Below are 288,358 nucleotides of genomic sequence, written 5' to 3' on the forward strand. Positions count from 1 at the left end.
TGGAACCGAAACTTCAACTGGTCGCTACAAAAAAGACTGCAAATGATTACCTGTCGCGCTCTGAAGTAAATGAGGTTTCGTGCCGTGATTACTGGGTCATTAACTACTTATTAAAGCAGAAAAAACCACGTGGATTTTTTTTTGTGTCAGTACTCCTTTAAACACCCTAGAACAGACAGTGTACATATCTGCATGTGTTATGTAGTCGCAAACCATTACAATATATATGTCACACATTTTTGCATTTCATATTGCAAAATTGTACTTTTTCAATTTCTGATTCAGTCAAAATTTCTGTTTCAGACATGCAGTAATGAGGACGGCACCAGTGTAGAGCAACACACTCCACGCACTAAACAGAAGCTGCTGCCTGCTACAACAAGGCCATTATGTGGACATTGGCTGCTACTACAAGGTAAACAACACGTGGTTCAGAAATAAATATGCCTGATATATGCTGTATTGGCTTGCTAGTCTTGAGATACATGTCATTTGTTTGCAGCAGAAATGAATGTTTGTTCATGTTGATGGTTCAAACATAAAAGAAAACACATGAGTTTGGCTAATCTGTGCTCTATCTCATGTGTCACCGTTCTGCTTCAACAGAGTCCATGCCAAGCATATCTTGGTCATCACAGGAGCTCCTATCCACACCAACAGAAAGGGGCTGGAGCTGAATTTGCAAGGCTTTTATACCACGAACAAAGAAGCGCATGTGGAAGAATTCGCATGAGATATCAGGTCTGCAGAGCACTGTGTCAAGACTGAAAAGAGCTTCAGCCACCATTCCACCAGCACGGACAAATTAGCTGAGTCATCCAGGTAACTCAAAAAGGACTCTAGAAATTCTTCGTCTTCAGATGCACCTGCAACTTCTGATCAAGCACGGACAACGCTGGCCAAAAGAGTTCCATCAGTTTGCCCTTAATCAGCTTCCTGGCCATGTCAATTCCATTTGTGCCAAGTGTAATTTTTATTCTATAAATGCAAGCTTTTTCGTTGCCCATTCTCGTTAGAGATCATTCATCCTCATCCAAACATAAAGGTCAACCGATTCTTCGCTGATACTTAATGGCAGTCACTGTCTAGTAGCATAACATATATGTAGCAGTACCTTTTAGTGTATGTTGTCATGTACAATTCCTCTCCTGAAATAGGTGATGCAACATTGACATGTGTCTTGCATTAACCTACGTACCATTTGCTATGCACCATTTTACTTTTCTTTGTGTTTTTGGCCTTCAATGCTTGCAGAGCAGAGTGGCTTCTCTCTTGAATGCAAGCTTTCTCATTTTCCGTATTCCTAGTCTCGTTGATGATTGCTCTTCTTCCTCGATAGCCTGGGTCTTTGCGCAAGCTACACTAATGATTGATTGCAGAATCTGCTTTTGCTGCCCCACTTGGTTGTCATCGCCGTGTTACATTTCTCGGATGTGGGGGCCTGGTCAGTTGCATTGGTAAGCAGTCTCTCGAGGTAAGCATTTGCTCCTGCAGTCCGCACAGCGACATAGACTGCCAGTATACACGCACCGTAACTGGTGCTCCCGTTCATTCTTTCCTGCTACAGCCATGGGCAAATTGTACTTGTGGTCTACCTCGGCCATGATTTGCTCAGAACGGAGACCAACTAGCATATGTGCTTACATGGTTCGAAGTGTATGAAGTTGATAGCCGTATGGGTGGAAAGGCCCGAAAATGGCTGCCGAAGGTGATGTCCATGAAAGCGACTTGTCCATATTGAGACAAAGTGGGACACCAAATGTGAGCCACACATTAGCGGCCCTCGACAGAAAAGAAACGTGCAGGTTGGAAAACCTGAGTTAACACTAAAATGCTGGATAGTCCATTTCGCTGTGTTGGTTGCGGCAGCAGATGCCTGCGTCACCTGATTGCTTCGCAATGGAAGTTGCTCATCTTCAACGGCAACTGTCGGTTCAAACAGGTGCGACGCTCTGTCCAATCTGTTTGTACTGCTGGTTGTGGCTCGTTACCAGACCACCACATGCGACGAAGGCAAGCATTATGCCTCTAAGTAGGTGGCTGAATGTATCCTAAGGGCTCATTCACACCGGCGACTTGAGGAGGTCGCACGCCCAAAGTCGACTGATGTTCACACCGGCAAGCCCGGCTGAGCGCGACCCGCAAGTCGCAATCCCGGAGATTATCGTTTTCAGCGAGAACTCTCAGAATCTACGCAGTTCGCGCGCACGTCGCTCGTCTGCTGCTAACAGCCATGGATCTCGATTCTAGCGAAGAGGAAGACGTCGTCAGTGTGCTGATGTGCTCTGCCGTAGTGTCAGTCCTGGCAGCGCGGAAGCCTCCGAAAAAAAAGCGACGCTGGTGGATGCGCCCGTGCCTCCGTTCGCGAGAAGTGGCCGGCCACGCAAGCCGCCTCCTGCCCGAACTCTGCGCGCATGACGAGGACGAGAGTAAGTTGTAAAGTTCGCGGTGTCTGGGAATCGGGGCATAACTTGTGTGCTTTCTTTTGCTGCTGTTTAGCTTCCTGCGAATGCCACCCAGCACATTCGACACGCTGCTGGAGTTGCTGGAATTGCTGCGCCCCGGCATTACAAAGGAAGACACCAACTACAGGACTGCAGTCTCGGCTCATGATCGCCTAGCCATGACCGTCGGGTAAAATGCATGTCATCTCAAGCATAGTATAAATCACGTGTGCGTATGCTTCGCATGTAAAGAAGCCACAACACGAGTCATGAACATTGATGTGATGTGATGTCAAAGCAAGTCTGACGCTTTTTTTTATATGTTATAATACCGAGACCGATCAAGTTGTCCAGCGCTGTTTATTCCAGAAAAGGCAACGCTCCCAGCTTAGGCGCGAAGAAGTAGAACAGGGAGGATGATGATGGCTATGTACAAATGAAAACGGCCAAGTACGTTAATAGTGCTTACACTAACTTCCCCCCGTCATGGAAGCGGCCAGCCTGGCCGCAGATTAGAGATTACCTAAACGGGGAGTGAAGGGCTTCATCCGCGAGACGTGAACAATTTCGGCATTCCGGCGGCACCGGTCAGCGACGGAGTGTACTGGGCGGACGAGATAGTTCACTGCAGATGTTTGCTGCACAACGGTGTATGGGCCAATGTAGCGTGGAAGGAACTTCTCACAGAGGCCTGGGGTGCGGAGTGGAGTCCAAAGCAGGACTTGGTCGCCAGGGTGAAAACGTAGGTCACGGCGTTTGTTGTCGCAGTAACGCTTGCGCTCAGCTTGGGTAGCTTCTGTGCTTTGCCGGGCGATTTGATGGCAATGTGCAACTCGGGCAGCAAAATCTTCTGGAAGCGACGCGTTAGGCAAAGAAGGTGCGAAAAAGAGTTCTCTGTCGACTATGGTGGAAGGAGATCGTCCATACACAAGGAAGAAAGGGCTGTAGCCGGTAGTCCGTTGAATAGCAGTGCGAATGTCACAAAAGGAAGAATTTTATCCCAGTCAGTGTGGTCAGGACGGATGTACATGGAAATCATGTCAGACAGCGTACGGTGGAAGCGCTCAGTAAGGCCATTGGTTTGCGGATGATAAGTAGACTTGTGGACAGTGTTAGTGGCCCGAAGAACTTCCTCGAGAACTTGTGAAGTGAACGCCTTGCCACGGTCACTGAGAAGAACGCGAGGAGCCCCGTGGCGCAAGACGATGGCGCGCAAGAAAAAGTCGGCGACCTCAGAAGCGGTGCCGGATCGCAGAGGGGCAGTCTCAGCATATCTTGTTAAATGGTCGACCGAAGTGACAATCCAACGGTGACCGGAGGGTGTCAACGGCAAGAGACCATATAAATCAATGCCAACAAATTCAAAAGGTGCGTCCGGGCAAGGGAGAGGTTGTAGTAAACCGGCAGGAGGGAATGTCGAGCGTTTGCGGTGCTGACATGACGCACAAGAGGCAATGTATTTGGCCACCGTTGTGGATAGGCCAGGCCAGAAGCAGCGGGTCTTTATGCGGTCGTAAGTCTTGTGGAAGCATAAGTGGCCAGCCGATACGTCATCGTGAAGTGCCTCTAATACCCGCAAGCGAAGGCAGCGAGGTAGAACTGGGACCCACCGGTGACCTGTTGGGTGGTAAACGTAGCGGTGTAGCACGCCACCTTGAAGGCGGAATTGTCGAAATTGGCGTCACAAGCGGCTGTTGGGTGGTTCGGCGAACCCACTAAGGCGATCCATGAGAGCTCGACAGTAGGAGTCGGCCCGCTGAAGCGAGACGAAATCAGAGCGGGATGAAAGCGTAACTTGGTCCAGGGGCGTTATCGAGAGTTGGTGTGAGGTTGGCGTAGCATCGGAACGAGGTGGTGGGGAAGACGACGGCGCGTTACCGGGAGAGAGTGAGAGTGGGCAGTGAGACAATGCGTCTGCATCATGATGACTTTTTCCAGACTTGTACGTTATAGTAGTCATATTCCTGCAAGCGGAGTATCCAGCGTCCTAAGCATCCTGACATGTTTTTCATTGATGACAGCCAACACAGAGCATGATGGTCGGTGACGATGGTGAAGTGGCGGCCGTAAAGGTATGGGCGAAATTTCTGAATCGACCAAACGATAGCCAGGCACTCTTGCTCTGTAATGGTGTAGTTCCGCTCAGCTGGAGAAAGTGTTCGGCTGGCATATGCTATGACTTGCTCTTTAGATGCTGTATTACGTTGCAGAAGTACTGCGCCAATACCTTGTGCGCTTGCGTCAGTATGGAGTATGGTGGGGGCTCGATTATCGAAGTGGCGAAGCACTGGTCTGGAAGTAAGATGCCGCTTAAGAGCTTGAAAAGCCGACTCACAGTCGCTAGTCCACGTGAAAGAGGTACCGGTAACCAGTAGCTTGTGTAGAGGAGCTGCTATTGCTGCGAAGTTGCGTATAAATCTACGAAAATATGACGCCAAGCCGAGGAAACTACTAGATCTTTCTGTTGCTGGGGGCGAGGAAACTGGAGAACGGCACTAATCTTTTCGAGGTCAGGCTGAATGCCATCTTTTTAGACGACGTGACCCAATACTTTTATCGTCTTGCTTGCAAATTTGCATTTTTTTGTGTTGATCTAGAGACCAGCATTCGCAAGGCACTTGAGAACTTCGTCTAATCGATGAAGATGTTGGCTGAAGTCAGACGAAAAGATGACAATATCGTCCAGATAACAGAGGCATGTCTTCCATTTTAGACCACGAAGTACGTTGTCTATCATGCACTCAAATGTGGCAGGAGCATTACAGAGGCCAAAAGGCATCACGTTAAATTCATAAAGGCCATCCGGTGTAGCGAATGCGGTCTTTTCTTTGTCAGTCTCGTTCATCAGAATTTGCCAATATCCTGATCGAAGATCAAGGCTGGAGAAATACTCCGCGCCTTGTAGTGTGTCCCAAGCGTCGTCAATTCGAGGTATTGGATAAACGTCCTTGCGTGTGATCTTATTGAGCGCTCGATAATCCACGCAAAAGCGAACGAAGCCATCTTTTTTCTTTACCAGGACCACGGGAGAAGCCCATGGGCTAGATGAAGGTCGTATTATCTTCCGCGCAAGCATGTCAGCAACCTGTTGTTCAATGACCTTTCGTTCAGACGGCGATACACGATAGGGGCGTTGTCGTATTATAGCGGGACCATCGGTTTCGATGCGGTGTGTAGCCACAGGAGTCTGGCTCAACACAGAGGAACAGCTACCAAAACAGAAACCGATTTAAGTACACTTTATATGTTGGATTTCTTTTTTTGTTAGGCTGGGGGAGATAATTATGGCACTCAAGGTTGTTGCTTGCATGACGGAGCATGCATTGATTTCATGAGTAATAGCAAAGTTCTGTATTGAGGTACATAATTAATAACCTCTGAATAGCCCCTTGCACAGTTGCATTTGGGCTGTAATGTGCTATTATGTTTAATAAACATTACGTTGCACCACTTTGAATATATGTCTCAACAAATAGTGCTAGAAAATACATTCACAGTGCAGTTATTCGAAGTTCCCAAAAGCTTTCATAGAATTAGGGCGGAAAAGAAGGTGACTGTATATTCCTCTGTCTTAATAAAAAAGTGTATTTCATCGGCTTGACAGGTTCTTGGCCACAGGAGAGACGCAGCGGGACATGTCGTTCAACTTCCTGGTGGCCAGATCAACTACATGCGGCATCGTGTCAGCAGTGTCCGACGCCCTGTGGTCTGTGTTGAAGTCACTGTATCTTCAGCATCCGCAAGGAGCTGATGAATGGCTCAAGGTACGCAATACTTATTGCACTAGGTGTTTCACAAGAATGATTTGTAACATATTGCTTGTTCGTACTACTTGTTTGGCGCATTTATAAAAGCAATATTAACAACATCAAACATTATTTGCCTTTTATGAAACGGCCATGGAATGGCTCTTATGCTGCAGGTATCCGCAGAGTTTGAGGAGCGGTGGAATATGCCACACTGCGTCGGGGCCATTTCATTTCATTTCATTTTATTACCTTAAAGACCCACGAGGGGTATTACATAAGGGGTGGGTACATATATTTTAGTGAGCAAGTGTTAACACAACGAAACATGACTGGTAACATTACAGGCAAAGTTGGATGAGCACGTGATGGCTGCGATGTCGTTGGGTAGGTCGTCCCAGTCTGCTGCAATACGGGAAAAAAATGATGCGGCAAAGGTGGTAGTTCGGGCACGAGGTCGGAAAACTTGAAGCAGAGGATGAGTGCGATGAGATATGCGGGCTGGAGGGACGATGTAGGGTGCGCGGCCTAGTGAAATATGGAAAAATTTATGGAACAAGCAAAGGCTGGCAATGCAGCGACGAAGTGATAAGGGCAATAAGTCAGATTCAGCTTTCAAAGCTGACACACTGATGTCGTAAGAATATGATGAATGGATGAATCTGGCTGCTCTGTTTTGGACTGATTCGAGTGCATTTATAAGGTAAGCTTGGTGCAGGTTCCAAATGGGTAAGGCATGACGGGGAGCACGTAAACATTGAGTGCCCCGCAAATTCTGGAACCCTTGACCAAAACTACAAGGGTTCATTCAGCAAATCGCTCCTTGCTGTCTGCGATGCACAATACAGGTGAGACTGGGTCCTTGCATCCCAATCTTTACTCAACGTTAGTGGAAGTGGCATTTCAAGACGGTAAACATCCAGCTCCTTAAATTGTAATGACAGGTTTGCATGTTTATAAAGTATCACGTAGCAGTAAAAAATATCCATCACAGATGGTGATCTGCAGAAATACATGTGCATGAGCACACACTGAATGTGTTGTGCACGTTGCACATTTTTAGTGGCTAATGACCTCTGCATGTCACTTTCTATTTCATACTTATCACGTGTAACAGTTTTTTGCCATCGCGCCGTTTCTGTGCAGGTTCCTGTACGTGGAAATTGGCCACAGCGGCAGTGAGAGTGACCATGGCATTTTTCCGTGGTCCACTCTACAGAAAGAGATCGCCAGAGGGACATTGGGGCTGCCACCGCCAAGACCTGTTGGGAGTGAGGGGCTTCTCCCATACTTCCTTGTTGGCGATGAGGCCTTCCTGCTCAAGAAATACATGATGCGGCCATACCCACGACGGAGTAGGTGCACAGCATATTACTGAATATATGTTTCTGTCTGTTATGCTATTAGCTGTTTGACAAAGAAACTTATCTGTGTGATAGGCTATGGAGGTGAAGCTAAATTGTGCGAAAAAGCTGTGAAATCCACCACACTTACATTCTCTAATTTCAGATCTTGTTCAAAGAGAAAAAAACAAAGCAACATTATGAGAGGTTACATATGTTATTTTTGGTGTTACTAGGGCTCATTTGTGCACAGAAGAAGGTTTCCAAAAAGAGAGAGAAGCGCATTAGTGACAGGCTTAGCGTCGCAAAAGAGAGGCGCTGCTGTGCAATGTACTCTGAATATTTTGCGTTACATGTCGTTTTCGCCATAGGGTATGCCATACTGCATTGCAGCAGTTTTACTGCGTTATAGTGATGAATTTTTATTGAAACACTAATTGTGTATTTTTCCTCACTTCATTCATAAATGCTTTTTTTTTCAGCACTGCATGAAGACTCACGCGAGACGCCGAAGCGGCGAGTTTTCAACTACCGCTTGAGCAGGGCCCGGCGAGTCATCGAAAACGCCTTTGGAATCCTGGCACAACAGTGGAGAATTCCTCCCCTCCTCTTCCTCCCCTGGCAGCTGGAGGAAGGAGGAACAGCCGGTGGTGCCCTCTTGCCATCAAAGTCTACTGGGTGTCACGCTGCTCGGTGCGAAGGTTACTTGTATTTCAAAATATGTTTGCTGTTAGAAATTTGAAAGGTAAGCAAATTAAAGCTGGCATATTATGTTTATAGGCATGCGAAAGAAGTTCGGGACAAGCTGTCACACCACTTCATCACAGCCGGCCAAGTTCCCTGGCAAGATAAAGTGGTCACCAGTACTTGAACTGCACAAGGTGTGTTGTCAAATAAGTTTATTCAGAACAAACACTTGCATTATACTGACACGTGTTCTTATATTTAACGGGCAACCACGTTTCGCCGCCTAACAAATGTTATCGCACAGCGCGGGACGCGTCTGCATGTATCCGAAGTTTCTGGAAAGTTATCGATGCTTCTGTCCGCTGTCTGTTGTCGCCGAACCTTGTATTATCTGATTTCATCGCGTGACTCGAATGTTGTAGAACTTGGTGGAAGGCATGCGGGTCCCAACGATTAGTCTGGAACATTCGACGACTGTTGTATAAAAGCCGACGCGCTTGACCCGCTGATCAGATTTCCGACGATCGCCGACTGTGTTCGCCGCTTTCGTTGTGCTATAAGTGTAGCCTGTTTTGTGGGCACAAGTTCGCCCAATAAAAGTTAGTTTTCTCGTTCACAGTATTGCTACTGTGTTCTTCTACGTCACCACCACGTGACATCTCGTGGAGGTGCTTTGCGTTCATGTACCGGACGCCCCCACAAAGCCGTGACCCAAGCCCTCACTCGGAAGACACCAACGTCGCCAAGAACCAGCGAGGTAGTCGCAGGCTGCAAGGACTGCCCCCGGAGCACGGACTTTTGCCTGAGACGACTAGGAAGATGGCCACCACGTCAACCCCAATGGCAGCCCCAGCGTCACCCGTCGTGCTGCAGCAGCCCAGGGAGCCTCCGACGTTCCGCGGTTCAACTCTCGAGGACCCGGAAAGCTGGCTCGAGACGTACGAGAGAGTCGCTACCTTTAACAACTGGAACAGCGACGACAAACTGCGATATGTCTACTTCGCCTTAGAAGACGCCGCCAGAACTTGGTTTGAGAACAGGGAGTCGACCTTGACAACGTGGGACCTGTTCCGTAGCGGCTTCCTGCGCACCTTTACAAGTGTCGTGCGCAAGGAAAGGGCCGAAGCTATGCTGGACGCCCGAGTGCAGCTACCAAATGAGAACGTTGCCATCTTTACGGAAGAAATGAGCCGTCTGTTCCGCCACGCCGACCCGGATATGGCCGAGGAAAAGAAAGTACGCCTACTCATGCGTGGTGTGAAGGAAGAACTTTTCGGCGCAATGGTACGAAGCCCACCGACGACCGTAGCAGAGTTCCTTCGCGAGGCCACCGGCATTGAGAAGACACTCGAAATGCGGAACCGGCAATTCAACCGCCGCACAAGCTCTACCCACTACGCAGGAATTCAATCACTGGCCACGGACGATCTGCGCGAGACCATCAGGGCCATTGTGCGCGAAGAACTGCGCAAGGTCTTGCCTTCGTCGCAGCCTCAAGTGGCCTCTATCGCCGACATCGTGAAGGAAGAGGTGCACCGATCCCTTGGAGTTCCTGAGGTGCAACCAGAACCACCGCAGCCGGAAGCAATGACCTACGCCGCCGCCGTCGCCCGCCGTCAAGGCCCCCCTGCGCGACCGCGCCAAGGTCCTGCAACACAGCAATTCCGTCGTCCACCGCCGCCGCCGCCAGCGCGTCCACCCGTCGCCCAGCGCACCTATGCGAGGAAGACGGACATTTGGCGAGCCCCCGACCACCGCCCGCTCTGCTATCACTGCGGAGAAGCCGGCCATGTGTACCGCCGATGCCCATACCGCGACATGGGACTGAGAGGGTTCGCCGTCAACGCGCCGCGTCCACAGCTTGGGGAGCGCCCACGTGACATTGCCGATTACCTAGCCGCCACTCAGTGGAACTCTCGACGACCGTCCCATTCGCCGTCACCAGGCCGCTACCTGTCGCCGCAGCGCCGACCATACACCGGCCCAGCCCGGGGCCGCTCTGCGAGCCCATATCCGGAAAACTAAAAGCAGCAACCGATGGAGGTGCGGTTGCTGTTCGTCGAACTGACGAAGATCCTCCGCCGCTGACGAAGACGACGAAGAAACCATCTCGACGACCTAATGACGACACGCCGCCGTCCCGAAGAAGTCGGGAAGCCAAGACTACACCGACGAAAGACGACTTGACGACGCGACGTTCCAGCTTCAGATCAACACGACGCAGCCGTGATCCGACGCCAAGACCCAACTGCAACGCCAGACAAAGAACCACCGACCTCGACGTGCTTCTCGACGGCCAAGCAGTCACTGCCTTAGTCGACACAGGGGCCGATTACTCCGTAATGAGTGGACACATCGCCGTCCAGTTGAAGAAGGTTAAGACTGCATGGGAAGGCCCTCAAATTCGAACCGCTGGAGGACACCTGATTACGCCGACAGGAATGTGCACGGCAAGAATTACCATTCACGACCGGACTTACCCTGTCACCTTCGTTATCCTCCAACAGTGTTCACGAGACGTCATTCTCGGCATGGACTTCCTCAACCAACACGGCGCAGTCATCGACCTGAAGTCGAAGTCAATAACGCTGTCGGAAGATCATGCAATACCGCCGGAGAGCCCTCGTAGTCACCACGCCTTGAGTGTGCTTGAAGATCAAGTGAGCATCCCGCCTCGCTCCAGCATTGTTATTTTGGTCGGCACCGAAACACCCGCTGACGTAGAAGGCGTCATCGAAGGCGACCAACGTCTACTGCTCGACCGTGAAATTTGCGTCGCAAGAGGGATCGCTCGACTGCACGGAGGAAACACGAAAGTGTTGCTGACAAACTTCAGCAAGGAGTTGAAGCACATCAACAAGGGCACGACGATCGCATGCATCGAGGAAATTGTGGAAACCAGCGATGCCTTTGTCCTCTCGGATTCTATCGCATCTACCCCGACAACCATAGTTCCCGAGCCAGACTTCGACATAAGTCCAAGTCTCCCCGTGATTAAGCAGCAACAGCTCAGAAGTCTGCTTCGACGATACAAAGGCTGCTTTTCGACGTCATCGAGGATTCGACAAACACCAGTCGCAAAGCATCGCATAATAACCGAAGAATGCGCTCGACCACTACGCCAGAGCCCTTACCGAGTTTCGACGCGGGAACGTGAAGCTATAAGAGAACAAGTCGACGAAATGCTGCGCGACGACATCATCCAGCCGTCGAAAAGCCCGTGGGCATCCCCTGTTGTCCTGGTAAAGAAAAAGGACGGAACCCTACGTTTCTGTGTCGATTATCGTCGACTGAACAAGATCACGAAGAAGGATGTATACCCCCTCCCACGGATAGACGACGCATTAGATCGGCTCTGCAACGCTAAATACTTCTCGTCGATGGACCTCAAGTCTGGCTATTGGCAAATTGAAGTCGACGAAAGAGATCGCGAAAAGACCGCCTTCATCACCCCAGACGGCCTCTACGAGTTCAAGGTTATGCCATTTGGACTGTGCTCGGCGCCTGCAACGTTCCAGCGCGTGATGGACACGGTTTTAGCAGGATTGAAGTGGCAGACCTGTCTCGTTTACTTGGATGACGTCGTTGTCTTCGCCGAAAATTTCGACGAACACCTTAGGCGGCTCGCAACAGTACTCGAGGCCATCAAGTCATCAGGGCTCACTCTGAAGCCAGAAAAGTGCCGCTTCGCCTACGATGAGCTTCTGTTCCTAGGCCACGTCATCAGCAAGTCTGGAGTTCGCCCCGACCCGCAGAAGACAGCTGCCATCGCAAAGTTCCCGCAGCCCACCGACAAAAAGACAGTGCGTAGATTTCTTGGCATGTGTGCCTACTACAGGCGATTTGTCAAGGACTTTTCACGCATCGCTGAGCCGCTGACACAGCTAACTAAATGTGACATCGAGTTCAAGTGGGAAACGCCGCAGGCCGACGCATTTGAAGAACTCAAACGACGCATGCAGTCGCCGCCCGTACTTGCGCACTTCGACGAGCTCGCCGATACCGAAATCCACACTGACGCCAGTAGCCTAGGCCTCGGTGCCGTCCTAGTCCAGAGAAAAGATGGACATGAACACGTGATAGCTTACGCTAGCCGGTCGTTGTCAATAGCGGAAGGCAATTATTCCACAACGGAAAAGGAATGCCTAGCCATCGTTTGGGCTACAGCGAAATTTCGCCCCTACCTATATGGCAGGCCATTCAGAGTGGTCAGCGACCATCACGCGTTGTGTTGGCTAGCTAACTTAAAGGACCCTTCAGGACGGCTGGCACGGTGGAGCCTCAGACTACAAGAATACGACATCACTGTAACATACAAGTCCGGTCGAAAACACTCAGATGCCGATTGCCTATCACGCGCCCCCATTGACCCGCCGCCGCAAGATAACCAGGACGACGACGCCTTCCTTGGAATAATAAGCGCGGAAGACTTCGCTGATCAACAACGAGGGGACCCGGAGCTAAAAGCCCTTGTTGAGTATTTGGAAGGGCACACCGACGTTGTCCCTAGGGCATTTAGGCGTGGATTATCTTCGTTCACGCTTCAAAACAACCTACTCGTGAAGAAAAACTTTTCACCAGTCCGCGCCAACTACCTTCTTGTTGTTCCGTCGGCGCTGCGTCCAGAAGTACTGCACGCCTTACACGACGATCCCACTGCTGGGCACCTCGGATTCTCCCGGACGCTGTCGAGGATACATGAAAGGTATTACTGGCCGCGTCTTACCGCCGACGTCGCCCGTTACGTCAAGACATGCCGAGACTGTCAACGACGCAAGACACCACCGACAAGGCCAGCAGGGTTACTACAGCCGATTGAACCTCCTCGTCGACCATTCGAGCAGATTGGGATGGATTTGTTGGGGCCGTTTCCGACGTCAACATCCGGGAATAACTGGATCGTCGTGGCGACGGACTATCTCACCCGATTCGCTGAAACAAAAGCTCTACCGAAAGGCAGCGCAGCCGAGGTGGCGAAATTTTTCGTCGAGAACATCCTGCTGCGACATGGCGCCCCAGAAGTCCTCATCACCGACAGAGGAACAGCTTTTACAGCAGAGCTCACCCAAGCCATTCTGCAATATAGCCAGACAAGCCACAGGAGGACAACTGCCTACCATCCGCAAACTAATGGTCTCACGGAGCGCCTGAATAAGACCCTCGCCGACATGCTAGCGATGTACGTCGACGTTGAGCACAAGACGTGGGACGCGGTCCTGCCGTATGTAACCTTCGCTTACAACACGGCGGTGCAAGAAACAACACAGATCACGCCGTTTAAGCTGGTTTACGGCAGGAACCCGACGACCACGCTCGACGCCATGCTGCCCCACGTCATTGACGAAGAGAATGTTGACGTCGCTAGCTATCTCCAGCGCGCCGAAGAAGCCCGACAGCTCGCCCGCCTCCGGATCAAGAGCCAGCAGAGGACCGACAGCCGACGCTACAACCTCCGACGACGCTTTATCGAGTACCAGCCCGGTGACCGTGTTTGGGTTTGGACCCCTATACGCCGACGAGGACTGAGCGAGAAGCTCTTGCGTCGCTATTTCGGACCGTACAAGATCATCCGACGTATTGGCGCCCTGGACTATGAGGTCGTGCCAGACGGCATTTCGCTGTCACAGCGGCGCCGCTCACGACCTGAAACTGTCCACGTTGTGCGACTCAAGCCGTACCACCAGCGTTGACGAACTTTGGGACTTCGCGTAACTGACCTTTGGACTTGATTTCTTTTCGTTGTTTTGTTACTTATGTTTAATAAGTGTCCTTTTGTGTTTCGTTCCCTTATATTTGTAGCATCGGGACGATGCTTTATTTAAGAGGGGGGTATTGACACGTGTTCTTATATTTAACGGGCAACCACGTTTCGCCGCCTAACAAATGTTATCGCACAGCGCGGGACGCGTCTGCATGTATCCGAAGTTTCTGGAAAGTTATCGATGCTTCTGTCCGCTGTCTGTTGTCGCCGAACCTTGTATCTGATTTCATCGCGTGACTCGAATGTTGTAGAACTTGGTGGAAGGCATGCGGGTCCCAACGATTAGTCTGGAACATTCGACGACTGTTGTATAAAAGCCGACGCGCTTGACCCGCTGATCAGATTTCCGACGATCGCCGACTGTGTTCGCCGCTTTCGTTGTGCTATAAGTGTAGCCTGTTTTGTGGGCACAAGTTCGCCCAATAAAAGTTAGTTTTCTCGTTCACAGTATTGCTACTGTGTTCTTCTACGTCACCACCACGTGACAATACATAGGAATTTCTTGTACAAGAAATATCACAAATGCACAGGGAAAGAAGCAACGGGAGTGTCATACGAAGTTAATCTTTGAAATTAAAATATCACATATGTCTTACCTGTACACGTAAAAGTATTGCATTTTATCTATGTTTGACAAAGGCACACGTGCAGAAATATCACAATGACACCTCGAATACAAGGCAATAATTGGTAAAAAAAGTTGCAACAGTTGCAGTAGCAGCTTAAGATATTCCTTAATATTTCAGGCTGTATGGTGATAATATAACTACAAAGCTCACCACAGATCTCTAAAAAAGGTTACCGTAAGGCACTGTTTCAAAAAAAAGTTTTCACAATACTAAAGAAAGGTATGAGGGAAATGCAAAAAAATAACCTAAGGATACCCTGACGATGATTACGACTAGAATATGTAACAGCACCCGAGTTAAATGTTCCTTTCAATTGCTGGTGTTCCTGTTTTCCACTTCTGCCTGATATATCATGGACTCCATCAGGTGCATCAGGTCTTGCGCTACATGAAGTGGCAGTGCTCGCAGGTGCGCATCAGTTCTCTCAGCGCAAAATACGCAATGTTGTCCCTTTTGTTTGCGGTTTTGTGCTCCCTTAGTTGCGCGAAATGCTCCATACAGGCTTGCGCGACAGCCTTGTAGCTTGCGCTCTCACCTGCATGGCTATAGAAGTATGTCATCTTGAATGCATCAGTACTCATGCTCCAGGTACATGCTATTTCTTGCACTTGGTGGCATGCGTAGCTTTGTTGCCTAAATGGTAACTTAAGTTTTTGTAGATTTATGTTCAGTAAACATTACACGTCTCTCACCTCGAACCTTCAGTTTGTTTGCGATTCTTCCATGTCCTCGGGTTGCAGGCAGTAAAACGTAGTGTGTTAGGTTGTACAAAAAAAAACAGCATTCTTGCAACCACTTCAAAGGGTTTCTTATTGGTAGAAAATTGAAAACATTGCTCACATACCGTTTTGCTGGTGGCACCTCTACTGTTTCCACAGGTGTTTGTTCTGTGGCATCTCTGCAAAATCAACCACTATTACAGCACAGCAGGCAGTGAAGTATAGCATGTTATATGTTGTACAAGAAGAATGATGTCGTGTAAGAATTATTAAGCGTTGCTGATTGCTGGAACTTTATAATCTTTGCTCACATTAGCACTGATGGTATCTGCGCTGGCTCCTCTCCTATGTCTTCGCTGTAATCTCTGCAAAAGAAACCACTATTACAGCACAGCTGATTCAACATCATTGCATCATTAAGCATAACCTCTGAAAAACCAGGTGCATTTCTCAGTACTTCTGCGAATTCAGACAGCTAGTAAACATGGAAATTACATTTCGTGAAGTAATCCACACAAACATGATTGTGTTAACAGTACGTTAAATTTAAAGTTTTCTTTACGCAGAACTGCAGGTCTCCATGTCTGCTTCCATGGCGTCCGAGGAAACCTCTGGTTGGCTGCCATCTGTTACTTCTGCTTGGCTGCAATGACAGCGGAAAAGCATCTTTTTACATATGACATTGCTACATGCAGATGCCATTACCAGTGGTCAGCTGCCTGCCATTCATGCCTACTCACCTCACATTATGCACATGCTGTAGTATAATAAGCGATGTGTATTTCTGTTCACCACTTAAGTAAGAAAACAACATTCTCAATGTTCTCTCAGTTGCTCTAAATGGTGTTTTATTTTTACTACTTTTTGACTTGTACTTGGTTATAATTCCTTGCCATTTTTGCATTTGTTTCGTTTCTCAATCTTCATATTATTATTTTCATGCCCTTTTTCAGTCAACATTATATTCCTTTTATGTATTTGCCTTGTACTGCGTCTATTGCACCGGTGCTCTGATTTATTATTTCTGTACTGTATCTATATTGATATGTCCCTTTCGCCCATGCTTTTCGAGGCCTGTGAGGTATCATAAAGAAAAACATAGCATGAGATGTACCAGCATACAAGTTATGTTTTGAAATGTTGTGCATTAGCACTTTTTGCCCTGATATGCACAATTTTGTAAGGTTTTCAAGGTTCCACTTACGGTTAGGTTTACGTTACGGTCACCCATTGCATGGCAGAAACTACATTGTTTACGCCTATCTTAAATGTAGGCTGCAATTTATATGTTACCTTAATTGAGTGTCCTTCATGCTGCGCAGTACCCTGAAAGAAGTTCACCGTCGCAAACCTGATTATTGTGGATACTTTGTTTGGTTCAAAACGACAGACACAAGAAAGACGACAGGTCAAGGTGCTACTCTCAATTGACATCATTTTATTGCGTCACTCCTTTATAGACCGCTCAAACCAGAGGAACATGCGCAGTGAGCACCATGCGGTGGAGCCACCAACATCCGACCTCAAGAGCGCACTCATGCGACAGAATCCAAAAAACCAAATTCAGCACTGTACAAGGTTAAGGAAGGCACACTAATGCACTGTGACCCCAATGACTGAATGAAAAATGCTTCCGATAACTCTCGGGCGGTGGTGTCACAGCTCTTCTTCAAAATAGTGGTATCACGAAACATGGGTTTGCACTTGCATGTTTTACAATGCTGAGCCAAATAGGAACCTGTGCCTGTTGGTATGGATCGCTCATGTTCTCTAAGGCGCTCGTTAACACAGCGGCCTGACTGCCCTACATAGACTTTGCCACATGACAAGGGAATCTTATAAACCACACCGACGCTGCAATCTGCAAACTTAACGTGGTTCTTTTCACAAACAGGTTTTTTACTTGTTTTAGAAATACGGCTGCACAACATTGACAGTTTCTGAGGAGCGGCAAACACTACCGGAATTTGGTATCTAGTGGCGACATTCTTTAGATTGTGAGCCACTCTGTGGCAATACGGCACAACTTCAGGCCTCTTCTTTTGTGTGATGCAGTTACTCTTGTGCCGCTTCCCTTTCAGTTTTTGAAGCAATGCCTCCGAGACTGATGTCACCACCACTTGGGTAACCAGCAGCCTGCAGCCTATTTAACTGTGCAATGAAACTCATGTTCGCAGAGAGATGACAAGATTTCGTTAAGGAAGATTCTTTCTTGGGTCTGTCGTTTTGCGCCAAACAAAGTATCCATGGATTCGCACCAACTAGCCCGCCAGCGCATTGTGCTGATTATTGTGGCATGATCCGGCTTGTTAAATTTATAGGTCTTGCACATATTAATGCCATGACATGCAGGTGTTCAAGGGCTACCGTATTTTTTGGACAATAAAAAGTTTCTTTTTGCAAGGTTTTGTCCAAGTGTGTTGCACAATGACGAGACTTATATAGCATAAAACCATGCACGATAACGAAACCAATATAGGCGGGTTTCTATCCTGAGCACTCTAAGCCGCAGCAGTAGTGCCTGGTAACATAGACGACGGTGACTCAGCAATGCTGCCGGCTGAAGTAGCTCTGACTACTATAGCTGCGACAGAGAAAGATGCCTTCGATGGCTTCAACAGAAGTCGAATAAGCGTTCGTTTTGCACACTGTGAGGAGTGTTGGCTGAACTTTCTTTGCTGCTACATTAGCAGCTCCTAAAAATTTTTACAGAAATTTAGTGAACTTAAGTATGGCATTTTGAGATCAGCGTACAAGCGTGCATACCTAATCATGTTTCATCATGCCGACCAAATTAAAATAGTCTCACTCCAGCATGACTTGTAGATTAATTTTTCCTTTGAAAATTGCTAAGAGTTCAACTTCAGACTATACAGAGGTGCAACCTATAGTAATGATTATATGGAAATAATGCTTTGTTTGCGATAACTAAGTTAATTTGAGGCTACAGAAATTTTTTTTATTGTCCATTGCCTGCCAACGCAAATAGCATTTGAATGTATGCTGAGCATGCATGTCTCCTGTGAAACTTTCCTTTGCCTGTGTGTTTGCAGGCATGAAAATAAACTGTTTCTTTGCAACAACAAAATAAACTTACGCCACAGGTTCTGATGCCACCTCCGTTAATTCCAGCATGGCCTCGAAGTGGGGCCATTTGATGGTGGGGACATCAACCGCTCCTGCACCACTACACTGCTTATCGCGCACCTCCTGTTGCTTCCTCTTGAATATGCCTCTCAAGTTTTTAAATTTTTTCTCTGGAGGGGTTCCTGCAAAATAAATAAGCAATTATACGTTGACAGCAACATGAGATCACACGAAATAAAGTATGCTATAAAGAAGCCTCTTCTCTCCTTTTCTTCGTAGTGTGTTAGCCGCAATATTTATCTTTTTCACAACGCTTACGTAAATCACAAAAAACGTTCAAATGTGTCTAGCTGTGCAGATTCGCAAATCTTTATAACAGCGTGCGAAACGCCAGTGCAAAACCGCACGCTGCCACATTGTTTCCTTCACTCATGAACACACCCGCGAGGCTCCATCGTTCAAGCTCGGATATAAGCATAAAGCTTGCAGGAAGGGCGTGCATACCCAAAATAAACGGGAAGCAATCATACAGTCAAGCATTGAGCCGCGATATTGTAGCGTTGCTTTTCCCGATTAATAAGACTCTGCACCCGGGGAACAACGTCGATCTGACCACACACTGACATTTCATAAGCGGGAATACATTAGCACTGAAAAATGCACCGCAACGCGCCTCTTCCATACTTCACATATAGTTACAAATCCGAAACCACATTGCACTTTCGCTTGAGGTACTGACGAGAGATGCCGAACATGTTTCCGATCTCGGTCCATGCGACATCCTTCTTATAGTCTTTGAATGATGGCTGCAGCTTGTACAGGTACGGGTACTGTTTAACGGCTTCTATAAGCAACTCCGGCGAATACGCAGCAGCTTCCATGGTGGCTTGGACTTTGTATTTGCCGCGACGCGGGAGGAAGCCGGATGTAGACACATGAAAGATCACTTCCGGTGCGCCGCTGATTGGTTTATCAGTTTTGCGACCACGGTCGTGCGACTGAAAAATCGCGCGGAGTGCGACTCGCCCAAAATGGTCGCCTTTCGAGAAAAGCGACCATTTGCGACCACCGTCAGTTGCCGGTGTGAATAAGCCCTAAGAGACCCGTGTATGTGAATGCTCACTGTTGCCATATGGTTCGTAGCCAATGTATAATATATTCTCTGAACCTCATGCATTGATTGATTGCTGTTTATTTTCGCTGTTACCTAACTTGGTTACGGTCGCCGTGTTATGTTTTTAAAATATGGCGGCCAGGTCAGTTGCATTGGGAAGCAGTCTCTCGAAGTAAGCATTTGCTCCTCCAGTCCACACAGCGACAGTGGCTCTCATTTACACACACCATGATTCATGCTCCCCATTCAGACTTTCCTGCTGGAGCCATGGACAGATTGTGCCTGTGGCCTTTCCCGGCTGCGATTAAGCACGAACGGAGACCAGCACACGTGCTTACATGGTCCGACGTGTATGAAGTTGGGTGGAAAGGCCCGCAAAAGTGGCTGATGAAGGTGATGCCCGCGAAAGCGACTTGCCCATATTGAGACAATGTGGGACACCAAGTGCGAGCCACACATTAGCGGCCCCCGAAAGAAAAGAAATGTGCAGGTTGGAAAGGAGTCAACGATGAAATGCCGGGTAGTCCATGTCGCTGTGTAGGCTGCGGCAGCAGATGCCTGCATCACCCGATTGCTTTGCAATGCAAGTTGCTCATCGGCGACTGTCGCTGCAAACAGGTGGGACACACTGTCCAATCTGTTTCTGCTGCTGGTTTTCGCTCGTTACTAGACCGCCATGTGCAACGACGACGGTGAGCCGTTTACAAGCTCGCGTCAAAGGTTCCAGCGTATCTAGACATACAAATTTTATTTATGCTATTGCACGAGAATGTACACTGCTTGTCTTCTGCCAATAAAGTTGTACATTCTGTTCACTCACTTGTGGCTTGTTTGTATGGGCGTCAGTAGAGGCTCTTTGGTCTCCTGGCAATTAGAACGCACCGGCTATGCGGCAGCCGAGGCATCGAGGCATGCTGCATAGCCGGCGGGGCGGGTACGGCGCGTACGAGCGGATGCAAGGGTATACGACCGGCGAAAAGCGGCCATATTGGATAATGCTCTAAAAAAAAATTCGCATTTCCGCTTCCTGTTTTAGCACCGCCATCTGGCATCCACCTAGGTAAGTTCCATGCGCTGCCGCTGCTTATTTTCGAACCACTGCGGAAGGTACAGTTTCCCTTCTCTAAATTTATTTCTTTATTTTATGAGACGGTAGTGGCTCCTTGCGTAGGAAGCTATGGCGGTGCAAGTGCCCGTGGTGCGCATTAGCCCTTCGAGCTAGCTTTAAAGATATTGTAGTGGAATCGATATTCCGCGATGCCACTACGAAGAAAGGCAAGAAATTGCATCAACGCGGGCATGTTTTTGACGTGCACGAACGGTCTGCTACGGCGACGTCGGTCTTGAAGGCCAAATGCGTGCGTCAGGCGTGCGTCTCGCAAGAAGCTTACTCCATAACGATCGAGGTAAGTTATCATTCTTTCATGCTTAGTATGTGTTTGGTGCATACCCACTACCTGTGTACGTGCAAAATATTGAGACTATTTAGAATTACCTGTGGCTTAGATGAAATCACGGCCACTGGCTAGGCAGCGTTCCTTTGTTGCGATGGCGGCTTCGAGTCACGACTATTCACAGCCATGTCACCGCATCTTGCGCAGTGTTTCGCTTAAATTTCTCGCTCGGTGTAACAACCCATTTTTTTGTTTATGTTGTATTCGAGAAAAAGAAAAAAGTTTCGTAAAGCGCAAAAAAGGGACACAGCACATAAGGAAGGTCAAACACAGGACAGGTACTACTTTCAACTGTTTATTCCACAATTTCATCGTGAAATATATACGAGAAATGCATATGCGCAGAAGCGTGCATGTTTATGCACTTCTGTCATCACAACGTCTGCACAGCTTACTTATGCGGGCCGGGAAGCCGCACTTTATTTTTCCTGCAGACTGTAGTTTTGGTAGCCTAGCTACTCTTCGTCCTAGCTTGATTCTACAGAGTAGTAGCGGTGCCGTGCCGCTACGTATGTTTACGTTAATATGATAGGCAACTCAGTTCACTGCTTCATGTTCCTAACAAATAAATAAATCGTGCACAACTCTAGCTGACCTCGCATTGCATGGCAAAAGGATAGACAGTTGGGCGAGTTGGTACGGTAACATGATCTTGGCTTGTAGCGCGAAGTGAACACGGACACAGAAAGGAGCAGACAGGACGAGCGCTAACTCAACTAAATTTTTAATAAAACGAAGGACATATATATAGGTGATTACAAAAACCACGCCATAAGAACATGACCAGGCAAAAAAAAACATCAGTTAAACATATCAGGAGGTATGGAACTCAAAGAAGGAAAAAAAAAACATTACTTCAGATTAGTACATGTGTTCACTTCGCGCTACAAGCCAAGATCATGTTCTCGCATTGCAGTCCCAAATTTTGTGACAGGTAGATGGTGAGCTAATAAGGTTTATTAAATTGTTTCCTCAATTTTGTGCAGTATTAAAACGCCTTGCATACGTTTCTTTCCTCATCAGCTGGATGCCAGCAGGAACATCACACAAGCTCACTGCACCTGTATAGGTGGTGCCTCAGGGCAGTGCAAGCATTCAGCAGCAGTGATTACATATGTCAATCAAGAGGACACCTCAACGAAGATGTCCATAGCAAATGTGTGGAAATGGCCATCGACGAAGCAGCTTGGGATGTATAAGAAGGGAGTATTGTTTTCGGAAATGTACCCACCTAAGCGTCCAGACGACATGCTGGTGAAGCAACCTGTGCACAGAGCCATCATCAACTCAAACTGCCCCTTGGGCATAACGTTCCTCTAAGAGGAGCAAGTAAAGGAAATTCTAGCAAGCTTGGATAGACTGCTTGGCGCCTGGGTCGGCCCAACGAAATATTCGGAGCAGAGGGCACTCCAATTGAAGAAGTAAGAAGTGAGTGACGACTTCCTTGAACGCAACAACATGAACGCAACAACATTGCAAGACAAACGATTCTACAGAGTGGATGTCCACAGTGGCATTGTGAGAGGGCACTGAGAATTTCAGCGAGTTCCAAGGTTCACAGGATAAAGACACGTCAAGCAAACTTTGAAAGCTTGGGAAAACAACTAGCAACGCCACACTCCTATAAAAGCGCTGCATGTGCATCATCATCATCATCAGCCTAGTTACGCCCACTGCAGGGCAAAGGCCTCTCCCATACTTCTCCAACTACCCCGGTCATGTACTAATTGTGGCCATGTTGTCCCTGCAAACGTCTTAATGTCATCCGCCCACCTAACTTTCTGCCGCCCCCTGCTACGCTTCCCTTCCCTTGGAATCCAGTCCGTAACTCTTAGTGACCATCGGTTATCTTCCCTCTTCATTACATGTCCGGCCCATGCCCATTTCTTTTTCTTGATTTCAACTAAGATGTCGTTTACCCGCGTTTGTTGCCTCACCCAATCTGCTCTTTTCTTATCCCTTAACGTTACACCCATCATTCTTCTTTCCATAGCTCGTTGCGTCGTCCTCAATTTCAGCAGAACCCTTTTCGTAAGCCTCCAGGTTTCTGCCCCATATGTGAGTACTGGTAACACACAGCTGTTGTACACTTTCCTTTTGAGGGATAGTGGCAACCTGCTGTTCATGATTTGAGAATGCCTGCCAAACGCACCCCAACCCATTCTTATTCTTCTGGTTTTTCCAGTCTCATGATCCGGATCCGTGGTCACTACCTGCCCTAAGTAGATGTATTCCCTTACCACTTCCAGTGCTTCGCTACCTATCGTAAACTGCTGTTCTCTTCCGAGACTATTAAACAATACTTTAGTTTTCTGCAGATTAATTTTCAGACCCACCCTTCTGCTTTGCCTCTCCAGGTCAGTGAGCATGCATTGCAATTGGTCTCCTGAGTTACTAAGCAAGGCAATATCATCAGCGAATCGCAAGTTGTTAAGGTATTGTCCATCAACTTTTATCCCCAATTCTTCCCACTCCAGGCCTCTGAATACCTCCTGTAAACATGCTGTGAATAGCATTGGAGATATCGTATCTCCCTGTCTGACGCCTTTCTTTATAGGGATCTTGTTGCTTTCTTTGTGGAGGACTACGGTGGCTGTGGAGCCGCTATAGATATCTTCCAGTATTTTTACATATGGCTCATCTACACCCTGATTCCGTAATGCCTCCATGACTGCTGAGGTTTCGACTGAATCAAACGCTTTCTCGTAATGAATGAAAGCTATATATAAGGGTTGGTTATATTCTGCACATTTCTCCATCACTTGATTGATAGTGTGAATATGGTCTATTGTTGAGTAGCCTTTACGGAATCCTGCCTGGTCCTTTGGTTGACAGAAGTCTAAGGTGTTCCTGATTCTATTTGTGATTACCTTAGTAAATACTTTGTAGGCAACGGACAGTAAGCTGATCGGTCTATAATTTTTCAAGTCTTTGGCGTCCCCTTTCTTATGGATTAGGATTATTTTAGCGTTCTTCCAAGATTCCGGTACGCTCGAGGTTATGAGGCATTGCGTATACAGGGTGGCCAGTTTCTCTAGAACAATCTGACCACCATCCTTCAACAAATCTGCTGTTACCTGATCCTCCCCAGCTGCCTTCCCCCTTTGCATAGCTCCTAAGGCTTTCTTTACTTCTTCTGGCGTTACCTGTGGGATTTCGAATTCCTCTAGGCTATTCTCTCTTCCACTATCGTCGTGGGTGCCACTGGTACTGTATAAATCTCTATAGAACTCCTCAGCCACTTGAACTATCTCATCCATATTAGTAACGATATTGCCGGCTTTGTCTCTTAACGCACACATCCGAGTCTTGCCTATTCCTAGTTTCTTCTTCACTGTTTTTAGGCTTCCTCCGTTCCTGAGAGCCTGTTCAATTCTATCCATATTATAGTTCCTGATTTCCGCTGTCTTACGCTTGTTGATTAACTTAGAAAGTTCTGCCAGTTCTATTCTAGCTGTAGGATTAGAGGCTTTCATACATTGGCGTTTCTTGATCAGATCTTTCGTCTCCTGCGATAGCTTACTGGTTTCCTGTCTAACGGCGTTACCACCGACTTCTATTGCGCACTCCTTAATGATGCCCATGAGATTGTCGTTCATTGCTTCAACACTAAGGTCCTCTTCCTGAGTTAAAGCCGAATACCTGTTCTGTAGTTTGATCCGGAATTCCTCTAGTTTCCCTCTTACCGCTAACTCATTCATTGGCTTCTTGTGTACCAGTTTCTTTCGTTCCCTCCTCAAGTCTAGGCTAATTCGAGTTCTTACCATCCTGTGGTCACTGCAGCGTACCTTGCCGAGCACGTCTACATCTTGAATGATGCCAGAGTTCGCGCAAAGTATGAAGTCGATTTCATTTCTAGTCTCACCATTCGGGCTCCTCCACGTCCACTTTCGACTAACCCGCTTGCGGAAAAAGGTATTCATTGTCCGCATATTATTCTGTTCTGCAAACTCTACTAATAATTCTCCTCTGCTATTCCTAGAGCCTATGCCATATTCCCCCACTGACTTGTCTCCAGCCTGCTTCTTGCCTACCCTGGCATTGAAGTCGCCCATCAGTATAGTGTATTTTGTTTTGACTTTACCCATCGCCGATTCTACGTCTTCATAAAAGCTTTCGACTTCCTGGTCATCATGACTAGATGTAGGGGCGTAGAGCTGTACAACCTTCATTTTGTACCTCTTATTAAGTTTCACAACAAGACATGCCACCCTCTCGTTAATGCTATAGAATTCCTGTATGTTACCAGCTATTTCCTTATTAATCAGGAATCCGACTCCTAGTTCTCGTCTCTCCGCTAAGCCCCGGTAACACAGTACATGCCCGCTTTTTAGCACTGTATATGCTTCTTTTGTCCTCCTAACCTCACTGAGCCCTATTATATCCCATTTACTACCCTCTAATTCCTCCAATAACACTGCTAGACTCGCCTCACTAGATAGCGTTCTAACTTTAAACGTTGCCAGGTTCAGATTCCAATGGCGGCCTGTCCGGAGCCAGGTATTCTTAGCACCCTCTGCAGCGTCACAGATCTGACCGCCGCCGTAGTCAGTTGCTTCGCGGCTGCTGGGGACTGAGGGCCGGGGTTCGATTGTTGTATTCATATAGGAGGTTGTGGCCAAGTACTGCACCAGGGTGGCCAATCCTGCTCTGGTGAGAGAGTGCGTTACCGGTTCTGGTCACCGGGATCAGGCCGCACTCCAGGCCTGTTTGTGCAATTTTCTCAACACACGGTTTTTTTTTTTGTATTTTCCGGTGGAGAATAGCGCGGCACCGGGATTTGAATCACGGTCCCCTTGCACTGGAGACGGATACTCTACCGTCCCCGTAGGAGTTAAATTAAATATTAATTTATGGGGTTTTACGTGACAAAACCACTTTCTGATTATGCACGCCGTAGTGGAGGACTCCGAAAATTTCGACCACCTGGGGTTCTTTGACGTGCACCTAATTCTAAGTACACGGGTGTTTTCGCATTTCGCCCCCATCGAAATGCGGCCGCCGTGGTCGGGGTCCGGTCCCGCGACCTCGTGCTCAGCAGTCTAACACCATAACCACTGAGCAACCACGGCGGGTCCCGCAGGAGTTGTACGCCTCATTTAACCTACAGTGGTGCCCTATTTGATCAGTCAAGGTGGACCAATCTGAGCTCGGTTATACCGCATGGATGGCACTCGGCTAGAGAACCTGGTATTTATGACCTGCACATGTGAGGCCATACATATTTGAAGATATATATCTTTCTTTTTTTTTTTAGGAGGGTTCCCGTACAGTGATAAAATAAAGGAAAAGACATTAAAAGAAAGAAAAAAAGGAAAGAAAAAGGGGCGAAAAAAAAAAGGAACATAGTAGGTGATTTGAACTCGTGACCCTTCGATGTTGCCCGGAAAGATAGCTCAGTCGGTTGGTTCGTCAGGCCCCAGGCTACTTTCAAGCGCCACAGCTCCTGCTCCGAGCCTCACACTTACGTGGAAAAAAACTCATGTTGTCCGCGATAGTCGGTTTTGCTGATTCCGAGTGGTTGGAAGGCATACTTTCTTGGAAAAATGGCTGCCCGAGGAGAAGAGCTAACTTGAGCGGCTTTAGAGACAAGGAAAACTGCCTTAAAATATTTAGACTTGAGGGAAAGCTTCGTAAACAAACTATAACACGGCAATCAGCACTTGAATACGACGAGAGAAATTACTGAGACGTGGAAAATTCCCTTGAAAGAAATCTGGTTTGCGAGACAAATGCTTGTATGTATTTAACCTCTTAAAAGATGAGGGGGGAAATATGCGCTCACCGAGAGGGCATCGTCAGCACGAGACCACCACAAGGCACCTTACAGAGATGTGGAGAGCTTCGCGGCCGGAACGAAGCCTCCCCTCTCCGCCGGCCAAGAGGGGAAGACGCGCTTTCCGATCGCTCAAGGTTGCGCGGACAAAGCATAACTCTAGCGTCTAGGAAAAGCTTAACCAGGTGCGATGGCGGCACGCATAGCGTGGGAAGCTAGCCGCCAGAATAACTATACCAAGGACTGCTGCTGACGAGGGCGAAATACCTTCGTGTAACTATAATAACCCTAATAGGACTACTTTCGAAAGAAAAAAAAAAAGGAAACGGCCCAGAGGGCTATACTACGAGAGCTATGACTGATAGTTTTCTATATATATATATATATATATATATATATATATATATATATATATATATATATATATATATATATATATATATATATATATATATATATATTCATCTCATCTATGGGATCGCATGCGCGCGCTGTTGCTTTGTCTCTGCGTGTAGTATAGTTGAGAGAGCCAGTTTAAGGGCGGAGAAGAAGAAAGGAAAGAAAAGCAAAAACTGCAGCGCCATGGTTTTAAAGCGCACCCGTGGTAGAGAAACGGAATGCGATATAAGCGTGCGTAGCCATGATACGCACACGACAAACTGCCTTAAAATATTTAGACTTGAGGGAAAGCTTCGGTAACAAACGATAGCACAGCAATCAGCACTCGAATATAATTATAACCCTAATACTAATTGTAAATATTCATCTCATCTATGGGATCTAATGCGCGCGCTGTTGCTTTGTTCTGTGTGTAGTAGTTAAGAGAGCCAGTTTAAGGGCGGAGAAGAAGGAAGGGAAGGAAAGTCTCTGAAGCAAAATTACAGCGCCGTGGTTTTAAAGCGCATCCCGTGGTAGAGAAACGGAAGGCGATATAAGCGTGCGTGGCCATGATACGCACACGACAAACTGCCTTAAAATATTTAGACTTGAGGGAAAGCTTCGTTAGCAAACGATAGCACGGCAATCAGCACTCGAATATAATTATAACCCTAAGAATAATTGTAAATATTCATCTCATCTATGGGATCTAATGCGCGCGCTGTTGCTTTGTCTCTGCGTGTAGTAGTTGAGAGAGCCAGTTTAAGGGCGGAGAAGTGGAAAGGAAAGGAAAGTCTCTGAAGCAAACTTGCAGCGCCGTGGTTTTAAAGCGCAACCGTGGTAGAGAAACGGAAGGCGATATAAGCGTGCGTGGCCATGATACGCACACGACAAACTGCCTTAAATGTGCATACGGTGTGGCAAAAGAGCCAGACGCACGGCACGAGTACATATCCAAAGAGGGGCACATGGTGATTCAAGTGAGACTTGTCATCAGCTTTGCGCAGCCATGGTTGTGTTGTAGCCCGGATGGTTTGGTGGACGAAAAGCAAGGAATCCGCTTGCTGGAGATCAAGGCCCCTTCCAGATGCAAAACACAGCCTGTTGTTAACGAGAACATAAATGTGGACAACAGGCACGTACCCAGGATTTTTTTTCGGGGGGGGGGGGGGGGCCAACCCAAGGTAACTTTTCTATGCAAATGGGGGGGGGGCTGTACCTTTACTAGTACAAATGTGAATAACGCCCACCATTCGCCACAAAAACGTGTAAACCCACAAAAGAGAAATAAAATAAGGTGTATCTGACAGGTATACACCTGTGCGATACACCTCTCCTTTCCTTGGCAAACAAAGAACCACGTCAAATGGACTCGCGCTGGAAAGAAGCGTGGGCAGAACACTGCCAAGAACAAGTAAAGAAGCGAAAGTGTAAAATTAAGATTACTTTAGTAGAATAGAACTTAAAAAAGCAGGAGTTGGCAAGAAAGGCGCATGGACCGCGCTGATTTGTATTACTCTGCCAGCCAATCACAGAAGCAAACAAAATAGTCGTCATGCAGCCTTTTCAAAATGGCGTCACACTTGATGCCTCCGGAGCCTCTGCTGTTCTTGAAGAGTCTTTTCATCGGTGGAAGCAATGAGGTGTGCAACAAACATGGATTGAGCATGGAGTCTGAGCATGCAGTATGGAGTCTGAGCATATGACTCTTAAAAGTCTGCGGTGCAGTTCATTTCACTGCTGAACCCATTTTATTCATGAAATTTCGCTGCCAACTGAAATGAAACTTCACAACAAATAGTTGTAGCGAAGCAAGCATGTTATTTCAGTTCAAAAAAGAATTAGGCATTCGCCATTCCACTATAATAGGCGAAGGGAAAAGTATAAAATTACGCGCTAATAATTTTATTTTTGTAGTTACCACCTTATTTGGGTAACAGAAAATGTTTGAAGTGCGAATTATTTGCAACCTCGCAGAGGAACAGTGGCTGGTGGTTATGAAGGCGTGGGCGGGGCTTCATTGCAGACTTAAGTTGTATCCGACTATATAGTAGCACTTTTTTTAATTAGCTCTGAAAGAATTATACCGAAATATACGTTTGCGCAACAATCACAGTTCTTTTGGGTCTCTCGTTTACTGCTCTACAAGTGCCACAACCGACTCGTATTGTTATTTGGGAAGTTACGTAATGATGTGTGGCCGCCAGTTGCGTACAACCACGTATGGAGCAAGAAGCTGCGATTCTACACCTACTGCGCCCACCACAGGAAGTTAGAAAAAAACCTACATAAGCACAGCAGAGAAGTGGCTACATTAGGTGGCTCGAACAATAACTGTAGAAGCGTCATTCAGAACACCCGGAATTGTCCTCCACTTACGGCGGCATTCTCTCTACTTCCTTCTTAAATAAAAAGATATTGATCTATAAATATTGTTGCAGGAAGAAAGCAGGCCCACGAGTATAAAATAATGTATATTTACAACAGAGGTATATGACGTTCAGGCAACTGCCAGACTTCGTCTTCCTCTAGTCTAATTCAACTTCGTCCTTCTCTTCACTGTAACATCACCCTCCCGGCGGAGTAGCTCCGTCCCGGTGCAAGTTATAGAGCCTCACTTAATGGGGGGACATAGGGCTTGAGCCTGACGACGTGAACAACATCGCTAGTGACGTTGGGAGGCTCTGAAGGCTGACCGACTGGGGCGATCTCGTACGTCACGTCGGACAGTTGGCGTAAGATCTGGTACAGACCAGAATAACGGGAAAGTAGTTTTTCCGACAAGCCGACGCGACGTGAAGGTGTCCAGAGAGGGACAAGGGAACCAGGTGAAAAATGGGTGTCTCGGTGCCGAAGGTCGTAGCGTCGCTTTTGAGTAGCTTGCGAGACTGTGAGGCGATGACGAGCGACTTCTCGGGCCTGGGCGGCTAAGTCAATAGCATCGCGAGCGTAACCAGTGCTGGGTGATTGTACTGCGGAAGGTAGCAACGTGTCAAAGGGCAAGGTGGGGTCGCAGCCATACAACAGGAAAAACAGTGAAAATCCGGCAGTGTCATGACGGGACGAGTTGTATGCGAAAATGATGTACGGTAAAGCGGCGTCCCAGTCACGGTGATCATCGGAAACGTACATGGCCAGCATTTCAGTTAGCGTGCGGTTGAGTCGCTCGGTGAGGCCGTTCGTTTGAGGGTGGTACGCGGTAGCAATCCGGTGGTCTGTAGAACAAAAGCAGAGAAGATCATCGACGACCTTCGATAGAAAGTAGCGGCCGCGATCCGTAAGCAACTGGCGAGGGGCGCCGTGGTGCAGGATGACGTCGTATAGTAAGAAGTCAGCGACATCTGTAGCGCAGCTGGTTGGTTGCGCTCGTGCGATGGCATATCTCGTGGCATAATCTGTTGCTACAGCAATCCATTTGTTTCCTTTGATTGATTGATGATTGATGTTTAATGGCGCAAGGGCATCTAAGGCCAAAGAGCGCCAGTACATGTGTTATGGTTTAGTAAAATTGTGAGATTAGGACTATGATTTAAAATAAAGGCTGTATAGAGGCCTACACGTAAGATCTTTAGATACTAGTGGATGAATTCTAAAATAATTACTAAGATAAATATATGGCTTTAAAAACAAATGCTACAGGCACACATGTTAATTTATTCTGGATTGTCCAAGTCCCTTGGTGTACAATTCTTGCTTACGCAAGAAGCGCAAGAGCTCAGACATACTTTTGTGCATCAGACTGTGCCTCACCTGTGAGGCGCAATCTGAAGGTTAGGATGGTATGAGATGATGTTGAGAAAGTTAACTTGCGCAAGATAATTAAGCACTCTTTTATAATTAAAAAGTGCATCCTCTGATAAGAACATCGAGGGATGGGGTGGTATATGGTGTGAGTAGAGTTCTCTAAAATGAGTCAATCGGTGTCGGTGAAGTTCGGGACATTGAATGAGGACATGTAGGACGGTTAGGTTCTCACCGCAGCGTGTGCACGTCGGTGGGTCAGTTGCTGTCAAGAGGTATTTGTGCGTGCCATAAGTGTGTCCTATTCTGAGGCGTGCCAGGGTGACTTCGGTGTGTCTATTAAGCTTCAGTGGAAAGGATTTGGTTAACTGCGGTTTGAGCAGGTGCAGCTTATTTTGAACTTCCTTGTCCCATTCAGTTTGCCAATGATTACGGAGCGCCTTTCGTACCACAGGTTTCATATCCACACCAGGTACCCAACTTACATCAATTGTACCCCGATGAGCCGCTTCTCCAGCATTTTTGTCCGCCATTTCATTGCCTGCGATCCCTGAGTGGCCTGGCACCCAGCATACAACAAGAGCAAGGTTTTGTTTATGCGCTACATGAATCTGTTTAAGGAGCTGGTTAATTACAGGGTTTCGGCTTGCTTTGCCACAGGACAGGGCTGTGACAACGCTTAAGGAATCTGTGTATATTATAGACTTTTCTATCTTGTGCTGAACTATATACTCAATAGTGATCAGGATACCATACGCTTCCGCTGTAAAGATGCTGCTGTGTTTATGTAAGGTTTTAGAGTTGGAGAAGTTTGGGCCATGGGCTGCACATGATACCGAATTTGCAGACTTTGAAGCATCAGTGAAAAGTGCAATGGATCTGTACTTGTCTTCAACAGCCATGAAATGTTGCTGGATGAGGGCACTTGGACAACTCTTTTTCTTAAGCTCTCTAAAGGACAAGTCACAAGTGACAGGACATTGCTCCCAAGGTGGAATGGGTTCAGCATTGTCGCTTTCCTGTAGATCTGTGAAAACTACTCCGAGTTTTTCCGCAATAGATTTTACTGCCAGCGAAAACGGCGGGGTGTGTGAAGGCCTGTTTAGGTACAACTGATTTGTGGACTGATCACTTATGAGTGCTTTGCATGGATGTTGTTTTAGTGACATGATTCTTATTGCATAGGTGACTCCCAGATATGTACGTTGATAATCCAGCGGCCACTGATCCGATTCTGCATACAGACTTTGGACGGGGCTCGTCCGAAAGGCACCAAGCGCTAGACGGATACCCAAGTGATATACAGGATCGAGTAGCTTAAGCGTTGTCTTTGAGGCCGATTGGTAAACAATACATCCATAATCTATGCGTGACAACACAAGGCTTTTAAAAAGAGATAGGAGACAGTGCCTATCTGTTCCCCACGACTGATGAGATAAAATCTTTAAAAGGTTCATGGTTTTAAGACATTTCAGCTTCAACTGTTTTATGTGCTGCATGAAGGTTAGCTTGGTATCGAAGATTACACCCAGAAATTTTTGTTCTTTTCTTATAACGAGGCTTCTCCCATGCATCGTAATGCAGGGGTCCGGACATACCCCTCTTCGTCTAGAAAACAGCACACAGGAAGTCTTTTCGGCACTGAATCTAAACCCGTTTTCGTCTGCCCATTTCGTCAGCCGATTAACAGTCAACTGTATCTGGCGTTCACATATTGATAAGTTGCAAGATTTAAAGCTGATTTGGATATCGTCCACATAGACAGAATAAGACACCGTGGGTGGTATAACAGAGCGGAGAGAGTTCATTTTGATTATAAAAAGTGTGCAACTTAGCACACCTCCCTGTGGAACACCGTTTTCTTGAATAAAAGTGCGCGATAATACATTGCCAATTCTTACGCGGAACTTCCTTTGAGATAAGTAATCTTGCAAAATGTTCAGCATACTACCACAAATTCCATGGGACGACAGGTCTTGCAGAATACCATATCGCCAGGCAGTATCATATGCCTTTTCAAGATCAAAGAATACAGATAGACAGTATTGGCTGTGTACAAATGCGTCACGTATATATGACTCAAGCAGAACAAGATTATCGGTTGTCGACCTCGCTCTTCGGAAGCCAGATTGGTGAGGGTCAAATATACCGTTATATTCGAAAAAGAACACAAGGCGACGGTTAATAATTTTTTCAAATACCTTAAGTAGACAGCTGGTCAGTGCAATTGGTCTATAGCTATTAACTAAGGAAGGGTCTTTGCCGTGTTTGAGTATTGGTAGGACTATTGCTTCTTTCCAAGATGAAGGTATATGACCAGTTGCAAAAATCTTATTGTAAAGACCTAAGATGCAGTTTAGGGTCTCATAAGGCAGGTTCTTGATTCTTTCATATGTTATTGTGTCAGAACCTGGAGCCGAGCTACCACAAGAGCCTAGGGCAAGCTTGAGTTCATGGAACGTTAATGGTCTATTGTACCCTTCTGATGACTTTTTTGGATGTAGAGGAATATTTTCAGCTATTCTTTTATGCTTTAAGAAAATTTCGGAATAATTTTCGGAACTTGATACTCTCTCAAAGTGCTCGCCAAGAGTGTTTGCTTGGTCATCTATTGACTCACCAGAGCCATTGACGAGAGGAAAAGGATTTGGACGTTGTCCTTTTAGTTTACGTACCCTGTTATATACCTTGCTAACATCCGTGTATGAGTTTATGGAGGATACGTAGCGTGTCCAGCTTTCTCTTTTCGATACTCGGCGAATACGGCGGCCATTTGCCTTGCACCGCTTAAATTCTATTAGATTTTCTGTGGTTGGGTAGCGTGAAAATCTACTCCATGCTTTGTTCTGGCGTTTCTTTGCAGTTTCGCAGTCTTTGTTCCACCACGGCTTTGGATTGATCTTATATGTACAGGACTGAGGGATGCAGTTTTCAGCAGAACAGAGAATATGTTCAGTGATGTAGCTGGCCAGTTCCTCTACACCTAGGTGGTCCACATCTTCCAGGCACAGTTTGCATATGTTTCTGAATTTCGACCAGTCTGCACTTTGAAATTTCCACTTTTTGGGGTACGCTGGTCCATCGTGCCACTTTGTTGTTTCTAGGAGTGTAGGGAAATGATCGCTCCCGTATGGATTACTGATAACTCTCCATTCCAGGTATGGAAGAAGTGACGCTGACCCTATTGCTAAATCTATGCATGAATATGTGTTGTGTGTGGAACTGTAAAAGGTTGGATCTGCCTTGTTAAATATACAGGCTCCAGAAGAAAGAAGGAAGTTTTCTATTGCCCGTCCTCTCGCATCACATCTTGAGTCACCCCAGAACGTGCTGTGAGCATTGAAGTCTCCGATTACTACATAGGGTTCGGGAAGTTGGTCAATCAGTTTTTCAAATTCTGTTGTGTCAAACCGTTCATTAGGCGATATATATATGGAGCAAATCGTTATAAGATGATTGAACAATATAGCCCGAACAGCCACTGCTTCAAGTGAACTCTGGAGTGATACAAGCTGGCATGCTACTGATTTTTGGACTATGATTGCCACACCACCTGAAGAAGAATTACCATTATTTCTATCTTTACGGAAAACTGTGTACTGTTTTAAGAAGTTCTGGTGTGTAGAGTTTAAATGTGTTTCTTGAACACAGAACAGTCGCGGCTGATATTCCGCAAGTAGATCTTTGATATCATCTAGATTGCGAAATAGGCCCCTGGCATTCCACTGAATTATTTGTGTAGCCATATTGAGGAAGGTTTTTGTTGTCTGTGTTCAAGAGAAAATGTTAAAGATAGGTAATATGTATACAAGGACGGTAACCGTTTAGGTTACCGGTCCCTTCCTTTGAGGAGTTATAGGTATTTTATCTCTTCTAGCGCGCTCTTGAGAGCGCTGATCTTTCGGCGTCGATGACGCCGGTGATTTCTGATCGACCTCCATAGCCTTCTCGGAGGCGCTGGAGGATCGTGAACTGGGCGCTGAAACTCGCGTCCCAGGCCGTGGAGTTCGGATTAGTTTTGGGACCTGCGGGACCGGAGTCGGCAGCTCCACCTTCGATGTTGATGGAGCAGCACTTGCTGCAGCCACCAGGGGGGCAGGCGGAGTGATTACCGGGCCACTGTCAGTGACCGCGGTAGACTCCCGAGGGATTTGTGACGCTGCCCCCCGTCGCGCCACCTCGGAAAAGCTTGTGTGATCTAAGTACGAAAGACGTTTCCTTGCTTCGTGAAATGTAATATTTTCTTTGACCTTTAGTGCAATGATTTCTTTTTCTTTCTTCCATTTAGGGCATGTCCTGGAGTAGGCTGGATGGCTTCCTTCACAGTTCACACAATGTGGAGATGAGTCGCAAGTATCTGATTGATGTTCATTTGAGCTGCATTTCGCGCAAGTTTGCCTTCCTCGGCATGTCTGGGATCCATGTCCATACCTCTGGCACTTAAAGCACCGTCGAGGATTTGGGATGTACAGCCTAACACGTACTTTGATATAGCCTGCATCCAATGTACTAGGCAGTAGACTGGTACCAAAGGTTAATACTATGTGCTTTGTTGGAAGTTGTTCATTGTTCCTGCGGATTAGAATTCTTTCTACTTTGATCACATTTTGGTCCTGGAAACCTTCAAGCAGCTCTTCGTTACTAAGGTCTAAGAAGTCGTCTTCAGAGATTACTCCACGGCTGGTGTTCATGGTTCGATGTGCCGACACAGTGACTGCTACATCGCCAATGCATTTCAAGTCATTAATTTTATCGTGTTGTGTTTTATCCTTCAATTCAAGGAGCAGGTCTCCATTCGACATCTTTGTAGCTTTGTAGCCAGATCCTATAGTGTTTGCGAGGCATTTCGCCACCAAGAAGGGGGAGAATTTACGCACGCTCTTGTTGCCTTCACTGTGGATTACTTGGTACTTAGGGAAGTGTTCTTGATTGTTCTTCAAAAAGAATTGAAACGTTGCATCGGTGCGCCCTCTTTTTAGAGGGCGATCAAGGGAAAGTGGTTTGCTAGAAGCCATATAGAAGTCGAGTTCGGCAGCAGCGCCAACCGCCCACCACCGAGCCCAACATGGGGACGGAGCAAGTCTTACGAGTAAGACAAGCCCTCGCCAGTTGTACGGTGCTACTATAACCCAATCTGGAGTACCCAAGGTTGGCCACCCACACAAGGTTAACCCTCGCTGCCAGGAAAAATTGGAAGTAAAGAGAAGCGAGGAGAAGACAGGAAAGATGGAAAGTGAGAGAAAGACGAAGGTTGGAGGGAGAGAGAGACAGGAAAAGGCAACTACCGATTTCCCCCGGGTGGGTCAGTCCGGGGGTGCCGTCTACGTGAAGCAGAGGCCAAAGAGGTGTGTTGCCTCCGCCGGGGGGCCTTAAAGGTCCGAACACCCGGCATCGGCTCAACCTCCAGGATCCCCCTTTCCCCGGACACGGCTAAGCCGCGCACGGCTACACGCGGGAGGGTCCAACCCTCGTGTGCTGGGGTACGTGGTGGCGCAACACACCAAACGCCTGCTTACGCAGACGCCCCTGCGGGGTTGTTTCCTTTGATGGAAATTGGAAAGGGGCCCAGGAGGTCTAGGCCCACATAGAAGAAGGGCTCTGTAGGGATATCAATTGGTTGCAGCAAACCAGCGGGAGGCATAGCAGGCATCTTCCGGCGCTGACACAGGTCGCAAGAAGCGACATAACGGCGCACAGAGCGATAAATGCCGGGCCAGAAGAAGCGGCGCCGCAGGCGGTCGTATGTACGAGTGATGCCCAGGTGTCCAGCAGTAGAAGCATCGTGAAATTGCTGGAGCACGGCAAGTCGAAGGTGCTTGGGAACGACTAGGAGGAGCTCCGGGCCATCAGGGCAAACGCTACGACGGTATAAAGTTCCATCGCGCAAGGTGAACATCCGGAGGGACGGGTCGTTGTGCGAGGAGCTTAGGTGTTCCATATGTGCTCGAAGAACAGGATCTTTGCGCTGCTCGTCGCCAATATGGAGCAAGCCGGAGAGGGATAGAACACTGATGTCCGAGTCTGCATCGGTATCGTCCGGTTGATCCACGGGATTGCGAGACAGGCAGTCAGCGTCTTATGCAGGCGCCCTGACTTATACATAATAGAAAATGTATATTCTTGTAGACGCAATGCCCAATGTGCAAGTCGTCCAGTTGGGTCCTTCAAAGAGGAGAGCCAGCAGAGGGCGTGATGATCGGTTACGACGCAGAAGCTCCGACCGAAAAGGTACGGCCGAAATTTCGCAATTGCCCATATGAGCGCGAGACATTCTCTCTCAGTAATGGAGTAATTTCGCTCGGCCGTGGAAAGAAGGCGGCTAGCGTAAGCGATGACACGGTCTTGGCCCTGTTGACGCTGAGCGAGGACAGCACCGATGCCATCACCACTCGCGTCACTTCGTACTTCAGTGGGCACAGAAGGGTCAAAGTGTGACAGAATTGGTGAAGTTGTAAGCCGCTCAATCAGGGTAGAGAAGGCTTTCTCCTGCAGTGGTCCCCAAGAGAAAGAGACGTCTTTCTTAAGAAGGTCAGTGAGAGAGTGAGCGATGGGCAAAATTTTTCACAAATCGCCGGAAATAAGAGCATAAGCCCAGAAAACTACGGACATCGTTTGTTGAACAAGGTACAGGAAAATTTCGCACGGCGTGAACTTTCTGTGGATCAGGTTGGATTGCGGCGGCGTTTACGAGATGGCCGAGCATGTTAATTTCAAGGCGACCGAAATGGCACTTGAAGGAGTTTAGCTGAAGGCCAGCCCTGCGAAACACGGAGAGTGTGGTTGTGAGGCGCTGCAGGTGGCTCTCAAAGTTCGGCGAAAACACAATCACATCGTCGAGGTAACAGAGGCATGTGGACCACTTCAAGCCGCGCAAGAGAGAGTCCATCATTCGCTCGAATGTAGCTGGCGCGTTGCATAAACCAAAGGGCATGATTTTAAATTGGTACAGACCGTCCGGTGTGACGAAGGCGGTTTTCTCGCGCTGCATCTCATCGACGCTAATCTGCCAATAGCCGGAGCGGAGGTCAATTGATGAAAAGTATTGGGATCCGTGAAGGCAGTCAAGAGCATCATCAATGCGCGGCAGGGGATAAACATCCTTCTTTGTTATCCTGTTGAGGTGACGGTAGTCAACGCAGAAGCGCCACGACTTGTGTTTTTTCTTTACTAAGACAACCGGTGATGTCCACGGGCTACTGGAAGGTTCAATGATGTCCTTGTCCATCATCTTGTCTACTTCTTTCTGTATGATGGCCCTTTCTGTTGCGGAGACACGATATGGCCGCCTATGAATTGGGCTGGCGTCACCGGGGTTGATGCGATGCGTGACAACAGATGTCTGGCCAAGTGGACGGTCGTCCAGGTCAAAGATGCCCCGAAAAGATGACAGGAGGTGACGAAGAGATGTTGTTTGCTCGGAAGAAAGGTCTGGGGCGATCATCTTAGAAACATCGTCCGCAGGCGTCGAGTACTGAGGAGTAGGTGACGAAGGTCCGTTGGTACTGACGAAGGATTCAGAGGTATAAGAAGAAATCTCAAGTTCTTCCAAAGGAGTGATATGCGCTATGGCGATACCGTGTGGCAGCACATGCGACGAAAATCCAAAATTGAGGATGGGCACGCGAGTGCAGTTTTCGCGGATCCGGATTAATGTGCTCGGCAGGGCAATATTGCGCGAAAAAACCACGTCAGTAAGCGGCGACACGACGTACTCGCCTTCAGGTACAGGAGGACAGGGCGTCAGGAGGACATTTGTAGCCGCTTGTGGAGACAGCCTTGCAAACTCAGCAGAACATAAGCGGTGTGAAGCACAAGTTGCGTCGGCAGGAAGCGGCAGATCCAACTGTACAACACCTGCGGAACAGTCAATTTGGGCAGAGTGTTTCGAAAGGAAGTCGAGGCCAAGAATTAGGTCGTGCGGACAGTGTTCAAGGATGAGAAATAGAACAACGGTATAATGGTCCCCAATGGTCACACGTGCTGTGCACATTCCAAGGACAGGTGAAGTACTCCCATCGGCGACTCGCACAGTGCCCGGTACGGTGGGTGTCAGAACCTTTCTGAGCCTTCGGCGGAGAGCAGCGCTCACAAGTGAAAGCTGCGCTCCTGTATCAACCAGAGATCTAACAGGAACGCCATCAACTTCAATGTCCAGTAGGTTTCCAATTGTAGGCAGGGTCAACAGAGGATTTGTGGGCCGGGTCGGAGTTGCAGCTTCACCTCCGGGAGCTGCACCGCCTAGTTTCCCGAAGCGAAGCGACCGATTGCAGAAGGGGACGAAGAGCGGTGAACGAGAGGCGAACGGGACCTACGACCTTGCGGAGACGGGGAGCGGCTGGATCTTGGTGGAGCACTGTCGGCGTTGATGTTCCTAGTCGGCGTATAGGGCGAGAAAGTACGATTGTCTGGTACTTGGCGGTAGTGACTCGGAGACGACCATCGAGGAGGCGACGACCAGTGGTTGCGGCAATGACGGGCGATGTGTCCAATACCGGAGCAATTAAAACAGATGGAGTTAAGTTTTTGTGTTCTTTTCTCCTTGAAGTCGACCAAAGTCTCTTCAAGGTGATTATCGGCGTTGATGAAGCAGGAGGCAGGTTGGAGGTAACAAAACTTGAAGATATATTGCAACGGAAATATTTACACAGTGAAATACAGAGTTAGCAAAAGAACACTGATACAAAACTCACAAGTACACAGCGCCTTACTCTTCTACTTTTTCTTAAGTTAGAGCCTAGGACAACTGTCACTACGTACGATCAACCGAGTCTCACTGTTCTACCACTAAGTGGTTACGGCCCACACTAGCGTTGCATCGTACGGAGTCTTACTGTTCTATCAGGTTTAGTGATTACAGCCTAGACTGAAGAACAAGCACCTCGTCTCGATTGTTATAGTAGGAAGAGACAAAGAAAAGGGGCGGTAGGGTCGTGAGCCCATCCCACGGAAGCAGTTGCCAATGAGAGTTGACAGTTTCTTAAGCCACAACCCAAAGGGATGGGCTTACTCTCAAAAGTAAATGTATTGGAAAACAACCCTGTTTTCCCTCTTCCCACAACTTCGTTTCCCTCTCTTATTTCCACGTGGTCAGTGACGGCCTCGGCAAACACGCCAGGCACGCACGATTTATTGCGGCCATCTCGCACCTCAGCGGCGTTTCTAGCCAGCAGGGGGCTCGGGCGCTGGTGTCCCAACACCGCGTACCACAGTCCCCCTCAAGGTCTTTCTTTGTAGAAAAATAATGACCGCTGGCGGCATCCGGACTCGGTGTTCTTGAACGAAGTTCTCCGAACGCGGCCTCCGCATGCGCACCGCGCCCCTCTCTACGGCGCGCACTGCAGTTTGTAACACGACACCAAGCGGGCTCTCCTCAGCGCTCAAAACAACATGCACGTGGCTGCCGCCCGAATGCGTAGGGGCGTGAACCCCCCCGCTCCGTACGCGCAACGCGTGGTCAACATTGCTAGCAGCTGCGTCTCTAACCAGCACGGAACTCGGGAGCCGGCGCCACAACGTCGCGTATACCACCGTCCCACTCGAGGTTTGTCCGCGTGGCCCTATTATGACCATCGGCGGAATGTCAACACCGCGCGCGTAAGAGCATGTTCTCCGAATCCGTTTTCCGTCTCCGCGCCGCGCCCCCCCGGGCGCGCGCCTCGGCTCGTCACCCGACACCACGCGGGCCGTCCGACCCCTCAAAAACAGAAACGGTTGCTGCCCGACGCGCTGGGGGGTGGACGCCTCCCTATTCACAAAACGCATGGGCCACTCGCGGCACTGCAAAAGTATATACAAAACAATCATGCAGCCCTACACCGTCCATTCTGCATGCTCGAGAGATGAGCGGCCTAACAGATGGGTTTATCATCCGCTGTGCACCAGTCAGCTGGGTTGCGACGGAGTGGCGGAAAGCTTTGCGTCTTGGAGCGAGCGGCCGGAGAAATCTGGTAGGTGTTTGTGTGGTGGACCGAGCAGAGAGATGGAATGCCCAAACTTGCTATTTCCTCCCGAATGACCGCTTGTATAAGGCAGATAGCGGGCACGCTTTCCCGACAGTCGCAACGAACTGGAGCTGGAGCCATGGCCTCTAGCTCACGGCGAACGATGCGCGTGATATCTTCCGGTCCTGTGGGCTGAACGAACCGCGCAGGGTCTTCGCAAGAAGATGTCGGGGCGGTATTGGGCAATCGGTCGAAAGTTTGAGCGACGCGGCGGCCCTTCACTTGTTCGAAGCGCCGGCACTCCTTTATAATTGCATCCACAGTGGCACAATCCTTGCACATCAGGAGATTGAAGGCATCGTCTGCAATACCTTTCAGTATGTGACCAATCTTGTCTGCCTCGGTCATGTTGTTATCAGCCTTGCGACAGAGGGCCAGCACATCCTGTATGTACATGACATAGGATTCTGTGGACGTCTGAGCGCGGCACGCAAGTTCTTTTTGTGCTGCCAGCTGACGACCGACAGGTCTGCCAAACAGGTCTCACATTTTTTCTTTGCAGACATCCCAGCTCGTTAGGTCAGCTTCGTGTGTGTCGTACCATTGCTTCGCAGTTCCTCTTAGATAAAATATGACGTTTGCTAGCATCATTGTTGGATCCCACCTGTTGTTGTCGCACACTTGCTCGTACATCGTAAGCCAGTCCTCGACGTCGGCGTTGTCCGTGCCACAAAATGTCCCTGGGTCCCGTGGATGAGGGAGGATGACCGTTGGCACGGGCTGTTGAGGCGTTGTCGCTTGTGTCGGTAGATTTGCCATTGTGGCGGCAGATAGATGACGTCCGCTGCGAAGTTCCGTGATTGTACCCAGCACCTTCCACCAAAATGTTGCAGGAAGAAAGCAGGCCCACGAGTATAAAATAATGTGTATTTACAACAGAGGTATATATGGCGTTCAGGCAACTGCCAGACTTCGTCTTCCTCTAGTCTAATTCAACTTCGTCCTTCTCTTCACCGTAACAATATTTTCATAAACAACGGTTAAATTTGTTAATTTTCGCTTTTCCTCCCTGTTTGGATGTTGCCTTGGCTCTCTCCCTTAGTAGATCGCTTAATTTCTCAAATCCTTGCGACTCTTGTTTCCAGTTAGCAATTTTTCAATAATATAGCCGTACAATTATGGAAAAACCAGACGAGTTAACGTGTGACAGTCATATTGCCTATGAGTTTAAGGGTTATTGCAGGGTTTGTTGATAGACGCTGACCTGCATTACTTTATTTTCCACCTTATCTAACCTATATCACGTGTTTATGGTTCCGAGGATCTGTCAGCGTTGTGGCGAGCCGTCACTCGAGAAAATAATGAAACAAAAAGAAGAGTTAAACGCAATTGACATTTTCTCTGACCGCAACTTGTTCCACGTGCATACAGACCAGCTGACCACGAACTGAATCCTTTTCCTGGTCCTTGGATCAGTGTAAACAAAGAAGGTTGAACTAACGAAGCAACAACGATGCACGTGACCGTTGAATAGACGGTGACAGTTGAATGCATCTCGAGTTAATCGCGCGGGCACCGAATTCATAAGGAAACTGGCCTTCACTTCCCAGGAGACGCTGATAACTACCACCATCCAAAAGGAGTGAGAAAGGCAGCAAAATGTTGACCGCCGAATAGCTGTCAAGTCTCAATATTGATTTGGCGGCGCTTTAGGAATGTTTGTCAGAAGTGGTGGCAGGGGCGGGGGAGATGCGTGGTAAATTCGGGGGGGGGGGGGGGGCGCCCGGGCCCCCCTGGGCCCCCCTTGGGTTTGTGCCTGGTGGACTATCTCCACTATGAAGAACAAAAGATGCGCAACTACAGGAAAGTCACGTGTACTACACACAAGTTCAAATAAGCATGTATGTTGTAGGTGTGAGCATATGTGACTTTTACGTGTACTCGCCAAAGGGGTCGAAATGTGTAGAAGTAAGAAGGAACGACTCCTTTCTGAAAAAACTTGTGCGGAAATTGGAGTGGTTTCTTTTAGGCACTACTTCCCAGCTGTGCTGAGGTGCTGAAATCTGTATTAAACTTTAGCAGTGTGTACTTGTGAAGCATGTTCTTTTTTTATTGAACAAAATGTGGGCATGCTTGCACAATACAGCAAAAATAAAAAGAGCTGTCCAAACATTTGCTTCTGTTCAAAGCACTCGCACAGTCTTGATGGCAGGACCTTGTAGGTTAGCCAGCATGCTGCACACATGCACTATCTTGTCAATGTGATACTTGAGTTCTGGAGTTGGCCTTTCATTCAAGATCGCAAAACTCTTGATGCGTTAAATGCACCTCTCCACATGAATGCGGTGAGATGCAACCTTATAAGTTTCTTTCATCGCTGCCTTGGTAAACTGCTCGTTGGGCGTTGCAAATGGTGACATGACAAGTGTGACATCCTTACTTTCCATCGCACTTTACATGGGGAAAACCTTTGTCCGCCATCACCATATCCCCCGGTTCCAGCAAGTTAATCAATCCAGAGTTGGCGATGATGTACGTGTCGCTCGACCTGCCAGCAAACACATCCGAAATGAATGTTATGTAACCGGATGGCGTGATCACAACTATAAATTTCAGCGTAAAGTCCCTCTTTTAGTTGCTCCAGCAGTTTACCCTATCTGCAACTTTACCTGGCTTCTCAATTCTGACTTCCGAACAGTCTACAATAACCCTACAATTGGAATAGTTCAAGCGGAAAGAGGAAGGCATCGATGCTTGCACCATATCCCTTGAGAACCACTTGATCCACCCTCTGGTGCTAACGGACAGGACATCCAGAGTGGCATAGAAAATGCGCGACATGCTAGTTCGATGTACGCCGAACAAAACGCCTAATGCCGAGAATGTGAGGCCATGCTACATCGTCATGAAAAACAGCAGAAGCTTGCTGTCCACCGCCAGGTCCAAGTATCTCTCGCCACACACCTGTAACATGAGAGGTATTTTGTGAGCACAACATTTACAGTAGTGATAAAACCAACCTTCAAAGCTTTTTTGTTCTTACTAATTCAGAAACTTCCACAATATTACAACACATGTTCCGCTGATTTAGTGCTTTAGGTGTATGAATGGTTTCTTCAAACTGTCCAATGTCTGAACACAAGCAGGCGGTACTTTGGTGTGGGTAGACATCCCTCCCAAGTTTGTTCACGCTCCTCTGGCCTGTGCATCTGGCACATTGATGCAAACACTCCTGTGTAGTGCTGTTTTGTGTCTCACGCCAACACTTATCTGAATGTCACAGTTGACGATGTCTAGGTTCGTCCCCCTGGTGCCTAGTGTGACTGCATTGTCAAATGCAAGATTGAAATCACCAGAGTATCAATTTAGACATATGTTTCTCTTTCATTCTCAAACCGCAGTGTCCAACAATGGCAATCCTGATGCAGTTGATGGTCTTGTCCACTGTCAAAATCTTGTTAGACTTGAGAAGACCAGGGGAACTTGCACTCCTGGCTTACTGGATCCCAACCCATCTGACACACCTAAGATTCAGTCACATTGCAAAGCTTTTTTGAGATCCGTATTTGGAACTCAAAATCTGTCTTCATACATAAATTGGCACACATGCTCGAGGGCCATGCTGCAGGTAAAAACAAGCTAGTTGCCCAATGAAGTGCGTTGTGAAAGAATTAAAAGATGCACCTGATCTCACTGCACCACCAGCTCCTTCTTCATCAAAAGTTCAATGGATGTACGCACAAAGCCAGCGTTTGAACCCAGCATGAACAGACACCATTTCACGGCTGTCATCTGGTGAAATGAACGCTTTTCAAAGGCTGACTTTCTCCAGCGCCTATGTTTATGCACCTCGTACGAACAGCTTATATTAAGATTTGAGTTTGGGCATGTGGTTTCCTATTGAGAGCATGGTCCTAAACTGCAAATGTGCTAAAAACAATTCTCCATCACTAACGTTAAATAAAGATTGTCAGATCAAGAAGTCAGTCTTTTGTTTTGGTTGTGATCAATATGTCACTCAGCTTGCACTGAGGTAGCTGAAATCTCGTTAGCAGATACACTGTCTGCTAACGCATGTGAAAACAAAAAGAAATACCACCATTCTGCAGTACCATATGCTCCGACAAATTCCACGGTACGTTAAAATGGAAAGAAAGCACTAGTACATAAGACATCTTGTACACATCTGTGCGGTTCTCATTATCCATAACCAGAAAAAACTTTGTGTGAGGTGGTTGTCAGATTCCCAAGAGACAACATCAAATATAAAGAAAGGCTGCACCTTTAGATGAACGTGCATGACATCAGCATATCTATTTTTCAGTTCAATTTAAATTGGGCAACTTGTGAATATGCTCTCGCTTGTGTCATTTGGAAGCTGATCTAACATTTACCTGTGGCAAGAGGCTCAACAGGGCCAGAAACACCGTAACTGTCACCCCAGTCAGGTCTCTGAGGGCATCATCGTTTTTCTTGTCCACCAAGGACTGGTAGCCATAGAAACCTTTTGGTTGGTGGCCTTCCAAACACAATGCAGTAACACCTGCGTTAGCCGTTGCACGCTGTTAAGGTGCAAAGAATTCAACCTGGGTGGATGCCTCGCATGCACTGGCGAACAGGGTGCAGGCAATCATCAGGACTCCTTTGCTGTGGGCTTGCGGTGTCTCTAGTGTCCGAGTTGAGACCTGCATAAAATTGATGCCATGTTAAAATTTTCAGACAAGAGAACACGGTGCTTCTTAGCTTTACCTTACTCTAGAATAGCGATTGTATGCCACGTCGAGAAGCCCTAACCAGGCACACCAAGACATAAAAGCCCATGCAAGGCTCACCACAGTGCCCCTGGGAAACTAGGTGAAACTGAATCAACGTTCATTGTGATGAATAAGATGGGAACTACCATCACAGGTTTTTTAATAGGGATAACAACAGCAAGGATTGGAACCTACAGGATTGTTCGTTGCCTGGGGGACTCGAACTATGAAGTTGCGGCTGACAAAACCCAGCTTTTTTCATGCAGCCATTTGCGACCCGAGGTGGTTCACATTATTCTTCTCAAGCCGTTCTACACTCGATAGGACTGTGCACGTTTCGTGTTCCAGGTTGCTCTTCAGTGTACCATTATTTTGTTTTGTGTTGCATCGGGGTGATGTGCCTTTACCAGAGGCAGTAAAGGCTGCTTTTCGTTTGTTTTTGGCACAAGTTTACCACAATAAATGTTCAGTTGTTTGTCATTCACTGCTGCATTGTTTGTCCTTTATGACAATATGTATGTTCTGCCTTTTAGCTTTCAAACACAAGAAGCACCCACCCTGCATTCCTTTTTTTTTTATAATCTGCAAATTTTGAGTGGGCACTTACTCGGTACCTTATGGTAGTACAGTAGAACCTACCTCAACTCCTTGCAGTTGTTTGGGTTCGTTATTCCCATCAATGCCTTCAGGTTCCTCCAGCGGCAGTGTGACTGCTGGTGCTGGAGAAGCTGGCACACTCATGGTGGCTGTAGGTGGTCCAGCTTGCACCACGTTTGGCAAAGATGCTAAGGAGCGGGTAAGATCTGCAGCAGTTGTTGCGGCTGTTCTCCGCTTCTTAATTCCAAGAAGAAGAAAAATGCATACCGTCACTTCTATAGATAATCGCAATGCAGGCCGGCATTGAATGAGAAAATGTCTGTCTAATTAGGGGGTGTGGGCACTGCTACTGTAAGCCTTGAACAGTTGCAATCAGCAATGTTTGGCTCACACTGACATAGCACGCACGGACTGAGGTGCTGCAGTAGAACTGCTTTAGATTGGAGTAATCTCGTTTACAGCCAACAGGTCCATATCATGAATCTGCTCCCCCTTCTCTTTCACCATAGCCTGACAGGGAGTCAGGCTATGGTGAAAGACCAAAACAAACAAAAAGTAACTACTGTCAGATCTCTTAAGATGACAATAAACAGACTCGATTTTTGTTCCGCACGCAAATTTGTCCCCATGCTGCACACTTTGCGCGTTTTATCACCCCCGGAATGACTACATGCACTGCTGTTTACTCCCAAATATGCACCACTCTAAGTACATGCGCACTTGGCCATCTCGTCTGTGTAAAGTCACTGCACTTTTCTTTTTTGCGGGAATTATGGTGTAAGCCAAGCTATGCTCTGGCGACCTCTCAAAGCTTCCGAGTGTCATATGGCTACCCCACCATACTATTTCTGCTTTAATTAGGGGAACTCTTCAAGGAGCCGCGACCACATCGTCCCGCGACCTCTCAGAGAGGGGAGTTTCGACCCACAGTTTGCGCACCTCTGCTCTGGCAGCTGCGCCTTTGCCAGCACTGGAGTGAAATCAGACACACGAACCACTGAGCACACCTACTGATGAAATCTTGGCTTGGGTGTCGCCAAGAAATTATCGCATCTAAAAATGTCAATACCTGACAGCTAGTTTAAAAAGAAAGAGCCTATTTCGCGGAGTTCTCATCTTTCATAGCGTCCAGCCTTATCTTCCGGAAGCACGGACCGCTTGCGGTACTCGTCAGGAAATATTGTTGGCACGTACGACGGTGGACGACACATCCTTGGACGGCGCACCCCCAACGAAATGGACGCTGCATATCATCGTGTGCCGAGAGGGCTCCCAGTTTGTTCCATCGGCATTGAAATGTGCAGATGTTAGTGGCACATAAAAACAAAAACGTGAAATGCAAGACGGCTGAGAGAGAAGACATGGTCACGGGAACCAAACTTACTTTTTTTGTCACACAGCCGTGATCCACTGTTGCCGCTGCCCGACAAAGCACAGACGAGCTGAGAAACCGTGAAACGTCGTCCCCGCTGGGCACAACGTGTACCTATTGGCACAGCAGACTACACAGAAATTCATTATTCCAATAAACTACGTGTTAATGACGCGGTCATGGTATACCCGTCTCTACGGCGGTATGGATTCGTATTCCGGCGGCAGCACGGAGACCATGCGGAGACGTTTCCTTCTGCTCAGGTTCTCAACGAGTGTCTTCTCTGACAGCCGCACAGCGGCGCGCCAGTCGCAGCGCACGGAGTGTATACATGAGCAAAAGTAATCAAAAAAGAACTTTTGCATTAAGTTGAGTTGAGTTGAGTGGTTGTAGGTTACTGGTGGGATTAGCCTAGCAGTGGCTGCCGGCAATTGCTCCACCGTAGCGACACTTAAAATAAATAAATCACATAAATCACAGACCTCACAACTACAAATAGTCACTCCTAAGGTCAACATGTGGAGGCCTTAGGCCTTAGTTGACCTTCCTAAGGTCAACTTTTGCATTAGGTCACGTGAACCCCTATTGCATCACAGACAGATACATGATTTCGTTTTTTGTGAGGGCAATAGAAGCATGCTGATGCAAAGGTCGCCCAGCCGCTAAATCTTGTCAGCCTCTATGATTTCATGTATAAGCTGTTCTCGGGGTTTGGAAATCATGACGCAGTTTTCAAATTCGGGGTCACAATGGCAGTCTCTGCAATGAATGCCTAGATGACCTTGCACGGCGGTATAAACATTGTAAAAATGCTCTTTCAATCGCTCATTTAAGCATCTGCCTGTTTGGCCAACATATTTCTTTCCGCAAGTCAAGGGAATCATGTAAACCACACCCACGGCGCATGCTCCAAACCGCTTCCTATGGTTAGTATTGCAAATATTCCGTCGTGAGGCATGAGCATTCACACTCCTACAGAGCACTGATAATTTTTCCGGGGCAGAAAAAACAACTGTAATGTCCACTTTATTTCACGATCCGCCCGGGTTCGTCATCAAGGGATTTACTGCCTATCTTCTTCAAGCTGTGCGAAATCTTGTGCAAGTAAGGGAGCACCGTGACTCGCTTATTGTCTCTGGCAGCACTGTGAGCTGGTGCTTTGTCTCCCAGCTCGATTTTCTTTAGTATCTTTTCTGCAACAGAAACTAACAAAAGCTCGGAGCACCCAGCATATGTTAGGCGGGAGGCCTGCGCTTGGAGACTGCGCGTTAAAGAGTGGAAGCAAGACTTGTTTAGGGCATTTGTGAAGCAAAGATTTACAACACCCATTTAACCAGCTTAGAATGGGCTGACAGATAAGACAAAAGTGGCTTGTTCCCTCTGGGCTTGTACATCCAGCACAAGTGATCTCTAGAGATACTAAGTCGCAAATCTAAAAACCTTAACAAGTCATTTACTGGTAGTTCATGTGTCAGGACAAGTGGCAACAAACACTCATTGAATAGGCAAAGTGCATCTGAAACAGCAGGCTCAAAACCTTGACCTTCTTATGCAAAAAGCAACAAGTCATCCACAAAATGGAAAACTTTTACAACCCGGGTGCTATCAATGCGGCCAGCAATAAGTCGGTCATGGTAAGTGAGAAACATGTTGCTTAAAATTGGTGCTATGCATGAACCAATGCACACACTGCTTTTTTGAATGTACATGTGTTCGTGCCATAAGGCAAACGATGACCTTAAATATAAATCCAAGGAGCTGAAGGAAGCCGCTTGCCGAAACAGCAGAAGCATTCTGGAACACAACTGAGTCGTAGTTGTCAATACAGTCCTCTATGCACTGCCGCAGCGTATCATGCGGTAAAGAGTAGTACAGGTCTTTGATGTCAATGGAGCAGGTGTTGAGGCCCTTGTCATTACATGACATATATGCAATGATATTGTTACGGAACTCGCTTATTGTCTCTGGCAGCACTGTGAGCTGGTGCTTTGTCTCCCAGCTCGATTTTCTTTAGTATCTTTTCTGCAACAGAAACTAACAAAAGCTCGGAGCACCCAGCATATGTTAGGCGGGAGGCCTGCGCTTGGAGACTGCGCGTTAAAGAGTGGAAGCAAGACTTGTTTAGGGCATTTGTGAAGCAAAGATTTACAACACCCATTTAACCAGCTTAGAATGGGCTGACAGATAAGACAAAAGTGGCTTGTTCCCTCTGGGCTTGTACATCCAGCACAAGTGATCTCTAGAGATACTAAGTCGCAAATCTAAAAACCTTAACAAGCCCGCTACGTCGCTGTCCCCTTAGGTTGTAGTTGTCAATACAGTCCTCTATGCACTGCCGCAGCGTATCATGCGGTAAAGAGTAGTACAGGTCTTTGATGTCAATGGAGCAGGTGTTGAGGCCCTTGTCATTACATGACATATACGCAATGATATTGTTACGGAAGGATGAAAGGAGAGACAGAGGAAGAAGATCACGAGACGCTGGCTGCTGCTTGTTGTTACTAGTCAGCCATTTTTAACCCCATTGACTCTGCTTGTATATACATTGTAAATACAGTCTTATACACTCAACATCCCCGTAACATATTGGTGGGAGGTGCGGGGTACCACGGCTGGAAACAGAGCTCCTTAGTGGACGTCGCATCACCGTCTCCAACGTCACCATCGCCCGCTACGTCGCTGTCCCCTTAGGTTGTGGTTGTGCAACCCAAGGATCCCGGAACTTTCTGTGGGACTGATGGCGCCGACGTTGAAGAGTGAGTGGCTATGTACGAACGCGTCAGTGGAATCAACAGATGAGACCCTACGCTTATACTTGCTAACCTGTTGTTCTACCTAAGAGGCATGGCAAAGGTGTGGTTCGAAAACCAAGAAGAGGAGCTGACCAGCTGGGACCAATGCAAAGAGAAGTTAACAGAGTTGTATGGCAAACCAGCCGGCCGTAAAATTGCCACAAAGCAGGAACTGGCCACTCGTGCCCAATCCCCCAGAGTCCTATGTTTCATATATCCAGGACATGCTGGTGCTTTGTCGTAAGGCCGATCACGACATGACAGAAGCTGAGAAGGTAGGGCATGTGCTCAACGGAATTGCCGACGACGCATGTGCAATTGCCGACGATGCTCATGTGCAAAAGCTGCTCTACAGTTGATGCTATTATGAAAGAGTGCGGACAATTCAAGTAGGCCAAAAGCCGACGCGTCCTGCACCCATTCACCAGACTTCCCAATACTGCCGTAACGTCGACGTGAAAATCAGCCCACACAGCAGCATGCGTCGTCATCAGAAGACGTGGTGCGAATCGTTCGACGTGAACTGGACGTGATGGCGCCCGCAGCTTTCTGTTTGCGTAGCCCTGACGCTACCCCTTTTTCAGTTCCCCTCGTGCAAGCCATCATTCGACAAGAACTTGAAAACTTTGGCCTACATTCTGTCTGTGCTGTCACCAACCTCAGAGCCAACCAACGCCCTTCTACTATTTTCGCTCCACCCTGACGCTTCCCTCCACATTATCAGAACTCGACTGAGTGGAGAACTGTGGACGACCAGCCGATATGTTTCACCTTTCGCCGCATTGGTCATGTCGCCAGATACTGTTGCAACTCGTTGACCTCAACACCTCGCATGCGGACCAACCTTAGCCATTTTAAAGAAAATGCCCGCAATGTTTTGCCCCCCGCTGAGTCTAACAGCGCCATCTCTGCTAGGAACATGTGGAACAGTCGCTCACCATCGCCACGCGTACACCATTCTCGTTCACCGCAAACACGTTGCCCATCTTCCCGTTCGCCACAGCCATGACGCTTTTCGTCCCCTGTGGCTTTTGGCCGCACCCTTCCAGAAACCTAAGAAATGCAGCCCTCTGAGGTGGTGCTGCACTGCCCACTACTGCAGCAAATCCTCTATAGGTGCCCACAAAGAGAATTGTAATTGACGTTAAAATAGACGGCTTACCTGTCCAAGCACTCGTCGACACTGGAGCCAACGTATCTGTGATGAGTGCTAGCCTACGTAAACGTTTAAGGAAGGTCCTCACCCCAGCAGCTGCCCGAGTGCTTTGTGTGGCCGACGGCGACGTGCTGGTTTACTTGGAATGTGTACTGCGCGTATAAGTATAGCTGGCCGCCCTACTTCTGTTCTCTTTACTGTCATCGACAACTGCCCTCACGACATTATCCTTGGATTAGACTTTGTATACCATCATTCCGCTCTCATCGACTGCGCAACCGGCGTTCTTCAGTTGGACCTGCCTCAAGTCGCCGATGCTCCAAGCACCGCTCCAACACAATTGTGTTCACTTCAAGATGTGCGTCTGTCACCTGAGGAAGTCACGTCGCGTTGACCGCACAGCCACAGATTCCCGACGGTGAATATGTCCTTCGCCCCATCATCGACGTGCTTCTGAACCGGAACGTTGCTCTTCTGCATACGCTGGTGACGATTACTAATAACGTCATTCTTTCGCTTCTAAATTTCAGCCTGTGCCCTCAAGTGCTTCCAGCCAGCATGTTCTTGGTCAGCATTTCTAATACTTCCAAATTTGGCATTGAAAGTCTGAATGCCGAGAGCGGTTTCTTAGCACCAATTGCAGCTCACAGCTCTGGTTCCCTAACGGATGACTTGGCGAAGATGATAGCACCTGACCTCACCTCTGCACAGGCCAAGGACATATGTCTCCTCCTTAAATCGTACCTTGACATCTTTGATTTCGGCGACTAGCCTTTAGGACAAGCATCTGTTGTTCACGACCGTATCAACACTGGAGACACAAATCCTATTCGACGGCGCTCCTATTGTGTATCGCATGCTGAACGTCGAGTAAGCCAATCAGAAGTGGACAAAATGCTCCGCAAAGGGGTCATCGAACCATCAGCCAGCCCTTGGGCTTCGCCTGTCGTCCTTGTGAAAAAAAAAGATGGCATCTGGCGTTCTTGCATCGATTATCGCCATTTAAACAAGATCACCCGACAACAAGTCTACCCACTACCACACATTGATGATGCCTTGGACTGCTTGCACGGTGCTAAGTACTTCTCGTCCATCGATCTTTGATCCGGCTACTGACAAATTTCAAATGATGAAATGGACCGCAAGAAGACGGCCTTCATCACACTAGATGGCTTATATCAATTCAAAGCCATGCGCTTTGGCTTATGCAATGCTCCTGCAACATTTGTACATATGATGGACTCTCTTCTGCGAGGCTACAAATAGACCAACTGTCTCTGTTACCTTGACGACGTTATTGTTTTTTCTCCCTTGTTCAGCAGCCACTTTACCCGACTCGCTGCCATTCTTGTGGTCTTCCGAAAAGCCGGCCTCCAACTGAACTCCGCGAAGTGTCAATTTGGGCACCGTCAGATTACCGTGTTTGACACCTCATTGACGCATCTGGTGTCCAACCAGATCCGGAAAAAGTTCGCGCCGTACGCAGTTTCCCTGTGCCACGTTCTACTTCTGACGTGTGCTGCTTCGTCGCCGTTGCTCGGCCTTTGACAGATTTTCTAAAGAAGAACACGCCATTCTCATGGGACCCACAGCAGGCTAATGCGTTCGCCGCTCTCATCGGGTTTCTGACCATCCCTCCCATACTTGCCCACTTTGATCCATCTGCGCCGACCGAAGTCCACACTGACGCAAGCGGCCACGGCATTGGCGCTGTTCTCGTCCAATAGCAGAATGGTACCAAGTGCGTGATAGCTTACGCCAGCCGCCTGCTGTCACCTGCTGAGAGAAATTACTCCATCACCGAGTGGGAGTGCTTGGCTTTAGTTTGAGGTGTCGCCAAGTTCCGGTCATATTCGTACGGCCGCACGTTTTTGGTCATTACAAACCACCACGCCCTCTGCTGGCTGTCTTCCCTCCGGGACCCCACAGGACGGCTTCGTCGCTGGGCTTGGAGACTCCAGGAATTTTCATTTGTTGTCAATTATAAGTCTGGACGTCTGTACAAGGACACTGACTGCCTGTCGCATCCCCCCGTGGATCCTCCCGACCCTGTTGAGCATGATCCAGTGACCTGCGTGATGGCTTTGACTAACATGACCGACATGCACGCTGAACAACAATGCGACGCATCCTTACAGTCCATCATCGCCGGAGTGCAATCTGGCAGCACTGACTGCATGTGCCGCATGTTCGTGCTGCATGACGGCATCCGCTGGCGCCGCAATATCAACCCTGACGACCCTGAGTTGCTCCTTGTCCTTCCTTGTCAACTGCGATCCGTTGTTCTCGAACAACTTCACAATGCACCGACGGCAGGACACCTTGGAGTTTGGCGTACATACGACTGCGTATGACACCGGCTCTTCTGGCCGGGTCTCTACTGCTCTGTGCGTCGTTATGTCGCAACTTGCGAATTGTGTCAGCACCGGAAGAAGCCTCCCTTGCCACCTGTCGGCCGACTCCATCCAATTGAAGTTCCCTCTGAACCATTCTTTCGTATAGGCCTTGACCTGCTTGGCCCTTTTTTGAAGACGACTAGAGGGATTAAGTGGATTGCTGTCGCTACTGATTACGCGATACGGTACGCGATAACAAAGGCATTGCGGACTAGTTGCGCAACTGACGTCGCTGATTTTTTTCTTCATGACGTCATTCTCCAGCACGGAGCATTGCGACAGTTACTTACAGACCGTGGCCGCTTCTTCTTGTCTCGAGTTGTAGACGACCTCCTGCGCTATCGTGCCACTGAGCACAAGCTGTCCATTGCCTATCACCCACAAACGAACGGTCTTACGGAATGTCTCAACCAAACACTCACAGAGATGCTGTCGATGTACGTTTCCAACGATCACCGCGACTGGGACGGCACACTGGTCTACGTGACATTCACGTATAACTTGTGCCGACACAACACCGCAGGATACAGTCGATCCCGGATATATAGAACCCGGATATATTGAATTATTGCCTATATCGAACAGTTGAAAAATCCCCTTGGGAATCCCATGCAAAAGTATAGTGCTATTGCTCGCGTATATAGAACTCCCGTGCACTGGCATATCGATGTGTCGAACTCCATGCTGAGCTGCACCCCGGCAAGTGCGCTTCCCCCACCATCATCATCATCAGCCTGGTTACGCCCACTGCAGGGCAAAGGCCTCTCCCATACTTCTCCAACTACACCCGGTCATGTACTAATTGTGGCCATGTTGTACCTGCAAACTTCTTAATCTCATCCACCCACCTAACTTTCTGCCGCCCCTTGCTAAGCTTCCCTTCCCTTGGAATCCAGTCCGTAACCCTTAATGACCATCGGTTATCTTCCCTCCTCATTACATGTCCTGCCCATGCCCATTTCTTTTTCTTGATTTCAACTAAGATGTCATTTACTCGCATTTTTCCCTCACCCAATCTGCTCTTTTCTTATCCCTTAACGTTACACCTGTCATTCTTTCCATAGCTCGTTGTGTCGTCCTCAATTTAAGCAGAACCCTTTTCGTAAGCCTCCAGGTTTCTGCCCCGTACGCGAGTACTGGTAAGACACAGCTGTTATACACTTTTCTCTTGAGGGATAATGGCAACCTGCTGTTCATGATCTGAGAATGCCTGCCAAACGCATTCCAGCCCATTCTTATTCTGATTATTTCAGTCTCATGATCTGGATCTGCGGTCACTACCTGCCCTAAGTAGATGTATTCCCTTACCACTTCCAGTGCCTCGCTACCTATTGTAAACTGCTTTTCTCTTCCGAGACTGTTAAACATTACTTTAGTTTTCTGAAGATTAATTTTTCGACCCACCCTTCTGCTTTTCCTCTACAGGTCAATGAGCATGCATTGCAATTGGTCCCCTGAGTTACTAAGCAGGGCAATATCATCAGCGAATCGCAAGTTACTGAGGTATTCTCCATTAACTCTTATCCCCAATTCTTCCCAATCCAAGTCTCTGAATACCTCCTGTAACCATGCTGTGAATAGCATTGGAGAGATCGTATCTCCCTGCCCGACGCCTTTCTTTATTGGGATTTTGTTGCTTTCTTTATGGAGGACAACGGTGGCTGTGGAGCCACTATAGATATCTTTCAGTATTTTTACATACGGCTCGTCTACACCCCGATTCTGTAATGCCTCCATGACTGCTGAGGTTTCGACTGAATCAAACGCTTTCTCTTAATCAATGAAAGCTATATACAAGGGTTGGTTATATTCCGCACATTTCTCTATCACCTGATTGATAGTGTGAATATGGTCTATTGTTGAAGAGCCTTTACAGAATCCTGCCTGGTCCTTTGGTTCACAGAAGTCTAAGGTGTTCCTGATTCTATTTGCGATTACCTTAGTAAATACTTTGTAGGCAACAAACAGTAAGCTGATCGGTCTATAATTTTCCAAGTCTTTGGCGTCCCCTTTCTTTTGGATTAGGATTATGTTAGCGTTCTTCCAAGATTCCGGTACGCTTGAAGTCATGAGGCACTGCGTATAGAGGGTGGCCAGTTTTTCTAAAACAATCTGCCCACCATCATTCAACAAATCTGCTGTTACCTGATTCCCCCCAGCTGCCTTCCCCCTTTGGATAGCTCCCAAGGCTTTCGTTACCTCTTCCGGCGTTTCAAAGTGTTTCCACCTTCTTATTGGCTCATACGGAAAGACAGAGAATCGCGGGGGTGGGGGAGGTGTAGCTGTCGCAATTAAATCTAACATAATATTTAGTTTTACACAGCATATCTGACCATGAAAGCATGTGGTGTAAACTTACATTTAATGGAAAAAGCAGATTTCTTGGTGGTGTATACTGACCTCCGATGGCGCACCCTGAATACCTAGACGTTATGCACGATTACATTGCACAACACACTAATTCACGTTCCAATATTATCATCACAGGTGATTTCAATTTACCAGGAATCAATTGGTCTAATCTTTCGCACAACAGCTCTGATGAAAAAAGTGCTGAATCAATATTGTTTATGTCATTTACCTTCTCTCTAGCCACGCTAGTTTCCGAACCGACTAGAATAGCTGGTCCGTCATGTTCTGTGCTTGATCTGATGTTCGTAAGCAGTCTATTTCAAAATAACACATTAAACATTGAAAATGGCATTTCAGACCATAAAATGATTGTATTCTCCTGCCCAATTTTAGTAAACCATGAACGCGTTAAGCCATCGATTGCTGTTATCAGGGATTACTCAAGAGCGGATGACAATGCTATCTCAGAATATTTAAACGCCTGCTTTCTGCAGTTTTCATTACTTCATGACGTAAATGAATTATGGTTACTTTTAAGCATATTGTACGCTTTTGTGAAGAAAACTACATTCCCTCCAGAAAGAAACGAGTGAACAGAGAACATCCTTGGGTATCGAGCGAAATAATGCATTTAAAGCGAAAAATTAAAAGGAAGCGCAGGAAGAAAACCACACGTGACCTTCAAGATCTCGTACACTTACTACAAGATAAGATCCACATGGCCAAGGAGCGTTTTTTCACTGTTACTCTGCCTTCTTACATGATGAATAAACCACAAAAATTCTGACGCTACCTATCGAGGGAGCGGCACACCGTATCGCAGATTACTGTTTCGAACGAGACGGTTGTTCAGCTTGACGTCATAGCAAGCAAATTTAATGAATTTTTTCAATCTGTATTTAACAGAACTACGTTTAACCGCCCCTCTCCACGGCATCAGTTCGAGAATCCAATGCCTGAGATAGATATCGACCAACAAGGAATTTTTCGACTCTTACAAAAACTGGATGTAAAGAAACCCTGTGGCCTTGACCTTATATCAAATGCATTTTTGCAAAAACATGCAGTTTGGACGTCAAAATACTCATACGTAATTTACAGGCCATCTTTGGAAACTTCAGTGATACCTGACGACTGGTGAAGGGCCAAAGTAATACCTGTGCACAAATCTTGCTCTAAACGCGACGTAACTATAGACCTGTTTCATTAACATGTGCATCTAGTAAATTGTTTGAACATATTATTTATAAGGCCATAATATTGCACTTAGAGAATAATAACCTACTATACAGTCAGCAACATGGATTCCGTTCAGGTCTAAGTACTATTACTCAGTTAGCTGAGTTAACCCATGATGTAGCTACCGCAATAAATAACAGAAGCCAAATAGATGCCATTTTCTCAGATTTTTCAAAGGCCTTTGATGTTGTTCCTCATCCAGATCTTATTACTTAACTAATTGCCATTGGTGTACACGAGAAAACAGTATCATGGATCAAGAACTATCTCGAAAACAGAAAGCAGTGCGTAGCTGTGAATGATATTATGTCTGATTACATCAAAATTTTTTCTGGTGTTCCACAAGGCTCAGTTCTTGCGCCCCTCCTATTTCTGATCTACATCAATGATATTCGTTCATGCGTTCAGCCACCTATTCAAATGCGCCTATTCGCCGATGATTGCATAGTGTACACAACAGTAGATACCAGAGAGGATCAGGTAAAACTAAATGATTCGTTAGCTGCTATACAAAGTTGGTGCAACATTTGGGGGATGAAACTGAATGCATCAAAAATGACCAGTATCTCCTTCACACACAAGAAAAATGCGCTTCAGTTTACATACACAATAAACAATATACCACTAAGAAAATACAAGGAGGTCACATATCTCGGGGTCACTCTTACAACGAAATTAAATTGGGAAACTCATATAAATAACATATACGACAAGGCCCTAGGTAAACATTTCTTGAGAAGAAAATTTAGAAACACACCTCCTAGTGTTAAATTAAATGCATACAAAACCCTCATTAGACCCGCTTTAGAGTATGCTGACATTATTTGGGCCCTGCACCAGAAGTATTTAACCGAGAAACTAGAACGCATACAGAACTTAGCATTGAGATTGATATAATCACAATATTCACGTCAAACAAGCATTACGAACCTGCGCGTCAAGGCTAACGTTCAATCACTGGCTCAACGTAGAATGATTTCCAGATTAAAATTTCTATACTTGCTTTATCACGGCTCCTACTGAATACCACAAGCAACATACATTCAAGCGCCATTCAGACTTTCTGCCCGAACCAACCATAATAAATCAATACGACACCATCCCAGCCATAATAACACTCACAAGTACTCTTTATTCCCACACGCCATTTCCCATTGGAACATACTACTCTTTAGAGCCGTAAATTGCCCATCTGCCAACGCATTTATTGACAGTATTGAGAATCTGGAATTTGAATGGTGATATTACCTGTATTTCATATGCAGCCTCTGTAGATGCATTCTTATGATAAACGCTGTTTCTCCTGCTTCCCGGACTGCTCATTTAAACAGAGTGTATATATTTATTGAGTATGTTCATTTTTGTGTGTGCTAGTGCTCTTTGTTTTGGATACACTAGCTTCACGTTCTTATTTTTTTTACGGTATTCCATGTTGTAACCACTCCTGCGTGGGCCCGACGAGGGCCTACAGTATTGTAAAATATTAATAAAATAATAATAATATGCACCATTGAATGTTGTTTCTTTCTTGTCAAATTTGTTTCCACTCAAACAGTATATTACATCGATGCATGCGAAAATAAAATCTATAGTTAAAAGTGAAGCGCTGTCTCTGTGTATCTGTTTCTTTCTATGTCCTCGTCCAGTCACGCTTATACACTCTATCATGGATTGTAACTAACTAGCCCGCCAATGTGTTTTAGCACTTGCCGCATTTACTTGCATAATGATCGCACTCACGTAGTGATTGCACCCCTGAATTTTGTTCTCAAAATTCCATTTTTTTTTTCTTTCTCGTGTAATGATCGCACCCCGAACTTGCCACAGCGATACGTCGTGTGCCAAGTCTAGCTATTAATGATCGCACTTAGCATCTCTCGAATGCTGTCAAATGCTGCGCGACTCTTCAAGACATACCAAGCAGTCTGCAAGCACCAAACATTCTTAAGCAGATGCCCCATTTTATTCCTTTCATCACTTTCCACACTTTCATAAAAAAAAAAGCTACAACCAAACTTGCCTTGGCTTCATTATTTGTGGGCTTTATAATGGTTGTGGTCAACAACAACAAAAAAGGCACCTTTCGATTCTTCTCGTCTGCACTCGTGGGCTCGCAACAAATCGCGAGCAGCAACGATAGTAGCCATGTTTACACTGCACGTTAGAAGTGTACCCTATTCATACGCCGACGCTTGTAACACAGCCAGGATATTCGCTCACCCTTAATGAAGACAAATGCCGCAGTTTCCGCAGCATACCCACCATGTGTTTCTATGTCACTGGCAGCTAAGCACGCCCATCTCTGTTTCTGTCCCCTCAAAGTGGACATAGTTAAAAGGTACTGCCACAGGCTTGTCGATATTAACAATATTATTCATTACTCATGCGGAAGAAACTGTTTCAATGCGCATAATGTACTCACGAAAAGAAAAAAAAATCGCATTCGGCTTGCTCCGCCGGCCGCCATTTTTGTTTTGGTGTCCTGCACTGACAGCGGCAGCCACCTGCTTGTCATCCTGCAGCAAATGCGGGATGAAAAAAGAAAATGTTTCTTTTCGTGGGAAATTTAACCTGCATAATAATCACACCCCTGAATTCGCATCAATTTTTTTTTTGACAAAAAAGTGCAATCATTATGCGAGTACATACGGTAATGCTGCACAAGATTTCTGCTTAGAGTTGCTCCTTATTGCCTAGTGTTTTGATATAACACATAGAACATCTTATGCTGCTTTTGCATGCTTTCTAATTGTTCTGTCATGTCAGGTGGCATCATTTTTCATTATGATGAACATTTCGAGCTGTCATATCGAACTGTGTCCTAACATTTTTACTGTATACTGAAAATCTAACTACTGTTCGTTTACCTTCCTTTCTTTTTATCTTTGTTTATTTTGCGTTCTTTGTTTATTATTTGATTCTCGTTTTGTTCATATTTATCTAACAAAAATTATGTTTTTGCTCCACAATTGTTTTCTGTACCACCCCCCTCACGCAGTACTCCTTCTGGAGCCTGTGAGGTATATGAAATAAATAAATTATTCCTATTTAGAAGCTAATATTGCCAGCTTAAACTTTTAGTGGTGGAACTAGCACACCTGCTTTTAAATGTTTTTGTATGTGTGTATTTTTCTGCACAGATTTTTTTTTAACCACTTCTTCGAAAGGATGTCCTCTGGTCGAAGTCGACTAAAAACTCTGGCAATCAAGATTGCTGGCCTGATGAAGATCTCGAAAGAGCAGTCTGTAAAAATACATGCTGTGCAAGTTTCTAGCAATTTTAGCAACTGCGCCTGTTTTTCGTTCTGTATCTGATGCGTTGCAATGTTTTCTTTCACACCAATAGGCTTGTTAGACTAGCACATTAATAGACCCATTAGACTAATAAACCAATATATCTATTAGACTAATACACTAACAGACCTAATAGACTGTATTGGTGTCAATAACCCATAGGCTATTAGATTTTGTATTAGAATTTTTGCTATTGGCAGCAGTGCACGGACTAAAGCTTCGTCACAGAGGGCGGTGTAGACAGATGAAGAGGAGCATTGGGAACTTCACACCGCCTTGCATAAAAGCTCTCAGCTTAATCGGCACTTCGGGGAATAGATGCAGGTACCGAATTTAACAGGACAGTCGTCCCGACTCTCAAGTAAATGTCTCGATTTGATCCAACCTGGACGGCCCATTATCCCAACTTTTTGTTTTTCTGCCTGGTAACAAGAAATAGATAAGATTTCCTTTTTATTATGACAACTTGTTTGCACATCCTTCTTTTTATATTCTTTTGCACTGTCATAAACATAAAAGTAGTTTCGTTTTTGTAGTGGTTCTAGTTGTGTTGTAGTTTCTAACCACTCACAGTACCTGTATCCATATTGGTAGCCGTGTTGCAAACTCGAAGGCGACTCAGTGAGGCCAGTCACTCTCATGGTGCACAATGCTGTGTGCCCCCCAAGCGTGACTTTCCCTCTTCACCAGTGTAGTGCTCGTGCCAGGCCTGACAAACTCATTCAATTGACAGAACCAATAAGCCCCTTTATTCAAGGCACCTCACATTATTCACAAGACAAAGGACACACGGTTGGCAACTGCCAATCTGCAATATGCCCAAAGTGGGACATAACAATCCACATACACAGTGAAGCCAACTTCAAGCATTTCAGTCAGGTGATAGCACAGTGGCATCATTACCAGGTTGAATGGTGAAAACACTGTGCCCTGTGGCACTTGTGATTTCTTTGGTGCAGAGAGTGTCTGTCCTACAGCGACTTCAAATTTGCAGTCATGGAGAAAGTCGTGTATGCCCAGCGTTTGCCTGTTATACTGATGTCAGTTGCAGAAGCCAGGAATGGAAACGGCTTTTTTTTTTCTTTAATGCTTGCATGAAACCAGGCACACTACCACAAGCATTTTGAGGCTTACCTGATTAACATTAGACAAATGTGCTTGCAATCTTAGTGGAGGAATTATCTAGTCTTCGTACCCTTTTTGATAAGGTGTATGCTAAACACAATCCATAAAACTGCTTCAGTGAGGGGAAGCTTCGTCATTTAGTCACAGATGAAAGTGAAAACAGCTTTCAATATGCAATCTAGTTTCATTCTATTTATTTGTCACTCAATCTTTACAGGTGGGCGCACAATGCAAAATGTGAACAAAAACATGTCCAGTATAGTAAGCTCTTGCCTCACACAGTCATCACAGGCTTCTTGACCTTGGCATCAAGAGTGAGGTTGGTGCTTGAGTAGCCAGTGCCGCCCTGTCAAAGAAAATAAGCCATTATCAGGGCCAGTCGCAAGATATTCCACATACCTGAGAAAGCTCTAAAACCTAGTCTGTCAGGAGGTGCTTAACATAAACATGCCAGTGGAGCTATTAAGTCTCATTAAGAAATTTAATGGCCTTAAGAAAATTAGGAACTCGCACGAGCGAACAAAGTTCTTCCCCATCACCCAACAAAGAATTCGTAGTATGGAAAGATGTTCCCAGATTCATATGCTATTAAAATGTATGTGGCAGTCAGTGAGATAACATTCTCTGCATTCACACTGACACAACAAGCAAAAAATTCCCTTTTTGTGTCTGCATTACTATGTTTCCTTTGTTCCAAGAGCAAGTGAGGCCACACATTTGGCTGCCCAATGTGGAGCTCTTGGAAATCTGGACAGTTTCGTTTGGTAAGGCAAAGTGCAACCTTTGTTTGAATCAAACAAGTGCAGACATAGCATGGATATTGATTGTTAGTGTCAGTGGCATGCTTTCTGAAAAACGAAGTGATGGTTTCTGTGGCATCAGCACAATGCGTTGGCGGGCTAGTTGGTGCGAATCCATGAATACTTTGTTTAGCGCAAAACGACAGAGACAAGAAAGACGACAGGACAAGGCGCTACTCTCAACTGACATCATTTTATTGCATCACTCCTTTATAGACTGCTCAAACCAGAGGAACATGTGCAGTGAGCACCATGCGGTGGAGCCACCAACATCCGATCCCAAGAGCGCACTCATGCGACAGAATCCAAAAAACCAAATTCAGCGCTGTACAAGGTTAAGGAAGGCACACTAATGCACTGTGACCCCAAAGACTGAATGAAAAAAGCTTCCTATAACTCTCGGGCGGTGGTGTCACGGCTCTTTTTCAAAATCGTGGTATCACGAAACATGGGTTTGCACTTGCATGTTTTACAATGCTGAGCCAAATGGGAACCTGTGCCTGTTGGTATGGATCGCTCATGTTCTCTAAGGCGCTCGTTAACACAGCGGCCTGACTGCCCTACATACACTTTGCCACATGACAAGGGAATCTTATAAACCACACCGACTCTGCAATCTACAAACTTCACGTGGTTCTTTTCACAATCAGGTTTTTTACTTCTTTAGGACTTGTCTTTGAACTTGTCAACACGCTAAGCCTTTTTGCAAGTGTATTTAGAAGTATAAAAAAAGTGTGCCAGATTGATTAAAATAGTAGGACATTACGGCGGGCTAGTTGGTTCATAGCTTAAGACGCTTCTTTTAACTGCACGAAAAACGACACACGAAGGAAACACACATCACATCACAAGCCATTAAAATACCCCCAAGAGCTAGGATGCCATACAGACATACATTGTATGCACATGCAGAACACATAAAGAGGAACATATCTATGGGATAACAATGGGACCAAATTTTAGATGTCCACTGGACATCCATTTACTACATGCTTCAGGCATTTTTAGATATTCATAAAACACCTATCAAAATTACGTCAGATGCACATTGCATGAAAGTTTAGATGTCCAAGGAATGTTTACAAAGTTTATAGGCATTGTTTGTCACACAGAACTTTCGTAATGACTATGCCTTGAATATACTTTTTAGGTGCACGATGCAGTGCAGTTGGCACTTATTATAAACAGCTTTATATTTCAAATAAAATTGGTGTTTTATGAATTGAAAGCCCCCTACTTACTGTAATGCCTTGTTGGCTTTATGGGTAAAGCACAAGCAAACAAAGTCAATAAAATAAATGAGTAGAGCAGTCTTGAGGCAGGTAAAGCACAAATAAAGCATGAACAGCATTAAGAATGAGGACATACAGAGGATGTCCATTTGCAGTTTACCTGCCTTAAGATGTCCTCGAACCAACTAGCTCAGATACAGACCCTAGTTCAAAGTAAATGCAGTTAAACCTCAACATAACAAAATTTTCAATCTAACAAAGTATTTGTAGGAATCATCAGGAAGGTGGTGGCTGAATACTGCACCAAGGATGCCGATTCCTATTCTGGTGAGGGAGCGTCTTTGGTCAAGCTAAGTGGGCTTTTCAACTTGAGTTGTAGTTGTGTTAGTATAGCCCCACTCGCTCTCGGCATCTTTTGCCGGTGTCAGGCGTCACTCCAAGCCTGCAGATGGCCACTAGAGGAGGTGAAATTCAATCTCACTATCGTCAGGGGGAAAAAAGTCTTATAGAAGGATTTGAACTTCGGGCTATGGCAACTGAGCATTCGACATAGCTAAGTCAGATAAACCCGTAGGGGGCAAGGCTACCTTAACGCCAACAAGTAAAGCCCAGATGGCCCCACATGCCTAAACACTTCTTTGATTTGTACACGATAGATGGGTTTAGCTGATCGCAATGGGTAACTCAATATAGAATGATTTCTAAGCGGTTCTGGCCTTGTAGTTCCGGAATTCTTGCGTGCGCAGGCAGCCGTGAACTCGGCTAGGCAAACTACACAGGTGTTCTGACGACCTCGAACAGCACTTAAAACGAGTAGAGACATTGAAAGAAAAAAATTGAGATGGGCAGGTCATGTAATGTGCAGCTTAGATAACCGTTGGACCATTAGGGTTTCAGAATGGGTACCAAGAGAAGGGAAACGCAGTCGAGGATGGCAGAAGACTAGGTGGAGCGATGAAATTAGGAAATTCGTGGGTGCTAGTTGGAATCGCTTGGTGCAGGACAGGGGTAATTGGAGATCACAGGGAGAGGCCTTCGTCCTGCAGTGGACATAAAATAGCCTGATGATGATGATAATGATGATCAAAGTATCTAACTTTTCATAACCTGTCTACAGAACACCATGTATTTAGAACCTCAATATAGTGAACTTCGTATGCGATTTTGATATAACGAAATTTCGCTTGTGCGGCAAAGGAATGGCGAGAAAATAAATGGAAGCTTCCGTGGATGCAGATGAAATGATTAGGAAGTTTTAGATCAGGGGACGCAAGCGGCTTGTGTATGCAAGATGCGCAGTAACGTGACCCCTAGGTCTTGCGTACGCAAGCTGCTTGTGTCCCCTAATCTAAAGCTCTCTACTGAATCACAAGCGGCTGCTTGTAAGAGCACCTCTGAAATCAAGCATGGCGTGACAAGAACGATAGCTGAATTGGAGCTGCATCATGTTCCGTACAAAGTCCCAGTGCAATAGGATCCTATCACGTCCCACGTGCTTTAGTTGTGAGTGAAAGTGTGCGAGGGTGAGACAAGATGGTGGCTTCAAGACTGCTGCCTTCCTGCACGAGCAGAGGGAAAGAGGGAGAGGGGAGCTAGCTCGCAGGAAAGCGATCAAGAGGGCACAAACAAAAGCCAGGGGGGGCGGGGTTGTAAGTTGGCGTGCTCTCAATTTCTGGCGCGCGTCTCGGTCGTGGTTACGCATGGTTGTAAGCGCGGCTGAGTGCATGTGCAGCCGCGCACGCTGCTTTAGAGGTAATCTGCCGCATATGGAAAGAGTGGGCGTGCCGAGATGGCGTGGCATCATGTAGGCTCTCTTGCCGTGCATTTAGTATTGGAGGTTGTGTAATCTCGAGTTTCAGTGACTCGTTGGAGCGAGAGGCAGACGAAGCATTCGCTCTCTGCTGCCGGCGCTTTTCATAATAGTGTTGTCCCAGTGCAGGTGATGCTATCAGCCACGGGGGTGGAGTGCACACGAAAGCATGGCTGGCTTCACTTTATTTGTACCGCCTATATGAAGATATCATCGACACGGCAAGAAACTGTATCGCTCGTCACCGACTCCTAGATTCATCAAAATGAATTGTTTTCTCATTCAAACTTGATTTTTTTTTTATTGCTCGATAATTCGCAGTTCTGTGGCCTCTTCCCATGCAAGAAAAATCGATGGGCGACTGTACTTATTTCCATAAAAGGTCGAATTTCAATATAAAAAAATTTGGATAAGGAAGCAAATTGACGACTTTTACCTACTTCGTTATATCGAGGTTTAACTGTAGTGCACTTTGGGGCTACAGTAAATATGAGGTTGCGTGAGGAATTTGGAAAGGAGTAATGGTGCTAGCACTAATTTTCATAAGTTCAATTCTGTGGATAAGACAACTTTTTCGGGTTGGTAGTAGATCAAAGGTCGATGGGCCTGTTGGTATTGGGGTCTCACGGTAAAATCACAATGAGGCAATGCAGACTAGCATGGACTGGGACTCTTTTGAAGATGGAGAAGCACTGAGCAAAATTTGTTTCGAAGGAAAACATAGGAAAATTAATGAAAAGAAATGGGTGGCTAAAGCGCACACATACAGTCACCGACCGATTTTCCGGACTCCAAAAATTCGGACATGCCCGATTATTCGGTCAGCTTCGCGGCACCGCCGTTCTCCCCATAGATCATAATGTATAACAACTGCCGAAAGTTCGAACACCTTGCAACCTCTCGTCTGATTTTTCGGACACTCCTTGAGCCAACTCGATCGAGGGCATCATGCACCGACTCTGACCGGCGCATAGTTCGACTTGCTGAACGCCATTTTTGTTTTGAACGGAGCCTCCTTGCTGCCCCACGAAGTGGCGCTACTGGAAATCCCCGCCCATCATCATCGTTTCTGCCTGGTTCGATAGAGTGGCCGTACAGCATTTCTGATTTCAGCTTAGTAAGCCATGTCAAGACAATCCAGCAGCTGATTTGTTTCTTTTGCGCACGACGCTGCGAGCAGGCCACGTTTTTCGTTTGTGGGACTGGTGTCGGCACGGTGGTGTTTGCTTTGTGTGCTGTGTCGAGGTTTCGGTGTTCCAACGCGGCGTACGGAAACATCGCGTCGAGTGTCTAATGGCGCCGACAGTGCCCGCGCAGACTGCGCTGGGGAATGCCGGCAAGCGGGTGCCGGGAGGCCTAAGATTTGTCGCCTTCCGATGTGCTCCCTACTGATGCGGAAAATGTTCTGCCGAGACCTGCGCAGTGGTTGCATTGCGATTCCGGACACCGTCTCATTTGACAGTTTCACAGGTGCTGACACTGCTGTACTGACATGAGCAGAACTCGACGACGGCGAGATCATTCGTCAGGTTTCTGCTGCACCCATTCTCCATGCTGCACCGCCGGACGATGACTCCGAGTCGGAAGATGACGCACCATGTGCTACGCTGCCGTCGCATGCGGAGCGTGCACAAGCAGTGACTGTGCTTTCAGCCGCCTATAGTGACCGTGCGACCCTCTCCGAGATTTAGGCTTATCTGATTGCGCGTAAACGGAACAGCGTGCAACGGCACACTCACGATTTCTTCAAGCCTAATGCCAAGCCCCCGAATAAGTGCGTGGAAATAAAGGATTTCATTTTTTTTTCTTAATCTGCTTTGTCGGACACCTGTTTATTCGGACATTTCCGTAGTCCCCGTGAGGTCCGAATAAACGGTCGGCGACTGTATCTGTATTTCAAAAGCGTGGACACAGAAGGGAGGAAGAGGTCAAGAAAATTGGCAACCAAGTACAAGGTTATTTAAAGTGTAAATAGACATTACACAGTTGTCAAAAATAAAGTGAGAGGAGTGCAGACACTTTTAGAATAAGGGTGCAAATTAACACAGGTGAAGGAGAACGCATTAATCCAGTCAGCTTGAGCCCCTCTTCTAAAAGCTATGCGTAACCGCATAACCCAACAAGGAGATAGTAAATTGGATGCAAAGAATGTTAACAAAAAAAACTTGGATATGTACAAATACAGCAAGACAGAAATATAGAGGGAACAACTGTGCGATAACACAAAGGGCAGTGCCTTGGTTTTTGAGGCCCTAGTTGGTTGCCTGAGGACCAAACATATAGACCGCATGCATAGTGCTGACAACCCTGTGCGCTCATGGGGTTCCTGCCACGATTGTGAAGGGTATACATGCGGGCAAGAGCACTACTCAGGATGCATGCAGGTAGTTTGTGGATCGCACGGGCTCTGCTACAGGTCTTGTGGTGGGTGGAGTGTTCACCAACCAACATGGCCCTGCGAACGCAAGCTTGGTTCTCTGCAACAGGATAAATAGGATATATCTTGGCATGTTCCGCCACTTGTGCCACGAATGACTCACGACTACCACAATGCAAAATTAGACTGGGTCAGCTCACAACTTTAGAAAAAAGGGACTCCTGCAAAGCGGATGCACACAAGTCTCGACCAATGGGCGCGCACTCTAGACTGACGTCATGAGCCTGACGGCCGGTGACCTCACCGATGGAGAAGATGGCCGCTCGTGCTTCGAACTGGGCCGAGTCACGTCAGTTGTGTGCATCTGCCCCTTGTCAGAGTGAATTCCCAAACTCTTTGTGGTGGTCTATCATGCTGGAAATATTATTGAGAGTTTGTGATGCACCATTTATGCCACGTGCATTTATTCTGAGCCGTGATCCGGCAGCGAAAGATTGCAGTGAGCATCGCTGACACTGCGCTTCGTCTGAAAACAGGATCCCGTGGAGACACATCGCTACAAAGAAACATCTTGCGTGTTTGTTCCATGGTGTTGTGTTTTGCTCCAAAGTGAAGTTACATCGAGGAAAGTTTCCTAAAGGTACTGTGTCGCTGTACAAAAAAATAAAAAAAAACGTGAAAAGGAACGAAAAGGAACCTACCACATTCTTGAATATAAGTTTGTGAAAACATAAAATGAAAAAAAAAAATCTTATGCTATTTAAAAGCAAGAGTCTTTGTGTAAAATGATGAATAAAGAATTTTTGTACCTTTCCTGCCTCGATCGTCTTCCCGCCCAAGTTTGTAATGGTTTCAATAAATGCATTGTTTTTTTAAGTACTCGTTGAATAGCAATTGATTCATTTTAAGCTGGGAAAATGCAAGCTGGTGTTTTATCGGCAATCTTCTCGAGCCGGTCGTGCTCGATTTGCACCATCCAACTTTAGACAAACAGTTTAAATGCATAGTAGGGTCATTGAATTTTGTTCCTAGACCTTTGTCAATGGCCCGGACACAAGGGTGCGCAGACACTGACACTCGAATCGTTCAATTAGCACAGTGTCATCGACAACTGTGTGCCGAAAAACTCTTGTTTTGCAAACTTCAAAGCTGCACACCTTGAGAAAAAATTGCCCAGTGATCATGCAAAGCCCCTACTGCAAAACTGTTCAGTTTTCACGATTGCGCTGTGTACCCACAATGAGCGGCTAATCGTTTTTTGAGCAAAACAAACACAACCTCAGACTCAAGCCAAAGCATTTGCGGCACTTTCCAGCACAATACTCTCATAGTGTTCCGTGACCTCCACACACCCCCTTAAAAGAACTCACACCTTCGAAGGTTGCCAACTGCCACCGTCTTCAGCGACCCTGACGATGACCAGCTTGACGATGACCGGACTTGCAGCGATCTGTATGAGGCTGTTCATAAAATTGCCGGCCAAGAGGTTGAAGACGACTTCCAGACATTCGCGTTAGCTGACGCTGCTGCTCCCGCAGTCACCCCAGTGACAGATGCGGAGGTACTAATTGACAATACACTATTGGTGGCCCCAACGAGGACAAAGAGCTGACGGACGAAGAGCCCCGTGAAGTGCTAACTATGGTGCAGACGCGGCAGTACCTACGCCTGGTGCAAAATAAAGTTGAATGCAAGGGCGGCAACCACGGCCTCGAGCAATGCTTGTTCAAATTAGAGCAGGAGTTGCTCGCGCCAGGTAAGAACTTGAAACAGACAAAGCCCACTGCCTTTCTTGAATAAAGCTTTCCTTCACTGAATACATTGTATTTTGACTTCCTCACAGTTGTGGCACAATTAAAGCTCGACTGCTTTAGCTTTTCTCTGGTGGTCATTTATATCGAATTACCGCTTATAACGAATTTATTTGCAGTCCCGCTGACTTTGTCAAAGCGAGGAATTACTGCATACCCAAGACTGGTTATAGTACACACCCTTGCCACCTTGAAATTCAGAAGTGATGAGAAGAGAATAGAAGATAGGAAAGATGTAAAACTAAGAGAGAAAGAAAAAGATTGGAAAGGGGGACAGGAAAAGCAAGTGCCAACTTCCCCCAGTGGATCAGTTTGGGGGTGCTGCCTTTCTCGTAGGCAGCACCCCCGAACTGATCTAACCCTCCAAACCTCCAACCCTCCAAATGCGGGAGGGTTGGATGCATGTAATGAAATTGTCGTTGTAGTATGGAAAGGTCCTCCAACTTTCGCTCACGGCCAGGGTTGGGCCTTCAGTAGGCATGTTCTCACAACACACAAAACACCTGGTCATGCACACACCCGTATGGGGCCTTGGTGGATGCTCTTCATTCTTATCTCTACGCACATGTGCTCTATGTGCATATGTCTACTTTCTCCAGGAATAAGTTGGAAGTCCGAAACGGACCTACTTACATGCCCCCCTTTTGTAATCGAAGTGACTGCATCGTGCACATTATTATTTTAAACACGAGTAGCGTTAAGGACCCCGTGTTCCACAAAATTTGGTGTTGGAGTCTTTGGATTTGTTCGTGTGCGAAAGCTTCCGCATATATTTACGTGTATGTAATGGCAGTGCAGCTTATCCACTCTCAATGGCTCAACCTTCAACATAGCATAAGATGGATGTACCCCGTGTCTCGTCGCCTTTCGGGTGAGAGAAGCGACCAGTTCCACCATTTTTTTGCAACTCGATTTAAGTGCTGTTCGTGGTCGTGCAAAAGTCTCATATACCTGGCCGTGTTCACGGTCAGCTGCGTACGTGGGATTCTGGAAATACGAGGTCAGAACCATTTAGAAACAATTCTATATTGTGCTACCCATATTGTTTTGCGCAAGTAAGATCCTCTGGTCTGAAATTCTCCACCACAAGGTGGCTTCGCAGCATGCAAGGTTATCTGACTGAGCTAGCTTAGATGCTCGGTTGTCATAGTCAGAAGCTCGGATCCTCGAGTTTCTTTTTTCTGTTATATACACGTTTTTTCAAGTCTGAAGGTGGTAATATCGAATTCACTTCCTCCGGTACTCTACATCTCCAGACTTTGAATGGCGCCTGACACTGGCAAGAACGCCGAGAACTACTGAGGCTATACTAATCTAATTAGGAAGATCCACTAAGCTTCAACAAATACACTCCCTCGCCAAAACAGGAATTGGCCTCCTTGGTGCAGTATTCGGCCACTACCTCCCTCATGACTCCTACAATTAACTCATGGCCCTCAGTCCCCAGCAGCTGTGAAGCACCAGACCAAGCCAGCAGTCAGACCTGTAATGCAGCAGAGGGCGCTAAAGAATCTCTGGACCCAGAGAGGCATCCAACAGAAACTTGACCCTGGCAACCTTTAACAGCTGAACTCTGTCGAGTGAGGCTAGCTTAGCACGACTCTTTGAGGAACTATCAGGCATCGTTTGGGATATCATTGACTTTAGTGAGATTAGAAGAACTGTTGAGGCTTATACAATGCTGACTAACGGCCACGTCCTCTCCCATAGAGGACTCCCAGATAAGAAGCAATACAGTCGAACCCACTTACAACAATATTCAAGTGCCATGAAAATTCCATTGTTATAATCAATAATTGTTATAACCGGGTTGCATCAAAAAATCAACATAGATGGCAGAGCTGATGTGAGAAAATGGTGGGGAGGCCAGTGCCCCTCCCCACCACTGATTGTGTTCACTCGTTTTAACTGTTTCCTGGGCGCTCCAATCGCTGGTAACAAGCCACGGCTGCCGGCATTAAAGAATGGCACTGCTATAACAACTGCAAAGAGGTGCCACAGGAGGCAAGCGACATGCAAGCGCCGCAGAGGCATCACTTTTGGTAGCGCCAAAAGGGGCATTTTAAATATTGTGAGAAGGCTGCCGCAGCAGCCTATCAGCTGGAGAAGTCCAGAAGAAACACTGAGGAGAGATCGCCAAAAGCATCTCGCCACGTACTTCTCACTGACTTGCATGGACGAAGTCTATGTCCGTCAGCCATGCATGCCTTACGCGAAGCTTGCCGACATCCTTTTCCAAGGCATCCAAGCGCTCCACGTAGTGCAACGGAAGGTTTCTTGCAAAAACAAAGCCCCGGAGGGGTCTGAATCATGCCGGGCCTCCTGTGAGGACAACGTTGAGGCAGCCTGCCCTACCGCATCATCGCTGCCGTGATGATCAGATGATTAGTGGGCGGATCAGCCATCAATAATCTTACTAACGAGCTGGGTGAATCAGTAACAGATTTAACCTGCGCAAATATGTTCAACAACACGTTTTCTTCAGTCTTCACTAATGAAATGGACACACTTCCTACCCCGCCAACTACAAATATACAATGCAACATGTCAGCCATCACATTCACAGTACGTGGGCTTTTATCTGTGATAGAAAATATTAAGTTGTCTTCATCATCTGGCATCGAGGATGTTAACTCTAAACTACTGAAAACACGAAAGACATTTCTGCAGAGTTTCTATATTTATTATTTTCACAGTCGCTTTCCACAGGCATCATGCCAGACGAGTGGAAGATGGGGAAGGTTACTCCAGTCTACAAATCGGGCAACAAAAATTCTCCCCTAAATTACGGCCCCATCTCATTGACAAGTGTTCCCTGCAAGATCATGGAGCATGTAATCTCTTCTCATATTATGAGCTTTCTAGACACTAACAACTTCTTTCATCCTTCACAGCACGGGTTCCGCAGGGACCGTTCTTGTGAGACCCAGCTTGCACTATTTCTTCATGATGTTCATGTTAATCTTGACCGTAACATACAAACAGACGCCATATTTTTCGATTACACAAAAGCGTTTGACAAAATCGCTCATCAACGCCTATTACTAAAACTTTCTCGTTTGCATTTGCATCCTGATATCCTAAAATGGCTTGAGCAATTTTTAACTAACCGCTCACAGTATGTCTCATTTAATAACCACGCTTCAAACATTACACTCGTCACATCAGGCGTACCACAGGGGTCCATCCTTGGCCCCCTTCGTTTCTTAATTTACATTAACGACTTACCCTTGCATGTGTCCTGCCATATCCGTATGTTTGCCGATGACTGCATTAGTTACAGCGCAGTCAATACCATCACTGACCAAATAACACTTCAATCCGACCTTAACCGGGTACAAGAATGGTGTGATGTTTGGCTGATGACACTCAACTCTAACAAATGCAAACTAAAAATGAAACTCGAATACGCATCTGCAATCTGGGATCCACATCAAGCATATCTCACCAATGCCCTCGAGGCAGTTCAAAATCGCGCCACCAGGTATATTCATTCCACATACTCTTACAATGTCAGCATATCATCTTTAAAAAAAAGAATCTTCCTTATCGCTTCTATCCCTTCATCGCCGCATTGCCACCCTCTCCCTCTTCCACAGGTTCTACTATTCGACGCTTAATCGACCACCATACATTGTTCCCCCAATGCGCCGGTCACGATGCATTGGCCATCCCCAGCAAGTAGCACAACCACATTCACGCACAAATACATTTTCAGCCTCATTTTTCTACCGAGCATCTAAAGACTGGAATGGCCTTCCTCATCAAATCACTGCCATCACCTGCTCTTCACAATTTGTTCAAGATATAACAACTTTTTATTTACAGAATTGAATGCATTATAACATTTGTTTGTATATGTTGTATTCCCACCCCTTATGTAATACCCCTACTACGGGGTCTTTAAGGAAATAAAATAAAATGAAATGAAATGAAAAGAAGTGTTAGATAGGGTAAAGTGCAGTGATCATAGGTTACCGAGGTCTAGGATCCACCTCAAGTTCAAGAGAGAAAGAGTAAAATTGGTCAAGAAGAAACAGGCCAGCCTAGACGTAGTAAGGCTAAAAGCAGACCAATTCAGGCTGGTACTTGCTAATAAATATGCAGCCTTAGAACAGTGAGATGAAGATGACATACAGGTAATCAATGAAATTGTAACTAGGCTGGCTTCAGATGCAGTGATTGAAGTGGGAGGTAATGCACCAAGGCAACCAACAGGTAAGCTCTCCCAAGCAACAAAGGACCTAATAAAGAAATGACAAAGAATGAAAGTGTCCAACTCAAGAGATAAGATAGAATTTGCAGAAATGTCAAAACAGATCAAGGAGAAAATAAGGGATATTCAAAAATTATAACGTACGAAAGACTGAGGAAGCAGTAAATAATGGACGCAGCATAAAATCAGTAAGAAGGAAACTTGGCATACGACAAACCAAAATGTATGCACTGAAAGGTAAGCAGGGTAATATCAGAAATCTCAAAGATATAGTAAAAGCAGTGGAAGAATTCTATGCTGACCTGTACAATACCTGGAGCAGCCAGGTTACCTCCATTGGAAGTAGTAATGAAAATGTTACAGAGGCTCCTTCTATAACTTACAATGAAGTTAGAAGAGCATTAGACATGAAATGAGGAACAGCACCAGGTGAAGATGGAATAACAGTAGATTTAATCAAAGGTGGAGGAGACATCATGCTTGAAAAGCTTGCGGCCCTTTATACGAAATCTTTCACGACTTCAAGGGTCCCAGAGAACTGGCAGAATGCCAGCATCATACTAATCCACAAAAAAGGACACAGACATTAAAGAATTGAAAAATTAGAGGCCCATTAAAAATATTCACTAAGATAATTTCGGATCAGCCACCTTTCTATAGATAATTTCGATTAATAAATAGATAATTTCTGATAGAATAAGGGCAATACTTCAGTCAACCAAGGGAACAAGCTGGCTTCAGGAAGGGATACTGTACAATGAATCACATCCATGCAATCAATCAGGTAATCGAAAAATCTGCAGAGTACAAACAGTCACCGATACTGAAGTTCTTGCCGATCTACCTAATTTTAATGTTTTCCGTGGGGACAGCAAGGGTTCCAGAAGAGGAGGTGTACTAATTGCCACTAATCAGCAATTGCCTTGTTCTGTTATTAACATCTGATCAGAGCTTGAAATACTATGGGTAATCTGCCGTTCCGCACCTTAAACCGTCACACTAGGTGTCTACAACAGACCCCTCTACAGCAATCCAGGTTTTTTTTACAACCTAAACGATAGCCTAAATCAACTTAATGCTACACATCCCAACACGTGCATTCTCCTTTCTGGCAATTTTAATTTCCTGTCTATTGACTGGCAGAACTTAACACCAACAAACAATAAAGAAATAACTAACTTCCTTTACGTCTGTCTAAATTTCAATCTCACCCAGTTAGTAAAAGAAACCACAAACGTCCTACGTGAATCGCCAAACATCTTGGACCTTAGACTAACTAATCACACTGAAAGTTTATCGACTCTTACTTACTTCCTTGAAATTAGCAACCACAAAATCCTACACGCTACTTTCACCTTCATCCCGGAATCGTGCCAAACGTTCCATAAGACGATTTGCCTTTACGACAAAGGCAATTACAATGAATTTAACAACAATTGCTCAGTTTTGTTTTTTCAAACTTCGAAAGAGGTTTCCACGACTGGTCAATTCAGCACTACTGGCTTGCTTTTAAAACCAAAATTACAGAACAACAAAATTTATTCCCACCATTACATTTCGTGCCAATCGTAACAAATCATGGTTCACAAAGTCCTCAAAAACACTCGAGAACAAAAAGCAACAACTTTTCTGTGCAGCAAAACGAAAGCAGAGCGCATGCGCATGGAACAAATACTACCAGGCCGAGTCCACATATTTGCAATCCATTTGTAATGCCAAATGCGCATTTTTTCAAACTGATCTGCTGAAGATCCTAACCAATAACCCCAGAAAGTGCTGGCAAGTTCTAAACCTTGACTATGTGCCTATTGTCACACTTACCAACACACTTGGCGACGAAACGAGCGACGTTGAATGTGCAAATATATTTAACACTGCATTCTCATCCATCTTCATAAAAGAAACCGATATGCCACCATCAGTCCCAACTCGCCAACCAGGATCACTAATGCCACCAGTCACATTTGCTGCGCATGGCATCGCTTTTATCATTAAAATATTAAGATGTCATTTTCTGCAGGTACTGACAAAATTACCAGCAAACTTTTAAAACACTTGGCATGCTTCCTCAGTGTATCTGTCATTACTGTTCCCGCAATCACTTTCCACAGGCAGCATACCCAGCAATTGGAAGGTGGGGAAGGTCGTTCCGATCTTCAAATAAGGTAACAAAGAATCACCCCTTAATGACCGCCCCATTTCTTTAACAAGTGTGCCATGCAAAATCATGGAACATGTTATCTATTCTTGCATAACGAATTTTCTTGACTCTATTATAAATTTATTTGATATTTCTCAACATGGATTCCATAAGAACCTATCTTGTTAAACACAATGAGCTATTTTTGTTAGCTACCTTGATCGTAACCTTCAAATTGATGCAATCTTCCTAGATTTCGCGAAAGCCTTCGACAAGGTTCCTCACAAGCGCTTGCTAGTAAAGCTTTCTTGGATAAACTTACGTTATAACACATTGTAGTGGGGATAAAAGAATTTCTGGCTAACCGTACCCAATTTGTTAACGTTAATAATCAAGCTTCTAGGCCTCTTCCCGTAACATCAGGCATCCTGCAAGAGTCAGTCCTTGATCCCCTTCTATAATTAATATATAATTACAACCTACCAACACGTCTCCTGTAACGTCCGTATCTTTGCCGTTGACTGTGTTATCTCATCATCATCATCATCATCAGCCTGGTTATGCCCACTGCAGGGCAAAGGCCTCTCCCATACTTCTCCAACTACCCCGGTCATGTACTAATTGTGGCCATGTTGTCCCTGCAAACTTCTTAATCTCATCCGCCCACCTAACTTTCTGCCGCCCTCTGCTACGCTTTCCTTTCCTTGGAATCCATTCCGTAACTCTTAATGACCATCGGTTATCTTCCCTCCTCATCACGTGTCCTGCCCATGCCCATTTCTTTTTCTTGATTTCAACTAAGCTATCATTAACTCGCGTTTGTTCCCTCACCCAATCTGCTCTTTTCTTATCCCTTAACGTTATACCAATCATTCTTCTTTCCATAGCTCGTTGGGTCGTCCTCAATTTAAGTAGAACCCTTTTCGTAAGCCTCCATGTTTCTGCCCCGTACGTGAGTACTGGTAAGACACAGCTGTTATAAACTTTTCTCTTGAGGGATAATGGCAACCTGCTGTTCATGACCTGAGAATGCCTGCCAAATGCACCCCAGCCCATTCTTATTCTTCTGATTACTTCAGTCTCACGATCCGGATCCGCAGTCACTACCTGTCCTAAGTATATGTATTCCCTTACCACTTCCAGTGCCTCACTACCTATTGTAAACTGCTGTTCCCTTCCGAGACTGTTAAACATTACTTTAATTTTCTGCATATTAATTTTTAGACCCACCCTCCAGCTTTGCCTCTCCAGGTCAGTGAGCATGCATTGCAGTTGGTCCCCTGAGTTACTAAGCAAGGCAATATCATCAGCGAATCGCAAGTTACTAAGGTATTCTCCATTAACTCTTATCCCCAATTCTTCACAATCCAGGTCTCTGAATACCTCCTGTAAACACGCTGTGAATAGCATCGGAGAGATCGTATCTCCCTGCCTGATGCCTTTCTTTATTGGGATTTTGTTGCTTTCTTTATGGAGGACTACGGTGGCTGTGGAGCCGCTATAGATATCTTTCAGTATTTTTACATACGGCTCGTCTACACCCTGATTACGCAATGCCTCCATGACTGCTGAGGTTTCGACTGAATCAAACGCTTTCTCGTAATCAATGAAAGCTATATATAAAGGTTGGTTATATTCCGCACATTTTTCTATCACCTGATTGATAGTGTGAATATGGTCTATTGTGGAGTAGCCTTTACGGAATCCTGCCTGGTCCTTTGGTTGACGGAAGTCTAAGGTGTTCCTGATTCTATTTGCAATTACCTTAGTAAATACTTTGTAGGCAACGGACAGTAAACTGATCGGTCTATAATTTTTCAAGTCCTTGGCGTCCGCTTTCTTATGGATTAGGATTATGTTAGCGTTTTTCCAAGATTCCGGTACGCTCGAAGTCATGAGGCATTGCATGAGGGTGGCCAGTTTCTCTATAACAATCTGCCCACCATCCTTCAACAAATCTGCTGTTACCTGATCCTCCCCAGCTGTCTTCCCCCTTTGCATAGCTCCCAAGGCTTTCTTTACTTCTTCCAGTGTTACCTGTGGGATTTCGAATTCCTCTAGACTATTCTCTCTTCCATTATCGTTGTGGGTGCCACTGGTACTGTATAAATCTCTATAGAACTCCTCAGCCACTCGAACTATTTCATCCATACTAGTAATGATATTGCCGGCTTTGTCTCTTAACGCATACATCTGATTCTTGCCAATTCCTAGCTTCTTCTTCACTGCTTTTAGGCTTCCTCCGTTCCTGAGAGCATGTTCAATTCTATCCATATTATACTTCCTTATGTCAGCTGTCTTACGCTTGTTGATTAACTTCGAAAGTTCTGCCAGTTCTATTCTAGCTGTAGGGTTAGAGGCTTTCATACATTGGCGTTTCTTGATCAGATCGTTCGTCTCTTGCGATAGCTTACTGGTATCCTGTCTAAGGGAGTTACCACCGACTTCTATTGCACACTCCTTAATGATGCCCACAAGATTGCCGTTCAATGCTTCAACACTAAGGTCCTCTTCCCGAGTTAAAGCCGAATACGTGTTCTGTAGCTCGATCTGGAATTCCTCTATTTTCCCTCTTACCGCTAACTCATTGATCGGCTTTTTATGTACCAGTTTCTTCCGTTCCCTCCTCAGGCCTAGGCTAATTCGAGTTCTTACCATCCTATGGTCACTGCAGCGCACCTTGCTGAGCACGTCCACATCTTGTATGATGCCAGGGTTAGCGCAGAGTATGAAGTCTATTTCATTTCTAGTCTCGCCGTTTGGGCTCCTCCACGTCCACTTTCGGCTATCCCGCTTGCGGAAGAAGGTATTCATTATCCGCATATTATTCTGTTCTGCAAACTCTACTAATAGCTCTCCCCTGCTATTCCTAGTGCCTATGCCATATTCCCCTACTGCCTTGTCTTCAGCCTGCTTCTTGCCTACCTTAGCATTGAAGTCGCCCATCAGTATACTGTATTTTGTTTTGACTTTACCCAATGCCGATTCCACGTCTTCATAGAAGCTTTCGACTTCCTGGTCATCATGACTGGATGTAGGGGCGTAGAGCTGTACAACCTTCATTTTGTACCTCTTATTAAGTTTCACAACAAGACCTGCCACTCTCTCGTTAATGCTAGAGAATTCCTGTATGTTACCAGCTATATTCTTATTAATCAGGAATCCGACTCCTAGTTCTCGTCTCTCCGCTAACCCCCGATAGCACAGGATGTGCCCACTTTTTAGCACTGTATATGCTTCTTTTGGCCTCCTAACTTCACTGAGCCCTATTATATCCCATTTACTGCCCTCTAATTCCTCCAATAGCACTGCTAGACTCGCCTCACTAGACAGCGTTCTAGCGTTAAATGTGGCCAGGTTCATATTCCAATGGCGGCCTGTCCGTGTTATTTATCGCACAGTAACTAACTCCTCTGATCAACCAGAGTCCTTCGATTTTTTTTTTTTTTTTTCTGGTCACGAAACTGCCGCCTCAGTTTCATATAGAGCCAGCGCCCGCCGCTAGGGCGCAACCATGCATGAGAGGGCATGCGAACGCCACTACCACTGTGGTTGTGCGTGGGGCAGCCTCGGTATTCTAGCTTTCCCAACTTCCTCAACCGTCGCTTTACTTTCACGTAGCTATTTTTAACATTGAATATGCTTAAATTACTGCCTGAGCGCGTCTTCTGCCTTGATATGAGTGCCCAGGACGAAAAAAAAGCCGCTCATAACATGGAGCTTGCGACGGTCTCAGACCAAAAAAAAAAAAAAAAAAATCTGGGATTTTAAGAGCCAGAACCGCGATACGATTATGCGGCACGCCGTAGTGGGGGACTCAGGATTAATTTTGACCCCCTGGGATCCTTTAGAATGCACCTAACTTTAAATAAACGGGTGTTTTGCATTTCACCTCCGTCGAAATGCATCCGCTGTCTCGGTCCATCGCCGTTCGCCTCAACACTTCGGTAGGCTCCGCTTTTTAATATTTGCCTGAAATTAAACACCGCGCATTCGCAACAAAGCGCCAGTGGTCCCACTTATCACAAGATGCAAACATACCGGCTGTTGCACCCCCGCTTACCTGTACGTAAGCACCAATTAACTCTTCGTTGCGCAAGCGCCGATTGTTCGCCGAGCACAGCTATTCACTTTCTGTTAAACTGTGGCAGAGAAGGACTCTGACTGTGGGCTGTATCTTATAAGGAGATCAAAACAATGAAATTGTTATTGCAAAAGGCTGCTACCATAGAATACTTAATTACAAAGAAAAGGAAACTGAGCTGCTCCGTGCGCTTAAGATTCCTCTGCAAAGCGATGCCAATTCTGAATTAGATTTAGGTAGGATTAATGCAAGACAAACTTCACTACTAGATGTCTTCGGTGCGGCTTCTAGCAACGGATTACCCGCCCGAACTTCAAGGTGCACTGCAGTCTGCAGACAAGGACACACGACTATGGGCCGTCCAGCAGGCCCGGGGTGCGCTCGAAAAGCACAAGCCTCATGACCCACTACAAACGGGCCCAACTGGGGTAGTGCAGAAGAGGGTATAACCCCGGGTCGACGCTTGGCCAGCGTCACGACGCGTTAAACCGTCGGTTGCCGGCACTTTACTGAAGTTATTCCTTAAGGCGAACGTGAAGTGTTATGACCTGCACAGTTGAAACTAGCTGTATTGTAATTAGGCCATTGCCTTAGCAAGCATTCGTTTAGAAGCGTCAGTAAGCCCAGCACTTACTCACGCTGCTCGTGGTTTCGACGCAGAAATGACGAGACTAGGTAATTTGGTTCTTAATGCGCAACTATTTACAATATGTTAAATTTCTGCAATCACCGGTCCTGATATTCTTATCATGGCCGAAAAATGAAAAGAAAAAACACTTTATAATTTGATTAAGAAAAAAAATAAAACGTGTTGGTGCAAAAACAACATACAAGCACAATCATTTATTTATCATGTAAAATAAGCGGAGCAAAATACAGACAGCACAAAGGCATCCGGTCATGAATGGTCCACCATTCACAATGCAAGACGTTTGTAAAAAGCTTGACACTGATATAATAAGCATAAAGAAATAACATCAAACGTGAGAGATATGCATTGGGGGGCAGGAAACAAACAGGAAGCAAACGAATGGCAATCAGTGCAGAATGCATAATCGATTGTTTCTATAAACAAGAAAGTGTAAAGCATAAGCATTTTATAACACATGGCAAAACAACTCTCAAACGAACACAAGTAGCCACATCACAAATACAGCAATTTTTTTAAATCGCTTGTTAGAGATACCACCATTCTACTTCTTCAGCTGTTACTTGCAACACGTGCTCGGTATCGTTGTCCCACCCCGCCACTTCAACTAAACAGCCCAGCACTCGAAAAATAGCGCAGCACATGCACAGAACACACCTGATCACTCAGCTCGCCTCGCACTGGGCCCATAGCTGGGCCAGTGTTTCGGTACGCGAACGATGCCCTCTGTGGCACTGTGGCGCAGCATCGCGGCATAATCTTTGTTGGCTCGCCAGGCTCGGTGGCATGCCAGGCTCGGTAGGCAACACTGGTCACCGCACCCAATAAACACCAACGAGCACAGCGGCAGTCAGCCATCCTTCATTACCGCCACACTGCGGAGCGTCTGTCTAAAAGAGGGTGCCTCGAGCCCTCCCTCGTTCACGAACGCGGGCGGATCGTGACACTGGTGATGAGTACCCACAGATCGTCCCACGCCACCGCAAGCTGCGAAACACCGCCCCCCATTGCTGCCACCATGTCACTGTATGGAAGGCTCGAGCCGTTCGAGGGAAATAGGTCTGCCTGGCCAATTTACGAGGAACAAGTCCACGTGTTCTTCCGGGCAAACGACACACCCGAGGCCAAACAGCGAGACCCACGTCTTCAGTTTCCTGCTCGAACTTCTCAAGCCAGCCATGCCGTGTGTTAAGATGGTAGGGGAGCTGCTCGCCATACTGCGCTCGCATTTTCACCCAGCACCATCCACACTAATGGAGTGTTTCCGCTTCAACAACCGGAGCCACCGGAAAGAAGAGATGCTCGGGGAGTTTGTCCCTGCTCTACAAGGGTTAGCGAGTGCCTGCGTTTTCGGGGACCAGCTGGACTCAGTGCTCCAGGACCATTTTGACTGCGGCATCAACAACCATGCTATGCAGACGCGACTCCTGGAGTTTCCCGACCCCTCGCTGGACGACGCAGTTAAGGCAGCGCTGGCAGTGGAAGCTGCTGCCAAAGACGCTGGCGAGATTGCGAGGGTGACTCGCTCACCGACTGGCTCACCACCAGAGTGACCGCCGGTCGCTGTGGAGGTGCCCATTCCCCCTCACAGTGCCAGTTCTCTCAAGCACAATGCTTCATGCGCGAGAAAACTGGGCACCTGGCACGGGTATGCCTAAGAGGGAGGACGAACAGCAAACAGCAGCAGCAGCAGCCTGGTTCATGCCAAGGTACCACACAAGCCCGCGGCCAGAGTAGCCGTCGCAAGAGTACGCGGCGAGGGCAGGCGGCAGCAGGCTCAAGTTCTTCTGCAGCCAGGCTCCACGCCGTGATCGAGAACCCGCTGATTTTCGACATGTGGCACACAGGCCTTGTACCGTCATCTGTGCCGCCATACATGCTGACAGTCGAAATCTGCGGGCACCCCATTTCCATGAAGCTGGACACAGAGGCCAGCGTGTCGGCCATGGCCGGGAAACTCTGCAAGCGTACTTTCCCCGGCATCTCCGTCAGGGGCGTAGCCAGGGGGGGGGGGGGGGGGCTTATGGGGCTTCAGCCCCCCCCCCCCCCCCCCGAAATTTTTTCGTGCTGTCCATGCACCGCTTACCAAAGCAACCCCCGGCGCCGGAAATCATTCTGGATTTTATCTAGAGCGTCTTTTCCACGCTCGAAAAGCCATTTCACCGCGAAAATTGCGAACTCGGGCTGAATTTCGCGGCAACGCCCATGCACCGGGAGTCACATAACGCAAGTAGCCCCATCCGAGCACAAAGTTTCAAGGACGTTTTTATGGTGAACGGGCTCGCCGCGGCATCTCGCGGAGGGCGCGGAATCTACACTCTATCATGGAATTTACGGAGCGCGTGGATATCAATCCCGAAACTTTATGGGTATAAAGTTCTCATAAACGTTTTATGTGAAAGGTGCATTGACATTTCGAAACGTGCGCTTTAATTTTCAATTGCGGAACATTGTAAGTTTAATGCTCCCATAAATATTTGACGCCAAAGGTGCATTGGCTTTTCCAAAGTCGTACATCGGGCCATACAACGAGACAAACCAAATTAACACACTATCAGACAATTTGACAAAGCCCGCAGTGAGGCCTGATGAGACGAAGCGTTGTGGTGGTTCATTCGTGCCGTCATGTCACATAAGAAAATATCAAAATTTTTTTTTTCACCTGCGCCAAAGCATCCAGTGAAGACACTAAAGCCAGCAAAGGTAACTACGTTCTTATTTATTGTTTATACTTTTGCTTTTAATCGAGAGGACACGTTGAGCCTCTTCAATTTTTTTGTTCTCGCTCCCCTACCCGCGCGCTGCCAGAGCCAGCCAGAGCGCATGCGTTTTTCTCGTGTTGCCCCGTCCATCAAGCAGCGCACTTCGGTGCGCGTTCGGTTTTCTCTGGCCGAGTGCATTTTCGCCTGGCAGAGTTTTGGATGCTTTCTGGCTAGCAGACGAGAAAAAGAAACAATTGTCGCTAGCCGCCATCACTGTGGGGGCTCGACGGATTGCCCCGCGTTCGCTTGAGCGCAACCTCTCCAGAAAGTCTTGTCTCGCCGGTGTAGGATACCGAGCAGTATGCGCATGGTTCTTGGTGGACCAAGCGTCTCGTGTTTTCTTTGACATTCCTTTAATAGCCATATTAGTTGCCCAAAGTAAGCATTCGATTGTCACCAACATACTTCGCGTTTTTTTTTTATTGCGATGCCCCCGCCTCACAAAAGGAAAAAAGCGTTGTTGCGGTGCAGCGAATTATCGCATCGTGAAAGTTCTATTTTGTTACTTCTTTTGCGGAAAGAAATGGGCCATGGGACGCTTCAGTTGCCGGATACTCTTACTATATTATTGCGATAGCAATTATATGGACACTCTAGGCGCATTCCTGCCGTCGCCGTCGTCCTCATGTTCCACATAAAGTCCAAGTGCGATAACATCGTGACCCCGCGCCGCATGCTGTATGTGCAAGTGAAAGCGTGCGGGGGGTGGGGGGGAATGGGTGAGCCGACGATGGTGGCTGTCTTGTGTGCGCAAGGGAGAAAAGTGAGGAGCAAGCGCGCCGCCTTCCGTCGTGCGTGATACATCGGATGGAGTGGATGGAATGGGGCCAGGATCTAGGATTCTGTGAATCTATGATTGCGCAACATGTTTATTTGCCTAGTTTGACGCATTATATACCGTGACGTTTTCTTAGATACGTAGATTTATTAGAGACATTTATACATATGTTTAAATATTTTGTTGCGAGGTGTTGCGTATACGTGCAGTGAACTTTGTTTTCAGTGGCACTTTTTTGCCCTTTATCAAGCTGTTTCTTCCCATTTGTATATTCCATTGTATCTTCGCATTTCTAATGTACGAGGGCGAGTCAAATGAAAGTGAGCCTATCCACCGCGTGCAATTATGGTTCTGTTGATTATCTGCAAGGCCTGCGCGTAGTACACAGGGATCTCTCATTTAAAAAGTGACACGCAGGTGTGAGGATAAATGTTCTTTAATGCTCTCATACACTGGGTTGTACATGGTTGCGTGCCGTAATGGACGTTCCAGAAGTTGAGCAGCGTGGTGCCGTGAGGTTTTTGAGAGCTGAAGGTGTTTCTCAAAAAGAAATTAGTCGCCGTATGGCAGCCGTGTACATGGAACATTGCGTTTCATTGGCCACTGTGAAGCGTTGGAACAAACGGTTCAAAAAAGGACCTGACAGTTGCAAAGACGATCCCCGACCGGGCCAGAGCCATCGTGCAATCACCCCTAACAAAATTGCAAAGGTTGATGAGCTGATGAGACAAGAACGGAGGATAAGCATCGATGAACTGGCTAAGCGTGTGAATATCAGTCACGGTTTGGTTTGCGCCATAATTCATGAACATCTCGGTTATCGGCTCTTGTGCGCGCAGTGGATGCGCAAGATTTTGAACTACCGCCAGAATACGGAGAAGATCGGCGTTGCCTTTACTCATCTGATCCGCTATCACAATAAGGGTGACGATTTCTTGTCTGCAATTGTGATCGGAGACGAACCATCATGCCACTACTAAGAGTCTGAAACACGACGGCAAAGCTGACAATGGAAACATTCGAACTCACCACCCCCAAAGAAAGCAAAGACCGTCATTTCTGCCAGAAAGGTGTTGTTGACTTTTATTTTTCGATCGTCAGGGGCCATTACTCCTAGAATTTGCTAAATCTTGAGAGACTATCAATTGTTTCCGATATTGTGAAACGCGGGATCGGCTGTGTGCCCCAATCAAGAACAAGCTACGTGGAAAATTGACGAATGAGGTCATGTTGTTCCATGACAATGCCCGTCCCCACGTCGCTGATGGGGTTAATACAAATCTGGCAAAGTTCAAGCGGGAAACGCTGCAACATCTGCCACACAGCTAAGACCTGTTGCCTTGCAACTTCCACATTTTGGGGCAAACGAAAAAACAGCTCAAGGGAACCAGGTTTGTCTCGGACGATGAAGTGAAAGTCAGTTGCAGAGGTTTTGAAGAAGCAACCGAAGGAGCTTTATGAGACGGGAATTGCGCGACTCGTTAGTCAATGGGACAAATGTCTAAATGCTCATGGGGGCTACTTTTAATTATAGTACCCCGTTTGTCATATATTCGCATTGGCTCACTTTCATTTGACTCGCCCTCGTATATTCTGCAGAACTCCTGCTTATTATACGTGCTCTGTTGCGACTATAATTTCGGTGCAATTACGATACACGTCCGGTGACAGCTGCTGCTGCGTAATACGCTGGAACAAATGACAGCGTCATTGAGATTTTTCACTGGCCGTTGCATATGTACAAGAATGTAAACAAGGATCTTGTATGAAAAAGTGTCATTAATATATTTGTTCTCAACTTGTTCATTTCATGGCCTTTACATTTTTCATATCAGTGGAATGCACTGCTTTGCTGGCTTCGAACTGATGTAGTTCTAAAGTTCGTGTGATATTTTCTTTCCTTATTAAATAGACAAAACACATGAAAGCATTGACATCATTTATGTGGGGCACAATTTTTGGCGCATACGAATATATTCTTTTATGAAAAAAATACATATTTTACTTGTACTGACAGTGCTTAGAGTTCAAGAATTCGTTTGCAGCATCTTTGGCAATGGCAATGCAGTTATTATTTATGTATTTGATCCCTAGGCAAATTGTTTGAGAGGAAGCTTTAGCTCGGGCCCTACTCCGACGCGGCCTATTCAGATACATGTAAAACGCAGAAACGCTTTTCTGTGATAACTCCTGAATCGCTTTTAACGAAATTTGTTGCATTTGAGAGACTAAGTTAAATTCTAGTGTCTGTTGGAAGCGGAATTTTAATTTAGGGCCTGAACTTTGAAAAAGAAGCACGAAGTTTACAAATTAATAGCTCTGCATCAAGAACAGATAGCGCGGTTCTGTAAACGGCATCCATTACACCATTCAAAGCGGACAAATTCGATATGTCAATTTGTATCTTACGTGGATTAGTAATGTTATGTACAAGGGTTCTGCAAAAGCCGTACTTCCATAATACTTAATTTTTTGAGACTCATGTGTAACATATCAATATTGTCCGCTGTAGATGTACTATTATGTGCGATTCACAGAATTGTGATATCAATTTTCATTGCTGATTTACAGAGTTCTAAACTTAATTGTCTCGTTTTCTGAAAATTTTCGATTTTTGCCACTTTCAATAAAATATTGACGACCTAAATCGAAAATTCGAAACAAACGTTCTCTAGAATTTAAGTTTTTCTTTTAAATCCAACAAACCTCGTCAAATTTGGTGCAGTGGTTGCCGAGAAAAACGAATTATCCTTCTACATGTATTTAGACAGGAGCATCCGACCTAATGTTTCCTCTTAAGTAGGAGGCCGAGCTGCAACGTGAGCCCCCCCCGAACAAAATTTCTGGCTACGCCACTGATCTCCGTCGAGGCTTCGAGTGTAACGCTGCGCAGCTATTCTGGGCATCTCTCCCAGGTCCAGCTTCAGGCACAGGTCAGCATTCGCAGTGGAAACAGGGAGGCAACCCTCCTTTCCCCTTTACTTAACCAAAAGGTCACCACCGACGCTGTTGGGCCGAAACTGGATTCATGCGCTGGGCGTTTGTCTGCCAGAGTATCAGGAAGCCAGCATGCATGTGGTGAAAGACATCCCCAGCCTCCTAACCAAGTTCAAGTCCCTGTTCCAGAGAGGGGCGGGCATATTCGCCGGCATGACGGCTGGCATCTATGTACCTGAGGGAGCCCGACCACGTTTTTTCAAGCCTTGCCCACTGCCGTTTGCCCTAAAGGATGAGGTCACTCAGGAGCTGCAACGGTCACAGCAAGACGGCATCCTGGTTCCCGTCAAGACGTCTCAATGGGCCGCTCCCATCATACCAGTCCTCCAGCGAGACAGCAGTGTCAGGATATAACGGGGATTTCAAGGTTACCATCAACCTAATCGCTACCGTCGAGAAGTACCCATTGCCCCGGATTGAAGATCTCTGGTCAGCGTTGTCCGGTGGACAGAAGTTCACCAAGCTTGACCTCAGAGATGCTTACCAGCAGCTGGGGCTACAGGATGCCTCCCAGAAGTATGTCATAATATCGACAACGTTGGGGCTCTTCCAGTACACGCGCTTACCGTTTGGCGTGGCCTTAGCCCCAGCCATATTTCAGAGGGAGATGGACAGCCTCTTCAGGGACATGAGGCACATGGCAGTGTACTTGGATGACATCCTGGTTACTGGCAGCAACGACGGGGACCACCTGCAAAACCTGCACAACATCCTGGCATGACTGGAGGATGCCGGTCTCAAGCTCAAGCTGTAAAAGTGCATTTTCCTGGCCCCCAGTGTTGAGTACTGGGGACATGTCATTTCCCAGGCTGGTCTAGCCCTGGCTCCCTGCAAAGTTGATGCTGTGCTCAAGGCGCCTAAGCTCCAGAACAAGAAGGAGCTTCAGAGCTACCTTGGCCTCATCAACTTCTACAGGAGTTTCCTGCCGAACCTGTCGGAGCATCTACAGCCGCTCCACCTTCTGCTTCGAGATGGTCAGCAATGGGTCTGGAAGAAGGAGCAGGACCGGGCTTTCCAGCACAGCAAGGAGCTAATCACCAAGGCTCCAGTGCTGGTACACTTTGATCCTGCCAAGCCTGTCGTCCTTACCGTATATGGATCGCCGTACGGCGTGGGAGCTGTCCTAGCACACTGGGACAAGATTGGCCAGAAATGCCCTGTGTCGTTTGCTTCTCGTTGGCTTCATGCTGCGGAGCCACGCTACAGCCAGCTGGACAAGGAAGGCCTGGCCACCATGTTCGGTGTCGAATGCTTCCACCAGTATCTGTGGGGCTAGAAGTTCGAGGCGGTCTCGGACCACAAGCCGCTGTTGGGGCTGCTGGGGCCTGACAAGGCAGTTCCCATGCAAGCATCACATCGAGTGGTACGCTCCGCCTTGAGGCTGGCAGCTTACAGCTACCAGCTGGTTTACCATCCGGGAAAGGACCTGGGACCTACTGATGCCCTTAGCCACCTGCCACTGCCAGAGGAGCCTGATGCTGTTCAAGAACCTGCTGAAATGTTCATGCTGGAGCACGCGTACCTGGAGGTGCTCTCCAGATCTGCGGTATCGCAAGTGACCAGCCGGGACCCAGTCCTGTCTCAGGTGGTCAGGGCAGAGTCCCGTGGGGAGGAATTGGTTTAGCAGGCCTATAGCCACAATGCCGCTGAGCTGAGCTTGCAGCAGGGCTGCCTACTGTGGGGTTCCAGGGTGGTAGTCCAGGGCCCTGCAGTTGCTGCACGTGGGTCATCCTGGCGTGGAAAAGACCAAGATGGTGGCCTGTTCCCATGTTTGGTGGCCTGGCCTGGACCAGGAGATCGCTCACATGGTGCAGAGCTGCCAAATCTGCCAGAAGCATCAGCAGGCCTCAAATCATGTGGAAATCACCCCCTGGCCATTTCTCAGAGACCCTGGTTCCGCCTGCATGTGGTTTTTGGGGGGCCCTTCAAGGGCCATTACTTCCTGGTGGTGGTGGATGCCTTTTCGAAGTGGGTGGAGGTTCTACCTGTCACAACTCCATCAGCAGGCACGACGATTGCAGCACTACGACAGGTCTTCGCTGCTCAGGGGTTCCCGGACGCCATCGTGTCTGACAATGGCCCTGCTTTTGCCAGCACAGAGTACCTGGCCTGGCTGACGAAGAACGAAATTTACTGGATGATGGTTCCGCCGTACCACCCTGCTTCAAACGGTGCAGCCGGGCGGGTGGTGCAAACCATCAAGAACAAGCTCAAGAAGAGCTAGACTGGAGATTTCCAGACGCAGATTGCCCGGACACTGTTCCAGTACTGGACCACGCCCCACGATGTCACTGGCCGTGTCCCCTGTGAGCTCCTGCTGGATCGAATGGTCAGGACGTCCTTGGACGTCTTGCATCCGGACCTCCGATCCAGTGCTCCTGAAGCAGCTGAAGCAGAAGCTGGCTGCTGACCGAGGGTGCCGTCCCAGGCCTTTGCTGGAGTTGGGAACTCCAGTTTTCCCCCAAAAACTTCCATCCTAGCCCACCCTGGTCTGCCGGACAGGTGGTCTCCTGCCGGCACCTCATTGTTGGTCGTCCACATGCCAGATGGGGCCACATGGCACAGACATGCCGACCATGTTAGGCCTCACCTCGGGACCTGGCCAGCACACTCGACTGCCACTTCAAAGTTCCAGCCTGCAGGAGGAATAGCGGCAATACCAGTCGCTTCCAGCGGAGCACCGCCCACCTCGGAAGCGGCAAGCAATGCCAGTGATGCGGTGCCCGATGGGCTGGTGTCAAGTCTGACACCACTCACAAGGCCGACCACTGCGGACCCTCCCGACAAAGCGAGGCTGGCTCAGGCAGCACCCAGCGTGGCCACACCCGGCCCGTCAACACCAGTGCCCAGGCGGAGGCCATCGGACCGTTACTCACCTGGATAGAAGGCACCGTCGACTTGGCTGGGACGGCAGCGGTGCCTCATGCTCTGAACTTGGACATTTGTTTCTTTTAGTTAACAAACAAACTGGGGGTAAAGGGGTGTAACAAGCATGTGACACCCTCACAGGTATAATCTTCGTTGGCCCGCTAGGCTCGGTGGCCTGCCAGGCTCAGTAGGCATAATTCGTCACCGCACCCAATAAACACTGACGAGCACAACTGCTCGGTGGTCAATCACCTTTCATCACCACCATGCTGCGGAGCATCTAACGGAGGGTGCCTCGAGCCCTCCCTCGTTCACGAACCTGGGTGGATTGTGAAAACATCATCTACATCAAGTGCCACCAAACCTAAAATTATTTGCCAACAAGCCACTTGTACACTCTAAGCTGGAATATGCCCCTGCCATGTGGAGCCCTAACCAAATATATCTAACAAACTGTCTAGAATCAGTACAAAATTGTGCCACAAGATTCATTCCTTCATGCTATTTATATTGTTACGCGATCGAAGGATTAAGCACCAGAGACTATTTACAAAGTATATTTACCAAGGATAATGCAGTGCTGGCCAGTTCAGCCAACAGCTCGATAGCCAGAGAGCGTTTGTTGTCTTCATAATTACCGATATACACCGCAGTATACCTTTCTACAGCTCGTTTTTAAGGCAACACCGCATTCACAAGAGGCGCTTTTGCACCGCTTTGAAGCATCGAACTCGTGGCTGAGTGGAAGCTGAGTGGAAGTGCGCCTGCGTGCATCGTCCACAAAAAACATGCAATATGCATGCATCATTACCCCCGGCAGCAGGAGCACCATCCCGGGGCGTCTAAATAGGGGTGATAACAGAAGAGTAATATGGTTTGAGATGTGCGACATGCACAACGTCAGTGGAATTCGGGGCAGATGAGGCACTGGTACTAACTGGGGCGATTTCGTATGCAACTGGAGTCACCGCACGCAGTACTCTATATGGGCCTGTGTATCGAGATAGGCCAACATGACGAGTCGGGGACCACAGGAATACCAGAGATCCAGGCGAAGAGTGGACGTCTCTGTGTTGGCAATCGTACAAACGCCGTTGCTTCTCTTGCGAGGTCAGGAGGCAAGCGCGAGCAATTTCGCGTGCTTGAGTTGCCCTAGTGATCGCGTCAAGTACATACTCGCAGGTCTCTGCTGCGGCAGATGGAAGGGATGCGTGCAGTGACAATGTGGGTTCTCGGCCAAGCAACTGAACGAACGGCGGATAACCGGCGGTGTCATGAGCAAAAAATTATATGCAAAAGTGACATAGAGCAGGGCAAGGTCCCAATCAGTATGGTCGGACGAGACATACTTTGCAAGCATGTCTGTTAGGGTACGATTCAGATGCTCTGTGAGACCATTAGTCTGTGGACGGCAAGACAGTCACCTTGTGCTTGGTTGAGCAGAACTGCAGGATGTCAGCGATGACTTTAGAAAGAAATGTCGGACCATGGTCAGTGAGCAGTTGGTGTGGAGCGCCATGCTGTAGAATCACATCGTGTAAAAAAAAATCGGCGACAACTGTGGCGCAGCTCCTTGGAAGAGCTCTGGTGATGGCATCGCACGTGGTGTAATCTGTCGCCACAGCGACTCACTTGTTGCCAGACATGGATAGAGGGAAAGGGCCAAGTAAGTCCACGCCAACGCAAAATAACAGCTCCGAAGGAATGTCAAAGGTTGAAGGCAGCCGGCAGGGAGCGCTGGTGGTGTTTTTCTGCGCTGGCATTTCTCACATGCTGCAATGTATTTCCGGACAAAGCGGGCAAGGCCTGGCCAAAAGAAGCATCGGCGAATCCGGTCGTAGGTGCGGGAGACGCCAAGGTGACCTGCTGTTGGTAAATCGTGAAGTTCTTGGAGAACAGCTGACAGGAGGTGCTTAGGAACGTCGAGGAATAGGGCAGGACCGTCGGGACGTACATTATGGCGGTATAATACACCATCCCGGAGAACAAACAGGTGAAGGGGCGAATCAGAAGACGAAGATTCCAAGCCATCAATGATGGCGCACGAGGTGGCATCACGGCGTTGCTCGTCAGCAACGTGTAGCAGCTGAAAAACGGAGAAAACGCAAGCGTCGGCATCGGGGTGAGGGTCGGCGGGTGGTTCGTCCACTGGATAGAGTGATAAACAGTCTGCGTCTTTATGTAATCGGCCAGACTCTTACACTACTGCATAGGAATATTCTTGCAGCCGCAGAGCCTAGCGACCAAGCCGGCCGGTAGGATCCTTGAGTGAGGAAAGCCAACAGAGCGCGTGATGGTCCGTGATTACAGAGAAGTGCGTGCCATACAAGTACGGGCAGAATTTGGAAACTGCCCAGACGAGAGCCAGGCATTCACTATCTGTTATTGAATAGTTGCGCTCCGTTGCTGTGAGGAGGCGGCTAGCATAGGCGATAACACGATCTTGACCTTGTTGGCGCTGGACTAAGACGGCTCCGATACCGTTAGCACTGGCATTGGTATGCACCTCTGTAGGAGAGGATGGGTCAAAGTGGGCCAGTATAGGTGGCGTGGTGAGAATGTTGGTGATGGGCAAATGCGGCAGTTTGAGCGGGGCCCCACGTTGGCGGCACGTCCTTCTTCAGATGATCAGTAAGTCGTCGGGCAATCACTGCGAAGTCTTTAACGAAGCGTCAAAAGTAGGAGCAGAGTTCTACAAAACTTCGGACGTCTTTGACAGACATGGTACAGGAAAAGACGTGACAGCACGAATTTTCTCGGGTCTGGTTCAATACCGGAAGCGTCAATGAGGACGCCCAGCACTAATCTGCCGACGATCGAAGTGACACTTCGAAGAATTTAGTTGCAGCCCCGCCTCACAGAAGACTTGAAGAACAGCTGATAAGCGCTCAAGGTGTGTCTCAATACAGGTGAAAATACGAGAACGTCATCTTGGTAGCAGAGTCATGTTGACCATTTGAACCCCTGAAGCAAAGAGTCCATCATACATTCAAATGTTGCTGGGGTATTGCGTAGACTGAATGGCATAACTTTGAATTGATATATACCATCAGGGGTGACTAACACTGTCTTCTCTTGGTCGTTTTCATCCATAGAAATTTGCCCATAACCACAGTGAAGGTCTATTGATGAAAAGTATTTGGCACCGTGGAGACAATCGAGGGCATTGTCAATGCGAGGCAAAGGGTAGACGTCTTTCTTGGTAATGCAGTTTAGATAATGATAATCTACACAGGAAAGCCATGTGCCATCATTCTTTTTAACAAGTACCATGGGCTCGACGAAGGTTAAACAATAGCTTTGGCAAGCATCTTGTTCACTTCATCTTGAATAACCTTACACTCTGAAGCAGAAACTCTATATGGCCGGCGATGAATAGGGCTGGCATTACCAGTATTTATTTGATGTTTAACAATTGAAGTCTGGCCCAATTGGAAATTTTTAAGGTCGACGATATCGTGCTAGGAAACCAAAAGGGGACACAGAGCTGCTGCTTGTTCAGGCAATAGGTCCGCAGCAGTCATGGGACGAAATGTTGCGTCAAGGCAAATAGCATCCTGTAGACATGGTGAAGAATCTGAGCATACGTCTTCTGAAAATGTTGTGACGCGGTCATCTCCCATAGCATGCAGCGTTGCAACTTATATGACTTGGGGTAGAACTTCCTTTGTGAGACCAAAATTGACGATAGCGAGGCATGTCCGGTTATCGGCGACGGTGACGACAGAGTGGGGCACAATGATATTGCACATCAGAAGGTCATCAGGAAAAGGTGTGGCGACGTAATCACCATAGGGCACAGGAAAAGATGATAGCAAATCGACGAAAGTCAAGGCTTTAGGCGGCAGGTGGAAGAAGGCAGTCGTACTAAAGTTGTTCAGCAGTTCGGAACGAACAAGTACAAGTCGAGGAAGTTCAAGGCAAAGGGTACAGGCAGAACAGTCAATCAAAGATGAATGCGTCGTAAGAAATTTGAGTCCGAGGATTAGGTCATGGGAATAATTGGCCAGCACTGTAAAAAGAATAGGAATGTGGCGGTCGGCGATACTGAACTGGAAAGTACATATACCAGTGATGTAAACAGTGCTACCATCGGCCACGCGTACGGCTCGAGTAGTAGGAGGCGTGAAAACCTTCCTCAGTCGACGACGGAGGTTACAACTCATTGTGTACACCTGGGCTCCAGTACCTATTAACGCCGTCAAAGGGACACCGTCGACGTGAACATCAAGTTAGTTCTGGTTTGTTGGGAGCGTCAATGGAGGATTTCGACACGACGAAGATAATGCAGCACTACCCCCAGGAGCTGCATGGTCTAGTTTTCCATCCGGGAGGATCCATAATTGGTCAGCGACGAATAGCGGCAGGGCTGGGGTGACGGGAACCGACGGTGCTGTGGTGACGGTGAGCGAGCAGGACGACTGTCATTGACGGATACGCCTGAGGTAGGAGGCATACGGCAAAGCGAGTAATGGCGCGGCTCGGCATAGGGGACCAACCAGCCCCAGATCACTGGGGCTGGTTGGTCAATGGTCACATACAGGTTCCCACTCATAAGCACATTCATACAGGTTGAGCCAGTCCTCAACGTCGACATTATCTTGGCCGGAGAATATGCCAGGATCGCGGGGGTTGGTAAACGTAACATACGTTGTTGGCAGGGTCACAGCAGTAGAAGCAGATGAGGTGTCGTCACCGGGAGTCATGGCAGAAAGCAGGATGGTGCGGCCGCTGCGGAGCTCCGTGGTGAGGACGGGGAATGGCACCCTCCACCAGAATGTTATGCGAACGAAGGATTAAGAACTGGAGACTATTTACAAAGTATATTTAAGAAGAGTAATGCAGCGCTGGCCAGTTCAGCCGACAGCTCAAGAGCCAGAGAGCGTTCATCCTCTTCGTCGAGGCACCCGCGTGCATCGTCCACAAGAAGACTATGTATCAGTATAATGCCAGTGTATCCTCATTAAAAGCAGAATCCGGCCTAACAACCCTGGCTTGTCGGCTTTGTATCGCTAGTATTTACTTATTCCATAAGTTCTTTTATAGCTCACTTCATCACCCACCCTACATCAGTCCTACACGCATTTCACTCCACATTGGTCATCCCCTTCAAGTCACCCAGCCACGTGCACACACTACCATTTTTGCCTCATCATTCTTTCCCTGCTCAGCCTCAAACTGGAATAGCCTTCCACACGACATTGCCGTAGTCACCTGCCCATCCACGTTCTTGAACTGTATAATTACCATAATTTCTTTTATATGTGCTACCCGCCCCTTACGTAATATACCCCCAATCCTGGGGGCCTTTAAGGTAATAAGCAAAAGTGAACTGAAGCCTCTCGATATGGCTTTCATAGATTACGAAAAGGCATTTGATTCAGTAGAGACACCAGTAGTCATGGAGGCATTACATAATCAAGGAGTACAGGATGCTTACGTAAATATCTTGAAAAATATCTACATAGATTACAGAGCTACCTTAATTCTGGACAAAAAGAAGTAGTAAGATATCAATAAAAGGGTCAGACCAGGAGACACAATCTCTGCAATGCTATTAACTGCATGCTTGAATGAAGTATTCAAGCTATTAAACTGGGAAGGCTTATGAGTAAGTATCAACGGCGAATATCTCAGCAAACATCGGTTTGCAAATGACATTGTCCTGTTAAGCAGCACTGGGGACGAGTTACAACAAATGATTGAGGACCTTACAGAGAAAGTGTAAGAGTGCAATTGAAGATTAATATGCAGAAAACAAAGATAATGATCAATAGCCTGGTAAGGCAACAAGAGTTCAGGATTGCCAGTTAGCCTCTAAAGTCAGCGAAGGAATACGTTTACCTGAAGTCTGGTACAACTTTAGAAAAAACCCAGACGACCGAAGCGTGACAGCTGATTGCCTCCGGGACTAATATAGTCCTGCTCAAAAAATCATGCTTCTGAAATGCGCAATTCTCGGTATAAGTAAAAACTTTTGTATTTTGATGACTGGTTTAGTAAAGCTCTCATGTGCTGCAGCCCATGCTGGATAGCGAGAGTAAAATAACCCTGTGCCTTCTACAATGCTGTGCACCGTCTGCTCTTTAGTTTCCTTGCAAGTGACAAAAGTAGAAAGAGCAGCTCTGCATGGCTTTTGTGTTATTTTACATGTATACGGCACATTTACTACTCGTTTTCGCAGGTTAAAATGAATCAGTTGCTATTGGAACAAGTACTTAAAAAAAAAACTCACTTATCGAAACTATTACAAACCTGGGGCGAGATGACGATCGAGGCAGAAAAGGTACAAAAATGCTTCATTCCTCATCTTAAATAAATACTCTTGGTTTTAAATAGCATAACATTTATATTTTTTGGTTTTGTATTTTCAAAATTTTTTCTTTTCACTTTCTTTTTTTTGCAGGCCTACAATGTCCCCACTTCGCACAAGGCATTCTGTGTGAGTTTTCCGCTGTGGAACCCAGCGAAGTGACATCGGAATGCGATCCCTTGTTGCCGAAGGAGCCTTGTGTCCCCTCGATGTCCACACTACCAAGGAGCCTCGACAAGAACAAGTGTGGCCAAATCCTGAATAGCGATTCACGCAACATGATCCTCCACTGCTACATGTATTGGCGTAACAGGGAGCCTGAACGCAGTGTGTACGATACAACCAAATTTGCCGCCGAGATGCTCGGTGTCAGCGAAAGCACAGTGTTCAATGCGAGGAGGAAGGTCAAAGCGTTGCACATTTCGGGTGGCAAAATGTCGACGCCGTCGCGAAAGCGCCCACGAAATGAGGAGAAAAAAAGACGCAGCACGAAGTATGACAGCTTCACGTTGTGCGTGCTGAGGTCGTGTGTGCACGATTTCTTTCGCCGCAATGAGATACCGACGGTCAAGAAGATAAGGAGCTCTCGACGCGTATGGATCTCCCATCACTGAAGCGGTGTACTGTGCATCGCCTGCCTGTCAAGATCGGATTCAAGCACAAGAAGAGGAGCCGCGATTCGCTTCTTATTGACTGGGATGACATCGGTGAATGGCGGAATCGCTAGCTTCGTGACATGGAGCGCTACCGGGTGGAAGACTGAAAGATCTTTTTCCTGGACAAGACATGGATGACGGCGGGACACGGCGGGTCGATCATGTGGACAGACACCATGGTGCCGATGCATGGACACGTGTACGCTCGAGCAAACGACCTATCAATGGGTCCGAAACAACCATCTGGAAAAGGCCAGCGTCTGATTGTGATGCACATCAGTAGTGAGGATGGCTTCGTCGACGGCTGCTTGGATGTATTCCGAAGCGAAAAAACAGGTGACCACCATCAAGAAATGGATGGAAATTCATCCTCTGGTCAGTTGTACAGTTGACGTCCAATTTTTCAGTCACCCTAGGAGCCTTAAGAACGTCCAAAAAAAAATGAATGCATGTCTTTAACTGCCCTTATGGGCTCTAATCGCTACAGGCACATGCGAAAAAGCGCTGAAGGTCTGATCGTACACTTATTAGACATATTGGCATTCGTGCTGTTACAGGAGATAGCGGGTGCCTGCATGTGTACATGGCTTTCACGTGACGTCACACATTCTGCGGGATAGCTGCGCCTGCCATGTTGGTGAACCAGACTGGGCTGAACCGGCAGAGGCGGCAGCACACTTCGAAGTCTCGCAGTTGAAGACGGAGCACGCACCACTTGCATGCAGCACTCCCTCATTCAGCATGCCGCCACTTGGTAGCAGGCCGTTAAACAAGGCTCACGTTTCCATCTTTATCGAACAGGAACGCGGGCGCTACGAGAAAAAGGTGCGTATGTGTGACGGCATTGATGTGTGCTCTCTGCGACCAGGAATGGACACAACAACGGGCGTCGATGCTTTCCCGGAGGTCATGCACGCTGACGTCATCAATTATCTGGGGTTCAGTGCAAGCTTCGCGACTTTACAAGAAATGAAGGCATACAAGGCATTGGAGGCCCGTAATTACTTCACCATCGGCTGGGTTAAAAGTTTGTCTGCCAGAACACTACACGATGACAAAGTGATTATGATTGCCGAGGTAAGATGTGTGGCTCTCTCTTAACATTAGCAAATTTTATCAGCGTTTCGCGTGCTCGGGCACAAAACTAGCAGCGCACGAGAACCTGCCGACAAAGGTGCGAGTGAAACGGCGCATTGATGCATCAAATGTGTCTCATACTTTTTGTACCGTACTTCGCCATACAAATTCCTCCGCGTGTCAGATTTTTTGATTGACCAGTACAGGCAGACATGGCAAAATTTGCATAACAAACTAGCCTAATCAAGTGTTTCAAATAACAGGGACACAGACAAGTTCTTTCATAACACGGCTCAGACATGAGATCAGCTGCGAGCTGAACCTAGGAGCCATTGATGCTGCACATAAACGTTGATGAGCAACTTGCCTCATTCGGCTTTGTAAGAGTTCCATAAAAGACACACCACTACTAGAAGGCAATGCTGTTGATCATAAACATCTATGACCAACTTGTCTTATTCTGTTAAAAGTGTTTCAGGTATGAGGAACACATGCCCATTGTTATGTTGTAACCAACAGCTAACAGTAAGACACAGTTAAGACATGAAGTCAATATGGACCTGTGTGCACAGCGCAAAAGACGAGGACTGAAGGAAGAACACAACACAGGCGCTGTGTTTTTGTTCTTCCTTCAGTCCTCGTCTTTTGCGCTATGCACACATGTCGATATTGAATCACCAACTCGCCCAAGCTTCCACCTTAACATGAAGTCAACCGTGAACCGCAACAAGGAGTCACTGATATTGATTGTAAACATCAATACTCAAGCACGTGCATCAGCTAATCCTATTTCTATCGTGTTTGCGGGTGAACCATTCCCAAAGGCTGGGGGAGAGGGTCATCCTCAGGGGCTCTATGCAAGAAAAGTGGGATGATCCTGGCTGCTCACTGCACATGCATTGCAGGGGCACGTGAAGCCTTTTAGCAGTGGACTAGAAGGCAACGCTGTTGGTCATAAACAACTATGACCAACCTGTCTCATTCTGCTTAAAGTGTTTCAAGTATGAAGAACACATGCCCATTGTTATGCTGTAACAGACAGCTGACAGCAAGACACAGTTTAAACATGAAGTCAACTGTGAACCGCAACTAGAAGTCACTGATATTGATTGTAAAGATCAATGATCAAGCACGCGCTTGCAGGTGAATTATTCCCAAAGGCTGGGAGAGAAGGTCCCCTTCGTGGGCCCTATGCAAGAAAAGTAGAATGATCATGACTGCCCACTGCACATGCATGGCAGGGGCAGGCGAAGCATGTTCACACATTAGAGCCTGCATTTTCACAGTGGACTAGAAGGCAATTGGCCTCGAGCTCCACCACTGAAAACGCTGGCGCCACCGTCGGCGTGACGTGCTATGAGGAATCACGTGGACATAGCGGCCGCATCGGCTTCTTCGGGAGTGCCGAAGCGAGCTGTAAAAGAGTTTAAGTTCCCTCGTACGCTGCGGTCCTCATTTAGTGGCAAGATCTTCCCACTTCGAGTGTCTCCTTTACAACGCTTGAAAGCACTACAATAGGTAGTGGCTGCCTTTGAAGGCGCGCAACATGGTACGCTACTGCTCGGTGACGCAGTGCCTGACGTATGATGTCAGCCTTATTCACAAGTAGCCACAGGACAAGAAGCTGCGTGAAGCTGGCTCGTGAAACATAAGACCGGCAAACAGTCATCAGCTACAACTCGGGTATGCAGCAAGCACAGACGCGAGGAAGATTTCTGCTACGGCGCCGGGTCTGCTATGTTCAGAAAACGCGCACTGAGACGATCGCCCGAGTCCGCTGCCCAACTACAGTCATGACGGTTTGGTCTATGAACTTGTCAATGCTATAGATACTGGCAAGTTCACTGGAGTGGAAAGGGAGCGGTAAGAAGCACATTAAAAAAAAGCATGGCATATGGTCATGTTTGCGTTATGAATTAATGCACTGGAGTACAAAAAAGAAGCAGCGGTAAATTGCATGCTGAGAACACTGATAAACATGCAGTGCAACGCAACTCGAGAAATAATATTGAAACGTTCAAGAGTTTAGAAGAAAAAAAAAAGATTGAATCGTCGCAACGGCACATCACAGTCCCCGTAGGCGTCGAAGTCTCTACAATGAAATTATTTTTGAACAGCTCTGATAGCGCCCACACAACAATGGTTGCTTGTATACTGTCAAATGCTCATATTCTGTGGCCTAAAGCTCATGGCACGATGCGAAAACGCGCACGCGGCGAAAGCGAAACAGTGCGCAGACAAGCATGCAGACGCACAGGCGGTTGCTGTGAACCTGTGCGATCGCTGCATTGAGGCTTCATTCTATTACACTCCATTTACTTACACAAACACTATAAGAACATATTTCACATAGTTTGCTCTCAGCATTTGCCTACCTTTCACGCAAGAAGCCGGTTTGGGAGACTCCATCGTGGCGACCGCGCACAGTGGCATTCACTGTACGTATTCGGTAAAGAGATAGCGCCTGTAAACGATTCTGTGCTTTCAGTTTGCCCAAGATTATTATTTAGACAGTAAAAAACTTCTCTCGTTTCGAAAGTACTTACAGAAATGTCTGGGAGAGCTCTCGTGTGGTGTTTTCAGTGACCGCTGACAGCTAAACCTATGAGGAGCGCGCCGCGTGATCCCTCATACTATGCCAGCGAGGCGCTTCCGATAGATGGCGACTCCGTAACTCCTCGCCACCAATGCTGTTGATCATAAACATCTATGACCAACCTGCCTCATTCTGCTTAAAGTGTTTCAAGTATGAGGAACACATGCCCATTGTTATGTTGTAACAGACAGCTGACAGTAAGGCACAGTTCAGACATGAAGTCAACTGTGAACCGCAACTAGAAGTCACTGATATTGATTGTAAACATCAATGATCAAGCTCGTGCAACAGCTAATCCTATTTCTGTCATGTTTGCAGGCGAATTATTCCCAAAGGCTGGGAGAGAAGGTCCCCATCGTGGGCCCCAAGCAAGAAAAGTGGAACGATCCTGACTGCCCACTGCACATGCATGGCAGGGGCAGGCGAAGCATGTTCACACATTAGAGCCTGCCTTTTCACAGTGGACTAGAAGGCAATTCTGTTGATCATAAACATCTATGACCAACTTGTCTCATTCTGTGAAGTGTTTTAAGTATGAGAAACACACGCCCACTGTTATGTTGTAATAGACAGCAGACAGTAAGACACAGTTAAGACATGAAGTCAACTGTGAACCGCAACTTGAAGTCACTGCTGTTGATTGCAAACATCAATGATCAAGCACGTGCATCAGCTTTTTGTCGTGTTTGCAGGCGAACCATTCCCAAAGGCTGGAAGAGAAGGTCCCCTTCGTGGGCCCTATGCAAGAAAAGTGGAATGATCCTGACTGCCCACTGCACATACATGGCAGGGGCAGGTGAAGCATGTTCCCACATTGGAGCCTGCCTTTTCATGGTGGACAAAGGTACCCGTATAAAGAGCACAACAAGTTGCACTCAATAAGAGAATGTGTGGCTGCGCACCTATGTTGAAAAGGTGGCATACAAGCGAGTAAAAGATACTAACTTTACGTTGTCCAAAGGCAAGAAAACACGGCTGAAGCATCAGATAACCAACAGCCTCTTGGAGACGCAAGTCAAGAACTGTGCCGACATTGCAGTGCCATCATCAGTTGAACTGACGAACTTCTACAGTGCTTTTCAGGACCATGCCTCATGACCTACCCTTTTCTCATTGCTACCAGGGTACTCTGCAAGCTTTAAAGATCCGGTGTGCACTCATACAGCTCACTTGAGGAGCCTGTAGAATAAAGAACCTGGCTGACAACCTAGAGACACTCACCACAAAGACCACTCAGTTTGTGGATACATATTCAATCAGCCAAAATACTATTAAGCAGGTGGAGGCTTCACCAAAACTTCAGGCCAACTGTCTGGACTGGTCCCAATATCGAGTCGGCAGCGTAACTGCTTCATTGACGAGAAGTGCTTGCCACACAAATATCACAAGCCAAGCATTTTCTTGCTTAACCCTTTGAAGGTTTTTGCCGTACATGTACGGCGGCGGTTTTCTGTCCCGCAAGGTCTTTGCCGTACGGGTACGGTTTAGACCCTCCGTTTGAAATTTCGCGCCATAATGACGATGCGTGCTTACTGGGAGGTGCTGCCACCTCTTAGGACTTATAAGAAGCGTTTGAAATGTGTGCTACCTTCTTGGGGAGATAAACGGAACTGATTTCTAGCTTCAGTGCATCGTGCGGACTGCAGCAACACCCCTTTTGCGGTTTCGGTTTCGCCGCGTGATCGCAATGGAGGCGCGCGAAACGTCCTTTTTTTTTCTTTTTTTTTTTTTTTTTTTTTTTGTCGGCACTCTCTTGCGGAAGTTGATTTCTATCTTGATTGGCGCTGCTCTTAGCTTGTTTATAACCGCCGCTCGCGAGGTATTCTCGCTCTCAGCGGCAACGCGCTTTCGCGGCTTCGGTTCCTCCGCGTGATCGCAATGGAGCCGCGCGAAACGTGATTTTTGTCTTTGTCGTCACGCTATCGCAGGGGCGGCGGAAGTTGATTGCTATCTTAATTGACGCTGCTCTTAGCTTGTTTATCACCGCCGCTCACGAGGTGTTCTCGCTCTCTGTGGCAACGCACTTATGCGAGAGGGTGCCTCAGACCTCTGCCCAAGGCAGCCACACGCACGCAGAGATGTCATGTGTGCGCCAACACAACTCGTCGCTCCAAGATAAGAATATACACACATTTTAAATGTGCAGACTGGGATAAGGCGCTGTGCGGAGACCCGTGTTTCAAGGAGTACCACACTCTGAAATACTATTGAACATTTTGCAGTTCTGAGTGATGCCGACACCAAAATACTCTTCCTAATTTTTTTTTACTATTTATTCCCGACTTTATACATCTTGTGCATTCAAGATCCGCAATAAAGTAATTTGACCACCTGGGAAAGGTTTTTTCAAAATAATTCGACCTTCAAAGGGTTAATTCAATTTGTTACCCCGAAAAGCAGTCGGTGAAGACAGCAGCCATGAAATTGGGCGTGGTTCATGAAAGAGATGCCTTGGACGCATATAAAGAAACTCAAGAAAAAAAAGCATGCGGACTTCCAAGTGTGGTAGGTCGGTTGCTGCATCTCGATGCAAAGCACGTTGGGGCGACACCTGATGCCCTTGTCTCTTGCTGCAGCACGGGTCTTGTGGAAATCAATTGCCGTTACACTTTACGAGATGCCGAAGCAATTTCTGACCTGAAGTCATGCTTATGTGATAGTAATAGTGCAGTGCAACTGCAGAGAGACCATGCATATTACTGTCAAGTTCAGACACAAATAGCTATCTGTGAGGTGGAGTTTTACGACTTTATTGTCTGGGCATCCAGTAAGACGGGATAACGCATTCTGCCAGAAGATATTTGGTGGTGCAAGAGAGCTGTTTACAAAGGCCATTTTGCCTGAGCTTTTCTGTAAATACTTCACAAGGCAGAAAGTACCTGAAAGCGAAGGCCAACCAGGCTGTGCAGTGTACTGTTTTTGTAAAGGACCAGAGACTGGGAGAATGATTGCATGTGACAGCAACAAGTGCCGATACAAGTGGTTTCATATTGAATGTGTCTCTTTGAAATGAGCACCAAAAACAAAGCATTGGTGTTGCCCAGATCCTAGTGTAGCAGTACACAAACAGAAGGAACAAGGAAATGGAGAAAATCAGTTAAACACCTAAACTGGTCAGACATTACTTTGTATAATTTTTCTGCTGTGCAAAATATTTTTTTTCTTTAGTACAGATGCGATGTGACAGTGGGAGGGAAATAAACTATTTACCAATACCACACAGATCACACTTTGATGCTTTATAGTGCACTGTCTACTTACATGACCTGTTGCAAGCACAATCATATCTGTTAACATTAACTATTTATTTACTTGGATCTATGAGGACGAAATCCATGCTGAGTGGGACAAATAATATGTTTACCTAAAAATTGACTGCGCATGTGTGGCCCTCTGCTCCCTGGAAAACCTTTCATTAAACTCTGCAGTCGTAAGTGAGTGTCTGTTTCTTCCCGCCCAAATTTCCGCTCAACGACACTACACCATGCACCAACTGGCCCAACAGTCTATGCTTCTACCTTAAAATTCCTGCATGCGTGTACAAATTATTTTCTCGACCAAAGTATTAAATATGCTCAGAACAGATATTGGTCTACAGTTGTTGGGGGCAGAAAGATCTCTTTCCTTATAATTTGGTACTACCTTTGCTACTTTGAGGGTGTCAGAGTATTTTTCTGCTTCCAAGAAGTGATTAAACATATGCAACAGATAAATACCTAATATATCTATATTATCTTTCAATAACCTGAAAGGAATTTCATCTAGTCCCACCGCCTTACTTACAGAAAGGTTTTTCACTACCGTTAAAATATCCACCAACTCTATATCATGCATCGCAAAATTAATTGTAAATTTTTCTGCGTGTTGAAGGGCGAGTCCACATGTAATGAACTATCGATACAACCACTTTTCACAGAACTAATTGAGTCTGCTATAAACGGGTTTGCCTGTGAATGAAATTAAAATTCCTGCCATCGAGTTTTCATATGCACGTACGGGAAAAAGCTGCCCCAAGCTTTATGAGCAAGCTTTTAAAGAATCCAGACAATCTACCCACATACTTTAGGCTGACACAACATGTACTTACCCTCTGCAGAGGGATAATGTCAGACTCCTTGAGCGGCTTGCTGTTGGTTGGGTCCAGCCAGTCTTTCTTCAGCAGCTTTTCCACACACTCCATCGTGACCACATTGCCCCTGCCATAACAAGAATACTTATAACCACATCACAAAGTTGGCTTTGAAATGAATGTTACAAATAAAAAGTCAGAAAGTGTGAACTAGACGCGGATGAAAAAAGACACACATACATGTGTACGTACAGTCGAACCCACTTATAACGATACTGGTTTTAACAACTGTGGGATTCTCACACCGTGCTCTTGGGACAAAGGAACGACAACACAGTAGTGCAAACAATCACAAGGGCATTTATTGCAATCAATGCCTGCTAGCCGAGTTGCTACCCACAAAACATGCCGATGGGCGCGCGACAAATCTATAAGTCCGACTCACCGCGACCGGATAGCGAGCGAATATGTTCGCCCCATGCTGGATCCCAAGGCCTAGTCGTTCGCAAGTACGCTCACGCCAACGGTGGTGCGTTCGAAGGCGGCCATGCAAGACAGTCTCGCAGAAGCATGGATCGGCGCCCGCGCGGGACGTCCGCGCCGCTCGACGATCTCGAACCAAAAAGAGAAGCGCCTTGTCTTTCGGCGACCAAGTAACCCCGCCTGTCGGCGGCGTTAGCAGCGCAACACTTGCGCCATCTCTCGTACTGCGCCTCAACCACTCCGACCGCCGCGAGCGCCAGGCCACGCGAGCCGTGCGGGAAAACAACACATCAGGGGACGCGTGAGAGTCGTGCATCCCCACATCCCCCCAACCTTAAATAACTACATATACCGGTGAAACATGTCCCACGGTCTAACATCAACGCGTGCTTCGCAAACAAGGTAGAACATTCAACAGCGGCCGCGCCGAGGAAATGTCCACACGCTGTCCATAGCATGCGAGCCGACATTGTCCCTGGGTACACCGCCGGCGTCTGCTGGTCACAGCAGCAGCTTTGCAGACTCGACGGCACGATTCCAGGCCAGGACTCCGGAAACGACGACGCAGTAGTCGGTACGAGCAAACGTGGCTCGTGCCGATGCGCCCTGCTGGCAAGAGTCGCCGTAGCTATCGGTGACAGCCGGCTCTTTTGTCCGCCGCAAAGGGTTGTGACCTGCATGCAGGAGGCCGCTGAAGTCGCTGCGCCGAACTGGCCACAGCATGACCATCGCCCAGAGTGGCTCGATCGTAGTCCGCAGCAGCGCAGACGATGTGCAGGCGACGGCAAACCAGGGGTGACTCCAATCACGCTGCGTACACTCAACACACTCGGCAAACACTAAAGTAGTGCAAGGGAGAGAAATTCTGCATGCGCATCGCCCACGTGGTACGATGTTCAACTCGGCTAGGAAAATATCGGGCAGCTACTCAGATGCTAAGTTCATGTGAACGAAGCTCGCTTCCTTGAGTCGAACGAGTAATTTCAATTCGTGCGAGGCTAAATAGAATGAGGGAAGCAAAGTGCAACACCTCAATGCCACGGTCCACCAGGTTGTGTCCCTCCACGTGCGACAGGCAGCTTCGTAAAGCCTTAGGCCTAAAGCGTCGCTACACTGACAACAACCGGCATCCAACAAACAACACCCAAAATGGGCGCAATATGGGCATAAAACGGGCAGCCGCGAGGAGACGTCAGCTCTGTTAGGTGGTCCTACCCCGCTCGTTTCACACAGCATCCGAGTTGATGGCGCCCACCGTCCCAGACGGTGTTGGAGCGGCCGGTGCCAGGCCGCAATACCAGTCAGCCCGTAGTGGCACCGGTGGCCCGCGGCCACCCGGCTCCCAGAGCCGCAACTTCATCCGAGTCAAAGAGATAGAAGAAGCTATTTACATAAGATACAGTAAAAGCTCGTTAATTCGAAATCGCTTAATTCGAACCGCCGGTTAATTCGAACTGATGCCCGGGTCCCTGCAAAGCCCTATGTATATCAATGGGCCGGAACGCCCGATAATTCGAACGTATCGGTACTCACGTCGGTTAATTCGAACTAGGAGCCGGCAGCCGACATTGCTTCTCATAAATAGAAGTCGCCTCGTAACGAGTACAATGCATTGAAATTAAGAGGAATAATTGAATAAGAGGAAAGAAAGAAAAGAAAAGACGCGCGTCGCAACAACCGCGTACGCCGCAGCGGACGCTGGCAGAAAAAACAGATAAGCGGCCGAAGCCGCGCTCGCTCATCGCTCGCTCATCGCTCGCTGCACACCACTCTCCGGCGCATGCCGTAGCAGGTTTTCTCTGACGCACGGGCGCCGCCGCCGCCGATGCTCCGGAGCAAGCCGTTTCAGGTTTTCGTTGCGCTGCGGCGGCTGCGATCGGTGGAATGCACGAGTAGTCTTTTCTTGTCGCATTTTGCATGAGCTTGCTCGTTTGTGTGGTATCTCGCCGCTGACGTCTCATCGACTGTGCCTATCATGGCGAGCCGTGGAAAGTACTCGGCAGAGGATTTAAAGACTAAAGTTGAAATATTGCAGGCGGTTGAACGATGGAGCCATCAAGATGATGGCTCCATCGTGCTGGACCCTGCCTACGCTGTTTTATCGGAGGGTGTGGACTTCGAGAGCTTTGTCGACGTAGACAACGGCGTGGAGACAACGGGGCCTTTCACTGACGCCGAGATTATCGAGGCTGCGTCCAGTCAGCAGCACGACTCACGCGCGGCGAGCACGCCTGACAGCGACGACGAGTCCGACAAAGAGGACGATCCGTTGCCTCCTCCGAGCGCATGTGAAGCAGCATCGGGACTCGATCTGGCTGCGCGCTATTTCTCCACCGATGAGAATTCGGATGCTGCGCTGGAGATGTTGGGCAAGTTGCAGACAATGCTTCTCGAGTCGCGGCGAAGAAAGCGCAAACAAATGCAAATCACCGATTATTTTTCATGTTGATATGCTTCGATCATTATTCTTTTGTTAATAAACATGTTTTTGAAGCATAAATAGTGTCATATTTCATCATTAAGCCTGACGCTCACGTGGGTACATTTATCATTAGTTCCAGGCGCATAAATTGATTGGATATCTTTATTTCCTTTGGTGTTTGGACTCGCATGATTTTAATACCCGCAATCGCCGACCTCAAAGAGTAGTAGTGCGTATTCCTCGATGACGATCCCAGATATGGCTATTTTGGCTTCGGCCCTAGCAGCCAAATGCAATGGCCATGTTTTTTTTTTTTTTTTTTTTTTTTTTGCCGCCCGCTCGTTAATTCAAACTCCGCTTAATTCGAACAATTTTTCAGTCCCCCACGAGTTCGAATTAACGAGCTTTTACTGTATTCAGACCACCCACGAGGCTTCCGTACTCACTCGCTTCAGGCTTGGCAATGCTCAGGCTTCAGGCTTGGCAAGCCTCGCTCTCCCAGGATGCAGACCACGTGGCTCTCGTACTGACGAATGTCATTAAAAAAAAGCACTTGCGAAAAGGCTTAGCATGTTGACATGTTCAAACACACTACAGCCACCATCGCCTCGCTCAAGAAAGCACGCCGCCAACGCTAGCGATCAAAATCCGCGCTAGCCCTATGCTTCGGTTCAAACAAAGGTCTCGAACGAAGCAAAACTGTTAAATTTATCGTCCGATGCCCCAAGAGCCCCACGTTGGGCAGCCAGATGTGGGATTCTCACACTGTGCTCTTGGGACAAAGGAATGACAACACAGTAGTGCAAACAATCACAAGGGCATTTATTGCACCTTTCATAGATCAATGCCTGCTAGCCGAGTTGCTACCCACAAAACATGCCGATGGGCGCGCAACAAATCTAGAAGTCCGACTCACCGCGACCGGATAGCGAGCGAATATGTTCGCCCCATGCTGGATCCCGACGCCTAGTCGTTCGCGTGTGCGGTCACGCCAACGGTGGCGCGTTCGAAGGCGGCCACGCGAGACAGTCTCGCAGAAGCATGGATCGGCGCACGCGGCGGACGTCCCCACCGCTCGACGATCTCGAACCAAAAAGAGAAGCGCCTTGTCTTTCGGCGCCCAAGTAACCCCGCCTGTCGGTGGCGTTAGCAGCGCAACACTCGCGCCATCTCTCGTACTGCGCCTCAACCACTCCGACCGCCGCGGGCGCCAGGCCAGCCGTGCGGGAAAACAACATATCAGGGGACGCGTGAGAGTCGCGCATCCCCACACAACATATCGGTTATAACAACGAGAAGCCACTGCACCGCCAACTTTTGTATGTTTTCCATGGTGAGGAGGAGGAGGAGGAGGAGGAACTTTATTATTGCAGGAACCGTTGCGCGGTTTATCGCTGGGTGATTCCCTCTGACAGGGCTCCACTGGCGATCGCGGCTCGCCGAGCCTGGTCGAGGGTCGCCAGTTGGCTTCCAAGGTCCAGTTCGGAGAGTCTCGCCTGCCAAGACCACGTAGTGAGTGTGCGTGTTGTGACTCGTGGCGAAATTGCGTCGCCCGGACGGTCGGTGCCTTCGTGTGTTATGTGCGCGAGTGTCACTGTGTGGTTGCTACACCAGGGGCATGTCCGCGACGTATATCTGTCTGGGAAGATTGCGTGTAGACGAGACAAGTGTGGGTATGTGCTAGTTTGCAGGAAGCGCCGGTCCCTTGCCTGGAGTTTATTGATAGCTTTGTGTGGGGGAGCGTATTGTGTTCTTCCGAGATGTTGGTCCTGTAGTATTTGTTGACTTGTCGTTAATAACTCGTGGGTCGCTCGTCGGTCTGTCGGGGGCTGAAGAACGGTGTGGTCTGCCGCTCGGCTAGTCAGACCTCGAGCTGCGCAGTCCGTCTCTTCGTTGCCCTGCAGGCCTTCATGCCCGGGGCACCAGACGATACTGTGGTTCCATTCTAGTGAGCGACCCAGGATTCGAATGGCTTGTATAGGGAGTGTTCCATTCATGTATAAACGACATGCCGCTTGTGAGTCCGTAAGGACGCGGGTGGACTTTCCCTTGCTCTTGGCGTCGCGAAGTGCGAGAGTGATCACTGCTACTTCTGCTGCTGCGCTGCATGTGGCGCGGATGGAGGCAGAGGCTACCAGGTTCCCCTGATTGACAACGGCGAGTGTGTATTAAATAACCGACTTACTGCAATACCCCGTTGCCACATTATCAGTTATAACGGTGAAGTCTGGCTGCTGGGTGTCCAAGCCGAAAGGTAGTGAAATGCAAAATCCTAGCCATGCGCAGCTGCGGCCAAGTCACGCGCCAGAAATTGTGAGCGCGTGCTTGATCATTTTCCCATAGTTCGCTCCCCTCCCCTCTTTCCCTTTGGTCGTGTGGCGAGGCAGCACTCATGAAGCCACCATCTTTTTCTGTCTCACCCTCGCACACTTTTACTTGCCCCTAAAGATCGTATACGGAACATGATGCGGCTCCACTTCGGCGGTCACTCTTGCTGCGCCGCGTGCGATTTGAGAGGTGTGTCTGCAAGCAGCCCCTTGTAATTCAATCATTTGACCGTCGGGGTCCGCGGAAGTTTACATTTATTGTCTCGGCATTCCTTTGCGGCAGAACCGAAATTTCGTTATAATGAAATTACATAGAACACATTTTGGTATGTTGAGGTTCTAAATACATGGTGTTCTATGGAGAAGAGTTATGAAAAGTTAAATGCTTTGTTATATAGAGAATTTCATTATATTGAAGTTCGTTATATCGAGGTTTAACTGTACATAAATACCCATGGAAGTGGACGGGAAAACAGAGCTGCGGTAGCTCAAATTGCAAGAGCATTGCACGCGTAATGCTACATGGGTTCATATTCCACCTGCAGCGAGTAGCTTTTTCATTGATTTGTAATAGAGAAGTGATTCCCCCTATGCATTGCTTGTGGTGATTGTCTGTTGGCTTTATGTGATTATGACACTATGACGAGGAGAGATTTTAAAGACCAAAGCAAAAGCATGCAATGTACTCACGAGGTTCTCAGTGCTGCAACAGGTACAGAATTGCCAAGGATGTCATGTGTCACAGCACACATGTATCGAGCCTGAAAAGAAAAAAAATTTGCAACACAGCCAAAGGAAGTCGAGATTAAAATGTACAGGAATGTGTTATTTGTCAAAACACATGGTGTTCGAGACATCACTTGCTGGAGCATGGATTACATCAAGAAAAGTGAATTTCTTAAGAAATATTAAAGAAACTGCAAAAACATTTATTTTATAACCCCCAAGTCTCGCAGCCCGACCGGCTCCTTCTTTGGTTGTGCGAAGGCTCCTATTTCTACTAAATATAAATTTGGTACAATGCGGACTTCCTTGGGACATTGGCAAATGTAGCTGACAATTGCAGTGTGACACTTAGGCTGTGTCTGCTCCAGCCGCATTTATTACTGCCCACAGGTTTGCGTAATAGTCTGCCCGTTTTAAAAAGGTTGACTTTGACAGCGTTTCTAGTTAAGCCAGGGCTTTGTGCTAACATTTATGCCACTCATAAAACACAATCATATACGGTCTAGAGCACTCAAGTATGCAATGTATTGCAAAAGCCTTTATGTGCCTTATTTTTGCCAAATACAAGCTTTGTGTAACATAGCATCCCTTCGAGCCACTGGGAAACATAGCGTAAATGGACATATAATGCTTGCAAGCACTAGGTAAATTAATTTTTCACAAGAGCTGTATTTATTCCACATGAATTTAACTATGCACGCAGATTTGACAGCCTTTCTCTCTCATGTTTGCTAAATTTGATCTTCGTGGCATTTGTAGTTATGCCAAGGCAATGGGCTAAATTTTATGCTGCTTGTAAAACACATTAAAAGAATGCTCCGGAATGCTTGAACACAATTTACTGCAAAGACTGCAATTAAACCATGCACTTCATACTTTGCCTACAGATTAACCATAATGTGGCCCTTATATTCTTCAAATTAAACAAGGTACCATACTTATGGCATGATTTGTGTGCCAAGTGCTCAAGGAAAATAAGGTTTAGCGAAAGGAGGAGAAGCGCTAGAGCTGATCAACAACTGGATTTATTGGTCAAGAACACACAGCTATATAAACAAGGTGATAGGGTTATCACACACTGCATCCAAGACGGATGTCACATGGGTAGGTCTATCAACTATTAGTAAAAGCTTCCAAAAACTCTGGCCATAAAACCCGACTACATTAGGGGTGTAAGATTCGTCGGACGATATCGCCGCTGCCACCATTTGTTAGAGTTGTCGGACGATCTACGAGCTGTAGGCCGATCTCACCGCTGCCATTCAGATGTAAGATTTGGCAGTCGTAGCTGTAGGAAGGAGCTTGACTCTTCGTCGGGACTTAGGAGAGCAGGATTTATTTACATGTTATTTATAGTTGAAACTGAGATACATCGACAGTCTAGCGTGCCAATAAGAACCAGAATAAGAATAATAATAATAATAATACCATTTGTTTAGAATAATGTCTAGACTTACGGTCGAGTGTCTTGCCGTTATATTTCTGTTCCGCTGTACTACACATGTGTTCATATTAAGAAAAGGTTTGTGCTGTGTGTCTACGACAGTGAAATCATTAGCCAAGAGCACTTTTTCTGGGCGCTGTGATGCATGGTTCAAAAATTTTAGAGCGCTCCAGGGAGCTGCATTATTACTTCGTTACCCGAGACGCTAATGGACCAAGGGATGTGTCCGCCGCCGAGGCACTAGATGCCTACTTGCGGTCGTTTTGAGCTTCTCTGCCCAACCAGAGGCCCTAAGCTTTCAGGCCGGTTAGCTCTTCTTGCTGGGAGGCAGAGCAGGCTGCTTCTGCTCAGAAGGGCCTACCACCAGTTCACTGTGAGTGGCATAAGGTGCTCCCTGCATAGATGAGACACGCCTACATGCCTGTTTGAGTGAGATGTTTTCTTTTACCCTGACTTACACAAGACCAACAATGTGCTCAGTGCCCACAGTCTGCACAGTCAGGTGTGCTCTGCCATACCACTGAAATAAGCTGATGGGCCTATATTTGAAAGATTATAGGCCCATTACCTTACTCCCAGTATTATATAAAATATTCACCAAGATAATTTGCAATAGAATAAGGGCAACACTGGACTTTAGCCAACCAAGAGAACAGGCTGGCTTCAGGAAGAGATATTCTACAATGGATCACATCCGCGTCATTATCAGGTAATCGAGAAATGCGCAGAGTATAGTAAGCCTCTCTATATGGCTTTCATAGATTACGAAAAGGCATTTCATTGAGTAGAGATACCAGCAGTTATAGAGGCATTACGTAATCAAGGAGTACAGAACGCTTACGTAAATACATTGGAAAATATCTACAGAGGTTCTAGAGCTACCTTAATGCTACACAAGAAAATCAGGAAGATAGGTATAAAGAAAGGGGTCAGACAAGGAGACACAATCTTTCCCATGCTATTCACTACGTGCTTGGAAGAAGTATTCAAGCTACTAAATTGGGAAGGCTTAGAAGTAAGGATCGATGGCGAATATCTCGGCAACCTTTGGTTTGCCGATGACATTGTTCTATTCAGCAATACTGCAGACGAGTTACAATAAAAGATTGAGGACCTTAACAGAGAGAGTGCAAGAGTGGGTTTGAAAATTAATATGTAGGAGACAAAGATAATGATGAATAGCTGGGCAAGGGAACAACAAGAGTTCATGATCGCCAGTCAGCCTCTAGAGTCTGTGAAGGAGTATGCTTACCTAGGTCAATTAATCACAGGGAACCCTGATCATGAGAAGGAAATTCATAGAATAAAAATGGATTCGATCGCATACGGCACACATTGTCAGTTCCTGACTGGAAGCTTACCGTTATCACTGAAAAAGAAGGTGTATAATCGGTGCATTTTACGGGTGCTGACATATGGGGCAGAGACTTAGAGACTGACAAAGAAGCTTGAAAACAAGTTAAGGACCGCGCAAAGAGCGATGGAACGAAGAATGCTAGGCATAACGTTAAGAGACAGAAAGAGAATGGATTGGATCAGAGAGCAAACTGGTACAGCCGATGTTCTAATTGACAGTAAGAGAAAAAAATGGAGCTGGGCAGGTCATGTAACACGGAGGTTAGATGACCGTTGGACCATTATGGTTACAGAATGGATACCAAAAGAAGGGAAGCACAGTCGAGGGCCGAAGACTAGGTGTGGCGATGAAAGTAGGAAATTCACGGATGCTAGTTCTTCTGCAAATTGATACCATGCCTTCTAATATCAAGCATTCGTTCTAGCAGCTAAAAAATCTTTTAGTAAACGATTTTTTACTACCCAAAAAGTACCTCTTTTCCCACATACAGGAAAGTGTTAAGTCAACCAATTCTTGTTCTGATGCCACTCTTTGCATGCTGTTCATGGAATAGTGTTGGCTTATGGAGATTAGGATGTTATAAAAAACAGAAAGTTTGGGCAATTTTTCATACTGGTCCTTGTTATGGACTTCGAGGAGGAGGTCACATCTGGCCATTTTTGCAGCGTTGTATTCGCGTCCAAGTGTGTCAGCAAGACATATTGCAACAAAGGGTGAAAGGTTCTAACCATCTTTCCAGGATTCTCCATATGTAGTATATGGAAACATGCAAAGGTTTGTTGCTGTTGAAAAAAAAAAGCTAGAAACGTATCAGTGTGTCTTCTCTTTGAAACAGGACGATCAGACAGTTTCGGAAAGGTTGATCATGCCATAAAGCCCCATTCATTTCGGCAGTGATGCCCACTTGCACACTACCGAGCCCAACAAGGAGACGCAAGAACTGGAGGCCTATTCTGTAGGTGTCTACCTAATGGACATGCCCATTTCGTCTGCAGCTGAAGTGCTGATTGGCTATGGGTGCCTGTGTCCTTCTGACGCGTAAACCAGCCCAGCCAATTAGAACTCCAGAAGCATACAAAATGGACATGTCCACTATGTCCACACTTGCAGAATATCCCCCCTGAAGGAATAGCAGACACTAGCTCTATATAGCTACTATAATCTAACATACCCAAGGCTGGATTCTACACTAGGTTAAAGGGACACTAAAGGCAAATATTAAGTCAAGCTTAAGCAATAGATTCGTGCTTGAGAATCTCTAAGGCTGTCACAATCCACCCCGGGTCGTGAACAAGGGAGGGCTTCTCAGCGTGGTGGTGCTGAAAGATTACTGACCGGCGAGCTGCCGTGCTCGTCGGTGTTTTTTGTGGTGCGGGTGACCACTGTTGCCTGCCGAGCTTTAGCAGGCCACCGAGCTTGGCGGGCTAACGAAGACCATGTCCGAGGGGGCGTCACATACTTGCTACAACCCCTCACCCCCAGTTTGTTTGTTAAATAAAAAAACAAACGTCCAAGTTCACACTATGAGGCTCTGCCTCCACCCTAGCTGGGTCGACGGTGCCTGCTACCCAGGCGAGTAACGGTCTGGTGGCCTCCGCCGTCGAGTACTCCGCCTGGGCACCGGTGTTGACGGGTCGGGTGTGGCAACGCCGGGTGCTGCCTGAGCCAGCCTTGCTCCATCCGGGGGGTCCGTAGTGGTCGGCCTTGCGAGTGGTGCCGGGCTTGACACCGGTCCCACGGGTGCCGCACCACTGGCTACGGTTGCCGCCTCCGAGGTAGGTGGTACTCCGCTAGAAGCGACTGGTGCTGCCGCTAGTCCTCCTGCGGGCTGGAACTCAGTGGCAGTCGAGGGTGCTGGCCAGGTCCCGAGGCGAGGTCTGACATGGTGGGCGTGTCTATGCCACATGGCCCCATCTGGCATGCGGACGAGCAGCGATGAGGCGCTGGCAGGAGACACCACCTGTCCGGCAGACCAGGGTGAGCCAGGACGGAAGTTCCTGGCGAAAACTGGAGCTCCCGACTCTGGCAAAGGCCCGAGATGGCATCCTTGGTCAGCAGCCAGCTTCTGCTTCAGCTTCTCTGATTGAGCCTTGCGCAGCTTGCTCTTACTGCGGGAGACCTCGCTCTTGAGCTGCCTGTTGCGGCTCTCATTGTACAGCACGGAGAACTGGCTCTGCAGGCACTTGCACTCTGCCGTGCTCACCACCAGGCTCTCGGGCAGCGACCGCAGCTCTATCCGCAGCCTCTCCACCGTCTTCAGGGCCTCCTTGTGGTCAAGCTGAAGCTGCTCCAGCTCCAGCAGCCGTGCCGATGCCAGCTCCCGCTGTTCCTCGAGCTGGCTCTGCAGGTCCTCCAAGCGCAGGGAGGCTGCTCCGCCACCACCGCCACAGCCCCCAAAATCCACATGTAGGCGGGACCAGGGCCTCTGTGGAAACGGCCAGGGGGTGCTTTCCACATTACGCGAGGCTCGCTGATGCTCCTGGCAGATTTGGCAGCTCTGCATCACATGCAAGCTGGCTTCCGGGTACTCTGGCAGACGAATGCCCAGTACATGAATCCAGTTTCGGCCCAGCAGCGTCGGCGACGACCCCTTCGTTAAGTAAAGGGGAAGGGTTGCTTCCCTGTCGCCAAAACGAACGCTGACCTGTGCCTGACCCTGGACCTGGGAGAGTTGCCCGGAGGAGCTGCGCAGCATCACGCCCGAAGCCTCGACGGACACGTCGGGGAAAGTCCGCTTGAAGAGCTTCCCGGACATTACAGACACGCTGGCCCCCGTGTCCAGCTCCATGGCGATGGGGTGCCCGCAGATTTCGACGGTCAGCATGTATGGCGGCACAGACGACGGTACAAAGCCTGTGTGCCACATGTCGAAAATCGGCGGGTCCTCGGCCACGACGTGGAGCCTGGCCGCGGAAGAGCTTGAGCTTGCTGCCGCATGCCTCCGCCGCGTACCCTTGCGACGGCTACCCTGGCCGCGGGCTTGTGTTGTACCTGGGCTTGAATCAGGCTGCTGCTTGCTGTTCGTCCTCCCACTTCGGCATACACGTGCCAGGTGCCCAGTTTTCCCGCACGTAAAGCATTGTGCTTGAGAGAACTGGCACTGTGAAGGGGAGTGGGCACCACCACAGCGACCGCAGGTACTGCCCTTTGTCGCGAACTTGTTGACCGCCGCTTCCGCCGACGGTGAGCCAGTCGCGCGGGAAATCTCGCCGGCGTCCTTGGCGGCAGCTTCCATTGCCAGCGCTGCCTTCACGGCGTCGTCCAGCGACGGGTCGGGAAGCTCCAGGAGTCGCGTCTGCATGGCGGGGTTGTTGATTCCGCAGACGAAACGGTCCCGGAGCAGCGAGTCCAGTTGGTCCCCGAAGGCGCAGGCACTCGCTAACCCTCGTAGCGCAGCAACGAATTGCCCGAGGGTCTCTCCTTCCCGGCGGCTTCGGTTGTTGAAGCGGAAACGCTCCATTAGTGTGGACGGTGCTGGGTTAAAATGCGAGCGCAGTATGGCAAGCAGCTCACCCAGCGTCTTAACGTGCGGCGTGGCTGGCTTCAGAAGGTCGAGCAGGAGGCTGAAGACGCGGGTCCCGCAGCTGGCCAGGAAAATGTCCCGCTGTTTGGCCTCGGGTGTGTCGTTTGCCCGGAAGAACACGTGGACTTGCTCCTCGTAAATTTGCCAGGCGGACCCATCTCCCTCGAACGGCTCGAGCCTTCCGTACAGCGGCATGGCGACAGCAACGGGGGGCGGTGTTTCGCCGCTCGCGGCGGCGTGGGACGCTCCGTAGGTACTCGTCGCCAGCTTCTTCGCTAGAGTCACGAGGATCCCATCTTCGTCGCCAGTGTCACAATCCACCCCGGGTCGTGAACAAGGGAGGGCTTCTCAGCGTGGTGGTGCTGAAAGATTACTGACCGGCGAGCTGCCGTGCTCGTCGGTGTTTTTTGTGGTGCGGGTGACCACTGTTGCCTGCCGAGCTTTAGCAGGCCACCGAGCTTGGCGGGCTAATGAAGACCATGTCCGAGGGGGCGTCACATACTTGCTACAACCGTCAATATTATTGCGAACAGAACCTTAATAATCGAGAAATCGAGGTAAATGCCGGACATGATTATCCTTCATCTGCTCATACTAACCGCTGAAGTGCCAGAAAACAAAGTCAACAGATTTTTGGATAACAAACTCAGATTAATGCAACATCACATGTGTTAGTCTTATGAGCTGCGAAGCAATAAGCCATTGCTACCTTTTACATAATCTCATTCTAAGCTGATTAAATGAGCCGTGGCCAAATCATGCTATCACAATGCGCTTAACAAATCTTGCATGCACTCCATGCTAGAAAGCTTCAATCATCAAACTATTGTCTGGTAAAGGCTGGCTATCCCAAGCAGCTGCTAGTGTCAGTGTAAGAAACTATCCTCAGTAGTTTGAGCAAAAACAGAAACGGACAACGGGTAGATTCGATGACACGAAAGGAAAAAGAACAAACCACTGTAGCGCCTTATATTCATCATGTATCCCACATAATAAGAAGGATAGCTAACAGAATATGTGTCAAAGTCATTTTCTCGGCTCCGGATAAGCTTGGGAAGATGTGCAAAATGATTATTACCGATTTCGTTCCAAGAGAGTGCAACATCAAACATGAAAATCAATTCGTCTCTTGTAAAGAGGGTGTTGTCTACGCCATTCCCTTGTCATGTGGTAGGCTTTATGTCGGCCAAACGGGGAGATGCCTTAATGAATGCCTGAAGGAGTGCAACAACAATGTGCATAATACTGTAGAAGGGCATCTTGGCATCCACTGTAGGGACTGCGACAGCAAGGCTTGCCACCCTGACTCTGCTCGAACACACGTTTTAAGTAACCAACTAACACATGAAATCATCGAAGCAGCGCACATCACCTGGTCAAAAGATGCATGCGTCATTAGCCCCTCCTTATCGATTTCGTCCAAAGAACTAGCATTCTAAGCGGGGGTGATATGATGATTACAGCTATCTCCCATGATCAGAGTGGCATGTATGCTTGACTGTGAATTTATGAAAGTTTTTTTGTTTTGTTCTCCTGTCGTTTGGAGCTGTTATATATTCTTCGTTCCAAGCAATAAACTTCAGTTGCAAGTCAGCGCTCGTCCGTGTCATGTCTCCCTCCTTGTCCCTGTCAAAATACGCACTGTTGTTTAAAATTATTAGATTCCCCCGGGAAATTCAAGTACTTACCCGATGATGAAAGCACTCTTCCGTTATATTCTGTCACTACAACTCAACCACTTGCTACAAAAACATCTCTGTATTGCATTAAAAGACGAAATAAAAATACTACTTGTCCAGTCCTATTTTACATTTAGAAAAAAAGATCTCATTGAGGTTACTCTTGGCCACAACGCGGGCAGGCGAAAGGTTTCGTTTGCGCTCAACTCTGCACCACCCATGCTTGCTTGTTTCGGTAGTTTCGTAATCGTGTAGTGCTGCGCTAGTTTTGGTGGCTCGCGAAAATCGCACAATCTGCAAGTAGCAGAGAATCCAAATTTCATGTGATGTCGCAGGATGCCCGAACGGTCCACGCCACTTCACCAAAAAGCAGTTGCAGCGGCGAATCCACCGCTCTGCCTAGGCTCGGTTTCTCCATGGCCGCGCGTTTGCATTTTGGGCAAGAAACCGCACCGCCGTCTGTCGGGCGCTGTTTTACTCACCAGCGGCAGCAAAGGGCGGTTATGGCGTATGCAACATCACCACTCCCCCAGCTGGGTGGTGGGATATTTGAATAACTAAAAAGGTACTCAGACCTTTCAGGTGCAATTTTCTTGTAAACTAAGTCTTTTCTTGGCATGCAAAAAGCATTGCGAGGTTTCTGGAATAGTATTTAAACAGTCCACGTCGACTTAGTATTTGCCTTTAACCCAAGCCACCTGGGAAATATTAAAATTTAGGAAGAAAGAGGACAACAGGATAGAAAGAAAAGTTGATTGGAAAGTAAGAGATCAAGGAGAGGGATAGGGAAAAGTGACCAGCTGGTTTCCCTTGGGTGGGCCAGTATGGAGTGCCGTCTTCATAAAGCTGAAGCCATAGGTGTGTGCTGCTTCCACTGAGGGGCCTTAAAGGCCCACGCATTTGGCATCGCCTCAACCATCAGGATCCACTTTTTCCTGGATACAGCTAAGATACGCATAGCTGGGTGCGGGAGTGTCTGGCACCCACGCGCTTCGGTCCTTTATGTTGTAAGGAAGCAAATGCCTGCTGACACAGACACCCCTGCAGGGTTCAGAAGATTTCCCTTACTGCCACTTTGGGGAGTTCAGGAGGTCTGCAATTTCACTAGTGCCCACAAGGAACTTGATAATCCTGGCATGAACATTAGGGACAAATACAATGTAAATAATGAATCAACACACAAAAAGAAGTACTCATTTGTCATGCAGTCACGATGAAACATGGTCTTGCCTTTCTGGTGATGAGCGGTGCCTTCTCGTCTGGATCAACAACAGGTGTGAACTTGACTGGAATCAGGTCTTTGGCTCTGATTGGCTTTCCACTCATGGGACACAGCACAACGTTCTTCTGCAAAGTGCACATAAAAGCACAAGATCCTGAATTTAAATCGCACTGTTGCCTACAGCACATGTTGGTTGAACCGTTGTGTTGAAGCAACAAGAAAATTTCAATATGTGTTCCTAACCATTCCAAAAGGTCAAAGCTGGCTTATAGGCAATTAACTGAAATGAACACATGACGCATGGATTAAAAAATGGAGGTGCCAGCTTTGAACAACCTTTATAACAGAAACAAGGCATGCACAAGCGGTTGCATGACCTATTTTTCAGGAAATAACGGAATACAAGACAGACTTAAGTGCACACATAACGTTCCAAGATATGTGTTTGCAAGAATGGAGAACTGATGCTATACTACTCAAGCCCAATTAGAGAGCTCCACTGTGATGTCTGTGTTATATAATCTGTACAAGGGGATTAACAACTATTGAGAACCCAGTCTGGGAAGCACTGTGCACATTCCATGACAGCTAAGTGAACAGCAGACATGAAAAGCGACAGTGGAAGATGACAAAAACAAGCACCAACTCCCAAACTTTATTTAGGTATGGTTATCTCCATAATCATCATCAATTACCCTGTCTTCTACCTGATGCCTCAAATTTCCTCATTTCATCCTAGAATCAAATTCTCAAACGTTCTCAGCGGTGCTTCTTATCCCATGACACCCATTCTGTCACTCGTGGATGACCGGTTATTTACCCTATGCATTAGGTGGCCTACACAGCTCCATTTTATTCCACATCATCAGCAGATTTTTATGTCCAATGCAGGACAAAGGCCTCTCCCAGTGATCCCCAATTGCCTCCTTCTTGCACTAGATGATTCCAACATGTACCTACAAATTTCTTAAGGGCAAGATACACTCCGGCGTAACGCGTGCGCGCGGCCACGGGCGGCACGGTTAAGCGACGTCGGTGAAAAGCATGCAGTCTACAATCCAGCGTCACAGCGTGGCTGGCGTGCCCAGGTGCGCTTGGCGAACTCAATGCCGCCGGCGTGGACATAGAGCATGTTCTATTTCACACGGCTGCCGCTAGACCAGAATGCACTGCGCACCGTAGCGGCAGCAAGCAGAAGGCAGAATGGCGGCCTGCGGTGCGCGTACTGACAGTGCGGCTGTGATTTTTTCAACATCCATGTGTGATGACAGCGCGAGTGAGAACGCACTTATTGAGAGCCTGCTTAAAGCGATTCGCAACTATCCATGTGTATACGATGTGAAACGCATGGACTACCACGACAGAGCGGAAGAACAACACACGGGAAGCTATACGAAAGCAGTGTGGTCTCGCCACAGGTAAGCAGCATTTCGCAGCTCCTGTACTAGCTGGTGGTAGTCGCCAAGTTGAGGGTGCTTGTCGAATAGCTCTCGTATGTACATGGTCTGCTTCCGTTTCTGACGCAGCCGACGTACTAGCAATATGAGTGCGATGTTCTGGCTGTCAGGCATGGCGGCCGCATTTCGATGGGGGCAAAATGCGGAAAGCACCCATGTGCTTAGATTTCGAAATTTCCGGAGTCCTCCACTACAGGGTGCCTCACAATCAAAAAGTGGTTTGGCACGTAAAACCCTATAATTTTTTTTTTTCTGGCTGTCAGGACAAGTTAACGCCATGCCGCAAAAGTTTTCATTTTAGGCGCATAAACAGCGCGCGGAACGAGAAAAAGCACGCGCGCTACCTGAACGGCGCGGGTATATGCAAGACACGCATGCGCCATGGAAACAGCTGTTCGCCGTGGCTGTGAAGTTGCGCTCCCGGATGCAAAGATGGCGCCAGACTCGCGCTGCATGCGCACACCGAACTGTAGAGCTAAAAGACGTTTTTTGCCGCAATTGAACACTCACAAAAGGAAGACACATAAAGACAACACGTGTGGCCCGTGTTGTCTTTATGTGTCTTCCTTTTGTGAGTGCTCAATTGCGGCAAAAAACATGTCTTTTATCAAGCACCAACTAAGCCAACAAGCAGTTCTGTTGCAAACTGTAGAGGAAGCAAATTTCTTGCACCCCTGGCATCGCTAGCGCAGCGTATCCGACTTCGCCTGCCGCTGCCTGGCGCGCCGAGAACGCCAGACTATAGCTTGGCCTTTAGTTTCATCTCCCAAATAATTTTCTGCAGACCTAAAAACTCTAATGGTCCACTGGTTATCTGCCCTACATATTGCACAACCTGCCCAGCTCCATTGTTCATTGTGCGCAAGGCACTGAAGGGGCGGGGGTTTTGGAAGCTGCCTATGGCACAGCCACACACGGCTTCACAGGCTTTATCTTGGAAGCCATGTGCAATGAGGACAGAGTGCGCTGAGCGCTGAAAGCTTTGTGTGCACTGTGTTCTCTCCCCCTCATTTGCAATGAAGCAAGAGGCAGCAAGAAAGTGAATTCACTCGGTGCTGCTGCCGCGCTTTCTGAATCAAGGGTTCTGACAGAGAGTGTATATGGTCATCGAGGGAGATGTGTTCATCACATGGGAGATGAACGAGATGTGTTCATCAGGAAAAAAGGATCGTGTTGTGTAAGCATGCCATCATTAAATTTGTATGGCAGTGAATTTGAATTTTTAAACAGCCTCATAGTGTAGCATTAAATTATAGGATATTGAGTTTTTGCCTGCACACTGATAATGACGCCATCAATGGGAGAGCACATGGGTATGGCTTGTAGTACATAAGTTTGTGTATGCCTTCTAATAAAGTTAGTTGTGAGTTCAGCGCTGTCCTGTGTGTGTCCTGCCTTTTGTCTTTGTCGTTTTGCACAGCCCCTTCCCGATGTTCAAACAGTCCAAGAAGTCACAAAGTCACTCAGCCATGCTGGAGATCGGCGGATTGTAGTTCTAGGCTCTGAGTATGCTGTAGCACTCCTGGATGTCGATGGGGACTCCACATGATGCTGCTCTTCTTTTTCTCATTCTCTGCTTGATCTGTCTGTTCCGTGGTGTTGAGAAGGCCAGGGTGCTCAGCTGGCATAGTTCGAGGCTTGGGAATAACAGCAATACTGGCATGCAAATCGCCAGCCAAAGGAGCTGTTGTTGTCAATGTTGGGCCTCCTTGACAACCCGTGGAAGGCACTTTAAATAGGCTCACAGCATTCTATGTGTTGTTGTCTTTCAGGGTAAAAACACTACAGTGGAAGCCTGATTACACGTCCCCCAGTTTTGAGACAACCCGGGTTTTACAACGGAATAGCGCAGTCACGGCAATCTCCATAGAAGCAATGCATTAAAAACCCCGGTTATCCGATGTAATTTTTTGCCTGACCCGCGTTATACGACGACCCTCGCGAAGCATGGGACAGAACGGCAGACGAAAGAAAAGTGCCACGGGCCTTTTTCCTCGCTTCGTCTCTCCGCATGCGGAGCGCTTGACACCGCTCGACCAGTTCACTCCGGCGCAGCTTTCTTCCCTGCCTCGTCACATCGTTTATTTCTCTCTACCCCACCAGCAGCCGCCCGTGACGCTCGCTGTGCTGAAATAGCGCCTTTTCTTCTCCACAATCACTTTCTCCCTCTCTTCTCAGCCGTGTCGCCTCTCGTCGCGTTGGGGAAGCGTTTCTCTCCTTCCAGTTTCCCAGCAGCAGATCGCAGACAAGGTAGCGCGGAGAGGCCTAGGTTTATCGCACGTGTTCCTTGTAGTAATCCTAGCAACCAGCGTTCAGCGGAGGTCTTGAGTTGTGTGGAGCAATGCGACGTACGATGTCCTGAAAGCGGACAGTCCTGTCACTCGGCTTTAAGCTGAATATTATCGAGGAAGCGGAAAAGCGGTATGGAGCCACGAAAGCCAGAATTGCCCAGGACCTTAAGATACCCGAATCTTTGCTTAAGACGATCCTGGCAAACAAAGCAATGATATTGCAGAACGCCAACAAGTTCGGGCTCAAGCGGAAAGCGGCAAAGGAAGGGCAGCATGAGAAGTTAGAAAAAGTTCTCGTCAAGTGGCTGCATCAAGCACGGAGCTCAGCGATCAACGTTGACAGCGCCATTCTAAAGAAAAGGCGGGCCTTGTGGCATTGCGTCTGAGCATCAACGACTTTCAGACATCGCACGGGTGGCTGGATCACTTTAAAAAACGAAACAGGATTGTGTACAGCCGCTCCTACGGAGAAAGCACTTCTGTGGACGTTTCGACGGTGAACGAGTAGATGGAGTCGCTGCCGGAGATGATTGCTGCATACAAGCCCTGCGACGTTTTCAACGCCGATGAGAGCGGTATTTTTTACCATATGCAGCCAGAGCAAACCCTTGCGTTTAAGGGTGACAGCTGTCGTGGTGGCAAGCTTAGTAAAGAGCGTGTGACGGCACTATTCTGTGCTAACGAGGACGGTTCCGAGAGGCTGCCCGTGCTCGTTGTTGGAAAGTTTGCAAAGCCACGGTGCTTTAAGAACTTGAAGACGCTGCCGTGCAGCTACAACTTTAACAAAAAGGTGTGGATGATGTCTTCACTCTTCAGCAATTTTTCGCAGCAGCTGGATAACGAAACGGGTGCCAAGGCGAGGAAAATATTGCTTTTCGTGGACCACGCACCATGCCACCCACCTGATATGTCCAGCCTGAGGAACATGAAGGTTTTTTTTTTCCGCCCAATGGCACAAGCCGGCTGCAGCCACTGGATGCTGGCATCATTAAGTGCGTCAAGCAAGGGTACCGGAAGTGGTTAGTGCAGCGTCAGCTGGCGGCTATGGAGCGCAGAAAGTCGGAAAGAAAGATCACTGTTATCGACGCCATTAATTTTATTGCCAGTTCGTGGAATGCAGTGTCACGAAGCACAATCGCTAACTCGTTCAAACACCGTGGCTTTAAGCGGGAGACTGCCTCCTCTGCTGGGGACGCAACAACCTCAATGCCGCTTGAGGCCGATGCAGACTTCACCGATGACGATTTCGAGGGTTTAACCGCACCACGACCACGGTGTTGGAGATCGACGACAATGTTGCGATTTGCGGGAAGGTCGCTGGATGACGCCATCGAGGAGGCTTTGCCTAGTGCCGACACTGCTGCAACATCAGACAATGACGATGCCACAGATGCCGTGCCTGTGCCTACCACACTCGCCGAGGTGCTACGGCACATACCCGGCATCCGGAACTTCATCTGTTCATGCGACGCCGCAGAGGACCTTCTTTTGGACATTGCCCAACTCGAGCGAAAGCTCTTAGTTCACGGATCAAACAAGGTCCAAAACAAACTTACAAAGGTTTTTTTAAGTTCACGCCAGCTGGCGGGAATCGCGGCAGTGGGCAGTGGAGTGCCGTAAATTTTTGTTTTAATAAAGCATGATTTGTACCTGTACTGCAGCATTATTTCTTATCGCATTTACTTTTTTGGTAATTTTGGTTTCCAAGCCCTGCAGAGTATGTTAGTAGTTTACATTGAAGTTTCTCGTAAATCCGTCGCGCGAAATAATTAGTATATCTATAGGCATAATTTATGTTCGGATTTTATGATGCCCACGTATTACGACGCTTTTTCAGTCCCAAGAAAGTCGTATAATCGGGGTTCCACTGTACTTTCCTTTTTACCCCCCATCTTCAGGGGTTTGCTGTAGGCCAAATCGCCTTTGCTGGAAACATGAGAATTTTTCACCCTCACGAAGTCGCCTGTACAGAACGGTGGCACCTTCCCCCCTCTCTTTCGATCTGTATACCCCTTGCTGCTCATTTATCTCCCACCCTCTTCCGTAAGTGCGCAATTTCTTGTGCCGACTTGTAAAAAAAAGGCTGGGCTTGGGGGGTAAGCCCACTATGTCCAACATGGTGCGTGGAGCGCGTCCATAAAAGAGTACAGCTGGTGGAATGCCCATTGTTGCATGTGGTGTGCTGTGATAAACAGCCAGGTACTCCAATAAGGCCGTCTCAATAGGTCGATGTTCCAAAACTGCAAGCTGCACGCAGTCTTTCAAGACCCTGTTGAAACATTCCACCTGTCCGTTACTTTGAGGATGATAAATTGATGAGCAGGAGTGCTTAATACCACGCTTTCAGAGAAAATCCTCAAACAGGGTGGACTTTAGTTGTGGTCCATGATCTGTTAGTACCTCATCTGAGCACCCCTCTCTACTGAAGACTGCTGTCAAGAATCTGATTACAGCATTAGATGTCACACTTGAAACAAAGCATATCTCTGACCACTTCGAATAAAGGTCAACTAACATTATTGCAATCTTGCAGCTCTCCTAGCCCTTGTAAAAGGACTGACAATGTCCAGTGCTAGTTTCTATCAAGCATGCTCAAGTAGCGGAATGGGTTCGAGTGGTGCTACCGTGGACTTCGCTGACTTATCTACCACTTGACAGACACTGCAATATGAGATTGCCTGCTCTACGTGTTTGTCGAGTCCTGGCCACCAATACTCGGTGTGAAGCTGCTTTGTGTGCACGATTCCTTGGCGACCTTCATGCACCGACTCCACGAATGTTGATGTCAAAATATGCAACTGTGACAGACCAGGCACTCATCCTGCAATAGAAGGCTGTCCCTAACGACCAGCTCATCCTGCACATGGAAAGTGGGAGGCAACTCAGGCTGAAGACATTTCGCCGGCCACCTGGTTGTGACGTAAGTCATCACCTGCTGTAGCAGCAAGTTGGATTGAACAGCTTTCTGAAGTTGTGCCTTTGTGAAGCAGGTGAAAACAAGCAACACAACTTCTTTCTCTTGTTCTTGTACGTTTGACAGAGGAAATCGTGATAGCGCATCCGCTACTTTGTTGTCACTTCCACAGTGATAGAGCACATAAAAATTGTAGTACACAAGACATGCCGACCATCTTGCAATTCGGGTAGACGGGCGGCCCCGGATGAGAGGAGAGTGACCAGAGCTTGACGCTCAGTTCGTAGCTTGAGCTTCCTTCCCCAAAGAAAAATGTGCCAGTGTTCACACGTCCATACAGAGGCGAGTGCTTCCTTTTCTCCTACTGAGTACTTGCGCTCCGCTTGCAACAGTGTGTTCGAGACACGAAGGCAACAGTGTGGAGTTCCATCTCCATACCTTTGTTGTAGCACTGCTCCCAGACCGTGGTTGAAAGCATCTAACATCTGCCCGGCCTTGCATGTTGCGAGTAGTTGCCTTGTCTTGTCAGCCTTGTCATCCCAGAAAAAAGAAGCTCCTTCATGAAGTAGCTGGCGAAGAGGCTCTACGATGTCAGCAAAGTGGGGAACGAACTTGGCATAATAGCTGACAAGTCCAAGGAACGAACGTAGCTCTGTGATGTTCGTGGGCACTGGAGCATGAACAATAGCTTCAAGCTTCGATTTCAAGGGTGACAAGCCGTTGTGGCTGACGACATGTCCCAAGAAGGTCGGTTCTTGCACACTGAACAAGCACTTTTCGTTAAGGCGCAGGCCAGCTGCTGAGATGCGCTGAAGAACATCATGAAGGTTTGCAGAGTGCTCAGCCGCAGATTTACTGTAGACAATGATATCGTCTATGTAGCAAAGTACGCCCCTGCAGCCCCTCAGGATTGAAGTTGTCGGAGCTAATGCGCGGAAGACCCAGCTCTGGCAGCATTCGATTTTTCAACTGTTCTTTTTTATTTATTTTTTTATTTCGCACTGCACACGCTGCACAACCGGGAGCTAACTTCCTCCTCCTTGACAGGCGCTGCACGTGGAGCAAGTTGTGGCCTGCAGCCCGGGCCCGAGGCAAAGGGCGCTACAGGGCTCCCCCCCGTAGAACAGAAGCCAGAGGAGTCACCCAGTGAACGTGCTTAGATGTGAACGCCCAGAGTGATGAAGGAATCGAGGCCAGGTTGAGTGGATGGATCGTGGGTACAAGAGCGACGACACAGGCAGGTTTGAGTCGGTCAGCAGCCACGACGTCTTCACGAATGTTGATGTCCAACGTCCGCTTTTTTGCAAAAGTACTCCGCATTAATGCTGCCATGTACATGGAGGTGCTTGCCACCATTGTAAAGCCCTGGATAGAGACTGTTTCGAAGGGAAGACCTCATGTCTTTCAGCAAGATACAGCTCCTACCTACACCGCCTGCATCACCCAGGAGTGGATGGCTGTCAACTTCTATGACCACGTCAATACCAACTTGTGGGCTCCAAGTTCTCCAGATTTAAATCTGCTCGACTACAACGTCTGCGGTGGCGTTAAGAGAGAGGCCAACAGCCACATTATACAAAGGACTCACTGAAGGCTACCGTTGCTGACTCAATGGTCAACATCTCTAAGGACCACCTGCTCTCTGCATACCACCGTTTCCTAACCCAAATTGAATTGGTTATTGCTACGGATGGCGGATTCATTGAATAATTGTAGAAATAAACCTTAAGAAAATATTTTCCAATGTTTGGCACAAATATGCCTATTTTTGTTGGAGATATTCTTCTCTCGTAAACTGGAATACATAGCGCAAGAACAACACAAGGACGAAGCAGGAACACGGGATGAGCGCTAACTTTCAACAATTTATTTATTGCAGCTGGTAAGCATATACGTACTCACTGGGAAGCCACTGCAACAGACACCCTGAAGGGAAGGAAGAAAAGGAAAACCTTCGTCCTGGTTCGTCCTTGTGTCATTGTTGCACAATGTATTCCAGTTTACGATTGAACTACCAACATGCCCAAACTTCTTCCCTGTTAAAGATATTCTTTTCTGCCTGAAGCCAAGATTGTGTTCTCAAATACCTTGGACGCCTGGTATATAGGTAGGGTTCTTCCAAAGGGTAGAGGGAGTAAGGCAGGTGGGTTGGGCAATGACCGAAGGTGTGTTAGCGGAGAGGATGTAGAATTGAAAACGAAAATGAAGGAGTGCCATGCACATGGCCAGCGACACAGTCGTGTGTCTGCCGACGTCTGAACGGCGGTGTGCCCAGCCCCCCTTTATCATCTGCTTCACTGGAGATCGTGGGCTACTGTGTCTCTGAAAGAGATAACAAAAGGGGCGACAGAAAATGGTGCTCGTGAAAAAAATAACAAAAATGGAATAAATATATAAATAAAAGAAAAAAAGAAAGGGAGAGAAAAAATATACTAAGCAATCAAATGAAAATAACTAAGTGCTGTCGCCTATACAGTGGAACCTCATTACACTGTAGTTGGCTGGAGCACTGAAAAAGTATGTACTAACAGTAGTACTGCTTAACCGAAATAGCATGAGATCGTCCACTTACCTGTCAAAAACGGAACTCAGAGAGAGTGTGATGAAAGGGAAAAAAAATGCAGTATTTATTCACTTCGCGCGACAGAAGTTATTTTCGTTTGATGCCGCGGCCCCCTAGGAGCGACGACAGTGGCCTCAAACTTACTGAAGCTGCAAGCCAGCTTTCCAGCCAGCCCTCTCTTCTTGGCAAAAAACTCGCATGGCAGATTACTCGTTGGCATTGAATATTCTCCGTGCACAGGCATGGTAGCGTTGCAGAACTCGTGGGGCACCTTTTCATTGCTCGGTGCTGTTCTCATCGCAACGATTGCATTCATGAGACTGATGTACCGCACAGCTTCTGCCACTGTTTGGCCTGAATCGCCCGTGCTGTCACTTTCTATGTCATCTTTATCACTGTCGCTAGGCGACACTTCAGCAACAACAGAAGCAATGATAGCGAAAAGTCGAACCTCGTAGCCGACATCTCTTCGCGGTCGCAGCAGCGCTGCCGAGCAACTCCTTTCCATTCGAAATGCCGCACACCGTAGTCAACAGTAGACTCATATTGCGTGCCTGTGCAGACTTCATGTCATGTTCGAAAGCATGAACAATGTCGAATTTTTCTTCTATGTTGAGCCTCCGGCATCTTTTTTATCCGAGCTTCGGCATGACACCAGTCCTCGCTTACATGACACCACTCTCTGGCACGGCGCCGAAATGATGATGTTGATGCGGCTTCACGTGCAAACGCACCGGGTGCTTGGAGGCCATTGTTCCAATCTCTGAGGCTTGCTGTTCTTCCAAGCCACTCGATGGAGACGACACACCACCATGTTTGCACGATGAAAAGTGGAAACACTACATGTAGGGACCCTGAAACGATTTTGAAGATTTTGTACAAACGTACCGAGTCGTTAGAGTAGGTCCTTCTGATCATTAATTGATGCATCTAAGTGCTCCGTGTAAAGTGCATAATTAATTATACTGTTTTAAAAAGGTACATCGCTGCCGATCGCAGCACATCGCTTGGCTGAATTTTAAGCCGTCCCTACCCATTTGATGTCATTTGCCCCAATGACGTTTGTAGGGTGAGCTATCCAACTGGCTGCCCAGGGCACGTCACCAATAATTTTTCCAACTTTATGGTGAACAAATGTTGTCTGTAATAGTTGGAATGTTAGTTAACTTGTTTTATAAAAGGAAAGTAACAGAAAGGGAATGCACAAGAACAATTTCCTACTACACTGAAGCACTTTCGGCACACAGCAAGCATCGTCTGCTTGTGTTACAACATGCTCCATTTTGACGAGAGTTCCTTGCTACTATGGATGCCGATCAGCGCACACGCGTGCACATCGATATCCGGATGATCTCTATTTTCGGATGGTTCATCGCCTGAAACTGTCCGGAAATGGTCACCTGCTTGAAGTGGAAGTGCTAAGGCATCAGTGGACCCAACTTTCGCCGAACTCGTACCGTTTTTCATGATTTCACGGCCATTTGTCACTTAGCCCGAGTGAAGCCTCTGCCACCTCGAATAGGAGAGCGGCGGCGGCAACACCAGGAGACGCACTCCCGAAGAGGCCAACCACGACCTCGCCACAGTTACCATAACGACTATGACCTCGACTACGCAATCGCATCCAATGGCTCAACAACCCGCACTGGCTTTGAGCGAAGATGTTATGGACTTTGCCGCCCAAAACTGGAACGATAAACAACCGGCAGATAATTGCACCATGGCGTCTGCACACGGCAACACGCATTTCCTCACACAAACGGAGACTGACCACACAGGGGAGGGTTGGCAGATATCCCAATCACTCAAGAGCACAGAAGAAACAAGCAAAGGAGCGGAATTTACGGCGAGGTGGGGGCTTCTCCGCAGACAACCAGCCATTACGCCGTGGTCAGCTCACGAGATGCAGGCCCCCACCCCTACACAAGGACGATCTGAAAGTGGTCTTTCGACCTCACCAGGGACTGCCACTGAGGAATGTAACTCCCCAAGCGCTTTCCGACGCAACAGTGGAGGCCTGCCAAGGAAAAATCAGGTGGGACCAGTTCATTCTCCGCATCCGGTCGGGCTCCAACATAGCACAGCGTCCACCCCGGATGCGACTGTCGCAATGGCGATGAGAGGAGTCACGTCATCAACAGAAGACCGCACCCAGTCAAAGTCTACGTCAGGCCAGGTGAAGGAACCAGGAGAGGTGATGAGTCATCCGTGGTATAGGGAAGCACACTCCATCTGAGGCCCTCAAAGCGAGCATCCATTTTCGCACCCAGGGCGTGGAGCTGGTAGAGGCCCAGATGTTGGGAGACTCTCGGAGTGCTGTCCTTACTTTCTTCGGGGACGTCCTACCGAGATACATTTACTACAGAGGAGGTGAGAAGGAGTGTATTCCTTTTCGTAACACGGTCCAATTCTGCCGAGCTTGTGGGGAAGTTGGCCACTGCACCGACGTGTGCCCGCAACCAGATTTTCCCATGTGCTGTACCTGCAGAATGCACAACCCAGAAGTAACTCACAACTGTACCCCGACATACACAATTTTTTCTCGGGACCACCTAACTTGACACCGCAATTGCCTGAAATGCTTCAAGCCTGTACGATACCAGGCAGCAAAACCACCAAAGAAACCACACAAGCCAGCCCCTAGCTGGTTCTCCTCGGAAGATGAAGAATCGGAATGGCCATACCCACAGGAGATGCGACCCACAGAATCCGCTTAAGAACCCGCACGCGATCGAGCAACCGCACAGAGCACGGACAATCAGGGCAGCAGCATCGAAGGTCCACGTCGAGGCCAAGACCAACCATACAGGAGAACACGAAGGCGAAAGCCCATCTGAGAAGCAAGTCACCCGGATCATCCCGGGCACAGAGCAAGCCACACGCGAATCAGGTAAGCTGGGCGCAAGTTGTATCTCCCAAGGCCAAACATACACCTGTTACCCCTGATCAAGCAACACCCTGAATACAGAAGGGTAGTACACGAGAACAGACAACTCGGAACAGAATTAGAGGAGGTTAAGTCTAGGCGTGCCTTGAGGCACTACTTTTGAAACAATCGAGCAACACGCCAGGCCCAGCAAAAGCACCCGTTGTGCAGCCCATGCCAACGCAGCGACTACAAACAGTATCACTAGCGTAACTCGGGCAGCAGATGCAGCTTGTCTTTGCCAAACTAGGCACCATCAGTGACCCAAGCCAGCAGTAGAACCTTCGCAAGAGAACAGTGACGAACAGGACACTCAAAACCTTAAAGAACGAGTTTAAAGGGGACAACATCAAGTTAATAAACATGATCAAGGAGATATATGTCGGGGACAATCTTACTACAGAGCTGCTACACACGGAATACAAGGGAATACAGCAACCCGATTTAGATGCACTTATAATTTTGGAAGAAGCATACGTGGCAGCCCAATCATTTTGGAAATACACGGCTCCAGGAAATAATCAGATTACCAATGCCATGATCAGAAACCTGAGTGATGCAGCCCTAACACAAATCATGGACTTCTTTAATGAGAACGTCTGAACTGAAGGTGGACAACCAACAAAATGGAAAGAGTCCACTATCACCCTAATACCCAAGCAGGGTAAATCCAGGGATATCTAGAACCTAACACCAATTTCGCTGACATCATGCACAGGCAAGTTGTTTGAAAAAGTGATTTTAACCAGACTATCCAACTATATAGAGACGGAAAACCTACCCAGCAACATGTTCGGCTTCAGGCCACACGTATCAGCTCAGGACAAGTTCCTCCTTCTGAAGTACGATGTCCTGCACCGATCAGAGGCTCGAGCGACAATTTTGTATTGGCGCTCAATATCAAGAAAGCTTTTGATACAATCTCTCATGACTCGATCACGGAAGGCCTGAAGTCCATAAAAAGTGGCCGCTGCATATACGCATACGTTAGGTCCTTCCTGACGCACCGAACCGTGACAATAGGTTTGGGATCGACTAGGTCCGACACTTCCGACCTCCCGAACAGAGGCACCCCGTAAGGAGCTATACTTTCTCCTATTCTCTTCAATGTGGGCATGCGTAAGCTCGCCATTGAACTACAGCAGGACCCAGATTTAGGCGTTGCTATGTACGCGGACAACATAACTCTTTGGACACGAAGAGGGTCATATGCGGAAAAACAGGACACACTCCAAAGAGCAGTGGACAAGGTACTGGCTTTCACGGACGGAGCAGGGATGAAATGTTCATGAGAGAAGACCGAGATGATTAGAATCAGAGCTAAATACGAGAGAAAAAACGATACCGTATTTACTCGCATAATGATCGCACTCGCGTATTGATCACACCCCTGAATGTTGTCGTCAAAATTAATTTTTTTTCCTTTTCTGTGTAATGATCGCACCCTGAACTTGTCGCAGCGATATGTCGTGTGCCAAGTCTAGCTGATGATGATTGCGCTTACCATTTGTCAAATGCTACGCGAACGACTCTTGAAGATATACCAAGCAGTCTGCAAGCACCCAACAATCTTAAGCTGATACCCCATTTCATTTAAACTGGGATACATAGCGCAAGAATGACACAAGGACGAAGCAGGAACACGGGACGAGCGCTAACTTTCAACAATTGATTTATTGCAGCTGGTCAGCATATATATACCCACTGGGATGCCACTGCAACAGACACATTGAAGGGAAGGAGGAAAAGCAGTCATGTGACTACTATACCCGAAAATTCAAGCTCTTTCTTTGATAAAAGAATAGACAGCGTGCTAACACAATCATCACCTGCTCTAGCTATCTCAGCTGCTTCAACAATTTCCCTCGTTATCTTATTCCTGTGGCGATAGACAACAACAGTTTGTTTTAAGAGAGGGCAGCATGGTGCCTTCGAGTGACATTTTCTACAATGGGCAGCCAGATGCCCATCTATTGCGATGCTCTTCACTTTATTACTATGCTCCGCCAAGCACACGTTTGAACATCTGCCCGTCTGGCCCACGTAGTACTTCCCACACGAAAGTGGAATCTTATACGCCATGTTGCGAGTGCATGTAACAAAAGGATCCTTGTGCGCGTTAGCGCAACCTGGCTTTCGTTCACTCATGGGACAGCTCAACACACTCAACCTCAAGAATTTGTTAGGTGCTGTAAAAACAATGTTTACACCAGACCGTTGCCCAACCTTCTTTAGGTTGTGGGAAACCTTATGAAAGTAGGGAATTACAGCCACCTTTTGTTTGTCCCTTTGTTCTTTCCTCTATCTTTTGTCATCCGCTCTGTGCTCATCGCTCATGCGTGAAGTTAGCTTCCTTCGACGATGCCCTTGTGTCATTCTTGCGCTATGTATCCTAGTTTGTATGTATCCCACCAACACGCCCAAACTTCTTCCCTGCTAAAGTCCATTTCATTCCTTTCATCACTTTCCGCCTTCCATGAAAAGAAAAGCTACAACCAAACTTGCCTCGGCTTTATTATTTGTAGGCTTCGTAATGGTCTTGGTCAAAAACAACAACATAAAAGGCGCCTTTCAATTCTTCTCATCTGCACTTGTGGGCACACAACAAATTGCGAGCGGCAATGATAGTGGCCACATTTACAATGATACGTCAGAAGTGTACCTTATTCATACGCCGACGCTTATAAAAAAATTATGGGGTTTTACGTGCCAAAACCACTCTCTGGTTATGAGGCACGCCGTAGTGGAGGGCTCCGGAAATTTCGACCACCTGGGGTTCTTTAACGTGCACCTAAATCTAAGTACACGGGTGTTTTCGCATTTCACCCCCATCGAAATGCGGCCGCCGTGGCTGCGATACGATCCCGCGACCTCGTGCTCAGCAGCCTAACACCATAGCCACTGAGCAACCACGGCGGGTGACGCTTGTAACGCAGCTAAGATACTCGCCCACCCTTAGCGGAAACATGCCATATTAGTATAGCAGTGAAGACAAATGCTGCAGTTTCAGCAGCATGCCCACCATGTGTTTCTATGTCACTGGCAGCTAAGCGCATCCACCTCTGTTTCTGTCCTCTCAAAGTGGACATGGCTACGTTATTGCCGCAAACTTGCCGATATTAACGATATTATTCATTACTGATTTGGAAGAAACTGTTTCAACATGCGTAATGTACTCACAAGAAGAAAAATAATCGCATTCGGCGCTTTCGGCTTGCTCCGCTAGCCACCATTTTTGTTTTGGTGTCCCACACTGACAGCGGCAGCCGCCTGCTTGTTGACCCATTGTCATCCCGCAGCAAACGTGGGATGAAAAAAGAATGTTCCTTTTCGCGGGAAATTTAACCCGTGTAATGATCGCATCCCTGAATTTGCGTAAATTCTTTTGACAAAAAAGTGCGATCATTATGTGAGTAAATACAGTATTGTATCAATAACGCTACATCTGGATGAACGTACCGTCAGGGAGGTGAAAATACTGCGCATTCTGGGAATGTGGGTACAACAGAACGGAGGCACCACACACACCATCCAAAAGTTGAGAGCAACAACAGGGAATGTGGCCCGTATGATACGAAGGATAGCCAGCAGTAAAGATGGGCTGACTGATGTAGAAACGAACAGGCTGGTCCACACCTTTATAATTAGCAGTGCGACGTATGCACTCCCTTACTAAGCATTAACAAACCAGGAGATGAAACAAGCTAATACAATCATAAGGAAAGCCTTCAAGGCAGCGCTTAGCATCCCCGAAATTGTTAACAATGATAAAGTTGAGAAACTAGGCATCTACAACACCTTTGAGGAATACGCGAGCACGGTCCTCACAGCTCAAAGAGAGCGGCTCTGCTCAACTAACCAGGGATGTGCAGTTCTAGAAAAGCTGGGTTTCACGCCACGACCGCTATACTGCGACGAGGATACAATGTTACTGGACAGGGACACCAAGATCTCATATCCCAGTGGCACCGATACCAAAGAATATGCACCCTTCTTCCATGCCGGTAGAAGATGAGCACTTCTTCACGAGCCCATCATGACTTCTTCCATGCAGGTAGAAGACGAGCACGAGAGGTAACCCTGCGGTATCGTTTTGGAAAAGGTTCGGCCGCATACTACACAGACGCTAGCAGGGCCAGTAGAGAGACTCGCACGCTAGCAGTCACTGAAAAACAATGTATCTTAACGGCCAAAGTCATAACTCGATCCATGTGTGCGGCCGAAGCAGCTGCAATAGCCATGGCCATAGCAGATGTGGGACACAGAAACGAGTCGGCAGTTATACTGTCCAACTCGCAGACGGTATGTCGCCTGTTTCTCAATGGGACAGTACCCAAAATGGTACGCAGAATTCTGGGACGAACTTTGACAGAACACCACAACATTATTTGGTGTCCAGATCACGAGGGCTTGGAGGGTAACGTTGCGGCAGACAGTATAGCTCGAGGATTCAACAACTGAGCTGCAGCCGACCCGAGCCCGGGACTTCTTCCAAGCACTCAGTGGTATTCTTTTACAACAACGGAAGGAATGCAGCATCTACGGTCATCCACACAAGGCCCTTAACAGACAGCAGAGTAGGGACTGGCGATGCATTCAAACAAACAGATTCCCCAACCTGCATCAACTCAGTAAAATAAAACCTACTAGATTTCTGGACATCTGTCCATGGTGTTCTAACAAACCCACACTACAACATATCACATGGGAGTGCCTGGAAAGGCCTTCACATATAACTAGCACATACATCCACTCATGTTAAATAGGCAGTGGGAGGCATGGCTTGCAGAAGAGAGAAAGAAGATCCAAGTGGCTCTCCTGGACCAGCAAATGGCTCACGCCAGTGGAGCCCTGGACTAAGGGCCCAACCATGCTCACCTACTTTTCCTTTTGCAAAATAAAGTTTCTTTCCGTGGTCAGAGTCGTTTTCAGTGTTTTTTCGCGAGCACCATGATTTTATTTATTTATTTTAATTATTTCACAATACTGCAGGCCAGATTTGCCCAAGCAGGAGGGGCATGAAAATACAAATCATAACAGCACGTACATGCAAAAAAAAATAATACATTGCATGTGACATACAACAGAATAAAAAATTAAAAGATTACAGAGCAGAAACAAAAAGCAATGAATATTGAAATTTCTCATAAGAAAGTCGTTTCCTTTCTACTGAAGAAACAAAGTTTGAAGGGCCTGTTCCACGTCAGGAGAACAAAAAGCCAATTCAGGAAGCGCGTTCCAATCAGCTATTGTTTGAGGGAAGAAACTGTGCTTGAATGTGTTTGTTTTAGACGTGCCGTGGTTGCTTAGTGGCTATGGTGTTGGGCTGCTAAGCAGGAGCCACGGTGGCCACATTTTGATGGGGGCGAAATGCGAAAACATTCGTGTAGTTAGACTTAGGTGCACGTTAAAAGAACCTCGGGTGGTCCAAATTTTCGGAGTCCCCTACTACGGCGCACCTCATAATCAGAAAGTGTATTTCGCTAGAATAGCAGCTTGGGTTTGTCGGTTTTCTATCCTGGTGTTAACAGCACAAAACATAGATGAGACACAAGACGACAAGCCACAACGCTTGTGGTGTCGTCTTCTCGTCTCGTGTCTTGTCTCCATTTTGCGCTGTTAACACCAAGGTCAGAAAGTGGTTTCGGCACGTAAAGCCGCCTAATTTAATTAATTTTTTTGATAGATGTCTTTCTTAGTGTGCAGGTCCAAAATTACGGACGAGTATTCAAGTTTGGACCTGATTAAAGTTTTATAAGCGAAGTTTTATAATCAGGCAGCGTTACGGGCAAAAATACACCAAGTGCGGCCCACAGAACCAATCAGCTGTTTTCACGTAGCCGCCATCTTATGTGTGCATAGCGAAATGGATTGGATGCGGAATTGGCACATGTGTGGCTATGACTCGAAAAATTAAAATATTTGTCTTTACTTTCAAGCGCGCGCTTGAAAGTAAAGACAAATATTTCGCGTCAAAAGATTACAAAACAATTTTACTCTCAGCGACATACAATTGTTCTTTTATTAGGCGTTAATATCTAAATGTTAGTTGCTATACGGTCCCTTTGCAAGTAAAAAACAAGCAAAACATGCTTCCAGCAATGATGGAGGCTGCTGATTGAGCAGATTGAAAAACGTCGCAGGTTCCCGCCCCCCGTACGCAGAAACAGTCGTGTCATTTTGACATCCGGAGTTTGGAATACTTTTTGTTTGGAATAGAGTTATGTTATCGCGCCCATGAATGCAATCGTCGCAACGAGAACAGCACCCGGCAATGAAAAAGGCACCCCGAGACTTCTGCAGTACTACTGCGCGCGTGCACGGAAAGCGACAAAACGGCCGATTCAGGCCCGACAGTGGCAGAAGCTGCGCGTTACGTCAGCCTTATGAATGCAATCGTCACGACGAGAACAGCACCCGGCAACTTCTGCAGCACTAACGTGCGCACACACGGAGAATACGTAACGGTAATGAGGAATCTGCCATGCGGGTGTTTGCCGACAAGAGGGGGCTGGCTGAAAAGCTGGCACACAGCTTCAGTAAGCGTGAGGCCGCTGTCGTCGTGCTAGGCCACTGCGGTATCAAACGAAAATAACTTTTGTCACGCGAAGTGAACAAATACTGCATGTTTTTCCCTCTTTCATCACACTCTCTTTGAGTTCCGTGTTCAGTTTTAAACAGGTAGGTGGGCGATCTCATGCAATTTCGGTTAAACAGTACTACCGTTTAGTACGTACTTTTTCCGAGCTCCGGCCAACTATGGTTTAACGAGGTTACACTGTATAAACACATTTCCTTATATAGAGGTTCAAAACATGCCATTCTATGGACAAAACATTATAAAACGGTAAATAATTTGCTATACAGAAACTTTAGTCATTACAGTTGGTTATATTCAAGTTTACCTGTACTTCCACCTGCTTCCTTCTCGCAACAATGACTGGATTAGACTATCGAGAAGAAAAGGGGGTTAACCGAGGGGCCCGATTTTTATTAGTCATATCATGAGAAGCCAACAAACACTGACACCAAGGACAGCATAGGGAAAATTACTTGTGCTTAATAAATGAAGTGAGGAAACGATACAAAAATGGAAATTAAGGTGGATGAAAAAACAACTTGCCGCAGGTGGGAACCGAACCCACAACCTTCTCATTTCGCGTGCGATGCTCTACTACTTTGGTAGTAATTTCCCCTATGCTGTCCTTGGTGTCAGTGTTTGTAGGCTGCTCATGGATTAGACTAAGGAATTCTTGGGAAAGAGCATCATCACATGGACTTACGGGCTTGGCAGTCCTGTCCTTCTTGGCACTTGGTGTCAGGCTGGGCACCCAGAAGCTGGGCAGCTGGGAGTCCTTGCCATTCACCATGTTGGATACACTTGGACTGTCCTCAGAACCTGGAGCATCATTTTACAACTTTGCTGCCTTGCAACCAGAGTAGAGCTAGAGAGGCAGTAGGGGATCCCTACTGAATGCTAAATTTTGCATGCTGAGTTTGCCATTAGCTGAAATTTCTGCAGTCCTTTTCCGTTTTCATGCAAAAAACTAGTGAATGCTAAATTTTGCGAGCCGATTGAGGAAGCCAATCAGCTGAAATTTCTGCACTTCTGTTGTTTCTGTAGTTATGCACAAAATTATAACCACTGGGCGACCCTTCAGCTGATAGTTGACGTTTGCAGCCCGTGCAAATAATCAATATTTTAAAATTTTCAATCGAATCTTGGCACATTCTTGTAATAGTGAAAACTAGGGCACTTGAGAAGGGTTGAAATTTGACCTTGTTGGTATGACATACTGCAAGTGAAGCACGAAAAGCAAGGGCGGGTACAACACAAACATGTTAAAAAAGAAAAAGAACTATCGGTTTTAAATATTGATTAGGCTGCACATGGCATCCAAGCCACTTGAAGGTCACTTATGTGCATACATTTACTTGCCCTCTGATTCAAATAAAACATCTGAGTGTGTCCCATAAGACCCCTCTAACATTGCCACAAAGCTCTTTGGTCGCCAGCAAGCGGCGAGTGTGGAAGGCTCCGCCACCGTTCCCGTTTTCCCACATGTGGTTAGTCAACCATGTTTTTGCTGTGGCAACCATCGCAGCTGCCCGTATCCCCTTCTTTACCTAGCATATCATTCTCTTCGAGAGAACCCTCAGCGATGTCAACTATATAGCTAGCTGTCCTGCCCGAAGTGTTAGTTGCAATCGTAATAAATGCTTTCTGAGGGTGCACGTGGTTGTAGTCTATTATTTCCTCGAGCTTGTAGCGGGCCGTGGTTGATGGGCAGGCGTACACCAACTGTAGGGCTCGGTGTGCCAAGCAATAGCGTCAGTGGCATCTCCTCCCTATACTGACATTTGGCTGGTTGGTTGGTTGGTTAGTTGGGGTTTAATGGCACAAAGGCAACTAAGGCCATGCTGCGCCAGTCACAAGACAAAAGGAAACGCAAGGTTAGAGGAGGCAAACCTGCATTGCATTATAATTCGTGTAAATAACCGGTTGTCTCTAAAAAGTGGAACAGGTTAGTAAATGGCACTAGCGGGTCATCTGCCAGTAATAGGGCAGGGTGTAAAGGTATATTTAAATTATATAGGTTGTGCAAAAGCTTCCGTCGCTGAGTTTCAAACTGTGGACATGTTATAAAGATATGTATTACTGTAAGAGGTTGATTGCATTTTTCGCAAGTCGGCAGGTTTTCTTTTCAGAGGAGAAAGTTGTGTGTTAAATGTGTGTGTCCAATCCGAAGTCGACACAGGATCACCTCATAGAACCGTCGCTGGTGAGTGCACGACTTCCACTCACCAATTACGGGTTTAGTAAGATGTAGCTTGTTACTTAAGCAATTGTCCAATGTCTGTTGCCATTTGTACGTCAAGGCCTTCCTAATCGCCGTGATACTATCCCGATATGGAAGCGCTGTGTTTGTTATGTATTTGCGCGCTGCCATTGATGCACTGCTTCATTTTCCGGTATACCGACATGGCTTGGTACCCAGCAAAACCTAATTGACCAGCCGTATTTGTTTAATGTTACCATGTTTAAAATATCCCCTATCAGGGGTTCACATTCGGATTTCGCATGTAGAGCCTTCAGTGTGCTTAATAAATCAGTGTATACTACTGTGTTTTTGTGTTTGTCAGCGATGCTCTTTTCAACTACAGTCCATATTGCGTATACTTCGGCTGTGTAGACAGAGGCATCTTGTGGTAATCGAATACTTATTTCCCAATGTACCGTTACGGCCCCCACACCCATGTAATTTTTTGTTTTAGAGCAATCGGTGTAAAATTCCATGTAATTTTGGTATTTCTCCTGAAGAGCGCGGGATTCTGTGTATAATTTGTTCGTGTGGGGTGTCTTTCTTCTTTAAACGTGTCAATGTCCAGTCACATAACGGTTCAAAATCGTACCACGGGGCCAAACGCTGTGACTTTCTGGCAACCTGGAGGACTTCGCGAGGAATGTCATAATCCCGAACATATTCCTCATATCGCAGGATTGGCGGCTTAATCATGTTTGGTTTGTTTGTATAGTGTAAGCGTGAGTTGCACTGTGTGACTATGTTGAAGCATATGTGTCGTGGTGAGGACTGAATTCTTAGTACGCAAGAAAAAGTTAGTAGCACTCTGCACTGCTGTAAAGGAGGTTCATTACAGTCAACATACAAACTATGGACAGGCAATGTTCTGTAAGCACCACTTGCCAGTCGTAGTCCAAAGTTATGAAATGGATCAAGTCGTCGGACGTAAGACTGTCTGGCTGAACCGTATATGATGCTACCATAATCTAATATGCTGCGCACCAAAGTACGGTAGATGCGTAGCAGACATTCACAATCAGAGCCCCAGCGCTTCCGGGACAGGACCTTGAGGACGTTAAGTGCATTATTCGCTTTTATTTTAAGGCTCTTTAAACGAGCGAGAAAGTTCATCTTTTTATCAAACAGAACACCCAGAAACTTTTGTTCTTGTTTTACTGGTAGTGTGGCTTCTTGTAGCTTAAGGGTGGGATCTGGTTGTAGGCCCCTTTTTTGTGTAAAGACACTAATAGTTTTTTCACTTGAGAAACGAAAACAGTTTTCCGACGCCCACTGTGTTAGTTTGTTTAACGTAATTTGAATTTGCCGTTCGCAGGATGTCAGGTTGGATGCACGACACGCAATTTGTAGATCATCCACATATAATGAATGCATTACAGAGGATGGAATCACCTTAGTGGCAGAGTTCATTTTCACCACAAACAATGTTGTGCTTAATATGCATCCTTGTGGCACACCATTTTCCTGAATGAATACACGTGACAGCGCCGTTCCTAAACGCACCTCGAATGTTCGGTCCGACATGAAATCGGCTAGACATTTGAGCATTCTACATCAGATTCCTAAATCTGCTAAGTCCCTTACAATGCCAAACCTCCATGTTGTGTCGTACGCCTTTTCTAAATCAAAGAAAACAGTGAGACAATATTGTTTGTGTAGAAAGGCCGCACGTACCTCGTCTTCTAGTTGGACTAGGTGATCTGTTGTGGAGCAACCTTTCTTGTATCCACACTGATGGTTATGTAGCAGGTTCTCTGTTTCAAGGACGTATGTCAATCTTATGTTGATGATGGCTTCATAGGACTTCGCAAGACAACTTGTGAGTGCTATGGGTCTATAACTGGTTGCTGTTGTGGGAGGTTTTCCAGCTTTCAAGAAAGGGATTATGGTGGCTTTTTTCCACTCTTTGGGCATTTTTCCTGTTTCCCAGATTATGTAGAAGAAATGAAGCAAGGTCTCAACTGCTTTAGGGGATAGGTGAGCTAGCATTGCGTAATGTACCCTGTCCGGACCGGGTGCTGTTATTTTGCCAGTAGTAAGTGCTCTGTTGATTTCTGGAAGCATTATACATTCTTTCTTAACTTCCTGTGGTCGGAAGCTTTAGTTTTTCTGCTAATTGCTTATGTTTTAGAAATGGAGCAGAGTAGTTCTCCGAGCTTGATATATCACGGAAATGTTGCCCTAAAATGTCTGCTTGTTCTTCTATATTTGTTTGCGTGCCTGGAGGTGATAGTAAGGGGATAGTGTAAGAAGCGTAGTCGCCTCTAAACTTACGAACCTGATCCCACATTCATTTGGATGTTATTGAGCTATTTACAGACGAGACATAATCTTTCCAGGACTGTCTCTCGGCTTGTCTGCGTGTGTACCTGGCTTTCGCTTTTGATTTCTTGAAAAAGAGTAGATTTTCTAGTGTTGGGCATCGCCGAAAGATACCCCACGCTTTGTTTTGTAGTTTTTTTGTTTCTGTATATTCCTTCGTCTGCCAGGGTTTCAGGTTTTTTCTTATGAAACCAGAGGATTGTGGGATTGTCTGTTCTGCTGCAACGAGTATGCAGCCGGTAATCTTCTCATTCATTTCGTCTATTGTTAGCTCATCTGATATGTTATCCAGAGCGGCCTTTTCAGTAAAGAGAGGCCAGTCTGCTAGGTGGGGTTTCCAACGGGGTCTTAATGGTATGGTAGGAAAAGGAGATGTTCTTTAAATAATAGCAGGCATATGGTCACTACCATAGGCGTTGTCAATAACACTCCATTGAAAATCGCCAAAGAGAGATGGAGAGCACAGTGCCAGATCTAAGCAACTCATAGCTTCTGTGCTTGGGAAGTAGTAAGTTGCCGCACCGGTGTTTAAAACCGTTAGGATTTTAGGAAATTTGTTAGGATAAAATCTTCAAGCGTTTGACCCCTGTTGTCAGTAGTTTTACTACCCCATAACGTGTTATGTGAATTAAAATCACTGCCTATTAAAAATGGTTCAGGTAGCTGGTTTAAGGGGGGACATGGGTTGTGGAGATTATTTCCTGCATCTTATGGCCAAATCTGATGAAAATAAACAAGCTTAGTTAGTTTCATTGTGCTGATTTCAAATATGCAATAATTTTTCTTGTAGGTCCATTAGTTCAGGAGATTGACAGTGCTGCCACTCTATTGTTTCCACAGACAATGGAAAAAAAACTGCTCAGCAGAAAGTGAATATTATTGCATAGCTAGATACTATAATGTGCAATAACTGCAATGCTGCAAAAAGTTTTCAAATGAGATTCCAATTAGCCATTCTGCAGGTGATCAAAATTCTTTCCTTGACCTAAAGCTACCACATCAAAAGAAAATTAATAAAATGGAAATATACATGTGCACAAATTTGAAATTCTGCTCTCAGCACTTTGTAATATGCAGATTAGGCTTTCTGCTAAAGAAAGAATTAGTGCTCTAGCTGTTCTAGATCATGAGATATCACTCCGACAGTCTAGTGAAGTGACCCAAAAACATGTTTTGAGAAAAGTGAGAAAACGTGCAAAACCCTATTTTATTTACTAATTTACAGCTGGAACAGCTCAGTAGGCACCAGGCATGTAGTCCTGCTGACTCCCAGCTCCTGTGTGCCGCTTTTTGGGAGACTGGCGCAAATCTTCTGATGCTTTGCGCTTCTTGGCTGATGCTGCCATTCGACGCCCATCTTTCTCAGCCATGCGGGTGCAACTTTTCTCGCTTGGATTTAGACATAGTTCTTTCATTATGTCCTTTGAGGCCCTTGCATTGCCTGCATTGAACTTTAGTACTGCCTCTGCCACAGCAGCCTCCACCATGAATAAAGAAGCGTGCCTGTCTTTTGGCGCCAGTGCCCAGATCATTGAATGCAGGCTTAAATTGTTATTTTGCGTTTTACCACGCTGGCAATGTTGCAGCAGTTTCTTGTCTGAAAGACGTTCATATATGGGACGTAAAGCCTGACAAACATGAGGAGGAAGCTTTCGAGGATGTTTTGGAACCGGCTCACCCTTGGCCGCTGCAGCATTTTGCTTGCACCAGGAGTTTGGGCCTGATGGACAAAGAGTGTGATTAGCCACATCATCGTTTGATGTGATGTGATATGTGGCCATCACTGCATTTTGAGTGGCATCTACGTCTCCTTTGTGGGTCTTCAGAGCCCATCCGTAGTATGAGGTTAACTTGCAAATCAAATCTGCTGTCAAGCGGCCCTTTCAACCAAGACTCATGTCCAGGGCCTCCGTGTTTTGCCACGAAGTTGCGCAAAGCCGTCCCCATGCGCTTTTCCACATGATTCACGCAGTCCTCTTTTTCAATCGGGATATACCCATACACTTCATCATCTTGTAAAGGGAGACTGCGGCTGTCCCCGTCACAAAGCACCGTTGTATACCGCAGATTGTGCCGCTCCAATGATCGCCTGAAAAGGATGAGGGCAGCTTCCACCTCCATCTCCCCAGCTTTCTTATTAGTGTTCTGACACTTGTGGCCATTCTTCCAGGCTCCATAGGAAGGGTCACTCCCCTTAGGCCCCGACTCGCACCCAGCACAGAAATTGCTCAATACCACAAAGTCGAACACAAGTCCGTTGAACAACTCGATCACAGTGCCGATGCCGATATGGGACGTATAACCGCGGGTCGTCCATGACCCATCATACGACACCGCGATGTTCCCAGTATGACCTACGTTCAGTTCGGCGTAAGGTTCGCGAATCGACCGCGCACAGTCGCTCGTCAGATTACGCGCCGCGCGATCGGCCGCTGGCGTCAACTTCGTCTTCACGTAACTCTGCCACGTTTTCGTGTGAAGCGCCCGACGGCTGATGCCTATCAACGAGAAAATGTCATTGAACGTAGTCTGTCGGTTCCCCGTTGCCTGCATGGCACGCGTAGCCAAAACGTTCACAGCAAAGGGTTTCATTCGTTCAGCACTGTGAACGCGCGGCGAGCTCAACACCGACACAATCTCTCCACAGTTCGCGCACATAAAATGCAGCTTCACAGCGAGTCCGTATTCCCGCTCGTCTCGGACGATTTCTAAAGCACCATTGCAGATGTTGCAGTTCGCAAACGTTAATAAAGTGTTCACGGCACTCAAATCCACAATTGTAAACGTAGTCCCACCAGGCGGGCAAAGTGCATCGTCGGTACTGTCACCCACGAACTCGCGTTTCCTCTCCGTCGCTGGAGCGGAAGACAACTCCGATAGCTTTGCTTTGGCTTTCGCTTCATCCTCCTCCAGCTCGGAGGGTTGCCGGTAGATCGTATCTTGCCGTACGCGAGCGCTGGTCAAAGGGTCGGCGGCAGACGGACTTGTCGCAGTATCCGCAGCAGCAGATGCGGTCGTTAGGCCTGTCATTGCTGCATCAATGATTTCGGCATCGGACGCTGAGATTGCGGCATTCTGGGCATTTTGCAGTGTTGAGCAGCGTTTTTTGAAGTTTTCAATGAGCGTCCGTCGCACTTTTTTCCCAACAAACTTGTGCCACGTTCGCAATTTGCGCTCCGTTTCAGACATCGCGTTGACACTGGGGCAAGATGGCACACCTCAATGCGCGGCTCCAAGCGCGGAGCAGACGATGGCCATGCAGTTCCGCCAATCTGGAGGCAAGCTCAAGTCACGTGCACCGAGTGACGAATAGGATGGCGTTCTAGTACCTTCTTTTGCCGTGCATTTTCTAAGTGGCCAATGGCCGAATGGGGCCCGTTCTGGCGGGAATTTGAAAGGAAAAGTCGCCTCTTTCAGATGAGACCAAGACGTCCGCGCTAGCACATGTGGAAGAGCAGGCGCGCGTTTTGGAAAATGTGCCGTTTCAGCGCAAGTTCCGCCTGAAATTCAGCTAGTACATGTCGTACAAGGCGTCACTGCGGCTAAAATACTGATGTTATCGGTATGAAATTAACAATGTAGATGCAATAATAGCTCTACACTCCAAAAATGCAATAAAAAAAGATCGAGTTTTTTCACAATTTTTGGTCGCCACAACCCGTGTCCCCCTTAAAATTAACTCTAGATCTCTTACGGTAAAATGTGAATGCGGCGGAATGTATACTGAACAAATGGTGGTGGTTTTGTGAGCTAAAACGGTGACAGCAATGGCTTCTATGTGAGTGTTAATGGGAACTTCTCTGGCTGCTATACCACCTGGCAGAACAATGGCTACACCACCTGACAGCCGGTTTGCCTGAGTACGTTCGCGCCGTACAACAGTGAAACCTTTTAAAATGTTTTTCTGTTTTTCGTCTAGGTTTGTTTCCTGTAAGCACAGGGCCACAGGAGAGAAGTTTATTAACATGTCTTTAATGTCACCTAAGTTATGCAAAAGCCCTCTACAATTCCAATGGATAATAAAAGCCATCTTAAAATTGAAAGATAAGAAATGGCACTACGGAAAAATTAAGAGGCGAGGTATAGGTGACATGCTTTCTTATTTTGAGTGGTTATTGGGATTTTGTCCCTATTACGACGCTCAAGAGAATGCTTGTCCTTGGGTGTCAATGACACCGGAGCTTTTGTGTCGACCTCCATCGCTCTCTCAGAGGCGCTGGAGGACCGAGAGTTTGGCGCTGAGACACGTGTCTTGGGCCTTGGGGTTCGTTTGATCTCAGGGCCCTGCGGGACTGGTGTCTGCAGGGCCTGCGAAGATGATGGAGCAGTACTGGCTGTTTCCACCACAGGGCGGGAGGCGTCACTACGGGACCACTGTGCGTGGGCTCGCAGGACTCCTCAGGCCTCTGTGACGATGCCCCCACCTTCGTCACATCGGCATAACTGCGTCGCGAAAGGTACGACAGTCGCTTTCTGGCTTCGAAGAAAGAGACTTTTTCTTTAACAGTTAGTGCAATTACTTCTTTTTCTTTTTTCTAGCAAGGGCAAGACCGCGAGTAAGCAGGATGATCTCCTTTGCAGTTAACACAATGTGGTGAAACGGTGCAATTCTCAGATTGGCGATCGTTGGAGCTGCATTTAGCACAAGTTGTTTGTCCTCGGCATGCATATGAAGCATGTCCAAATCTTTGGCACTTGAAACATCGTCTGGGATTCGGGATATATGGTCACACATTGACTTTGACATAACCTGCATCGAGTGAAGTAGGCATTACGCTTGTTCCGAAGGTGAGTATAACATGTTTGGTGGGGATTTCTTGATCGTTTCTGCGGATTACTATTCTTTGTACTTTGGTAACATTTTGTTCCTGGAAACCTTCCAGCAGTTCCTCGTTGCTTAAACCAATGAAGTCTTCTTCAGATATTACTCCCCTGCTTGTATTAAGTGTTCTGTGGGCTGAAACAGTCACTGTCACTTCGCCAATACTGGTAAGTTCAGACAGCTTATCTGCTTGATCTTTATTATTCAGTTCTAGGAGGAGGTCCCCGCTAGACATTTTGGAGGCTTTGTATGTCTGTCCGATTTTATCTTTCAGGCATTTGGCTACCAGGAATGGAGAGAGCTTTCCAACAGGCGTGTTGCTTTCACTGTGGACTACATAGTATTTGGGGAAAGATAGAGTGTTGCTAAGAAAGGAGAATTGGAATGGTACTTCAGTGTGGCATCTTTTAATACACCGATCATAGACTACAGAGGCTTGCGCTGCCATAGGAAAATGTGTTTGTTCGGCAACAGAGCTGACCGCCCACCATGGAGCCCAACGAAGGGGACGTGGCAGAGCTTGCGCACAAGTCTGCACGACGCCAGTCGTACGCCATCACTATAGCCAAATATGGTGTACCCAAGGTAGGATATCCACACAAGGTTAACCCTTGCTGCCAAGGAGAAAGGAAGTAAACAGAAGAGAGAAGAAGATAGGAAAGGTCAGAAAGTGAGAGAGAAAGACGAAGATTCGAGGAGAAAGAGACAGGAAGAGGCGACTGCCGATTTCCCCCGGGTGGGTCAGTCCGGGGGTGCCGTCTACGTGAAGCAGAGGCCAAAGGATGTGTTGCCTCCGCCGGGGGGCCTTAACGGTCCCAACACCCGGCATCGGCTCAACCCCCAGGATCCCCCTTTCCCCGGACACGGCTGAGCCGCGCACGGCTACATGCGGGAGGGTCCAACCCTCGTGTGCTCGGGTATGTGATGTTGCGACGCACCAAACGCCTGCTGACGCAGACGCTCCTACGGAGTGACATTTGGCGTTCCCAACGTGGGGCAAGCTCTTGGATAACAGGACGACAATCAATTCGGTGCAAAGAAGGCTTCGTCTGGACCAGCGTTAGGCCTTGTCCAAAGGCGTGATCGCTAGCTAGGTTGGGCATGTGCTTTCTTGAATGCAAGTTAACGCTGCACCAATGTCACCAAACTTGTGTGGAAGCTGAGATTTGCAGTGAGTTTTCCTCCTAAGAAATCGACAGCGCGAGGGCTGTGGAGGGCGTGCAACGAAGAGTGGGCCTGAAGCGAATGAGTGCAACAGCCAACACGGTAGCCAATTTTCCTTGAAATATGTATATAGTCTCCTCTCTGTATCTTTGGCTCTGGGAGCCGAGCACCAGAAATGCTGACTAGAATGTCAGCGGGGCACAGTCCCACGAGTCCACTTGGAAGCTGCGTGTTGAGCAGTGAGCAGGGACCACTTAGTTAGGCCTGTATCTCCTTGCGGCGGCTTTATGAGGCATTTCTGGCATTGATATCCATCATGGACGCGATTAGGCCTAAGGCGCTTCGAAGCTGCTGGTCGCATGTTCGAAGATGACCGCCATGCCGCGTCACTTAGCAGGTGCAAACGGATTAGCTAGTTTTGCTATACTCACCCGAGCGGAGAAACCTCAATCAAAATAGAAAGCTTATTTTGTTCAGATGGATTCAATATTTTGCAGGTGGAATAACAGAAAGCTCGGGGGACCACAGAGCAGTTTATTCAAATGAGCATCACTCACTTTCATGCTGTACTACTATAACCAGAAAAATTCTGTCAAAGCAAATAACTTCATTCAAGCAAACTTGATTGTTGTTTTTGCGGCATAAAGCTATGCAATAGACGTGTGGTTCAGCATCGCATCAGACGGCCGATGCTGCGGCAGCCTCTACTGCCTCAATTCTAAATATGTTCGTGGAGCGCATTCCAGCGACTTTGCAGAACGAGTGAAGGCGCCCGGACTTGCCATTGCTGTCATCGTCCCTGCCTGCTTTCTCGGCCTCAAATAACAGTGGAGGCCCTTCCCAGTTCCCGGTCCAATGCAGCAGCATATCACAACCCCGATAAGGGAGAGCCAGCATCACATACTCCCCCAATAGCGCGTCGGTGCAAGGTTGCTCTTGCAAGCGCGCGCGCCGCTTCATCAAAGTTCTGACCCACTGTTGTCGGGTGGACATCGTGGCGTGAACTTTGAGGGAAAGCCACCGTCAGCCCCCATCATTGTCAACCCCTGCAACAGCTGCCGTATCTGGACAGCCGCAACTTGGGCTTGTGCTGCCTATTGACATGGATTCTGCCATTTCCTGTCTGAGTTTACCTTTGCATCTCCCCGGAAACTTCGTCACCGCTTTCCTTTTAGCGATCTCTCCGCCGTAAGAGAACATTTAAGGAGGGGGGGATGTGAGAATGCTCAGGTCCCATGTCCGTCACATGCGCGGCAAACGTCGCATCCAGTGCACGCGCACCAAGCAGGTTGGGGAGAGGGGAAACCTTCCTTTCACGGGTGGCGCATAGGAATCTCAAGGGCTATCAGCGCCACTGGGTGTGTCACATGAGATCTCTCTGGCATCACCCAACTCTCTTTGGTGGCCAGCAAGTGGTGAGTGTAGTAGTAGTCTCCGCTACCATTCCCGTTTTCCCACACATGGTTAGTCAACCGCGTTTTTGCCACGGCAGTTGTCACGGCCGCCTGTATCCCCAGCTGGTAAATCGGAAGCCCCTTCTTTACCTACCGTATTATTCTCTTCGAGGGAACCCTCAGCGATGTCAACTATATAAACGTGGTTGTCGTCTGTTGAGTCCTCGGGCTTGTACTGGAGTGCGGTTGACGGGCAGGCATGCGCCAGTTGCAGGGCTCGGTGTGCCAAGGCCCCGTGTACCGACAACACTGGACTTGGTAGACCACCGGCTGTGCAGGGTCATACCACAACTCACAATGTGAGTTGTGGTCATACCACAACTCACATTGCTTTATTATTTGAAGCGGTCAGAGAAATCGAAACATCATGTTGACATGCTGCCAGGAGGAGGTTCCCACCAAAGCAGACACTGACTTTTCCTTCCTGCCTTTCTTTTCTTGGAAAGCATAATTAGCGCCAGCAATCAAGGACAGAAGGGGGACGACACCACAATGCGCTCTTTTCTCCCTTCTGTCTTTGTTTGCTGGTGCTAAATATGCCTTTTAAGTCAGTTTACCAACAAGCCCAACAAATGGCAATGCTGAATTTTTTTTTTTTTTTGCTGCACAGCACCATCGAGAGGAAGGGTCTTCCATTTGAAATTTCAAGCAGTTTTGTGCCATGCTGCCACTTCATACTTTGTAGGCACGATTTCAACCTCATGATCTACTTGCCACAATTGTGCGTTTCTGACGGCCAAACCTGGTAAGGGGTCCTTTAACTTTCTCCAGATATTAAGTTAGTGGGTTTCTGTCTGTTACCTTTCACGTATCTCCAGAATTTATGAGGCGTTGATTTGACAAATTTAATGTCAAGGTACCTTTGTACGAACATAGCTATGAATATTTGTAGGAACATAACCACGAATGGCAGAAAACTTGCCTACAACTTGGCGCCACTGCATCATTCTTACCTAGATAACTTTCTGTGAATCCACCAAAAGTACCCTTTTCTCCTTTCTTCTTTTTGATAATAGTGCAGATATTCTGTGCCAAAATATTAGCTTCACAGGTGTTAACTGTGTGGCATTGTACGTTGTTGAATGCTCTTTCAGCACGCCGTGAGCAGGCAAGAAACAGGGCTATGCTTTCCTTTAGGAGAGTGGCAGAGCGAAGAAAAATAACAACTGGACAATGAGACAAACGCACAGTCCTTGTTATGCACTGACACTCTCTCCCGAGTAATTCTAGCAACTAGCCCAAATTTTTAAGCTAGAGCGTAGGTTTGGGCATGTTGGTATTCCATAACATTTAGGTTTATAGTGCACAAAAAGGGACGAGAGACAGAAGTACGACACGGACACAGCACTGTGTCTGCATCGTACCTCTGCCTCTCGTCCCTTTTTGTGTGCTAAAAACCTGAAAGTTTTAAGATAGCTTTTCCATTGGCGAGCATGCAGCCTACGTAGCCATTTAAAGTTGAATAGTGCACAGAACTTATTACATGCTTGACTCATGGTCTTGAATGTTTCCTCAGACACAAAAAATGGTTTATTGTCAGTGAGCCTTGGATGTAGCAAAAATATTTCTGTATTCAGTTTCGACAAGCACTAGACACTGCAGTGGTTGCACGAAGGTGACACATGTGAAACCAAGTCCCACTGCCACGACCAAGACTGCACCAACTTTATTATGCATTATCTCATAGTCACATTAATTACGGTATTGCTGCTTATGGCAACATGTACCAGTGCCACTTATCATCTGTTCAACACATGCAAAACCAAGCTCTTCAAATTATTTCTAACTTCAGTTGCGATAATATTAATATCATATGCGTGGAGAACAAATTGACAACTACTGATTTCTTTGCAGTCAAGATAATTACTATTCTTTTCAGGTTGATTAATAAAGATCTCATAATTTTATTTCCTTAGATTCCTTGAAGAATGTTAACCCTACTCGTTTTGCATAGAAAAATAATTTCTTGCGGCCTAAAGCTCTTACTAATCACGGTAAAATGACAGCATCATTCTGCGCTATTCTGCATCATTCTGAGTGGGCAGCTTGGCAACAGCTACGGAATGCCACCTAAATGCTGTTTCTTGCTTATGCAGTTTGCCAGTCTTTTACTCGGAACCGTCGTCCCTGCTGCTGCCTTCACGCGGCTGACTGCACCATCACCGGTGCAATTGCACGTGGCTGAGATAGAGGAAGCTGCGCAGGTCTGCACTATCGCCCACGTGTGTCATGGGTGCGGGCCATCGATCCGCTCGTCTCTGCCGCTAGACACCGCCCTCAACATTGCCATTCCTGACAAACCAATCAGCAACCCTCCCAGCTCAGCGACATCATCAGGCAGGGGTTTAAAAGCCCCGTGTGCGGTTCCCCTCTTCAGTGGGCAGCTTGGCAACAGCTACGGAATGCCGCCTAAACGCTGTTTCTTGCTTATGCAGGTATGTTACCGCAAAAATGCTCATTGTTTAAAGTCCGACAATCGTTTTTTGCTGTTGCTGTGCTGCCCACAGCCACTTTTTTTTCATGATATATGCTCTGTTATGTTGACGGCCCTCAACCGCCTTCTATTGAGTGGTGATATCGAGCTTAACCCTGGACCCACTACGGGAACCCGGTCGACTAAATCTACTAAAAAGGGTCGCACTTCTTTGGGCCATTCAAGCCGCTCTGCTAATTCGCCGAGGGCTTCTAATACTACTGGAGAGCTGGTGGTTGAGGAAGCATTGTCGAACTCCGATAATCCTGTGCTTGTACAACTTTTGACTGAAATATTGACTAGCAATAAGAACATGGCTCGCGACATTGCAGAGATAAAAAGTTCTGTTGGTATGAGCTTCGAGGCACTTGAATTGCGCATTTTCGCTGTTGAAAAGGCATTGGCCACCCCTGCTTCACGGCCTGAAAATGGTCAATTACATAACGAAATAAGTGCACTGAAGCGTTCAGTCTCTGAGTTGACTGGAAAGAATGAAGACCTAGAAAATCGGTCTAGGCGGAATAACATTATTTTACATGGCTTATTGGAAACTATTGATGAAACTCACAATTCCCTTCTTTCCAAAATATCTGAATTATTTCAACAGAGTCTTGGTATTCAATGTCCTCGCATCAAACGCCTCCATTGTTTGGGAAGAGCTCGTGAAAACCATCCACGCCCGTTAATTTTGAAGATGCTTGATTTTAATGACAAGCTTACTTTGCTGAAGAATGGTTTTAAGCTTACGGATTCCGGACTTAGGCTTTCTGATGACTTTTCACCCAGAGTTCGTGGAATTCGGAAGAAACTATGGGAGGCATCCAGTCAGCATCGCAACAATGGGTCTTCTGTTAAGATTAGGTTTGACCATATTTTCATTGACAACATTCGGTATAACTGGTGCGATTCCACCAACTCTCTTTTAAAAATCTCTAATCGTCGCAACTTTTCTAAGACAGCAGGTCCCGCATCACAGTCAGCAACAGCTTGAACTTCTTCTACAACCCAAAGAGATCTTACCATTATGAACATTAACGCTAGAAGCATAGCTAATAAATTTCCCCTTTTTCTTGCGCTTGTTTTGTCCTACTCACCTGACATTATTGGTATCACCGAAACTTGGTTACATGCGGGTATTCATGACTCGGAGTTTACACCACCAGGTTACGTCACCGTGCGAAATGATCGTCATAATCAAAGAGGTGGTGGTGTTGCATTGCTTTTTCGCTCAGATTTCAAATTTAAAGTCCTCTTCTCTCCGCTAGACATAGAATCAGTCTGCTGTAGACTTTACTACGGTAAGCAATTCTTAAACATATGCATTTTCTAACGTCCCCCTAATAGTTCGTTGGAAACTTGACTACCTGGACCAACTTTTACTGCAAGAGAATTTAGTTTCCTCAAATTTCGTCTTACTGGGTGATTTTAATGCTCCCGGAATCGACTGGACGTCTCTCTCATTTTTTGATCATGGTAGTGCATTAAACAGGAAATATGTTGAATTATCGTTATCTCTTGGCTTAAAGCAGGTCGTTCACAGTCCCACCCATGGTGACGCAGTTCTGGATTTGATTTTTCTCAGCACTGATTTTGCCAAGACGGGTTACAAGTATGAAATAATTGATGGTATCTCGGATCACAACGCTGTTTTTCTATCTGTAAACCGGCCAATCCATAACCAAAGTTTTACGCTGTCCACGTTTCGAGACTTTTCCAGAGCTGATGATGTCGGTATCACAGATGAACTATCCAACAATTTCGACGCATTTTTGGCACTTGGACTATCTAGTGACGTTGATGCGCTCATGGCGTGTTTTGAAAGCATAGTAAAATCATGTATATATCGATTCGTTCCTTTGAAAACTAAGAAAAAAAACAATAACCATGCTGGTAGACTTCCCACTAAACGCTCGGATAATCCTGAGGCATGCGTTTTGTACGCTCAGGTAAAAAATGAACTCCAGAAAAATACCACCTCGGCCAAAAATTTCTTCTATCATGTTCAGTTGCCGAAACTGCTCAAGTCTAACCCCCGTAAATTCTGGTCTTTCATATCTCCTGGCTCTTCTTCTTCCACATCTTTTTAAATCAACAACAGTGTTGTTAACGATCCATTAGAGATTTCAGAAGCATTTAATAGATATTTTCAGTCAGTATTCGCCTCGGATGATTCCAGTCGTTCAACATTTGCAACTAACAATTCATATGCAATTGATGATATCAACATTAGCCTAGAAGGTGTTTTGAATCTCATACTAAACTTAGATACTAAAAAACCAGCCAGCCCTGATGGAATTCCGAATTCCTTTTTAGTACGATTCTCACTATGGACATCTAAATATCTGTTCATTATATGTCAGAAGCCCCTTAATAGTGGCGTTGTGCCTTCTTCCTGGAAAAGAGCTAAAGTACTACCTTTTTATAAATCTGGTGACAGGCAGCTTTTATCTAACTATAGGCCTATTTCTTTAACTGCAACCTCATGTAAAATACTAGAACACATAATCTATAAGCATATAATACCGTTCCTTGAAAATAATAACCTATTGAACAGCTTTCAGCACGGCTTCAGGCGCGCTTTTAGTACTGTGACACAACTTACGGAGTTCACTCATGACCTTTCCCATTACATCGACTTAGGTAATCAGATTGACACCATTTTCATTGACTTTAGCAAAGCTTTTGACACAGTACTACATTCTAAATTGCTTCTGAAACTCCATAATATTCTAAATAACTCTCAGTTAGTGTCCTGGATTTCCAGTTTCCTTTCTTTGCGTTCCCAATTCGTATGCTATGATTCTGCGGATTCGTGTGTAGTCGACGTCACCTCAGGAGTCCCACAGGGATCCGTACTTGGCCCTCTACTATTCTTGTTTATTAACGACCTTCCAGACCATATTACTTAAAAAATACGCCTCTACGCAGATGATTGTGTTATGTACAGCCAAGTTGACTCACTCGCTGATCATAAGCGCCTTAAAGATTCCTTTGTTTCATTTTGTGACTGGTGTGCTACTTGGAAAATGAGCATAAATTTTGATAAAACTGTTGTAATGTCTTTTACTCACAGACACATGCCCGTATGTTATGATTATATATGCAACGGTGCACCACTAACACGAGTTTTTCAATACAAATATTTAGGCGTCATTTTTACACCCACCTTGTCTTGGTCTAAACATATAGATTACATTTGTAGTAAAGCGTTAAAAAAATTTGATTACATCCGCCAGACGTTGTCTCCTGCTCCGAGGCACACTAAATTAGTAGCATATAAAACACTGATTCACCCAATTTCAGAATATGCTTCCTCCGTATGGAACCCATATAAACAATGTGAAATTAATTGTATTGAGTCGGTCCAGAGGAAAGCTATTCGTGTTGTTTAACGTCACTTCGACCGAGACTTTTCACCGTCAGCTGCTCTTACGGAATTAAACCTCCAGTTTCTTTCTAGGCGGCGGCACATAGAATCTGAAGATTTTCTATTCTTATAAGAACTCTCTTTGTCACCTATCAGATCCCTCCCTTTTAATGCCTGCTTGCCCGACTTCAACTAGAGCTTATCATGCCTCTAATATCAGATCACTCCATCCACGCACTAACACTTTCAAATACAGTTTTTTTCCCCGCATGATTGCACAGTGGAATTTGTTACCTGCCGAAGTTCGTTTGTTACCCATTTCTCAATTTTTAAATGCTATTGCTGATGTATAGTTCCTTCACATTTTTATATTTCGTTTGTTACGCATTTCTCAATTTTTAAATGCTATCGCTGATGTATAGTTCCTTCACATCTTTATATTTCTATGTTCTTGTTTCTGCATATCATAATTAGTTTTCCTCGCATGTACACCCACTCCTGCCATAGCCCTAACGGGCTGCAGTATGTATAAATAAAAAATAATGTGGAATTCTCTTCCTTACCCTATCAGAACATCATCATCTCTTACTGCTTTTAAAAAAATACTTAAAGCCCATCTTTTAAATAAATAATTCTGTTATGATTTCTTTATTGCACATACTCTGCACTTTTCTTGTTTCTTTCTTTTCTTTTTTCTTTCCAATTTATCTTTGTAATTATTTTACATGGTAAAAATGCACTGTTACTGTTCATGTTAACTTTCCTTACATATATTCAATGTTCGTGCAAATTTATATTCCTTTATCAAATATTTATGTCATCACAAAACAGATTCATGTATATATAAACTTTCGTTTTTATGTACCCATTTCTTCTGTTGGTTTGGTTGATTCTATACTTCTCTGATAATTTCGTAATTTGTATCCAGTAATCATGTACAGAGGGTCCCAGTACAGTCTTGTGACCCACTTCTGCATATCCTTCTCGTAATCGTACTTTGAAAAATTAATATTTGATTGATTGATTGATTGACTGATTGATTGATTGATTGTATTCAAGTAGTACATCACGTACACAGGTATTTGATATTTTCCTAACCCCAGTGGTTAGGAAAATATCAAATGCTTCAAATCTTCAAAAGATAAGTCATTATGAAAGCAAAAACTTGACCAAACATTAAACAACACAATGTAGGGATTGCAATGATGCAAGCAAGGGGTTTAACATTGGACACACATACCCATAGACAAGGAGGTAGATGCTGTGCTAACAATGGTACGCTCCTTGCAAACAAAGGACTCGGCTTTGGAACGCTCTTCTGCAAGGGCCAACTCCTGCAGTTCCTTCTGAAAAAAACAAGACAGTATTCTCAATGCCTTGCCCCACAATGGTGAAACCAACTGCACTTATCTGACCCATCCACACTACTAATGCTCATGAGTTACGCTCACTGTAATGAGCCTTTGAATAAGAGGTACTTGATCAATTGAGAGATCATGGTTCTAAAGCACAAATTATGCGACAAAATACAAAAGTTGCAACAAATCATGCAGCATGTTTGGCTATTGCCCCAAGCAAAGCTAGCAGAAGCACCAAAAATTCTTCCAATAATGTCTTTATACACCCCAGTTGTAAGTTGTACAGTCTGTGTTACCTTCGTCTTGTCTATCAAACTATAGTACATCATGTTCAATCAAAAAATTATTAGTAAGAAACTCTCGAAGTGTATCAAATCTACTCATAATTGATTTTGGAGACAACTTTCTCAAGAGAACAATTTGTAACAGAAGAGCTAGTAGTTTGGCGAATTGGTACTGACGTGAACCAAGGGGTTGGAGTGGAGAGCCAGAACCAGAGTACTAGCACAGCAGGCTCTGAAAGAGAACGAACCAGCTCCTGCTGTGCTTGCACTGCCCAACTTTTTCTTCCTTCACAGCCAGCATCAAGGCACCGGCTGAGAGCGGTGACCCCCGCACTTGCAGCGTCGGTGAGCGCCACCGTGTCAATTGATATTACTGGTTGCACAATGAAGGGAAGGCAAGCTTGACACAAGCGCAACTGGTATCTTTACTGAAACTTATAATATTCATTTATTAGCATCCCCTTCAGGACAAATAGCTGTTAAATAGCTTGCTTGAGCGAATCAGGTAATCTACATATTTATAAGTCTAGCATGTTGTCTACCTCTCCTTAATCTTTTCTCCGATCCTTAAAACCTCTATATCTACGTTGTATAGTTATCTGTGCCTGTAACAGATCCCATCCTATCAATGTCTTCCTTGTCTTTTCCACCATACTCTAATAGACTTATCTGGACCACTGATTGGTTAATGCTTCCATCCACTTTAAATCCCAGCGCTTGTGGAAGGTAGATGTTTCTAATAGGTCTCACTGAGCGAATATCTTCAAATCACATTAGGATGTGCTGAGTTGTCTCCGAATTAGTGTTGTAGCAAACACAGGCCTTATAATGTTGGGAATATTTGCTTCGGTATGCTTTTGTCCTTGGGCATCCAGCTCAGACCTCAAATAACGAGGCACTGCCCTTTGTGTTATCGTACAGATTTTCCCTTCTAATTTCTTTCTTGCCCTTCTTGTAAATCACCATGGTCCTTTTTGTGTACATTCATTGTATCCAATTAACTTTCTCTGTGTCACTCATTTTCTTTCTGATGACATCTCTCTTTCAGAGAGACGATCGCCCATAACCTCCAGCGAAGCAGATAGCCGAGGGGTGCTGTGCACACAGCCGTGTCACCAGCCATGTGCACAGCACCCCTTTATTTTCAATTCTACACCCTCACAGCTAACACACCTTCGGTCATTTCTGCACCTAGTTGCCTTATGCCCTCCCCTTTAGAAGAACCATGCCTATATATACTGCGCCAAGGAAAGCATATGTTGCCTTAAAAAGACAAGTCCATTTGTCGAAAAGTTGGCTCCTGTTTTTACCTTGTTCTCATTTTGCTCATTATCCTGGAAATGCCACATGGCCTCCATATTCAACAACGCAAATTGTATGTTAGGTTACTTGCGGAGAAACGTAAGCAAATCCCTTTCATTGCTGAAACTTCTATTGTATAAAACATTAGTTCAATCTAAGTTGCTAATACGTTGCTGCTATTTTGGACCCTTACAATGCTACTATGGATAATTACCTTGAAATGGTTCAGAATAATTCCACCCATTTTATTCACTCAAACTTCAATCATACTTCTAGCATATCTTTTATGAAAAGCAACTTGTGTCTACCACCTTTATCACTGTGCAGAAAGGCATTTCATGTATGCCATTTTCACAAAGTATTTCATAATCATATCCTTAGCAGCTAAGTGAGTTCATTCTAGCACCTACTTATCCATTATGTCAAGTAAGCGGCACTTTTTGTCACACAAACAGGTTTTTATATTCATTTATTCCACATCTAACAAACGACTGGAACCACATTCCTGATGACATCGCGTGAATCGAAGATACCTTACTTTTTCGCCAAACCGTGTTTGCTTTTTTTCAACTTAACCACGTCATCACATGCGCTGTATTTGCCCATACACTGTAGCGTCATATTTTCGTATTTTTCTTTTGTCCAGTTCCAATGTTGCTAGGTTAATATAATTTGAATTTCATTGTATTCTTGTTATTTGATTTTTTAATGATTACGTCCACTGCACATGTCGCTTGCATTATAGAAATTTGTCGTAATCGTTGTTATTGTTTTGTGCATGTACACCACTCCCCTCTGTAATGCCTTGGCACTTGAGGGCATGTGAAACAAATAAATAAAAATAAATAAATAAAATTGCTGGTGACATTACCTTGCTTGTCTTTTACTGCATACATCCTCTCTTTTTTGCCAAGTTTCCTTCTCAATGGTTTTATGCTGCAGCCATTTTTTACAGTTTCCCCAATATTTCCGACATAATTGCAAATCTCACTTCTTTTCTTCTTATCAGCTTTAACAGTCCAGCTAATTTTATGTAAAATTCTGCAAGTTAGAAATTTTCATGCTTTGTCGTTTCTTTATTAGCTCCTTTGTTACTTGGGAGAGATTATTTCGGTGCCTTACCTCCCACTTCAATTGCGCCTTCTGAAATGAAGTTATGGTCTCATTCATTATCTGTATGTTACTGCAAGCAGTTACTAGCACCACCTTAGGTGCTGCTTAGGAGGACAACGTTGGTGTATTCAATAAAGCTTGTTCGTTGCGTGCTGCCATACATGCTGGTGGTTCGTTGCGACCGACTGCATGCAGCTGTCGCAAGACATTTCTCTGTTTGGCAGCGCAGCCCCTTCAAGTTAGAAGCCTCAGTTCGCAATGCCAGTGTACGGTTTTGAATGTCGGGGTTGAGGACGAGAGACAAACTCTTGGAACAGATGAAGAGGAGACCAAAAGCTTTATACAATATGTATAGCCTCGTCTACTCTTAGGATGAACAAGGCTCACCGTGGCCGCACTCCGCGGAGCGCCAGTGCGTCCGGCGCGGCAGTGCATCGAAGCGAAGCGGTGCAGGCGCACATGGACCCAGGGGAGGTGCTTCGCGTCGTCTGCTACAGCGCTGGAGCGCACCGCCTCTTGCTTTGCTGCAAAGTACATTTCGCTAGACCTAGGTGACTGAGTGCCCGAGGCGGCATTGCGGGAAGCCGCACTTCACTAAATGGAGCATTTTCCAGGTGGTTCGGTCTACAGCTTGTGAACAGCCTGCTTAATCATTATACATAAACAGAAACAAACTTCTCACCACATACATCACTTAGCATGTTTTTTATAAGTGATGAGGGTAAAAATACAGCCATTTTTTTTTGCGCTCTTTATTAGGCTGGGGGCCATTTTATTTCATTCTCACAGCAGTAGGTGTAGTGCATACCAAGAAACCTATTAGGCGCGCTCTTGGTTGGAGTCATCATGTGATGAGCCTAGCGCGCCGTTTTGCGCATGTCTTGATGGTAGAACAAATGTGCTTAATTGACTTAAGAAAACGACCGAAACCCGGCTATAAATTTCGCAGGAAGTTAGACAGCAATTGTTCAATCTTGCATCGTCACGTTTGCCATGGATTTTACCATTAAGGAGGGCAATACTATTACTTCGACAGCAAGTATGAAATGATATCCGCTGATTCGCACTCTCTTATTGACACGTTAATGTCGCTGGTAGGAGGGCATGGAGCGCTTTATGCGATGTAGGAAAGTGCTCTCCCCGGCATAGCAACTGATTTGGCGGCAATTTTACCCCCTTTTCATCTTTCTACATCCTATAAAAAAACTAAAGTCATTTTTGTTGTCACAGTTTGGGTAAAATCACCGAAGCGGTGCCAGTCCTCTGACGGCTACCTGACTCAAGGAGTCGCATTCTCATTTAGAGGAATCATCGGTCAATTATTTGATTACGTTGATTAGGTGAAGTAAAATATGTGGCACCTACGTTTTTTTGGTTGTTTGTCTTTTTCTCCTTGAAGTCAATGCAAGCCACATGCGAATGCTGTTTCCGCCCAATTCGAATAGGTAATTGGAGTGGAAAATCTATAGTCTACATGTCTGTTTTCTAGCTTAAATTACGTCTCGCCAGGTAATTAAGTCATTATTCGCTTCTATTTCATTTCAGTACTTCCTCGGAATGGGCCATATGCATATTCTCACTAGCATATAATAATTTGTTAACCCTTTCGCTGTCGGACATTTCTGGCCGTGACGCACCCCCAGTGTCGGCTTGGTTTCAGGGAGCGAGCATAACAGGGAATGAACATAGCAATTTATTTTTGATTATGATTGGTATACAAATAACATAGTCAATGCAATATGCACATTTTAATGTTCTGCAGCTGTTATTAGTAAACATCATCATCATCATCAGCCTGACTATAACATCCGTTCAACATCCGAATCTGACGATGCGGAACTCATCTTTTCGTCGCGTTAGACGCTGTCCGAGTCCAAATCCGAGCTCGGCTCGTATTCTGAATCGTAAGAGCCACCGCTCCGATGAACAGACGAAGGTCTCGAGCTGCTCAGCTATCCGAAAGTAAGCGCGCGCAGGGAGGATGCGCTTTCAGTCGCCCGCGCAACGGAGATAAATGGGACGTTGTGTGATCAAGAAGAGGGAGATGGAAAAAAGCTAAAACAAAGTTCAAAGGGCTTTACGTTTACTGCTGCAAGTCGGAAGCGAGGGTGCGGCGAGAGAGCGAAAGCAGCAATCGAGTCACTCTTTTCGGAGAGGCAACGGCGGCGCGTGCGCCTGAACTTGACGCGGCCGTAGCAGACACACCAACAGAAGAAAATAAAAACCTTCAAACCGGCGGAGATGGCAGAACAACCCTTGAACCCATAACCACACACGCGCGACGCATGACCCAGCGAACGCGGAGCCACCGCGCCACTCGGCAAAAAGAGAGGGGGGCGTGGCAGTCGCACCGTACTCTTCAATACGTGTACTAACACAGGCCGGGGCGAAAATACGAACTTGTAGGAAGAGTCAACAGATGGCGTGGCCAAGTCCGGGAGCGCCAGATTGGCGCTCAGGCGCGAAATTTTGAACGCGCGATAGAGAACGTACCGGTACGTCAGTGACACTGTGGGGGGGAAGCGCGATGACGTACCGGTACGTCAGTGACAGCGAAAGGGTTAATTGTGCGGTATACGTCCCGAAGCAACACATGACCTCCGAGTTACGCCATAGAGGTGGGCATCGAATAAATTTGGAGATTAGGAGGAATTGATTTCTTTTTTTTTTTTAGGGGGTAGTTGGGGGTGGGCTGGGCTGAGTGGGTAAAACCCAAATGTGAATACGGCACAGCAACCCTTGCCGCGGACAAGCGATGCTGTTGCCGTCGTGGGGAAGTGGCCGGTCCGTGTGTTGGACGAACGCGACCACGATATTCAAACCGGCGGTCATGAGGCCGGCCCGGTGTCGTCTGCCCACAACATGCCGGTGGTCGGCAAACAGGCTCGCCATTTGTATAAGCTAAGCCCGGCCCAAGCCAGATTGCTGTGGTCGGGCCAGTCTACTTATTAACTGACCATGGGCGCCAGCCCGATCAACCGCCGAGCCCCCACCCCCCCTTTTTTTTTGCTTAGGTCATGCTACCCCATCTTAGCTTAATATGATTATGCGGTGCAGCCAACGACTACTCAACTGAGTGATTGGCCGCTCAGGAGTTAAAAGATTCTGGGATGACTCGCCAAATCGAAAGACACCATAGGTGTTTCCATTTAAACGCCTTTCCGTCGACTTGCATGATGAATTGCACGTTGATCGGTTGCTGGTTGCCATGGCACTTTGGCGATAAAAACGCTGTAACAGTGCAGGATAATTTCATTTCAGCGGTGCCCTTTGGAAACTAGCCATGTCACGGGTACTGGAAAAAGAAAGACGACGCATCATAGATCTATGCCTACAAAACTATTCTCAACGGGTTATATCGGAGATGACAAAAAGGCCACTGAAAACTGTAAATAGAATCGTCCAGGCTTACAAGGATGGAATAATTGCGGATGCTCCCCCTAAAGCTCGGCAAAGAGTGACCATTGTTGCGGCGGCTGCTGCAAAGCCGACCTCCACCGTTCGAGAAATTAAGAACAGCCTCAGGCTGGGTGACGTCTCTGACACGACTATCAAGCGTCTCCTCTACGCCCCAGCCTAATAAAGAGTGCGAAAAAATTACTGCATTTTTACCCTCATCACTTATAAAAAACATGCTAAGTGATTTATGTGATGAGAAGCTTGTTTCTGTTTATGTATACTGATTAAGCAGGCTGTTCACAAGCTGTAGACGGAACCAGCAGGAAAATGCTCCAGTTAGTGAAGTGGGGCTTCCCGCAATGCCACCACGGGCACTCAGTCACCTGGGTCTAGCGAAGTGTACTTTACAGCAAAGCAAAAGGCGGCGCGCTCCAGCGCTGTAGCAGACGACGCGAAGCACCTCCCCTGGGTCCGTGTGCGCCTGCACCGCTTCGCTTCGATGCGCCGCCGCGCCGGACGCACTGGCGCCTTGCAGAGCGTGGCCACGGTGAGCCGTGTTCACCTTAAGAGTGGACGAGGCTGTACATACACTGGAACCCCATTCATACGTTTTTCACCGGACCGAGGAAAAAAACGTAACAGCCGGGAAAACGCAACAGTGAGGAAAGCTCCGAAAATGAATGAAAAAAGTGCAGCTTCAACTATAGACAATTTATTTCCAGAGTGCGCTTAGAACTTAAAGAAGTCTAGAATGGTGGCTTGCCGTTTCTCTCACTCGCTAGAAATCACCACACGTTTCTCAACAGCCTAGAAGGCCGCATTGCTGTCAGCGTCGCTGTGAGGTGCAACGTACCTGCGGAGGAGGTCCATAGCCGCGACGGCTTCTCCAAAGCTAGGATTTGGCAACTCCCCGGCATCATGCGGCTCGTGCTCCTTGTCGTCATCGTGCCACGGCAATGGCAACGGACGAAGGAATATCCGCGGGAAATTTTGTCCTCTTTGGCGTAATCATGCTAACGATTGTTTAGTATTGCTGCGGAGCGCACGCGTCCGAGCAGCCCGGTTGCGCGTAGCGCGGCGTGGTTTTGCGAGAAATGTAAACAAGAGAGGAGAGCTGGCCCGATAGGCGGAGCAATGCCAACTTCCGGCTTCCCTTTAGCTATAGCTTCACAAAGAGTGACGTCAGGGCCTCTCCTGAGTTTCCTTCCTCCGTGAGTCGACCCGTTCAAGAAACCATGCGGGGACCGTAATCACAGTGATCATAGTGAGAGCATTATTCACGAATGGCCACCTAGTGGCGGCCTCTCGAACTGGCGTGCGGCTTCTTGCAGCCAGTTCCATAGCCAAGCCTGGCCAAAACTCGTCAAAAGTCAAAATGGCGGTTGAAGCGCGTTGCCTACTTTAGCCCAGGCGGGTTCGGGTAGCGACGCATCATGCGGGAACATTTTCACAGCTACGACATAACAGCAGGGTTCCTTATACATGGGATCCTATGGAAGCTATGCCGGGACCGGATGAAAACAACGTAGCAGCCGGGAAAACGCAGCAGTGAGGAACGTAACAGCGGGGTTCTGTATATAGCAGGTAACAGCCTACACACCAGAAGAGCCTACACACGATTAGTCTGGAACATTCGATGACTGCTGTATAAAAACCGACGCGCTTGACCCACTGATCAGTTTTTCGACGATCGCCGATCGTGTTCGCCGCTATCGTTGTGCTATAAGTGTAGCATGTTTTGTGGGCACAGGTTCGCCCAATAAAAGTTAGTTTTGTCGTTCCCAGTATTGCTGCTGTGTTATTCAACGTCACCACCACGTGACATCTGGTGGAGGTGCTTCACAACCGTGTACCGGACGCCCCCGACAAGCCGTAATTCAAGCCCGGACCGCAAAGACAACACCAGCGCCGTCCCGGAACATCGAGCAAGCCGCCGTCTTCAACAGCTGCCCCCGGAGCACGGACTTCTACCTGAGAAGACCAAGAAGATTGTGACCAAGGCAACCCCAATGGCAGCCCCAGTGTCCCCCATCGTGCTGCGGCAGCCCAGGGAACCACCGACGTTCCGCGGTTCTACATTTGAGGACCCGGAAAGCTGGCTGGAAACATATGAAGGAGTCGCTAAGTTGAACAGCTGGGCAAGCGACGACAAGCTGCGACACGTTTATTTCGCATTGGAGGACGCTGCCAGGACGTGGTTCGAGAATCGAGAAGCCACCTTGACGATGTGGGACCTGTTCCGAAGCGGCTTTCTGCAAACATTTACAAGCGTCGTATGAAAAGAGCGAGCCCAAGCTCTACTGGAGACCAGAGCTCAGCTGCCGAATGAGACGATCGCGATCTTCACTGAGGAAATGAACCGTCGAACAGACGGTTCATTTCCTCAGTGCCGCCTGCTGATGCGTGGCGTAAATGATACGAAGCCCACCGACGACCGTAGAAGAGTTCCTTGAAGAGGCCACCAGCATTGAGAAGACACTCGAAATGCGGAACCGGCAATTCAACCGCCGCACGAGCTCGACAAACTACGCCGGAGTTTAGTCACTGGCCACCGACGACCTGCGCGAGACCATCAGGGCAGTCGTACGAGAGGAGCTTCAAAGTATCTTCCCTTCATCGCAACCTCAAGTGGCCACAGTCGCCGAAACTGTCAAAGTTCAGCGATCGCTTGGAATTCCCGAGTTACAACCACAATCATCGCAGCCCCAGCCAGAAGCGATGACCTACGCCGCCGTCGCCCGCTGTCAAGGTCCCCCTCCACGACCGCGCCAGGGCCCGCAACGCCGCAATTCCGTCGACCACCGCCGCCAGCACGCCCACCCGTCGCCCAGCGCAGCTACCCGAGGAAGACAGACATATGGCGAGCCCCCGACCACCGCCCGCTCTGCTATCACTGCGGAGAAGCCGGCCATGTGTATCGCCGATGCCCATACCGCGACTTGGGACTGAGAGGGTTCGCCGTCAACGCGCCGCGTCCACAGCTTGGAGAGCGCCCACGTGACATCGCCGACTACCTCGCTGCTACTCAATGGAGCCCTCGACAACCTTCCCGTTCGCCGTCACCAGGCCGCTACCTGTCGCCGACCATACACCGGCCCAGCCCATATCCGGAAAACTAAAAGCAGCAATTGATGGAGGTGCGGTTGCTGTTCGTCGAACTGACGAAGATCCTCCGCCGCCGATGAAGACGACGAAGAAACCATCTCGACGACCTAATGACGACACGCCGCTGTCCCGAAGAAGTTAGGAAGTCCAGACTACACCGACGAAAGACGACTTGATGACGCGATGTTCCAGCTTCAGTTCAACACGACGCAGCCGTGATCCGACGCCAAGACCCAACTGCAACGCCAGACAAAGAACCACCGACCTCGAGGTGCGTCTCGACGGCCACGCAATCACTGCCTCAGTCGACACAGGGGCCGATTACTCCGTAATGAGTGGACACATCGCCGCCCAGTTTAAGAAGGTTAAGACTGCATGGGAGGGTCCCCAAATTCGAACCGCTGGAGGACACCTCATTATGCCGACTGGAATCTGCATGTCAAGAATTACCGCTCATGACCGGACTTACCCTGCCACCTTCGTTATCCTCTAACAGTGTTCGCGAGACGTCATTCTCGGCATGAACTTCCTGAACCAACACGGCGCAATCATCGACCTGAAGTCAAAGTTCATAACGCTGTCGGAAGATCGAGCGATACCGCCGGAGAGCTCTAGTAGTCAGCATGCCTTAAGTGTGGTTGAAAGTCAAGTCAGCATCCCGCCTCGCTCCAGCATTGTCATTTCCGTAGGCACCAAAACGCCTGCCGACGTAGAAGGCGTCATTGAGGGTGACCAACGTCTACTGCTAGACCGTGAAATTTGCGTCGCAAGAGGGATTGCTCGACTGCATGGAGGGAAAACTGAAGTGTTGCTGACAAACTTCAGCCAGGAGTTCAAGTACATCAACAAGGGCACGACGATCGCGTACATCAAGGAAATTCTGGAAACCAGTAATGCATTTGTCCTCTCAGATTCCGCTGCATCTACCCCGACAACCATGGTTCCTGAACCAGACTACGACATTAATCCAAGTCTCCCCGTGATTAAGCAACAGCAGCTCGGAAGTCTGTTCCAATGATACAAAGGCTGCTTTTCGACGTCATCGAGGATTCGACAAACACCAGTCGCCAAGCACCGCATAATAACCGAGGAGTGCGTTCGACCACTCCGCCAGAGCCCTTATAGAGTTTCGCTGCGAGAACGTGAAGCTATAAGACAAGTCGACGAAATGCTGCGCGACGACATCATCCAGCCGTCGAAAAGCCCGTGGGCATTCCCTGTTGTCTTGGTGATGAAAAAGGACGGCACCTTAAGTTTCTGCGTCGATTATCGTCGACTGAAGAAAATCACAAAGAAGGATGTATACCCCCTACCACGGATAGACGACGCATTAGATTGGCTCTGCAACGCAAAATACTTCTCGTCGATGGATCTCAAGTCTGGCTACTGGCAAATAGAAGCCGACGAGAGAGATCGCGAAAAGACCGCCTTCATCACGCCAGACGCCCTGTACGAGTTCAAGGTCATGCCATTCGGACTCTGCTCGGCGCCTGCAACATTCCAGCGCGTCATGGACACGGTGTTAGCAGGATTGAAGTGGCAGACCTGTCTTGTTTACTTGGACGACGTCGTCGTCTTCGCCGAAAATTTCGACGATCACCTTAGGCGGCTTGCGACAGTACTAGAGGCCATCAAGTCATCAGGACTCACTCTGAAGCCAGAAAAGTGTCGCTTCGCTTACTATGAGCTTCTGTTCCTAGGCCACGTCATAAGCAAGTCTGGAGTTCGCCCCGAGCCGCAGAAGACAGCTGCCATCGCAAAGTTCCCGCAGCCCATCGACAAGAAGGCAGTGCGTAGATTTCTTGGCATGTGTGCCTACTACAGGCGATTTGTCAAAGACTTTTTACGTATCGCTGAGCCGCTGACACAGCTAACTAAATGTGACGTCGAGTTCAAGTCGGAAACGCCGCAGGCCGACGCATTTCAAGAACTCAAACGTCGCATGCAGTCGCCGCCCATACTTGCGCACTTCGACGAGCACGCCGATACCGAAATCCACCCTGACGCCAGTAGCCTAGGCCTCGGTGCCGTGCTAGTCCAGAGAAAAGATGGTCATGAACACATGATAGCTTACGCTAGCCGGTCGTTGTCAAAAGCGGAAGGCAATTATTCTACAACCGAAAAGGAATGCCTCGCCATCGTTTGGGCTACAGCGAAATTTCGCCCGTACCTATATGGCAGGCCATTCAAAGTCGTCAGCGACCATCACGCTTTGTGTTGGCTAGCGAACTTAAAGGATCCTTCAGGACGGCTGGCGTGGTGGAGCCTAAGACTGCAAGAATATGATATCACTGTAACCTATAAGTTCGGACGAAAACACTCTGATGCCGATTGCCTATCACGCGCCCCCATTGACTCGCCGCCGCAAGATGACGAAGATGACGACGCCTTCCTTGGCATTTTAAGCGCAGAAGACTTCGCTGAACAGCAGCGAGCAGACCCGGAATTGAAAAACCTCATCGAGTATTTGGAAGGGCACACCGACGTTGTTCCTAGGACATTTAAGCGAGGACTATCTTCGTTCTCGCTTCAAAACAACCTACTCGTAAAGAAGAACTTCTCACCAGTGCGCGCCAACTACCTTCTTGTTGTCCCGTCAGGACTGCGTCCAGAAGTATTGCACGCCCTACATGACGATCCGACCGCTAGACACCTCGGATTTTCCCGGACACTATCGAGGATACAGGAAAGGTGTTATTGGCCCCGCCTGACCGCCGACGTCGGCCGTTATGTCAGAACATGCCGAGACTGTAAGCGATGCAAGACACCACCGACAAGACCAGCCGGACTACTACAGCCAATCGAGCCTCCTTGCCGACCATTCCAGCAGATCGGGATGGACTTGTTTGGACCCTTTCCGACGTCAACAACCGGAAATAAGTGGATCGTCGTAGCGACGGACTACCTCACCCGCTTCGCTGAAACTAAAGCACTGCCGAAAGGTAGCGCCGCCGAAGTGGCCAAATTCTTTGTCGAAAACATCCTGCTGCAACATGGCGCCCCAGAAGTCCTCATCACCAACAGAGCAACGGCCTTTACAGCGGAGCTCACCTAGGCCATTCTGCAATACAGTCAAACAAGGCACAGGAGGACAACTGCCTACCACCCACAGACGAATGGTCTTACGGAGCGGCTGAATAAGACCCTCGCCTACATGCTAGCAATGTACGTCGACGTCGAACAGAAGACCTGGCATGCCGTACGTAACATTCGCTTACAACACGGCGGTGCAAGAAACAACACAGATCACGCCGTTCAAGTTGGTTTACGGCAGGAACCCGACGACGACGCTCGACGCCATGCTGCCGCACGTAACTGACGAAGAGAATCTTGACGTCGCTACCTATCTCCAGCGCGCAGACGAAGCCCGACAGCTCGCCTGCCTACGGATCAAAAACCAGCAGTGTACCGACAGCCGACACTACAACCTCCGACGACGCTTGGTCGAGTACCAGCCCGGCGACCGTGTTTGGGTATGGACCCCGATACGCCGACGAGGACTGAGTGAGAAACTATTGCGACGCTATTTCGGACCCTACAAGGTCATCCGATGTATTGGCACAGTGGACTACGAGGTCGGGCCAGACGGCATTTCGCAATCACAGCGGGGTCGCGCACGACCTGAAGTGGTCCACGTGGTGCGTCTTAAACCATTTTACGGACGCTAACGAACTTTCCTTATCTTGTTTTTTTTCTTTGCTACGAGTGCTTATTTATTACTTTCGTTTCTTTGCAGCATCGGGTCGATGCTTTTTAAGAGGGGGGTATTGACACGTGTACTTGTCTTTATCGGGCGACACGTTTTGCCGCCTAACAAATGTTATCGCACAGCACGGGACGCGCCTGCATGTATCCGAAGTTTCTGGAAAGTTAGCGATGCTTCTATCCGCTGTCTGTTGTCGCCGAACCTTTAGTTATCTGATTTCATCGCTTGACACGAATGGTGTAGAACTTTGTAGAAGGCATGCGGGGTCCCAACAATTAGTCTGGAACATTCGATGACTGCTGTATAAAAACCGACGCACTTGACCCGCTGAACAGTTTTTCGACAATCGCCGAGCGTGTTCGCCGCTATCGTTGTGCTATAAGTGTAGCCTGTTTTGTGGGCACAGGTTCACCCAATAAAATTTAGTTTTGTCGTTCACAATATTGCTGCTGTGTTATTCAACGTCACCACCACGTGACACGTGTGTAAGCTCTATGAATGTGAAAAGAAGCTTCATTTTCAAAGATGTTTGACATTTCCACATGAGAAAACAAAGCATGAAGACATCAGCGAGGATCCTGCAGTGTTTAATTTTTCTGTGACAGTCAGCGACAACGACATCGCACGCTTCCAGTCTGACATGGATGCCATCGTTTACATTGCGGGGCATGTTGCTCACACTGCTTTGAAGAAGGTTTCATGTTCTGCTTGTTTCAGCAGATTAGATTCAAGTGGAAAACACTGCCATGACAGCTAACCTGTGGAGAGGAAGGCTGAAATTTCCACAGCCTTGCACCATGAACAAGGTATTGGTGACAAAGTTGCAGAGAAGATTAGTTGCCTTGGGAGAACATACGAAAGACGTTCTCTCCTGCAGTAACCAATGTGACATTGTTACTTTGCAGGCATTTTTTTTGCTGGAAGACCAGACCAACATCGAGACTTACAAAAATTGCCATTCAACATAGTCTCTTGCACTTGGTAATTCATGTGGCAACCAATGTTGTCTTGACCAACTTCTTCGGACTAAGAAATGATGGCACCCAGGACAATACACAACAGGTCACAGCACGGAAGGCAGCAACGCCGAAGAAAAATTAAAGTCCTAACGCAATAAAAATGTTACTACAGTGCCTAATTGCTTGTGTCCTTTGGTTACTTAATAAAGGGGTTAAACTAGCTACAGAATGCTTCACTTGTGCTCAAAAAGGCTTCTCAAAGACATGGCACAGCATTTCGAACCCATTACAGGTTTGGAGAACAACAGTAGAAATGAGCACGATGCTCTGAAATAGCGGAACACCGTCTCTTCACGGACCCTCGGAGTGACTTCATGCAGCCACTGGAAAGGCCATAGTTTATATAGGGGGTGTTGGCGGAGCACAATGGTGGGCTACGTGAACGCAAAGCAGCTGGCACTATTTTGTGACACGCTGGACCAACTTGCGATTTTCTCCAAGCTTTCGCAATTGGTCTGCGGGCGTGACAAGCCATGCGGTAATGGCAAGAGATACAAGCACGTGTAGGCCAACTTTTCGCACCGTCTTAGCATTGTTCATTTAAGGGGAACTTAGCAACACAAATGTCACAATTATTCTGTGTGAAAAACGCTGTCCACAGTGCAAAATTTCTATTGTTATGACCGATGTGCAGTGAATAACATAGCATTCTATATGGATTTTTTTCTCATAGCCCTATTGCATAAGTTAATTATCTTTAGTCAACTCATTGTTATAACTGATATATTGTTATATGTAGTATTCTTATAAGTGGACTGCACTGCAATCGAATAAACATTGACATCTCAAGGTGCTCTGCACACTTTGTGGCGGCCTCGTAGATGGTGCAGCATGTTCAGTGGGAAGTGTGAGAACCTGTATGCATATACGTCTCATAAATAATCTCCGTGGCTGAAATATGGTATGTCACTGCATTGCTTCAATGCCAATTGCATTAGCGTTGACATTCATTGCGAGATGGGTCTTGCGAGAATTTTTATCGTACAGTTTGGATGATGTCAAATGGAGTGATTTTACCTCATTTATTTTCAGAGTTTCTTGCTGTTTACTGCATTGGTTTTTGTACCAAGTGATGGTTAGTCTTTTCTCTGCGTCTTTTTCAGGCTGCTTTTACAATACCAGAAAATTGCCTCAAGGCATCTCACATCTTTACTGCACAGCTCACAATGACACGACACCTTCGGCAGGACCAGCTACAAGGAAGCCAGTAGCACAGACTGGTAGCAGACCTCCTGAGTAGCCATCGTCGGTGGCAATCCTCGAGATAATTGGGCAGCAGAAGCTTGATGTGGGCGAGTTGGTTGAGCATACTTGATGAAAAAAGAGAGCGCTACGAAGACGAGGACGAAAGAACAACATGTACGACAGACAAGGCGCTGTCGTACATGTTGTTCTTTCGTCCTCGTCTTTGTAGCGCTCTCTTTTTTCATCAAGATAATTGGGCCACAATGTGTCCGAGCCTTAGCCCACTTTTCCTCTTAATGCAACTATTATTCCATTAGAGATGACCAAACAGATTGCCCAAGATAATGAGTTAAATGAAGCTTCCCAAGTATCAGAGATAAGCAAAGGCTTGGTGGCCTCCTCAATAGCTGAGCACATAATTCAACTCACGGCGTCTCTCTTCTGTTGAGCTTCGTACTCCTTGAGGAGGCGTGCATTCTCCGCCTTGTGCCGGATTATGTACTCCAGGATGCACTCCTTGTCATAGAGGTAGCCATCGGGCCTGCACCACAATAGAAAACTTGGTGGGACTCGGCACATTCTGGTTTGTCCTGCGCTGCAGCCCACATCCAAACATACAATGTGCAGTTTTCCCTGGAGTGACACCACGTGTTCTCGTTGCTCTAATAGTAAACAACAAAGTGGGATTGCCATGGTCTTCATGCACATTAAAAATTAAATTATGGGGTTTTACGTGCCAAAACCCCTTTCTGATTATGAGGCACTCCGTAGTGGAGGACTCCGGAAATTTTGACCACCTGGGGTTCTTTAATGTGCACCTAAATCTAAGTAGACGGGTGTTTTCGCATTTTGTCCCCATCAAAATGCGGCCGCCGTGGCCGGGATTCGATTCAGGCACATTCTTTAGATGCGATGAATAATAATATTGAATTGGTCAACACGAGCTAGGAGAGTATTCGCACAAAGCCATGCCTAGAAGTAACCAACAATTTACCTTTTCAGTTTTTCCTTTAGTTACAATTATTACGTTTATTTAACTGTAAGTAAGGACAAGTAAAATTCTTATGCTTTCCTCATAAAGGTGAGTACAAATGGATTTAAATGTTTGTGCAATAACAGCTTGAGATTACAAAGCGTCTGCCTCTCCTTTCTCCTATGCCATACCGTGCCATTAACATGGCATAACTAGTCTAGTTTTATTTGCACAAAGTAGACCATAGTTTCAGCATGGGGCTCATCTGCTACCACACACACACATCTTTGTTAAGGTCAATGACCAGAAGGCATTAATTAGATTGATTGGCAGGCAGTGATAACACCATACAGCATGCTCCAGACATAATTGTGACGTAAATATTTGGAAAAAGTTATAAAATCAGCCTCTAAGTAAGAGGTGTTAGCCTCTAACTTAGGGGCCCTCTATTTATACATTCCAGAGTGATTCCTACGTACATTCAAGAATGTACAATGCTATTCACATCATGCCCTGATTAGACTAGACTCTTCGTTACACAGTCAACGACAACATTCAACAACTTTTGGACACAACAGGCGTGTTTTGCGCCAAGCGATAACTGTGATAATCGGGTGATAAATAGTCACCAGCACAAAGTAAAACAATGTATGTGTGACAATATAAATGCCTCAATTTAGGCAAAGCACTATATCATTGAACCAGTTTTGCCATATTTGCTCCTATTTTTGCTCCCATATTTGCTCCTCAGGCTAATGAGCCAAGAAATTATCAATGTACTGTATTTTTTTACTTTATTTGGGCCATCCAAAAAATAATGGAACACATCCTAAAAATATATTTCTTATAGCTTATTTGTTACACTCTTGGACATATATGTCCCTATGTACCTATACCTGCCAACCTGTGAACATTAACATTTGTAATGACCAGCAAGCATTTTCTAGAAATTTGCTCTGAGCATGCACCTTTTGTGGGATACATACAAACTTTACTTCACAGAAAGCTAGGAACAGCAGAGGCTGAAAAGAAATGAATTGTATTTAGGTATTTTCTCAGACTTTGCTGTTGCGAATTTCACCCCCTTCTTATGCCTAGTTATAGCACTCTTTGGCCAAATATGCCCTTGCACCATTAAAACCCATCAGTGATCATCACCACCTTCAGGAACGTGTCTGAATAAACTTTGTCAAAGCATTACCTTCGAGATGCTGCCCGATCTCGGAGGCCATAAGATCGGCACAGGTATTATCACAATTTGTTTCTTTGTATGAACATTATGCAATCTGAGCGACCCCCATCATTCAATATCTTTAAAACTTTTTTGCGAACAGAATGTATGTTTTGTAAAATGGGACAACACATTTGTAAAATAGTAGAACAAGCTCAAATTCATGCACTTTACGAAAAATTCAGGAGAGTTGGCAGGTATGTAAGGGTAATTAACATTTACGTGGGCTTCCGAGCTGCTTCCTCCATGAAAGAATTTCTTGTGACAAAGAAGCACAAGTGAACATTGTAAATGTTGCAGCAGGTAAACCTGCTGTCTTCAAGCTTTGAGTTGGCACAATATGTTGGCACCTCTTTCGAGCAGGAGCTTATTGCCTTGTTACCTTCGAGTTGGCAGGAAGCGATAGCTCATCACGAGGCTGACACCCTTGGAAGACCTTCATTTCGTCTGCCAACGTTATGAAGATGCTCCCTTTTTGCTCGGCATACCGAGTGCTTTCTTTTACAAACATTTTTACGAAGCTCTCGAACTTCATAACAGAAAATATTTCTAGTGTTATCCTAACTTCCGGTTGTTTTCACAGGGGAATGATCTTTATTTCCTTGTGCTGCACGCCGGAAACCGCTGTGGATCGCTCAGTCCTCTACGTCTCCTTTCATCTGATGACCCTTTAACTGCACGCATTGCTTTTGGGAACAAAAATTGCGACATTTTTGGCTGACACACATTCCCAAACATTCCTGGTTTCTTTGGTGGCTTAGAATGGTCTAGCTGCCCTGGTCGTTCTGCGTTAATTTCTGAACCAACATTGTCAGTGCTTCTTCTAAGAATTGCACATCTTTGTCAAGCACTAAAGCATCATAATTGTTGCTGTCATGAAATCTTACAGAATCTCTGTTTTGATGCGAGAAATTTTTGCTGTTTTCCAGCCATACTTTGCAAAATAAAACTTTCATTTCAAATAAAACTGGCCACACGTAAAAGCACAAAATTTACAACTTTCTTCATTTGAAACAGCACTATAACATGAAAAACATCACCATCAAGCGAACACCTCGAAGTAGTATTCGGTGTTCCATTGTGGTACACTGGTACATATATTTCCCGATGACTCTTCTTTAATAAAAAGGTAGTTTCCATTCATTTAAATTAAAGAATCTTCGTTTGCTAAAATTCCTTAATCACTGCACTTTATATCTCACACATTATCTTCCGTGATTGATTAGAAAAATCTGCAAAGCAAATACTTTATTGGTCGACAGTGAAGAGTCTCTCTATGGCGCGACCCCAGCAATGTTTCTTCAGCGTTTGGTCATAGCACTGCCAACCAAAACAAAATGGTTTGATAATGTAAGCTCACTAGTCGAGTAAATTGGCACTAGTAGGTTCCTAGAGGCAAAACACATTTATCGAGGCGTATTTCAAGTCTGGGGACACAAGTGTCCTATGTACGTTAAGGTGTTAAAAACAATATATAGTGCTGTACATCTACATTACACTTCTCTCCTTGAACGAGCACAACACCAAGTGCATATTTAGACTAATAGCACTAACATAAAACTTAGACATGAGAAAATAGAAGGGACCAACATGGCTCCGACTTTCAACTCGTTTACTCTTTTGGAAACAAATGCTTTTATACGATTCACGGAAAACGCACAAACCCGAGTAACAATTTAAAAAAAGACAAGAAAATCTAAGGATTAAAAAAAGTCGCAGTTTCGCCTAAAAGGCGAAGCATTGATTGCGATAGCAAATTAGCAGAGAGCCATACGAACTAAGTATGGCACTTTTATTGGCCGTACGAACTTGTGAACATTTGCTTGCTAACTAAATTAATAAGCATGGTGACGGCACACACAGCAAACATGAACACATCACACTCAATGACTGGACACTCACTGTCAAAACGCTGCCATGAGGAAACGTGGCAGCGGCAGTGAGCAAAGCCACATTTGTGTTGTCTATCGCTTCCATGCACACTGAGAGCCAAGAACTTACAGCACGTACAAAGCTACGAGCCACCGTTGCGCCTATAGACTGTGCCCTCAACACAGATCACTCTCAAGATACGACCGCACAACCGTGCGCAGCCACCACATACGCAGTTGCAGCCGGAATAGAACGTCACCCCCTCCCTCCCCTCCTCCCTGCAAGGCTAGGTGCCTCGCGCGCCGGGAGCGCCTCCCTTTCAGGCAGGCTGAGCAGCGATCATCGGCTCCCCTCACACGCTTTCGCCTGCACACGCTTTCACACGCAGCACAGTGCATGCGTGGGGGCATTATTGCCCTTGAAGAACCTCACGGCGGCAGAAATGCGCCTGGAGTATCCATATAATTGCTATCACAATAAAACTGCAAGCAATATACAAAGCACCAAAATTCAACATGATATGCATACGTTACAGTGCATCCACATCCAAGGTTTAAAAACTTGAATGCATATTTTTGAGTGGGCATGTCAGAGGGCCACCGATCAACACCATGGCAAACCCATTCCTGCTTTTTGCGCAGAGTCTACTCAGCTTGACTGGACCGGCACGCATACCCAATGGAGCAATACGTGTCACCACTGCCAGACTTTACAGAGTCTGCGAGCCAAAACTGCTGCATTACGTCGACACTTGGATGGCACCTCCCCCAAGTTCCACGGACACGACCTATATAAGAAGCTCATCGTACGCTGATCACTCATTTATTGATTTATTTGTACATACTGCAGTCTATACAGACCAAGCAGGTGGGCTTATTTCTGCAAACACTCATGTAGGACAAGAATAATATGTGCTCTTGTGCTAGACATATGGAACAGAAAAAGGAAGAGAGCAAAAAGAAGAAAAAAAGTAACAAGTCGGCCTTTTTGTATTGCAAAAAACGATATTCACACCATCAGAAAAATGCACTGGGATAGTCAATATCCCATCAAAATAACAAGTTCTCATCAAAACAAAATGCACTTGCATAGGCGATAGTAAAAATAACATGAATAAAAGAGGGCAAAAAATAACATTCCATATCATCGTGCAAAATACATGAGTAGTGCCCGCTCAAAATTATCAGCAGAGAAAACTTCTGAGGATAGATCATTCCACTGAACAACAGTACGAGGAAAGAATGAATTTTTAAACAGGTTAGTGCGCGCACGGAAAGGGAGCAAGTTGTGAGCGTGACAGGTAAGGTTGAATGTACGTTTGCCCATTAAATTCAAGCGAATTGTCATACATTGTGAAAAGAAATTTTAGTCGTGCCACAGTTCTTCGTGCTTCTAAGGTAGGAATATGGTTTTCGGTCATTAGTTGTGACGGCGAATCAGTGGACCTAAACTTGTTGAAATTGAACCGTACTGCTCACCTCTGTACCATTTCAAGCTTATGCTTATGGTTTATGTAATAAGGGTCCCATACTATTGAGGCGTATTCTAGTTTTGGCAATATATAAGTTCTGTATGCTAGAAGTTTTAAATTTGAAGGTGCTGTTTTCAGTTTATGACGCAGAAAGCCAAGCTTTCGAGAGGCGGATGCACAAACGTTCGCAATGTGTTTCGACCACAACAGAGTGTTGGTAATCGTTATGCCTAGATATTCATATTCCGAGACTTCCTTTATTTGTGTACTATTGATGCAATATGGAAATGCCATAGGCTGCTTTTTATTCGTGACACGAAGTAAGACAGTTTTGTCAGCATTTAGGGTCATAGACCAGGTGGCGCACCATTCATTAAGTCTGGCTAAGCTAGTGCTTAACAGGACTTGATCATCATGGCAAGTAATCTCTTTAAAGACAAGACAATCATCCACAAACAATCCCATTTTAATGTGAGGATAAAGTGTGCTAGTTACATCATTAACATAGATTAAGAAACGGATTGGGCCGACTATGCTTCCTTGAGGTACTCCGGACGGAACTGGTAATGCAGTAGAGGCATGGTCGTTAACGTCTACGAACTGACTATGGTTTGAAAGGTAGGCTCTCATCCAATTTATGATTATGATAAATGTAGGAAGGCCTAGATTAGTAAGTTTTCCAAGAAGTTTACCATGAGGGACGCAATCAAACGCTTTACTGAAATCAAGGAAGATAAGATCAACTTGTCCAAAAGAATCAAGCGTTACAGCGATTTTGTGAACAGTTGTTAAAAGTTGCGTAGATGTCGACAGTTTATTTCGAAAGCCATGCTGAAATGGAGAGAGCAAGTTGTTACTTTCAAGAAAATTAGTTATATAATGAGCGATGATGTGTTCTAGTGTTTTACAGCTCGTGGATGTCAATGAAATGGGACGATAGTTTTCAATGCTTAGGCGAACAACCTTCTTGTGGACTGCAATGACACGAGCCACACGCCAGTCATCAGGTAAAGTCGCTGTGCTCATAGATAAAGAAGAGACAGCTGTTAAGATGTGTGCAACAGGCTCGGTGGGCATGTCAGCGGGCCACCGGTCAACATCATGCAAAACCCATTCCTGCTTTTTGCGCAGGTCAGTAATAATTCTTCCACAGTAAAAACTAGCAACCGTTGCCTGGCCCTGCTGGTGTGCCCCAAAAGTGCCTGTGTAGTGTACCTGTACATACAGGATATTTTGGTTTCATTGCTGACACTCTGTGGTGATGTCGAGGCTAATCCCGGACCGAACACTAAGGAGCTGCTATTGCAATTTCTGGGTGGTCAGAAGACTATGCAGGAAAGACTGGATGCAATCGAGGCAAAGCTTAAGCAGGTGGAGGAATCAGCAGCAATAGTAAAGAAGTAGGCATGAGGATCACTGATATGGAAAGAACAATTCAAACTCTCGTAAGAAAGTTAGTTGACATTGAAGACAGAAGTAGGAGAAATAACCTAATTGTGTTTGGCATTTATTATATATATCATCATCATCAGCTTGGTTACGCCCACTGCAGGGCAAAGGCCTCTCCCATACTTCTCCAACTACCCCAGTCATGTACTAATTGTGGCCAAGTTGTCCCTACAAAATTCTTAATCTCATCTGTCCACTTAACTTTCTGCCACCTCCTGCTACGCTTCCGTTCCCTAGGAATCCAGTCCGTAACCCTTAATGACCATCGGTTATCTTCCCTCCCGATCACATGCCCTGCCCATGCCCATTTATTTTTCTCGATTTCAACTAAGACGTTTCTTACCTCACCCAATCTGCTCTCTTCTTATCCCCCTTAACGTTACACCCATCATTCCTCTTTTCATAGCTCGTTGTGTCGTCCTCAATTTAAGTAAAACCTTTTTCGTAAGACACCAGCTTTCTGCCCCGTAGGTGAGTACTGGTAAGACACAGCTGTTATGTACTTTTCTCTTGAGGGATAATGGCAACCTGCCGTTCATGATCTGAGAATGCCTGCCAAGCGCACCCGAGCCCATTTTTATTCATTCTTCTAATTATTTCAGTCTCACGATATGGATCCGCGGTCACTACCTGCCTTAAGTAGATGTATTCCCCTTACCACTTCCAGTGCCTCGCAACCTATCGTAAACTGCTGCTCTTTTCCGAGACTGTTTTTTCTTAGTTCTCTTCCGACACTGTGTGTTTTTTTGTTTTGCCTCTTTTGTTATCGCTTTTAACACTGTCCAGGAGAAGAGGTGCCGTGTGTACTTCATCTTGTACCCCCCCTCCCCCCCACTGTAACGCCTTGGCGCTGTGGGTTCCTTAATAAATAAATAAAATAAATAAAGAAACATTACTTTAAGTTTTCTGCAGATTAATTTTTAGACCCACCCTTCTACTTTGCCCGTACAGGTCAGTGAGCATGCATTGCAATTGGTGCCCTAAGTTACTAAGCAACGCAATATCATCAGCGAATCGCAAGTTACGAAGAGGCCATTGAAAGGAGCACGATTTCAGACAAGAGAGGACATTATGGCTGCAACGATAGCTGAGCTAAACTCCATTCCGAAAGAGGCCTTCTCGGAATGCTTCCAACAATGGCAGCACCGCTGTGAGAGATGTGTGGAGTCCCAAGGAGACTACATTGAGGGTGATTCGGTTTCCAACACTCCAGTTATGCCAGCTTTCTTTCCTTCGGCCAAAGGTCGGATACTTTTCTAACAGACCTCATGTGCCCTCAACATAATGGCTCAGAGGGAACAACCATGCAGAACACTAATGGATGATCGAACATGGAACAGCTGTACACGAATAGGCCGTCACTAGCTCAGCCGCTTCCTCTGGCTGTCACAACTGTTGCCGAAAAATTGGGGCTTAGTTTTCAGATCTCTACAAAACTGGACCTAGTGATCTCATTGCTCCTTGGAGCATCCGCCCAGTTCTGTGCGACATGTCTTTTAAAGCGCTTGACAAGAAAAACGTGCCACGCGAGTCGATTATGCAACACTTTTTATCACTGGAAGACAAGCACAATGCAATGTCCTTTTTTACGGACGCCTCAAAGACGGCTAAGGCAGTCTCATGTGCTGCACATTGTCACTGCTATAGTATTAGAAAAAACCCTTAATAGAAACTCCCGCATATTCACTGCCGAAGCATATGGTATACGACTGGCCGTGGATCATATATGACAACATAGCATACAAAAAGCTATTATCTACACAGATGCTCCAAGTGTCGTAACTGCATTAGCCGGGGGAAAGCTGGGGATAACCCTGTTTTAATTCAGTTGCTGAAATCCATTTATGATGCTTACAATGAAGAACCGGAACCCACCATACCTCGTGGTATGCTGGGTACCAGTTACCGGTACCGGTACGCTGGGTACTGGGTACCTTTATCCCAAGGATGCTGCCAGTGCTGGCAGACCAGCACTGGCAGCATCCTTGGGATAAAGAAACTGAAAGCAAATTAATAATGATAATAATACCTTTATTCATAAAAACAAGTGGTACAAAGTGCCAAGGCATTAGGAAAAAAAGTCGCTGCAAAAGCAACTTGACTGGTCCCAACAACCAGAGGGTCCAAAAGGCAGCAGACAGCAAGGAGCGAAAGAAAAGAAAAAAGAAGAAGAAAAAGAAAGGAAAGAGGAACAACGAAAAGGGAGAAAGGAAAGAGAGTAATGGCATGAAGTACATAGATCTCACTTAAACAATTTGCTTCGCACATGAAACAGCTTGGGAAAAACAAACAATATGGATATATAGATACACAAAACTCTTAAAATGAAAAAGGATTAGGTACATGGTTAAACCCAATTCTTGGGGCAATAGAATTATACAGTTCTCTGCCAGAACAATTAGGTACATTGATGGATGCAAATCTGAGATTATTCAGCAGAGTGGGGAGAGTGTGACAAGTCATTTGGTTACCATAGGTTGAACGCACATGCGGCACATGCCAGTATTCCAGGGACCTGGTGTTATAACCTGGGATGTTGTGTTTTAATCTAGCCAGAGATGAAACAAGGCTTAAGTTCCGTTTGGTTTCTTTTAGGTATCCAAGAGCAAGGCGGTAGTTAAACATATCACTGACTTTATTTACCGAAAGTTTTTTAAATAGAGGCTCAGATGGGGAGTCAAAAGGCATACCGCTAATTACGCAAACAATTTTCTTTTGTATTGCAAGCAAACATTTAATGTTTGTAACCGTAGTGGTGCCCCAAATAATGCAGCAATAATGAAGGTGGCTCGCAAACAAAGCATTATAAATTAATATTTTAATCTTCCGAGGCATGTAGCGAATAGAGAAAACGCATCCAGTAATTTGGGAGAGTTTGCCTGTAAGAAAATCAATATGATCGCTCCAGCTCATATTTTCATCAAATAAGACCCCCGAGTGTTTTCACAGAAAGGACGAGTTCAATTTTAGAAGACCCTAAGACCACGTCCCTGCAAAGACAGGTATTCTTATTCTTCGGTTGAAATAAAACTGCCTTTGTTTTTTTCTGCGTTAATCTTGAGACCGTTTTCTAGAGACCACAAATATATTTTTTCCAAACAAGAGTTAGCCACTGACACTAGCTCCGGAGCATTATTGGACGAAAACAGAACAGTAGTGTCGTCGGCATACATTATGAATTTGGCATCTGGATCACTATTAACTAGATCATTGACGTAAAGATTAAACACAAGAGGCCCAAGGCTACTGCCCTGGGGAACACCTGCCGTGACGCACGAAATGTTGGACGATTTGTTGTTAATGAACACATATTGGCATCTGTGCTGCAAGTATGACCGAAATAATTTTAAAGCAACACCGCGGATACCATAATAGGTAAGTTTATTTAATAATAGTTCATCACTGATGGAGTCAAATGCCTTACTAAAGTCAATAAATACCCCTAAAGTAAGCTGGCGGCCCTCAAAATTTAGTAAAATGTATTCTTTCTGCTGAAGAAGTGCAAGCTGAGTCAATCTGTGTTTGCAAAAGGCATATTGCAAGTCAGTGAGCAGGTTTTTAGTTTCAAGGAAGTTAGATGCACGGATAAAAATTATTTTTTCTAAAGCTTTCAAAAAGATTGGGAGTATAGATATTAACCTGTAGTTGGACATAGCTGTTTTATCACCTTTCTTGAATAAAGCTAACACTTTTGCAGCTTGCATTTTACGTGGGAAGACGCCACTAGCGAGTGATCGGTTATAAATATGCGTTAACACTGGGGCAATTACATTGAGAACATATTTAACAGGTTTCATCTGCAAGTTACCTATATCGCATGTGCTACTGTCTCTTAAATTTGAAAAATACAGATAAGTTCACCTTCATCAGTCGGCCGGAGAAAAACGGTGTCATGAAACGCGGCTTTATTATAAAGGCAAGCACTGATATTTGTGGGCAACATACTAATATTGGTGAAACAATCATTGAAAACATCAGGTAACATTTCAGCGCTAATATCAACCCCATCTTTCTTAATAATAACAGGGAGTAGGGCATCAGGTGAACGACCGAGTAGCGAATTGACCTTCTTCCATACTTTCCTACTATTGTTCGAACAGGACTCGGAATATTTGTTATTATAGCGAATCTTAACAAGCCGCAGCTGCTCATTAAGTCTATTACGGTATCTCTTAAAGGGGTGGAGACATGAAAATTTTCGTTCCCGCGTTCAATTCAAGCGTTGCATAATGCTTCAGGAAGCATGATACACACCGCGGGATTCCTATATACCCGATAAAGAATGTAATAAATAGCATTATTAAATCTACCAATTTCGGTTTCGGTTTCAGGGCTCCAGGTGATGCTATGACGTCGTAAAAGAGGAAACGCAACACGGCTTGGTCACATGGATCACAAAAAGTAGTGACGTAAAACTATGCTGTGTTGTCTGCTTACGCATACGCATGCTCTGCCAGCAGAGGTAAATAACTGGCGAATCGAAGTGCATGTCGCGATTATTATATTTATTGTGAAGAGCGACAACAACGGTAAGAAAATATTGCGGCTTGTGAGAGTCGGTAATTCATTGCAAAGTGCTGTCAGCTTTAGCTTTGAGATGAACCGGAGAAGGCCTAGCGACGATATCGGCGCCACCGAACAATCAGCGGTGGTGAGGCTGCCGTCGGTGCCAGAGTGACCACTCTTCGGTTGCTATAATTGGCCGCTTCGCCGTACGGCCGCCGCACAAATGGTTCTCGGGTCCATCCTCTCTACGGCAAGGAAATTTCGACGTTTGCGAGGAAAACCGCCGTCGCACGGCCGCCCGCGAACGGCAAACAGCGTACGGCGAGTTGCAGTGCCGGTAAAGTGAACGGGCCTTTACACGTTGAGAAACGCCAAGCGAATGAGAGACCGCTTCGAGCTGCCAAACCATGCGACTCGCAGATTCTATGTCGACTCCTCTCCGCTACAGCACTGTGCATGTCTCGGTTAGCCAGGGGCCAGAGTTAGCTCGGTTACAGTGTTCTAGAAGCCTGTAGCATAGAGAAAGGGTTTTTTAGAATGACAGAAAGCTGATCTAGTTGGTAAGGATTCATAACGTAAGGAAGGTGTAAGGCATTCAAACACGGACACAAGAGGAGAAAAGTGGACACGAATGCAGCATATCCTGGTCCCTGTGTCTGCACGCCTTACACCTTCTTTGAATTAAGAAAGGATTTCTATATGCTTGTAGCACGGTCATAGTGGCGGCTATCTATGCTCGGTTCAGCAGGCTCCATTATCGGCATTTCATCTATACTGATCATACGTCACATTCTTGTGCTAGTGTGCTATGACGTCAATATTTTCGTTCCTCCACTGTGACGTCATAACAGCCGCGCTAGCGATAGGTCTCGACCACGAGAAGGAACTTTTAGCGACTTTTTGGAGGTGAATTAAAATTATTTTGAAATGTTTGCAGCGTCCGATACCTCGTTGTGGGTGTCCTCGCATACAGAAGCAGCCTACAACAGGCTTTTTATAGCCTCAAAATTTGCTGTCTCAACCCCTTTAAACGTGTAAGTACATGTAAAAAAACCCCAGCTAGGCAACTTTTTCTAGCAAAAAGCCACAAGACTAACAGAAACAGCACTGTGCAGGCAACGTATAAGACACACATACGCAACACACATTTACTTATTAACAGGCACACAACCACCCATGTGCGCAAAATGTGGTGAACAACTAACAGTCCATCATCATCAGCCTGGTTACGCCCACTGCAGGGCAAAGGCCTCTCCCATACTTCTCCAACTGCCCCGGTCATGTACTAATTGTGGCCATGTTGACCCTCCAAACTTCCTAATCTCATCTGCCCACCTAACTTTCTGTCGCCCCCTGCTACGCTTCCCTTCCCTCGGAATCCAGTCCGTAACCCTTAATGACCATCGGTTATCTTCCCTCCTCATTACATGTCCTGCCCATGCCCATTTCTTTTTCTTGATTTCAACTAAGATGTCATTAACGCGCGTTTGTTCCCTCACCCAATCTGCTCTTTTCTTATCCCTTAATGTTACACCTATCATTCTTCTTTCCATAGCTCGTTGCGTCGTCCTCAATTTAAGTAGAACCCTTTTCGTAAGCCTCCAGGTTTCTGCCCCGTACGTGAGTACTGGTAAGACACAGCTGTTATAAACTTATAAACTATAAACTAACAGTCCTGCACATCTTAATTGAATGTCCAAGACTTCACCATGCAAGATTACCGCCCTTTCAAGAACTTTACACGCATAATATACCCCATCTCAGCTTACATTACTTTTATCCCATGACCCTATGTTTAGTGTCAACTGAATTTTTAAATACCTTGCCAATGTCGATTTTTTAAACATTGTATACTACAGCCCAAACCGCCATGCCCCATCACAAACGTAAGGAGCCTGAGGAATTGAATGCCTCGAGGTCTAGCACCTTATCGAAAGGTGATAGTACTTTGCTGATGGCTTCGAGGCAAAATTTATTGCTTATAATTACTGAAAACTACAAATAATCTGTATAACACATCATCATCATCACCATCATCAGCCTGGCTATGCCCACTGTAGGGCAAAGGCCTCTCCCATACTTCTCCAACTACCCCGGCCATGTGCTAATTGTGACCATGTTGTCCGTTGTGGGGATGCACGACTCTCCTGTAATCCGGCTTTGCCGCATGGCCTGGCGCCTTCGGCGGTCATAGTGGTTGAGGCGCAGTACGAGACAGGGCGCAAGTGTTGCGCTGCTAACGCCGCCGACAGGCGGAGTTACTCGGGCGTCGAAAGAGAAGGCGCTTCTTCTTTGGCGGCGGGACAGCAAGCAGTGCGGACGTGCCGTGCCGCGCGTGCGCCGATCCATGCTTCTGTGAAACCGTCTCGCATGGCCGCCTTCAAATGCGCCACCGTTCGCATCACCGTACGCGCAAATGACCAGGCGTTGGGATCCAGCATGGGGCGAACATATTCGCTCGCTATCCGTTCGCGGTGAGTCGGACTTCTAGATTTGTCGCGCGCCCATCGGCATGTTTTGTGGATAGCACCTCGGCTAGCAGGCATTGATCTATGAAAGGTGCAATAAATGCCCTTGTGATTGTTTGCACTACTGTACTGTCGTTCCTTTGTCCCAAGAGTACGGGAGGAGAACCCCACACCGTGCAAACTTCTTAATCTCATCTGCCCACCTAACTTTCTGCCGCACCCTGCTACGCTTTCCTTTCCTTGGAATTCAGTCCGTAAACCTTAATGACGATCGGCTATCTTCCCTCCTCATTACATGTCCTGCCCATGCCCATTTCTTTTTCTTGATTTCAACTAAGATGTCATTAACTCGCGTTTGTTCCCTCACCCAATCTGCTCTTTTCTTATCCCTTAATGTTACACCCATCATTCTTCTTTCCATAGCTGGTTGCGTCGTCCTCAATTTAAATAGAACCCTTTTCATAAGCCTCCAAGATTCTCCCCTGTACGTGAGTACTGGTAAGAGACAGCTTTTATACACTTTTCTCTTGAGGGATAATGGCAACCTGCTGTTCCTGATCTAAGAATGCCTGCCAAATGCACCCCATCCCATTCTTATTCTTCTGATTATTTCCGTATCATGTTCCGGATCCACGGTCACTACCTGGCCTAAGTAGATGTATTCCCTTACCACTTCCAGTGCCTCGCTACCTATCGTAAACTGCTGTTCTCTTCCGAGACTGTTAAACATTACTTTAGTTTTCTGAAGATTAATTTTTCGACCCACCCTTCTGGTTTTCCTCTACAGGTCAGTGAGCATGCATTGCAATTGGTCCCCTGAGTTACTAAGCAGGGCAATATCATCAGCGAATTGCAAGTTACTGAGGTATTCTCCATTAACTCTTATCCCCAATTCTTCCCTATCCAGGTCTCTGAATACCTCCTGTAACCATGCTGTGAATAGCATTGGAGAGATCATATCTTCCTGGCTGACGCCTTTCTTTATTGGGATTTTGTTGCTTTCTTTATGGAGGACAACGGTGGCTGTGGAGCCACTATAGACATCTTTCAGTATTTTTACATACGGCTCGTCTACACCCCGATTCTGTAATGCCTCCATGACTGCTGAGGTTTCGACTGAATCAAACGCTTTCTCGTAATCAATGAAAGCTATATATAAGGGTTGGTTATATTCCATTTCTATCACCTGATTGATAGTGTGAATATGGTCTATTGTTGAGTAACCTTTACGGAATCCTGCCTGGTGCTTTGGATGACATAAGTCTAGAGGTTCCTGATTCTATTTGCGATTACCTTAGCAAATACTTTGTAGGCAACGAACAGTAAGCTGATCGGTCTATAATTTTTCAAGTCTTTGGCGTCCCTTTCTTATGGATTAGGATTATGTTAGCGTTCTTCCAAGATCCCGGTACGCTCGAAGTCATGAGGCATTGCGTATACAGGGTGGCCAGTTTTTCTAGAACAATCTGCTCACCATCCTTCAACAAATCTGCTGTTACCTGATCCTCCCCAGCTGCCTTCCCCCTTTGCATTGCTCCCAAGGCTTTCTTTACTTCTGCCGGCGTTACTTGTGGGATTTCAAATTCCTCTATACTATTCCGTCTTCCATTATCCGTCTATTCCGTCTTCAACTCTATGCGGACATCACCACCATCTGGGCAAGACAAGGCTCTTTGGGAGACATGTGGGCCAACTTGCAGCAAGCGGCAACCATAGTGGACCAACATGCTCATGCTTGCAGCCTCCAATGCTCCCCCCAAAAGTTTGAATTCGTGCATCTCTGCCCCTCACCCAAATCCAAAATTGCTCTCTCTCTAGAGTGGTCCAATATCTGAACAACCTGAAATTAGAATCCTTGGATTTTCATCAACCAACAACGCCGGTCTGACACAACACTAGGTAAGCTGCGAAAGGTGGGGGGACAGGTGGGCCGCATAGTCCGCCGAGTTTCCAACAAGCGCGGGGTCTCAGATGCAAAGATCCCTTGCAACTGGCCAACGCATTTGTGACTAGCCGAATATTGCATTTGACTCCATACCTCCATCTCCGCAAGCATCAGGAGGATGCCCTTGAGGTCATCCTCCGAAAGATAGTTAAGCGGGCCCTTGATCTCCCGGTCAGCACCTCTAACCAGCGCCTTCTGGGCATGGTGAATACGTATCGGGATCTCAAGAAAGCTCATCTTACCAATCACACAAGTCTTTGTCAGACACTGTCGGGTCGCCACCTCCTTGCCCAACTACACCTCCAACTTCTCAGGCAGATGGAAGAGCACGTACGTATGCTACAAGAATGGTGCTATGCCCTGCACGTGCACCCTCTTCCCCAGAACATGACACGCACATACCATGATGGCAGACGCTTGGCTCGGGCGGAGGCCCTGGCACGCCATTATGACTCTAAACCCAGCGTTTTCTACATGGACGCCTCCGGACTGCACCATGGGGGATGGTTCACAGCCGCAGTGGTCAACGAAGGCAAAAGAGTTAACAGCCTTAGCTTTTGTGCTAGGGACATAACATATACGAAGGAAGTCACCACCACATTGGCTGCATCGGATTCTCACTCTCACACTATCATTACCAACTCGCGAGGGGCCTGTCGGAACTACAAACAGGGTCAGATTCCTTTCCTGGCCTATCGTATCCTTCAATCTAGCTGCCGAACCGGGGACCCCCATCCCAGATATGTCGTTTGGCCTCCTGCTCACATGGGATTAGAGGGAAATGAGGCAGCGGACACTGCCGCCCACATGCTTTCTCACCGTGCTCCTTTCTTCTCTGACCCCGCCGATCAGCTTGACCCCCAACCCAATCTACTCGTTTACAGAAATTACAGCCTATTATCAATCCGGCCACGAACTCTACCCCTCAAACCCGGCAGCTCTCAAACATTTCGATCCGGCCTTTACCGGAACTTGCCCGCACTGTGTGGAGAAGTCCTCGGACCTCTACCCCATGGTGTGGGCTTCCCCATCCAACCCTGCTTTCCCCCCCTTACCTAACCCTGCCTGCGAGGATGGGAGGCTGCCCTGCTTGGCTGCTCAGACTTTCAAACTCAGAAGGCCCAAGTTGGGCACGCTCACGCAGCGGCTACCACCCCTGGAGCTCCGTACTAGGGACTCCACATAGTGCTTGTAAGGGGCGGCCCATTCGGGGTTGTCCCGGGCGCACCTCCTTATAATTTTTGTACGACCACTAAAAGTTTTTAACCACCACCACCACTACAGGCGGCGACACAACTTTATGCTGGCACCGTCGCAGCAGCAGCTCGCATCAAATTCGCACTTTTTTCTTGAAAAAAAGAAACCAGGCAATTAATTGTGCCAAGTATTATAGTAAACGACGCAGAGACCGAAATGCGATCTTTCTGCAGAATTTGAGCAAGAACAGTGCAGTAGTGAGCACAAAACCTTTTTAAAAAACATAAAAGCACATGAAGGGTGTAAATATAACAATTAATAGATACTACATTTCTCTATGCTGCATGTCTGTCACTACCACGTTTCAAGCGAGATGCTCATAATATCCATGTATCCAACTTCCCCACAAGTGACAACTTCCATCCTCAGGGGCTATCATCCTTCCAGCACCGATTCAAAGTTTGCGTACCATAATTGTGCGCTAAAGCTTTTATTCCATCGACTGGAACCCCTTTCGCGCTATCTCTGACGCCACGAACGGCACCACCATTTCGCTCCCCGAAACTTCCACCTGTGCTTTGCATCAGCACAAAACACGGAAACAATGCACCCGAAAATAAAAAAAAAAAGACAAGGGCCTGCTTACGTGATGACAGGATTTCGGCACGGCTGCAACGACAGGCAGCAACAGTCGAAGTCTTTGACGGCATCCTTGCCGAGACGCATTCGCTGTGTCCCATAGCCGCAAGTCTGTGTGTCCTTCTGTTTTTCGTGATATGTGTACACCGCTCCTGCAGTGCAGTTGCGGGCATGCCGAGTCATCTTTTAACTGCGCACTTCGATATCTGTCCTTGAACTACAAAGTAACCGAAAGCGTATATACAAATGAAGTAAGCTATGTTAAGTACCACTGACCAATGCACCGAGCCAACTGGCACGAACGTTGCAGCCACGACCTACTGTATACAGAGCGACCTGCGCATCCCGTGGTCGCCTATGGCAGCGCGCGGCCAAAGAAATACCACGTGATCATTGAGTAGGGACCAAGCGTGCCGGTAGAGGCCGCCAGTGCTCACCCTCACAATCATATGTTGAATTCCAATGGCAGATCCACATCAAGTTTTTCTGCTCTGTATGGAAAAGGAGAGGCCCTGACGTCACACTTTGAGAAGCAAAAGTGAAGCCAGAATTTGGCGTTGCTCATGGCGATGCTCGAAGTTAACTTTCGAAGTTAATCAACAAGCGTAAGACAGCTGACATAAGGAAGTATAATATGGATAGAATTGAACATGCTCTCAGGAACGGCGGAAGCCTAAAAACAGTGAAGAAGAAACTAGGAATTGGCAAGAATCAGATGTATGCGTTAAGAGACAAAGCCGGCAATATCATTACTAATATGGATGAGATAGTTCAAGTGGCTGAGGAGTTCTATAGAGATTTATACAGTACTAGTGGCACCCACGACGATAATGGAAGAGAAAATAGTCTAGAGGAATTCGAAGTCCCAAAGGTAACGCCGGAAGAAGTAAAGAAAGCCTTGGGAGAAATGCAAAGGGGGAAGGCAGCTGGGGAGGATCAGGTAACAGCAGATTTGTTGAAGGATGGTGGGCAGATTGTTCTAGAGAAACTGGCCACCCTGTATACGCAATGCCTCATGACGTCGAGCGTACCGGAATCTTGGAAGAACGCTAACATAATCCTAATCCATAAGAAAGGGGACGCCAAAGACTTGAAAAATTATAGACCGATCAGCTTACTGTCCGTTGCCTACAAAATATTTACTAAGGTAATCGCAAATAGAATCAGGAACACCTTAGACTTCTGTCAAGCAAAGGACCAGGCAGGATTCCGTAAAGGCTACTCAACAATAGATCATATTCACACTATCAATCAGGTGATAGAGAAATGTGCGGAATATAACCAACCCTTATATATAGCTTTCATTGATTATGAGAAAGCGTTTGATTCTGTCGAAACCTCAGCAGTCATGGAGGCATTAAGGAATCAGGGTGTAGACGAGCCGTATGTAAAAATACTGAAAAATATCTATAGCGGCTCCACAGCCACCGTAGTCCTCCATAAAGAAAGCAACAAAATCCCAATAAAGAAAGGCGTCAGGCAGGGAGATACGATCTCTCCAATGCTATTCACAGCGTGTTTACAGGAGGTATTCAGAGACCTGGATTGGGAAGAATTGGGGATAAAAATTAATGGAGAATACCTTAGTAACTTGCGATTCGCTGATGATATTGCCTTGCTTAGTAACTCAGGAGACCAATTGCAATGCATGCTCACTGACCTGGAGAGGCAAAGCAGAAGAGTGGGTCTAAAAATTAATCTGCAGAAAACTAAAGTAATGTTTAACAGTCTCGGAAGAGAACAGCAATTTACAATAGGCAGCGAGGCACTGGAAGTCGTAAGGGAATACATCTACTTAGGGCAAGTAGTGACGGCGGATCCGGATCATGAGACGGAAATAATCAGAAGAATAAGAATGGGCTGGGGTGCGTTTGGCAGGCATTCTCAGATCATGAACAGCAGGTTGCCATTATCCCTCAAGAGAAAAGTGTATAATAGCTGTGTCTTACCAGTACTCACCTACGGGGCAGAAACCTGGAGGCTTACGAAAAGGGTTCTACTCAAATTGAGGACGACGCAACGAGCTATGGAAAGAAGAATGATAGGTGTAACGTTAAGGGATAAGAAAAGAGCAGATTGGTTGAGGGAACAAACGCGAGTTAATGACATCTTAGTTGAAATCAAGAAAAAGAAATGGGCATGGGCAGGACATGTAATGAGGAGGGAAGATAACCGATGGTCATTAAGGGTTACGGACTGGATCCCAAGGGAAGGGAAGCGTAGCAGGGGGCGGCAGAAAGTTAGGTGGGCGGATGAGATTAAGAAGTTTGCAGGGACGGCATGGCCGCAATTAGTACATGACCGGGGTTGTTGGAGAAGTATGGGAGAGGCCTTTGCCCTGCAGTGGGCGTAACCAGGCTGATGATGATGGCGATGCTCCGCCTTTTGGGCCACCCTCCTCTCTTGTTTACATCTTTCGCGAAACCACGCCGCGCTGCGCGTGGTGTCGCGCGCTCGCGCAACATCTGGCAGAGCACGGTGCAGGTAACACAGCGCAACAAGACACGGTGACTAACGCAAACCCGCCCACTCAGCGCCTTTGCCATGGCCCGAAACCTACCAGAGCAACACGTGTGAGCGCTCAAAACCATAACAACGCCGCCATGTGGCCCAAAAGGCGTGGCCATACAACAACAAAATAAAAAAGCAGCAAAAAAATAAAAACCTACTACGTCATTTCCGCCACACTTTTCTCCTAGCGCGCGGAGGGGGTAGGGCCTCTCCTTAGTTTCCTTCCTCCGTGGTATGGAGCAATCCTATTCCAATGGGAGCATGAGCTGTGTGTTCCAATGGGAGATTGGGACCAGCCGCTGATCCTGGATTGCTCCGTGGAGCAAAAATATTTGCTCCGCCGAAATCGGCAGATTTGACCAGAAGTCCTCGTGACGTATTTCCTTCACCCGCCTCTGCTTCCTGTCACGGTCGCCTGTTTCCGGTCGGCGTGCGTCTATTTGTCGTACAAAAAGGCATATATTTTCATGCTGGCGGCACCTGGCGGCATGGGAAGAAATTACCGCCGTTTCGGTTGCCAGGGCAACCGGTCGAGCGTGTTGCTCCCGTTCGGCCGCGCGCGCCTGACTTCTACTGAGGGCACTCTCGCGCGCTTCTTTACCGCTTGTAGCCCGAAGAGCAACTGCTGCTACGCTTCAGCCATTTGAGCACAGTAAAAAATAAAAAGCGTTTTCCATGACAGCTATAAGATGATACGTAGCTTCTGGTTGTAGCCAGGGCTATCTTGCTCCGTGGCGGGTGGTTTCCCGCTTTTTGCGCTTGCGAAACTGATGGCTATCTCGTTCCTAATCGCTCAAAGGGCGACCGCTTGTTTCTCGCTCTAGTGCTCACAGGGGTGCGCTTAGGAAGGATGCCGCCGTGCATGTGTTTCCGTTCCTTTTCTTTTTTTTAAGACTCGCGAAAACTAGTTGCCCTAGCTGCTTGGCGATAAGAGGAAGATTAGCGGAAGTTTGCCACACGTGTTGCTTTTTTTGATGGGCACACAACAAAACAGTTTTCTTGAGTGCGCGCACCTACGCAGTTCGATTACGGCGTGCCCGCTGAAGCAAACACCCGTGTCGTCTGCTTGTCGTCTGCTTTGAGCGGGCGCCGCCGGAGTGAGCGCCGGAGCCGCCTGCCGGGCGCTGCTTTTTTTTTTTTTTTTTTCCCCGCTGCGGCTTCTACGACGCGCCGCATGGTGCCGCCACTGCATAGGGTAGCGTCGGCGCATGCTACAATTGTGACTTTATCTGGTCGCCCGCGCTCGCTCGCGCTGACGGGAGTTTCACCTCCTATATGTCTTACTCCGTGGTGTAAGCCAATGTACTGTACCCTCTCTAGCCCTTCCAGTGCTTTCTATATGGGTTAAGGCCAGGGAGCGCTTCGTGGTAAAATAGCTAGTTGGTGTCTCACAAACGGGCATTTTTTTTGCACTGGTTCATTATAAGCTGCCACTATTATAACCAATTTCTCAGTGCCAGTATACATACACAGTTCTACTAATAATTAGTTTCCCTAAGCCTTACAAAATGTACCTGTAGGTAGTCATTGCTATGTAAGAACTCAAAAATTAACTCTGTTGTGTCATACAAGTATTCAATAGATGAGTAAAAATTTGCTACAACAGTGTACATTACACTTTGCTGCCCTAATGCACAAATGTATTCAAGCCAGTATTTGATTAGTTTGGTATTCTACATGTTTTCTGTGCGATTTAGTTTCTTTACAGAAATTTACTGTTCGGCATCAGCAAGCAGTCTAATTTAAGATTTATGTGTGCTGTAAAAGGTGTGCTTTGCCGCTAGAATTGATAAACCATGGGCCGAGGCTTCCATACAAGGACAAACTTCAATTTCGCTCTACCACCATCAGCACTTGGCTCGCGCTTGCAAAATGAATCACATCAGGTAGCTTCTGCCAGACTGTTCTTTTTTAGGAGATCACAAAGTGGATGTGTGGAGGCGCCTGCGTCTGAGATATAGATTGCGCTGCAACATATGTGCGTGTAGAACCGGCATGATGCTAAGGGTTCCAGCAGTTTGCAGAGGTGCTTTTAAAATTTTATCATAACTGCAATTTTACCTGTGCTGTTTTTTATCACCTATTTCTATAATATCATTGGAGGTGTTATCAGAATTTAGCAATCTATTTGCCCTAGCCCATTAGCGTGCCACATTTGCCTTTTCACTAGGTGGGCAATTATTCAGCATGGACTTAAATACACCTTGTGTGCAGTGGCTTCTCAATTGCACGTCAACATAGATACTCAGAATTACCCGAGGCTATAGATTCACTGATGAATTTGCTACCTATACGAATCACTTTGCACTTTCTCGCGCAAGCAGCATGTTAACACTTCCAAGACAGTGCGCAATGTTATCGTTCGATCACATCATGAGATACTTTCAATTTTGTATGACGCATCATCCAAGGTGTTGCATCATTTGTGTGAGGTATTGCCCTAAGCCAATTAGGGTCGCATGAAAATATATCAACAAAAGTGATTGATCCAGCTAGGATTGTTGCTTTGGAACACTACTTTATCACCACTCCTCCTTTGCATGCTACCTGCTTACTCTGTACTGTGTCATGTTTAAGTTTGAAAGAAAGGCAACAGCTAGGCAGTGCAAAATGCCAAACTTGCTTTTAGTTCAACAATATAAAACGCTATTTAACTTTTTAATTAAGTAAGCACATCATTTACCTGCAGAGTGAATTACTGTTTTAAACTGATTATATTTTGCAGGAAGCTTCTCAGACTTGTTTGACAGGTTGATAAGTGGCTTTTTAGCTACAAAACACCATATAATAATTTAAAGGCTGACTTTGACTCTGCTATGCAACATAATGACTATGCCAGGAACAAGGTCTCCGAGTTGTGGCGCTGGCTAACACTCCCAGGGTTGTACTAGGACACATAAATACCCAAGAAAGTGGATGGGAAAATGACGCCGCGGTAGCTCAATTGGTAGAGCATAGCACGCGAAATGCGAAGGTTGTGGGTTCGGTTCCCACCTGCGGCAAGGTGTTTTTTCATCCACATTAATTTCCATTAATTTATCGTTTCTTTATTTCATTTATTAAGCACAAGTAATTTCCCCTATGTTGTCCTTGGTGTCAGTGTTTGTTGGCTTCTTATGATAGGAAATATACTAGTCATTTTAAACATCATCGCATGCATACCTTAAGATACCCGTAATTTAAGAGCAAGGAGTGCTTAAATTTATTTTTAATGTGAGCCAAACTTCTTACTTAGCACATATTGCTAATTGAAGTTCCAATTTCAATATTCCCATTTCCTCCCTCGCCTTTCTTTCCTCTTCTGTGCAGGTATTGCTTGCCTATGTCTACAAGAACCGTCACGCGTGGCCTGTGACACCAAGCTTTTGCGGGCAGCAAGTGCTCTCGTACGAAGGCTGGCCTACTCTGGCAGCGGCGGCAATCATCTTCAAGATTTATCCATGATCACCTTTGCTGCTATTTGTCACTCTTGTTAATTACTTTCTGCAGCTTTTCTAATTCAGAGGTAATAAAGTATGAGTATGTGACATGGTGTGAAGTTGATGTCTTGCTGCATTTTCGCTCGCAATCATCTTTTACGCATGAAAAGCTCATCGTACAGTTTATGAAAAAAAAATAACAGCATATTATGATTTATCTTTCAGTTCTGGTAACATGCAACGTACAAGGAATTCACTAATGGATGGTATGCCGAAGAACTGGCCATTATTTCTTCGTGATGCTGTGCAAGCATGTGGCGTTACCTTACAAGAGGCACCCACAAAGTACGTTACAATTTACTTTTAAATGAAGCATGGACATCAGAAAAAATATATTTATGTTGCCAGTTAGAGTGGTTTGCAGAGTGTTTTTCCAGATGTGTACTATCCTTTATTTTTTAACTTATTGCAGCACAGTGTTCTGTTTCGTATACTGGTGTAAGGCTATTGTGCCCCCTGTAGCTGAAACGAGGATGTAATTTTGGCTGAACTGCAGCATCACTGACAAAATTTTTCTTTGCTAGAACCTATTTCAATTTGGTGAAGACCCAGCAGGGCGAAGGTTTGTCAATAATGACATGTTTCATGCAGAGATGTTCTTGTTTAAGTCAATGGGTGAACATTGGAATGATATCAGCATACAATACAGATCTTGTTTTATTTGCAATAATTCTGACAGGCGGTATTCAATTGATTGGTCTAATTAAAAAACACTAATTGACCAATGAGGCTGTACTACACTATTCCCATGGTTCACATCTGAAAAAACTACCTGTGCATCACTCTATCCGACAATATAAACTTTTTTTTTCTGATGTCCATGCCTCGTTTAAAATAAGTTGTAACTGTGGGAAAACGTCGTGTTACTGTAACAGCTGCCGCAAAAATTTGAGGTAATGTCTAATAAAAGTCTTCATTTGTTCTTGTCAAGCTGTCCGTTAGCCAACTTTTAGCGTAACGTTAGCAGGGCTTACTGAAGTACTTCTAGACGTCCATGGCTACAAAATGTCTTGATCAAGACAGCTACTAGGCTTTTGAATTAGTCGTTCAAGACATCTTTTAGACATCAGATAGCTGCTTGCGTGTTTCGTGGGAATTACTGTGTTGGCCGGTTGAAGGGCTGGGTCAGCTTTCCCGTGACCTCAGCTTCAAAGCCAATGCCAAGGAGATATTTGCATGGTGAGATCGAATTCTCAGTGCTATCGCCAGGGTGAATAGCTCGCAGATCGCCGTTCAGCAGTCAGATGGGTTCAACCTATAGGCTGGTTCAGCACTTCCTTCGTTCGGCTGATAAAACTATACAGTCAGGACGGGAAGATATTGTGGAGATCTCTTATTTGGCTGCCTTCTTTTTCTCTGGTTCGGGAGTGCCGCACTTTGTTACTCAATTTTAGGGCACAGCGCGCACCGTCAGCACCACACCCTTCGATTTGACTTCGCGCAGGCAATGCAGGGCCCGTGTATCGTAATGTTCGATTTCAAGTTCCATTGCTTTTATCACGCGACGCGCCTTAGGGCTTATCGCAGGGACAGCGGCAGCGCGGCGGCGAGCGAGTCATGTCCGAGCCGATGACGAAGGGCGAAAAAAGATGGAAAATTGATATAGTCGGCGAGTAAAGGTGTCCCTAAGAAGCAGTTCACGGTTTTGTCGCGCTCGCTACTTGAGAAGTGCCGGCAGTGCGTTCCTGGTGCGTGCATCGTGCGAGCTCCTGGTAGCAGACGACATAGCTTTAACTCATTTACGCTTGCGATACCACCTGTGGGCTGAGAATAAAAAAGAATGACATTAATAAATTACTTCTGCATTGCGTAAACGCCCGGCACCACACGTTTATACTTCAGAACTTGGCGTATAATATTTAATTTATATTTTACATTTATTTAGCAAGCAGAAACATTCTGCAATTCCTCGATTAGCTCGTCATATAATGACGTAAACTTCAGAGGTGGCACCCTCTCATCTATTGGTCGCGTCCTCCCCTTCTTCCAGCGGCGGCTTGGGAGTGGCACATCCAGTGACGTAAGCGGCGAAGCGAACGGTTCGTATTCCGAAACGTTATTAGATTCAGCCGCAGAACACCTATACAAACTAATAGCGTCCTCGATCACCTTGCCCCGGAGTTGCCCCGAAACCAGAATGGTGCGCTTTGCACCGCCGTGGTGGCGCACTGCGGAGGGTCAATATCGAGGACAAAACTGCACCCCGTGCAGGGTGCTTGCCTGCAGCGCTACATTGCCCCTGGCGCGAAAAACGTGCGCGAACACGCGCGCGCGCACATTTTATTGTTTGCAGATGCTGAGCATCTGCGGCAAGCGCTCGAACCTTGTCAAACTGCGTGCTCCGACATACCTTGTTGCAAGCAAACACCAATGGATTTTATAATTAATCCTGACGACCCGTTCCTGACGACCTGTTCAACGAACCTGTCCACTTTCAGCCGCTCTTCACCACATTGTTTCTGGACGAGGTCGATCAGCATGTCGTCTTCGCTGTCAGACGAACTTGAAAAAAGCTCATCGATCGCAGCAACTAGGAGCGCTTCTTTTCTCATTGCCGACATCTCCACTAGATAACTCCGTCAACTTCGTTGCAACCGCAGCTGGCGCAGCTATCGGGCCAGAGCGTCCGCGGTTGTGCAGTCGGCAGTGCGCGCGCGCCACGGAGGAAGGAAACTAAGGAGAGGCCCTGACGTCACTCTTTGTGAAGCAAAAGTGAAGCCGGAAGTTGGCGTTGCTCATGGCGATGCTCCGCCTTTTGTGCCACCCTCCTCTCTTGTTTACATCTTTCGCGAAACCACGCCGCGCTGCGCGTGGTTTCGCACGCGGAGCGCGCGCGCTCGCGCAACATCCGGCAGAGCACGGTGCAGGTAACACAGCGCAACAAGACACGGTGACTAACGCAAACCCGCCCACACAGCGCCTTTGCCACGGCACGAAACCTACCAGAGCAACACGTGTGCGCGCTCAAAAAATCAGAACAACGCCGCCATTGTGGCCCAAAAGGCGTGGCCATGCAGCAAAAAAAATAAAAAAGCAGCAAAAGAAATGAGAACCTATACGTCATTTCCGCCACACTTTTCTCCTAGCGCGCGGAGGGGGTAGGGCCTCTCCTTAGTTTCCTTCCTCCGTGGCGCGCGCGTTGCACGTCCCGCAGTGCTTGCTGGGATTGCACCCCGGCGCACCGCCGATTTTCTCGGTGCGAGACGGGGCAACGGAAAACCGCTCCAATAGGGTGCGCTTCCGGTGATCGAGGATGGTCGGTGCGCACCGGTACGGTTGATCGAGGATGAAAGTGCGCACCAAGGCGCCCCGGTGCGCACCGGTGCTGGTGATCGAGGACGCTATTAGAGAAGCGAAACTGTACCGTCCACAGTGCAACGGAAATAAGCGTAGCGGTGGCGTCGTGAACTAAAGTATGCGACCACAGGTGGCGCTGTACAACAGGAAACGTGTCATGATAGTCATGATAGTCAAATGATAGTCATGTAAATAAAGGTGCGGTGGAAATTAGCAAAAGGCGATTGGAGGATTGGTGGCTCAAAAGCAGAGAGGTGACATAAGGTTAAAAGGGTAGGAAGACGTATTTAAAGAAAATCGAGAAATTCAATAACACACAACACAGATAAAAATAAAAGGCAAAATAAAAATCTGAGCATGGTGGCAACTGCCATCGCCCCGTTTCAAAGGGGACGCTCCTACCTTCCATCCATCCATCCATCCGTGTATGAGGTACTGAGAGGCATTTGACTGAGAGGCATTTACTGAGAGGCATTGAGAGGCAACAGGTATGAGGTACTGAGAGGCATTTGGAAGGGAGTAATGGTGCCGGGGCTTACTTTCGGGAATGCGGTCCTGTGTTTAAGGGCAGAGGTTCAGTCGAAACTAGAGGTAAATCAGAGAGCTGTGGGAAGGTTAGCACTAGCTAGGTGCCCACGGGAAAACCACAAACGAAGCAGTACAGGGAGATATGGGCTGGACATCATTCGAAGCACGGGAAGTTCAGAGTAAAATCCTATACGAAAAACGTCTGAGGAAATTGGATGATAACAGGTGGGCAGCTAAGGTGTTTAAATACCTATACAGAAAGAGCGTTGACTCACAATGGCGGAAAAGAACTAGGAAGCTAACCAGTAAGTATGCCAGACACGAGGACGAAAAATGACAGAGCATTAAACGACAGGTTAAAAATGCGGAAGGTAAAAATTGGATAAATTCAATGGAAAATAAGCATAGTGTAGAACTATATCGATACTGGAAACAGCAGATCAGGAAGGAAGCGTTTTATGATAACTCAAGAGGCAGTGCCCTACTCTTTGAAGCTAGATCAGGATGTCTTAGAACGCGGAGCTATAAAAAGAAATTTAACGAAGAAGAAGACACATGTACTGTGTGTGGTAAATATGTAGAAACAATGGAACACCTCATACTAAAATGTGATGGTATCAACCCCGATGTCGATGCGGCCACAGTCACCCTTCCTGAGGCCCTAGAGTTCAGAGATAATGATAGTCATGTAAATAAAGGTGCGGTGGAAATTAGCAAAAGGCGATTGGAGGATTGGTGGCTCAAAAGCAGAGAGGTGACATAAGGTTAAAAGGGTAGGAAGACGTATTTAAAGAAAATCGAGAAATTCAATAACACACAACACAGATAAAAATAAAAGGCAAAATAAAAATCTGAGCATGGTGGCAACTGCCATCGCCCCGTTTCAAAGGGGACGCTCCTACCTTCCATCCATCGTGGTTGGTCGTGCCTCGCGGACGCTCCTGTGGACGAGGCTTCAGCGACTTCGTTCGTAGGCGTGCGTCTAATTGTCGTACAAAAATCCCTCACGTGACCTGATCCTAGGTGCCTAAGGACAGCATCGTTTAGGGATTTTTGAGAAGGCGCGATGCTGGCGCCGAGCGACGCCGTGGCGTGTTCGTCCTCGGCGTGATCGTTCTCTGGACCGCGCGTTGTTCAACATTGCTCATGTAATCGTGCGTGTGTTGCTTGTGTGTTGGTTGTAGGTTCTGTGTTACTTGGCGAAAAGCCGTGAGTAGTGGCGGTGCGGCAATGCGGCTTTGGCCTCGATGAGCTCTGGCACTACAGAATCTGCGTTGTGTGACCCGTGCTTTCTTGAGAACCCGGCGGTGGTGACAATTGAAATATCGAAGTGGCCTAGCGCCTCGGCAGCGAAGTTCTGCGAACCGCGATGTGGCGTCGCCGTGTCCGACTTTGCTTAACGGACATCGAGGGATGTGCTGCTCGCTGCAAGTCATGTAAATGCAACTGCGTCGACCGCCCACTGTTCAGCGCTGAATGTGTGTTTGGTGTGCTGTGCTTGAAACGAGTGGTGCAGCCGTGCAGCGGGGGTGGCGGAGGAGCAGAGTGGCTTAGGGTTTGCGCGTTCACATTCATGTGCTCCCGTCTTGGTCTCATTAACGGCTGTCGCGGGATTGTGGTGTGCTAGCTCCTTGCCTAGTATGAAGTTTACGACGCTAACACACAGCATGTCTACGTTTTTCCGCGCTATATGTCATTTGCATGACGGCCGAGTTGAAAACGAGACATATAGTGGTCTTTGCGTTTGTGTGTTGTAAATTACTTTCTATTGTGGAAGTTCTGGGAGTCTTATTACGCGAGGAGTGCGAACGTAAACATAAACACATATGCGTGTCTGAAATTTTGAATTACCCATAATGCCCTTTACGACTGATAAGTGGGCTACACGGCCTGTGTGAATCAGCTACCGTATGTTGCGACGCTCTTTCGTGTGGTAGACTGATGCATGGTGCGCGTTTATTTCTGTACTGTTGTAAAAACCATTTGTTTATTCACTCAATACAAATGTACGGCTTCTTCGCCGCAGTACAGCTTATTTACGCGGTGAAGCATACTAGTACTGGGAGGGGGCCGTTATCAGCCAGCATAGTATGTCCACTTAGGTGACCTGAGAGGCGGCTGATGCGCGAGTGTATAATTTAAGAACTCTTATTATGTCCAGTGACAGTGGAGATCATTAACTGTAGCACCAAAGTAGTGGACCACTACCAGAACAAAGGCATGTAGTATGCCCATCTCAATTCTTGTGCTTATGCCAGTCTTATTTTTTACAGCAATAGCTGCTATGGGCTAACTCCCCTGGTTGTTCTGATGTCTACTGGTGTTGTCACTGGAATTCCCGAATTTCTTGCTAGAGTATTGCAAATAAAGTTCTCATTGTGCTGCGAGGATTTAAACATACGATCAAAAGAGTGGCAGTCCACAATTCTACATTTCAGCCACTCTGCTGAAGGTACAGTCGTGGTGAATACTGATCCCGGAGAGCGTGATCTAGCCAACAGGTGCCTAGATTGGCTAGCACCTGCTCAATGTCTGCATACTGTATATAGAGCTGGCATCCACACCTTCAAGTTCTTGCACATCACCTTCCCACTTGTGAAGGCAGTCCTATGTTAAGTTTTTTTCTTGCATGTGATGACAATGATTGGGTGCATCTGCTTCATTAATCTTCTTCTAGTGCTTGGCTTCTCAGATTTACTGGATGGAGCTCTTGGTGTCTTGTTTTCCTCAAGCAAAGCGCGAGACATAGCAATGCGTAGCCCAAATATAGATTTGAGAAAACCAAAACGAATTCAGCAGTAAGAAGCTGAAGGGTTGTTTTGGTGTAGATCAGTGGCTAAGTCCGGATATGAAAGAGGAGGAAGAAAAGCCGAGTCTTTCCACTTCAACACTGAGGCACAACTCCCACAAATAAATAGGACTCTTACTTATTTTACTTTTTTAAGGAGATTACAGACTTGCATTGGCAAGTGTTCACAACACTTCAGCAAACACTGCATGAAGTAAGCTTCCTGTGCATATTTCACCAGCTACTGCATCATTGTTTCACATTATGAGTGAAACTGCAATTTTCTTTATGCCACAACTTGCCCAATTTTGTGTTTTGCAGTGGGATGTTAGCAGTGCTAATAAGGCACCTAAATACTCTGATGAATAGTCATACAGAGAAAAAAGAAGTAAGAAAGCAGTGGCTTTTTGTGCGTAGACTATGCATACACCTGGTGCTCTTATGGTCATTTTTTCCCTATCCGCTCAGCCATTCTAAACAAGAAAAGTTTATACACAATTAGTTTATATACAGACCACAACTAAACCACAGGTATCGTTGGTAAGCAAAGTATATTTATTCGGTGACATTTTCTGCAGCCCTGCTATTGAGCTTTCCTTCCTTCCTTTTCAGCTGTGCAGGTTCACTAAGAAGTGATGATACAGTTTGACAATTTTAATCATTGAAAGACTTAGCGAAACCTTTTTCGGGTTGTTTTTTCTTGGTTTCAGACTCTGCACATTGCATTTTAAGGCATGTTTTCTGTGTTTGTTGCTTTTTCTTTATGGGTAGGGCACGTCAACATTTTTTACACCATTTCAAGTATGTGGTGCCATAGACTGTTCTTAGATGAAGTCTTGCCCTTTCATTCTGTACAATATGATGTCGGTTTTTTGTGTCCAAGGCTGTTTTACAGCGTGATTGTAGCATTTTGCTAAGTTTTGCCTCTGTCACCCAAGCTTGAAAGATTGCTACCCACTAGTGGTGGCATGACACATGCCACGTTTCTTTTTCAATAAAAGGAAGTCTGTCACTTATCCTGTGCACTGGTTGCCTTTTGTCTCTTTGAATTGCAATTTGTTGCCTATATTTGCTCTTTTGTTGCATTTCAGATTAGGAATGGCTATCATAATTGACATTTAACCATATTGCACACAATGTGGATGATATATAATTGCAATATATGGCCACCATAAATATAATAGAAGTTAATAATTCAAGAATAGTGCCTTTGCATGGTGGTCCAGCCATGAATTGTGGCTATAAGGTACCAGCGCTACAGATAGCACTGCTTGTGCAGAATATAGTGCAGCTCTACTACTTTCAACCATCATTGTTTTTATCTGCATTTCTATAGCTCCAGTTTCTGTGAACAATACACATCCGGTGGAAGGGTGGCTTGCACCTGCAGTTGGGTCCAATGAATAGCCAAATTTCTGCCCGTTTTCATGTTATTAGCATATTAGTAAAGGCAGTCGTTTTTATAGTAGCCTGTTTGCCCAGTGTAGAAGCCGCTGCAGGGTGTCGGGATTTCATACACATCTTCAGCTTTGCAGGGGACACAGCATCTGGCACATAGTTTGTCACAGGCCATGTATTCGGGGCAAGTTGAGTTCACTCACTAGCAAAGGGAGAACCAAGCTTGTCAGATATGAAGTAAACCGCCTGTATACTCAGTGGCCTTCATTTCGTGTGACATATGTGGTTATAGCGACCCTTGTTTTAAGCACTTCTTGTCTAGCAGCGGTCGTTTGCTTTTTGAAACACTCAGGATAGCTTTCAGCAAGCTGGACAGGAATAACGCTGAAAAACCAGCAGATGTTAATTGTCGCACTTATCATGCGAAGCTTCATACAGTATGATGAGGGCGTAAATAAATGAGGGTGTTCCTCAAGGCCTTGTAGCACATGTTGCGAGTTTGGAGCAACATGATGTATAGCACTTTTTTGATCGCATGCTATAGGTTTAGCAAGTGTGGCCATGGTTGAAGTGCAGTGCAAGGTCAAGAAAACAGATATCTATGAGCAGCACCCTGGTAAGGAGACTCTGGGAAAACTAGAGGGAAGCCTGTTGAACATCTGGTTGACCCACTTGCTGGCTCCACCAGGCAAAGTATAATAAAGAGAAGGAAGTCATCAACACATCAGAAGGTTTTTACATATAAACACTGTGCTAAGGTCATAACATGCCAACAAGTCTTAGTGCGCAGGCTATGCACGACGAACTACATATGCCTTCTGTTCGGACATTGCTCATTGTAACTAACAAGGATGGAGTGGACAAAAAAAGAACAGCAGCTCCATTAATTTAGTTTCACTGGTATCGACAGTGTTTTGTAAGCGTACATTGCCATACTCCCCAACGCCTTCTTGGGTGACATCAGCAAAGACCAGCTTGAGGCAAGGGGTAATAGACGTCTTTACAAGCTAAAAATGCATGAATGCGTGGAGAGCACATTGTGTCCAAAAAGTAGGCACTTCACAGGGGCACTGGAGAAGGAACAGGTTATTAACAGTGGGCAAAGACAAGCTACTAAACACCTAACACTGTTGCCATGTAACGACCTCTGAAACAATCCCTCTTAAAGAGGAAATCATCTTTGTGTATCCATAAAGAGGGCAGATGGGCAAAGCCCCTTCAGTAATGCTGCCAGCTTCAAAAGCCTATTTTGCACATCCTGAATGCTTCCTTCTTAAGCCTTTGCTGGGTGCAAGCATTTTACTGTCCAAAAGCTGTCATTGAGAGCACTGTTGGTTTGGTGGCAATAAAGTTCAGAAGCAATTGCAACAAACCTCCCTTCCTAGTTGGTCTGGATGCTCACGGTGCTTATGAAGCAGCACCATGAGGCAAGCAAGGTGAATGGATGCCTCCAAGCCCTTGTTCGTTTATCACACTGTTCTGTTAGTAACAACCATGAGACTTGAAACCAACAAGCTCAAGCTCAGCACTCGCATGGTTACTGCGGGGGATTCATAAAAAGCACAAAAACAGAAAACTCAAGGGAAAGGATAAAGCACCATTTAACACTTAGTATTGCTACAGCCCACCCCCTTCTTTTATTTTGTCTGGTCGTGCTACATCTTTTTACTATATATAGGCATGAACTTAGGTGATGTTCCCAATCAGTGTCCAATATTTATATACACTATGTGCTGGTTCAATGATGTTCAAAACACTGCAATGGAAGCTTCAAGTAGAAAAGGTGCCTGGAAGAAAGAAAAAAAGCTGTGCTGCAACCATCTTGGCAACATCTTGTCCCCTTAATAAAAGTTGTGCTTTCATATCAACTTGAGCCCTCCAGTTTAGACTAAAGTACCAGTGCGCATATGAACAATGAATCAATTGTCAAAGAGCACGTGCAGTCCAGGGGCAAGAATCCGCATTGTGCTCCTGCATTGAAGGTGAATAACACGTACCATAATGGCGAATGTGCTTTAGTAAGCTTCATTGCAATATTAATTTGTAATGTACAAAGAATTGTCAATGAAGCTTACCACGAGCACAGATGCACTTGCAAATTATGTCACAATTGAAAGTAATGAGCACAGTGTAAACCTATGTGCCCTTTCCATTCTTAGTATGCTTTACTGCACGATGCTTATTTACACCCCTGTATTGCGGTGTAGCAAGCTACAAAAGAAACGTTGCATAATTAGGCTTTTTACGATTATCTTTCTCGCAATACACTATTATTTCGCGGTGAAGCCTAAGCAATGTACTGCAGTGAAGCATACTAAAAGTGAAAAGGGGCCACTGTCACTGGACATAAGACTTCTTCAATTATACACTTGCGCAGCCGCCGCCTCTCAGCTCACCTAAGTGGACATACTATGCTGGCTGATAGCGGCCCCCTCCCACTTTTAGTATGCTTCACCGCGTAACTAAAATGTACTGCGGCGAAGAAGCCGTACATTTGTATTGAGTGAATAAACAAGTGGTTTTTACAACAGCAAGAAGTAAACGCGCACCATGCATCAGTCTACCACACGGAAGAGCGTCGCAATATACGGTAGCTAATTCACATAGGCCGTGTAGCCCACTTATCAGTTGTAAAGGGTATTATGGGTAATTCAAAATTTCAGACACACATATGTGTTTATGTTTATGTTCGCACTCCTTGCGTAATAAGACTCCCAGAACTTCCACAATAGTAAGTAATTTACAACACACAAACGCAAAGAACACTATATGTCTCGTTTTCAACTCGGCCGTCATGCAAATGACATATAGCGCGGAAAAACGTGAACATGCTGTGCGTTAGCGTCGTAAACTTCATACTAGGCAAGGAGCTAGCACACCACAATCCCGCGACAGCCGCTAATGAGACCAAGACGGGTGCACATGTCTGTGAACGCGCAAACCCTAAGCCACTCTGCTCCTCCGCCACCCCCGCTGCACGGCTGCATCAATCGTTCCAAGCACAGCACACCAAACACACATTCAGCGCTGAACAATGGGCGGTCGACGCAGTTGCATTTACATGACTTGCAGCGAGCAGCACATCCCTCGATGTCCGTTAAGCAAAGTCGGACACGGCGACGCCACATCGCGGTTCGCAGAACTTCGCTGCCGAGGCGCTAGGCCACTTCGATATTTCAATTGTCACCACCGCCGGGTTCTCAAGAAAGCACGGGTCACACAACGCAGATTCTGTAGTGCCAGAGCTCATCGAGGCCAAAGCCGCATTGCCGCACCGCCACTACTCACGGCTTTTCGCCAAGTAACACAGAACCTACAACCAACACACAAGCAACGCACGCACGATTACATGAGCAATGTTGAACAACGCGCGGCCCAGAGAACGATCACGCCGAGGACGAACACGCCACGGCGTCGCTCGGCGCCAGCATCGCGCCTTCTCAAAAATCCCTAAATGATGCTGTCCCTAGGCACCTAGGATCAGGTCACGTGAGGGATTTTTGTACGACAAATAGACGCACGCCGTTCGTAGCTAAGTACTCTTTTATCTTTATTAGCTAGTGTTTCGAAGTGTTTTTTTTTTTGCATGGAGCAGGGGCGCAAATTTTGAATTCTTGGTAGGAGTAGTAAACGTACCGGCTTTGTCTAGGTCTGGCGGCTCCCCCGTTAGGCCTAGGGGGTAGGAGGGACCTATTTGATAGGCTTATTTAATTCTTTCAGCTAGCTCTTCGGATTATTACATGGAGTAGGGAGCGATAATTCTTTATTTTTGTTTGGGATAGTGGTCGAGGTCATGTTTGCGTGAGTGATTTGGCGAACTTGCTCGTTGGGCCTAGGGACGTAGGCCTAGCGATGAAGTCGAAGAACGGGAAGGCCGCGGGGAGCAAGTGCAGTGCGACGAGTGCCTGCGCTGGTGCTTCCTCGATGAGACTAAATTCCAGAATTTAGCAGACGCGGTGGGGTCGAGCTTCACGTGCAGGTCGTGCGAGGGCGTCAGGGAAGCCGTCCAAAAACTGGAAGGGAATTGGGCGGCTAAGTTTGAAGAGCTTAAGGCAAACCTGAGGGAGGAGCAGGAGAAGCGGGTAGCACTGCAGGCGCAAGTTCAAAATTTCGTCAAGGTGGAGGCAGCCCAGGCCGCACAGTTAGTAAGGACTGTGGCCGAGCTTGAGGAAGCGAAAGAAAGGAGCGCCGAACTGAAAAAGCGGCTCGACGCTCTTGAGACTCGGGCAGCGGATAATGTCGGGTCAGGACGCCAAAGCGGTGGCGAAGTGGGAGGCAGGGAGCCAAAGCAAGCGGTCGCTAGCTCGCCGCCGGTGAATCGCCGTAGCTATAGTGAAGCAGCGCAACACGCCCCGAGTGAGGCGACGCTGCAGCCAGAGGAAGCTGGAAAGAGCGGCACCTACATTGAGGCCACCATGCGGAAAAAGCAGGAGCCCAGGGGACAATTCCCTTTGTCGAGTCCGAATCAGGCAGAAAAGGACACCGGGAAGCAGGGAGAGGTAGGAGAGAGTGAAAGGGTGATTATCGCTGGTGACTCAAACATGGCTGGTTGCTCAAAAGCAATTGTGGAGAGGGTGAAAGGCGACAAAAGAGTGGCGGTAGGGACATTTCCAGGGCGGACACTGAGTTCTGTCATGGAGCGAGCAAAAGAAAAGCTCACGGAAAATGCCCACGTGCGCAACCTTGTAGTAGTAGCAGGTGGGCTAAATGACGTCCTGAACAGGAAAGGGCCAGGACTAGCCCAGCGCTTGGCGAAGGGGGTGGACGACTTGCGCGAGCTATCCCCTCAGGTGCAGATCGTGGTGTGCACGGTGCCGGAGGTGCCTGTGCGTGACAGTCACGCACAAAAAGCCGTAATGGCTGCCAATGAGGCAATATGGAAAATGAGCCGAGAGAAAGGCTTCGAGGTTGTCGAAGTAAACAGGGAAGTGAGAAGTTGTGGTGGTTTTAAACGAGATGGAATCCACTTCAATTACAGGCTAGCACGAGAAGTGGGCTGGTGACTTGGGGGTCGCGCTGTTGCTTTTTTAGGGGGCCCGCGGGCGCTCAGGAGGTCAGAGTAGGTAGTAATAAAGAAGGTCCTCTAGGGGAACATCAGAAGAGCATCGCCGTCGATAACAGAAAAAGGAGGAAAGCAAGAACAAGAGCTCGCCATGCAATAGGCTACATGAACATGCAGGGCGGCAGAAGAGAGGAAAAGTGGGCAGAGATTGAGGAGCAGTTACATAGAGAACAAATAAGGGTGTATGCGGTTACAGAAACGCACCTTAGAGACTCAGAAGAGCCGCCAGTTATTGAGAATTATGTATGGGAAGGGTGCAACAGAACTAAGTCGGAAAGAAAGGGAGCCAAATGGAAAAGAGTAAATTCACAATGTCAAGAGCATCTTTGGTTATCAGGTACAATGAGTGGGAAAGAAACTTGGCTGGGAGTTACGTATTTGTGAACCGGAAAAAATTTCATAGAGAAGAATAGAGAGTTAGTGGAATGCATAAGCGCTGATATTAAGGGTTTCGGGAATGGTGCTGAGATTGTCCTATTAGGTGACATGAATGCCCACATACAGGATTTAGATGGCTATACCGACAATAACGGGAAGTCAATGCTAGACCTTTGCGAGCAACATAACCTCGTGATCGTGAATACAGGGCATAAGTGTGAAGGGCAGATCACGTAGGAAGTGGGAAACCGGCAATCAACCATTGATTACTGTCTGATGACAGAAGGAATTCATGATAAGTTGAGAGAAATGGTTATTGATGAGGAAGGGCATAGCAGCATAGGGAGTGACCATAAACGCATCATTTTAAAGATGGGATATGTAGTTGGGAAAGACAGCAAGGAGAGCAAAATGGCCAGTCCAAATTTGAATGCTGAACAAATAGCAAATACAGTCACTAGAGTCGAGGAAGAACTTGGCAAATGGCCAAGTAAAGAGTGGGAATATGGTGAGCTTCTAAGTGTAATAACGACGGAAATACGGAAAGAGAAACAACATGTTCGTTGGAAAGGAAAAAAGAAACCGAAAAGCTGGTGGAATAAGGAGATACGAGAAGCGATCGCCGAACGACAGAAAGCATCTCGAGAGCACAGGCAGGCAAAGAAGGCGTAGTTGCCACAGGATGAAGTAACCAGTAAATGGGAAATATACCGGGCGAAAAAGTCTATGGTTCAAGTACTGGTGCAAGCAAAATTAAAAGGTGAAAGTGAACGTTGGTTGTCAGAAATACGTGAGAAAAAGAAGGCCGCACCTAGAATATTTTGGAACCACATAAAATTATTAGGCAGGAAGTCAACAACAATACAACAACATATCCTAGACGAAGATGAAAACAGACTGGAAGGAGAGGCAGCAATAAATTACATCCAAAAAGTAACAGCCGAATCTTTCCAGGGCAAGGACGAGGTTGTATTTGAGGAAAAAAAGAGCATGAAAGAGACCCAAGTTGAAAAGGAACTGGTGCTTACAAATTTAAACTGGAAGAAAGCGGAAGAGAAAATTCCTAAGTGCACAGCCACAGGGCTAGACGAGGTTCCCGTTAGGCTGATAAATGAACTGGGACCAAAAAGTAAGGAAGCTCTGGTGAAAGCAGTGGAAAAAACTTTAAAAGATAGACGAATACCAGACAGTTGGCGACAAAGTAGAATGAATTTAATTTATAAAGGTAAGGGGGAGAAAGACAGAATTCACTCGTATAGACCGTTGACCATTACATCGGTAATATACAGGCTAGCAATGCAGGCAATCAAATTAAAGCTTCAAGCATGGGCAGAAAATAATGGCGTTTTGGGAGAGCTTCAGAATGGCTTTAGAATAGGTAGGCGTTTGGATGATAACTTGTTTGTTCTTACTCAGTGTATTGAAATATCAAAAGCAGAAAGCAGACCGTTGTATGTGGCCTTTTTGGACATTGCAGGAGCCTACGACAACGTAGACCGCAACATTTTGTGGGATATTCTGGAAGGGGAAGGCTTAGGTAACGATTGTCTACTGCTTTTGAGAGAGATTTACCTAGAAAATACTGTTTGCGTTGAATGGGAAGGGATGAGGAGCGCGGAGAAAGTTCATATCAACAAGGGACTGAGGCAGGGGTGCCCTTTATCCCCGCTGCTGTTTATGATGTACATGGTGAGGATGTAGAGGGCGCTAGAAGGAAGTAATATCGGGTTTAATCTCTCATACAAACAGGCAGGTACAGTAATAGAGCAGCAACTCCCAGGTTTATTTTATGCGGACGACATTGTGTTGCTCGCAATCAAGCAAAGTGATTTGCAACGTCTGGCTAATATCTGTGGACAGGAAGGCAATAATTTAGGTTTGAAATTTAGCGTTAGAAAATCAGGTGTTATTGTATTCAATGAAAACAGTGAACAGACAGTGGAGATACAGGGCCAAGAAATACCTCGGGTAACAGAATATAAATACCTTGGTATATGGATAAACGAAGGCAACGGATATATGGAAACACAGGAAAAAACCATAACAGTCAAGGGGAAGAGAAATGCAGCCATAATGAAGCACAGAGCGCTATGAAGATAGAATAGGTACGGGGTCCTCCGAGGTATGTGGAAAGGGGTAATGGTTCCAGGACTTACTTTTGGAAATGCGGTTGTTTGCTTTAAATCAGGGGCACAATCAGGACTCGACGGGAACCAAAGGTCAGTGGGTCGCCTCGCATTGGGCGCTCACGGGAAGACTACAAATGAAGCTGTGTAGGGGGATATGGGCTGGACTAGTTTTGAAGTGAGGGAAGCTCGCAGTAAAATTGAGTATGAAGAACGGCTGAGGAATATGGAGGAAAGTGAATGGGCCGGGAGAGTGTTCAGGTATCTGTACAGGCAAAACATTGATTCACAGTGGAGGAAAATAACTAGGAAGCTTAGCAGCAAGTATGCGGCCTGTGAGGTGGGCAACACAGCAACAAAGAAGGTCAAGCGGAAAGTCAGAGAGGCTGAATTAATCTCATGGGTGGCGGCAATGGAAAAGAAACCTGCCATGAGTAACTACTTAAGAGGAAAAAACGAAATTAGGAAAGAAACCATTTATGATAACTCAAAGGGAAGCTCATTACTTTTCGAAGCGAGATCGGGATGCCTTAGAACACGCACCTATAAAGCGAGATATAAGAAGGAAGAAGAAGCATGTGCTTGCTGCGGTAAAGCTAGGGAAACGACGGAGCATATTTTATTAGAATGTGAAGACGTGTACCCAGCGGTCGATTTAGGCACCACTGGCCTCCTTGAAGCCCTTGGGTTCAGCGGGAGCAGTGGTAAAGCAAACAGGTCCGCAATAGACATTACTAAGAGGCGATTGGAGGATTTGTGGAAGAAAAGTAGGGAAACGACAAAAGACGGAGACGTACAAAAGCACAATTCGCAATAGGGGATCAGAAAGTTTGGACGCGGTATTTCATAGTGTTTTTATTTCTTTTTTCATTGGTTAAACTAGGTAGGATATTAGGCAGCATAGTAGCAAGAGCTTGGTGGCGCAACCCACCGCCCCGTTCCAAAGGGGACGCTCATAACATCCATCCATCGGAAACGGGGTTTTGCACAGTATGGCCGCAGGTGTTCTGTGGCTTTACTGGGTTTCTGGCTGCTGCGCCTCGATCGTGCTCCCGCCAGTTTGATTGCTGTGTGGCAAACGTAGCGCCTACATATATAAATAGGCGGTAACTGGTGACACGCGCGTGGTAGAAGCGAAATGCCATACTAAAACGCTGCTGCCACGCACGGAAGTGACGTCACAGTTATGATGACGTTGTTTAAACAAGTATGGCGTGTTCCGGTTTATAGTTTTGCGCGCGCTGCTGGAGCTCCTTCAGCTGTTCAGCCTAGCTAAAACACAATTTTACGGTTTCTTACTGTGTTGTGTGATAGATTGTTGTTCTAGTTAGTTGCGCTGGAAGAACCGGATGGTGTTCGAGATTGCGATCTCGAGCCACACTTGGGCGCAACGCTGGAGCAGCTCGTTTCCTTATGCCTTGGAGCGCGTTTATGGTTGGTAGCTTGTGCAGCTCCTGTTACGTTTTTCAGTGCTGTTGCTCTTGTTTGTTGAATTTACTGATGTGAATGGGGCATATGTGGGCTCTTAGTTTGGCAGAACTTTTTGCTCTTATGGTAAAAACGTTTAAACTCGCTCCAAGTGCTTGTTGCCGCAGTTGCCGCTTAGTGTTGTGCATCGATCGCGAAAATAAAAATTGTTTCGTCCTTCGTAGGATTGCTGTTGCAGATATTGCCTGTGTAAGTGAGCTGTTGCAATTTTTATATGGCACTCGACGTCGCATTTACCTCTACTGTTTCTTGTCTTTCATGTTCATACTGTTCCCTTGTTTATCTCGGATTTTGGCGGCTAGCGAATCGCGACTTGCTTGAGCACCTGCTCGCCACAGTTCAAAAGGAACATGTTGAGCAACCCCAATGTAAATTATGAAGACAAATATTGCAGAACGTGGCCCAGCCGCTCATAATTCTACTCTGGCTCAATTTTGTTGTAAAGCTTGGCTAGACCAAGAAATTTTCTTACATTTCTTCCAGCTAGCTTGCTAAGCTGCTATTTAGTATTGCTTCTTTTGATGGCGCTATGCGAGGTACCAGGTTTGCGCAAATGTTCCTCGCAACTTGTTTACAAACACGATGTAGGTTCATTGCAGGAACCTGCATTAGGTTATAGATGTGAGATGCACGCTAATATGACCGGTGTGGGTTTGCAGGTCCATGCATGCCACTCTCAAGCAAATGCCAAGTTTCCATTGTATGGATCTTCCTTGACTTCGCAGGGCTTGTTTGGTTAATCCCTTCATCTGTGCAATAGAATGCTCATAGGTCTTGAGCCTTAGCCTGATCCTCTTGTCCAACAAAAAAAAATCTTTTAGGCATTGCGTTAGGGAATATATCTGAGTGACAATGTGACAATTTTTGTCTCTATAACCTTTCTTTTCTCCCATCTTATCAGTGAAGGCCTTGTTCGAACAGAGTGCCGTGCAGTGACAGAAATTCTCATCACAATAAGAAAATCTCTGAAGGAGATTTTTGAGTCTGACTAGGACTTCGTCTTGGACAAGTTGGTGAAGTCTGCTACACATTGTTTTTTCATACAAACTACACATTTTTTTTTTCATACCAACTGCAGCCTGTTAGGGCTATGGCAGGAGTGGGTGTACATGCGAGTAAAACTAATTATGATATGCAGAAACAGGAACATAGAAATAGAAAAATGTAAAGGAACTATACATCAGCAACAGCTTTTAAATATTGAGAAATGGGTAACAAACGAACTTCGGCAGGTAACAAATTCCACTGTTCAATCATGCGGGGGAAAAAACTATTTGAAAGTGTTAGTGCGTGGATGGAGTGGTCTATTATTAGAGGCATGATAAGCTCTAGTTGAAGTCGAGCAAACAGGCGTTAAAAGGGAGGGATATGATAGGTGACAAAGAGAGTTCTTATAAGAATAGAAAATCTTCTGAGATTCTATGTGCCGCCATCTAGAAAGAAACTGGAGGTTTAATTCCGCAAAGCAGCTGACGGTGAAAAGTCTGTTGAAGCGACGGTAAACAAAACGAATAGCCTTCCTCTGGACCAATTCAATACAATTAATTTCACATTGTTTATATGGGCTCCGTACAGAGGAAGCATATTCTAAAATTGGGCGAATCGGTGTTTTTGTGTGCTACTAATTTAGTGTCCCTCGAAGCAGCAGACAAAGTACGGCGGATGTAACCAAGTTTTTTTAGCGCTTTATTACAAATGTAATTATATGTTTGGACCAAGACAAGGTGGGTGTAAAAATCACGCCTAAATATTTGTATTGAAAAACTCGTGTTAGTGGTACACCGTTGCACATATAATCAAAACATACGGGCCTGCTTCTGTTAGTAAAATACATTATAAGAGTTCTATCAAAATTGATGCTCATTTTCCAGGTAGCACACCAGTCACAAAATGAAACAAAGGCATCTTTAAGGCGCTGATTATCAGCGAGTGAGTCAGCTGGGCTGTACATAACACAATCGTCTGCATAGAGGCGTATTTTTGAAGTAACATGGTCTGGAAGGTCATTAATAAACAATAAGAATAGTAGAGGGCCAAGTACAGATCCCTGTGGGACCCCTGAGGTGACGTCGACTACAGATGAATCCGCAGAATCATAGAATACGAATTGCAAACGCATAGAAAGGAAACTGGAAATCCAAGATACTAACTGAGGGTTATTTAGAATATTATGGAGTTTCAAAAGAAACTTAGATTGTAGTACAGTGTCGAAAGCTTTGCTATAAAGTCAATGAAGATGGTGTCAATCTGATTACCTAAGTCGATGTAATGGGAAAGGTCATGAGGGAACTCCGCAAGTTGGGTTACAGTACTAAAACCATGCCTGAAGCCATGCTGAAATATGTTCAATGGGTAATATTTTCAAGGAACGTTATTATATGCTTATAGATCATGTGTTCTAGTATTTTGCATGAGGTTGGGGTTAAAGAAATAGGCCTATAGTTAGATGAGAGCTGTGTGACACCAGGTTTACATAAAGGTAGCTCTTTAGCTCTTTTCCAGGAAGAAGGCACAACGCTGTATTAAGGGACTTCTGACATATAATGAACAGATATTTAGATATCCATAGCGAGAATCGTACTAAAAAGGAATACGGAATTCCATCAGGGCCGGCTGGTTTTTTAGTATCTAAGTTTAGTACGAGATTCAAAACACATAGGCTAATGTTGATATCATCAATTGCATAAGAATCGTTAGTTGTAAGTGTTGAAAGATTGGAACCACCCGAGGCAAACACTGACTGAAAATATGTATTAAACGCTTCTGACAACACTGTTGTTGATTTTAAAAGACATGGAAGAAGAAGAGCCAGGAGATATGAAAGACCAGAATTTACGGGGGTTAGACTTGAACAGTTTCGGCAACTGAACATTATATAAGAAATTTTTGGCCTTTTTTTTTCTGCAGTTCATTTTTTACCTGAGTGTACAAAACGCATGCCTGAGGATTGTTTGAACACTTAGCGCGAAGTCTGCCAGCACGTCGCGATAAGTGCAGCAGTTCTCGGTTCATCCAGGGAAGGTTACTGTTTTTTTTTCTTAGTTTTCAAAGGAACAAATCGATCTATACATGATTTTACAATGCTTTCAAAACATGCCACGAGTGCATCTACGTCACTAGATAGTCCAAGTGCCATTCAGGAAAGCCATGCCACGAGCGCATCTACGTCACTAGATAGTCCAAGTGCCATTGAGGAAAGCGAAATGGAAAATTGATTTAGGGGTGCGTTAAGGCAGATATAAGTCCAGATTTTTGTAATAGGGCTGCTTCACGGTCGATTTCTGCCGCATTATTAGTATGCGTTGCAGTGCTATCACAAGTTGGTGACAAGCTTCACACTATTTTAAATGTAAAACTTGTCTCTAGTTGCAAATCAGATTAAAGGGTCCGGTTATGCAGGCACTGCTGCTCCATGTAAATAGCAGCTCCCAGGTGCATACCGTCACTGGACGCTGAAGTAACTAGAGCCTGGTCTGGCCGCCAGCATGAAACAAGAGAGGCGATGAAGCCTATGAAGCATTGGGAAGGGGGGAATCAAGTGAGGCACTAGATCACCCGGAGCAACAACCTAAAGAAAACATGTATTTTATGTTAATCTTGCTTTATTAAACAATTGCCTCGCCCTAATGTGGCAAAGAGGACATCTTAACCAAGCCTCTTCACGGACAGGCAGAAGAATGACACAAATGTCCGGCAATGTCGTTATAAATGTCAACATACGAGCACGGAAAGCACAGTTGCCGGTGATGTGAGGACTGACCACTTAACAAGTACCACAACGCGGAATCGAAAGCGTACGCGTCAGCTCCCGCCTTTAAAAAAGATTCATGCTTTTATTGAACACGCCAATACCATGCTGTGCACCAACCAACTTCAAAGCCGCAAACTGCACTGTCTTGCAGGGTGCCTATTCCCCCCATCTGTCCCCTAGTTGCGCTTCTGCTGTGACAGGTGTTGCGGCGCTCGCCGGCAAGCTGCACTGTCAGGAGCATATACTAGATTGACAAGTAACCTTATTTCCGCATTTCTTGTCAGCAATTGGGGCACACTTAGCTAAAACTTTCATGTTTAGTGCACTAGTGAGTATTTACTCTAAGCACCTTTATGACAAATTGACTGTCTTTGCTATGCGTTTAGCTGAAAACCTTCTATGTTTTTAAAGCGGATTCTGAACAGTATCCACAATTGCCGACCAAGTCACTTCCTTTGGCCTTCTCGGACGTTCTTATCTTCCAAGCTGAAGTAGGCCGTATCGAGCTGAGCCATAATTGTTTGACCAGATGATGAAAATAGGTAATGAACTCGGAGAAAGCATAGGGTAAATTAATTGTGCATTTTCGGGATTTATAAATAGTATGGAAAAGGGAAATGAAAGTGGACAAAAAGATAGTTTGCTGTAGGTAGGAGCTGAATCCACACCACCTTCATTAGGCATGTGGCGGCTTACCAATTCAGCTACTGTGGCACTCACCCTCCCATTCCCTTGGCATAAGCCACTACCACTCACAGCCACAGCAGCAGACGTCTTAACTGCAGGCATCATGAAATACATCAGCAGGCAACTGTTCGAGGGCTCTGACTTCGGCTGCCCCTTGATGCCCTAAGATAGGGTGGTACGGTGGTTTATTGGCCATTTGCCCAATTGGGGCAAGTGGCCTGTTGATGCGATTTCATTGAATGAAGAGGCATTTGAAATCCAGCTTCACTCAATTTGTTGTACATGCTGTTACCAAATCTGTTCTTTGAAAGGTGAAGCGTTCCTCACTAGCACACACCATCGGACATAAAAAGAACAGATATCACTAGATATGACTTCGTGCCATATGTGCTCAGAATTAGCCACAAATTGAAAAACTTGGCTGGTAGATATGGTGCCCCAGTGATTTCTCCCGCACCGAAGTGATTAGCCCAATTGTGTCTTTGTAACACGAGTACTGAGAGACAAGGATGTATGAAGAACCATGCCAAGCACTTTGTGTGTTGTGCTGTGGGGGTTATCAGCGCAATACCTTTCTGCTGTGGCAAGTCCTATGCAGGTCAGAGGGACTAGTGTCTAAAAGGACACTAAAGGCAATTATTAAGCCAAGCTAAAGTAATAGATTAGTGCTCGAGAACGTCGAAGGCATCACTGTTATTGCGAACAGAGCTTCAGTAATTGATAAACGGAAGTAACTGCAGGACACAATTAGAGGCTGCCCCAGCACAATAAAGTACCAGCCCGATGATGAAGGCACTCCTCATTAAAGTTCTGTCGCTAGGACTTATCTACTAGTAATAAAAAGATTTCTGCATTGCATTATAAGATGAAAGAAAATGCTACTCGTCTAGTTCTATTTGATATTTAGAAAAAAGAACCCATTGAGGTTACCCTTGAAAGCATCGCCCACGCTTACACGTTTTAGTAGTTTCGTTATCACATAGTGTTGAGCTGGCTTTTCTGGCTCGCGATACTCACACAAATGCAAGTTACAGAGAATTCGATGTTTATGTGATGTTGCGGGATTCCCGAACAGTCCATGCGACTTGATCAAGAGCAGTTGCAGCGGCGAGTCCAAAGTTCTCTCTTTGCTCGGTTGCTCCATGGCCGCGCATATGCATTTTGCGCAGAAAACTGTAGCACCGTCTGTAAGGTACTGTTTTACTCACCAATGGGAGTGAAGGGCAGTGATGGCACAATGTCGCCACTCTGTCCTCAGGAGCAGGTGATTTGAATTGCTCTCTAGGTATGCGAACCCTTCAGACGCAATTTTCTCGTAAACTAAGTCTTTTCTTGGCACGAAACAAGCACTGTGAGGTTTATGGAATGCTACTTTAATTGGCCGCATCTACTTCGTATTTGCCTTTAGTGTCCCATTAAATGACCTTATTAGGAAACACTCAAACAATTCAAATAAATTTCATGGTGTGCATCTTGGCACGCTTTGCAAGGCCTACTAATGTGAACTGTGCTTTTCACGTGTTATGATCTTGGGCAGTGCATGAGTTCATGGAGGCATATGTTATCAGAACGATCCTGCATGTGTTAATATAATTCATTTTAATTGCATGTGACGTTAGAAGCAGGCTAGTAGCCTATAAACTCTTGTATGCTACCCCAAGGCATTTAGGCGGTCAAAGTTAGGGCCGTCGACCATTTGTCTGCTCCTAAGCCCAATTAATGGCAAATCAGTTCTGTGGAAGCCCCCAAAATCAAGGAAGGTTCACAAAAAAGGAAAATTCTCATCAACCTGACTTTAGCACAATGTCCTGGGTTCCATCCCAGGACCCGGAGAAAATTTTTTTTCAGCTATGACGCTTTTTTTTTTTCAAGGAAATCCCTTATGGGTTTTTAAAAAACTGCTTTCGGCTGAGGAACCTATGAAGCCATCGTTGTTTTAACATACATCACATGACATAGCCATAGGTATGTACGATTGTATAACACATAATCACTGATAACTTCACAATCCATGCTTCTCTTTCATATGCTCGTCCAGTATACATGTAGAACGCAACAGTCTGCGTGTTGTAAGCTGACTTCAAATGGCCGGAGTAGAAATCATGCCGTCAGTGTCACACAATCATAGTCACTGACGTCTTTTTGCTTTCGTTACACACAGTTCATTTTGCACAAACATGTCGGTCCGCCTAGCAACACTTCACGTTAATCATAACAATGTTGGGTTACCAGCAAAATGTTACCCTAACATTGGTTCCCATAATGCATGGGAGTCGCTCCATTTTGATTTCCGACTTGTGTAAATGTTTAACCCTTCTGCTGGAATGCAAATTAACAAGTCCTCGTGGTTAATTACATGAATGCAATAATGACTTGCAGGCTAAGGCAATCTTTCCTGACTTGCGAAAGAAGCACTGTGAGCAGAGGTGTATGTACAAAGAAGTTGTGGGAAGGCTAGGTTCGGTCATCCTGGTCACCAATTTATGGGAGGCAGCATGAAGAGGTAGCCACGGCTTATTCAAGCCAGCCAGCCATGGTGTCACGGGATCTTGGGAGCAGCCGTTCAGGTCGCGTGCACTAGCATGTTCTGTTCTTGCTCTGCCTGTGCGTGAGCCCATCTTCTTTGCCTGTGTTGGAGGCGATAGTCGCGTGGCTACAGAGCCCATCTCCTAGTGCGAAGTGCAATTGAAATAAAGTCCAATGGTAAAGCCCAGGTAAAGTGTGCAGACGGTGTCGTCATTGGTAGTGTTGGGTTCACGCAATCTGAGAGATATACACCAGGCAGCATCGGCAGCATAGGTTGTGAGTGAGGCGCAGCCACAATGATACCAGAGTGCGAAATCGCAACCTGCCCCAGGCACTCGTAGATGCACGGGCCTGTAGAAGTCGGAGCTCCAAAAAAAGACCGTCTGGCAGCTCGGGGCTTGCGTGGAGATAGCGCACGTGTTGGTCACTCATGTTGTTGACGTAGAAGTGATTCTCGAGCTGAAGAAACCGGATGGCAAAGTTGCTCCTGTAAAACTTCGGTAGGCCATGCATCCGCGGAAGGTGTGAGCACAACATCGGAAAGCTTGCCTGCTGCTGCTTGCAGTGGAATCTCGAATGCCGATAGCATCAGGGTTGCAGTGGTCACTCAATGCATCACGAAGGTTGTGCTTGTGGCAACGCCGTGCCAGCGAGAGTGAAACTTGCGCCTTGTTGAGTCGGTGGCTGAGCCTCTGAATTGGCCATGAGTGAGTTGCCCCGAGTGGAAAAGCAGGCAGCTTGTGGGAACGTCTAAGGAAGGAGAGCCACGAGCTGTAGAGTAGCCGAAAGCGCTTGCATTTAGCCCAGTGTATTTCTTGGAAAGAATCGTCGAGCTGGGGAGGAAGCTCACAGACCAAGTAGAGGTTTGATGCTGGGGTCGGCGCATGCGGACGACCGGCATGGGTGGACGCAGGTGATGTGGGACGACCAGATGCAGAATGACACGATAGATGGCAAGAGCTGTTGTGATGGAGCACCAGCTGGAGGAGAGGGAGCACTCAAGGTGACATAGTGAGCAAGGACGGCTGCCCACGAGTCCTTGTACAAGTCAGAGCAGGGGCTGAGAGCCGGAGCCTGGAACCTCGTTGAGAAGAAAATGATTGTTTAGCGGGATGAACCAGATGTCCAGCATGTCAGTGTAGAATTCCCGTGCACCCTACAATCACAGGACGTCTGCCAAACCGTGCGAGGCCACATCACTACTCGCCTTGGTAAAGTTGGTGCGCCGATGCTGGCATGGCAGGGCTCAGTCGTCCTGGTCACCAAGTTGTGGGAAGGCTGGGCTTGGTGAGCTGTGTCATCACTTTGAGCGAGGCGGAGCGAAGTAGCTGCCGTAGCCACTGTTTGTTTAAGCCAGCCCGCCATGGTGCCACGGGATCTCGGGGCAGGCTGACCCGCGGCCACTTTGGTCAAATGCGCTAGCATGATCTATTCTCGCGCTACCTGCATGTGAGCTCATCTTTTTCGCCTGTGTTAGAGGTGATAGTCATGCCGCTACAAGGTATTAAACATGTTTACTGTTTGAGCATCTCTGAATTGCATGAGCTATTAAATACACCCATCATGTAAGTGCAGAGCCCTTCCACTAAGTCTATCTGGCAGGAGTCCTTTGTCCTGTAGATGTTCACGTTCTCCCTGTCCATTGTACAGCTGTATCCTGCTACGTCTACTTGGTTAGATGCCAACGCCAAACTTGGAGGAAAAAGGGAAGAAGCTAGATCCTTAATAAATGACTTCAATGTGATAGAATTTTTAGAATTATCAGCATTCAAAATTAGCTCTCATTACAAACCACATTTAAATTTGTGAGAAACTCTCACTAAAAGGCAAATCTTCTACTTTCTGATGAGCCTAGCCTGTGCATTTTCATTCCTTAAGAATTTGTGTACTTTTCCTTATAGCTTTTATCTTCAACATTGAGTGAACAGGGTTTTTCAACTCATGCAAAAAAATACATTTACACAAGAACTAAAATTCGGGCTATCTTGTGCTGTCTAGGCCAAATTTCAGCTTTTCTGTGTTGTATGTCATCTTCCTTTTGTGTTCTACTTGGCGCTTAAGCTATCCTGATAGACAATTTACACACAAACCATTTATATTAGACTCTTCAACTTTATATGCAAAAAGTACTACCATTGCAGACAGAAAACACTGGAATATAGTAAAAAATTCTGATAATTGTTTTTCGCGCAAGAAATTTGGTTGACTTTGGGCAAGGGTCCAAAAATGTTGCATAATTTGGTTTCCTAAAGTCAGTTTTTCCGTAATACAGCCGTAGTCACAGGACATGTGTGTTCCTAATTAATTATACATGCGCACACCTACTGTCCCCTGTCATACTACAAGTACCGACATATGTAATAACTGTACTGGCAGCCATTCAAAGCTGTTTCTGTGGATATTTAAGGCCCATGTTCTGGGATGAAAAGTGCGGCCCTAGCTCGTAATAAAGTAACGTTTTGTTTATCAAGCCAAAGTTTATAGTGTTCATGTTTTCTAAGTGTATTATTTCAAGAATATTAGCTACATCCTTGCAAGGTGGTTGAAATAAGAGCTCACATTGCCACAGCCATGTCCAAAGTAGCTCTGATGGCCTGCTAGTACAATTAATTGGTGTATTGGTGCTTTTACTGACAGGAATTGGAGGGTGCACACACGTATCATTAAAGGGACACTAAAGCGAAACAATAAATCAGTTTAGACTAATAAAGCATTGTTTTAGAACCCTGCAGGCAGTCATTTTAAAACAATAGTTTGCTCATTAGATGTGAAAATGAAGTTCGAAGTATCAGTATTTGAAATTCTTGCCGAAACCCTGACGCAGCTGCGTCAGTGTGACATCAGGGATTCCAAAGTATATTTTTGCATTTGTGCGGCGTTGGCTGAGTAAAAATTCCCGAAACTTCACATTTGGTTCCTTTAAAACACAATGTAGACAGTCTGTACTGCTATGTAATTAAGTAGGCCCTAGAAGATACCATACAAATCCATGACTTCACAGCGACCAGGTGCGGGAACTTCAAGGAGGCATCGCCTACCGTCTTTCGTTTTTGCGCTTTTTCTGGCCTACCAAGCGTTTTATACTGGTAAGAGTGGTGTTTTTGGTGTTGTAGAAAGGTAATTTACTAATGCAGAAGAAATAACTTTTCTCTTTAATGTCCCTTTAAGGAACACATTATATGTCCCGTGACAGTGGCCCCTTTCCACTTCTATAATATGCTTCGCCGCCGTACATTGCATATGCTTCACTGCATAACAAGACTGTATTGTAGCGAAGCTTATTTTAGGAAACTGAATTATGCAACACTTGGGAACCTTACATGACTTCATTCTGTAGAGGTGCTACGAAAAGGCATGCTGCTCTATATTCGCAGCAAACATAATCTGCGTCATAGAAAAACAAATGTTTGTGATATTTATTTGCAAAATATTCATGTAACGTCAGCCAAAATATTACCTGCCGTTTTATTGTGGCACTGCTGCCAGTAACCCTGAATAACTGAGTGGGTCTGAGCAGTCTGGCTCTGAAAATTGCCCATTGATAATATTTGCATCCGTTAAGATCAGTTTTTGCCTTTACTAGGATACAAATGAAAAAATGTTATTGTGACGTAGCATTTAGCATGACTTTTAATACGCCCCGAAGACATGGTGGACCGATCACACTGAAGGCACAGATCAATCTTAAGATGGGTCCCCACAAGAGATGAAGATGAAGAACACGATCTGATGATGATCATGTGCAGATGCTGAAGTGCTTAAGAAATGCCCACATTATAATTATTTGCGTTAATAGAAGAATTATAAGCAACCTGACATTTTGTGATGAAATTGTAAAAGTTGGCAGGTATGTATTATGACATTAATGCAGAAAACATTCATTTTGTCATTAAAGAAAGTTATGTATGCATTCACTTTTTCATCTTCCCTCTTGTGCTTGGGCCTTCATTGGTCTACATTGTGCAACAGGTAAAATGATGTGAAATATAACTGGTGACAAAGAAAATCCTAGCCTGCTAACGTACGCCTACTCAGTACACTATTGACACGTCCTGATTTATTAAGCGTGCTCATCTGTCAATTCAGGCACAGAAGCAGGTAACTATAACTTCTGTTCTTGAGCTGAAACATACACAGCCATGCTTACATAGGAACCAACTTTCAGGAGGCCAATTATTGACACGCATTGCAAATAGTACTATGGATCAAACATGGGGCTGACCACAATGCCGTCGAACTCTTCCCAACATACACATACTTTCTAGCATCCTGGGCCAACCTTCTGACCATGCTTTGAAGCTGCTGTCAGGTTTCGAACCAAGCCCAATCTTTCTGGCTTTGTTCTCCTCCTTGTCTTGCCATTTTCCCCCTCATTTATGTTTGTCATATTGAGACAGATATGTGATGATTTTTCATTTGTGTGTAGTTTGGGCAAAGTCAGTTTCAAATAAAACAAGCCACTCAGTGATTTTTATGGCCTAATTGTTTTTGCACTGATTGATCAGGCAGACCTACCTGCATGGCTGCGTGTATATGGCAACGGACTTCTCGTCAGATGTTATGTGAATATTTAATTAATAAACTTCATATACATTTCTGCGCAGTACAGACCCATTGCGGCTGCAACTATACTGAGCTGCATGGCTGTTCACAGCATCATTACGGAATAAAACCTGCCAGCCTTTATTTAATAAACAGTCAACATAGTGAATAACCGAATAATATTTTGTATATTGTTCTAAATTTAAGTACTTTATGGCTTGCACTGTCGTGTTCTTATAGCTTTGGCAGGCATAAAAATCTCAACAGACCATCTATGTGGAGTGATTTTTTAGCCATTACATATTCACTGCATTTGCCTGCTTTCCACATGGCTACCAATAATCAGTAGATATCATGTCGGTTACTTATATTTGGAATTGGTGACTTGCCCAAAACCTCATAGTACCCAAAAGAAAATAAAGCCATCGCATACATGCAACAAAAGTTTAATGCACCCATGGAAGGGGAAGTAAATCGTGAAGACTTACACAAGGGCACAACGGCCTAAAGTTCACAAAGCCGGGATGCCCCAGAGGTGAATGACACAACCTGTCAGCCAATCCCTTGGAGCAGCCGCTGACCTGCCTATCGATGCGAAGGACAACTGCAATGACAACTGCAAAGCTTGCAAGGCTGGGACGATAAATTTTTTCAGTGACATCCACGTTGAAAGCCTAGCCCTTGAAGTGAACAGCATATAGAGTGCACACTTATCTCGCAGCCACAACGATGACTGCTCCATAGCTCACAAGGCTGGGATAGCAAGTCTCATCGGAAGGCTGATCGTGCAGGCCTAGCCCCTGAAACCACCAGCTGTGGGCCTGCCAATATTCTGCGCCTTCATCGTGATGGAATATGAAGAAATATGAACAAGCTTCTTGTATCGCAGAGGAAAATTATTTGCCTTATCGTTAACATTGAACCAACGTCGAGTGTTAATCCCACAATAGTATCATTCAGTTTGATCCGTGTAGATAATACATATGAATTTCGTTTCTTACGAAATTCATATGTATAACATACTTTTCTTTCACAGGTATGAGTAATTTCCTCACACAACTTCCCTTGAATATCGTACACCAATAGTTAACACTCGTTCTACTGACACTTGGTCCTTACCACAGTTTAGAACCGATTACAAGCTGCAATCCTTGCTCAGAATCTGCCCTTTTTTCTCAATAAACATAAAGATACTGCTGGTTTTAGTCAAAAACAACTGCGAACATACTTTGTGCACATGTAATCCGTATTTCTTCATATGTCGTTTAAGAAAACTTCTGTGTTATTGATGTACTTGATTGCTGTACTTGATTTGATTTGATGACTACTTCTGCATTGCTATTGTTATTTCGTTCTGTCTGCTGCTGCCATGTAATGGTTTCCTGGGCCTTCGTCAAGCTATTCGTACAGCTTTTAGCCCAGGTGACCATCCAGATACTTGCTGGAGAATAAAATATGATTTGATTTGATTTGAATTATGTAGCATCCTTGTCTGTGCACTCACGAGTGCCCTAGGGACCTAAAAGACTGAATTATGGGACATTTAGTGGCTGAGAAGTATGGGGATATTCTTGCACACTGACATCAAAGAAAAGTGATAGAATACTTGCATCTATGTCACGAATAGTTGTTAAGTTCAACTTAGTTTGCTTTCAACATGAGTGACGTAGAGGCTTGTGAATACATTGAATTGGACATCTGCTGCAGTAAGTAAAGCTCGAGGTCTGATTGACCAAATTAGAGAAGAAAGCATGTTGCACATCCGCTATGCCAACAGGGATTTTAATAAGCAGGCCATAGATAGAGCTGGGTTTGTTCACATGACTAGAGGATGCCCATTGATGAAGCTAAGTAACTCGGTCTAAAGAATGCTGCAAGAATTTAACACTACTTGAGTAGCGATATTCTCACAGCAAATAGATGCGTTGCAGAAGCAACAGTCATAGCTTCAAAAGCACAGAAACTCAGAGGCGAATCTGAATTTGTGCCACAAAAGCCATTCTGTTCTCTGTCAGCAGGTCTGCTATGCTGTGTCGGTCAATGGATGCTGTGTCTGCCCTGAAGACGGCGACAGCTTTCCTTTAACTGGGACTGATAATCCATCTGGCACCACTGCTAAAGAAATGTTAAACATTTGTCCTAATGACAAAAACGCAAAACAAAGCAGGGGGGGGATGAAGCTTGCAGAAAAACGAGACGAGGATTCTTTGATATAAGGTGTGGCAGTTAGGATCAGAACCAGAACGATAAGTCAAAGGAGAGTTTTTGCACTTTCGTGTGTGATCAAACAGACAGGCATCATACTGAATCAAGAAGAGCACAAGGATGAAGCGAAGGCACTTGGCAGCTTGGACAGACAGAGTCACGCACTCGAATGCAGAAAAATTGCGGGAAATAACTCAAGCACCCAAATGCAAGAAAAGAGTGAAGATAATATCTTAAGTTAAAAAAAAGGATTTCCTTTTGAACACTATAATAAAATAACACTGCCCCACTGTACGATACATAAAACATTATAAACAGCGCCAAAATTGCATAACTGTGCAAACTCAACCTGAAAGCCTGAAATAGATTGAATAAAATTTGTTCCTTGTGAGCAAATCGGCCATCCCGATTTGCTCACAAGGTTGGTTGCTACTCCTCATGCAGAAGCGATAACCGTATGTTGCTGGTCCTGCCATGCCCACGGCGTTTGATGTGCATTGCATATGAATGCTTAATTGTGTGCAAACTGCTCTTATGCGGTGATGTAGAAAGCAACCCTGGCCCTCCTGTTCAGGAAATGTTCGATAAAATCATGAAATCCCAAACCATCATACAGCAGGAAATTTCGGAACTGAAAGCTTTCCAAAGTAAGCTAGATATATCTCTCAGCTCCTTAGCAACTAGATTAGATCGCATAGAACATCTGTTTGGCGACTTCAAGGCCGGTATTGACCCACTTGCTCCAATCGAACAGCATATCAATTCGATAAAGCAGTCATTTTCCAAGCAACATCAAAAGCTCAGTGACCTGGAGGATCGCAGTCGTCGCTCGAATTTGATTATACATGGCATAATGGAAGATACCGCTGAAACTGAAGAGGAACTTAAAAAGAAGGTGATTTCTGAGGTCTTTGAAAAACACCTTGGTGTCTCAACGTCATCCATTGCCCGTATACATAGAATAGGAAAAGCAAATAACAACTCAAACCGACCTGTAATCGCATTCTTCCAAGATTTTAATGAAAAAAAGGCCCTGTATGCAAATGTTAGCAAACTTGAAGGTTCGGCTTTTTCCATACAAAATGATTATTCTAAGGAGACACTAAGAAAACGAAAATTGCTCTGGGAATCTTGCAAAACCGAAAGGAAGGATGGAAAGAAGGCTTATCTCGTTCATGACAAGCTCAAAATCGGCAACAGCATGTACGCTTGGAACGATTCAACTGAACAACGGATTAGCCTTTCTCCTCTCTTCTAGTAACTCTGATTGACAGACCACCTTAGATAACCCAGCTCTTCGTGACCTTGTTATATTAAACATTAATGCCCAAAGCATAGTGAACAAGGCAACTGCCCTTGAGATCGCTCTGTTTACTCACAGCCCTGATATAGTTGTTATAACCGAGACTTGGCTTCTCTGTGATATCACTAATGATTGCATCTTTCCTCCACCATACACTGTATTTAGGCATGATAGGGGGTCACGAGGAGGTGGCATAGCCATTTTACTAAAACCGAATGTTTCCGCTACAGTTCTAAATTCACCAGAAAACCATGAAAGCCTTGCTCTGAAAATTACATATCTTGGCTACACTTTCATCTTATGTGCACTGTTTAGGCCCCCTAATTCAGATCCGGACTATCTGCATAAGCTGCAGGATTTTTTGTTCAACTACAGAAATAAAAAATTGATACTTGCAGGGGATTTCAATCTGCCAACCATAAATTGATCTAACGAAAACCTTGGATGTTCTGAAAATGCTGACGCTATCTATGATATAATGTTGTCCCACAACCTTCAGCAAATAGTCACCGAACCAACTAGAATACATGGTTCTACTGAGTAAATCTTAGATTTAATATTCATGAAACGCTCTTTTTGTGATTACACAGTATCTGTTCATGACAGGATATCTGATCACAAGTTAGTAATCGTATCTTTACATGTAGTCCACGGACGTACAGAAAAAGCAAAGCATAAGAACGTAAACGATTATTCAAAAGCACTGGATGAATCCACCCTTGATTACTTGGAATTGGCTTATGAAAGCTTTGAGGGAACCAGTGTCACACAGTTATGGAACACATTCAAGGAACACTGTAAATATTGTATCAATAGCTTCATACCCGATAAGAAGAAGCGCTTAAAGAAAGCAAATCCCTGGTAAATCGCCACATTATTCACCTAAAACGAAGGCTTAAACAGCTGAAAAAAGCTAAGAACGCCAGTGCTAGTCAGTTAGCTCTTTTAGCAGAAGAGCTTTCTTCTAGCATTAAATCAGCAAAAAAAGCATTACTTTATAGAGAGTCTTCCACAATTTATGCGAAATGATCCCCATAAATTTTGGGATCACCTTCGAACTTCCCACAAGCAAATAAATCAAATCACTATGCATAACAACGTGATTACGTGTTCTCAATCAATTGCTACGCATTTCAATGCCTACTTTCATTCTGTATTTTCTGAAGAAAGTGCCAATAAACATGTGTTTGACCTTCCACCTGAAGAATCAATCACTGTATCCTACGAAGGTGTTGTTGAATCCCTACTCCGGTTAGATACCAAAAGTTTGCATGGTCCAGATGACATACCAAACGCCTTCTTACGCCGTTATGCTGAATCATTAGCTCATTTCTTAACAAAAATTTTCTGTTTATCCTTATCGTCTTTTTCATTGCCCCCCGACTGGCTAACGGCCAGAGTTGTGCCTGTGCACAAAAAAGGGGACCGCGCATGTTTAAGCAATTACCGTCCGATTTCTTTGACGAGTACCTGCTGCAAACTAATCGAACACATTATCGCTAACCACATACTTGAAATATTAAACTCTAAAGGATGCTTGTCTCCATTTCAACACGGCTTCAGGAAAGGTTTTTCAACTGTCACGCAGTTGGTTACTGCTACCCATAACTTTAGTTCCGTATTAGATAAATCTGGACAACCGGACATAATTTTCTTAAACTTCATCAAAGCGTTTGATAAAGTTCCCCATAATAAACTTCTTGAAAAACTGAAATTAATAGGCGTGCCCTTGACCTTAGTAAACTGGATTGCTTCCTGCCTACAAAATCAAACACAGTTTGTGGATATCGGTGGCATCTCTTCCACGTTACTTCGAGTGACATCTGGCATGCCTCAAGGAAGTGTCCTAGGTCCACTGTTATTTTTGGTTTATATAAACGACATTGTGTGTTCCATTGATAAAAATGTTAAAATTGGTTTATTTGCCGATGACTGCATGCTGTACACCCCAATAAGTTCTGAGGCTGACCAAATATTACTGTATGATGCTTTTCGCGAAATTGTGGCCTGGTGTGACAGATCAGGAATGGTCTTCAATTCTGATAAGACTGTGCTTTTGCGCATGACAAGAAAGAAACGTCCTATCCACTTTAGTTACTCTGCTTACGGCACTACTATCTCGGAAGTCGAAAAATACAAATATTTAGGTGTTTTAATAAATTCACGGCTTAACTGGAGCGACCATGTTGATTACATCTGTTCATCTGTGTTAAAAAAACTTGTATTTTTGAAACACAAGCTCAAAGGAGCACCCAGTCACGTTAAGCTATTAGCCTATAACTCTCTTATTCGGCCCAAACTTGAGTATGCGGCTATAGTGTGGGAGCCGTACACCAAAAAAGATATAGCAAAAATAGAAAACGTGCAAAGACGGGCTGTGCGCTTCATTTACAATAAATTCAAGAGAACTGATTCCCCATCTGCTTAAATGGCCTTCAACGAAATGAAACCTCTTCATATGAGACGGAAAATTGCTCGATTAACGTTTCTTCATTCACTCATCCAGGGAAAGTTTGGAATTTCTTCTTCACCTTATGTTACACCTTCAACTACACGAAAAACCTGTCACCAACATACCCATGCCCTAACACCATATTTTGCGAAAACAAACTTGTTTAAGTACTCATACTTTCCGCACACAATAAACGATTGGAATGCACTGCCTGAACAGATTCTCTCAGTGACAGTTTTGAAAGAAATCTTAGCAATGAATTTTGATGTGCAGATTGATGTGCAATGTATTATTTCCTTTGACTTGTTTCGCTCATTGGTGTCATGTGTCAAACCTTTTGTCTATGTAATAACTTTATGGCGTTTGTAAATATGCCTTGTTATCTGCCCTTCCTGCTTGGACCACATGAGGTCTGCAGTATTATGTAAATAAATAAATAAAATGTCCTTGCATTCATGCTGGACGGCAATATTTTTCAGTTCTACCCTGCCCCCTCACTCTAGGTCTTTGTCCGGGGAAGGATTGCCCACTGCTTGAGTGTCCATGCATGACACAGTCGATGCTGCTTCAAGCTTCAACAATTCTTGTGCCAGTTACAGCTATGCAAGCCAATATTTGCACCAAGAAAATGTTACTTAGCTCCTTCAGGTTTTTCAAATAAAGTACTTCACCAACAAAGCTACCCACGAAACACGCAAGCAGCTATTTGATGTCTAAAAGATGTCTTGAACGGCTAATTCAAAAGCCTAGTAGCTGTCTTGATCAAGGCATTTTGTAGCCGTGGACGTCTAGAAGTACTTCAGTAAGCCCTGCTAACGTTACGCTAAAAGTTGGCTAATGGACAGCTTGACAAGAACAACTGAAGACTTTTATTAGACATTCCCTCAATAATTTGCGGCAGCTGTTACAGTAACACGACGTTTGCCCACAGTTACAATTTATTTTAAACGAGGCATGGACATCAGAAAAAAAGGTTATGTTGTCGGATAGAGTGATGCAGAGGTAGTTTTTCCAGATGTGAACCATGGGAATAGTGTAGCACAGCCTCACTGGTCAATTTGTGCTTTTTAATTAGACCAATCAATTGAATGCCGCCTGTCAGAATTATTTTGCAAATAAAACAAGATCTGTATTGTATGCTGATATAATTTCAATGTTCACTCATTGACCTAAACAAGAACATCTCTGCGTGAAACACGTCATTATTAACAAAACTTCGCCCTGCTGGGTCTCCACCAAATTGAAATAGTTTCTAGCAAAGAAAAATTTTGTCAGTGATGCTGCAGTTCAGGCAAAAATTACATCCTGGTTTCAGGTACAGGGGGCACAATAGCCACTGTGCTGCAACGAGTTAAGAAATGAAGGATAGTACACATCTGGAAAAACACTCTGCAAACCACTCTAACTAGCCATATAAATATATTTTTTCTGATGTCCATGCTTCATTTAAAAGTAAATTGTAACTTACTTTCTGGGTGCCTCTTGTAAGGGAACTCCACATGCTCGCACAGCGTCACGCAGAAATAATGGCCAGTTCCTCGGCATAACATCCATTAGTGAATTCCTTGTACGTTGCATGTTACCAGAACTGAAAGATAAATCATAATATGCTGTTATTTTTTTTTCATAAACTGTACGATGAGCTTTTCATGCATAAAAGGTGATTGCAAGCGAAAATGCAGCAAGACATCAACTTCACACCATGCCACATACTCATACTTTATTACCTAATAAATTAGAAAAGATGCAGAAAGTGTAATTAACAAAAGTGACAAATAGCAGCAAAGGTGATCAGGGATAAATCTCGAAGATGATTGCCGCCGCTGCCAGAGTAGGCCAGCCTTCGTAGGAGAGCACTGGCTGCCCACAAAAGCTTGCTGTCACAGGCCACACGTGACGGTTCTTGTAGACATAGGCACTCAATACCTGCACAGAATAGGAAAAAAAGGGCAAGGGAGGAAATGGGAATGTCGAAATTGGAACTTCAATTAGCAATATGTGCTAAGTAAGAAGTTTGGCACATTAAAAATAAATTTAAGCACTCCTTTCTCTTAAATTACAGGTATCTTAAGGTATGTATGCGATGATGTTTAAAATGACTAGTATATTTCCTATCATAAGAAACCAACAAACACTGACACCAAGGACAACATAGGGGAAATTACTTGTGCTTAATAAATTAATTAAAGAAACGATAAATTAATGGAAATTAAAGTGGATGAAAAAACACCTTGCCGCAGATGGGAACCGAACTCACAACCTTCGCATTTCGCGTGCTATGCTCTACCAATTGAGCTACAGCGTCGTCGTTTTCCCATCCACTTTCTTGGGTATTTATGCGTCCTAGCAGAACCCTGGGAGTGTTAGCCAGCGCCACAACTCAGAGACCTTGTTCCTGGCATATAGTCATTAGGTTGCATAGCAGAATCAAAGTCAGCCTTTAAGTTATTGTATGGTGTTTTGTGGCTAAAAAGCCACTTAACCTGTCAAACAAGTCTGAGAAGCTTCCTGCAAAATATAATCAGTTTAAAACAGTAATTCACTGTGCAGGTAAATGATGTACTAACTTAATTAAATAGTTATATAGCGTTTTATATTGTTCAACTAAAAGCAAGTTTGGGGCATTTTGCGATGCCTAGCTGTTGCCTTTCTTTCAAACTTAAACATGACACAGTACAGAGTAAGCAGGTAGCATGCAAAGGAGGACTGGTGATAAAGTAGTGTTCCAAAGCAACACTGCTTGCTGGATCAATCACTTTTGTTGATATATTTTCATGTGACCCTAATTGGCTTAGGGCAATACCTCACACAAATGACGCAACACCTTGGATGATGCGTCATACAAAATTGAAAGTATCTCATGATGTAATCAAACGATAACATTTCCCACTGACTTGGAAGTGTTAACATGCTGTTTGCGTGAGAAAGTGCAAAGCAATTCGTATAGGTGGCAAATTCATCAGTGCATCTATAGCCTCAGGTAATTCTGAGCATCTATGTTGACTTGCAACTGAGAAGCCACTGCACACAAAAAGGTGTATTCAAGTAATGGTCCATGTTGAATAATTGCCCACCTAGTGAAAAGGCAAATGTGGCAGGCTAATGGGCCAGGGCAAATAGATTGCTAAATTCTGATAACACCTCCAATGATATTATTGAAATAGGTGATAAGATACAGGACAGGTAAAATTGCAGTTATGACAAAATTTTAAAAGCACCTCCGCAAACTGCTGGAACCCTCAGCATCATGCCTGTTCTACACGCACATATGTTGCAGCGCAATCTATATCTCAGACGCTGGTGCCTCCACAGATCATTTTGTGATCTCACAACAAGGTTAAAAAACAGTCTGGCACAAGCTACTTGATGCGATTCATTTTGCAAGCGCCAGCCAAGTGCTGGTGGCGGTAGAGCGAAATTGAAGTTTGTCCTTGTATGGAAGCCTCGGCCCATGTTTTATCAATTCTAGCAGCAAAGCACACCTTTTACAGCACACATAAATCTTAAATTAGACTGCTTGCTGATGCTGTACAGTAAGTTCCTGTAAAGAAACTAAATCACACAGAAGCATTTAGAATACCAAACTAATCAAATACTGGTTTGAATACATTTGTGCATTACGGAAGCAAGGTGTAATGTACACTGTTGTACAAAATTTTTACTCATGTATGGAATACTTGTATGACAAAGCAGAGGTAATTTGTGAGTTCTTACATAGCAATGACTACCTACAGGTAAATTTTGTAAGGCTTAGGGAAACTAATTATTAGTGGAACTGTGTATGTACACTGGCACTGAGAAATTGGTTATAATAGTGGCAGCTTATAATGAATTAGTGCAAAAAAATGCCCGTTTGTGAGACACCAACTACCACGAAGCGCTCCCTGGCCTTAACCCGTATAAAAAGCACTGGGAGGACTAGAGAGGATACAGTACATTGGCTTACACTGATCATGATGAGGTCCCGTCATCCAGCTAGCGCCAAGGTACAAGAAGGATGTCCAGCTGTCTATAGAGTGAAAGGAACAAAATAAGATAGCATCAAGTCAGTTGAAAGGCAGATTTGCAATTACAACTAAGGTGACCCAGTCACAGTCATCCAATAATAAGTGCCAAGCTGTCGTGTTTTCACTCCCAGATGAAGCACCTACTAGGTTAAAGGTTTTGCTGCTTATTTAGAACAAAACACAAGGGAAATTTGTACATCAGCAGACGATTTAATTTGGAATTGTATAGATGAAGTAAACATAGCAGTTATATTTTTTGTTTTGCTATAAAGTGGGAACGCTACAAACTGCATAGTCACTGACACACACGCGCGCACACGCAAGAACAAAAGGACACAAAATAGGGCGAGTTCAGTCTGGTTCAGCATTACAGCCAGCGCGTCGTCTTCGAATGCATTCCTTTCGGTTGGTTCGTGCTACGTTAACCACAAAGACTAACAAGCAGGGCAAAGTTCTGACTGGTGTTGCGGAAGTCGTGGAGCGCGGTAGTGCTGAACGGCTGAACACAAGCAGAACCCTCGTATAAAAGTAATGACGAAAACTCGCAGGGCAGAAGAGCCCATATATCAAGAATTGTCGCGTTTAACACCTAAATATATTCACATTGTTGACGAAAAACGAAGTGCAATGTATTTTACTTACCGGAAAAAGTGGTATCCGAACGTGCGACGTACAAAGACGCACCGAGACACGAAGGCGGCGAACGCAGGTCCCGCCATTGTGGTAGTAAGCCGTTTGCGAAAACACGCAATACAGCCGATGTCACGAAGCACTGATGCAAAACACACGGAAACAGCATCAGCACAGCTAAATGACTCCAGTTAATATCCAGTATAAATGTACAGAACGGCTTAGAATGACGCACAACTGCATAACGAACCCACGACCGAGACATAGCGGGCGGCAGTGGCCGTTTTTTCAAACTTCCTGCCTCCCAGTGTTTCCAGCACAGAATGAGATGTCCGACAAATTTGGACTATGCCGCCGAAGTAATCGCAGCGCGGTGGCTCTGTGACGCCGCTGTGCAACACCGGCGTTTCGCTCCTGCTGCTGTCAATACCTGCTGCGCGAGCATAGAATGCTTTCCAGGCGTCGTGTGCGCGCCCCGTATGGGAAACAATAACACGCCCTTGATTGTTGAAGTTCTGGTGTGAGATTATTTAATATTAAAGCCAATTAACTTATGTTGCTTCGAACGAGTTCGATTTGTCTGTGGCGTCTTTTATTCGCTAACGCCGACGGCCGACGGTAACCGCACTTTAAGGGCTCATTCACACCGGTGACTGACAGTGGTCGCGCGACCAAGTTGGTCGCAAAGCGACCAGTCGCAAATGGTCGCAAACGGTCGCTTTCTTGAAAAGCGACCATTTTGGGCCAGTCGCTCTCTGCGCGATTTTTCAGTCGCGCGACCGTGGTCGCAAAACTGATAAACCAATCAGCGGCGCACCGGAAGTGATCTTTCGTGTGTCTACATCGGGCCTCCTCCGGCGTCGCGTTCAAATTCCGCGTAGATTCCGAGAGTTCTCGCTGAGAACGATAATCTCCGGGATTGCGACTTGCGGGTCGCGCTCAGCCGGGCTTGCCGGTGTGAACATCAGTCGCCTTCGGTCGCTTTTTGGTCGCGAGTGGCAAATGGTCGCGCGACCTCCTCAAGTCGCCGGTGTGAATGTGCCCTAACACGTCGTTTGGCATTTTATGCACTTTTAGACAAAAAGATCTAGAAAAGTTCTTGAGTTAGACATTCTGAATGCGTTTAGCAAAACAGACTCTAGTGACACCAGTAGTGGGTTTTGCTGCGGATAGAATATATACTAGCATATTCCAAGTGCTCAGGTTATGTTTAGAAGAAATTCTATTTTCAGTCTTATCATAGACCAAGACGTCTATAGCCGTTTGTAGCCGTTTCAAGAAGTTTTTAAGAGGTTCTGTGTTTCGTGGGTATGCCCGGGGGCTATCCCCCTTCGACTTTTCTTTGGCATTTACAACACATCCTCAGACCATAAATGCTTATTCAAAGCACACGATACACTTTAGGCCGAACATCGTCTGCAAAGTTCCATTTGAAGAGGTACTGACATGATATCTTCAATTATTCCTTTTTTTTTCTCGTTAAATTAAGGCTTTCGAGCTCTAAAAATATAATAACAAGCCTTGGAGTGACGTGATTTAGCTTTCCCAGAGCCGGTTTCGGTTTTGTTTTCTAGGAGGATACTGTAGTGACATCACAACTCAGTATGTGGTCACGTGGGAGAAGGACATTGCGATGTTTTGACACTCTCTTGAGGCCTCCGGCTAGCTCAGTCGACTTGTGCGCTGCTAATTGTGAAGACCAATGTAGCAGCATAGCGGACGACTGAATGAGCTAGAGCGAGCGTCGTAACATCGCAATGTCCTGCTCCCACATTACCATATACTGCATCGTGACATCAGGGCATAGTATCCTCCTGGCAAACAAAATTGGCTGTAAAGAAGCTACTATATTAAATTATTTACAGCGTTTTGAGGTTTCACCCCTCTAATGCTGTCTGTCGTCTTCTCTCCACCCATCTTCAGCACTGTTAAATTCAATCATAAACGTGCACTAACCAGCTCAGTTAAGCACACTCGTGCAGTATGTACTATCAAGCGCTTCTTTATCCCCTTCCATGTCGCACTGCTACCCCGATAGGGGTGAAATGCAAAGACACCCATGTATTGTGCATTTGGCGCACGTTAAGGAAACCCAGATGGTCATAATTAATGCGGAATCCCCCACTTCGGTGTGCCTCGTAATCATATCATGATTTTGACATGTAAAACCCCACAATTCATTTCATTCTGACGAGAAGTGGCTAACGTATTTTTAAAACCTTAGTTGGCAACGTGTTTTACCTGCTAAGAAAGAATAAATTTGCTTCTTGTGCTGTCCCATGGATTATGCATTGCCTTCGATCAAAAGCCTGACTAAGCATTGAGACACATCTTGGCTGAGCTTGTCTTTGGCCGTTTTTAGCAAAAAGCCACGGACGAACCTAGCTCATCGAAGGCACGGAAAATGTTAAACATACCACAATGTGTACAAGTATTTCATTTCAGAATCAAGTAGGGGAACACAAGCTGCACACCTGGCAAGTATTGCTTGTGCAATTGACGGAAAGCTAAGTCTGCCAATCTTGCTAGAAAGCACGCCTGAAATGATGTACGTCAGCGATTCCAAAACTAGACAGCAAGGACAAAAGTCTAAGAATGCAAGGCATGCGGTGAAAAATGTTGGGTAGCTTTTGCAAAGAAACTGCAGGTAAATTATTAGGCTACTATGAAAATGCCTTTGGCAGACCAGTTCTTTTTAATACTAAGCTTGATGACACAAAATTGCATTGCTTAGACAAAGGAATACTGTTAAGAGTTTGGGTCATGGCTTTCAGTGAAAGGCAATAATGAAGAACACAGCCACCTACATGCTCTTTCTGTTTGGACAATGATTTAAAGCAAAGGGGGTGGGGGTTCAGTAGCAGATTAAGAATAATGTATGTAGGACCTGCCACACATTATTAACAATGGCAGGTGACATCAGTGGTATTTCTGGCTCCTGTTCCAAACATAAAAATATGAACCAGATTCTCTCTACAATGACTACTTTATCATCAGGTTCATAATATTACCCTTTTTATACACCTAATTTATAAAAAGGAGCTGCAGACAGGCTTCACACAAATCAGGTAGCAATGTCTTTTGACAAATGAGCTTAATAGCATCAGCATTAGGCCTATTTTCACAATCCAGTTCATTAAGTACTACTTGGAACGTATACAGAGGAAAGGTCACTTATATTGATATTAATTAGAGCTGCACGAATCTCGGAACTTTCAAGCAACCAGAGGGCCTCCATGCTGTAATGTCTTCCTAGTTGTATTAGTATGTATGGAATACAGGTTTAGTCATATATGTACACTAAAGGCAAAACATTTTTATTAGTGACCATGGTTCTTTCTTTTGTGTCTCTTTTTTAACTTGGAAGGAGAGGAATGAGTGCAAGATGATGGTTGTTGGTACATTTAGATTGCCACAACAGAGTGATTAATGAAAATAGAGTTGCTGTGAACCCATTAAACGCGTATCCAATATATAAAGAAGTGGACCTTAGCAAAGCTGCACAACCATAAGTCAAGTCAATTCAAGTGCATATACTAGTTAAAAAAACAAGCTTAAAATATAACGTACCAAATATTAATTTAGCCATCATATATACCACTCATAGGTGCTAGCGTGGCTGAGTTAGTGATCAGAAATGATCCTACAAAAAAATCATTGTTGTATAAAAAACAAAATCCATGTTCCTGCTAGGGTTTGGGTTCATGACTTAATTTATAAGCCAGGTTTTCCATACATGACATGGCAGCAGTTACATTCTTTTCTTTCTAATGCAGACACAATCCAATAATTGTAACCCAGTGTATTTGACCATATTTGAATGTTTCAACAATTCAAATGCTGAACTCTTAAGAGTACTAAAAGTGAAATATTTTCATGTGGGTAGTTCCATCAGTCAATACAGCCCTCCTTAGTCCACTATAACTGCTGTTGTCTTAAATATGAAATGATGTGCAATATTGGGAGATGTTGAACAAGTAAGCATCGGAAGATAAATAAATTTTGTACACCACAGGTCTTAGAACAGTTACCCATTGACAAAAAGCTCATAAAATTGACATCGTGCTTAAGAAGCACGAGTATGTTAAAGTGATCAAAGGCTTTGCAAGTTTAAAAGCCGTCCATCAAGAAAGATGTGTTTTCAGGTAACACTATATCATAGTAAATACAAAGGGCAAGTGGAACAGTAGGAGCTCCAGATTATATTTGGTCATGGCCAGGACATTACGTGAAATGATTATGAGATACTTTCAGCTGTCCACAGAGTTGACATTGCAAGCCTTACTTTAATTAGAAGGTTTCCCTAAAAGGCTGCCACAGTAGGTTGACTCCTACTTGTATGTAATGGTTCATTTGAAGTTCTGTGGGTTGTTTTCGTCACCCCACTTGGGAGAACCCTTAGCACACCCCTTTTACTATCGTAAACTAATCCTTGCCTTCAAAGCTTTCCACTTCCCCTTTCCATAGCCTTCATTTTACCCTTACGCACCTGCTTATCCTCCTCGACCCTTGCGAGCGATGAGCTATGTGGAAATCAGTTGTTAATAAGGCAAGTCCCTTTGTCCAAACATTGACTCCAGGCAGAAGATTCTCTTGTTCAGTGACTGTCAGTCATTTAATTTATTGTGTGGTGCTCTACTTGCTCGACACAAAACCTTGCACAATAAGGTGTCATTTAAAGCCACCATTAATTTCTGGCAAAGTGGTACCTTAGTTGGCCAGGCCATTGCCTAAGTGTGCTGACCAACTGGCCATCTCTAGTTAAGTACAAGGGCATTTCAGTCGTTCAAGTGAGTATGGGAAAGAACATTTCAACAATAACTTTGGTTTATTCTCACACAAGAATAAGTTACTCTAACAGGGCGGCCTTTGTGAAAAGCAGTTCCTGCCTTTTACACATATAATCGAAGCCAGATTCAAAACCATGCATGTTTAGAGTGTTCAAAAAACAGCGCTATCTTTTACAAGTCCTCCATCGTTAACCTGCACAACGCCTTGTATTACATTGGAAACAGGAAGGGAAAAAATTTAAAAAATGTAAATATAAAACATAAAAATGAGAAAACCATTGCACATTGTCCAAGTGTCTAAATACTAGCACATACAGCTTTAATGGACGACTGAAAACAGTAGACAGAATGATCGAATCACTGATTGGTAGCGCACACCAAAAGACACGTAGTATGAGCGGAAGGAGTACTGATTTGCAGGGACTAGTTGTCAGATCACTGTGACCATTGTGAATATGGACAGCAGTTCATGGCGAGAACCACTAATTTGTTAGTCACTGCGCAACGAGTAAAGAATATGTACTTCTGACATGCAGCTTCTTTGCAGTACAATGTAATAATGAACCTCACTGACAAAAAACTAGAAAGTTGGAAACATCTCACTCGCACGAAGACACTAAAACGACGAAACTCAAGCTAAACAGCTATTGGCTTAATTTTGCGGATGGTTTATTGTACCAGTGCAGTCGGATATGTATAGTACACGTCGAATACATTTTCACTGCAGCACAAATTTTATGCGATGAAGCCGATAGATTTTGGTGTAAAAGTTCATCACTGCCACTGCAACTGCTGAGAACATATCGTAAAAACTTGATTTGCACATATATATACAGTGAACTCTCACTTGAGTGAACTTCAAGGGACCGAAGGAAATAGTTCACTTAACTGAAAGTTCACTAAACTGAATATTCACTAGACCAACATAAGGCATGGCACACAGATGCAAAAGTTTGAAGTGCAATTCATGGAGCAGAAGACATGGCATCCACAGTGTTAGAAATGTGTGAAATGGAATTTGTACATATCAACAAGTACAATGTTGATAACAGTTATAATGCTGCCTTTCTCACTTAGAAAAAAATCTGTAATCTTCTTCTGCACTTGTACTTTTAAAGCACAGCAAGTAACAAAACTGTCCAAAGAGTCAATATTTTTGTACGCTTCTTCTGGCACAGCTTGCTGTTGAGACACAGTCTCTCAACTTTACAATGTACCCTACAACCTCAGCTAGAGTTATAGGGCTTGAAACTGGCTCGGCAGTTGCCTTCAGGACGAACACTGGAAACAATCTCCAGATCCGTCTGTCCAGCACAGGAAATCAGTGCACTGTCACACTGTGCATAGTCTTCAAATGAAGTATTGCTATTGACCTCCACCTGATGACAAAAATAAGCCTTGGCCCTCTGAGCAAGTTCGTTAAACTGAAATATTGACTGTTCCAAAATTCGTTTAAGTGAAACATTGTTGCATAGAATCTATAAGAAAACTGCCGGGGATTTTTAAAAAGTTCGTTATTCTGAAATATTCGATAAACCGACGTTCGTACAACTGAGAGTTTACTGTATATATATATATACTGGCTACCTGCGAGACACTGAACATTGCGAAAACATGATGAAGCGAAATGTGTTTACCGGAGTTTAAATTTTTTTCCGACAGCGCTTCACTGCATAATACTTAATGCTGCTGTAAAGCCCATTTGCAGACAACAATTATGCATTGCAGCGAATAGCTGGGTTTATTAGTTGGTTTTATTGTTGTTCGCGAGTGGTTGTGTATAAAGAGGGCGCGAACAGAAAGGAATCCTGAAGGCAAAACAACGGCTTAAAACACCACACCAGAAACACCTCTGAATGCATGTCGGTACACATATTAGATGGTTCAGTGCTCATACTGCGACCGGAGGCGACGTGTACGCTCGTGTGTAATTAGGGACTCTTATTATAGTCCCCGTGAGAGTTGAACTGAGCCCCCTTGCAATCTCAGTATGCTTCACAGCAATGCAGTTTGTATAACTCACCACATAACTTGTCTGTATTGTGGTGAAGATAAAGCAAATCTGTCAACAACCATTAAGAAACACATTCAAGACCTTTGCCCACGTGTAGGTGTGTGTGTGTGTGTGTGTGTGTGTGTGTATACATATATATTAGAACATATGCTTCCCTGCACTGCATTTTGTACAATTGAGCCCATAAAATGTCTATGTTGTGGTGAAGCTAATTAAAACAAATTTGTCGACCATTATGAGATGCATACAAGACCTTGCCCACGTGTGGATTTATGTAAGCTATGACTACACTCTAAAAAAAGTTTACCCCCTTTGGGTTGTATTTTGTCTGCAAACAATAATCATCATTTGTCATGCCCGCATTTCCTTTCTTTAATGCGGCGAGGCCGGTACTTCCTAGTGACGAACGGCTTGTGCGTAATCAGCTTGACACAGCACTCTCGACAGTAAAGTATCGAGCGCCGAGTTTTCAAGAAAGGAAATATGCAAGTAAGGCAGATATGACGATTTTCGCTGTAGGACAAGACAAGCCCCAAAGGGCGTAAACTTTTTTTAGAGTGTACTGTGGACTGTCAGTGGCTGTGAAATCTTCAACATCTTGCTCTTCTCTCTCTTTCGAGAGAAAATTTAATTGCATCTAGATAAGCCCCAGCCCCAGGCTTGGAAAACTATTCTCCATGTTAGACGGCAAAGGACTAAAGAAAGGAAATGAGAAAAAAAAAGAAAAAAGCACACTGACTTACACTTACATCCATGCGAAATGCACTATCACAAAAGTGATTTTCTCATTGCCTTTGTGGAGCACAGCTCAGATATATTTTGGTTGCACCACAAATCATGTATTGTGTGGCTACTGAATTCCTAGGGACAGCCCTCACTGTTACAAAGCCTCTGCAAATATAAATCAATGGTCCCTGTCCTAGTCAACACAACAGGTGGGTACATGTATGGCATGCTGGACAAATAATTCTAAATAAATCCCTCTTGAGCGCTTGGCCGTTAACGAGACCTTTAGCATTTTGAAATGTAAGTTTAGCTCTGAACTGGTTAAATTGGTGATATAGCCATGGTCTCGAGGTAGCATTTTCTTGAATCTACTGTGTGTAAAATACACTCGCGATTGTTAACAGTTGAATTGTTACAATTTCAATCAGCAGACAGACCTAATCTCTGCCTACATAGCTATACATACTAAAGGGCTCAGAGCACATATTTAACATTCCACCATCTTGCTTGAGTACCATCTTGTTTGCTTGAAAGTGATGAGCTCTCGGGCTACATTTTCAAGAACCATTGTTACTCACTAGCCTCCACTTTCAAAGATGTTTTCACCTGCTGCAACATCAATCACCATCTCCCTTTCGAGGTGAGAGAAAGCTCTATTAGAACTGTCTATGTTATCTGGGCCTTCTTTGTAACCCCCGGTATTTAGAGGCATACTTGATCAAGTGCCTTTACAAATTCACTGTCCTTCGTTATTAAATGTGACCACTGTAACTGCAAAAAGACCATTGAACACCTCCCCTGTCAGTCTTTGATGTCCAATGTCAGCCCTTTTAGAGTGTACCCACCCAACTGGATAGAAAGCTATGCATACATGCTCTTATGACTTTCTAACATAAACGAATCTGAAAAGATACTTATAGACACCATCTGTCTTGTGCAAGTGAACTCTCTCGATTTGCCTCCTTTTTTTTCTTTTAACCCCTCATACCCTCACCCCCATGCACGGTAGCCAACTGGATGAACGTCTGGTTAACCTACCCGGCCTTCCTTGTTCCTTTCTTTCTCTCTCAGATGTAAACCCCATGCAGGAAAACTAAAAACCACACGAAATCTAGTCAGCCATGCCTGTTGAAACTAAGATGCGAGATGCTTAAACAATTTCAGACGTGTAAATGCACCTAAAATACAAGTACAAAAGAGAGGAAAACACACACGTAGCACATGCACTACTGATTCTTGTCCTTTCTTTTGTCCTTGTATTTTATATACTTTTACAAGCCTGCAATGCTGAACCAACTCGCCCAACTACCTATATTGCTTAAACCAATTCAATTAATATTTTGGTTAATGTATACTCAGGAATTCGTGCGATGATTAGGCAGATTCTTCTCTTGCAGAACTTCATCCAACCAAACACCAGAGAAAAGAGTGATGCTGATACAGACACACAAGTTTTGTTGGCAGTGGAATATGTCAGCTGGATAAATTACTGCAAGTGTTGCCTAGCAACATGCATTGAAGCTGGTGAGCAAGTTGAAGTGCATGATCTGCCAATTTTCTGCCAATAATTTGCGTTGTCAGACATCTGTGACGAAGGTGAAGAAAGGAATGCTGGCATCTGGACCAGGTTCTTCCTAAGTTCGTAGCAACTGCTATTACACTGGAGGACAAAATAAAGCAACCACTGCGCCACCTGAAGCAGTATTCTCGCTTGTTGCTTAATCCAGCAAGGACAGAAAAAGAGTGGAGAATGCTGCCTTCCTAGCTTAATTACAAGCAATGCAAAAGCAACCTTGGAAATCGAATCAACTGCATTATTCTGGGCAGAAATGGGAGAAGTAAAAAGATAGGATGACATGCAAGAGTACAGAAATATCTGTACATTGGCCCAAAACATATTAACTTTATATTATTGCTGCAACTGAAGGAAGCTATGCTAAAAAAAAGAGCAGCAGCTGGGCTTGGAGTTGAAAAACTGCATGCCATAAAAAATCAGCTTTTGCCATGACTGGCAGGAGGTATGTCAACATGTACAAGCATCAATGACCAGCAAATTGAAGTCCACCAAAAAGGAAGTGGACTAAACGAGACATTTGCTTGTGCTTTGGCAAAGTGTTATCACCTGGCATTTCTACTTTCATGGCCTCATCGATAAAATAAAATCGCATAAGTAATACAATATTGCTTTTGCTGTAATGGACTTTTTATTGTGTATTTGCTTATGTTAGTGTACGATCTTTTGATGTAGTTTTATAGGTGCAACAAAGCACTAAATTTTTTGTTATAGTTTGTATTGAAAGATTTCAATAATGGGGTTGTTACTCTTACATTTTTTATGCCAACCCAAAAACCCAAGTTGTATATTAGCTTGTGCCACTACCTAGATGTGTGGATGTGTTGTGTTTGTGATGCCATCATGTTCTTTGCGTTGTCGTCATTCCAGCTTTGTCATGCAACTTTCACGCTACCTGTGTTGGAACCAGATGGCTCACATGAAAAGATCCAGGTGTCTCAGCAGTAGCACACCCACCCGTTGTTGGTCGCCTCCGTTTGAAATTGAAAAGCAAGTTTCACACGAATGTTCATTTCGGAATGACCGATAGCAACACCTCACATTGGCATAGCCAACTACCTGTAAAATACTTCACATAACATCAATTCCCACATTGCATGGGATTTACACAAGCTTATCTCATAGTTTTCATGTAGAGCCTTTTGGACCTTAATGTGGGGGATAATAAAATGGCTGCTCAAGTCTAACTCCTCTGAAATATGTATAATTCGACACCTTGCATGCTAAGCTGCAGCTTCTTAAGTCCCAAACTGGCATCAAGAAAGTCAGGACCGTAAAATGATACTGGGCTGGACAAATCAGTTTCCAAAGATTTATGTTGCGTTCTTGACCTCCTTTCGAGAGTTCCTGTGACAAGTTTGTGTGAAAAGACATTCTCAAAGCTAACATATGTAGAGACCAGGCTGAGAAGCTCTATGTCAAGAATGGCTTAGCTGGCTGATGGTGCCTTTGGTGGAGCAATGAATTGCAATTTTTTTATGATGTTATGATGATAAATAACACTATGGCATGGATGCTTACGCTGTAGCTTTCTTTCCTGCCATGCAACACCAAGAAAGCAAATGAGTAATTGCAAAGTAATCTGCATATTGTATCCCAGGTGTATTGTGTGTGCTACATTACCAGAGAATCCTGTGACCTTTAATTCACCTTTCCAGCACAACGTCTTTATCAAGCCATACCTTTACGTTGGGTTGATATATGTAGGGATGCCCTTTCACCTTCATGTCAGCTTAGCTCTGTCAACAGGAGATGCACTAAAGCTAAACACTCTTGCTACCTACTTCACATATTGCAACTGAAATGAAGGAAACACAGGTCTTAACAGTAAACTTTTAAACAGTGCATTTAAATACTTGTGCAACCTTCTTTTTGGAAAGACCATGTGGCGCCTAGAGATGTAGCTTGACAAGTAAGAAACTGATGTGCTTTTATCGAAAAATATAATTGATTGATGTTTTGCGGGACGAGGTGCCTGGTGTCTCAATGAGCACACTTTATGGCTGAGCATATTTTTGCCATTGCGTCAGCTTTGAAAACTTGTCAGAATCTTTAATCTTGGTGCATTAAACAACACAAAATGAGTGTAACCCTTAATGTCATTGAAAGAAAGGTGCTGAAAATAATTTGATGAATACAGCAGAATGAAATGCAGGGAACTTAGATGGGAAATAGGTAAGCAATTTGCCAACCACGTTATGAATGCAAGCAGCTGACACTTAATAGAATAAGAAGGCCCTGGAGCAAGTCTCTGGCTTGCAGTGCAAGACCTGTGCACACTTATGATGATATTGCAGTATTCATGGCAGGGACGGGACCATTCAACCTTGTACACTGTAACAGTCTGTATATCTCTTTGAAATCTTCTTGTACCAACATGTACAAACTGCATGTTGCAAACAGTAAAATCATTGATATTGTCCTACAGACAGTTTCCATGTTTATTGGATCCTCATTTTAACAGCTGACTTTAAACTTCCATACTGAGAGCTGGACGAGTTAGTGCGTTTTTGGAAGAGTAGAAGCAGTGCACAAAGTATGAAGGACAGTGAAAACGCAACAGGAGCACTGACTTGCAACTGAATTTTTTATTCAGGTATACATACAAGAACAATATGCACACACCATGCAATGTGAAAAAAAAGCAAGCAAATGAAGTGCAAGCTATTAATCATGATTGACCTTGCTAGAAAACACAAGCATGAGTGACGTCGTGAGTTGACTGCGACATGGTACTAAATCCATGCAAGAAGCCATGTTAGAACTTACATGGGCATTACGCGATTCAATGAATTCAACAGTATGCTTATAAACTATGTATTCTAACATTTTACTTGAATAAGGGGCTAAGGAGATCAATCTATATATAGCTACAAATGCCTTAGTCACCAGATTTGAAAAGCGGGAGGACTTTCATTTGTTTCAAAGATGAAAGAACTATACCTGTTGTGGGAGAATGCTGAGAAATAAAAGCGATACTGAGGAGTCCGTTGGGAATAATATAATGTACCAACATGCATTAGGAATTACGTCAGGATCTCAAAATTTATTACATTTGCAGACATACTTTTATATTTTAACAACATTATTGAGGCATACAAATTTAAAAAAGAAATGCCACTACGTTAGTATTTGCCATAGCAAATGATTCCCTAGGGGTGCATGTACAATGGCCTCCAATTGAATATTGTACCACTAATGCTCTACCACATGTGTTTGACCCCTGTTGATTGCAAGTCGCACAAGAGAAACTTGGCCTTCTTTGTAGAGCAAAGACAGTTGGCAAAAAATGAAGCACACAAAGGTAGAGAGGTTTTGGTATAGCCTGTACAGTGAAAGATCCACTCAAGATCCAGGTGCTGTACCGTATCTTCAGAAGATAAAGCATTTATCTAAACACGTGCACAGGGTGTAAATGATCGCACTCCGATGCATGTGATACATAATGACAATCACCACGAAAGCATATCGCATTACTATTACTTCCACAGGTAATTTTCATGGCTGCTATGGAAAGGCTGTCTCACTGCACCACAATCTATAGCAACTAATACAATGGGCATTTCAAATGGTTCATGAAAGCGGGTTGGACCCTGGCCAGTCTGAAGCAGCGGCACTCCACACACTGTTCAACGCCCAGCCTCGTGTGAGTCACTTGACACTCGTCACGGACACTTGCTGACATTGCCTTCAGGCGGGAACAGGCCTTTCTGTTAGATTCGCGTTTCACGTCCATGCTTTCGTTACTAGGCTTCTGCGTGCGTAAGGCGACGCGAAATGTTTGAATGCACTTTGCTCATCGACAAAAGGCTCCCTTACTTTGCAAAGCGATTTGGAAATGTGTATGCACCCTACATCGACGTCAATGCCGACGCGCACCACTTCTGCGTTTTCGAGCTCGTGAGCAGTGTGTCGACGTGAAAGCAAGGCCAAACAGGCATCCGGCTTTGCCAGAAGGCGTACACACAACTTAAAGAATCGCTACATATGACACACCCTCCAATATGCATTATCCGTGTCGGCACCATATGCAGTCGGCGCTGTGTTACCACGACTCTTCGAAACCGACAGTCCAAATGAGGCGACATGTCGTGCTGTTTCGTGGATGCAGCACAGTTCGTTCGAAGCTTCTGTAGCTTCGTAACGACAACGTTATTCGTACTCGCCGATATTACACAGTGATCCAGTACTACAGTACACACCACACGGCCACAAGGAAACACAACGGTCCTCCCACTGCGTGCACGCGTGTGTAGGCGCCCACAGTCATTTTCGATTTTAAAACGCAGCATAAAATAAATGCTTTATTTATTTAGGCGTAGTGCATTTACCAAAAAGACGATAACGTTAGCATTTCATGTATTTTTTATTAAGCTTTCTTTTTGGGATGTCATCATGCGTGGCAGCAGCGGACTCCACTTAGGGTCGTCTGCTGCCACGCGCGTGCACCCAGCGCCGGCCGTCGATTTTTTCGCCCTCTGTGGCCAACTAAACTGGCGGGAGCACGATCGAGGCGCAGCAGCTAGAAACCCAGTAAAGCCACAGAACACCTGGTAAAGCAGCCGCCGTACTGTGCAAAACCCCGTCTCCGTTTCCTGTTGCACAGCGCCACCTGTGGTCCCATACTTTAGTTCACGACGCCACCGCTAAGCTTATTTCCGTAGCACTGTGGAAGGTACAATTTCCCTTCTCTAAATTTGTATAGGTGTTTGTAGTGTTGGTCAGCAGAAGAACGAGACAGACGTCAAACCATATCACACCAGACGCAAGACTCTTTACAAGGTAAATATACCTGGTAGCGAAGCTTCCATAGGAGCCCATACGTTCAAAACATGGCGGTCCATCGGCGGTTCATGGGGCTTAGCGCCATCTGTATGTGGTGGGAACACTTCCGGCGGAAGAAAAAATAATGTGACGCCATGTCCGCTAAAAGCAGAAGTGACGTCATTTTGTTTTCGAAGGCGCGAAATTTGTTTTCTTGTCCTTCCTTTGGAGCTATATATTCAAATGCCCCGCCATTCGACTTGATGGGCGTTTCGAGCTTTCAGCGTGGAAAGCGATGCAGGAAAAGCCCCAGCCGTACGGTTGTCGAAATCGCATCCCTGCACAGAACATACTTTCTTTGGAGGCCGACGAAAGCTTTAGGTGTAGAGTGCTGATCCTATTGTCGGATGCCAAGCCCGTCGGCCAGCGAAGTCGCACGAAAACAACTACAGAATTATCTGGCGGTCGTAACTCTGTACTTTTGACTGAGCAGATTAAGAAGCGATGAAGCTACCCGCGTCACCAAATTCAGACAAACTTCGACAAGCAAAAAAGCACAAAGTGTGAGGGGGGCATATTTCAACAGGCGAACTTTACGAGTGTGCCTTTCTGCCCATTTCAAGACGTGCATTGCATTGCGAGTGATAGTAGCGTCAACGCCCCCTGTAGCGATGGGCGCTGAAAAGAAATGCATTTATTACTAGTAATAAAATTAAACTTGTATTTTCTTAACTCGTGACGAATATATAAAATTGACTAGTAATTTTACTTTCGTTTAATGAATGTAACTGTGTCTCGTTTGAATTAAAAAACGCTTTTTTCTTTCCCAATGTTTGTTCCCTCCAAACCTAGTAGCGCTTCAATCGCTGCTCCCATAACCCCCCATGCTGATGTCGGTGACAATCTGTACTGAACCGCTTTTCGCCCGAAGCTTCGCGACCTATTTGAATCGACCTTGCTCTTTATTCATGCGAGCACCCATAAATATACCCGGGAAACCGTGGTGCCATCTCTCTATGGCTTTGATAGTTATGCAACTAAGGGCACCTAGTGTCGCCCTACGACACTACATCTACCCCTTCCTTAATACAGACATATTCACAAGCCAGTCAATGTTTATATCCAAGCACATAGTCCTGCAACCTTGCCGGTGGTCTTCTGTCTCTTGTGGACCGACGAAACGCTGGCGGCTCGCCAGCAGTTTCAATGACAACGGAAGCACTGTCACCATCTTCTGAAACAGGCTTGCCTGTGGTTGTGAAAGATCTGAAGATATTGACGGGGATAGCTCCAACTGCCCAGAGGTTCTGCCAGGTGTCCGTGGACTTGGCAGCGAAGAGGCTTGTGCTCCGTGTAGCGGCGCAGTTTGGTAGTCGTCATCCCACCGTACCGCATGTTGTGGCGATGCTCCCATTGGGACTGCAGTCAGCTGTGAGGCATTCCAAGTTCGACCATCTTCCAGGCAGAAGGACCAACGCCCGATGCGCTTAAGGATCTTCATTGGAGGTCCAAAGCTGGGAGTACCTTTCGGACCAGGAGTTGGTTTCTTAACGCGCACATACTTCCCAACTTTGAACTGCGGTACTCGGGCTGCACTTCGTCGGTCAGCGTACACTTTGTTTTTGCGCTGGTGCTCTTTCACCCTCTTCCGAAGTGAGGACATCTCCGGAGCAGGGTCCGTGAAGAAGCTAGAGGTGGGATGTCCGATGACGTCCAAGGATGTCCTGATGTGCCGGAAATACAGAAGCACTGCAGGAGAAAGGCCAGTGGTACTGTGAGGAGTAACTCTGAAAATCCCCAAGTACTCTGTAACAGTCTTCTTCACTGGTCGCTGCTCTAGCAAGGCCAGTTGAATATAAGATTTGAGCGCACGGTTGAACCTTTCCACCTGTCCATTTGCCTGTGGGTGATACACAGCCGAGAAGCTGTGCTTGATGCCCCTGTCTTGAAGAAAGGACTCGAATTCTCGGGATGTAAATTGTGGCCCATGATCCGAGACCAGTTCGTCGGGGTAGCCTTCTCGTGCAAATATTGACAGGAGGAAGTCCATCACTTTAGCGGAAGACACATCCCTGCAGAAAGCAACTTCTGGCCATTTGGAAAAATAATCAACAACCGATATAACGAAACGGCAGTCGGCTGGTGCACGCTCAAATGGGCCCACAATATCAATAGCTATCTTGCTCCAAGGTTTATCTGGAAGGGCCACTGGCTGTAGTGGAGTGGGATAGCTCTTAGCACTTTTGTCTGCCGACTGACAGACCGTGCACTTTCGGATGGCAGTCTCTACTTGTTTATCCAGACCTGGCCACCAGTACTTTTCACGAAGACGTTGCTTGGTCTTCACGATTCCCGGGTGCGATTCATGGGCAAGCTGAATAAACGTAGCAGTGAGCTTGGCTGGAACCACAATACGCTCCGAGCGCATAAGCAGACCATCTGCTACTGACAATTCCTCCCGGACCTCGTAGTAAGGAGTCAGTTCAGCAGTCAAAGATTTCTTCGCTGGCCATGATGTCTGAACAAAATGAACAACCTCCTGGAGCTTGCAATCCTCGGCTGTAGCAAGTCGAAGGTCATTGACATGAACTGAAGACGTGACCAGAGACACAACTTCCTCTTCAATCTGAAGGCCATCTTCTGTGTCTGGAACAGGCAGCCGGGACAAAGCGTCTGCTACCTTGTTGTATTCTCCCCGCCTGTACTGAACTGTGAAATTGTAACGAAGCAAACGAGCGGTCCACCTTGTGATGCGAAGTGGTCGCTGTCCTGTGCTTTGTGTCGAAAGTAGAGATACTAGGGCTTGATGGTCCGTTACCAACGTGAATGGCCGCCCCCAGCGATAAATGTGCCATTTCTCGCATGCCCACAGACACGCCAGGGCCTCCCGCTCTCCCGCTGAGTACTTCCGCTCCGTTTCTGTCAGAGTTCGGGATGCGAATGCAACAGTCCGAGTGTGTGGGCGTGAGCCTGTTGTAGTACTGCTCCCAGGCCATAAGCAGACGCATCTGTGGCCACAATAACAGGGAGCGTCGGATCGAACATTTGCAGTATCTTGTGCGATGATAGGAGCTTCTTTACCCTTGCAAAGCTCTTTTCGGCAGCGTCATACCATTCAAAATGTACATCCTTACGAAGCAACCTACGCATAGGTTCTACCTCTTCAGCCAGGTGGGGAATAAACTTAGCATAGTACTCAACCAAGCCCAAAAATGAACGCAGCATGCTTGTGTCTGTGGGGGTGGCAGCGTGAACAATGGCATCAACCTTGGCTTGAAGGGGAGCTATTCCTTCCGAGCTGACGCGATGCCCAAGAAATGGTATCTCCGACGCATTAAACACGCATTTCTCATTGAGCTTAAGTCCAGCTTCAGAGATTCGTTGAAGAACTTGCTCCAGGTTTCTCAAGTGCTCTTTTTCAGTCTTGCCAAAGATAATGATGTCGTCTAGGTAGCACAGTACCCCTTTGCAGCCTTGCAGGACCGTTGTCATGAGATGTTGAAACGCAGCTGGGGCTGATGCCAGTCCGAAGCACACCCTTTTGAAACGAAAAAGGCCATCGTGCGTAATGAAAGCAGTGAGGTCTCTGCTATCTGGGTGAAGCAGCACCTGGTAATAGGCAGAAGCTAAATCGAGCTTTGAAAAGTGGCGTGCTCCATTCAGAGAGTGTAGCAGCTCTTCCGTATGGGGCAAGGGAAAGCTGTCAACTACAATCGCTTTGTTAGGCTCTCTTAAGTCAACGCAGAGGCGGATACTGTCGTCCTTCTTGCGGACTACAACGATAGGAGAAACCCACTCGGAAGCGTTAACCCTTTCAATGACATCATCAGAAAGAAGACGCTCAAGCTGGTCGCTAACCGGCTTGCGCAGAGAAAGTGGCAAACGTCTGAGCTTCTGCGCGACTGGAGAGGCTGACGACTTTATCTTGACCTTGTGCTGAATGCCCTTGGCAAGTCCAAGGCCTGGTGAGAACAAATGGCAAAATTTTGCCCATAGCAAAGCTGGCATACCGAACTTTGGTAGACTTAGTGGGCTGTGCTGTTCCTGTGCCGTTTTAGCTGCTCCTTCCAGCGTGGCATCTGAACCTTCTTCGGCAGCCGTGTGCAGGCAACGTAGTTGTGCACCCACAATATGTACCCACGAAACACGCAAGCAGCTATTTGATGTCTAAAAGATGTCTTGAACAGCTAATTCAAAAGCCTAGTAGCTGTCTTGATCAAGGCATTTTGTAGCCATGGACGTCTAGAAGTACTTTAGTAAGCCCTGCTAACGTTACGCTAAGTTGGCTAATGGACAGCTTGACAAGAGCAACTGAAGACTTATTAGACATTCCCTCAAATTTTTGCGGCAGCTGTTACAGTAACACGACGTTTGCCCACAGTTACAATTTATTTTAAACGAGGCATGGACATCAAAAAAAAAGTTCATATTGTCGGATAGAGTGATGCAGAGGTAGTTTTTCCAGATGTGAACCATGGGAATAGTGTAGTACAGCCTCATTGGTCAATTTGTGCTTTTTAATTAGACCAGTCAATTGAATGCCGCCTGAATTATTTTGCAAATAAAGCAAGATCTGTATTGTATGCTGATTAAATTCCAATGTTCACTCATTGACCTAAACAAGAACATCTCTGCGTGAAACACGTCATTATTGACAAAACTTCGCCCTGCTGGGTTTCGACCAAATTGAAATAGTTTCTAGCAAAGAAAAATTTTGTCAGTGATGCTGCAGTTCAGGCAAAAATTACATCCTGGTTTCAGTTACAGGGGGCAGAATAGCCACTGTGCTGCAATGAGTTAAGAAATAAAGGATAGTACACATCTGGAAAAACACTCTGCGAACCACTCTAATTGGCAATATAAATATTTTTTTCTGATGTCCATGCTTCATTTAAAAGTAAATTGTAACTTACTTTCTGGGTGCCTCTTGTAACGTAACTCAGCATGCTTGCACAGCATCATGCAGAAATAATGGCCAGTTCTTCGGCATACCATCCATTAGTGAATTCCTTGTACGTTGCATGTTACCAGAACTGAAAGATAAATCATAATATGCTGTTATTTTTTTTTCATAAACTGTACGATGAGATTTTCATGCATAAAAGGTGATTGCAAGCGAAAATGCAGCAAGACAACTTCACACCATGTCACATACTCATACTTTATTACCTAATAAATTAGAAAAGATGCAGAAAGTGTAATTAACAAGAGTGACAAATAGCAGCAAAGGTGATCATGGATAAATCTCGAAGATGATTGCCGCCGCTGCCAGAGTAGGCCAGCCTTCGTAGGAGAGCACTGGCTGCCCATAAAAGCTTGCTGTCACAGGCCACACATGAGGGTTCTTGTAGACATAGGCAAGCAATATCTGCACAGAACAGGACAAAAAGGGCAAGGGAGGAAATGGGAATGTTGAAATTGGAACTTCAATTAGCAATATGTGCTAAGTAGGAAGTTTGGCTCACATTAAAAATAAATTTAAGCACTCCTTTTTCTTAAATTACGGGTATCTTAAGGTATGTATGCGATGATGTTTAAAATGACTAGTATATTTCCTATCATAAGAAGCCAACAAACACTGACACCAAGGACAACATAGGGGAAATTACTCGTGCTTAATAAATTAAATAAAGAAACGATAAATTACTGGAAATTAAAGTGGATGAAAAAACACCTTGCCGCAGGTGGGAACCGAACCCACAACCTTCGCATTTCGCGTGCTATGCTCTACCAATTGAGCTACCGCGGCGTCATTTTCCCATCCACTTTCTTGGGTATTTATGTGTCCTAGTACAACCCTGGGAGTGTTAGCCAGCGCCACAACTCGGAGACCTTGTTCCTGGCATAGTCATTATGTTGCATAGCAGAGTCAAAGTCAGCCTTTAAATTATTGTATGGTGTTTTGTGGCTAAAAAGCCACTTATCAACCTGTCAGACAAGTCTGAGAAGCTTCCTGCAAAATACAATCAGTTTAAAACAGTAATTCACTCTGCGGGTAAATGATGTACTAACCTAATTAAAAATTTAATTACCGTTTTATATTGTTGAACTAAAAGCAAGTTTGGCATTTTGCACTGCCTAGCTGTTGCCTTTCTTTAAAACTTAAACATGACACAGTACAGAGTAAGCCGGTAGCATGAAAAGGAGGCCTGGTGATAAAGTAGTGTTCCAAAGCAACACTCCTAGCTGGATCAATCACTTTTGTTGATATATTTTCATGCGACCCTAATTGGCTTAGGGCAATACCTCACACAAATGACGCAACACCTTGGGTGATGCGTCATACAAAATTGAAAGTATCTCATGATGTGATCAAACGATAACATTGCCCACTGACTTGGAAGTGTTAACATGCTGTTTGCGTGAGAAAGTGCAAAGCGATTCGTATAGGTGGCAAATTCATCCTCAGGTAATTCTGAGCATCTATGTTGACTTGCAACTGAGAAGCCACTGCACACAAAAAGGTGTATTCAAGTAATGGTCCATGCTGAATAATGGCCCACCTAGTGAAAAGGCAAATGTGGCAGGCTAATGGGCCAGGAAAAATAGATAGCTAAATTCTGATAACACCTCCAATGATATTATTGAAGTAGGTGATAAAAAACAGGACAGGTAAAATTGCAGCTATGACAAAATTTTAAGAGCACCTCTGCAAACTGCTGGAACCCTCAGCATCATGCCTGTTCTACATGCACATATGTTGCAGCGCAATCTATATCTCAGACGCTGGCGCCTCCACAGATCATTTTGTGATCTCCTCACAATAAGGTTAAAAAACAGCCTGGCACAAGCTACTTGATGCGATTCATTTTGCAAGCGCCAGCCAAGTGCTGATGACGGTAGAGCGAAATTGAAGTTTGTCCTTGTATGGAAGCCTCGGCCCATGTTTTATCAATTCTAGCAGCAAAGCACACCTTTTACAGCACACATAAATCTTAAATTAGACTGCTTGCTGATGCTGTACAGTAAGTTCCTGTAAAGAAACTAAATCACACAGAAGCATTTAGAATACCAAACTAATCAAATACTGGTTTGAATACATTTGTGCATTACGGAAGCAAGGTGTAATGTACACTGTTGTACAAAATTTTTACTCATGTATGGAATACTTGTATGACAAAGCAGAGGTAATTTGTGAGTTCTTACATAGCAATGACTACCTACAGGTAAATTTTGTAAGGCTTAGGGAAACTAATTATTAGTGGAACTGTGTATGTACACTGGCACTGAGAAATTGGTTATAATAGTGGCAGCTTATAATGAATTAGTGCAAAAAAATGCCCGTTTGTGAGACACCAACTACCACGAAGCGCTCCCTGGCCTTAACCCGTATAAAAAGCACTGGGAGGACTAGAGAGGATACAGTACATTGGCTTACACTGATCATGATGAGGTCCCGTCATCCAGCTAGCGCCAAGGTACAAGAAGGATGTCCAGCTGTCTATAGAGTGAAAGGAACAAAATAAGATAGCATCAAGTCAGTTGAAAGGCAGATTTGCAATTACAACTAAGGTGACCCAGTCACAGTCATCCAATAATAAGTGCCAAGCTGTCGTGTTTTCACTCCCAGATGAAGCACCTACTAGGTTAAAGGTTTTGCTGCTTATTTAGAACAAAACACAAGGGAAATTTGTACATCAGCAGACGATTTAATTTGGAATTGTATAGATGAAGTAAACATAGCAGTTATATTTTTTGTTTTGCTATAAAGTGGGAACGCTACAAACTGCATAGTCACTGACACACACGCGCGCACACGCAAGAACAAAAGGACACAAAATAGGGCGAGTTCAGTCTGGTTCAGCATTACAGCCAGCGCGTCGTCTTCGAATGCATTCCTTTCGGTTGGTTCGTGCTACGTTAACCACAAAGACTAACAAGCAGGGCAAAGTTCTGACTGGTGTTGCGGAAGTCGTGGAGCGCGGTAGTGCTGAACGGCTGAACACAAGCAGAACCCTCGTATAAAAGTAATGACGAAAACTCGCAGGGCAGAAGAGCCCATATATCAAGAATTGTCGCGTTTAACACCTAAATATATTCACATTGTTGACGAAAAACGAAGTGCAATGTATTTTACTTACCGGAAAAAGTGGTATCCGAACGTGCGACGTACAAAGACGCACCGAGACACGAAGGCGGCGAACGCAGGTCCCGCCATTGTGGTAGTAAGCCGTTTGCGAAAACACGCAATACAGCCGATGTCACGAAGCACTGATGCAAAACACACGGAAACAGCATCAGCACAGCTAAATGACTCCAGTTAATATCCAGTATAAATGTACAGAACGGCTTAGAATGACGCACAACTGCATAACGAACCCACGACCGAGACATAGCGGGCGGCAGTGGCCGTTTTTTCAAACTTCCTGCCTCCCAGTGTTTCCAGCACAGAATGAGATGTCCGACAAATTTGGACTATGCCGCCGAAGTAATCGCAGCGCGGTGGCTCTGTGACGCCGCTGTGCAACACCGGCGTTTCGCTCCTGCTGCTGTCAATACCTGCTGCGCGAGCATAGAATGCTTTCCAGGCGTCGTGTGCGCGCCCCGTATGGGAAACAATAACACGCCCTTGATTGTTGAAGTTCTGGTGTGAGATTATTTAATATTAAAGCCAATTAACTTATGTTGCTTCGAACGAGTTCGATTTGTCTGTGGCGTCTTTTATTCGCTAACGCCGACGGCCGACGGTAACCGCACTTTAAGGGCTCATTCACACCGGTGACTGACAGTGGTCGCGCGACCAAGTTGGTCGCAAAGCGACCAGTCGCAAATGGTCGCAAACGGTCGCTTTCTTGAAAAGCGACCATTTTGGGCCAGTCGCTCTCTGCGCGATTTTTCAGTCGCGCGACCGTGGTCGCAAAACTGATAAACCAATCAGCGGCGCACCGGAAGTGATCTTTCGTGTGTCTACATCGGGCCTCCTCCGGCGTCGCGTTCAAATTCCGCGTAGATTCCGAGAGTTCTCGCTGAGAACGATAATCTCCGGGATTGCGACTTGCGGGTCGCGCTCAGCCGGGCTTGCCGGTGTGAACATCAGTCGCCTTCGGTCGCTTTTTGGTCGCGAGTGGCAAATGGTCGCGCGACCTCCTCAAGTCGCCGGTGTGAATGTGCCCTAACACGTCGTTTGGCATTTTATGCACTTTTAGACAAAAAGATCTAGAAAAGTTCTTGAGTTAGACATTCTGAATGCGTTTAGCAAAACAGACTCTAGTGACACCAGTAGTGGGTTTTGCTGCGGATAGAATATATACTAGCATATTCCAAGTGCTGAGGTTATGTTTAGAAGAAATTCTATTTTCAGTCTTATCATAGACCAAGACGTCTATAGCCGTTTGTAGCCGTTTCAAGAAGTTTTTAAGAGGTTCTGTGTTTCGTGGGTAGTTCTAGAGCTTGCACAGCGTCCAGACCAAGAAGAGAAGTTCCTCCGGGTGCGACATGAATTGCTATAACGGTCGTTTTTTTCCTTGTACGAGATTCCGGCTTTAAATTGTCCCAGCACAGGAATCTTCCGGCGTTGGAAGTCCAACAAAGTAAGTTTAGGGCTAGTCAATTGTATGCTGTCTTCGAACACGCTTCGGAATTCTTGTTCACGTATAATTGACACAGCGGATCCAGTGTCGACCAAGAACTTCACAACGCGTGGTTGCGATTTGGAGTTCATTGGCGTGACTGCCACTTCAATGTAGACACCTGTGGGCTTATCTTCGTAAACAGTGAGAATGCTGATGGCGTCTGACGTGTCCTGTTCAGAAACTACTTCGCGGACGCGAGCCGGGCGTCGTCCTCGTGCGCTGCAGCCGCTACGGCAGACTTGCATGAAGTGACCACGGCGGCCGCATGCGAAGCAGGTCTTACCGCGAGCGGGGCACACAGACGGCTCGCAACCTGCTGTGCCGCAATTACCGCAGACACCTGAAATTCCTCTGTACGGAACAACGGCGGTGGCCGTGTCTGAAGTTGGCGGGACAGCATGACGAACGCGGGCTTGACTTGGGACGCGCGTGTCATTGTCGCTGAAACGCCTGTTATCTTGTCTGGCCATTCCAAAAGCGTCACGTTGGCGTGGCTGTTGTATGATGCGCTGAATGGGGTTAGCAAAGGCTTCAGACTCGAGCTGAGCTCGCTCACGAAGTAGCGCAATTTCGCGGTCGAAAGTCAGTGCGTCTCCTTCCAATAACAATCGTGAACGTAACTGCGGAGATGCAACGCCAGTGATGAACTGCTCGCACATGTTTTCGTTTGCTTGCTCACCGAAATTGCAAGAGGCAGCCAGTTCTCGAAGCGCGAGGGCGAAGTCAGAGATGGACTCACCGTGTAGCTGACGGTGTTCGCGGAAGTTGTTGCGTTCCAGCCGAACGTTGTGCGTGTCGGCGAAATGTCGAGCCAGCGTCTCGAGGGCCACGTCGTATGCGTCTGGGGAACTAGTCGCTGTGGCGTCTTGCTCGGAGAGCGCGGCTGAAGCAGCTTCGTTCGGCGCAGTTGGCGATGGGAGTGCATCGAAAATGCGTTGACCTTCCGGCCCCAAGCAGTGTAGCAAAAGAGCTCGGCGGCGGGGCGCAGGCAGGTCGGCAGCTCCAGACGCGAGAACAAAATTCTCGAAGAGGCGTATCCAGCGGGGCCATAGAATGGCTGGAGTTCCCGGGGTGGCAGGAATAGCGGCGGCGGCGAAAGTGCAACGGATCCCATCCTCGTCGCCAAATTGTAGTGTTGGTCAGCAGAAGAACGAGACAGACGTCAACCCATATCACACCAGACGCAAGACCCTTTATTCATGCGAGCACCCATATATATATACCCGGGCAACCGTGGTGCCATCTCTCTGTGGCTTTGATAGTTATGCAACTAAGGGCACCTAGTGTCGCCCTACGACACTACAGTGTTCTGTGGTGATATATGGTGATATCGCGGTACGTGAGGAGCGCGTCGCGCGTATCCATTCCCGCGGGGGCGGGCTTGCTCGGTCAGTCGAATCTCGAGCGATGGAATTGGCGAGCGGGCACCCAGATGATTTGAATGGGGCGAGAGGGAACGGTATCGGAACTGAAGATTCCGACTGCCGGGTGTGCCACCCGTCCAACCGCGTAGTTGTAGACCAACGCGTAGTTGTAGTTGTAATCCTAGCAGCCGCGCGGCCGCGCCTTCAAGGTAGTTTCAAGTTTCATTGCACTGCACAGCGAAGATACCAAATATCTGGGGCATGTATCACATGTACCGCCGCGCATTTTTATGCGAAGCATACTAGCCGCACAACCACGCTCTTCCTTGCTGCGCCGCGCGCGGCCGCGTAGCTACCATATGACGTCATAACAGCTGCAAAAGCGGAGGCTCAACTCGTGCGCTCGCTTGCGGCCGCGTAGCTACATAGCCGGGTCTCAGCTCGTGCGCTCGCCTGCGGTCGCACAGATGCTACTGCGGCCTAACTCCTGCTCCTCCCGCTAGGGCACTGACGTCACAACAGCTGCAAGCCGGGCTCAACTCTTGCGTCGCCTGCGGTCGCACAGCCGGTGCTGCGGCCTGACTCCCGTTCCTCCCGCTAGGGCACTGGCGTCACAACAGTTGTATAAAAGAGCGGCTAACAAAAGATTTTCGAGGCGCCAAACGGCGGGGAAAATGTGGCGATACGCATTCCTCTCGGCTGTCATTGTATATGGCTGCTCATTAGCATAATTCGCGCGGCTCGTCGCAGCAAAAATTATGGCGGAAAATCTCAGCAATGGCGGCCCAGCGCAACGTCACGCATCGTCAAAATGACGTTTACGAAACAGTCCTTCCTGTGACGCTCCTCACGAGATATTCCTTCAGCCAATCAGCAAGCTGGCATGGCGCATATCTTGGATCGTCAACACATATTCGCGCAATTGCACATGCATTTCACTGGTTGTAAATGCTACCGCTCACATTCTTTTTGAAGCGCTAACATCGCAATATAGCTGCCAAGGACCCAAAAGATGTATTAGTCCATAAAATTTGCAGCTCCACGTCACGTTTCGACATCTTGATGAAAACGCAAAATTGCATTTTGCAATACTTCCGCTTCCCGGCACAAATTTTAAAACACGTGACCTCTCGACAGCCAATCAGAGAGTAAACATGGCGGATAATGGCGGCCGTGCAGCCGCCATGCGTGTCGAGAATAGCACCCATGGTACAGTATACTAGATCTAGTTCACTATACCCATGGTCACAGAACACCTATACAAACTTAGAGAAGGCAACCTGTACCTTCCACAGTGCAACGAAAATAAGCGTAGTGATGGCGTCGTGAACTAAAGTGTGCGACCACAGACGGCGCTGTACAACAGGAAACGGAAACAGTATTGCCGCTTTACCAGCTGTTCTGTGGCTTTACTGGGTTTGTGGCTGCTGCGCCTCGATCGTGCTCCCGCCAGTTTGGTTGCTGCGTGGCAAACGTAGCGCTATGGTGGCTAGAAGGGGGAGGTGACGCCAGCGCCGGCATATCCGCCGAGAAAGCGCGATCCTCTCGTTCATGCGCTGCCGCAAAGGCTGCGGTCAGCTTGGCGATGCAGTCACGCGGTTGCGCGCGTGTGCAGCTTCTAACGGTGTCTGGCCGGCGCGACAGCGTTCCTGTTGCTTCGCGGCTGCCAAAGTTTTCTCTCGTTTATGGCAATATGTGTTTCGCTGCTGACATGTTAATGTCAGTGCCGGACTTCGCCGAACAGATGAATTCCAACGCAAAAAAACGCGAGGCAGCGTCACTGCTTCGCCCCTGGCTGCACGTCCGGCTATGTGTCGTCGAGGCAGCAGGGAGGGTCACCGTTTATAAAGCTTTTTTAGTGTCGAAACTGCTCCTCCCAAAGCGGGCGCGTTTTGCGCCTAGGCACTGAGATGGCGCTGCGGTCGAAGTTTGCGCTACGCTAGCCACGCTGCCGTGCAAGCAACGTTGCTGCCGACGCTGCAGTAGACGTGAGCATATGCATCGCGTTTTCTTGTCGAGTGGTTCTGATTTTTTCCCTGTAAGTGTGTGTCCATTATCGTGAGTAGTCCACAAGATGAGCTTCAGCAGCTTTCGGTGTATGGTATGGTGTGGTCGGTGTGGGCGCTCATGTTGCCCTTAATTGGGACCTGCAAGTATGCAAGTAGCGTGGGCTGCCGCTCTTGAATGCCAGATTTTTTATTTTTAGCTGTCAGAAGGTAGGTGGTGCGTGTGATTTATTTTCCTCACATTGTGTTAGGACTGGGCAACCAAATGCCAATGTGTTTCGTACCGGGATATACCAGCGGGTACCGGCGCAACACAGAAGAGGCACTTCTCTCCGCCGACCGATCCGCTTCTTCTTGCAAAGTGGTAGAGAGCGATACCCCACGCAGACAAAATGTTGGGGAAAACATCCAAAGTGTGCGACACCCACTTCCAAGCAGGGGACATTGTGAAGTCGTATAAACATATGTTCAATGGAAAAGTGATTAAAATCGAGCGCGGAATATGGTCTCTCAGGAATGATGCAGTTCCTACCATATTTCCCAATCTCCCGCAGTACTTATCCTCAAATCGTAAACGGAGAAAATCTCCGAAAGAGAGAGCAGGTGTCGCAACAAACGCAGGTGCAACTCAGAGCGACGCTGCAGAGGACACCGCACAAGAGCAACCGGAGCCCGTGCAAATCAGCTGTTTGAGGGTTAATGAGTTGGTGGAAAAGAGCGCGTCTTGGCGGTTGCCTCGACAATGGAGATCGGCAGCTCTTGAAGACTAAATGGACAGCGACCACAGATTGTTTTTTACGAGGCAGGAATGGAGGGAGAGGTATACCCAATATTGAACAGTGTCGTAGTTCTCAAGGACATGAGCTACATAGTATCTCCCCGCGGAAAACTGATGCGGACGTTCCCCATGGATATGGCTATCACTTAAAATCACATAAAATGACGATCTTGACCTCCTGCATTAAGTGCAAAAGGAATACAGTGGCTTCACAAGACTTTCTACCTCCTGAAGCAATGCTTGTGATTGAATCCGAGTTTGTGACTGGCAGCCTTGTTTGTCCTTCAAGGGAACTGTTTAGCTGCGTGAAAAGCACAGAAGAGACTATTGTGCAAGCATGACAAAAATAAGTCTTTGGGACCTTTTACCCTAGTTACACGGGCAGCTTATGCCCTTGCCAAGACAGGGACAAACTGTATCGGTTGCCCAGAGCATATCTGTGATTTTACAGCACAGATTGTACACTTCTATTTTGTCACACGAATGCACTTTTTTCCCGAAAGAAGAGCCAGGAGGACGACAGTGCCAATATAGCTCGTAGGGAACGTAAAAAAGCAAAGCTCGTGTGAATAGTAAATGGAGTGAAAAGGAAGGTCTCTGAAAGTCTGTGAAAAGTCTTAATAAGCTATAATATGCTAATACAAGTCCACTAAATACATATTTGTAATGTTTTTATTTTATAACTATTTACCAAAGGTAGCAGAGCAATGTCAGCATGATATCCATTTATCAGGTAGCCCTCTATATGTGCTTTGAAAACTAAGGAGTCGCTTTATGGAACTTCTCTAGACGACCCTGGAGGGTGTATCTCGTCCTTAATAAAATCGGGGGAAATGTTCAAGCTTTGTTGTTTCAATTTTTGTAAATCCTGACTTGCGCGATTCCGTGTTCGGAAAACAGGAATAAAAATTATTCGCGATCAGTGTGTTTGATACGGAGAGGTAGCATCACCTTTTAAGAGATAGGGCGAAGTGAACTCCTCATTTCGCCATACAAATGCGGAAGGTATGGAACGCCAGCGCCGAGATACACAGACGCTCAATTAGATTCACACGATTTATAACATTGTTTATAGATGTTTTGATCAATAAACTGATTCATACGCCATATATTCGACAACGTAGTTTTCTACAGCAGTTTTAAAGCGTTTGAACGGATTAAAAACCAAAAGCGCGAAATGTACACGCACGAAAGCGACGATTCTGCCGAAAACGAAAAGTAATCGCCAATGCCCACCTTTTCCTAAATCACTGATCGTTTGTGCGCATACGTGCGCTAACTCCTAAAGCTTGTACAGCGCAGATAATGATGCCGTGAAGCGTGAAGTTAAGCGCCGTGCGAAAGCACAACGGAGCACTAGGCGCCTATAGCAGACGATGCGCTTCCTTGGCGCAAGCTTCGACAGCAGCGCCGCGGTGGCGGGTGCAGAGGCGGGCCGCATACTCGCTGCATGCGCGGCGAGGAGATGCGGAACTGAAAAGGATTTATAAACGGTGGGGAGGGTGCTCTAAACTTAGGAGGGTGCTCTCAGTTGCATATTTCTTCAAGGTCGAACGTCTTCATTATGCGAAGCATACTAGCCGCACAACCACGCTCTTCCTTGCTGCGCCGCGCGCGGCCGCGTAGCTACCATATGACGTCATAACAGCTGCAAAAGCGGAGGCTCAATTTGTGCGCTCGCTTGCGGCCGCGTAGCTACATATAGCCGGGTCTCAGCTCGTGCGCTGGCCTGTGGTCGCACAGATGGTACTGCGGCCTAACTCCCGCTCCTCCCGCTAGGGCACTGACGTCACAACAGCTGCAAGCCGGGCTCAACTATTGCGCTCGCCTGCGGTCGCACAGCCGGTGCTGCGGCCTAACTCCCGTTCCTCCCGCTAGGGCGTCATAACACCCAGGTAGCACACAAAGTCTTGAAAACGTCGTATTAAGGGATTCAACGTCTGAAACGGATTTTTGACCAAAATCGACGCATCAAAGACGTTCCAAACAAGATAGCTTAAAAACGAGGGGTGAATACGTTTTGATAACGTTGGAAGCCAGGCAGCTTAAAAACGAGGGGTCAATACGTTTTGAAAACGACTCAAGGCGCCACCGCCACGCCACGGCGCGTCAGCCTCTTTAGCGGCTTCTACAATATTCAACAACCCATCAACGCGATCCAACCTTGCGCAAGGTGGCGATACCGTCGTCAAATCATGTGACCAAGGTGGCCACGTGATTCGTGATGTCGGGCAGCCGGGCGAGCCGGGCATAGTCGCGTCGTCAGGGCGTCGTCGCGTCACCGCACTCGCATTGCGCTGTGGTGTGTTTGCGGCTGTTCTGTATGTGCTGCCGCTACCCTTTGCTATGTAAGTGTTGCAGTGTTTTGCTGTCAAGAAAACGATATTCTGTGATCAGTTTGGGTTGTGCGATATGTTGTTGTGGTTTTAATTCGGAAATCAGTAGTGTTTTCAATTGTTATGTGACCAAGGCGGCCACGTTATTCGTGAAGCCGGGCATAGTTGCGTTATTGCACTTGCATGGCACTATGGTCTGTTTGCGACTGTTCTGAATGTGCTGCCACTGCCCTTTGTCATGTAAGTGTTGCAGTGCTTTGCTGTCAAGAAAACGAATTTCTGTGATTAGTTTGGGTTGTGCGATCTGTTTGAGCCGGGCATGACAGCGTTATCGCACTTGCATTGCGCTGTGGTATGATAGCGGCTGTTCTGAATGTGCTGCCGCTGCCCTTTGTCATGTAAGTGTTGCAGGGTTTTGCCGTCAAGAAAACGACGTTCTGTGATTAGTTTGGGTTGTGCGATCTGTTTGTGTAGTTTAATTTGGAAATCAGTAGTGTTTTCAATTGGAGGGCGCGGAGTGGAGGGCACTAATCAGCTCTTCAAGTTCATTGTCATGTTATGTGAGGCGCCTTTTCACTGACGCTGTAATTAATGCGTTAAGGGCAGTATAAGGACCAAAGTTAGAGGGACGAAATCGTGCCTGTGTGTCCCTAGCGTCGGAATCGGCCGCTATGCGTGATCCTAACAAGAAAGTATTTTGCAGAATGCGAAGAAAGGCGGCAAAATTTCTGTCTGTGCGCACCTTGCCGATCTCCGCAATAGAGCCGTCATCGTGGTATTTTAGTCTCCCGTTTAGCAAGAGTGTTGCATACAAGGGAACTGGTTCAAACAGGCTTTTTTTTTAATGATTCAGTACTAGTGCGATATCCCAAAAGGTGAGGTCAAGTGCTCGCCCTATTTTCTTCCCTGGCGCTACAGCGCACTGACGGAATTTTGCGTGCACCATACCGTGCTTTTATCGTTTGCGCTTCAGGTTCTCGATTGTGTTTTCGCCCCCTTTACCCGCGTGATGGGTATTTCATGGTATTACCGGGTACCACATGTGTCCATATATTGTGTCCAATATATGAAACGGCCAAATTCAATTTTATTTGACGCCTCAAATGGTAGTAATATATTGAGTTCCTTGTAGCTTTGTGCTTGCTATCAATTTTACTATTTGGCGAATGGATACAGCATGTACGCTGCATAACTCTCTTGTGGATACTGCATACGTCAGTCGAGTATGCCCTTGGTATAAAATAACTTGTATGCTTTAGGTAGTACGATTGTTTGCCGTTTGGGACATGTGTCGGAATGTACGCTGTGCGCCCTTCGCGCTTTACGGCGGCCTGCCGAGTTCGTGCGGGTGCCATGTGTGCGCATGGAGTTCGCGACGCGCTCTCGCAGTTTTATATATATATATATATATATATATATATATATATATATATATATATATATATATATATATATATATATATATATGTGTGTGTGTGTGTGTGTGCGTGTGTGTGTGTGTGTTCTGTTCGCGCGCTTCGCACAACAGGGCATGTCGCAGTTCTTTGTCCTTGTGCAACACATTTTCCTAGCGTACGTCTGTGCATTATTTGATACCGGTTTCACACGGGGCTCTTTTAGCCGCTATCCAGTCCGTTACAAATCGAATTTCTCGGTCGTGATTGGCTCCTCTGCGCAAGCTACGAGAGTGAGCCAGTCGCATCGATAATTTCGATCCGGATCGGGCGTGATCGCGATCGAGAGCGGTCGTGTGACACCGGTTTTACACATGGCTCCCACATAGGGAACACTATAAGTTCAATGCTACTGAGTGAAGAGCAAGTGCATATATATGCCAGTGGTGGTATGTGGGCAAGTCTTTCTGGTGAAGCCAATACGTACTTCTGCATTCAAAACATTTCAATTACCACCGTAGTGCATCAATGTGTCTACTTCGACAAAATGGAGCACCAGTGCAGATATCTGAGCATACCTGTCCAGGGCAGCAAGTGTGTCTACATTGAAACCACTACCAGCATGTGCGGCAGTTCTATTTCCAGCAGCGAGACTGCACAATAATCAGTAGGGTGCTCTCAAGCTGTTTATCTATGAAGCTCTGCCTGGACTGTGTGCCAAATATTTTTGGACGTGAAAGTGGGGGTGAATTGGTAAATATCAGTGGAACCCAGGTAGCACAAAAGAGATACGTAACGTTTTCGTAGCGTTTATCCAAGACGATAAAAACGGATTAAAGAAGACACGAATGAGAGAACTTCGGCGGGAAAACGTCGTATATCTCTGCTAATGTCCGGCTTAATTACTTTTTTGAGACGATCTAGAACAGGTCTGCAAGACGTATTCGAAAAGCTGGTCTAGAAATAGGATTGGGAAAGACACAAGTAATCCCTTTGGCAAAACTATTCGTAACCAATTTCTAAACGTTTTTAGGACGTTATCAAAAAGCTGGTCTAGAAGCGGTCTTGAAAGGTTTACGATCATCTGAAGCTAATTTTCGCGGGTGACGGGCGCGATCAGACATCGTTGTTCAAAACACGCGTTTAGTTTCGCCTCACGCGACTGGCCTATGCCGCGCAGACGTCGTCAGCCGCACCCGTTGGCACGGCCTAGGCCAATCGCGTGAGGTGAAACTGATCGGACGTTTCGAACAACGATCTCCAATCGCGCCCCAGATGAGTAGAAGCGTCGGTGTTGACTGTAAGAGCCACGGCGCAGTGCCAAGCACTGTTCCCCGCATGGCCGGCGCATCCTCTACCAAGTCGCACGAAAATGAGCCTGTTAGGAATAATAAATCCTTAATACCGCCTTTAGTAAGCTACGATGCTTACAACCACAATGGGAATGACATCCTGCAAAGAACAAATGGCCACGTCTTGGCAGGTGGCCAGACCAAGCCCTTCATGTCAAGAGTGCACGAAATGAGAACATTGTGACAAAGCAAAAACACTTTATTAAAATGTTATGCTTTTGCAAGGTTCGAACAAACTGTGTGAGAAATGCAAATAGAAGTAAAGGTACATCAACAATGACAAAAGTCGCAGAAAGTATTCGTAATGAACTCGAAAGTGAACATTCACTAGCACATAAACAAAATTCAAAGTACACATACAAAAAATGAACAGAAAAACCTGGAGTGTACTAAAGTGTCTAATTTATCATAGTAAAGTGCACGTGCTATTAGATGGACTAGAATTATGCAGAAGTGACATCGGAGGGAATGGAAGAAGTAGACTGAAAAATGCAAGAGTATGAATCGTATGGTAACTGCCTCCAAGCAATGTTACCTATCAGCTGGAAGCTTGAAAAGAGCACAAAAAGAAATACCACCGCATACCATTCCTGTGACAGAAATAAAAAAAATGGGAACAATGCAAAATTGGAAATATTGCCTTTAGGATATATCAAAGAAGGTAATGGCGAGAAAAAATAACCATACAACAAAAAAGCAAAAAGTGAAATTAGTACAGAATATTTAAACGGGGGATTCAGTGTAACAAGTGAACACTACTGTAGTACAGCGAACGATGAGACAGTAATGCTGCATCTTGCCACTCCAGAACGTGAGAAATGAATATGCAAGCCTCATATTAGAAACTTACATAAACATGGAAATAAACTGGAATGCACTGGAAGCTGCATTTGTGTAACAAAGGAAGCAATGGTCATAATAAATAGTATGTGTTTTATCTAAAAAGCCCTTTATAAGAGGCAAAGTTGTACCTCTCTCGCAAAAACAAAGTTGCAACGAATAATTTGCAAACCAGCAAATACGTTAATTAGCACACTGACATGCCACATTTTGCGCACATCTCCAGTCTCCTAAAGTAAAAAAAAAGCACTCTGAATGAGAAAAACGTTTAACACATGTAGCCCAGGGCAAATTCTTTGCCAGTTCATTCACACTTTCACATCTAAAAACATTTGCCACAAAGTCCAGGCACAGTTCCACTGATGTTTACCAATTCACCCTCACTTTCACGTCCAAAAATATTTGGCACACAGTTCAGGCAGAGCTTCATAGATAAACAGCTTGAGAGCACCCTACTGATTATTGTGCAGTCCGGATGCTGGAAATAGAACTGCCGCACATGCTGGTAGTGGTTTCAATGTAGACACACTTGCTGCCCTGGACAGTTATGCTCAGATATCTGCACTGGTGCTCCATTTTGTCGAAGTAGACACATTGATGCACTACGCTGGTAATTGAAATGTATTGAATGCACAAGTATTGGCTTCACCAGAGAGGCTTGCCCACATACCACCACTGGCATATATACGCACTTGCTCTTCACTCAGTAGCATTGAACTTAAAGTGTTCCCTATGTGGGAGCCATGTGTAAAACCGGTGTCACACGACCACTCTCGATCGCGATCACGCCCGATCCGGATCGAAATTATCGATGCGACTGGCTCACTCTCGTAGCTTGCGCAGAGGAGCCAATCACGACCGAGAAATTCGATTTGTAACGGACTGGATAGCGGCTAAAAGAGCCCCGTGTGAAACCGGTATCAAATAATGCGCAGACGTACGCTAGGAAAATGTGTTGCACAAGGACAAAGAACTGCGACATGCCCTGTTGTGCGAAGCGCGCGAACAGAACACATGCATATATATATAAAAAAAAAAAAAAAAAACTGCGAGAGCGCTTCGCGAACTCCATGCGCACACATGGCACCCGCACGAACTCGACAGGCCGCCGTAAAGCGCGAAGGGCGCACAGCGTACATTCCGACACATGTCCCAAACTGCAAACAATCGTGCTACCTAAAGCATTTTATACCAAGGGCATACTCGACTCACGTATGCAGTATCCACAAGCGAGTTATGCAGCGTACATGCTGTATCCATTCGCCAAATAGTAAAATTGATAACAAGCACAAAGCTGCAAGGGACTAAATACATTACTACCATTTGAGGCGTAAATAAAATCGAATTTGGCCGTTTCATATATTGGACACAATATATGGACACATGTGGTACCCGGTAATACCATGAAATACCCATCACGCGGGTAAAGGGGGCGAAAACACAATCGAGAACCTGAAGCGCAAACGATAAAAGCACGGTATGGTGCACGCAAAATTCCGTCAGTGCGCTGTAGCGCGAGGGAAGAAAATAGGGCGAGCACTTGACCTCACCTTTTGGGATACCGCACTAGTACTGAATCATAAAAAAAAGGCCTGTTTGAACCAGTTCCCTTGTCTGCAACACTCTTGCTAAACGGGAGACTAAAATACCACGATGACGGCTCTATTGCGGAGATCGGCAAGGTGCGCACAGACAGAAATTTTGCCGCCTTTCTTCGCATTCTGCAAAATGCTTTCTTGTTAGGATCACGCATAGCGGCCGATCCCGACGCTAGGGACACACAGGCACGATTTCGTCCCTCTAACTTTCGTCCTTATATTGCCCTTAACGCCTTAATTACAGCGTCAGTGAAAAGGCGCCTCACATAACATGACAATGAACTTGAAGAGCTGATTAGTGCCCTCCACTCCGCGCCCTCCAATTGAAAACACTACTGATTTCCAAATTAAACTACACAAACAGATCGCACAACCCAAACTAATAACAAAACGTCGTTTTCTTGACGGCAAAACCCTGCAACACTTATTAAGGCAGCACATTCAGAACAGCCGCTATCATACCACAGCGCAATGCAAGTGCGATAACGCTATTATGCCCGGCTCAAATAGATCGCACAACCCAAACTAATCACAGAATGTCGTTTTCTTGACAGCAAAGCACTGCAACACTTACATGACAAAGGGCAGCGGCAGCACATTCAGAACAGTCGCAAACAGACCATAGTTTCATGCGAGTGCGATAACGTAACTATGCCCGGCTTCACGAATAACATGGCCGCCTTGGTCACATAACAATTGAAAACACTACTGATTTCCAAATTAAAACCACACAAACATATCGCACAACCCAAACTGATCACAGAATATGGTTTTCTTGACAGCAAAACACTGCAACACTTACGTAGCAAAGGGCAGCGGCAGCACATTCACAACAGCCGCAAACACACCACAGCGCAATGCGAGTGCGGTGACGCAACGACGCCATGACGACGCGACTGTGCCAGGCTCGCCCGGCATCACGAATCACGTGGCCACCTTGGTCACATGATTTGACAACGGTATCGCCACCTTGCGCAAGGTTGGATCGCGTTGATGGGTTGTTGAATAAAGAGGCTGACGCGCCGTGGCGGTGGCGCCTTGAGTCGTTTTCAAAACGTATTCACCCCTCGTTTTTAAGCTGCCTGGCTTCCAACGTTATCGAAACGTATTCACGCCTCGTTTTTAAGCTATCTTGTTTGGAACATCTTTGATGCGTAGATTTTGGTAAGAAATCCGTTTCAGACGTTGAATCCCTTAATACGACGTTTTCAAGACTTTGTGTGCTACCTGGGAACTGTGCCTGGACTTTCTGGCAAATGTTTTTGGATGTGAAAGTGTGAGTGAACTGGCAAAGAATTTGCTCTGGGCTACATGTGTTAAACGTTTTTCTCATTCAGAGTGTTTTTTTTTTACATTAGGAGACTGGAGATGTGCGCAAAGTGTGACATGTCAGTGTGCTAATTAATGTATTTGCTGGTTTGCAAATTATTCGTTGCAACTTTGTTTTTGCCAGAGAGGTACAACTTTGCCTATTGTAAAGGGCTTTTTAGATAAAACACTTACTATTTATTATGTACATTGCTTCCTGTGTCACACAAATGCAGCTTCCAGCGCATTCCAGTTTATTTCCATGTTTATGCAAGTTTCTAATATGAGGCTTGCATATTCATTTCTCACGTTCTGGAGTGGCAAGATGCAGCATTACTGTCTCATCGTTCGCTGTACTACAGTAGTGTTCACTTGTTACACTGAATCCCCCGTTTAAATATTCTGTACTAATTTCACTTTTTGCTTTTTTGTTGTATGGTTATTTTTTCTCGCCATTACCTTCCTTTATATATCCTAAAGGCAATATTTCCAATTTTACATTGTTCCCATTTTTTTTTATTTCTGTCACAGGATTGTTTTATGATGGTATGCGGTGGTATTTCTTTTTGTGCTCTTTTCAAGCTTCTAGCTGATTGGTAACATTGCTTGGAGGCAGTTACCATCCGATTCATACTCTTGCACTTTTCAGTCTACTTCTTCCATTCGCTCCGATGTCACTTCTGCATAACTCTAGTCCATCTAGATAATAGCACGTGCACTTTACCATGATAAATTAGACACTTTAGTACACTCCAGGTTTTTCTGTTCATTTTTGTATGTGTACTTTGAATTTTGTTTATGTGCTAGTGAATGTTCACTTTCGAGTTCATTACGAATCCTTTCTGCGACTTTTGTCATTGTGGATGTACTTTTACTTCTATTTGCATTTCTCACACAGTTTGTTCGAACCTTGCATAAGCTTTACATTTTAATAGTGTTTTTGCTTTGTCACAAGGTTCTCATTTCATGCACTCTTGGCATGAAGGGCTTGGTCTGGCCACCTGCCAAGACGTGGCCATTTGTTCTTTGCAGGATGTCATTCCCATTGTGGTTGTAAGCATCGTAGCTTACTAGAGGCGGTATTAAGGATTTATTATTCCTAACAGGCTCATTTTCGTGCGACTTGGTAGAGGATGCGCCGGCCATGCGGGGAACAGTGCTTGGCACTGCGCCATGGCTCTTACAGTCAACACCGACGCTTCTACTCAACTGGGGCGCGATTGGAGATCATTGTTCGAAACGCCCGATCAGTTTCACCTCACGCGATTGGCCTAGGCCGTGCGAACGGGTGCGGCTGACGACGTCTGCGCGGCATAGGCCAGTCGCGTGAGGCGAAACTAAACGCGTGTTTTGAACAACGATTTCTGATCGCGCCCATCACCCGCGAAAATTAGCTTCAGATGATCGTAAACCTTTCAAGACCGCTTCTAGACCAGCTTTTTGATAACGTCCTAAAAACGTTTACAAATTGGTTACGAAAAGTTTTGGCAAAGGGATTACTTGTGTCTTTCCCAATCTTATTTCTAGACCAGCTTTTCGAATACGTCTTGCAGACCTGTTCTAGATCGTCTCAAGAAAGTAATTAAGCCGGACATTAGCAGAGATATACGACGTTTTCCCGCCGAAGTTCTCTCATTCGTGTCTTCTTTAACCCGTTTTTATCGTCTTGGATAAACGCTACGAAAACGTTACGTATCTCTTTTGTGCTACCTGGGCAGCTGTATAAAAGAGCGGCGCGCTCTCGTCGAGGCCAGTTGTATAGCTCGATGGCGGGAAAGGACAGGGCCGCTCGTCAGACCGCAAAGCGCAAGTTACACGTGGACCAAAGCAAACCTGCCCGCACGGTGCCTTTGCCACGGTACGAAACCTACGGAGCAACACGTGTGGGCGCACAAAACAATAACAAAGCTGCCATTGTGGCCCAAAAGGCGAGGCCAATGTTACTAGACTAGGTACATTGGGCGGGGCCACTACTGCAAAGAAATAAGAAGCAGCAATACGAAGGAGAACCAACTACGTCATTTCCTCCACACTTTTCTCGCAGCGCGCGAGGCGTGCGTCTATTTGTCGACAAAAATCCCTCACGTGACCTGATCCTAGGTGCCTAGGGACAGCATCATTTAAGGATTTTTGAGAAGGCGCGATGCTGGCGCCGAGCGACGCCGGGGCGTGTTCGTCCTCGGCGTGATCGTTCTCTGGACCGCGCGTTGTTCAACATTGCTCATGCAATCGTGCGTGCGTTGCTTGTGTGTTGGTTGTAGGTTCTGTGTTACTTGGCGGAAAGCCGTGAGTAGTGGCGGTGCGGCAATGCGGCTTTGGCCTCGATGAGCTCTGGCACTACAGAATCTGCGTTGTGTGATTCGTGCTTTCTTGAGAACCCGGCGGTGGTGGCAATTGAAATATCGAAGTGGCCTAGCGCCTCGGCAGCGAAGTTCTGCGAACCGCGATGTGGCGTCGCCGTGTCCGACTTTGCTTAACGGACATCGAGGGATGTGCTGCTCGCTGCAAGTCATGTAAATGCAACTGCGTCGACCGCCCACTGTTCAGCGCTCAATGTGTGTTTGGGTTTGCGATGTGTGTGGCTTAGGGTTTGCGCGTTCACAGACATGTGCACCCGTCTTGGTCTCATTAGCGGCTGTCGCGGGATTGTGGTGTGCTAGCTCCTTGCCTAGTATGAAGTTTACGACGCTAACGCACAGCATGTTCACGTTTTTCCGCGCTATATGTCATTTGCATGACGGCCGAGTTGAAAACGAGACATATAGTGGTCTTTGCGTTTGTGTGTTGTAAATTACTTACTATTGTGGAAGTTCTGGGAGTCTTATTACGCAAGGAGTGCGAACATAAACATAAACACATACGTGTGTCTGAAATTTTGAATTACCCATAATACCCTTTACGACTGATAAGTGGGCTACACGGCCTGTGTGAATCGGCTACCGTATGTTGCGACGCTCTTTCGTGTGGTAGAATGATGCATGGTGCGCGTTTATTTCTGTACTGTTGTAAAAACCATTTGTTTATTCACTCAATACAAATGTACGGCTTCTTCGCCGCAGTACAGCTTAGTTACGCAGTGAAGCATACTAGAAGTTGGAGGGGGCCGCTATCAGCGGTGACCTGAGAGGCGGCGGGTGCGCGAATGTATAAATTAAGAACTCTTATTATGTCCAGTGACAGTGGAGATCATTAATTGTAGCACCAAAGTAGTGGACCACTACCAGAACAAAGGCATGTAGCATGCCCATCTCAATTCTTATGCTTATGCCAGTCTTATTTTTTACAGCAATAGCTGCTATGGGCTAACTCCCCTGGTTGTTCTGATGTCTACTGGTGTTGTCACTGGAATTCCCGAATTTCTTGCTAGAATATTGCAAATAAAGTTCTCATTGTGCTGCGAGGATTCAAACATACGATCAAAAGAGTGGCAGTCCACAATTCTACATTTCAGCCACTCTGCTGAAGGTACAGTCGTGGTGAATACTGGTTCCGGAGAGCGTGATCTAGCCAACAGGTGCCTATATTGGCTAACACCTGCTCAATGTCTGCGTGCTGTATATAGAGCTGGCATCCACACCTTCAAGTTCTTACACATCAACTTCCCACTTGTGAAGGCAGTCCTATGTTAAGTTTTCTTCTTGCATGTGATGACAATGATTGGGTGCATCTGCTTCATTAATCTTCTTCTAGTGCTTGGCTTCTCAGATTTACTGGATGGAGCTGTTGGTGTCTTGTTTTCCTCAAGCAAAGCGCGAGACATAGCAATGCGTAGCCCAAATATAGATTTGAGAAAACCAAAACGAATTCAGCAGTAAGAAGCTAAAGGGTTGTTTTGGTGTAGATCAGTGGCTAAGTCCGGATATGAAAGAGGAGGAAGAAAAGCCGACTCTTTCCACTTCAACACTGAGGCACAACTCCCACAAATAAATAGGACTCTTACTTATTTTACTTTTTTAAGGAGATTACCGACTTGCATTCGCAAGTGTTCACTCCAGCAAACACTGCATGAAGTAAGCTTCCTGTGCATATTTCACCAGCTACTGGTGGTGAAATATGCTTGTTTGTTGCTTGTTTGTGCTTGTTTCACATTATGAGTGAAACTGCAATTTTCTTTATGCCGCAACTTGCCCAATTTTGTGTTTTGCAGTGGGATGTTAGCAGTGCTAATAAGGCACCTAAATACTCATGAATAGTAATACAGAGAAAAAAAGTAAGAAAGCAGTGGCTTTTTGTGCGTAGACTATGCATACACCTGGTGCTCTTATGATCATTTTTTCCCTATCCGCTCAGCCATTCTAAACAAGAAAAGTTTATATACAATTAGTTTATACACAGACCACAACTAAATCACAGGTATCGTTGGTAAGCAAAGTATATTTATTCGGTGACATTTTCTGCAGCCCTGCTATTGAGCTTTCCTTCCTTCCTTTTCAGCTGTGCAGGTTCATTAAGAAGTGATGATACAGTTTGACAATTTGAATCATTGAAAGACTTAGCGAAACCTTTTTCGGGTTGTTTTTTCTTGGTTTCAGACTCTGCACATTGCATTTTAAGGCGTGTTTTCTGTGTTTGTTGCTTTTTCTTTATGGGTAGGGCATGTCAACATTTTTTACACCATTTCAAGTATGTGGTGCCATAGACTGTTCTTAGATGGAGTCTTGCCCTTTCATTCTGTACAATATGATGTCGGTTTTTTGTGTCCAAGGCCGTTTTACAGCGCGATTGTAGCATTTTGCTAAGTCTTGCCTCTGTCACCCAAGCTTGAAAGATTGCTACCCACTGGTGGTGGCATGACACATGTCACATTTCTTTTTCAATAAAAGGAAGTCTGTCACTTATCCTGTGCACTGGTTGCCTTTTGTCTCTTTGAATTGAAATTTGTTGCCTATGTTTGCTCTTTTGTTGCATTTCAGATTAGGAATGGCTATCATAATTGACATTTAACCATATTGCACACAATGTGGATGATATGTAATTGCAATATATGGCCACCATAAATATAATAGAAGTTAATAATTCAAGAATAGTGCCTTTGCATGGTGGTGCAGCTATGAATTGTGGCTATAAGGTACCAGCGCTGCAGATAGCACTGCTTGTGCAGAGTATAGTGCAGCTCTACTACTTTCAAACATCGTTTTTATCTGCATTTGTATAGCTCCAGTTTCTGTGAACAGCACACATCTGGTGGAAGGGTGGCTTGCAGCTGCAGTTGGGTCCAATGAATAGCCAAATTTCTGCCCGTTTTCATGTTATTGGCATATTAGTAAAGGCAGTCGTTCTTATAGTAGCCTGTTTGCCCAGTGTAGAAGCCGCTGCAGGGCGTCAGGATCTCATACACATCTTCAGCTTTGCAGGGGACACAGCATCTGGCACATAGTTTGTCACAGGCCATGTATTCGGGGCAAGTTGAGTTCACTCACTAGCAAAGGGAGAACCAAGCTTGTCGGATATGAAGTAAACCGCCTGTATACTCAGTGGCCTTCCTTTCGTGTGACATATGTGGTTATAGCGACCCTTGTTTTAAGCCCTTCTTGTCCAGCAGCGGTCGTTTGCTTTTGAAACACTCAGGATAGCTTTCAGCAAGCTGGACAGGAATAACACTGAAAAACCAGCAGATGTTAAATGTCGCACTTATCATGCGAAGCTTCATACAGTATGATGAGGGCGTAAATAAATGAGGGTGTTCCTCAAGGCCTTGTAGCACATGTTACCAGTTTGGAGCAACATGATGTATAGCACATTTTTGATCGCATGCTATAGGTTTAGCAGGTGTGGCCATGGTTGAAGTGCAGTGCAAGGTCAAGGAAACAGATATCTATGAGCAGCACCCTGGTAAGGAGACTTTGGGAAAACTAGTGGGAAGCCTGTTGAACATCTGGTTGACCCACTTGCTGGCTCCACCAGGCAAAGTATGATAAAGAGAACGAAGTCATCAACACATCAGAAGGTTTTTACATATAAACACTGTGCTAAGGTCATAACATGCCAACAAGTCTTAGTGTGCAGGCTATGCACGACCAACTACATATGCCTTCTGTTCGGACATTGCTCATTGTAACTAACAAGGATGGAGTGGACAAAAAAAGAACAGCAGCTCCATTAATTTGGTTTCACTGGTATCAACAGTGTTTTGTAAGTGTACATTGCCATACTCCCCAATGCCTTCTTGGGTGACATCAGCAAGGACCAGCTTGAGGCAAGGCGTAATAGACGTCTTTACAAGCTAAACATGCATGCATGGAGAGCACATTGTGTCCAAAAAGTAGGCACTTCACAGGGGCACTGGAGAAGGAACAGATTATTAACAGTGAGCAAAGACAAGCTACTAAACACCCAACACTGTTGCATGTAACGACCTCTGAAACAATCCCTCTTAAAGAGGAAATCATCTTTGTGTATCCATAAAGAGGGCAGATGGGCAAAGCCCCTTCATAATGCTGCCAGCTTCAAAAGCCCACTTTGCACATCCTGAATGCTTCTTTCTTAAGACTTTGATGGGTGCAAGCATTCTACTGTCCAAAAGCTGTCATTGAGAGCACTGTTGGTTTGGTGGCAATAAAGTTCAGAAGCAATTGCAACAAACCTCCCTTCCTAGTTGGTCTGGATGCTCACGGTGCTTATTAAGCAGCACCATGAGGCAAGCAAGGTGAATGGATGCCTCCAAGCTCTTCTTCGTTTATCACACTGTTCTGTTAGTAACAACCATGAGACTTGAAACCAACAAGCTCAAGCTCAGCACTCGCATGGTTACTGCGGAGGATGCATAAAAAGCACAAAAACAGAAAGCTCAAGGGAAAGCATAAAGCACCATTTAACACTTAGTATTGCTGCAGCCCACCCCCTACCTTTATTTTGTCTGGTCGTGCTATTTCTTTTTACTATAGATAGGCATGAACTTAGGTGATGTTCCCAATCAGTGTCCAATTTTTATATACACTATGTGCTGGTTCAAAGAGGCTCGAAACACTGCAATGGAAGCTTCAAGTAGAAAAGGTGCCTGGAAGAAAAAAAAAAGCTGTGCTGCAACCATCTCGGCAACATCTTGTCCCCTTAATAAAAATTGCGCTTTCATATCAACTTGAGCCCTCCAGTTTAGAGTAAAGTACCAGTGCACTTATGAACAATGAATCATTTCTCAAAAAGCATGTGCAGTCCAGCCAAAAGTAGGGGCAAGAATTCGCACTGTGCTCCTGCATTGAAGGTGAATAACACGTACCATAATGGCGAATGTGCTTTAGTAAGCTTCCCTGCAATATTAATTTGTAATGTACAAAGAATTGTCAATGAAGCTTACCACGAGCACAGATGCACTTGCAAATTATGTCTCAATTGAAAATAATGAGCACAGTGTAAACCTATGTGCCCTTTCCACTCTTAGTATGCTTTACTGCACGATGCTTATTTACACCTCTGTATTGCGGTGTAGCAAGCTACAAAAGAAACGTTGCATAATAAGGCTTTTTACGATCATCTTTCCCGCAATACACTAATATTTCGCGGTGAAGCCTAAGCAATGTACTGCGGTGAAGCATACTAAAAGTGAAAAGGGGCCACTGTCACTGGACATAATAAGAGTTCTTTATACATACACTCGCGCACCCGCCGCCTCTCAGGTCGCCTACGTGGACATACTATGCTGGCTGATAGTGGCCCCCTCCCACTTTTAGTATGCTTCACCGCGTAACTAAAATGTACTGCGGCGAAGAAACCGTACATTTGTATTGAGTGAATAAACAAATGGTTTTTACAACAGTACAGAAATAAACGCGCACCATGCATCATTCTACCACACGAAAGAGCGTCGCAGCATACGGTAGCCGATTCACACAGGCCGTGTAGCCCACTTATCAGTCGTAAAGGGTATTATGGGTAATTCAAAATTTCAGACACACGTATGTGTTTATGTTTATGTTCGCACTCCTTGCGTAATAAGACTCCCAGAACTTCCACAATAGTAAGTAATTTACAACACACAAACGCAAAGAACACTATATGTCTCGTTTTCAACTCGGCCGTCGTGCAAATGACATATAGCGCGGAAAAACGTGAACATGCTGTGTGTTAGCGTCGTAAACTTCATACTAGGCAAAGAGCTAGCACACCACAGTCCCGCGAGAGCCGCTAATGAGACCAAGACGGGAGCACATGTCTGTGAACGCGCAAACGGAGCCCGTAAGCCAATCTGCTCCTCCGCCGCCCCCGCTGCACGGCTGCATCAATCGTTTCAAGCACAGCACACCAAACACACATTCAGCGCTGAACAGTGGGCGGTCGACGCAGTTGCATTTACATGACTTGCAGCGAGCAGCACATGCCTCGATGTCCGTTAAGCAAAGTCGGACACGGCGACGCCACATCGCGGTTCGCAGAACTTCGCTGCCGAGGCGCTAGGCCACTTCGATATTTCAATTGTCACCACCGCCGGGTTCTCAAGAAAGCACGGGTCACACAACGCAGATTCTGTAGTGCCAGAGCTCATCGAGGCCAAAGCCGCATTGCCGCACCGCCACTACTCGCGGCTTTCCGCCAAGTAACACAGAACCTACAACCAACACACAAGCAACGCACGCACGATTACATGAGCAATGTTGAACAACGCGCAGTCCAGAGAACGATCACGCCGAGGACGAACACGCCACGGCGTCGCTCGGCGCCAGCATCGCGCCTTCTCAAAAATCCCTAAATGATGCTGTCCCTAGGCACCTAGGATCAGGTCACGTGAGGGATTTTTGTACGACAAATAACTCGCTATAAAACCTAGAGGGTAATCTGGCGCCACCGTCTAAGGGAGTTTCTTAAGGGGGTACCATGCCGTCATGGGAATGAAGAAAATGAATCGTTGTGACAGACGGAACGGTACTTGCCAAGTGCGTCTTCAAGGTATCCTGTCTCGACGAGAGCTATGCCAATCCGAATCCACAATATACCGGCATTCCCATGCATACCACAGCGCAGCAGCGCCAGATTCCCTCTAGGTAATGTAGTGAGAAACGTTTCCATCTTCCATGGTGAGCATAGAGTAGGAAACTCTATTGTTGAATTCCAATGGTAGATCGCGAGCGCTCGGCCGGATCGCGTCGGAGCGCGTCGCTCCGACTGAGATCGCTCTCATGTGCGCACCGCACACTTTCAAGTTCAACAAATGGCCACAGAGGGCGAAAAATCAATCGAGGCGTTTCAGCGTAAGCGCGCAAGTGGAGCTACTGTAATTTGGTCGCACACTTTAATTTGTGCTTTCTCTGCTAGGGGCGCTAAACATGCTGAATTTTTTTTACTTTACACAAACCATTAACATAAACAATCGAGGTGTCTAAGGATGTTCTTTTACCTCAGGCAAATAGGCAGTTGATTTATTAAAAAATTGATTGTTGAAGCTGCTTTTTAGTCATAGCGTCAAGGTTTTTGTACTTGATTAACCACCGACAGCGTATTGGTATCGATGTGTTTCCTGGCCGTTGGCGTTCGAATACTACGGCGGTAAAACATTTTCGAAAAGCATGCTGGTTTCGTCTGCGAGTCATTACATAGACTTGCTATAAAGAGGTCTACTCTTGGCGAAAAATAGTGCCTCATTTTGTTTAGGCGGTGATTGGTAAGATGAGCTTCCTTGAGATCCCGATACGTATTCACCATGCCCAGAAGGCTCTGGTTAGAGGTGCTGACCGGGAGATCAAGGGCGCGCTTAACTATCGGAGGATGACCTCAAGGGCGTCCTCCTGATGCTTGCGGAGATGGAGGTATGGAGTCAAATGCAATATTCGGCTAGTCATCATAATGAATGCGGCGGAGGTTGAGGGAGTACGTTTGAACGTACGTTTTTATGCCGTTGATCTCCATAACACCGTAAGTAGGCAAACCGATGTCACAGAACAACCGATGCATCAGTGTGTGTTCTCCGTCATCGCTTGTTTGCTGTACGCCTACTAATTCTTCATTTCTTCTTCAAGTGTTGTATCCTCCTTTTGTCCTTGTTCTCTTGTGCTTCACTTACAGTACGTCGTTTTGTCAGCTGTAATGCGTATTTGCAAAACCAATACATGTTTGATAAGACGCAGTGGTTATCATAATTTCACTACACATGTATTAAGCTGGCACATATGGTTCAGATACAGATACCTGTATGCGGACTTGCACGACGTTGATGCGGAGATTAGGATAATTATGACACCCGTAAAGAAGAGGAAGCTGACGGCCGTAAGCTGTTGCGTTCTTTCCGCCAAACTACCCGGCCTGGTAGTGCTGTAAAGATGCTGTATAAAAGTGACACGCGATGACAGGGAAATTATTATACTTAGCAGCCGACCGTACGTTTTGTAGCTTAGGTCTTCTTTCTTGTGCGTTTGTGCTACCCTTATTAATGAGCCATTTCTTGACTATGTTCTTGACTATGTAACCGCATTTGTGTGGATGCGTAGACGTGTGCTTTTTGTTGTACTTGTAAAATGCAAATAAAATATTTTCAAGCTTACTCAATCTCTGGTGTCGTGTGCGTTTATTCCAGTCGAGGCCATCGTGCCACATGGAAACCGCATTCTGTCAGTAGCCCTACACGAAATGCAACAGCTGGAGCGCGGAGGCACAACTCGATATGACTCAGCGCTACATATATTCTGCTGCGCCTCGATCGTGCTCCCGCCAGTTTGGTTGCTGTGTAGCAAACGTAGCGCCTACATAAGCGCTACTATGGTGGTTAGAAGGGTGAGGTGACGCCAACGGCGGATGGAAGCCGCTCCTCCATTTCAAGCCGGGCTTAGGTGGCGCTGTTGGCCGTAATGCGATGCATGGTACGCGCCGCTGGCTTTGAGCATACGCAAGGACGCAGGCCTGCCATGCACGCAACGCGTCGGCCTTTCAGTGATGTTGTTGCAAGCAATGGTTTAGCTCATTAAACGCTAGACGAACGTGACTACGGCTGACAGAATGCAGTTTTAAGCCGTGGTGGTGCATTGGTTAGGGCGCCAGATTGTTGTGCCCAAGGATGAGGGATGGCATCCCGGCTGCGGCGGCCGCTTTTCGATGGAGGCGAAAAACAAGGCGCCCGTTTGCTTTGCGATGTTAGTACACGTCAAAAAACCCCAGGTGGTCGAAATTTCCAGAGTCCTTCACGCCTCCACTACGACACCTCTCATAGCCTGAGTCACTTTGGCACGTGAAACCCCACAAACAAAACCATTAAAATCGAGTGGTTGCCCCTGCAATACATCTGCTGCGTAACACATCGGCGTATCTAAAGCGTTACTCGCGAATCCTTTCAGTTTCAGGAATTGAAGGGTCCGAATGAGTCCCGTGTGGTCAAGTTAGTGCATGACGACAGTAGGAGACACAGACCAAAAGAATTAGGATTGAAATATGTTTCGGGTCCGTGCGATTGCATTTTTTTTAATAACGTTGTTTATTGCCTCAGGGCATAAAGAAATATGTAAAAAGGAAATTAAAAGGGGTATTAAATGAGAGAAAGAAAGGTTGGCTGTTCTTTGGCCGGTGCCTTCCAAAACTCCTTAAGTTTCAGTAATATGAAGCGTCAGCTTACTCCTGAAAAATGTGAATGGGGTTCAAAACAGGTAATACAAAGCATAGCAAAAATTTATTGCACATCGTAGTAATAGCAAAGCACTGCACATCATACATTCAGGGTAATTCAAAATACAAGATATCACATTTACACATGCTTCTGTGTAATTTGAAAGAAAAACATTAAACAATGAACACCCACTAAGAAATGGGGAGGCAAGGATATCACTTTCCACTAAATAACAAAAAAATGGCTGTGGCTTAGCTAAGGTTAAGCCCAGGATGCGAAGCATACTAGAGTAGAAGTACTCCCAGATACACTCGCAACTTCATCCTTTACCTCGGACTCTGTGGAGGAACGCTGCTGTTTAGCCGCGTACTGTGCACGTCGCTTGGCAAGCCGAACTTCTCGTTCTTCGGCCGTTTCCGTGGCTCTTTGTAACTTGCGCTTTGCGGTCTGACGAGCGGCCCTTTCCTTTCCCGCCATCGCGCTATACAACTGGCCTCGACGAGAGCGCGCCGCTCTTTTATACAGCTGTTATGACGCCAGTGCCCTAGCGGGAGGAATGGGAGTTAGGCCGCAGCACCGGCTGTGCGACCGCAGGCGAGCGCAAGAGTTGAGCCCGGAAGGAAGGAAGGAAATCAACTTTATTCAGGTCCTGCAGGCCACGAGAGCTTTGGGCTCTCATGGAGTGGGCGTCTCCCACGACGGAACCGGGAGGTTGAGTTTCCTGGCGGCGTCGTGGACCTGCTGGACGGCCCAGAGTTGGGGAGCGAGTTCTTCGCTCCGGATTGCCTCTTCAAACTTGCGCTTGTCCTGTTCGTAGTTTACGTGAGCTTGCGAGCACGGCCAGAGTAAATGATAAACGTTAAGGGATGTATTGCAATTGGTGCAATAAGACTTGTCGTAGAGCTCAGGCATGTAATGGTGTAATCTGTTTTGAGTGGGGTATGTGTCTGTTTGTAGCATTCTGAGTGTAACCGCTTGAGCTCGAGTGAGCGTGCGGTGTGGCGTGCTATATTGAGCCCGGCTTGCAGCTGTTGTGACGTCAGTGCCCTAGCGGGAGGAGCGGGAGTTAGGCCGCAGTACCATCTGTGCGACCACAGGCGAGCGCAAGAGCTGAGACCCGGCTATGTAGGTATGGACGACCGCACGCCAAGTTTCATCCTAGACGCCAGCGCTCGTTTCTCCCCTGGCGGAACGATTTCACCTCCAACGGGGGTAGGTTTCCGCCGCCGCTTCCCTTCACGATCGCGCCCGCGTTCAGTTCGCGCTGCGGGCGAAACGTCTCTTGTTTGCGACGGCGCCTCTTCGGATGACCGGAAATTATTATTGTGTTGTTAACTGTCACGACAGCAATGTAAACATGAAAGGGTTGATGCCACCAGCGAAATTCTGCCGATTCACAAGAAAATGGTACGAAAAAAGCAGACGACAGACATGGGTTACTGCGGTGCGCCGAGCGAAGTAAACAACTGGCGAACGAAGCGAGCTCGTTCATTGATCACTCCTAAGTGTATGACGGTTTTTATATGTAACCAACATGAATTTAAGAATTACTCGGTACATAATCCTTTTATTCATATAAAAACTTTCAGTTGTTCGACGAGCGCTTGTCCTATCTTCTTTCTCGTGTTTCGTTTGTGTGTGCGCTGCCCAAGAATGGAAACCACTTTTGTTGTATGCGCTAGCAGTGGCCGAAGTTCACGCGTGCCGAGGAAATCGATCGAGTTACTGGACGATACACGCCCGCGTCTTGGTCGCGCCGGCATTGCTGAAGCGGGAATGATTACTAATATTTTCAACTTCCGCCTCTTGAGCACTGTTGAAAGATGGCCAAGCTGTCTACATTGCTGCCTCTATTCCATATTGTAGGGGACGTACTAGTTGAAGTTGTGTGCGCATGTCGTACTTGTGCTATGCAGCGATATATTTTGTTTATTTCCGCACAGTGTCGATGGAAATCCGTTGTCGCCATCAGAGTCAACACGGATTTGTAGCAAACATATTGTGAGACACTGCAAAAATGACTTTAGCTCGTATGTGCCGCATCGTATGTGCTGACGATTTATCCGGCGGCACATACGATGTTGTTTCCAATTACCTGCTCAGCGTCACTTACATGGTTAAGAAGACGCTGCCCTTTCGCCGCATTGCAGCCATAAAAATAATCGTCAAGCGTACCAATCTTCTTAAAGGCAAATAGAAGCGTGTACAGTCTGTTTCACACTTAGGGGAAAACTCGGAACGCATTGCATTGCGATGCGGCAAGCAATGGAGTCGTGCGGCGGCAGCAGCTCGAGCAGGCGCAGACGCTCGAGGGGCGGAGTCGTGATCTGCGTCGTCTGCTACGGCGGCGCACGCTGGCCGCATTGTCGGGAAGCGTGCTACTAGAGAGATTTAGTATAGCGTAAAATCCTTGCGTTAGCGTTAGCGTGCGACGCAACGCTAACACAAAGAAAGACTGCACTGCGCGGCACAAGGTAGTGTTTTAGAATAGCGGAACGGAGAAAAGCGTTAACGTTAACGCAAATAAATACAGCGCCATCTAGATGTAAAAACACAAAGTACTGGAAAGCCAAATCCACACGAAATGTCGAGCTTATCCAATGCCGAATCCGCAAGTGTGTCCCTAAGTCAAGCTTATTGAAAGCCACAGTCGCTGCGTTAATTACGCATGTAGGTGTTTGGTTTGAGCATTGTTTTGTCGAGAGTCGCGAAACACACCGATTAATCTTGGCATGCCGCGATCGAGTGTTCTGTGGGACACATATTGCGTGTCCTTTTTAAGTTGGGATGACATAGACGCCCTCATGCTTCGGGAATGAGAGCGACCGCGCAGGTTATACGTGTCGTCAAGATCCACTAAACGTCGAAGCTATACCGGAGGGGACGTTTCGCCGGCAATTTCGCTTCCAGAAAGCGGATTTCCCACTTCTTTCCAATTTTTTGCAACGGACGCCCACCTTGACGTCCATCGGAATGGGTTGAAGGCGAAAACCTCCTTCACGAGGTTCATATCGTCGTCGTTGGTAAAACGCACACGCATTGTGACCACAGCACCGACCTCACCACTGTGTTTTGCCGCGGGCCGGCGTTGCGCGTACCCGGTGGTTCGAACGGGTGCGTTGCGTTCACCGGGTTGCTGTAACGCCCTCGCTGCGTCCACCCAAATAGCCAACTATAGCTGATTTAACTTGGCTCCCGTTGGATTTTTAAAAGGCGGCGGTAGTGCGCTTTGTATGTACATGCTTTGGACATTTCTTGTGAGCGTCTGTGAAACAGGGTGTTGTAACCTTTCTCTATGGTGAAACCTTTTCGACGTGTTTCTGCGTTGTATCTTCGATTTAAGTGGTCTTCGCTGCCGTGGTTAGCTTGTTTGGCTGGTTAGTACATGTGCAAACGGTCTTTGCCTATGACTGTGATGTTCTGGAGTTGTGGAAGGTCGTCGCCCCTATTTGATGTACTTGCGTTGTCGCGACATCATTCGAACACTATACCATAGAGAAAGAATGACTATATGATCAGAGCAGAAACAAGTGCTATAACCTCCCCTGGTGGTCGTGTAGGCGTCAGCTCTTGAAGTATTGGGCAATGCACAGAGGGAGCCAGTTTTATTTGCGGATGTGTGCTTGCACCAACTTTGACAAAACTCTGATCATTCGGGACCTATAAAAGCAGTGCTGTATTGTTTTTGTTCCCTGCTTAGTTCGCCTGTTTACATACTCGCCTGAATGTGTGCTGTTGTGATTTGTATGTTTTCCGCCGTCGGTCTGTACCAGATACCTCGCATTCAGCTGCTTATCGCCTGTGGTCGTTTTATAACTTTGCTGCAGAATTTGTCCTTAAGTCGAATAAACTAGGGAAGGAAATCGTGAAGCTTTACTCCCGAAAAGCGCTTGTACGTCCATAGAATTTACAGTTCAAATGCAACACATATCCTCATTTAAATTTTAGAAGAATATGATTTCATTAAATTTAAATTGCAGATAAACAGAATTCAATAAATTGAAGGTTTCTATATGCACCCCAAATAAGTTCTGCAAAGTGAAACGGTTTGTTACATTAAAGTTCAATATATGGAGGTCTAATTGTACAAAATTGATTGATATAGGGGTTGATTGGATACAGGGTGCGCATATTCACACGCCTGCTTCCTTA

At 46.2% G+C, this 288,358-nt stretch overlaps 2 protein-coding genes, 2 long non-coding RNA genes and 1 pseudogene across 5 annotated transcripts in view; 2 read left to right on the forward strand and 3 right to left on the reverse strand.

Annotated features, from left to right (window-relative positions):
- Nucleotides 1-252: 252 nt before the first annotated feature.
- Nucleotides 253-8,126, forward strand: LOC129386678 (uncharacterized). Of its 2 annotated transcripts, XR_011894004.1 has the most exons (6): nucleotides 253-415; nucleotides 607-2,429; nucleotides 2,500-2,634; nucleotides 6,049-6,208; nucleotides 7,337-7,545; nucleotides 8,016-8,126. XR_011894004.1 is itself a non-coding variant. In XM_072288023.1 (5 exons), exons 2-4 carry the CDS (start codon nucleotides 2,510-2,512, stop codon nucleotides 7,370-7,372), a joined length of 321 nt encoding a protein of 106 aa, XP_072144124.1. In that variant the 5' UTR covers nucleotides 253-2,429; nucleotides 2,500-2,509; the 3' UTR covers nucleotides 7,373-7,545; nucleotides 8,016-8,126. The 2 variants fall into 2 exon arrangements, 1 of the variants encoding a protein (XP_072144124.1); XM_072288023.1 differs by having other exon boundaries at nucleotides 253-2,429.
- Nucleotides 8,127-8,147: 21 nt separating this feature from the next.
- Nucleotides 8,148-17,848, forward strand: LOC140217426 (uncharacterized). Its single transcript, XR_011894005.1, has 3 exons — nucleotides 8,148-8,226; nucleotides 8,314-8,414; nucleotides 15,896-17,848. It is a non-coding gene; the product is annotated as an uncharacterized lncRNA (long non-coding RNA).
- A 25,071-nt stretch (nucleotides 17,849-42,919) lies between these two features.
- LOC126538465 (uncharacterized) lies at nucleotides 42,920-46,411 on the reverse strand (annotated as a pseudogene).
- A 15,663-nt stretch (nucleotides 46,412-62,074) lies between these two features.
- On the reverse strand, nucleotides 62,075-191,479 carry LOC126538469 (nitric oxide synthase-interacting protein). The gene is made up of 8 exons (XM_050185313.3): nucleotides 191,120-191,479; nucleotides 173,791-173,902; nucleotides 158,131-158,236; nucleotides 139,750-139,865; nucleotides 120,324-120,440; nucleotides 111,055-111,125; nucleotides 105,151-105,259; nucleotides 62,075-62,243 (listed from the first exon to the last, which is right to left on the reverse strand). Exons 1-8 carry the CDS (start codon nucleotides 191,293-191,295, stop codon nucleotides 62,172-62,174), a joined length of 879 nt encoding a protein of 292 aa, XP_050041270.1. The 5' UTR covers nucleotides 191,296-191,479; the 3' UTR covers nucleotides 62,075-62,171.
- Nucleotides 191,480-287,449: 95,970 nt separating this feature from the next.
- The window catches only part of LOC140217427 (uncharacterized), a 6,825-nt gene continuing 5,916 nt past the window's right edge, over nucleotides 287,450-288,358 (reverse strand). The window contains exon 2 of the long non-coding RNA XR_011894006.1: nucleotides 287,450-288,358. This exon is cut by the window's right edge and continues 797 nt beyond it. This is a non-coding gene — a long non-coding RNA (uncharacterized lncRNA).

This window comes from Dermacentor andersoni, chromosome 4 (assembly GCF_023375885.2).
Source record: "Dermacentor andersoni chromosome 4, qqDerAnde1_hic_scaffold, whole genome shotgun sequence".
Taxonomy (NCBI): Eukaryota; Metazoa; Arthropoda; class Arachnida; order Ixodida; family Ixodidae; genus Dermacentor; species Dermacentor andersoni.

What these genes read in the sequence shown, in the direction of transcription:
- LOC129386678 (XM_072288023.1), top strand. Translation starts at nt 2,510, where the DNA reads ATGCCACCCAGCACATTCGACACGCTGCTGGAGTTGCTGGAATTGCTG. An exon ending in CGCCTAGCCATGACCGTCGG is followed by an intron (nt 2,635 to 6,048) that starts GTAAAATGCATG and finishes TCGGCTTGACAG; the next exon opens with GTTCTTGGCCACAGGAGAGA. An exon ending in GAGCTGATGAATGGCTCAAG is followed by an intron (nt 6,209 to 7,336) that starts GTACGCAATACT and finishes GTTTCTGTGCAG; the next exon opens with GTTCCTGTACGTGGAAATTG.
- LOC126538469 (XM_050185313.3), bottom strand. Translation starts at nt 191,295, where the DNA reads ATGACTCGGCATGCCCGCAACTGCACTGCAGGAGCGGTGTACACATAT. An exon ending in ATCTACCTCCTTGTCTATGG is followed by an intron (nt 139,866 to 158,130) that starts GTATGTGTGTCC and finishes ATGATGCTCCAG; the next exon opens with GTTCTGAGGACAGTCCAAGT. An exon ending in ACATTATCCCTCTGCAGAGG is followed by an intron (nt 62,244 to 105,150) that starts GTAAGTACATGT and finishes TTTCTTTGACAG; the next exon opens with GGCGGCACTGGCTACTCAAG.